Source organism: Sinohyriopsis cumingii, chromosome 12 (genome assembly GCF_028554795.1).
Source record: "Sinohyriopsis cumingii isolate HCF-2022 chromosome 12, ASM2855479v2, whole genome shotgun sequence".
NCBI classification, from domain to species: domain Eukaryota; kingdom Metazoa; phylum Mollusca; class Bivalvia; order Unionida; family Unionidae; genus Sinohyriopsis; species Sinohyriopsis cumingii.
The window spans coordinates 117929626-118167000 of NC_142972.1; the positions used below are offsets into that span (position 1 = coordinate 117929626).

Below are 237375 nucleotides of genomic sequence, written 5' to 3' on the forward strand. Positions count from 1 at the left end.
AAAGAAGACGACGGCATCGTCTCTGACTCCCGTCTAACCCATTTGGTCATTTTCGACGACATGTTAGGAGAAGACGAAGAAGAAATTAAATTGTGGTTCACGCGCAAAGGGCATCACCGTAATGCCAGTGTCGTTTACATCACCCAAAATTTGTTTCAACAAAGTAAAGCCCATCGCACCATCAGTCTCAATGCGCATTACGTGGTCTTGTTTAAAAGCCCTCGAGATAAATCGCAAGTGCAAGTCTTAGCCAAACAGTTAGGAACGCCTTGGCTGACTCAGGCGTACGACGATGCCACTCAAACGCCACACGCCTATTTACTCGTCGATTTGAAACCTACCACTCCCGAGGATTTGCGATTTCGTACCCACTTGTTTCACCACTGGTGCCAAGACGGAGGGCCTGTCCTGTACACGTCTCCGTCCTCGACTTCATTTCACTCCCCATGAAAAAAATCTATAAAAACCTCAGACCCTTTTTCGTCTGTCTCACACTCAGTGCGAACATGACGTCCCTTCAGTCGCATCTTCCCGTCAAATTGATTCGTGCCTTGTATGGCATCAGTCGAGAAAAAGATCCACAAACACGAGCTCGTGTCTTAGAAGCTAGCCTCAAAGAAGTCTTACGATGGTTCACGGTGACGGCACGTCAATTACTCCAAGGAATCATTCAGATTCCTCATCAAACCCAACGCTTTTTCGATCGAAACAAAGTCGCTTTGGTCCAACTGGCCGATCCCCGCATCGACACTCAAACCAAAAAACAAATCATTTTGAAACCTGGAGGGAGCGGTACTCTAGGAGGGGTCATCATTCGCTCACTCTTAAGATGGGATCCTAATGCCCCCAATCCCTAAGACAAAAGTTCAACGAAGCCCCAAGAAGAAAAAGACCAGGTCCCCAAAGAGAAGAACTTCTCCAGTGGCGGGACACTCCTCTTACCAGACACCACCCCGAAAAAAGAAAAAAAGCCCCCAGAAAAAGAAACAGAGAAAAAGTCCTCAGAAAAAGAAAAGTCCACAGAAGAAAACTAGTCGCAAGAGAGGCACTGCGGCCAGGACGCAGCCTTACACTCGCAAACCACGACCTGCCACAGCGTCTCCGACAGCCTCACGTTTGTCCACTTCTCCGTTGATGTCACCAGGAACTGAAGAGTACTTGGAGACGTTGATCACACCAAGAACTTCTCCGTTGATGACCCCCAAAAGAACTTCCCCAGTGGCAGGACCTTCCCATTTAGCGGCAGTGGCTGCTGCTCACAAAGTACCTTCTCCCAAAATCAAAGTCCATGAAAGATCGGGCATGTTACAAAGTTTACTGGATTTGTCCAAGCAAGAACTGGCTCGATTTAGTCCGTTACGTACCCCTGCACGACGTGTCATGCCTGTCCTCAAACTGATACGACGTAAAGACAATCAATGGCGACGCGTTCCAGTATAAAAAAGGCCTGTGACCGAGTAGGATATCAGTGTTTTTTGGTGCTCCTGAAGACTCAAAGATGTCACCCTCCAGAAAACCCCAAGGAAAGAAAAGGAAAGGACTGCCACCACGTTTAGCCAAACATGGGGACATGTTATCTGTCCTGTCCAAAGCTTCTCCACCCCTACGAAAAAAACTCATTCAAACGGCCTCCAAAGAGGTCATCGATACCGTGTGCGAATGTTGTTTGAACGTCTTGAAAGGCACGATCCCTTTGTCCAAACACCAGAAACAATGCTTAGGCAAACATCGTCACGTTCTTCGGAAAATGGTTCAAAAGAAAATTCCCATTCGTCAAAAAAAGAAGACGTTGGTCCAACGTGGAGGTATTTTACCTCTCTTGTTAGGCCCCATACTGAAAGGAGTCTTGGGAACCATGTTGGGAGGACTGGTGGGAGCAAGATAAAAAGGCCCTCGGAAGTCCCAAGATCTCAGAATCGACCCCTGACAACCCCATGGAAGGACGAAAACTAGCTTTAGTGCCTTACAAACGATGGATGGAATACCATCGGTGGCAAGAACAACGCACCCCGCATTTACCTCCCAATCCCAATTTGAGCGAGATGTCCCAGTTACAACACGAATTGCAATCCTTGATGGATCGCCAAGATTTGTCCGAAACAGAAAAATCGCAAAAGTACGGTCAACTCTTGCAAAGACTGCAACTCTTTCACCAGAAAGCTTTAGACGAAACAGCTTTACCCACTCTGAAAGATTTTAAGACCTTGATGAAAAGTCCAGCACCATCATCATCATTACCACCACCACCACTACTGTCATCCCCAACCGTCACCAGAGATGCTACCCCACGAAGACCTGAGGAAGAAGAGACGCGCGAAGTGTTTCAAACACCGTCAGCAGCTCCCATTTCGAGTAAGATTGCAGCATCCTTATTGACCCCGTCCCCCACACCCCAACGAGAAGAAATGAAAGCTTGGGTTAAAAAGATGATGTCCACACCTCCTTCGACAGAAGTGAAAAAGAAAGAAGGGAAACCAGAAGCGAAAAAAGAAAAGAAAACCAAAGCCATTCCATTGCCACCTCCACCACCACCACCACCACCACTACCTTCGACTTCTACTCCCGTAGCCCATCGGACACGTAAATCCGTTTCCAAACCACCCTTTCGACCCACCCAAAGTAGCATCACCGAAGAGTGGGTGACTTATTAACACACCAACACAAAATAAAAAATGGAAAAAGTCTTAGCCAGCATTTACTACGATCCCTCGCATCCTGCAGGTTACGCAGGAGTTCAAAAATTGTATCGTGCTGCCAAAACGCAACTGAAAAGTCTCCGTTTACCTCAAGTGCAACGATGGTTACAAGAACAAGCTACCTACACTTTACACAAACCCATTCGACGCAAGTTTGCCAGAAGTCGCACCCGAGTGGAAGGCATCGATCACACTGGACAACAAATTTTTACAAAAGTCATGTTACTGAAATAAAATTAGTCAATTCTTATCAATTTTTATGTGCTGAACACGAATATGACAGTCAAATTGCAAAATTGGCTCTAGTTTTTTTGTAATCTGCAAGAAATTAATGTTTACATAACGAAATGCATTCCAATAGTAAAAGGTCAACTGTAATAGCCTACCTATAAAAAATCAAGTCATTGACTACATCTTAGATTTCTTCGCCTGTCTCTTGTACAGCTGTTCGGGAGCATCTCTGAGGAGTGTCCAGCAGTAGTCAGCCAGCATTGTAGTGGACCATTTTCCCTGGTATCTTTGTTCCATTGTTGCGATATCTTGATGAAAACGTTCGCCGTGTTCATCACTAACAATACCACAGTTGCTAGGAAAGAAATCCAAATGGGAATGAAGGAAGTGAATCTTTAGAGACATATTGCAGCCAAGTTTCTTATACTTCATCAACATGTCTTCTACTAGTTCCTTATAGTTTTCTGCCCTAACATTTCCGAGGAAGTTTGTAGAAACTAGGCGAAAAGCATTCCATGCTTGTTTCGCGTCACCTTCCAGCAAGTTGTTGAATCGGTCATCTTTGAAAAGCTCTCGAATCTGAGGACCCACAAAAACTCCCTCTTTAATCTTTGCTTCGCTGAGTCGAGGGAATTTTTCATGCAGGTATCGGAATGCTGGCAAAGTCCGGTCAATGGCTTTCACGAAGTTCTTCATCAAACCTAGGGGCCCCGAGTGGCCGAGTGGTCTAAAGCGCTCACCGTTACGGATCACTGCCATCTCACCTCTGTCTGCGTGAGTTCGAGTCTCGGATTCGGCCAATGTGGTTATGTGAGAAAGCTTGCCAGTAGCTTCTCGTGGGTCGGTGGTTCTTTCCGGGGATTTCCCGGGTTCTTCCTCCACCATTTATACTGGCCGCCATGAATAGCCTATCTTGTGCTGAAAAATGGCGTTAAACCATACAACAACAACAACATCATCAAACCTAGTTTGATGTGAAGGGGTGTTAGCAAGATTTTCTGAGCCTCAACCAGAGCTGGGTGTTGGATATTCTTCTCTCCAATGGCTACATTCTGCCTGTGAGTCCATTCCTTCCTCATGTAGTGCATTTCCCTTGCTCGGCTATCCCACTCGCATAAGAAACACATGTATTTTGTATATCCTTGCTGCAGTCCCATTAAAAGGGCAACTACCTTCAAATCACCACAGAGGTGCCAGCTGTACTTGTTATACTCAATGGAATTCAGTAGCTGCCTTAAGTTATCGTATGTCTCTTTCATGTGGACAGCATACGCTACTGGAATAGATGGAAGAATGTTTCCATTGTGCAAAAGCACAGCCTTGAGACTCAGTTTCGAAGAGTCCACAAATAGTCTCCATTCTTGTGGGTCATGAGTGATTTTTAAAGCATTCATGAGGCCCTCAATATCGGAACAGAATATCAGATTACTTTCCTTTCTGAAGAAAGGCTCCAATTGCTGGTGGCGCTTTCGATATGCAGTAATTGTGACATCTTCTTCTAGAAGATTCCATTGTTGGAGTCTTGATCCTAGCAATTCTGCCTTGTTCTTTGATAAGTCCAAATCACGAATCAGGTCATTTAGTTCTTCCTGTGTTATTCTGTGTGGGGTTGATGATGCACCACAGTGAAAATCTGGATCACTGCATGCTGATGGACCAGGAGAAGAACAGGTCGACTCATCTTTGTCTTCGTCAGATGAATCAAGAGAATATTCTGCTGGAGGTTCTGGAATAGGAAGTCCCTCACCATGTGGAACTGGTCTCAATGCAGACGGAATGTTTGGGTAGACTATTCTCGACTTCTTTCGCTTCGTTATTCCGCCGGAAAGAGGAGGAACCAAGCAGAAGTAACAGTCATTTAGGTGGTTGCTTGGCTCTCTCCACACCATTGGGACTGCAAACGGCATTGATGACCTTTTGCAATTCAACCACTGTGAAAGCTGTGTTGTACATGTAGCACAGCATATATGCGGAGCCCAAGGCTTGTCTTGGTCACCAACCTTGCATCCGAAGTAAAGATGATATGCCTTCTTCACTTGAGAATTGATACTTTTCTTCTGGTTGGCAAATGTCACTTCCCCACAAATATAGCAAAAATTGTCCGCGGTATTAACACACTTTCGAGGCATTACTGTTCTTTATTGTACGTAAATGGATAAAATAATAAGTTTTATGTAACAGTAGCTTGAACTGTCTCGCACAACGTCTAAAATATTTTAAATGCTGAACCTATCTGATTGGGCTTTATATAGTACACTGCTTACGTCAGTTTCAGCAGCCGCCTGGCATTAGTATAATAGGCCTACACATGTATAGTACACTGCTGACGTCAACTTACTTCAGCAGCCGCATGGCATTAGTATTGCATTGCATCAGAAAATGATGCAATCAACTGTGGATGATGTGAGCATGATGGTATTATGCAATGTTACATCCTTATTCCGGATGTTGCTGCAGTCCTACTGGAGAAATTTACACAGTGAAACATAGAAAATGAGGTATATGAATATCTTCAAAACGAGAGCCAATACAAATTTTTCACGGTTATATTCGTGTTCGGCACACCAAAATACTACAGATTAGGGCTTTTTCAAGTCAGTAATGATTTCACTGTTGACCAGTGTCATCAATGGCAAGCCGATTTAGCCGATGTCTCTCATTTGGCCAGCTACAATCGTGGCTACAAATATTTGTTTTGTGTCATCGACGTCTTTTCCAAATTTGCCTGGGTCGTGCCCTTGACTTCCAAATCGAGCAGCGAGTTAGTGCGAGCCCTGCAACGGGTGTTGAAACAAAGCGGTCGTCACCCTCTTCGATGGCAAACGGACAAAGGCACCGAATTTCTGAACCAAGCTTTCCAAAAAGAATTAAAGAAACGTGACATTCATTTTTTTACCACCGAGAATCCCGAAACCAAAGCCAGCATCGTGGAACGTTTTCAACGCACTTTGAAAGAACGCATGTGGAAATATTTTACACATCACCACACTCTGAAGTACATCGACATCTTACCGCACCTGGTGCAAGCGTACAACCAATCTTACCATCGAAGCATCGGACGTGCCCCGCAAGACGTGACTCCCGACAACGAAGTGCTGGTGTTTGAGCGCCTGTTCGGTACGTCCCCGACGAGGGCTGTCCCCAAGAAAAGTGGAGAGTTGGCCGTAGGAGATTGGGTGCGCATTGGCAAAACCAAACGCACTTTCGACAAAGGTTACTTACCTAACTGGACGACCGAATTGTTTCGTGTCACTTGACGAGTGCATGGCCGTCATCCTGCCGTCTATAAATTGGAAGACATGAACGGAGAAGTGCTCAAAGGAACGTTTTATTTGCCCGAGTTACAACGTGTCACCAAAAAAGAAGACGACGTGTACGACATCGAAAGCATTCTCGAACGCAGAACCCGTAAAGTGGGCAAACGACGTGTCAAAGAAGTCAAAGTACGTTGGAAAGGATATCCACCCAGTTTCGATTCTTGGATCGACGCTTCGCAAGTCATCGACTATAAAAAGAAGAAGTGACCATCATGCCCTTTCACACAGCAGACGCAGCTACGTCGACCACTCCTTCTTCCCCTAGTTCTTCTGTGCAAGATTTACAAAAACAACCCTTGTGGGTGTGGTGTGGAGAACGTGTGCCTAAAACGCAAATCGTCTTTTTCTGCCAAATCTTCGTGGTGTATTGTGTCATCGGGGCAGCCATCGCCAATTTGAGTTTGCAACAAGGAGACAAACAATTGTGGACCATTTTATTGAGCAGTTGCATCGGTTACCTGCTTCCCAATCCCTCCCTGAAATTCTCCTCGAACGGGAACGTTGTGTCCAGTGCCAGTGTCAGTGCCAGTCACCAGTCCAACCACAATCAGAACCCCATTTTGGGCGGAGACACGCCTCTGACGTCCAGTAATATCCCCTCGGACAGCCACAGAACTCTAGAATTATGAGTCACCAAAACCAATTTTACTTAACCTTACCCAGTGACAGTTCCATGGAGGTGTTTCCCAACAACACGTTGTGCTGTTACACGGCCAAATTACCTCAGACCATCCCCTTAGATCACGAAGCCCATTGGGAAGTGGCTTTAGTAGAAATGATTCACCCGACCCAAGTCCTCAATGTCGTTGCCAATCAAAATAAATTTGTGGTGGAAGTTTATGACGAACCATTGAAAAAGTGGATGAATGACAATAGCAAATATCCCAATAAAAAACAAAACAAAGACAATCCAAATTGGACCGACTATGAGTTGTCCATTCTCCCAGGCTATTATTTTAGTGGTCAACATTTGGTCAACACCATAGCCACCAAGTTTAATGGCGTGTTTGGGGAAGCTTTTAAGACTTTCAAGGCCAAAACTGTCACCATGGAATACCACAAAACAGCTCGTCGCTTCCTGATCAAATTTCCTGAGGGGGACAAAATCATGGGTTTCCATTTTATTAATGATGAATTGTTTGACATGTTGGGTGGTGACGTGAAGCTGAAGAAAAAAACAGAACAAACACTAAAAGAAAAAGTCGTCATTTACGAGAACGATACTTTTGTCAAGTATTTTCGTACCCCGGTAGAACTGAACCAAGGACTGAATTTGATGTTTGTGTATTCCGATGTGGTGGAATACAACGTGGTGGGACACACCTCCGTGCCGTTACTGCGTGTCATTCCTTTCAAAGTAGATTCTGCCACGAACGCTGACGAGGAAGGTGGTAACACTTACCACGTCCACCGCGAATTTGTCCATCCTCACTATTTGCCGGTCAGCAAGTCATATTTGGACACGGTCAACATTACTATAAAAGGAGATCTGGGACAAGATATTCCATTTACCAAAGGAAAAGTCACGGTGAAACTCCATTTTCGAAAACGGTTCTCTCACGACTCTTAAGTCATGTATCCAGTGTACCGAGGGGTTGCACGACAGCGAGGACACGGTTTAGGAGACATGTTAAAATCGGCCTTTCGTTCAGTGGCTCCGGTGTTGAAACCGATGGTGACACGCGGATTGCACGCCTTGAAAGATGCGGCACTGACGCAAGGCAAAGAATTTCTCCAAAATGTCATCATCGACAAACAAAACCCTAAAGAAGCCTTCATGAGGGCTGGCAAAAATGTCTTGCTGCAAACGGGAAAAGACATTTTAGGCCGACGAGACACACCTATAAATGCCCTGCACGCTACCGAGTCAGGCATTCAGCAAGGACAAGGCAGAAAGAGACGACGCAGAAAACACCCTTTCACTAGACTTCAAGCGAGAAAGGCCAAGAAAAGAAGAACCGTTCGAGACTTAGACGTTTTCGATTATTGAGAAAGAGAAAAAAATGATGCACCGAGAGTCTTGCGCTTGTTCCAAGACGGAACTGGATCTGTTTGCCATGCCCCCCACGATGATGACCATGCAAGAATCCCAGTGGGTGGAATTTAATCCCATCTCCACATTGACCGATTCTGCTCCCATCGAATTTGAAATCAAAGGACAGCCCGAAGATTACATCGATCTGAATAGCAGTTACCTGTACTTGAAAGTCAAAGTAACCGAAGCGAACAACGTTGCCATAGACAATGATGATGTAGTAGCTCCCGTCAACAATTTCATGCATTCCTTGTTTAGCGAAGTGGACTTGTACTTGAATAACAAACTGGTCAGCAGCAACATGGATACTTACCCTTATCGAGCGTACCTGGAAAATCTCTTGACGTACGGAAAAGAAGCCAAGAACACTCATCTGGATGCTTGCGTGGTATGGGAACCTGACCAAGCGGATAGGTTCAACAAAACTACAATTGTTGCTGGGGAGGATCCAAATACAACGGGATTTGTAGAACGAAGAAAGAAAATTCATCTAAGTCGTAGTTTAGAACTGATGGATCGCTTGCATTTGGACATGTGGTTACAAGAGAAGTATTTGCTGAACGGGGTGGATGTCCGCCTGAGACTGAATCGCAGTAGTGCTGCTTTCCATTTGATGACTGGTACTGCTGATACCACTTACAAAACCACCATCGAAGAAGCCAAACTTTACGTGCGTCGTGTGGAAGTGTTACCTAAAGTAGGTAACGACATCAGTCAGACATTGAGCAGAACAACCGCCAAGTATCCCATACGACGCGTAGAAGTGAAAACGTTCACCATTGCCTCTGGACTCCGATCCAAGATCGAAGATCATCTGTTCCAAGGACAGTTACCCAAACGTTTGATTGTTGGCATCGTCAAGAATTCAGCTTTCAATGGTGACTTTAAAGAAAATCCTTTTCAGTTTCAACATTACAGAGTGTCCAAGATCGAAGTCAGTCGCGATGGCAAGACCTTGTGTACCCGACCTTTCGAACCTGTCTTTAATACCGCCGATAAGACTAAGTCGAATTACTTGAGATCGTACTTGTCCCTGTACGAAGCCACCGGACAGTTAGGAACTAACACCAGTCACGGCATTACGTACGACGAATATGCAGAAGGCTATGCTTTGTGGGCTTTCGATTTCACTCCTGACCAGGGCAGCGACGAGGGACATTTCCACCCTATAAAATCTGGCCAGATTCGTGTGGAACTTCAGTTTGCGGTTGGTCTACCAGAGACGGTGAACGTCATCCTGTATGCAGAATTCGATAATACCATAGAAATCAACAGTTTGAGAGAAGTCATTCTAGATTACTAGAAGCCATGGAAGACTGTTATCCCTCTTTACAAAGTGGAGAAACTTTGGACATGGAATGTGAGGAGACCGTGAAAGGAGAATCCCAAGACAAAGACGAAGAAGATATCATAATGAAGTCGAGATGGCCAGAACAAGAAGCCCATTTAGTCTCCTGTTTTGCCAAACACTTGGTCGATAAAATAACGGAATTGATCAAGAAAAATTGCTATGGATGTCAAAACGATCATCCCAGTCAAATTCAACACGATAAATGCCTGATGTTAAGTCAAGAAGAAAAATTGGACGAGTATCTGGACGAAGCTTGGAGTCTCATCTCGAACAAAGACGTGTTGCACCAGTGGTATAAAGACTTGCGTGAACATTCTTGTCCACCATTAACCACTCAAGAGATCCATCGTATCGAAGCTCTCCTGAATCAGAGTGAGGAAACAGAACGAATAACCGTTTATTCGTCAGACATTTTCAAGCAAAAAGTCAGGATCGAATTGACGACTTATTATTACCTGTGAAGAAGAAAAAAACCACACAAAACAATGGATACCTGGGAACTTTATTACCTTTTGAACCACAGTTCGTATACGTCTTCTTGGAATCCTGTGCTAAAGATGAACTCCCTCATCGAAAACCTAAAGACCATCAAGCTTACGTGATCAACACGGACGACAGTCATCTCCCAGGAACCCACTGGGTAGCCGTCTACTTTCCTCAAGAAGGATGTGTGGAATATTTCGATTCGTACGGATTTCCCCCTTTGGAAGACGATATCATCGACTTTATGAGAAGAAATGCTCAAACCACCCGATTCAATAACGTGAAATTACAAGGCACATATTCCTTGGTGTGTGGACAGTACTGTGTGTATTTTCTGCATCATCGCAGCCTGGGCTATTCCTTAGAACATTTAGTGACTCATTTTGATCCTCGTTCTTCTGCTAGAAACGATGTGAAAGTAGATCGATGGTTTTGTGACCATTATGCTTATCTTTTGTCTCAAGCTAGGAAACGTAGTGTCCATCAATGGCCTAATGATTTCCAACAGTGGAAATCACAATTTCATTCACAACGTTGTCAACCCTGTTCTAAGTAGATTGTATTTGAAAAGATTGTTTGATGTTATAGTGTTGGATTATTGTTAAAAATGTTAGAGTTGTTGTTTAGTGTTAAGTGATTTTTGAATAAAAAATGTTGCGTTTTGAAAAAAATGCCTTTGTGGTTTGTTTAGCTATAAGAATGTTGGATTGATGCTCTTTTTTCTTACTATCCCTCTCATGACACTCACTGAACGTTGCGGCTCGAAAACCGTGTGGGGGATGTTTTCCTTCACGTCCGCGCTTTGACTTTAAGAACCGGTTTGTTCCCAGTCTAACCATCCATTGTCGACTTATCCTCCTAAGAAGATGTGCTCCAAACTAGCTAAGCTCAACGAAGCCTACGTGAATTTGCATAGGGTCAGACACAGTCTGATACCAAAGCCAGAAGAAATAGAGAATGTGAGAATGCTAAAAATCACTGAAGACCTAATAGAAGAGCTCTTCAGAGAAGAAGTGAACAGGGAAAAAGAAGAATGGACAGAGAAGTACAGACTTCAGAGACAACATCAACAGCAGCAACAGCAGCAACAACAGCAACAACAGCAGCAACCTGAACCTGACAGAGGCTTTGTCGATTGCCGTATCGACACCAAAGAGTTCTTCTTCTCTTTCCGAAGAAGCAGACCTATTGCCAGAAAGTCTATCCTCAGAGGACATCGCATTCTTAGAAACTAAAAAAGAATGCCATAGCAAACAAAAAAACAGCCCTTTTCAGGGCTACCCAATACTCTAGAAAAGAAATAACGATTAATTGGCCAATGTGAGTAGGTAGAGTAGTGTGTATATAAACACTAACTCTTTTATAAAAAATGTGAGAGTATGTGTTTGTGTGTTTGTGTGTTTGTAAGAGCTCACGTAAGTTGGTGTGGATAGTAGATTAAAATGATGTCTTTTTTGGTGTCTGAGGTGTATATTTGGGGTTAGATTGGATTGCTTTGCGTATGTGGATAGTCTATTGAAGTGATTTATGAAAAAATTTTAAAATAGTGATGGGGAGCATAAAAAGTGAGTGAGTGTTTCTTTTAGGTCCGCGCGTTGTTGTTGTTTTTGGTCATGATCTAGGTAAGATCCATTTTATGTTATTAGGGGGATGTTTTCCTTCACGTCCGCGCTTTCACTATAAATTGAAACTCGTTCGGCAGTCCAGCTACCCTTGTTGATTGATCAACACCAAAAATGAACACGAGAGTGGAGAAACTGTTGGAACTTCATGTGCATCTGGAATATGCCAGGCGCATATTAAATGAACTGGCCGCGGAAGCCATTGTCGAGGAGGGAAGGATAAGAGAGGAGGAAAGAAGAAACAAAGAAGAGGAGGAGAGAAGATATAAAGAAGAAGAGGAAAGAAGATACAAAGAGGAGGAGAGAAGATACAAAGAAGAGGAGGAGGAAAAGGAGAGAAGAAATTTCAAAATCCCAGAGAGCGAAAATTGGGATTCTGAAGCGACATATCCTGCCTCTGCTCTCTCCCCCCAAAAGGTAAAAAGTAACTGGGGGATAAGATGCGTATGTGGCGCCAGGCCTGGAAGGTGCCACCATTAACCAGGTGCCCATGAAGTTCCAAACAAAACAGTCCTTTTCAGGGCTACCCAATACTCTAGAAAAGAAATAACGATCAATTTGCCAATGTATGTAGGTAGAGTAGTGTGAATATAAACACTAACTCTTTTTTGTAAAAATGTGAGGGTATGTGTTTGTGTGATTGTGTGTTTGTGTTTGTAAGTGATAAAGTAGGTTGGTGTGGATAGTAGATTATGGGTTTCTTAGAGTATGTGAAGAGTATAGTTGGGGTTATATTATATGAAATGAAAAAGTAGGGGGATGTTTTCCTTCACGTACGCGCGTTGATGGGTCATGATCTAGGTAAGATTAATTTTATGTTTTTAGGGGATGTTTTCCATCACGTCCGCACTTTCACTATAATAACCCACAGTATTCGTCGTTCAAACCATTCTGCAAAGAATAAAAAGAAGATGGCGTGAAACCAAATGGACAAAATACAAACCTTGCAAGACGTTTTAGACAACTTAGGAATAATGGAACAGATGCTATTAAGACTGGTTGAAGACCATTATTCCTATAGTCCCCATCGTGTGAAGATGGAAATTAATAACTTAAGGAAAGCAAAGGACAAGATTAGTGGTGTAATGAAAGAGATCAAGGAGGAGAAGGAGGATGAAGAGGAAAGAATAAGAATACGCAATTGGAACGAAAAAATTGAAAAAGAAGAAGAAAATGAAAAGAGGAAGAAAGAAGAGGAGGAAGAGAAGAAGAAAGAAGAGGAGGAGGAGAAGAAAAAAAAGAAAGAGAAGAAGAGTGTAGGAGATAAAATAAGAACTTGGTGGAGGAAAAGAAGAAATTAGAAGAAGAAAACCCAAAGGCCCTTTTCAGGGCCAGCCATATTTCTCGAAAAGAGATAGTCTTTGAATTGCCTACCCCTTTTTTTAAAAAAATTTTTTAACAAAATCCCATGTTAAATTCCCCTTGTCCGTAGAGTGACCCACGATTTATCGCCATGTTAAATTCCCCTTGTCCGTAAAGTGGCCCACGATTTATTCCCATGTTAATTCCCCTTGTCCGTAGATTTGCCCACGATTTTTCTCCATGTTAAATTTCCATTGTCCGTAGATTTGCCCAAGGGGGTCTGTAATGCTAATTCCCATTGTCCGTAGGGTGCCCCCCTTCACTACTGGCGCGACACTTTCAATAGCCAAAGAAACAGCGCGATAATAATTACAGCTGGTAACCGCGAAAACTTTTGTAAATGGGTTTACCGAAAAGAAAAGAAAATATATAAAATATCCAAAGGCCTCCCTCCCTCTCTCTCTCTCTCTGGACATGTGTATTTGCAATTAAATGTCATATTCAAATAGTTTTAAAATAAAAAAAAATACCATTTTTATAATGTCTTCATATTTAGTACATACGGCTGAAGAAATGAGTTTCATCATCGTGTTTGTTTACAGAGAAGGTACCATATGTATCATCATTTCGGAGAACATGGATTTGGCAACGGCCAATTAAATCTACAATGAATAATCACAGATTCTCAACTGGTTACATGTTTTAAACTGCTCTTTTGTGATGAGTTTAATAGATAATAAAAAAAGAAATAATGATCATTGACAAAGCAAACATTTTCTAATTCTTTCTCTGAATCCTTGTCGCCCGGCACCTTTTTTTTGGTTTGGCTTTACCAATTTTGGGGCTTTCAAAAGTGTAAATGCCGTCTGAGGACGTGACCGCTGTTGTTAATTTAATGTGGGATATCTGCAAACAATGTCATCAATATATCGTCTTTTTCTTCCTCAGATTTGAAATTCCATGATAATTTACTTATTTTACATCGCGAGAATTTTGTGTTGAGGATATTGTTGCCTGTCCCGTTCAGAGATCGGCGAAGGTCGACGAATTCGACCTTGATCAATTCATATATTTTTTCAATGAGTTTGTTCGTTATGCGTATATGAAAAATAAAGGTACAAGAACAAAAAATAACAATTCTAGGAGTAATTAATGTACACAACATAACACAATTATCTTACCAAGATCTTAAAGCACGAATAACAGATTTTTGGGAGAAAAAACACAAAAGTTAAAAACATTAGTTATATGGCAAACTAAAACGCAAAACAAAACTCCGATGAGGATCAAGAGTTCATTGTTCTAAAAGAATTTGGAAGTTCATGAAAAAGCGTTTCTCTTCACCCACGGCATGATTAACTCAAACTTCTTCCATTACGTAAGAAAACAGTAGATTCGTTACTTTAATAGTTCACTGAACCTATACACCGTTAATTTGGTTAGAATATGTGTCTTTAAAAGTTCAGAAATAATGAAAATAGAATAGGTGATAAAACACCCTGAGCAGCAGAGGGGGCGAACAGACCGACTTTGGAAGCGTCCAAAGACCGAAATAAGCCTTCCTAAAAAAAGGATTAATAACCTTAAAAATCAAAATAACTAACTACAGAGGCTCTCTCAAAGAGTTCCTAGAGTCCCTAGGTTAGTTCATGTTATTTCTCCAACTAAAAACTTGCGATGGCGAGTATATTACAAAAAATGAACCAACTTGAGGTCATGCCCCCTCTGCTGCTATAATTAAATCATCATCATATTAATAAATGCCACCGGCTAGTGAATCTCACACTGCTAGATTAGCTCGAGAGAGACTAAAAGCAATCAAAACATTTCTTCCTGTTCAGGATTCTGTTAGACAAAAATTGCAAGAACGTCAAGAAGCCCAAGTTGAATTTGCAGAAGGCACAGAACAGTTATTTAAACAAATCGTCGAACCAACCAAGAAAATTATTACAGCAACGGAGGCGGTTCAAAAAACTCTTGAGACATTACCCGCTGATATTGCTGGCCGTTTTCCACCACCCCAGCAACCTCCTCAACCACAACTGCCAAAAGTTAGAGTCGATATCATAGATAAATTCACGCCCGAAGGTATTTTCGCTATCAAAGACCCAGACCAATTACTTAACATTGCTGCGTTTGGATATCATGAAAGAGATAAATATGTAAAACCCGAATATGTTAAAACGATGAAACCTGCCGATTGGATTAGGAATATATATCGCATCGTTACTGATACTCCGCAAATCAGATCCGAGCGAAATACTAGTGATTTTAACCTCTTTAATAATGCAGTATGCGAGTACATTGAACAATTAAAGCGAGAAAAAATACTAAAAGAGGAAGAAATAAAACAACAACTTGAAAAATCAAAAGCAGATAGAATATTAAAAGAAAAAGGAATAAAGCAGCAACGTAAAGAAAAAGCAGGAAAACAACAATTTTCCTCACCGTCGGAAGCTGAAAAGTCCAAAGACCTACTTAAAAAATCAGAAGAAGAATTAAAATTATTTAAGAAAAAAGCAGAAACAACAAGTAAGGAAGAAGGAGCAACTGGAAGTGGTTTTCCTTTGGTTACTGAAGGAAGTGGTCTTATTACTTGTCCTAACAATGTTATTTCTGACATAGAACGACTAGAAATACTAATTGGAGGAAAACGGGCTGGAAACAATTCTTCAGAAATTGTTAACGAAATATCTGATATTTGTCGAAGATTATTTCAAGGCGGTATTATGGATCGCAGCATTTATCGTTCCCTTATTGATGAAATTGCTGATGATTATCACAGCTACTAAACAATTAATTAATCAGTATAAAATGATTATACACACTGCTCAACGTGGACCGATCATGGTCAGGGTAGTAAACTCACGACTGCCAAATTAAAAAGCAATTTACGGAGATGGACTTGGTGATGTTGTTCAGGGTCTATTTAGAAGGATGGCTCCAAAAGCAATACCGATTGCAAAACAATCAGGGATGAAGGCTATTGAGGCTGTTCGTGATAAAATTCCTGGCGTTATTGGTAATCTTGCCAGTAAAGCGTTCTCGACTGTCAAGGACTGACTAGCTGGATTAGTACGAAGAAAACATCAGCAACCAATGAAACCGGCCAGCACTGAAGTTATGCCAGCAAATGTCAGTAAAATAATAAATCAGGCTGCAAATCAAAAACTAGCGGAATTATCTGAAGAAGCAGAAAGAAATATAACAGCAAATTTAATAGCAGGAAGCGGTCTTAGTCGACGATGATAATTTAGATCACCATTTGGAAAAATGGTAATTATAATAAAATGTTTAAACGTGTATCCGACCCAGCATTTGACATGGATGCACCGGTCCTCAAAGATGAATCGGTACGTGATTATCAATTTTATTCCTATGACGCAAGACAACCAAATCAGTGGGGGAGAATCGAATTACAGGTTCAGGATACAAGTAGATATTTTTTACCCGCTAAGGCGTTTATTGAAGTAGAAGGTAGACTTGTAACGAATGTTGTAGCTAATACGCTATATGGTGCCAATTTGCGTGTTGGTTTTGTCAACAACGGGATTATGGCACTGTTTGATGGCGCCACATACATGATTGATGGAAAAAATATTGAATCAGTTCAGAAGGATGTCGATGTTGCCACAACAATAAGTGGTCTAGCGAGATATTCTGATGATTACACAAGATCAGCTGGTCCAACAATGATGTTTGCTAAGGATATTACTGACCACGCTGATGATGTTCAGTATATTAAGGTACAAACACCACGAGGTACTGCAGCTGATCCACAACCAGTTGATTTTGAACATGAAGATATACTAGCAGGTGCTTTTGATATTATAGGAAGTGTTAATGCGAATTACAACTTAGGATTTACAACACGCCGAGCAGCGTTGTCAGGAAATGATAGAAATTTTTCATGTGCAATTCCAATGTCTCACATCTTTGGATTTTGCAGAAATGTTAGAAAGGTCATCTTTGGAGCTAAACACACAGTTGTGCTCGTAAGAAAAGGTGATGATAATGATGCAATCTGGCGAGGTGCTGGTGTTGCTGATGGTAAAGTAAATATAACGAAACTTTCATTGTGGATGAAAGTAATTATTCCATCTATTGCTGAGGAACAAAAATTACTCTCTTTTAGGGATCAAGGCGGTAAATCATTGCTATCATGGTTAACAGTAACCACAGATGCTACTCAAAGTTCTGTTAATGGTTTATTTACATGGAATATAGCATTACAGCAAGGTGTTTCTGCGCCACGACATATTTTTATTACACCGCAAAATAATGTTCGGACGAATAGTCAAGGACGTTCACATATGATATTTGACAGACATGGAGTTGATGAAGTTTCCTTGCGGATAAATGGACATCAAGAACCAACTGAAGATATATTGTTTAATTTTGGTCAAAATCACGTAGCGCGTGCATATCATCGTTTGATGTCATTTATGGGACGTGATCAAAACGTGGATACTGGTTTGCAAATATCACAGTTAGATTTTACAAATCTATATCCGATTTATTATTTTTCACTGGAACATCTTGATTTATCCAATCATTCTGTCGTTGATATACACTTTCGAGCTCGCGTTACTGACCCTCCTCCTGATATAGCTGGTCCACCCTTTATTCGCGGCACCTACAGAGCAATCGCGGTTATACTCAGTGATAAAGCGATGTTACTTGAAGGTGGTAGTGGTCGAATGAGGGTTATTGATGCACCAGTGGAAAATCTTTAATCATTATTTGGAGCGTGGCAAGTATTTATCATAAAATGCCATATCATCACGTTAGTGTCAGTCTGACTCCTGGTCAGATTAAAAACCTTCAATCAAATTCAGCAAAAAACTGCGGAATGAAAATATCACTAAAGCGAGATCAGATCGCGGGTGGTCAAAATAAATTATCATTATCAGAACGTCAACTTAAACATTTCAACGGCGCAAAACAATCAAAAACAGGCGTCAAACTTAATCTCTGTGCGGGTGCGATTAAGGACTCAGTTAAAACAGGTGGTATTTTTCCACTTCTCGCGGCTATTCCAGCGTTAATAGCTTCTGCCGCTCCAGCCGTAGCAAAAGCAGCCGCGTTAGGTGCTGTTGGAACAGCTGATGGAATGGCTCTAAAGAAAGCAACAGGAAATGGATATAATAAAAAGGGACGCGGCCTAAGATTACCGGGATCTAGTTGGGGAAGAGGTCTGAGGCTTCCAGGATCACTTCGTTAGATGCTCCAGCATCAAACTTTGATTTACTTGATGCTGCTAAACGATTAAAAATATAATAAAAAAAAAACTTCAGAGGTGTTTTTATGCGAGATCAATTACCGAAACAACCGAACAAACTCGAAACAGGTATTATTAATCTTGACTCGAATTCAGGACCTGATACTCATTGGGTATCATACGCGGTTGATCCACGTGGAATCGTTTATTTTGATTCATACGGGTTAGCTCCACCACGTGAGTTTATCAAGTATGTTGCACCACTTCACGCGCAAGTTTGGTATTCAACGCTACCCACACAAATAATGACAGATCCGCAAATATGCGGCCTTGAAGCAATTAATGTACTTAACGCTATATCAAAATCATCCAAACCGCCACATAAAGTCGTGCATGATTATACAAGTAACCGCTTTGTTTTAAATAGATCTTAGATCTTATATAATGGTTCATATTTACGGAAGAAGATTTTCTTCTACCGGCGTTATAAAAAAAAGAAAGATGACATTGATCTGTCGAAGTACGCGACTAAAGATGAACTCGCTGATATTATGAATCTTGCTGGAGTTGACCCAGATGAGGTTGTTATTTTTCAGGACCGATACGGAAAACTAAAAACGAGCAATATCAAATGGAATGATATAATTCGACGAGTACTCGGTGCGGTCACGGATAATATCCCTGTGTTTACTGACGGCGGTAGAATCAGGGATTCAAGTATATCGTTTACAACCATCAGAAATCAAATTACAGCAAGTGTTGCTAATCGCGCGAAAAATACCGGTGACACAATGACAGGTGAACTCAGCATGAACGGGAATAAGATAGTAGTTTTAAGAGATCCAACATCCGACGAAGACGCAGCAACAAAAAAATACGTTGACGTCAACTACAATACCGTAGGTGGTAAATTATCCACGTTGAGGGCCGAGTATGACGTTCACACAAACGCATTCACAAATCTTCGCAGAAACTTTAGAAAAATTAATGAAACCGCAGAGGAATTTTTTGGTAATCCGTTGACCGTTGACGTAAAACTCGTTGATATCAAGACAAACATCGACACGATCAAACAAACAGCAAAACATCGTAGCGGGGATTCCTAAGATCGTTAAAAAAACCAGTTTGATTAAAATTCTCGGCGGGGTTACTCCCGGGCATATTACCAACATAGCATACACAGTATCATCGGGATTCGCAACATGGTCTCAGCAAAATAAAACTATCAAATATACCGCAACAGTCACTGGCGTGTACAGGTTGTCTGTGTTCAGTGCTGCAAAATTTGAAATATTTACAACGTATCCATGGCGTCATTCAACGGATAAGTTTTCCGGGGTTGTATCTTTTATATTAAATAGCGGAAACGAAGAAATATTTATTCTGGAAGCAGCTGATAAGAAATTAACCGCAACATCTTTCTGGTGGTGTTTGGAATTTGTAGCTGAAACACCTCAATTGGTTACTGCATAAAATATAATGAGTACCTCAATCGACGTTCAAAAATTTAGGTACAATCAAGCGCGTGAATGGCAGGCAGCGTTGAAAGATCGAGTCGAACAATATACAGTAAAAGTAAACGACTAGTTATCGTCGACGTGATCGTTTATTCAGTATCCGCTGTTGTTGCTGGAACCGGTGTGATATTATCAACAATGACAATGATGGCACCAGTAGCTGTAACTATTTGTATATCAGCTGCAACAACGATTGCAGGTGTGCTCAATATCATTGCAAAAAAAAATATGTACTTGCACGAATGAAAAATTATCCGATTACATGATAAAATTACACATAGCAACTGTCGCATACTCGAAGTTATCTTCGTTGTTATCAGCGAGTCTCAGTGATGGAATTATATCTGATTTTGAGTTTTCAGAGATGATTAAAATATACAACTACGCTGGTATTAAAGGTACGAGTATTAATAATGACGAAATTACTCCAGCAGATCGTGACAAACACAACCCCGCACAAAACCACGATGATCTCGGTAAGCTCGATTAATCCTGAATTTAGCATCAATTTTCCAACTGCAACACGCGCAAATGAAATTGCACTAGCGCAATTACGAGTATGCCATAGTTGGCCAAATATCAGATCGAGATCATTTAATGGTACACCAGCAAATAATTCACTTCTATTTGCTAATAAAAACAAACCCGATGGAACACCTGACTGGGTTGTTGTTGGAATACTAACTGGCAGTTATGAGATCGAACAAATCAATGATGAATTTGCGTGTAGAATAAAATCAATAACCGGAAAAGAAGCAAAAATATCAATTAATGTTCATGAGCCGATTCCATCTTCTGCAATCGAAATAAACTCGCCTGATTACGTCGTTGATATTTATCAGTCCACGATAAGATCCGTGCTAGGAAGGCCTGATATTGCGCCAGAATATCATGGACCACCAGAACCAAAATTAAATGAATTTCTCACGGACGAAGCCAAGTTTATAACAACTCCAGAATACAGAGAAAAACTTTCCAATGATTATTTTTTTGACTGAATATGGCATATCATTAAGATTTTTTTTAAATAAACTATTTAAGTTCGCAACACCGCTGACTCATCTGGTTGTCCAAGAAGAATATTTTAATTTTCTTTCAGGTATAATTACTCCTGAACTTACACGCGCATTTGATAAATTAAAGAATTTATTTGCAGGTATTACGCAGTATTATTCTGATGACCTAAAACAACAAATTATCGAAACAACTCAGCATGTGAATCAAATTGTGCACGATATCGAACATATTGATCGAGAAATTCGTGATTCGGTAATTAATGAAGAGTATTATAAACTTTATGGAGAAAGAGAATCATCGTATAATGTATTTCTTGATTATTTTAAAATAACAGAGCAACAATTACCGACATTTGTAATACCAGCGCTTGCAACCGAACAAATAAAGAAAAATCTCAACGATATTATCAACAAAAACTTTCCTGAAATACTAGCTGCGTGGAGAAAATTAGCCCCACCAGAAACTGTTCTTAGATATAATAATGATCTACACGGCAGCGGCAGATATGTATCTCCGGGAATCGTTAATATAACATCGACAATCGCGGTTAATCTAGTTTGTGACGTAAACGATGGCAGCTTTCAAATAGATTTTGGAAAATCAAATCAGGCTCAACAAGGATACATTTTATACACGTCCACACCACAAGTTCCCCCTGGGGATTTGATTGTGCAAGTACCAACCAATCCTGTTTATCTGCGGTGTCATAATATTATGTTAACACGAATAAATTTTAAACTCACAGACCACATAGGACGATTAATTGACCTGCGTGGGGAGGAATTGATTGTCAATCTACATGTAAAGTCTTAAAGACTTTTATCGTAGATCTTCGTCTTAAAGACTTTTATCGTAATGATTTTTGATCATAGATCTTTGATCAGAAATTTTTATTTTATTTTTTCTGAAATATTTTTATTTTATTTTATCAGAAATATTCCAACATTTTTAGTGAAATTTGTTATTTTTTTCAGCTATTTTAGTCGATTTGTCAAGGAAAATTTGACAAATTGCAAAATGACCTGCGTGGGGAGGAATTGATTGTCAATCTACATGTAAAGTCTTAAAGACTTTTATCGTAGATCTTCGTCTTAAAAACTTTTATCGTAATGATTTTTGATCATAGATCTTTGATCAGAAATTTTTATTTTATTTTTTCTGAAATATTTTTATTTTATTTTATCAGAAATATTCCAACATTTTTAGTCAAATTTGTTATTTTTTTCAGCTATTTTAGTCGATTTGTCAAGGAAAATTTGTCAAATTGCAGTTTTTCGTCAGGTCAAACCTCAAGCGGTTCTCTAATTGATTTATCTATAAATCGTTAAAAATCAGTAAAATTAGCTCAAAAAATGAGATTTTTCATGTGATTTTTGTTAACTTTTCTGGTAATATTCGAATAAAATGAGAATTTTTAACGATTTATCGATAAATCAATTAGAGAACCCCTTGAGGTTTGACCCGAATGATATTGGAAAATTCATCAATTTTCCTTGACAAATCGACTAAAATGGCCAAAAAAATTAACAAATTTGACTAAAAATGTTGAAATATTTCAAAATAAATGAAATATTTCATAAAATATTTCAAAATAAATAAAATATTTCAGAATAAACAAAATATTTCAGAATGAATAAAATATTTCAGAATAAATATATAATATTTCAGAAAAAATAAAATATTACACGTGCTCGGTCGTTTCACCAACGAAGTTACTTTGGATCTTTTCACGATCTAACATAATTTTTCTTAATTGTCTTATACGAGTACTAATCGTTTTCTTTGCCTTGTATTCGTGGGATAACTCTAATCTAATGTTTTCTACTGCGGCAGAGAGAGGAACGAATTCCTTCACTTGATCATCTTCTACAGTAGCTAGTGACCGGAACATCGCCGCCTGAATCCGTTTATGAACTTGCATTCAGATGATAGTGTGTGTATTCCTTGGTTTTTACGTTCTTGTAAAATTTCAAAATCAGAAATTATTTTTTCAGGATTTAGTTCATCAGATATATTAATTCCATCTTTTTCCAATTTTTTAATAGCAACAGTTACATCATTAATATTTTCGTAGTCAATTATTATACGGTACATATATATATATATATATAGATATATATATATATATATATATATATATATATATATATATATATATATATATATATATATATATATATATATATATATATATATATATATATATATATATATATATATATATATATATATATATATATATATATATATATATATATATATATATATATATATATATATATATATATATATATATATATATATCCCCTATGAACCCCTATTCGAGTGTTCTAGCGAGTTCAGGAAGGGGCACAGCACAACATATTTACAAGGACAGTACAACCCAGAACTCGTAGAATGCCACTGCGTTCTACCAAGTTCAACGGGCACACGAAACACTACCCCCTATGAGAGCCCCTAACCCGTCAAACAACGGTCTAGAGGCCCAAGAGGGTGCGTTTGGTGAAGACAGCACAAACATAAACAATGACATGAAATATATACAGTGAATGACATGAACCTCTATTCGAGTGTTTTAGCAAGTTCAGTAAGTATACAATGAATGAATGACGATATTAATTAAGGACGGCACAAACATATACAATGAATGAATGAAATGAAATATATACCATGAATGAAATCTTAATTAAGGACGGCACAAACATATATGGACCATTTTATACTCTCAACAGAACACTCCCCCCATTAATCAGCCCGTGGGTGATACAAAACATGTAACAATCACCAATGACGTGTGGTTGGAGGGGTTCTGTTGAGCGAAGGGGGCTGGCTGTGCCCCAATTAATTAAAAAAATCGCTAATATGCGTAAACCATCGACAGTTGTCAGTCATGGGATTCGATGCTGGGGCCTAAAGTATCACGGCCAGATACATTATCAACTGAGCTATCGAACCATCTAACAATATATGTTTCAAAAGTTATTATATAGCTACAGATAGGTTTGTGAATAGATTGTAAATATTTCTGTATTAAAACAACGGTTTCTGAATAGATTGTAAATATTTCTGTATTAAAACAGCGGTTTCTGAATATGTAAATGAGAGCATCGTGTTCTGCCTTGATTTCTAGTAACAGATTGTAAATATCTTGCACTAACAGCGTGTTCTGTCTTGATAAAATATATTTACATACTACCACTGCACCATCAAACGTTTTACCACCTACAGATCGGTTTAAATATTTCTGTATTTCTGAACAGATTGAAAATATCTGCATTAAAAACAGCGTGTTTTGCCTCGATTTCTCATAACAGATCTAAAAATAACTCGCTATATTGTACGATGTGAAATAAGTTTATTTTTCTATTTTGTAAGTTAGAAACCATAAATATCTTTCTTTGGTATAATTATTGATATTAATTACGACGTAGATGATTAATTAACTAATTACGACCATAAAAATCGGAATTCTACGAAGAAAGCTATATTACAGAATTATCTCCCTTTCGCATAATCGAAAAATAAGTAGTATAAAAGTGAGGCTTTTTGCCAAAAAGGATAAATAATTAAACAAAATGGTTAATAAATATAATTCGAGGTAATGATGATAGTTTATCTCATTAACAATACTGGAAGGTGATTTTCTGTTTATATTTCCTGGAAAGAGTGGATTTATATATATTTTCCGCGACAAATTGTACTCTAGGCGGATTAATATCAAAATATTTCGAAGCCGCGTTCATTGATTGAAATATAATTTCTTCGCCAGTTTCTATGTTTGTAGATTTTACCGCCCTCCTTACAATTGTTTTACACCTCCCAGTATTACCACGTGCAGAATTCTCGCTCTGTGTAACAGCTCGAAGATTGGATAAATTATTGTCAATTTTCACCCCCTTGATATGATCGATTACAAGACCGTCTTTTGTCAACCCCTTGTGACACTCGTATGTGAAACGATGACAGAGATAAGGTTTCTTCCCAACAGTAAACAATAGATAACCATGATTATTAATATAACCAACTGGTACTTTCTTCTGACAATTTCTGATCATACCATCAATATTTGATTCGTAGTTTGTTATTATAGGATGTGGAATAAATTTATTTTGCTCCATTATACAATAATATTATTTGTTTAAATCATAATTTGTCTGAAAACTTAGTTAGATAATCCTCCACGGATTTTATAGCGTTGCCATTGACTCTGTCAGGGTCGTTATTTTTTTTGTCATAATATCTTTTAAGCTCTCTGTATCGTTTAACACCACAACACGCACACAGCTGTGTTTTCCTCGTACTCCAGCACCACATCGCAGACATGGTATTGGTCCTAAGCTTCCACGGTGAACGTTTTGCATGTGTTGTCCGCAGAATTCCTTTTTACAGGATTTATTACAACGAGTCAATGAACCCACCATGAGCCATTTGCATTGAGACATTGTATACATAATATTTTAATTTAAATATTTGTTTGAAATATAATATGAAGGAATTCGATAGATTATCCCGAATAAAGCCCCTGAGCGGAGATAAATTTAATCTCGACAGAATATCTCCTAACCTACCGATGGAAGATCTGGTTGATCCGAAAAACAAAAGTTTGATTAATAAAATTCACGACGCCAAGAAAGAATTTCGCACAGATGGTGCATCTCATGTCTGGTCAACGTTCAAGATTATACGCAACAAAGATATCATCGACGCTATGATGAACGACAAACGAGCAGCAATTATCATTAACTATCTTGATAATCGCAAATATCTTTTCAGAATAAAATTTGTCGTGCTAACAGAAACAGATGATTGGATTATCCGTGACAAAAATGATCCTGTCCACGGTTATAAAAAAACTGTCGTACTAAGTAAAGATTCCAAACCAGGTCTATTGACAGTTATTGACAAACCGCATTATGAACGAGCATATCCTGTGACCGCGGTTATTTATGGAATCTATGTGATAAATGAAAAACCTAGCGTTGATAAACTGGCGCCGATGAAATTTTCAAAAATAAACTGTGTAGCTGAACGAGTAACAGAACATTTTACAGTTTCGACTCATGGAAATGGTCTAACGGATAAAAGACGTAAAAAAATAAACACGTGGGGAGAAATGGTTAAAGATACCGGTGCGTCTATCAAAGATGTCGCTGAGTTAGGAAAAAGATTAAAATTTCCAATAACCGTAGCGACGATAACAGGATAGATTTTGTATGAATCAAAATATAGATCAAAAGGAGCTTCGATTGAAATTATTGATCATAACACACACTCGTGGACTAACGCAGTAACAATATTTCTACGAGATCGAACTGTTAAATACTATCGCGGAGATATGTTTGATTTTATTAACGAAATAAGTAAAAACGATCCTGTGTCAGTATGGTTATTTCAGAATTCTAACGACGAATCAGATATGGAGGAAAAAAATAAATTTGATCAGTTTGTGAGACCAAATGGCGTTATTTATCGAACAGATCTTCTTCACGAGAAAATGAAAAATCTTGCACTGCAATATACTGATGATACTGACGAACTATTGAGCAACTGTTTTATTGTTGCGTCAGTTGCGGCTCATTTTGCTAGAAAGAAAAATTCGTGGAAGCCAACTAGGTTTGATTTTCTTGATGACATAATACTGAGTTGTGTCGAATATGGACACGGCAGTAGTAAAGTGGGACACCCTAGCCTCAATGGGAATTATCATTACAGGGACCCCTGGGCCACTCTAGCCTCAATGGAAAATTAACATGGAGAAAAATCGTGGGCCACTCTAGCCTCAAGGGGAATTTAACATGGGAAATAGTCTTGGGCTACTCTAGCCTCAAGGGGAATTGAACATGGGATTTTTTTTTCAAAAAAAAAAATTTTAAATTTAAATTGAAATTTAAATTTAAAAAAGGGGTAGGCAATTGAAAGGCTATCTCTTTTCGAGAAATATGGCTGGCCCTGAAAAGGGCCTTTGGGTTTATGTTAATGTATTCATTAACATAAAGGGCACCGCATTGGTCTTCTTCTTGTCCTTAGGCTGCGTATCACTGTTGGTCCGTAAATCAGCACTCTTTTCAGGCATCCTTGTCTTTCAACGTAGATCCTACGTATCCACAGGCTGGTGTTTGTCCTGTGGACAACGGTCCACTTGGATCGGACATACATGAGCATGTCCGTCCTAAACATCATGGAAGACACAAGGGTGGATGACTCAACTGTGGTCCACATCTTGAAGCGACGAGAACAGGTGAATCAATGCACTGAACTGCGCTTATTTATAGGCAGAGGAAAGATTGAAACGGATTGAGTTCATTCACCAATCCGAACACGCGTTACAAAATTCAGTCAGCTCGCATCCAATCCGAAGAGAGCAGTTTGTGACGTCACGTGGTCTATATAGATTCGCTAGCGCTTGTGTGCAGTCAATCTATGCGACAGTGATTCAACATGACGGAAACTCAGAAAACGATCCATTGGGGTGCACCAGCAGGGGAGACTGCCCAAGGGAACCCGGACTTACTTTCAGAAGAGGTACATTGGGATTCTGTGGATTTTCTTACCTCGCAAGAATTTGTTCCGGAACCTTCGTTACCTTCTTCATTACCGCAAGTGGAGAATTTTAGACAGAGACAGAAAGAAGAATTGGAGAAATTTATGCAACGACAAAAGGAAGCGGAACAAGCTTTTCTCCTACAGCAGCAGCAGCAAGAAGAAGAAGAGGTAAGAAAAAAAACAACAGCAAGAAGAAGTAGCAGCAAAGAAACAAGAGGGTGAAAATCAAATGGTCACGGTACTGTTGGACATTTTAGCGGAGTTAAGAAGTCTGAAACAAATGTATCAGACTTCTTTATCACGACCGAAGAGAATACGACCTTCCCGAGCTAAACACGTCAACCCTGTGACTAAGCCTACCGTACCACCCTTAGTGATTTCAACTCAATCATCATCATCATCAACGTTACGCAGTTCAGAAGTAGGCCTTGGCCGTGGCAAAGGCTTAATGCAGTTAAAGTTGATTGGTTAAACTCACCCCTACACCAAAAAAAGGCCCTTTTCAGGGCCACCCACATTTCTCGAAAAGAAATACAATTTCAATTTGCCAATAACTCAAAAAAAAAACAAAAACAAACAGCCCATTTTACCCCTATAGTACGTGTCTGTGTATGAGTGCGTGAGTGTAGCTTCTTATTTTAAAATCATAACTCAAAGACACTTACCTTATATCATTCATTTATTCTCTTCTCCATTGTTACAATCCAATTCACAATTCACAACATAACACTTTAATTAAAAGTTCATTGACTTCTTCTGTCTCCTTGTTTAGTCTCTCTGTTTTTTGAATTTTTTCACCGTCACACGCTTTTCCTCTTCTTCTTCCCCCTCACTTTCTTCCCTTCTTTTCTTCTCCTGTTTCTTTTTCTTCACCTGTCTTCTTTCTTCCTCAGAAGAATCCCTTTCTTCCTCTGAAGAATCCCTCTCTTCTTCTGAAGAATCCTTCTTTTCTTCTGACTCCTCTTGTTTCTTTTTTGGGCAATCTGGAGACCAATGTCCTTTTTCTTTACAATAATAACAGGTATCTTGACTTTTGTCTTTTTTAGCCCCTGTTTTTGTTCTTTTTTGACAGTCTGGACACTCTGAAGACCAATGCCCTTTCTTCTGACAGATATAGCAAGTATCTTGACTTTTATCTCGAAAGGAAGGAGAGTAGTCCGTCGGCTGGTCTGACGAGAATTTTCTAATGACCCCTCGCAAAGCTCTGACGAAACGTTCCATCTGGGTAGTCTCTTCCATCGTTGTGCTCGGCTTGAGAGTGAAATGAATAGTGAAAGGACAAGACACACACCCTTTTTATATACGCTGGTTTGCCATGACTATAAATTAGTCTATGGTGTTTAAACTTGAGCCATTTGACGTTTTGCACTCAAGATGAAACGATCCTATTCATTTGAGAAGAAAGAAGAAGAAAGTAAGAGGCAGAAACGTGATCTATCGCCTCGTACCAGGGCTGAAATCTTGGCACAAATTCATGCCAGTGATTTTGAAGAGGACATGAGTGAACCAGAATCCGAACCCTCTAAACCAAGTTCACCACCCTTAGTCAACCCTGAGAATTACTATTCCATTCGAGAGACGGAAAAGCGCTCCTCTAGAAAATTTAGAACCACGGCTTACACCTACACGGTGAAGTTTAAAGATTTCAAGTCCGACGTACCCTTAGAGAAAGCAGAAGGGTTTATCACCGAGATGTGGGATTCTTTGCTCACCGCACTCAAGCGACAATGTCAAGCCAAAGAAGACGATCGCTTGACACTATCCATAGATCACGACGGTTTGAAATCCCCTGTTTGGATCGAGTTTAGCAGACCCGCAGAACTAACCCCTTCCAAAGTCATGGGCAAGATTCAACTCGTACAACAATCTAATGACCAGTTTGACATTACCGATGGTAAAGCCACACTGAAAATGGCCCACGTCTCTCCTCCTCAAGGGACTGGACGCAAAAAGATGTTATTGGTGGACGACCTTCGCAACACCAAAACAAGTCTCGTCCGAATTAACAACCTTCAAGACCAGATGTGTTTAGCTCGAGCCATCGTGGTGGGACGAACCTATGCCAACAAGAACGACACGGTAGAATGGAAAAGATCCTGGAAAACTATTCGACAATCGGACCGAGCCAAACAACGAAACGAAGCAGAACTCCTGTTGCAACAAGCCGGCCTGTCCAAAGACACACCCTGTGGCATTCCTGAGATGCAGAAATTGCAAAATGTCCTAGCTCCACTCTACACATTGAAAGTGCACCCTCAAGAAATGCGCGGGCCTCTGTTGTTTCGAGGCCAACATTTTAAGGACGGAAAATACATTCATGTTTATTATCACGATGACCATTTCGATACTATTACCACTATCACCGGATTCCTGTGATACAGATATTACTGTGAGAAATGTGATTATGGTTATAACAATCGAGAGCAACACAACCATTGTGGATGGAAATGCCCAGGATGTTTTGCCTCTCCACCCTGTCTGAGCGAAGAACCAGTGCCTTGTATGACTTGTCTGCGCACGTTTGTCAGCCCTACCTGTTACCAACAACATTTGAAAACACAAGGTTCACAGAAGAAATGTGCTTGTCAGCTCCTGAGATTGTGCCCTACCTGTGGACAAGGCATACTTACCAATAATGCCAAGGCACACGTATGTCGAGGAAAGAAAAAATGTCACATTTGTCAGCACATCGTGGACTTGGAACACCAATGCTACGTGCAAAAATACTAACCCCCCACCAGAGAAAGAGGACGGTCACAAGATGAAAGGCAATTTCATCTTTTTCGATTTCGAATGCATGCAAGAGACTGGCATTCACATTCCTAATTTCTGCGTGGCTCATCGAGCGTGCGAGAAGTGCATTCAAGAACCTATCTTCAGTCATTGCCCTCACTGCAGCAAAATTCCTGGAGGGCGTGAAAAAATCTTTCGAGGACCGAACACGCTAGCCGATTTTGCCCAATGGGTCTTAGACCCCATCGACAAGACGTGGAGCCAAGAGGACATCGAACGTTACGGAGATTGTCATCGTCATGCCACAGTGATGGCTCACAATTTCTCCGGATACGATGGACAGTTTCTTCTCAGATACTATACGGAACAAGGCACCGAGCGTCCTAAAGTGACTTTGAACGGAGCCAAAATCATTTTCATGCAAGTGGGACAAGTACAGTTTAAAGATTCGATGAGCTATTTGGCCATGCCTTTGAGCCGAATGCCTAAAACGTTTGGAATGACAGAAATGGCTAAAGGGTACTTTCCACACTTTTTCAATACGGAAGCCAATCAACACGCCGTTCTACCCCATTTACCTGAGGCTCACTATTACGACTCCGACAACATGCGTACCGAACAACGAGAAGCTTTCTACGCTTGGCACCAGGCTCACGCCACGGACCCTTTCGACTTTCAGGAAGAAATGCTAAAGTATTGTCATTGCGACGTGGACATTTTAAGGCGTTGCTGTGGAAAATTTCGAGAACTGTTCATGGAACACGGAGGGGTCGATCCTTTGAAAGAAGCTTGCACCATTGCCAAAGCGTGTTCCTTAGTGAATCGACAACGATTCATGCCTGAAAACACCGTGGCTGTCATTAGCCCTCAAACGACCCACTTTGTCAAGCGTCAATACTCGGTCAAAGCCCTACAATGGTTACATTACTTGTGCGACAAGGAAGATAAATGGATTCAGCATGCCCGCAACGGAGGGGGCGAAAAGACCATCGGAACGTATTCGGTCGATGGCTGGGACTTAGAAAACCCCAAGATCGTGTACGAGTTTAACGGTTGCTTATTTCACGGATGTCCCGTCTGCTACCCTGACCGTGACACTGAAAATCAGTTTCTACAACGGACCATGGAAGACCTGTACCAGGACACTTGTCAGCGACGCTTGAAGTTAGAACAGCAAGGATACCAAGTGGTGGAAATGTGGGAACACGAATACGATCACCGTTTGAAAATCGATCCCGAGTTTAAACGTGTCGTGGAAAGTTACCAGTTCATGGACCCGCTGAACCCGAGGGATAGTTTGTACGGAGGAAGGACCAATGCCACCTGTTTGCTGTACCAAGCCGACGAAGAGAAAGGAGAAGAAATCAAATACTTGGACGTGTGTTCGCTGTATCCCTACGTGTGCAATATTGTCGCTTTCCTGTAGGGCACCCGCAATTGCTGACGGAACACATCGACCTGAAAAACATTCGACAATACGAAGGCTTGTTCAAGTGTAAAGTTTTGCCTCCAACGAACCTATACCATCCCGTCTTACCTCACCATTGTCAAGGCAAACTGATGTTTCCATTGTGCCGTACTTGTGCCGAAACGTGCAACCAAGACCAGCCTTGCCATAACACCCAGGAAGAACCGGCCTTGACGGGAACCTGGGTCAGCGTAGAATTGTTCAAAGCCCTGGACATGGGATACCAACTGTTAGAAGTGTACGAAATTTGCCACTTTCCCAAGACACAACAATACCACAAGGGTGATCCCAGTTAGAAAGGCATTTTCGCCGACTACGTGGATGCCTTTTTGAAACTGAAGCAAGAAGCCAGCGGCTATCCGTCCTGGTGTCACGCTCCCGAAGACCAAATACAATTCAAAGAGAAATACTATGAACAAGAAGGCATCACTTTAGACCACATCGAGAAAAACGAAGGCAGGCGATCGTTTGCCAAAGTGATGTTAAATTGCTTGTGGGGTAAAATGGCACAACGACCGTGTTTACCCAAGACGGAATATTTGACAGAACCTTCCCGCTACTTCCAGATGATTCACGACAAAACCAAATACATGAAACACGTGGACGTCGTTCGAGAGAATTTGATCTTGGTCAATTACGAAGAAGATCTGGACTTTGTACAAGACGACCCTTTTGGAAATGTCATCATTGCGGCTTACGTGACAGCTCATGCTCGCTTAAAATTGTACGAAGCTTTAGAACTGTTAGGGGAACGCGTCCTGTACTTTGACACGGACAGTTGCATTTAAATCCATCACCCGCGTCAACAGCACCTGACATCGAAGGAGACAGTTTAGGAGCCTGGACAGACGAGCATCCCGACGACAAGATTCTAATTTCGTCAGTGGCGGTCCCAAAAATTACGGCTACGAATACCGGAACAAACAAGGAGAAGTGCACACGACGTGCAAAGTGAAAGGACTGACTCTGAATTATCGTACCAGTCGTGTGGTCAACTTTGGGGTATTGAAAGTAGCTTTGCAATCGGGAGAGGATGGAAACTTTAAAGTGACCACCTATCAACCGAACAAGATTGTACGTTTACCCACTCACCACATCGTCAGTCGACCCTTGGAAAAAGTCTATCAAATCGTGTACCAGAAGCGAGTGCGACTTCCCAATCATTTCACCTTACCGTATGGACACGTCGGTATTGGTCTGTATATCAAAAGGAACCCTAGGCAAGACCGATAGTTCATTGGGACTACCAAGACCAAGCGAACAAGATGAATACTTTCAGAGAAACACAAAACAAGTTGTTTAGAAAGGCACAATTCAAGTGTGAGGCTTCTGAAGTGGAATGCGATTGTGAGCCTTGCGATGGGTACGATGCTGTACGTTGTGACCTTAGCGATGCCGTAAAGCATCATGGGAACTTTGTTCTTACGACCCCTATCATGGAAAGGGATGCTGTGCGTGTCAAACCTGAGGGATGCGAAAGTGATGCCGCTCGTCCTCTTGGACATTTTACTGGGTTTCGTTTTAAAGGGGAATGTTCACCTTCACGTCTACCCCCCTACGGATGTCATCCAGCCCTGAGCAAACTCCTGCCCATGTCACTCAACCCTCATCGAAACGAACCTGTGAAAGACGAATATTCGTTTCCTGTGCGTTTGTCGGAATACTGCGACTTTGAAAATTGTCTTCAATCGTTCAAAGGAAAATGGCCTAAGTATCTGGGAGGACCGACCCCCGAAGAATTAGCCAGAGCCGGATTTTTCTACTTGGGCGAAGGAGATAAAGTCATGTGCTTCAGTTGCGGTGTGTCATTTCATTACTGGGAACCGCAAGATTCGGCCTACGTAGAACATGCTCGATGGTCACCGAATTGTCATTACTTACCCTTAGTGGGACCGAGACATTGAAGTAACTTACCATAATCTGTTCATGGATACTTTACAAGAGAACATTGGTGCTTTGCCTGTGGAGTTGATAGAACGCATTTAGCGAGAGCTGGTCAAAATACAAGTGAAACGTAAAGAACAATTGCATCCGTTACGTCACCGGTGTTTGAACCACTGGTACCTGAATGCAATACAAGGACTGATTGAGTTGAAAGTGTTCCATTGGACAGACATTGATCAACGGCCCCCTGGTTTTAAGAAGGAATGGTTTGGTATTGACGATTCTATCTACTACATTGTAAACGTACTGCATCGAATTCCAGAGGAAGAGTTAACGAATTACCAACATCTTGAACACAATGTCAACTTAGTGAAAGAGGAAACTTCTGAACGAATTGTAACGTGTAAATTAGTGACTAAACGATTTAGATTCGACAATGAATTGAAACCATGTCTGTGCAAACAGTACATGTCTTGTGTCAGACAAAAGAGGATTTAGTATGACCTATTCATGGATACTTTGCTAGAGAACATTCGTGCTTTGCCTGTGGAGTTGAGAGAACGCATTTACCGAGAACTGATCAAAATACAAGTGAAACGCAAACGCAAAGTGATTCAACCGTTTTTAAATTATGCTCTGTTCCAAAGTATAAGAAGACTGATTATGAGTGGATGTTACATCAGGCACAAAGGTAAACGAGGCAATTGGCAACCACCCAAGGATTCCAAAAACAGTGTATATACTTATGGATACTTTACAAGAGAACATTTTGGGCTTGCCTGAGGAGTTGAGAGAAAGGATTTACCGAGAGCTGGTGAAAATACAAGTCAAACGTAAAGAACAATTGCATCCGTTACGTCACCAGATCTTTAACCACTGGTACCTGAATGGTATAAGAGGACTGATTCGTCAGAAATTTTTTCAGTGGTCAGACCTTGTTGAACACTTTCAGTTTGTGAATGATGATGAACTAGACGTTCGTAATTTTGGTTACTTCGAGATTCACTTATTGCAACGTATTGAGGAAGACGAGTTAAAGGATTACCAACATTTGTTACATGGAATCTGCTTAGAAAAAGACGAAACCTCTAGACAAACTCTGACGTTTCAGTTACAGTATGTAACATTTAAATTCCCTACTGGAGAACGAACATGTTTAGTTAGAAATTACCTTTATTGCTTCCGAAACAAAGACACTATAAAATCAAGTTGCCATGCCACGGATTATGTCACATATTATTGAACAGATTCCGTGGAAGGAACTCAATGACCATATTCAAACCGTGGATCATTACCATCGATTATTACAAGAAATGTATCCATTCAATTTGGGACGACAAGTGGTGTGTGTCTTAGTGACTTGTTTTCTGGGATTTCGTTTACCAGCCGATTCTTTGTGGACTCTTTACGATCAGTACTTACCACCTCAATGGCCTTAAATGGTCACAAAAAACTCCTTTTGCTCAAAGCCTTGCGTTTTCATCTGGATACTTCTCGACCTCAACAGGAAAAAAAGATTCGTCAACTTTTAGCTACCCAAGACGTGTATGACGATGTGTGAGTAGCTTGTGACTTACATCCCCATTGGACAGATGTCCGTGCCTGGAAAGAATGGGATTTTGAGGCTTGGACCCAAGAAGTGGCCCAGTATGCACGAGAGTTGTTCAAGGAAAAAAGTTACTTTTCAACCCGTGTTAGTGACGGTGCCAGAAGAACCCGTCACCCAGGACGGGACTGTCGTGGACAGGCCTGAAAGACCCTTTCGGGAGGACACTTGTGTGACCTTACCCCCTACTATAGAACTGGTTAGAACATTACCCAAAACATGTTGTTGTACAGACACTTGTGTTTATTCCACGTTAATGGTTATCATGTGCCTTTTATTCTTGTACTTAAACCTTTGGCTTTTATGTATTTTTGTATTTCGTATTCATGTTTGAAACATTCAATAAACGTGTTCTGAAAAAAGTATATAAACTCTTGTCTTGAAGAAGCCAGACTATACGTGCGACGTGTGGAAGTGTTGCCTAAAGTGGGAAACGACATCAGTCAGACGTTGAGCAGAACGACCGCCAAGTATCCGATACGTCGCGTGGAAGTGAAAACCTTCACCATTCCTGCTGGACAGCGATCCATGATCGAAGATCATCTGTTCCAAGGACAGTTACCCAAACGTTTGATTGTTGGTATCGTCAAGAATTCAGCTTTCAATGGAGTCTACAACGAAAATCCTTTCTACTTTAATCATTACAATGTGTCCAAGATTGAAGTCATTCGCGATGGCAAGACCTTGTGTACCCGACCCTTTGAGCCTAACTTTGGTGCCGCGAAGAATTATTTGAGATCGTACTTGTCCCTGTATGAAGCTACCGGACAGTTAGGAACCAACACCAGTCACGGCATTACGTACGACGATTATGCAGGAGGCTACGCTTTGTGGGCTTTCGATTTCACTCCAGACCAAGGCAGCGACGAGGGACATTTCCACCCTATAAAATCTGGCCAGATTCGTGTGGAAATTCAGTTTGCGAGTCCACTGGATGCAGTGAACACAGTGAACGTCATCCTGTATGTAGAATTTGATAATACCATAGAAATCAACAGTTTGAGAGAAGTCATTCTAGATTACTAGAAGTCATGGAAAACTGTTATCCCTCTTTACCTAGTGGAGAAACATTAGACATGGAATGTGAGGAGACCGTGGAAAAAGAAGAAGTGATCATAATGAAGTCGAGATGGCCAGAACAAGAAGCCCATTTAGTCTGCTGTTTTGCCAAACACGTGGTCGAAAAAATGACGGAATTGATCAAGAAAGATTGCTATGGATGTCAAAACGATCATCCCAGTCAAATTCAACACGATAAATGCCTGATGTTAAGTCAAGAAGAAAAATTGGACAAATATCTGGACGAAGCTTGGAGTCTCATCTCGGACGAAGACGTGTTACATCAGTGGTATAAAGACTTGCGTGAACATTCTTGTCCACCATTAACCACTCAAGAGATCCATCGTATCGAAGCTCTCCTAAATCAGAGTGAGGAGACGAAACAAAGAAACGGTTATTTGTCAGACATTTTCAAGCAAAAAGCCAGGATCGAATTGACGACTTATTATTACCTGTGAAGAAGAAAAAAACATGGATACCTGGGAACTTTATTACCTTTTGAACCACAGTTCGTACACGACTTCTTGGAATCCTGTCGTCTGTGCTAAAGATGAACTCCCTCATCGCAAACCTAAAGACCATCTAGCTTACGTGATCAACACGGACGACAGTCATCTCCCAGGAACCCACTGGGTAGCCGTCTACTTTCCTCAAGAAGGATGTGTGGAATATTTCGATTCGTACGGATTACCCCCTTTGGAAGACGATATCATTGACTTTATGAGAAGAAATGCTCAGACCACCCGATTCAATAACGTGAAATTACAAGGCACAGATTCCTTGGTGTGTGGACAGTACTGTGTGTATTTTCTGCATCATCGCAGCCTGGGCTATTCCTTAGAACATTTAGTGACTCATTTTGATCCTCGTTCTTCTTCAAGAAATGATGTGAAAGTAGATCGATGGTTTTGTGACCATTATGCTTATCTTTTGTCTCAAGCTAGGAAACGTAGTGTCCATCAATGGCCTAATGATTTCCAACAGTGGAAATCACAACGTTGTCAGCCCTGTTTAAAGTAGAGTCTGAACTGAGAAAAATGTTTGTCATTTTTTTGAAGAGAAAAATGTTTGATGTTATAATGATGGATTATTGTTAAAAATGTTATAAATGTTGTTGTTTAGTGTTAAGTGATTTTTGAATAAAAAATGTTGTGTTTTGAAAAAAATGCCTTTGTCTTTTGTTTAGCTATAAGAATGTTTGATTGATGCTCTTTAATTTCTTACTATCCCTTTCATGACACTCACTGAACGTTGCGGCTCGAAAACCGTGTGGGGGATGTTTTCCTTCACGTCCGCGCTTTGACTTTAAGAACCGGGGTTGTTTCCAGTCTAACCATCCATTGTCGACTCATCCTCCTACGAAGATGTGCTCCAGACTAGCTAAGCTCAACGAAGCCTACGTGAATTCGCATAGGGTCAGACACAGTCTGATACCGAAGCCAGAAGAAATAGAGAATGTGAGAATGCTAAAAGTCACTGAAGACCTGATAGAAGAGCTCTTCAGAAAAGAAGTGAACAGGGAGAAAGAAGAATGGACAGAGAAGTACAGACTTCAGAGACAGCAGCAACAGCAACAGCAACAACAACATCAGCAGCAGCAACCTGAACCTGACAGAGGCTTTGTCGATTGTCGTATCGACACCAAAGAGTTCTTCTTCTCTTTCCGAAGAAGCAGACCTATTGCCAGAAAGTCTATCCTCAGAGGACATCGCATTCTTAGAAACTAAAAAAAGATTGCCATAGCAAACAAAAAAACAGCCCTTTTCAGGGCTACCCAATACTCTAGAAAAGAAATAACCATCAATTTGCCAATGTGTGTAGGTAGAGTAGTGTTAATATAAACACTAACTCTTTTTTTTAAAAATGTGAGGGTATGTGTTTGTGTATAAGATTGTGTGTTTGTAAGTGCTCACGTACGTTGGTGCGGATAGTAGATTAAGATGATGTTTTTTTGGTGTTTGAGGTGTGGGGGGAGTAGATTTGGGGTTTGATTGGATTGCTTTGCGTATGTGGATAGTCTATTGAAGTGATTAATGAAAAAATTTTTAGAATAGGAATGGGTAGCATAAAAAGTGAGTGAGTGTTTCTTTTAGGTCCGCGCGTTGTTTCTTTGGTCATGATTTAGGTAAGATCAATTTTATGTTTTTAGGGGGATGTTTTCCTTCACGTCCGCGCTTTCACTATAAATTGAAACTCGCTGGGCAGTCTAGCTACCCTTGTTGATTGATCAACACCAGAATGAATAGCAGAATAAGCAAACTTCTTGAACTCCAGATACATCTGGAATATGTCAGGCGCCTGTTAAATGAACTGGCCGCGGAGGCTAGAAGAGGAAAGAATAAAGAAGGAAGAGGAGGAGAGAAGACAGAGGGAAGTGGGGGAAAAGAAAATAGGAGAGAGGATGTCGTACAATATTCCAGAGACAGAGGATTGGGGTGCTGAAGCGAATCATCCTCCCTCTGCGCTCCGAAGAAGAAAGGTGAAAGGAGACTGGGGAAAAGATGCGTGTGTGACGCCAGGCCAGGAAGGTGCCATCATTAGATAGGTGCATCTGGAGTTCAAAAACAAACAGCCCTTTTAAGGGCTACCCAATACTCTAGAAAAGAAATAACCATCAATTTGCCAATGTGTGTAGGTAGAGTAGAGTGAATATAAACACTCACTCTTTTTTTAGTGTGAGGGTATGTGTTTTTGTGTTTGTAAGCACTCAAGTACGTGGGTGTGAATAGCAGATTATGGGTTTCTTGATTGTTTCTTAGCGTATGTGGAGAGTATATTTTGGGTTTTGTAACGGCTGACGTACGATTGTATGGATAGTAGATTATGGATTTAGTTTTAATGATTTGGGTGTGTAAATAGTAGATTTGGGGTTTGTTTATTGATAGTTAACGTATGTGAATAGTAGATCATATGAAATGAGAAAAGTAGGGGGGATGTTTTCCTTCACGTTCGCGCATTGTTTGGCCATGATCTAGGTAAGATCAATTTTATGTTTTTAGGGGGATGTTTTCCATCACGTCCGCGCTTTCACTATAATAACCCACAAAGTTTGATGTTGGAACCATTCTAAGGAATAACTGAGACAAAATGACTCAAGTATCAGTTCTATTTAATCTATTGAGAGACATCTATTTTTGGATAATGGATGTAGAATATGTTCTAGGAAGAATAGAAGAGGAATGGAGGCATGGAGATATGAAAGACTTTGTAACCAGTCAAGTTCAAGGCCTAAAGACAGCAAGAGATATTATAGCAGGGATGATTGAAGAAGAAGTCAGTAAGTCAAGAGGCTTCATTAACCCACCTTACTTCAGAGTGGGAAGTTTGAAGGAAGCACTGGATCATGTCATCCAAGTCCGGTGCTTCCTAGAAAAAATTTTGTACTGGACAGAGTGGAGAACTCTAAAATGGGGGTTGGACAAGGTGAAGAAAGGGGAAGATCTGATGAGAAAAGTAATGGAGGAAGAAGTAGAGAAGATTAAAGAGAAATGGAGGGAAGAAAGAAAAGATGTGGAAAACAAAAAGAAAAAGGAAGAGTTTGAGAGGCTAAATAACAATTGGATAAAGATACAGACGAAGTTTAGAGAGTTGGGCCATCCTGACTGGTTACCAGAGGAGGAGAAGAAGAGGAAGAAGAAAGGAATAATGGAAAAAGTGAGAACTTGGTGGAAGAAGTGGAGGAAATAGAAGAAGAAGAAACCCAAAGGCCCTTTTCAGGGCCACGCATATTTCTCGAAAAGAGAATGACTTTTCAATTGCCTACCCCTTTTTTAAATTTTAATTTAAATTTAAAAAAATTTTTTTAAACAAAAAAAAATCCCATATTCATTTCCCCTTGTCCCTAGACAAGCCCAAACTCTATTCCCCCATGTTAAATTCCCGTTGTACGTAAAGTGACCCACGATTTATTCCCATGTTAAATTCCCCTTGTACGTAGAGTGACCCACGATTTTTCGCCATGTTAAATTTCCATTGTACGTAGAGTGACCCAGGGTGGTTTGTAATGCTAATTCCCATTGTACGTAGGGTGACCCCATTCACTACTCTGAGCAGATATATAGAACAGAATGACAGAAGCCCCTGTACATGGAAAAAAAATGTAATCAATTACATAAACAACTGGGATGATACATTACATTAGGAAGACACACTTCTTTTTGGAATAAATCTTTCGCCGAATTTCAAATCCAAATATATTTATACAAATAGCCGATCTGTTTTAAATGATAGAATTAGTTCATCAGATAATTAAGTGAACAATCGAAGTCATTGCCTTGTATAACTTCATAACCTGCTTATTCCAGTCCACTCCAACTTCTCTGTGGTTGTTATAGGTCCTTTTGCTTTTTCCCTTCTTCAACCTCCCTACTGTCTAGCCTCTTTCGGCCTTCAAACTTTGTGTGGGTAGGTGGATACGTAAGTACGTAGATACTTGGATCAGTAGGTACGTGGATAGTTTCATAAGATTAATGTACTTCTTAATGGCTATTAACATCTCACGAGACAGTTCCATTCTCGTCTCAATTACACAAATGAATGAATAAAATTCATTACATGCCTTAACTAAGTTGTTTTCAGTGAATACATACATTAAAGTCTTTAGCATACATGAAATCATCTAAGATGGGTGAATTCACACGGATTCTCGTAACTGATATCAACTAAAGTAATACATGCAATTCTTGGATTCCTATAACAACCAAGACGACATATTCAAGCAATTCGTCAAACTTATATAAAGAATATCAATGTACGAATTCCGATAGATGAATTCAACACGGTTATACTAATATCAAGGAAACTGATCTGCAAATTTAATCAAATAAATTCATGCAAATCATTACATTGTTATCAACAAATTACATGAGATGGAGGCAAATACCTTGTGCTTTCAAGCTTTGTTCACTTCTACTGCCAGAATTGTGTCCATCGACTTTTCAGACATGCGGTCTCTTGAAAAATGTTTTACAAGAGAATTTCTTCCAAATTCATTCTCATAGTCTCCTATATTTTCACTCTTGCAGGAAAATTGCAGACTGACTAGATTTTTCGAAGAGTGCTATTTTAAAGCTAGGATATTTTATGTGGGAAACATGCCCTTTGTTTACCATAACCAATCAGGAATACATATATCTACCGCCTTTTATGATTAGGCTCCAAAATTGCAGTCAGCCTAGCGTCTAGATTTCCAAACAGCAGATCTGGAAAAACTCAACTCTGACAGTTCATTTCCGATATAAAATCGAGGTTAACCTTCCCTTTTCTAGTGGTCTAACGGTTGAATCAATGAAGGCCTAATTAAGAATCACTTCCTCTCCCGACACAGACATTAAAAATCTTTACAGTACAGCAATTTAGCAAGCACCTGTCCCCATAAATGTAATGTATTGTTCTCTGGCCCCAAGTTAATGTGCTTTTTATAGATCGACAGAAATTTGCACCCTTACAAGATGAAAGATGTGAACAGGAATTTATAAGCCTTTAAACAATCTTTTTACAAAATGTCCCATCTTTATTGTTTAACAAATTTAAACTTAGATTATAACGTTTGAAACTTTAAGTACCACAGTTTATGCAATTTTTATTAATGTACAAAAATAATGTGTACTAAATACTTAATATCATCAATATTAAATTCAGTCATATGATGTCAATGATGATGAAACATTGCAGAAAATGTTTTTGTATGTTATGAAAAATCACATGGATTATGGTACCTGAAATATAATACTAGTGTTTTACACATTATGCATATGATGTGAGGACGGGTTGGTTGAGTGGTCTAAGGCGCTTGCCTTTACAGGCTATCCGTCTTCATGGGTTGAGTCTCGGCTTGGTCAACATGGGTATGTGACAAAGCTTTCCAGTTGGTTCCGGTGAGTCAGTAGTTCTTCCCAGGGATTTCCTGGGTTCTTCCTTCACCAGCCTATAGCAGCAGACAGGGTGAACAGGCTACTTGTTCGAAGGTCCATTTTGAAAAATATATCTGCCTACGAAAATGAAAAAATATCAGGTCAATAACGTCAAACCGAAGCCTCTAACTGACCGAAAGTTTCTCTAATTGGGTTAGTTTAATTTTTACTTTATCTTTGTCGTTCGTGTTCTGTTAAATTTGTACGTGCATTCGTTTACCAGCCGAACATTTAACTGAGGTCGCACCCTCTCTGCTGCTATAAATGTGTGAGTAATTAAATCATTATTATATAAATAATGGAATCTTACACTAGTAGGTTAGCTAAAGAAAGATTAGAAGTAATTAGAAGATATTGTCCTGTTCCTGATGCTCTGAAACAAAAACTGCAGGAATGTCAAGAAGCACAAGTTGAATATGAAGAAGGTACAGAACAATTATTTAAACCTGTTACAAAAGTTACTGAAAGAGTTGGAGAAGCTACTGAAGGTTTTCTTCCGGCATTAAAACAAACGGCTGAGCAAACTGAAAAGATAGCAAGAAGAACTAAATAAACAATAAAAAATTTAAGAGATCTTCCAACTGAAATAGCTGCCGCTCAACCTCCTGCAGAGAACAAGAAATACTTGAAGGTATTGGTGAAATAAAAAAAGATCTTACACCAAAATCTAAAGTAAGAAAAGAAAATATTGCATTGATTAATAAATTTAGAAAAGATTTTATTGAAGAATTTACTAATAAAGAAATTGTTACAGAGGAAGAGTTACCTAGCACTGGGTTTTCTTGGAGTCTGAACATTAAAAGCCTGAGTATGCTGGTGTAAATGTTGATAATTTTTTTAATGGATATTTCGTATACATTACAACAAAAAACAGGCTAGAAATGATGATCCGAAATATAGAGAATATATTGAAAAAGTAAATAATTTTTATGCGGATTTACGTGAACAATAATTTCAACATGAGCCACAAATACCACAAATTTCTCAACCAAAAATTTACAAGCCATACATTTTTAAGACAGAAAAAATTCAAAAACAGCCTCGACCACATTCTTTTGAACTACAGCCTCCTAAACCACATATTTCTCAACCACAATCTCTACAAATAATCAATACTAGAATAAATTTACGACTAAGGATTTAGACAGTATCGTGAAATCGAGATACAAAGAGGCAGTAAATATTGCCGCACATGGATACGATCTAACAGAAAAATATGCAAAACCTGAATACGTTGATTCCTAGAAAGATGATTGGGTTAAAGATGTATATTCCATAGTTACTAATAAACTTACTGAAGATGATGACACGTATTTTAATAAATCAAAAGATGATGTAAAATAAGAAAAAGAAAAAGAAGATCCTCCTGGTTTTGTTCGAAGTGGTTTTTCTAATCAAGGAAGCGACCTCATTACTTGTCCTGACAGCGTTCTTTCCGATGTTGAACGATTATAAATTCTAATCGGAGGAAAATGCTCAGCAAATAATTCTCCAGAAATTATAAATGAAATATCTGATATTTGTCGAAGATTATTTACAGGCAGTGTTATGGATCGTAACATTTATCATTATCTCATTAATGAAATTGTTGATGATTATTACAGGGACTGAAAGCAATTAATTAATCAACTTGTAATTGTAAAAATGATAATACACAATGCTCAACATGGACCTCTAATAACTGGGGTAGTAAATTTGCGATTACCAACGTAGAATGCGATTTACGGAGATGGACTCGAATATGTCGTTATGGGTTTATTCAGAAGGATGGCTCCAAAAGCAATACCAATTACAAAACAGTGATGAAAGCTATCGAAACTATTCGAGATGAAACATTAAGTTCTATTGGTAATCTTGCTGGTAAAGCATTTACATCAATCAAAGAAAGATTAGTTCGATTAGTACGAAGAAAACCACGGCCAGTAAAATTACCCAGTACTGAAATTATGTCTGCAAATATCATTAAAATAATAAACGAAGATGCAAAGCAAAAACTGACAGAATTGGCTGATAATGAAAAATTAGCAAAGTTCAATAATGAAATTATGCCGACAAATACAAGTTTTATTTCAGGTAGTGGTCTTCGTGTTAGACGAAGATAGTCATAATAAAATGTTCAAGCGTATATCCAATTCAGCATTTGATATGAACGCTCCAATTCTCAAAGATGAATCTATACGCGATTATCAATATTATTCGAACGACGCCAAATCAACGTGGACGAATCGAAATACAAGTTCAAGATACAAGCAGATATGTCTCACCTGCTGAAGTATTTATCGAAGTAGGACAAATTGTATTAAAAAACCCCAGATAATATAGAATATGGAGCTGATGATAAAGTTAGTTTTGTCAATAATGCTATTATTGCATTGTTTAACAGCGCTACGTATATGATTGACGGAAGAAATATTGAAACAATTCAAAAAGACGTTGATGTTGTTACAACGATATTAATTTTAGCAAGATATTCAGATGCTTATACAAGTCCAGCTGGACCGTTAAATGATGTTTGTAAAAGATACCAGTGACGCTCCTGAACACATCAGGGAAGTTGCGGGTAATGTAAGAAAAGCTGCAGGAACTGATACTACACCAGCAATTGTATAAATCAACGCAAAATACAATTTAGAATTTGCTACACTTAGATCATTGTTAAAAGGTGGAAGCAGAAGATTTTCATGCGCAATACCATTATCTCATATATTTAGATTTTTTAGAAACGTTAGAAAAGTTATCTTTGGAGCTAACATACAGTTGCACTTGAAAGAAAAGCTACTGATGATGATGCACTTTGGCGAGCAGCTACTGCTGTTGATGCTGAAAAAGTATTGACAACAACACTTTCATTGTGGATGCCAGTAATGACCCGAACAATTGCTGAAGAAGAAAAGTTAATTAGTTTTATGAGTTCAGGCGGTAAATCATTGTTATCCTGGTTGACAATGACCACATATATCGTTCAAAGTAATATTAATGGTATATTCACATGGCATATAGCATCACAACAGGGAGTTTCTGCACAAAGACATTTTTATTGCTTTACAAAATGATGCACGAGTAAATTCACAAGCACATAGTCATATTTGACAAACTTGGAGTTAGTGAAGTTTCCTTACGAATAAATCGACATCAAGAACCATCTGAAGATATATTGTTAAATTTTAGTTCGAATCACGTCGCACGTGCATATCATCGACTAATGATATTTATGGGACGTTAACAAAATATAGATACTAGTTTACAAATATCAAAGTTAGATTTTACAAACCTTTCTTCGCTTTATTACTTTTCATTAGAACACAGATTTATTCAAACAATCTGTCGTCGATATTCAATTTAAAGCTGGTGTAAAATAGAGATGCTGTTGCTATTCCTAATTATAGAGCAATCACAGTTATTCTTTCAGACAAAGCAATGCTACTTGAAGGCACCATCGGACGAATGAGAGTTATTGATGCTCCAGTAGAAAACACGTATTTAAATCGCTCGCGATATTTCTTATGTCATATCATCATGCTAGTGTCAGTCTGACTCCTAGTCAGATAAAAAAGCTTTAATCAAACTCAGCAAAGAACTGCGGAATAAAAATATCACTAAACATATCAGAACCAAGGTGGTCAAAATAAACTATCATTGTCAGAATGTCAACTCAGATATTTCAATGGTGCCAAACAATTAAAAACAGGCGTTGGCCTCAATCTTTCTGCTGGTGCGGTTAAAGACTCAAATAAAATGGTGGTATATTTCCACTTCTTGCAGCTATACTAACGTTAATAGCCGCTGCAGCCCCAGCTATTGAAAAAGCAGTTGCAACTATTAGAAACGAAATTACAAAAAGTGTTGCTTATCGTTTATGATCTACCGGTGATACAATGACAGGTAAACTCAGCATGAATGGAAATAAAATAGTTGTTTTAAGAGATCCAACATCTGATGAAGATGCCGCAACAAACAAAATATGTAGACAATAACTATAATACAGTAGATACTAAATTAACCACGCTGCAAGCTGAGCATGACGTTGACGTAAATATGCTTTTTAATCTTCGTAGAAACTTACAAAATCTCAATAAAATAGCAGATGATTTCTTTGGGAGTCCGTTGACTGTTGACGTAAAACTCGGCGATATTAAAACAGCTATGTCAGACATTGAAATGATTAATAAACGATTAGGTGTTATCAGAGATCCTAAATCATTTTCAGAGCTAATCACGTTAGTGGAGAGTAATATCGATGATAATATGACTAAAATTTCCCACAAGCCGATTATCAACGTGGTATACACAGTGTCATCAGGATCATCAACATGGTCACAGCAGAATAACACTATTAAACTTACCAAGGAAGTCACTGGTGTGTATAGGCTGTCCGTGTTTAGCGGTACAAAATTTAGTATATTTACCACGTCTCCCTGGCGTCATTCAACTGATGGGTTATCTGGAACCATGTCTATTGTGTTAAATAAAGGATACGAAGAAACGTTTATTCTGGAATCATCTGATAAAACAATTGACAGCAGCGTCTTCCTGGTGGAGTCTGGAATTTGTAACTGAAACACCTCAACTGATTAATAAATAATTAATATATAATGAGTATTCGAATCGACGTGCAACGTTTCAGATACAAACAAGCACGTGAATGGCAAACAGAACTAAAACATATCATTAATGGGCATACAGTAAAAGTATTTTAAACAAATATCGCAAACGTGTAGCTGCTGTTGATATAATTGTGTATTCGGCGTCTGCTATTATTGCTGGAGCCGGTGTATTATTATCAGCATTTACACCGTCGCTAATATCGCTATCAGAACCAGCAGTTGTAACAATTTATGTTTCAACTGCAACAACAATTGCTGGCCGTCTTAATATCATCGCAAATAAACATGTCCATGTACAAATACAAAATTGCATGATTATATAATAAAATTGCACACAGCTACGTTAGCATACTCCAAATTATCCTCCTTTTTATCATCAAGCATATGTGATGGAAAAATATCAGATTTTTTGTTCACGTAGATGATTAAAATCTATAAAGAAGCAATGACTGTGATATAATCCACGCCTGTTTTAAATTCTAATAATAATAATAATAATAATAATAATAATAATAATAATAATAATAATAATAATAATAATAATAATAATAATAATAATGTCAATACCGAGCGAATTACTACAACAGATTGACGTTAACACAAGTCGGTCATAAACTACGATGATATCGGTACGCTCAACTAATCCTGATTTTTTTGGCTAAATTTCCAACTGCAATTCCAGCGAATGAAATAGCGCTAGCACAATTACGAGTATATTACAGATGGCCAAATATCAGATCAAAATCATTCGGTGGATTACCATCAAATAATTCGCTTGTATTTGTACATATAAATAAAGATGACGGAACTCCTGAAAAGAATCAAAAATAGCTATTACCGTTCACGAACTAACTTTATCAGCTGCGATAGAAATATATTCTCAAAATTATGTTGTAGATATTTATTAATCATCGATCCGATTTGTTTTAGGTTGTCCTGAAGTTCCTCCAAAATATCAAGGACCACCAGAACCTCTTCGAGATGATTTTATCACAGATGGGAAAAAATGTATAAAAATTACAGAATATTAGAAAACTATATTGAAAAACAGAGATGATGTTACTTATCGAATTTATTTTATTATGATGAATAATGAGATAGATTGTTATACTTCAACTGATGATACTAATTTATTTGTTAACAAAATTTATTTTCCAGTATTATAAAATATTATAATAATGATGTAAAATAGATTAATGAAACAATAGAATATTTAAATCAGGTTATATCCGATGCTGAGTTTATTAATCAGCAAGTCATAAATTTTTTAAATAAGTCGACAATATTTTTCAATCATTATAAAACAACTAAAGAACAATTATCGACCTTTGTAATATCCGAATTTAGAATTGACGAACTAAAAAAATTAGTAAACGATCTTATCAATGAAAACTTTCCTAAATCATTATGTCGTGGGAAAGAATACCCCCACCATCAAATATTCTCACTCATAACAATGACCAGTATGGTCGCGGCAGACATATTTCACCAGGAATTGTAAATATCACGTCAACAATCTCAGTCAGTCCTGTATGTGATGCAATTAATGGCATATATTAATTAGATCTTGAAAAATCCGGTCAGGCTCAACAAGGATATATTTTATATACATTTACACCTCAAGTACCTATTGGATATTTGACTGTACAAGAGCCTATTAATCCTGTTTATATACGTTGTCACAATCCGTTATTATCAAGAATAAATTTCAAACTTAATGGCCAAAGTGGACACTTGCTTCATTTAAAAAATTATGATTTGAATATAAATCTCTACGTACGATCATAACGATTGCATGGTATATTACAATATTTTTATCTAATTATCAAACAATTTCAATAAGATGGGATCAATCATGATAGTCTCATCGAAAACAATTGTATAGTAATAATTTCATAAACAATGATAACTTTGTAACAGAATTTTGTTCTACTGAATTTTCGTTAATTTAATGGTATAAATAATACTAAAATAATGAAAATCAGTTAGATTTGATAATTTTGATGGGGTATATAGTAATACAATAATAAAAATCTCATCGAAAATAGAAAAAATAAAAAAATTACATTATAATAGTAAAGAAGAATAAAAAATAAATCTGAATAAATATTAACTGTCACTTTCACAATCCTTTGCCACGACAGTGACCCTACTTGCCATAAGTTTCATTTTCATCAGTTAGGTTGTCAATACTTTCACTTTCACTTACTTAATCCCGTTTAGAAACGTTGTCCCTTTTACTTTCATAATCACTAGTGATAGTGTTTTCACTTTCACGATCTGACGTAATATTTCTTAATTGTCTCACACGGGTGTTCATAATTTTTTGTTCGTTTTGTATTCGTGAGACAATTCTGATCTAATTTCTTCGATCGTGCGTGAAAGAGAGACGAATTTATAAACTTCTATCTCTTTGACTGCAGCCAAGGATTGGAACATAGCTTGTTGAATGAGCTTGATGAATTAATATATATATATATATATATATATATATATATATATATATATATATATATATATATATATATATATAAGATTACCCACCACGTGCTTGCATTGTGTGGAGGATGTTTTTCTGTTGAAGTTCGAGATTTTGGGTGGGCCCCCACTTTTTAATTAAAAATTGAGAAATGTCGCCATCGTCGACAGTATGTCAGTCAGGAGATTTGATCATCGGACCTCGACTCTGAGAATCCACCACTCAAGCATTGTACCACTGTACACATCTTAGAGATATATGTTTCAGAACTTATTATAATGTTACTTATTCTGAATTTCCTACAAATGAACCACGGCGTGGAATTTTTTTCCATTTTCCAGAACACATCGTATTAAAATAATTATATATTGTATATATAACTGCACTTGACAGAGTCAGATTTTAAATACACTTATTTATGTACAACAGAGATCTAAAAATAACTACTGCATTACAAAGCGGGTTATTGATTTAAGGAAAACTAAATCAAGATGTAAATATCCTTTCACTAATTTGAACTATTACAAAATTATGTTACTTCACTATAGTAATTACCACACAGATGGTTAAATTAATGAATATTTGTATATAATTAGTTACGATGACAAAAATGCGCAAAAACAACTACTTAATTACTCTGCCAGAGAGAACTTAACTTGATAGAGTTATCTCCCTTCAACAATAATGAAAAATTAACTTTTGTTTATATTTCTTAGAGAAAGCAGATGTGTATATTTTATTTGCGACCGAATGTATTGAAGCACGATAAATATCGCAATATATGGCAGCAGCAGAAATTTTTGGAATTATTATTACTTCTCCTATCCCGACATTTACAGATTTGACAACTTTTGCGCTTTTATCATTACAGCCAGTATTTCCAAATTTACCATTTAGACTTTGTGTGATAGCTCGCAAGTTACACAAAACATTATTGCTCTTATCTGAGTCAATGTGATCGATCACAATACCGTCTACGATCACTCCTGATAACACTTGTAAATAAATTTATGACAGAAATATTTTTCTTCCTAACAGTAAATCTTAAATAACCAAAATTATTAACGCCGACTAAAGGTCTTTTAGTCTACAGTACCTTTGGATACCATCACGAAATGCCTCGTAAATATTGATGCTAGGATGTGTCTCAAATTTCTTTTGCTCCATTTATATATAATATTATTTGTCTAAATGATTATTTTGAGAATCTAGTGATATAATCTTTTGCATTTCTTATGACCTTGTCATTATTATCAATATTTTTAAAAAATCATAATATCTTTTCAGCTCTCTATTTTTTTACTATCATATTGCACACTTAACTGCGTGTTTCCTTTAACCTGAACACATTTCGAACACGGTTTAGGTCCTAAACTCCCACTCCGTAGACCTGGAAATTGAAGTCCACACCACAGAATTCGTTTACACAAGGTTTGTCACAAGGAGTTGTAGTGTCTGTCATAAGCCATTTGCATTTATTCCTTGTTTGAATCATTATACATATTTGTCTTAATTATACTATGGATGAGTTATTATCAGCGATTAAGATAAAACCTTCTGAATATAGATTCGATCTTGAACCCACGAAGACGAGCTCTGGTTGATCTGATCGAAATTGGGATTAAAAGTATTCGTAATGCTGAAAAAGAATTTCATATAGATGGCGCAACTCATCTATTGTCAACACTTAAAATCTTATGCAACACTGATGTGTCGATGCTACAATGAACGACCAACGAGCAGCTACGATTATTAATTATCTCGACAATCAGTAAGATATTTTTTTCAGAGTAAAGTTTATTAAGGAAGTAGACAATACTTTATTTATTAGTGACATAATGAAAAAATCGCCGTATTAAATAAAAAATCCAAACCAGGAATGTTGACTGGTATTGATAAACCTATCATGAAAGAGAGTATCCTGTAACCGCGATTATTTATGGAATTTATCCGATAAATGATAAACCCAGTGTTCATGATCGAAAACCGATGAAATTTTCAAAAGTAAATTGTGTAGTCGAACGAGTAACGGAACATTTTACAAACACGATACGTGGAAATAAACTAACGGATCAGCGACGTGAAAAAATAAACAGATTGGCTGAATCAGTCAAGGATAAATGAGGTGCAATAAACAATGTTATATCGCATCATCCGCAGAAACAAGTTTGGTTACCATGGGAGAGAAATATAATCCAAGGATTATTGTTTGGGATGAAACATGCACTGTTCCATTAGAAACGTTAAAAATATTTCTTGATTGGTTATAGACAAAAAATAATGATGTGATAATGTATGGCGATCATGGTCAACCACCACCATTTGTTGGGTTGTCTACACATAAATGGCTGACGAATTTTGTAGATTATTATAATGAAATAACTGATGATCATAGAACACTTGATTCAGAATTAAGAGAGTTTAAGAAATGAATCAGACTACAACCGAATAAAATTCAATGTGAAATAATGCGTGAAATAATTTCAGAAACTCCTATAAACAATTTTGGAATTTATGGAGACCAAATGATTTGATAATGGCAAGTAGAAAGATAGTTCGTGATAAACTTCAACAAAAATTACTTATGTTACATAAAGAAAAAATTTCAAATCTACCCGTAGCATTTTGTTATTGACCAGCAGATAGGCGACGACAAAATATCGACGTTGATATACCAGGAGTGTCAGAAAAACAAAATCTTGTGTTAAATGATATTGTTTTAGTTCCTGTCAATGTTGTTGACTATGGACAAAACTCCATGGATGCTAGGATACGCAATGACGATTCATTCATCACAACGATTAACCATCTCCGATACAAATGTCTGTATTAGGACAGAACGTTTAAGTAAAAGTATTGAGAATAAAATTTTCTCTAAATTGTATTAAAAGTAATTTTTCATTAAATTATATTGAAAGTAATTTTCCACTAAAATATTTTGAGATAAATTTGATATATTTGTATAATATAACTGTATGCTATTTTATAAAGATCACGCATAACGAGCAGGTGCAGAAATCCTTAAAATACATTTCGCTCGTATCTAAATGTCAACAATTGCCAGTCTAAAATACATTTCGTTCGTATCTAAATGTCAGCAATTTAGATTTGGGGGAAGCTGCTAAACAGACAAATTATTATATCAATAATGGATGAGTTACACAGATGGTTCACACGATGGCCCTGGGAAAGATCAAGGGTCTTGTTCTGACTGGACTGAACGAAAACAAAAACTGTATAAATAGACAAGCGGGCCTACGAAGGGTTAGTTCATTCCTCGAGTCAGAACAGATCTTTCTTTTCCTTACAGGTAAGAATCGTCTGTGTTCACAAACTTCTTTAAAGAATGGGCACCTTTTTATGTTTGAGACTTTAACGGTAAAGTTAATATTTTTCCAACATTTTTTTGAGTTCTTTATATTTTATATTTCACTATAGTAGAATGTTTAATTGTATTTGTGATATGTATTATTGTAAAAGAGGAATTCACTACAAACTTCATGTTCAGATTTAATTTGGAAATAAAAGATTCTTTAGGTAATAATGAGTAATGTTTAGTAACCTATTCCAAATAAGTATTCTATTTTAAATTTAGTAAAATACGTTTCTTTAAAATGATTGTTGCATTAATCGCAACTATTGAATTTTATACTCACTGGATATCATGCAGTAACCGAGATTTAACTATCTGTATTACATTCTAAAACGCAGAAATTATGCAATGAAGTTGGTAAGCTCGATGGGAAAGTGTAATTTTATATGTATTTTTTGTATTTTAAATATAAAGGCTTTATAAATGTATCTTTAGAATGTAGCATTATATATATATATATATATATATATATATATATATATATATATATATATATATATATATATATATATAAATAGTTCGTTCCTCGAGTTAGAACAGCTCTGTCTTTTCCTTACAGCGATTCCGTACCTCATTCCCCAAGATGTAGCCGTATCTACACGGTCATTGGTGACACCCTTGTTGAGAGCCTGAGTTCCTTCTTCTCTCTCTTTCTCTCTAACCATGGGCAAAGACATTTCTTAACTTATGAGTAATCACTTCTCATAGCTAGAGATGAGAAGGTTATGATGCAAACCGTATCATAACATTTGAATCATCGATGATCGTATCGAATGGTCAAATTTAGTTTATCTCGCAGCGTCTCCAGTCAGAAGAATATCTCAGCTGCAGAGGAATTTTATACAATTTAAAGAAAATAATAAACAAATTCATGAAACTAATGATGATATAGTAGGAAAAGTTAGTTATAAACAATGTGACAAAAAATAAACGCGACTTTGCTCTCGATGCTGAATTGATGATGACATTGAAACAATGACAGAACAATCATTGTGCGAGCTGTAACACAGCAATGTTGTGGCAGTATTTAAACAATAATTCAAGACAATGTACCGTAGACAGAATTAATAGTAATTTTGGTCATAAACGTGAAGATGTGATGCTGACCTGTCTTGAATGTAATCGATGTCAAGGTGCTAGTTTACAAAAGTGAATGCGGTGGTAATTATGTGTCTTCAGGAACTACTTGTAATTGCTTGTGTACAAATCCAAGTTTAGGAGCAGTTGAATCTAATCTGTAGATTGCAGGTCTTACGACGCTAGAAATGTTATGTGTCGTAATACTCCAAATAGGATCAGTCGCTCTTGTTTTACCACCTTCAAGTTCACCAGGTTCACATAAATACCTTAGTTGCATTACCTAATACTGGTTGTTTTGAAAAGTCGTTTCGTTGTATTGGTATATGCTTTTTGTTTTTTTGGAATTGCATTAATGGGTTTCGTAGAAATTGCACTGGTAATTTAATTATTTAATGCAGCTATCACACTTGGTAATCTTGGAACCCATTCGCGCGATTGGATATCTTTCTGAATTATTTCCTTTCCATATTGATATCCAAAACACCGTTCAGCAAGTGTTCAATTAGATCTTTCAACAGTTGCCTGATCCCGATGAATTGTAGTATGTCCTTGTCTGATTTTGACATCATCAGAGATGATACTACACCAAGATATTCCTTGCCAGGATCAACCTGTAGTAAATGTAGCCATCGCAAGGGTCCTCATTGATAAATTCGTTCAAAAGCAGAAGAAAAAAATTCAGTTGCTGTTTTAGTTGATAAGGGTTCTGCTTCCTTATATCTACTTGCAACGTCAATGACAGTTAACACATATTTGTATGTGCGTGACTGATGTATACCAATTAAAGTGATCAGAGATAACTAATATTTTAGTTGTGTTTAATGGAGTTGATACACATACTCTGCGAAATATTCATCAAACTTGGTGTAGTAGGGATATGAATATGATTAGGTTCAAAAACTTCATTTCAAAAGCACAATCTGCTCCATATGAATTTAGAACAATATAATTAAACAATCCTTGATCACGATATCGTATAGGTCTTGATAAAATCTTTGGATAAAAAGACATCAGCAGAGAGAGGGAGAGTGACCACAAATAAGTGCTACAGTGGGTAAACAAAAAACACAAATTTAAAAAAATCACGAATGGCAAAGATAAAGTAACAAAATAAACTAACCCAATTAGAGAAACTCTCGGTCAGTTAGAGGCGTCAGTTTGATGTTATTGGCCATATATTTTTCATTTTTGGAGGAAGCTTTAATTTTAAAAAATGAACCTTAAAGCAAGTGCTCTTTTCACACTCTCTGTTGCTCCTATCATGCCCTGAAAAATTGTGTTAGACCCGCAAAACTAAACCAAACCAAGCATATGATGTACTTGTACTAAAAGCATCGAAAACTATTGCATAATATGCTGTCAGAATTTATTTATGTGTATCTGCATTAGATAAAATATCTGAGTACATAATACTTAATATTTATTGTAATTCATTGAATTTCAAAGTATGCTAAGTTTGAAATGGATATGTCAAGGACATTGATAAACAGTAAATTATGACCTGGACACTGGTAAGCAGATAATTATGACCTGGACACTGGTAAACAGTAAATTATGACCTGGACACTGGTAAACAGTAAATTATGACCTGGACACTGATAAACAGTAAATTATGACCTGGACACTGATAAACAGTAAATTATGACCTGGACACTGGTAAGCAGATAATTATGACCAGGACACAATTAAACAGATACATATGTCCAGGACACTGGTAAACAGGTAACTATGACCAGGACACTGATAAACAGTAAATTATGACCTGGACACTGGTAAACATATAATTATGACCAAGAGACTGCTAAACAGATAATTATGACTGAACACTGGTAAACAGAATATTATGACCAGGACACTGGTAAACAGTAAATTATGACCTGGACACTGGTAAACAGTAAATTATGACCAGGACACTGGTAAACAGTAAATTATGACCTGGACACTGGTAAACAGTAAATTATGACCAGGACACTGGTAAACAGTAAATTATGACCTGGACACTGGTAAACAGTAAATTATGACCAGGACACTGGTAAACAGTAAATTATGACCAGGACACTGATAAACAGTAGATTATGACCAGGACACTGATAAACAGTAAATTATGACCAGGACACTGGTAAGCAGGTAATTATGACATGGTCATTCATATCCCAGTATCATCACACCTTTAATCTTAAACATCATAATCAATTATGTCCAAATAGGGCTTTATTCCAAATAAGTGAATGTAGTTCATTTACTTTTGTATAAGAGAGAGTGATTCCATCCCTTTTTCATGGAATTTAGCAGGATATACCTTTAAAATGTCCCCATTTGGCTACAAATTGTGCCAAAAAGAAAATTGTTACAAAAATTGTGAACTGATAACTAAACAATTATACCATATTCCTTCAGTTTCACAGATCTATATTTATTGCAGGTAATAGTATCCAAGCGATTCAAATACAACAGTTAATGCAGGTTATTGGAGTAAATTCAGGTCACAGTGACCTAGTTTTGATTTTAAGATGTATTACTCTTTTGATTTTAAGATGTATTACTCTTCTAAGTTACATGACTCTGCATGCAATATTGTCTGAGAAACTAAGCACATTGTAAAGGTTACCATGGGTCACTATTTGCAAGCACGCAGGTCAAAAGTGCACCAAAAAAAGCTCGCAGCAAAATATGCCCGTCAAATGCAAACCATCAAAAGCACGCAGCATAAACTATAAGCCTGTAATCTTATTGTGTCTTTGATTGATAAATGTCTCATTTCAAATGAAATAAACTAATAGTTGGAACCACTAATAGTTGGAATCACTGTTTCCAGTGAGCAGACATCAAAGTGTGTACACTGTAAATATTGAGTAGAAATAAAGTAATAGTTTGAATCATTGTTTGCAGCGAGCAGACATCTAGGTGCGTATTCACGCAGTATTAGCCTAGAAAACTATAAATACCAAATTCATTTTGTAAAAATTTAAAAATCATATATAACCATGGAAAATACTGAGTTGCAGAAGGAGATAGTGCATATCATAACTGATGGATATCGATAAAGAAAAGACAGAGTAAATGCTGGTGGCAGGGCATCATGGAAATGCTGTAAACGTGATTGTAAAGGGAGAATTAAGGTGATCGCAGTGGACACAAGCACTGTGCTTTCTGAGTATAACCATGCTCCAGATCCAGAAAGCAACAAAGCGAAGAAGACCGTACCAGAGATCTGTCAAAGAGCAATGATGACCATCGAAAGACCAAGGCAAATAATTCAGCAAAGTTTCTCAGAATTTCATTGCAGACAGCGAGTATGTTGCCATCATATACTGCTTCACAGAGAGTGATCGAATGATGTAGAAAGAAAAATGATCTTCCATACACCAACATAACTTCGTTAAATGATATTGCCATTCCAGAATCTCTGCAAAAATTGGCAAGTCACTAATTTTCTTCTGTGGAATTTGCTCACATTCTGATGTTCAGAATGACTGAAAATCTTACCCTTCTACAGCAAAGTGATCACTGGTTTATCGATGGTACTTTTAAAGTTGTGCCAACACTATATACTCAGCTATTCACTATCCATGCTTTAGTTAACAACTCGGCCTATCCTCTAGTCTATGTTTTGCTGCCAGAGAAAATAGCATGACTATGAACGAGTCATGCAGAAAATTCTCGAGCTGCAGCCTGGTCTTAATCCTGCTAGCATTAAGGCCGATTTAGAAAAAGACAGTCTAAACGCATATACAATGATTTTCCCAGCAGCACAGTTAGCAGGATGCTTCTACCATCTAGGACAATGTTTGTGGCGCAAAGTATAGGAATATCATTTAGCGGAGGCTTACCATGATGATAAAATGTTCGCATGTATGCCAAAATGCTTTTCGCCCTTGGTTTTGTTCCAGTTGAAGATGTTCCAGGTGCTTTTGATGAGTTGGTGGAAAGTAGCCCTCTGCAACTTACACCAATCAATGATTACTGGGAAGACAACTACGTGGGAAGACGAAGAAGAAACCGTTGAGGAAATCCACGATTTCCTATTAATTTGTGGAACATGCACGACCGTGTAAACAACATTTTACCACTCACTAATACTTTGGTTGAGGCATGGCATCCGTCATTTCAACAGACAGTAGACTGTCATCATTCATCTGTCTACAAGCTGTTTGGCCACTTTCACAAGGAGCAAGATCATGTTGAGATTATGATCGAACGATATTGAGCAGGATTTCGACAGCCTGAGGCAACAAAATCAAAGTATGTCAGACTTAATTGATGCCTGCTAGCTTTGGTTCCAAAATACATTAACATACCATTGATCAAATATCTGCGCGGTATTGCACATAACTTTGCAATATGAAAAATGATAGCCATAAGAAGATGAAAATCATATTAATTTTTATAATTGTTTTGCCTTGTTTGTTTGTCTTGATTAAGCACATAACATTGCATTTTGAACAGTGATATAAATAATGCACTAAAACTCATTAATAATATTTTAAAAAATTTAAATAGTGAATATTTGCTTATTTATTTGACATAATAAGTTTTATAATTTATGTCTTGTGTGCTTTTGTCTTGTGTATTGCGCACTTTTGTTGGTGCACGTTTGTCGTCACGCTTTTGACCTGTGCGCTAACGACGGGATACTGAATAGAATGATGCAAAAGTTTTGGCAAGCAAGAATTATTAACTTCCAATTGGGATATTTAAAAAATTCTGGGGCCACCAATGAAATATGGCCATAATTAATATAGCAGAATCATGCAAGACAGGTCACAGTGACCATATTTTTGACTAAACATGTAGTACTGTACATGATGCATCTGAAAAGCATCTTTTGTGACCCTGAGCAATAGTGTCTGAAAATGACCTAAATGTAATGCTAACCTCAATGTTGATACCAGATTTGCAAACAGACACAAACATCAATCCATAAGCATTGTGACTGGCTGACAAACAGACACAAACATCATCAATCCAGAAGCATGACACCAGACTGGCAAAAAGACACACACATCATCAATCCATAAGCAAAGCACCAGACTGGCAAAAAGACACAAACATCATCAATCCATAAGCGAATCACCAGACTGGCAAACAGATGCAAACATCATCAGTCCATAAGCATGGTGCCAGACTGGCAAACAGACACAAACATCATCAATCCATAAGCATGGTACCAGACTGACAAACACAAACATCATCAATCCATAAACATGGCACAAGACTGAAAAAAAAATACACAAACATCACCATTCCATAAACATGGTACCAGACTTACAAACAGACACAAACATCATCAATCCATAAGCATGTTGCCAGATTAACAAACAGACACAAACATCATCAATCCATAAGCATGGCACCAGACTGACAAACAGACACAAATATCATCAATCCATTAAGCATGGTGCCAGTCTGACAAACAGACACAAACATCATCAACCAAAAAACATGATGCCAGACTGTCAGACACAAATATCATCAATCCATCAGCATCTATTTACTTTGCAATTAGGCCAAAAATGTATGGCAATCAATAAATGGAGTATAAAACAAATTTCAATGAAAATTATCTTTATTTCTATTGTTTTCACATTGATTATTAATTTTGATACAATTTCTGCTTTGAAACTACATTTGTATGAAAAGTCTGAAATAATAATAAAGCAAACTTTCCTGTATAAAAAATATGTGTCAAAAGAATAATTACAATTTGTAAGGATCATCTATGTACAAAAATTTACATAAATTATGGTAAGTAATCTTATTACAGTATCAAATCAGATGCTTGATTTCTTTTCTTGAAAACTTTCCATTTTAAGTTTCTGCAAAAACAAGGCACATTCAGTGATCAACTGCTAATAATTTAAACAGATAATGTTAGCTTGAAAATGTTTTATAATAGTTGTGTTTAAGAAAGCTGTCTTTAAAACTAATATCTTCAAGTATCTATTAAAGGTGATGCAAAATGTTGATTTGGTACTATATATACTTAGAGTCATTTTAGTAAGCATGCCGGATTCATGAATGAATGAGTGCAGTTTCAAATCCAACAGCTGGACCAGCCTGGGTAAGCTATTATGGTGTGTTCTTGGGCAATGCATTTTACTTCATCTGCCTCAGCCTGGATAAGCTACTGTGGTGTGTTCTTGGGCAAGGCACATTACTCCAATTGCCTCAGCCTAGGTAAGCTACTGTGGTGTGTTCTTGGGCAAGGCATTTTACTTCATCTGCCTCAGCCTGGATAAGCTACTATGGTGTGTTCTTGGGCAAGGCACATTACTCCAATTGCCTCAGCCTAGGTAAGCTACTGTGGTGTGTTCTTGGGCAAGGCACTTTACTCCAATTGCCTCAGCCTGGATAAGCTACTGTGGTGTGTTCTTGGGCAAGGCACTTTACTCCAATTGCCTCAGCCTGGGTAAGCTACTGTGGTGTGTTTCTTGGGCAAGGCACTTTACTCCAATTGCCTCAGCCTGGATAAGCTACTGTGGTGTGTTCCTGGGCATGGCACTTTACTCCAATTGCCTCAGCCTGGGTAAGCTACTGTGGTGTGTTCTTGGGCAAGGCACTTTACTCCAATTGCCTCAGCCTGGGTAAGCTATTATGGTGTGTTCTTGGGCAAGGCACTTTACTTCATCTGCCTCAGCCTGGATAAGCTACTGTGGTGTGTTCTTGGGCAAGGCACTTTACTTCATCTGCCTCAGCCTGGATAAGCTACTGTGGTGTGTTCTTGGGCAAGGCACATTACTCCAATTGCCTCAGCCTAGGTAAGCTACTGTGGTGTGTTCTTGGGCAAGGCACTTTACTCCAATTGCCTCAGCCTGGATAAGCTACTGTGGTGTGTTCTTGGGCAAGGCACTTTACTCCAATTGCCTCAGCCTGGGTAAGCTACTGTGGTGTGTTCTTGGGCAAGGCACTTTACTCCAATTGCCTCAGCCTGGATAAGCTACTGTGGTGTGTTCCTGGGCATGGCACTTTACTCCAATTGCCTCAGCCTGGGTAAGTTACTGTGGGTTGTTCTTGGGCAAGGCACTTGACTCCAATTGCCTCAATGCCAAAGAATCTGCTTGTGTTGCTGTGCTGTAATGCACCAAACCAAACCAAACCAAACCAAACCAAACTATATATAACCATTTATAGGTTGAGACCAAGTGCAAACTGCACAGAACCAAATCTGCCATCATATAATGTGGTGGCAGATCTGAGTTTATGCGGTTTATTATGAATAATCAGTAGAAAAACAACATGGACCCTGATCCACTGGTGCATTACGCAGTAATAGATGATGGCTTATGTTGTTTGTAGTTGAAATTGTAAGTGAGAATATGTCATTTCCAGATTTCAAAAATCATTTTATCACTGATCCTCTAAAGGGTCTATTCTAGGATACACAATATCAAGATTCAGCAAACCAAAAATTCTCATTCAAAAATCAACAAAATTCATGAAAATCACACATTACATTTTCAAGTCCTAACTTTATTTCATCAATAAATATTTAGAAAATTATTCCCTTTATGAAATGGAGAAAAGGATTTCCTCATAATATTTAGTGTTTTTAATAGACCCTGCCTCATGTCGTCATTATTATTTCCTTATAAAAAGAAGTCATTATTGTTGGAAATAATTTCCTTTTCTGGCAGGCAAAGATTAACTGTACATTAGTTTTAGGCTGGTAGTATGTAAGATCTAAACGTATTTCATAAAGGTGATTAAATCACTTAACCAGTCAGTTTTATATTATTTTAGAGTCTTCCTGGGATTCCACCAGATACCATTACACACTCTCCTGTGATGTATGAGGCATCATCCGAAGCTAAGAACGACACAAGACCCGCACACTCTTGAGGTTCACCAATCCTGGAAATGAATATAAAATCAAAATGAAAATAAATTATCAGGGTAACGTTAGTGTATCAATATACAGCAACTCTTCAAAAGCCTGAAGCACTTCACACTAAATTGTTTTTGTTAATATTTTCAGTGGTTTAAACTTCTTCAAAGATGCAGACAAATGTATGCATTACAGTGTGATTAAGAAAGTCATTAAGGTGATGCCAAATGTTTATATATATATATAAAGAGAGAGAGAGAGAATACATTGTCTCTTTCAAAAGTTTAAATGAGGCTTTTTATTGTGGGGGACAGAGAAAAAATAGGTGGAGTTACCTTTTCATTGGTATTGATTTGAGAAGCATGTCTTGTACAGCCTCATCTTTCCACAACTGAAAAAAAAGAAATGCTGATATGAAGTTGATATATTGGATTCCATATTCGAAATTCATTACTGGTACATTTCAAAACTTTCTCATGAAACACCAATACTTGATGATAAGTTGATGCTAGTACTTCCACAAACATTTTTATAATTATTACTTGTGATACATTTTTTCATAATGATAAATTTTATACATACATAATTCACACACAATGGGGTCCACAAACATATATAAGCACTATAAGCGAGGGTGCGAGTTACTGGGGGACCTCCAAAAATTGAAAAAAATCTGCTTATACAATGAGAAATCCATGTGTGTGTGTAGGGAACTGGGCTGTTTAATGACTGAATCCTCATTTTACAATCCCATTGATAATTATTGTTAATAATGTGCTTTTTGTAATGAAGTTATTCATTATTCTGTTTAAATAACATTTATTTTCAAAATGTCTAACATGTGAAAGATCGTTCCAACTGGTTTCAACAACCTTCACATGTAAGTGAGAACATCTGTGCATTATGTCACTGCTTTTTGTTTTGTTGATTAGCCTGGTTCTCAGAATGGTATTAAATAGTATACTACAAGTTAGGAGTCACTGCAACCAGGAACTAGACTAACTGTTGATACACTACCAAAAAAGATTCCTTTTTTTTCAAAACTAATGACATTTATTTCGTGAGACAGATACCTACATTGAAACTCAATTTTTGTATTGTTCAATAGTAGAATATTGATGTCATGATTTGAGTGAGAGTAACAGTGAAACGTTTTATCAGCCTTGAGGATCACTAAGTGCCAGTGCAGGAATTCTCTGAAAATCACTTTCCCACAATGGTCTGTATCTGTGAAACCAAGCTCTTTATTTTACAAAGTATTTGTTTTGCTTGGTTGCCTTGCTATCTTTGATCAGTTATGAACGAGTCCGTTAATTTAAGGTAGTTTATGTTACATACACAATAGCATTTATAACAGTGTGTGATTGATCAAATGAAGTGAGTTCACCCGACATACGACTGGGACCGCTAGATTTTAAGTTTGTAGGATTTTTGTGCCTTTCAACTTTTTTAAAATTCCAACTACTTTATTTGATTCAAATGATGTAATTAACATGATAATACAAAGGAGTCCAGCTTTTAATTCAGTGCAACAATACAGCAAATACTTCTGCAAGTTAGGTATAAAAACACGGTCAGCACTTAATTAGGTTCTCAGAGAAACGCTTGCGGACATTGCTGTTATGGTAGTTTTACATTTAAATACACATTGCATTTATGATGATAACATTTAAGTGGAACTAAAAGATAGAATTAAAACACAAATTTCACTTAATAAAATTTATTTAATTGGCATTTAAATATTAATGTACTGCATACACTAGGCGAAAGTGACAGTTTCATTGATGAAAATTTCCTTGAATATCTTTAATTACAGTGTACTAAGAATGTCATTAGGAAAGAAAATGCAACCAATTATATGACTTTTTATAAAAGGCTGACAATTTTAAAATGTTGATTAAAAGTGCCAGGTCCTATCTACCGTTTTCGACCATAAAACGAGCGATATGTCAACGTTTCAGTTACCAATTTTGAACATGATTTCTTTTAAGTTCAAGAAATAGGGATGAATATTTTTTGTATTGTCTGGTTTTAAAAATGGGATCCATGCCTGACCCTGCATTATAAGTGGGTTTGTGAGTTATCAGGGCACGAGATATTGAGAAAGCGGTGTACTTTTGAAAAATTTAGACAAACCCGCCACCCCTTTTTATGATGAAAGAAACTAGAATGTTTGTGAAATTCTTATCTTGTGCTCCCGTTTTTTTTCCCACCACACTTCAAAGTAGAATAACAAATAGACATGGGACAGTCATCATGTTCAATAAATGTATATACGGTTATGCTGCAGGCATCTCAATAGTTTGCAATGTGTGACACCAAGACTAAATGCCCTGGGGTATTGATGGACCTCGGGGATGTCAGCTGTATTCATAAATTTGCTTTTTCATTCACAATTATTGTATTATAGTCACTTGGTGGGGATCTCAATAGTTCATAAGTCCACAACCAGATGCCCCCAGAACATGCCCCAGGGGCCTTATAGTATCCTCCTCACACATCTAACATGGGTTAACACTGAACCCTAATGAACACACACACACACACACACCAATTCTCAGACTTGTTGGTTTAAAATTTGTTAGTTATTTTAAATATATCTAAACCACTCCTAACTCCCAAAACAGGTGCAGACATCTTACCAACCACCCCTAATCATGTTTAAGGGTTTAAAGCTTCTATCTTGAATTGCACATCACTTCAAATGTATGCACTCACGTGTGCATTCATGCATGGATGGGTCGTATTATACAAACCCCCACCTTTTTTCCGAAAAGTGTGGGGATAATGTATATGTAAAACTGACCCTCAAGAGAAAGTGAGAGAAACATCTTAGTAGAGAAATGTCTTAATAATCATTGTATTATTTATCTGAAATTGATACACATTTCAGTTCACACATCACTATGCTCATTTTGATAAAAATTAGGCATTATTTGGGTATTGCTAACAATGCAGACAAAAAATAAATGATTTCCTATAAATTTATAAGCTACAACCCTGCTAGTGCCATGGTACATAATTTATTGCACAATCCATAATGTATTTTATTCAACATGACAGAGCTGACATATAATCACCCCATATTGTGATACAATACAACAAAAAGAATTTAACTGAAATATGTGACCCTTTAGACTGAATTTACATGCATTATTTATAATGTACTTCTATATGTTTTCAATTTTTATAAAAATTAAAGATAGTATTGACACTGAAGGACAATGTGTATGTATTCCATCATTGGAAGGCAAATGTTTAGTAATATATTTCGATGATTAAGTAAATTTATTATAACTTGTTAAAATGGAAATTAGCACAATGTATATACTGTGATATATACTGTATCAGGATTGCACTATCATGATTCGGGGTCCTGAGTGGCTGAGTGGTCTAAAGCGCTCTCCGTTACGGATCACTGCCATCTCACCTCTGTCTGTGAGAGTTCGAGTCTCAGATTCGGCTAATGTGGATATGTGAGAAAGCTTGCCAGTAGCTTCTTGTGGGTCGGTGGTTCTTTCCGGGTTCTTCCTCCACCATTAATACTGGCCGCCATGTATAGCCTATCATGTGCTGAAAAATGGCATTAAACCCTACAACAACAACAACAACAACAACTATCATGATTCATTTTGTAACATAAGTGATGATAAACAGTCCTAATAAAATGACATATTACCAGAACTAAAGCTACCATGCCTTTGCATGGCATTATCTGTGAATGTGATATGTTTATTTTGACAGTCTTACCACTATATCTGAGACATATTTTCTGCTGATTAGATGAAAAAATGTTATTACCAAATAATTTCAAGTTTATAAATGAAAGTGATTTTCTGCAATATGATTGGCTGTAAATGGTCATGTGATACTCATCTGGAAATTTTTACACATCAATAAACTTGGGGAATTCTTTTGGTTTTTGTACTGTTTGCAATATAAATAAACACTGTAGACATGTCATTATGAAATGACTGTTTCATCTTCTAAATTTTTTATTCAGCAAATAAATATAAAGCATACATTTTTTATACTTTTTAAAATGCTCTTTGATTTAAATGCATAGTTTACAATTTAGTGTTTGTGTGCTACATAGTCACGCAAAATGGCTGATTACGGTGATTTTGCAATTTTCTGTGGACCTTTTGTAACAATTAGATGACAGGGAGTTAAAGAAATAATAGCAGCAATTGAAGCAGATGAAGATGGATTTGACGATAATGCGATGGATGTTATAAATGCTGAAAATGAAATAGAACAACAGATATTGATAAATTCCCTCAAACAGCACCCCATGACCTCAGTCACCATAGCCATACACAACAACAACAACAATAATAGCGTGGGAACTGGACCAGTAAATTTTGAGCCCGCTGAGGGATATAAACCATGATTCAAGAAATTATCTGAGGAGGACTTAAATGCTATTGACATAAATCAATATTCAGAGGCTACTAAATGAAACACAAAATGGTGCATTAGAGTATTCAATGGTAATTTTTATTTTAATTTTGTTTGCTTATTTAAAAAACGTGTGCATGTGTTTGTGGTATGGTGAATATGACCACTTATAAAAAAATAAAAACAAATATTTATGAGACCATTTTTCAAAGACTGAATAAAGATTTTAAATGGTAAAACTACCATCTCCACCAATGTGACTTAACACCATTGAAAAATTTACATAATAATCCATAAATGTGATTGTTTTGCTAATTTAAATTATTTTGTATGTGTAGTCATTAATTCCTTCCAGCACTCCAGAACTCAACTATGCAACAAAACAAAACATATGGCCAGTTTTGCGAGCAACTCTACATTTAACAACTGCACAGTTAATTTCACATCAGATAACTGAAAGGGTTTTGTTAAGTATTAACGCTGATGAAAAAGATATAAAATGTTATTCCTGTATAGGACATACTAAATTTAAAAAGGAATGTTTTTTTTATGAAAAGAAATGTGCTGACACCATGGGTAACCATTGCCTAAGATGTAAAGTATGCAGTTGCCAAATAAACATAACTGTTACAGTAGTTAAATTTCATTTGACATAAGATCACTGAACAGGTCTTCACAAGTATTAACGCTGTTGAGAATGATAAAAAATGTTATTCCTGTTTACAATTTATTTAATTGTTACCTTTATGTTAGTAAGGGATAGCATCACCTTGTTCATATTTCCATGTTGTTCATTGATAAAATCCATTATGATTTAAGATTTGATTGGAAATTTAATCTAGCACACATGTTCATTCCATATCAGCTGTTATTATGTAAGGTCATGGTCATCTGACGTAGCAGATGGGACTGACTAAAATTGAACAAAAATGTTGTAAATGAACTAAATGTGTTGAAACCATTGGTAGCCATTGCCTAAGATGTAAAGTATTAAGTTTCTGAATAAATGTAACTGTGACAGTAGTCATTATGTTTGTGTGATTCTGTACAGGTTATGTATTATGGGGCGATGTGAAGCAGTTAAGGAAAGGAAAGTACATGCTACTTAAATTGGAATGCATTGTTGATGGAATAAGTTGATTTGACAAAAGAAAGGATGAAACTGGAATTATAAGGATTAAATAATCATGGTTGGGTATTTATCGATGTGTAAATTTTACCTAATCACTCACAAAGTTAACATATAGTCCTTTGGACTTTATTTACTTTGTGAGTGATTAGGTAAAATTTACACAGCGATAAATACCCAACCATGATCATTTAATCCTATAGTAAATTTGAACATGTTATACACTTTAAATGTACATATTTTCTGCTGATTAGATGAAAAAATGTTATTACCAAGCAAATTTAAACATGTTATACACTGTAAAATGTCTAGGTGTCTAACAATTTGGTAGCACACATCCTTTAGGCAGACAAGTAAGACATAATAGTTGACATTATGTAATGATTCATAAAGTGACACAGACACAGTTGGCTGGTAATTTATTTGAACTTCAAATAAACATAAATTAAGTGACATAAGATCAAGAGCAAGATTTGAAAACTTCATGACAAATACAATCATCTACTCACTGCTTCACTAAATTTTGTCTTGATAACTCCAGGAGCAATAGCATTGACTCGAATATTGCTCTGTGAAAGCTGGGGTACGAGTGCCTTTGTCAACCCAATCAGAGCTGTCTTACTCACGGAATAGGGACCAAGATACTGAAAAAATATTATGCTACATTATTAATGTCAAAGTTTTATATTTTATATACTATAACCTACAATCAGTATTAAAAATTAGCAAAATCACAGATGCCCATGTGATTCTGGTATCATTCACCTGGCTCAAGTCCCAAATAACTGCAACTGGCCAGACATATTTAATTCAACATTTTCTATACATTTAGTAGTTAAAAACAGTCTTGTGAAGTATTGATTATTTTTAAACATGCCTTAATTTTTGCATGTATACAGGCAACCTAAAGCAAGTATTCTTAACTTTACATAATACACAAAGTCAGACTTAGAGATACAAAAATAATGACAGAATATCTCTGCACATGTGTTAACCACAGTTATACATATATTTCTGTGATCTGTATGTTAAATTTGCACATGATCTCTGGTGCATGCTCATCTACATTGGACATTTCTATTTTCATATCTCTAGAAATCTTGATGCAGCAAGTACCCTTGAAGACTGCAGACTTGTTTACTCACCTCTATTGGTGTGTATCCAGCATATGAAGAGATAAAAACCACAGAACCTCCACTGCAAGAAAATATAAATTATCTCCCTTTAGTTGCAATTCTTTTTCTTGTTCTGTTTTTCTAAACACAAAGGGCACATACTGTACACAGGTTCACCTTTCAAAATTGTTTTTTGAACAAATACCATTGATATTATTATTATTACATTATCAAAATTATTTAATGCACACTATTAACAAAGTCATAACATATGTATTCATATTGTTCCCATCCCAAATTTGTCTTCAGTACAAGATTACTGTAAGCTGCTTACTTTAATCCATATTTTGAAATTAAATCATGTCAGGATTAAAAAATTCACTGATCTTTGTATTGTGCACCATAATAAAATTTTAATTTCAATACTTACTGACAGCGTACATAGGACTATAAAACAGAGGAACCACTCTGAAGTAGGCCAGCATGTATAAATTAGGTTTAGAAACGTCCATCTCTGCTTCAACAATATCTGGATTAGCCAGTTAGTGAACTTTCCAACATCAAAAGGTAGCTGGCTTATGTGAGGGGCTTGTGATAAATAGGAAATGGATACAAGCTGCACAGGACTTTTTTGTGTCCAGTATCTATGTTGGCCAATGTCAATAAAGGTGATAAAAGCTATACGATGGCAATGAATATCCATTTCATACCACTGTATCTGTCAGTGAAACCATTCATGGTTTGTGGTAGTCAGCCAAGTTGCAATATAAACTCTTTGATCACCACATGTAATATATGTCTGAGGTTTAGGTCAAGGAACATTTATTCTCAGACTAAATTAATGATAACAGAGACTAATTTATGCAAATACAGAACTTATCATTTAATTAAGGATTTATTAATTTCAAAAGAAAGGTAATTAATGAAACATGGGTATGTATAATAATAAATGCAGGCAGATAATGAGTCAACATTATGATTAAATAAGAGCAAGATCTGGAACTGAAAATTCCATGGTGCAGCTCATTTTCGGTTAAGTAGATATTCAAAACATGTCAATGCTTTCATGAGTTACTTTGTCAAGTGATAAAACACTGTTGCAATAATTTAAGTGTCTAAGATATTATTACAGATTTAAGGTGGCAAAAGTGTCTAGTGCACCATATATTACAATTTTTCTTTGTCTCTTTCAAATGTTGGATATACTGAATGACCCCTGACCCCCAATAAAAAGGGATGTAACTCAGGACTCTTCACAAAGATGAACTTTATTCAGCAAAGGCAGCTTTAATTTGAGGGCAGAGAGATGAAAATACTGAACTATACCAGTCACACTGTCACAAAAAGTGACTTCCATTTATGCCGTGACAACACAACTACTTTTCCCAATATGCAGCAAACAAATTGCTCTCCTTTAAGGATAGATGCCACCTCGCTTTCGCACTGGACATATTGAAGCCTTAGAGTTAGAATAACAGTGTGATTGCATTATGGTTAGTATATGTGAGATATGAAATGTTGACAAATGAACTTACATAATATACCTTCACTGAAATAATGCCTTGCTCATCAAACAAAAGTTTAATTTGCAGACTTAAAGTAGTCATTGAGCAAGGGCAGTTTGTCACATGTTGACATTCTACATATAACATGATTGTCAAAAGACACTGATGGTGCAACATCATAATAATAATGATAATAATAATAATAATGACTTTGCATAGTGCCTAATCTAAGTGCTTTACAACATTAGACAACACCTATAACATTAAAAAATCAGTATTAATGATATTATTACAAGAACAAAAAAACACCATGAAATAAAAAAAAAAACATGCTGAAAATATTGAAGGTAGGGAACATTATTAGGTCTTTAAGTTTGTTCTTGCAGTTGAAATAAGTGAGTTTTAAGAGTACTCTTATGGAAAGTGTTTCAAACAAAGATCACATGGCTATGTTTCAACTACTGTTTGCCTTGGTGTTGTTTGGCTGCATTGGCTACATTTGATGTTGAACACTTGGGTGAAAACATGCTGATCTTCATTTGTACTCATACTAGCAATAGTAACTTTTGGAACCATTCAAGCCACAACTGTTTGCTGTTGGCAGATTTCTGTTCTTTTCTTTTGTTTATTTTGGAACCATTCAAACCACAACTGTTTGCTGTTGGCAGATTTCTGTTCTTTTCTTTTGTTTATTTTGGAACCATTCAAGCCACAACTGTTTGCTGTTGGCAGATTTCTGTTCTTTTCTTTTGTTTATTTTGGAACCATTCAAGCCACAACTGTTTGCTGTTGGCAGATTTCTGTTCTTTTCTTTTGTTTATTTTGGAACCATTCAAGTCACAACTGTTTGCTGTTGGCAGATTTCTGTTCTTTTCTTTTGTTTATTTTGGAACCATTCAAGTCACAACTGTTTGCTGTTGGCAGATTTCTGTTCTTTTCTTTTGTTTATTTTGGAACCATTCAAGCCACAACTGTTTGCTGTTGGCAGATTTCTGTTCTTTTCTATTCTTTATTTTGGGGTTAATTGAATAGTTTAGTCCAAATATGCAAATGTTGAGAGAAGCAATTATCCAGAAATTTCAGTTTTGGTTCCCATGAAAATGTCTTATTAAGAAAAATAATACAAAAATTAACACTTATGAAAATAAACCAATCCCCAGTAAATGCTTTTGTAACATTCCTTTTCCTTCCAACTTTTAATTTAGAATTTTTTTCTTCTTCATTTTATCTATTTCTGATACCAGCTTTTAAATTCTGTTGAAACTATGAACATTAAAATAGCAACTATTTTTGTTGTCACATGTTCACTGATGTTTAAAGAAGATATATACAGACTTAAACCTACCCCTTGGCCTCCATGTTGTCACATGTTCACTGATGTTTAAAGAAGATATATACAGACTTAAACCTACCCCCCTGGCCTCCATGTTGTCACATGGACACTGATGTTTAAAGAAGATATATACAGACTTAAACCTACCCCTTGGCCTCCATGTTGTCACATGATCACTGATATTTAAAGAAGATATATACAGACTTAAACCTAGCCCCCTGGCCTCCATGTTGTCACATGATCACTGATGTTTAAAGAAGATATAACAGACTTAAACCTACCCCTTGGCCTCCATGTTGTCACATGATCACTGATGTTTAAAGAAGATATGTACAGACTTAAACCTAGCCCCCTGGCCTCCATGTTGTCACATGATCACTGATGTTTAAAGAAGATATAACAGACTTAAACCTACCCCTTGGCCTCCATGTTGTCACATGGACACTGATGTTTAAAGAAGATATATACAGACTTAAACCTACCCCTTGGCCTCCATGTTGTCACATGATCACTGATGTTTAAAGAAGATATATACAGACTTAAACCTACCCCTTGGCCTCCATGTTGTCACATGATCACTGATGTTTAAAGAAGACATATACAGACTTAAACCTAGCCCCCTGTCCTCCATGTTGTCACATGATCACTGATGTTTAAAGAAGATATAACAGACTTAAACCTACCCCTTGGCCTCCATGTTGTCACATGGACACTGATGTTTAAGGAAGATATATACAGACTTAAACCTAGCCCCCTGGCCTCCATGTTGTCACATGGACACTGATGTTTAAAGAAGATATATACAGACTTAAACCTACCCCTTGGCCTCCATGTTGTCACATGGACACTGATGTTTGAAGAAGATATATACAGACTTAAACCTACCCCCTCGCCGCCATGTGGGGAACAACTTCCTTGCACAGAAAAAAGGCTGCCTTCACATTGGTTTCAAAAATCTGCCACAAGGTTAAGAAAATAGAACACAATAAAGTAAACTGGAATGCCATTTTCCTTCTACAAAATTAAATAGTTCTAATATGATCTGATTCATTAAAGCAAGCATATACCAAAATTCTTACATTTTAGCATCATTCAAATTTAGTAAGCATGGCCTACTGCTATTTATATCGTAAAACTACGGAATGATCTACTAAAGATATGTTCCCATGTATTAAATTATATTATGAAAAATATTGTCATTAATTAAGTTTCTTCATTTAATTTGAGATAACTTAATGTACTTACAAAGTTTTCTGATGTATTTATATATGACCTTTATGAAAGAAGTTTAAACCCAACATGAAAAGTCAATGTCTTAGAGAAGTGTACAATTTCTTATATGAAAATTCTAAAGCTTAATCCCCTCTGCTGTCTAGTTTGTCTAAATGACGTTAATGATATTATGACACCTAGGTAAAACATAGTCTCAGAATAACATGATTATGGATACATATTCTCTTGTACAGTTAAAATTTTGCTCATAATGTTTCTATTTCTCCTAATTCACAACATTTAACTTCTTAGCTTAATATAGTTCACCATAAATTGATTTCATCTAAAACAGTGCATCCTAATACGGTTTTTAAGTATGACATACACATATTTACAATTGCTTGTAATGTACTCCTGAATAAGACAGCCTGATCTTGATGGCTCATCTATACTGCATTAGAATGAGGGACCCGAGTAACTACCAGACGCATCCAAACATTTTCTTGTTTTGCAATATATCAATCAATGAAAGATGAATGTATTTTCTTCTAAGCTCTTTTCAGAATATCACAAAAGAAAAAACTTTTGTGAGATAAATATTAATTTCTTTTCCACTTTAATAAATTAAATATACCTAAAACAATTTTGTAGGATGACTGTCCATTTATTATTGTTTAACAGATAAGAGAAAACTTGTGAGACAAGGATTCATTTCTTCTGCACTTTGTTATATCATACAAGTAAAGGCTTTTGGGAGACAGCTGTCCATTTCTATTAAAATTTATTTTATCAAGTAAAAATGACAAATGCACATTCCATCTAAACTTTGGTATATTAAACAAAAAAAGACTTTTGTGAAACAAATGCCAATTTCATCTACATGTGGGTGTATTAAAAGAAACAACTTTTCAAGACTGATCAAGATTATTTTGTTGTTGGTGTTTTTAATAGAAATTTTAAGAAATTGTTGGCAATATTATATTAAGGAAATAGAATGTAGGTGCCTTGTCCAAGAATGAAGGAAATAGGAGCTTGGCGCCTTCTCCAAGAATGGAGGAAATAGGAGCTAAGTATCTTCCCCAAGAATGAAGGAAATAGAAGCTAGGTGCCTTTCCCAAGAATGAAGGAAATAGAAGCTAGGTGCCTTTCCCAAGAATGAAGCATAATAGATTTAGTGAAAGTTAAATGCATAATTTCTTACCTTGTCCCAAGCAGATTCAGTTGTCTGATGAGAAAAAGTTGAAATAAAAACTAAATTTAAACAACCTCTTGCAAATTATAGACATGAAAGGTAAATGAAACTTTTCTTAAATTTTGTACAATGCTGTAGTCATTGTAATCACTCATTTATTCTATCATTTTATGCACAGTAGCATATTTTAGTGTAATCATCATATCTATAATGGCATATTTTAATGTAATCATCAAATCTATAATGGCATATTTTAGTGTAAACATCATATCTATAATGACATATTTTAGTGTAAACATCATATCTATAATGGCATATTTTAGTGTAAACATCATATCTATAATGGCATATTTTAATGTAATCATCCTATCTATAATGGCATATTTTAGTGTAAACATCATATCTATAATGGGATATGTTAGTGTAAACATCATATCTATAATGGCATATTTTAGTGTAAACATCATATCTATAATGGAATACAGTACAGTCTGACTGTGAAGCTATCTGCTTCTTTACTCATGAAGTGTAAGTATTAATGTTCTCAGAAAATTGTAAATTAAACAGTTTAAATTAATAATCAATCTTCATCAACAATAACTATATGGTTATCCATGCTTTTTTAAACAAAATAAAGCTACTGCAGTGGTGTGATACCAATGTCAGTCCATCCATTCAATTATCAAATATGTCATTTTGTTCAAAGCCTTTAGAGATACTTCAGGCTGTATTAAGTTGCATTCCGTTCTTCAGAAAAAATAAACATTTTGATTGAAGATGAGAGTATTTTAAGATCATCCTGTAGTCTTCCAATATCCTGTCTAAGTTGCTGTGTACTAACATGTCCATGTTTTGTCTCTTTGTTCATCTATCTCTTTCTGATCAACACACACAGGCCAATTAATGAAATCTTGTGTATATATTTTCGTCTTGAATCTATTGAAGGTATGACAAATAAATAAAACATTTCAAGGTGAAACCTATGTATCATTTAATTTATTTTCAAAATAATTATTGTTAAACATTCGATGGTCCAAGTTAGAATGATCATCCAACTAAATGACACAAAACTATCCATCATTTTGTCAGCATCCACACTGCCATCTATCACAAAATATCAATCCTCATCCATGTCCCCATTCTCTCAACAACAACACTACTTACATCTAATATAGGTCCAAAGGAAGGATTGGCAGCAGCATTGGAGACTAGGATATCAATTCCACCAAATGTTGAAAGAGTCTAGAATGGCAGAGGAAGAAAATTATATTTTCTGCAGTGTTTTTAAAAGTTTAATGAAACTTAAGTAACAGATTTGTAATGCATACTGGCCCCAAGTACACTGAAAATGTATAACCCAGTTACATCAGCCTTAACACAAGTGTTCTGCAGAATCCAGTGTCTCACTCCATTACATCTTGAATCCCATCTTTTTTCTGTTTGTATACCACATAGACAATGGGAAGAAACTCTTACCCATTGTCTCCCCTACAGTTTAAAGCTGAGTACTGCATCAACTTGAGATGTTTGTGTTAGATGGGACAGTTTTATCATAATGTGATCAGGTAAGAATTCTCAAGAAAAATAATTTACTAAAAAAAAATGTGCCTTCTCCATTAAATGCATTCTTAATCACATTATTAGGTAATAGGATGGTGGGAATGGTGAGCATCCTACCTCTACTACGGGCACCGTTTGAGGGAAAATGGTTTGCTTCCCTATATGATTCTCCCAACTAAAGAGCAGCACATCAGACAGTTAGGTAATCTGTAATGACTACATCTGTCAAATAATAAAGTTAAAATAGTCTAACAAATCAGTAAAAGCATTAAATGACTCTTTGATTGACAAATGATGGCAGCCTTTTCTTAGCTACAAGGATTGGCTGTGTTCAACAGGACTTACAGTACCATCCAATCTCAGCAGGAGATAATTTGGGTCCCCTGAAAGGGCATGTACATTACTCACCCTGCATGCCAAAGCTAAGGCAATCAGAAACATGTTTTTTTTTCTGATAGTATCTTCTGTGAGGTTCTTGCTAAACATTCAAATAAATCTTAACTGAGCCATATCAAAACCCATGAGGTTCCATGTAGGAAACAGAATGAGGGATTTTGGCCTATTCAAGTCAAAATTGGCTAGCAGGTTGGACAGATCATCATGACCAATATGCCCTCTGCCATGATGCCTGAAGGTATTGGAAATCATGTCTGAAGGTACTGGAAATCATACTGGAAGGTATTGGAAATCATGGAACAGTAAGTTGCCTTTGATGATAATCACGGCAATTTTTTTTCCCTCAAACAGCCAGAGAAAAAAATTCAGGAAGTTGCGGTTTTGTGGCACTCAAGGGACAATACTGTCAACTTTGCACCAGTCCCTGAACATGTGCCACTTTCCCTTGTACACCTTCAAAGTAGAGTGCCTTTGAGCTCATTGAATTCTATCTATTACTGATGGCTGAAATTCCTTTCTTCACAGAGCTCTCCTGACAAGAACCAGGTGTGAAGGAGGATCTTTTATATAAATGTCCACATGGAACTGCACCAGAGTATCTTCAGGACTTATTCAGGCCTTTTTCAACACCATACCAGTTGAGATCAATATCACATGGAAACCTTCTAATACCAAAACCAAGAACAGCAATTTAAAAAGAGTTTTCAATACTCTGGTACAGTTCTGTGTTATAAGCTTCCACTACATGTAAAATCTGCTGAAAATATTAGAGTATTTAAGAAAAGATATCATGAGCATGTATGTGTTTCTGAAAGATAATGGAATTTAGTATTTTAATACTAAACATGTTAAAATAAACACTAATTATTGTTATATTCATATAATGTGCATTGTTATATTCTCCTTAAGAGGGCCTCAAGGGAGAATAGTCCTTGACTAATGAGTCACCCTCTATAAATAAAGCATTATTATTATTATTATTAGGAGCCAGTCTGCCGGACAGGGATGAAATACCTGTGACCATAAATGCTTGAGTGGTTTTGGCTCTGCTTGGATTTTCATGGGCATGTCAATTGCTAGATGAAGTAGATCATTGACTCAGGACTTGTCCAATCTGTGAGGGGCTATCATAATTGTTTGCAGTTCTGTCCTCTTAATTTCTGCAATATTTTCAGTACTTGGGTCCAGGATAGGAGATACAAAGGTGGGCAGTTAGTGATTCCACCTTGTCACAAAGATGTCTAACATCAGATGCCCTCAAAGCACACAAATCCTTTGAAAAATGGACTGATGAATGGACCATGCAGTATGAAGGATCTGGCCCTAACTGGATAAAGAGTTTGCCATGACATTAAGACTGTCATGAATGTGTCTCATTTTAATGGTTTTATTTAGCTGGAAGTGCCAGAACAGAAACTTCCAAACCAGAATGCATAGGTTGGATGATATGGTCCCCCTCTCCCCCATTTGAGTTAGTTCACCACTACTGAGCTATCCAACATGATATGGATTACTTTCCCATAGAAATGGTCCTTTCAGACATGAGAATCCTTGATCATGATTATAGCCTTCATTTCCAGATGATTGATATGAAGAGATAATTTCTCTGAACCCCAATTCCTATAAACCATGTTGAAGCATGGAAACAAGAAGGCTCCCCAGCCCTACAAACTTGGATTCATACAAACAGTATTTCTGGTTGGTACTTTACAAAGGTTTTCCTGCAATTAGCCAATTCTTGTGGCATCGCTGACACAGGAATGACACTACTTCAGTTATGATCCTGACTTTGTGATCAAGTAGACTAGAAATGGGGTGCCACTGGACCAGTGTCTGAATGCATTTTATACCAGGATGATAGTAAGTTCAATGATAGTTAACTTTCCAAAAAAAAGCTTCAGAATTTCTTTGGTCAGATTTTATCTGACAGATGATCTGAAATTTACTTAATCCTTCCAGGTCTTCCAACACCATGGCATGGCTTGTAGTTGGTGGTGGTGGGCATTTGGAAACTGGCATGTTTTTCTTGCAGACACTTTGAAACCAAACTCCACAGCTGAATCTGAACGTGAAAGGTCATCTCCACTCACTGTGTAGGTCATCCCACACTCAGCATTAAGATCATTCCCACACTAAATGTATAGGTCATCCTCACCAGGGCATATATCCATAATTGTGTAAAAACATCCCCTGCAGCAGAGATGAGGCATTGCCATCATCCCTATATGTATTATGGTTAACTCCAAAGGAATCCTCAATGAAATGATTTGCCAGATGATTTTTTGTTGCTGGTATGGTTGATTGTTGGCTCAAATACTGGCTGGATGTTATGCATGACTATCAGCTCTGTAGTTAGCTGAAAGACTAGTTTCAGAACTGCCTAGTTTGTAGGTGCGGTGAAATGGATAGTAGGTCAGCAGGCACTATCCGCCATTATATGGTACAGCTCATAAAAGTGATTGATATCTGGTCACTGGACAATAGGAACATGTGGATAAGACAATCTTAACGAAAATGAAAAATAATATGTGGCTTAAATTTGTTAATAGTATACAAAAATCACCTGAAAAAATTATGTGAAGGACTGGGTTATGATGTGCCTGTCACTGAATGGTCATATAATTTTTCACCTTTTAACTGTTAACAAAATAATCACAAAAGTTGTCACTGGGTTTTCATTTCATCTCAGGTGACATCAGAGCCTCACTGCATGCTGGGGATGAATAGTGAGTTGGTGACTTTACCGAAATTGCACACTTTGGGATTAGGTGTTCACTGCTCTGTTGTTATTAGTGAAATGATTTCTCTATACGAATACAGATGCTGCATCCACAAGTCTGTTCTCTACACTCTACAGGTAATGCTAGCAATGTATCCATCTGCTATTGGTGTCCGCAATGAATTTAACAGTCAATAAATGACATAGTCTGACAACACAGATGAATAGAATAGTTTGTGAGTTACACTTACATAGATTAATGTGTCAGTTAGTGAGTAATTTAAAAAGTATACATAGATGAGTACAGTGGTTTGTGAGTAACATATCACCACTCTTGCTGATGGCATATAGACAAAACAAGGGTAATTGACAACCTTGCCAAAATCAACAGAAGCAATGCAACTTGTAGATCTACTGTCCTGGATTTAATGCTGTCCAGAATGTGTATACATCTGCATTAGGAATATCAGTCAGCCTTGGTAAACAACTAATTTTAGCAACACACACCATATTGTGTTGATATATATCTATAGACCTGGTTTTGATCTCTAGCTGCTCCAAATATGGCTTAATGCATTGTAAACACTGAATCTGCTATTAAAATTTATTGTTCCACACAATTGTTGAAGTCCCATTCATATCCAGACACATGCAAACATGTGAAAAAGGCATTTCTTCCCTTAGCAACAGACTAAACCACCCACAGTTCACCGAAGATTTACAACTACTACCAACTTAGATCAGTTTTCCTGCCAGCATGATAAACTCATAAGCCTTCTAATGACTCATGTGCTTTTTGTACTATCCATGCTTCTTACTCACTCTGACAAAGCTACATATATACTTAATAAAAAGGCCATGAAAGGTAAAAATTAATTTTTTTTAAAGCAGGGTCCCTGTCCCCTGCGAAATAGGGCAATAACTGTCCTGAATAAGCAACTACATCATTGCTACCTACACAAGTTGATGCATTTGCAACTCTAAGTGTCTGGGAAGAATTCAAGGATGGCAATTCTGCAACTATCTGTTTATCCAATTCTGCTGAAGTAATCATCACAGTCAGCACCATATGTCTAATTTTGGACAACATTGTGATGTTCCAGTCTATCATAACAATCAATGTCATCTTCAAAATAAAGATCAAGACATCACATTGCTCCGTACAAGACTTCACATGTTTTTCCTTGTTTCTGATACGTTTTTGCATCTATGTTGAACAGATATTTTCTGACCATGAAACACACACATTTCATGTTGAGGACAAAGAATACTTGGTACAAGTGAGACACATTTCATGTGTGTCCAGCAGCATACTAACAAGGGGTGGGGGCTGGTGATGGTACAATTGCCCTGGTTTTGGGGTGCCAAGACAGCTGATAAAAATAAAATTGCAGGAAAATCATTAGTGGGGCCATCATCATTGCCCTGGGTGCCATTTACCCTTAGTATGCCACTGTGTGTGTCCTTAAATTTCTTGCAATTATTGCATGTAGTCATTGTTTAAATGAAATAACAAGAATGCCAAAAAAAATAATAAATTAAGTGTCCAAAAATGTTCGCAAATCACAATAACAACAAAAGAACATGCACCAATTATACCATATTGAAGCACATGGTAAAAATAATCAATTGTGAAAACTTAATGTAAATATTGATAAAAATTCAAAAATAATGTTTTCACATGTAGAAAACCTTTACAACACTCTAATATACCAACTTTCTGGATAGATGAGTTGAAATTGTGAAGATATTCAAAGGATTTCAGTAGGTCTTGCAGGTCTGTGTTGATAGTACTAAACAAAAGCTTGAAACTGGCACCTTGTATTGGTGGGCAAGAGCAGGTAATGCGTAAAAGGTTTTTCACTTCACAAGTATTTTTTTTACATTAGTAAGCTCCTATTTTTTATTTCAGTCAGTGACAGAGTTAGAATATAAGATGAAAAAAAAATCCTCTTTATTTGTACATTCAGACACCCAGGAAGTCGTTTTTTAATAAGGAGCTAAGAAATTCCTCAAATATTTTTCAGATATGAAGCAAGTTTCATTTCAGGAAGATCCAATATATCAAGACTTTGTTCCTTGATACCTACTTAATGTGCTTTAAAAAATTCACTGTTGCCAAATGAGTAATAAGAAAAATATTTAAAATCTCAATCTGGTGGATAAGAAATAAGAAATGAAACTGGATCCTGAATCATATAGAGTTTTTGAAAAAGAGTATAAACAAATCCACACAGTATTAAAATAGTCAGCTCCATATGATCAATAAACTGACAGTAACTGTAATCTCAAACCTTAGAAAGCAATTTGTTACCAAATTATAAATTGGAAACACATGATGGTGTATATTAAATTTCATAAAGTGTTTTAACATTAAGTCTTAAAGACAATAGGGCCAGTTTGTGTTAGGTTGTGTAGTGGCAGGGATTTGCAATTTTTTATAAAAGTCCAGGCAACTGGAAAATTAAACTTGCCCTTGGGAAATCTGAGCTGGTTCCAAACATTATATTCTAACATGAGTAAAAGATAAAACAAAATTTAGGCAATCTTTATTTATTGCCGAGAGCAGACTTATCGCATCAAATACACCAACAATAATGAAAGATAGATTGGTTGTAATGATTTATTTATACTTGCAATTAAAAATGTAACAATTATTTAGTTACCTTGAAATTGATAACATGTATCCAAATATTTGACAAGTCAATTTTTGAAACTGAGAACATCACATAAACAAATGATCATAAACACAGCTTTGATGGAAATCTTTCTAGTGGTTACTTGTTAGAGATCAGTGCCTTTTTATTCCCAAGCAAATATCAAAACAATGTCATAAGTTGTAGTATTAACAATTAACACCTTAACAATCAACTTAAAAATTTGCAATATGCATTATAATATTTTTTGACAAACTGATTATTTAGAGTCAGCTAGCTCATAAAGTGCCCAAGGCTAGGTCAGGGCCTGAAAGTCAGCAAATCCCAGAAGCATACAAATATTACCAACAAAATGCATCTCATATGCTAAAATCAAATCAAAATATTTATTTCTGACTAGTCATAAAATACTTAAAATAGAAAATGTTTTGATTATCACATTTGTACAAGAAAATGAGAGACTTACCTTGACACTGACTACAACATGGAAAGGTCATGCAACAGATGAAAAATAAATGGTTGAATTATGTAGAATGCAGTACATATAAACACTAAGTAAAGATACTGATATATCTAATGGGGTGAGATTATGAACAGAACATGATTCCTTTCTCCTCTCTCTATCAGTTATTTGGACTTACCTACAAGCAAGTACCTTGGAAACTTGATCCTGCCTAAGGCCAAATTTGAGCTTATCCTGGGAGTTGGGCAAGTTTATTTGTAAATTCGTGATAGTAATATGGAAAAACAAACCCTTGACATCTTGTAATATAGGATATGTTAAGCACAAAACATTTGGTTGTTGATCAAAAACCACAAATTTGCTATTTTTCATCAAGAACAAACTCCTGGATTTCATTCTTGCTAAAACCACAAAGTTTAAGACCCAACAAAAAAGGATTCTACTTTGGAAACAATAGGACCCCTTCCTCAATCCATCAATAGGGCCCCTTCCTCAATCCAAGAATTTAAGCACCCACAATTTTTTTCTGCAAAACTACACAACTGACACCCAAGAAAATAAATAAATACATGGTATTTTCTCTTATTGTTCTTTATACTGATTAATGTTTATGGGCCAATTTTCTATGCTGATTTGCCTACTGTATTTCATGATTGCAACAAATGCTCTCCATATCCTGGCCAAAATTACTCTCGGCAAAACATTTGTCTTCTACCCTCTGAGAGATTTATTCTATGGGTCCTATTATGGAACCCATCCCATAATAGTATAGGTCAATTTCCTTTCCCATAATCAAAATTCAGTAGCCATTTTTCTTCCATATTTACAAATTCAATTCACTATTTTCTTGAAAGTTGAGCAAATGTTTTGTTATTCATTGTTTAAGCAAGCTAAATGTTAAATATACTTCTAATATTTTATCTGAAAATATTCCAGACCATTTAGAGTAATTATGGAATAAAATTACCTGTTCTCATGGCTCATCGATAAATGTATTTTCAAATAACTGTGAGCTTATCACTTCCCAATTTGTCAAAATGAACCCTTACCATAATTTCTGCCTCTAACATTTTGTAAGAAAATTCATTGTCATTATCTCTTTTCCCTTTAGTTGCTATGATATTATATCAATGACACCGTTTGTGATTTCCAATCTCTTGGCAATCAAGTATACTTAACATATTTCACAATTTCACAGTCTGCATAACTACTAGCATGTCTCTTGCCTTCCAACACTTTGCATGAAAAACATATTCTCTCAAAATGTTTTGCTAATTTGGCTTATACTGATAATTCAGATTCTTAAGATTTTAATTTCATTATTTTAGCAACTAAAATATCCTTATTAATTATTAATAATATTATTAATATGCTTACTGTCTGTATAAGTTTCTGCCTGTCCTCTGCTTTACTGACATGACAGACTGTGCCAGCTACTGCCAATTTTTCTGCTTGCAGTTCTTTCACAGCTTTGTCAACATTGGTCTGTTTTCTACTGCTGACCATCACCTTTGCTCCATCCTGACCCAGACGACGTGCAATTGCTAATCCTATCCTGCAAACAACAAACATAAAATTTCATAAGAAAATTACACATAAACAAATGAAAATCAGTCATTATACTTGTACATTGTACTCTCCATTGTAAAGTGGAGGCATGAAGTTGTGGAAACATTAAAACCATAGGATCTCAGGGGTTTTGCTACAAGGCAAGTGTGGGACTAAGTTGCTAAAAAATGTAACCTTCATTTCTTTTATTTGGAAGGTGAAAATGACTTTGCCCGATGATATTTTAAAATGTACACTAAATGGCAGTAGTTTATGGCTTCTGAGATGCTCCCTTGACCCAGCAGAGTAGTTCCCCAACACAAAATGTTGTTGTGTTGTTGTGGGGTTTAACGCCATTTTTCAGCACACGATAGGCTATACATGGCGGCCAGTATTAATGGTGGAGGAAGAACCCGGAAAACTCCGGAAAGAACCACCGACCCACGAGAAGCTACTGGCAAGCTTTCTCACATGCCCACATTGGCTGAATCTTAGACTCGAACCGCCGCAGACAGAGGTGAGATGGCAGTGATCCGTAACGAAGAGCGCTTTAGACCACTCGGCCACTCGGGGCCCCACAACACAAAATGTAATGTAGCCTTAGTTACTGTTAATATCAATAGTGCCATTAAAAATATCTTACACATTCAAGGCACATGTATAAACAGCTGACTGACCATTCAAACAGTGCTCATTAATTGATAGAATATACAAGTATCATCAAGAGGACACTTCCATATATGGCCCATGTCAGGGCGTAATTATTTTATTTGGAAAGGGGGAGAGGCTAGGATTATTTGAGAACTTCCATCTATCAAATTTTTTTTAGCAAAATGTTATTTATTTATAGAAGAAAAAACCCACATAACATTGATTATATTAGCTGAAAACAATAAATTATCTTGAGGTAGATAAGAAAAAAAAATAATTGTAATTACAGACAGGAATAAATAATTAACTGCCACTGTAACAAGCAATTTAATTATTTTACTTTTCAAAACATCACCAAAAATTTTATGCTCCAAAAGATTCACATTTATTTTTAAAATAACTCTCTAAACATGTACTTGAAAAGATGAGGTTACTCATCCACATCATCATTGAACACTGGTTTGAACAGATGACCACTGGATTTGAATAGATGACCAATGTGGTTTGAACAGATGACCATTGTGGTTTGAATAGATGACCACTGGTTTGAATAGATGACCAATTTGGTTTGAAGAGATGACCACTTTAGTTTAAAGAGATAACCACTGTGATTTGGATAGATGACCACTTTAGTTTGAACAGATGACCACTGTGATTTGAATAGATGAACATAATGAGAAGACACATGCACATGCTTTCATGTATTTGTTATAGAGGTTATTTCCAACTAGTTTGGAAATGTTTTAAACTGTCATTTTCTGTTAAATCTTAAAAACTATAATAATTAAATTACCTGTTTAAGTGGCAGTTGATAAAGTACTTTAACCTATCTGTAAATACAATAATAGAATCTAGGTACATACATACATCTATCATTTAAAAATAAGTACAAGGAATAGTTTCTTCTGTGCTTATTTAAGGCATAAGGTCAAAATATACTGCATACATCTCTCAATCCACTGCATATATCTCTCAATCCAAAACAAACACTTTCAATATGAAAATTATGTATTCATACACTTACAAAATGTGTTTGTGATCAATATAGAAAATTTTCTTCTTAACTATTGTTTAAAAATGTATTTTTTATGGGTGTAGTAAAAACTAATTTAATTTTATAACTCTTGTCTGTCACTATTATTAAGTTTTACCACCTTTCTGCAATTTGTTCTACTTGTACCAGCTCTCTGCCCTTGAGGTTTCTAAGAACATGTGCATCAACCCAGTCTGTGCAAAGGAACTCACTTCAGAAGCTTGTCTTAATTGGACTGCTCCTTGAGATGGTACGGATGGGTCAACCCTAGAGAACTAGAGAAATCTGATCTGACAGTGGATCCTTGCAATGTTTCCAAATTGCGAAGAGGAGAAACTGAAGAGGACATAAATGAAGTCTTCCCAGGGATTCCAGATCTACCATAAAAAAAAGAAGTACAGAGGAGCTCACAATAAAAGTTTGGTCCATAAAATCCTTAAAAGTCAAGGATTTCGTGTATCCACTTGGAGGAACAGAGGCAAGGGAATCCATGAGAGAGAATTAGATTGGATTATCTAGGTTGGAGTCAGTCCTAACTGAGTCAATATGGACCAACAGTGGGTTAGGTAAGCTAAAAGGTAGTGTTCATTGTTATTGTGTAGCAGCTTGTTGTCGAAGTACTGGATTAGTGGAATCTCCAAGTACTTCAAGTGCATGGCTATTACTCCTATTACTGGGGGTGAACACATGACATGCCAGGCTAGACCAAGTGGCATTATTCAAAACTAAAATACTTCCTTTCTGATCGACAACCAAATATACTTTTAAGTGGATGAAAAACTGAGATATGGCAGTATGCATCCTGTAGATCAATGATTACTGCCCAGTAGGCTAGTTAGATAGCATCTGAACTGAAATTGCAGTTTTCAACTTATCAGTTTCTTTTAGTGGAACTTTTTTTTTTGGGGGGGGGAAAGATCTATGATATACCTCAGTTTTATGCCACTTTTGGGAAACAGAAATATTTGGGAGTAGAAACATTCTGAACCCATTATATTGTATCCATCTGAAAAAGTGTGTACATTTCTTCCTTTCACTGATGGAAGAATATGGGTGTACTTGAGAAAGTGCAGGCATAAACCCTATTTACTATAGGAAAGACCCACTGATTTTATGTGTTGTTCAACTAAGGCTCTGAAAAGAGGGTCAGTCAAGCACCTATATATATTGTAGAAGACATGAGGTGTAACTAAGAACAAACTCCCTTCCCCACCCTTGCCTGCTTGGAAAGGGAGAGAAAAAAGTATTCTTCAACATTTTTCTTGCCTCTCCAATTTCTCCATTTCATGGCTGGCTATACATATGGCTGCATACCTATTACCTGGAACTGTGGCTAACACCCCAAAATGCTTGATGTGGCTGTGTGTGAATACTAGCTGGTTTTGACAGACCAACATTTGACACAAGGGACCTACTGGCTGTGTGTGAGTACTAGCTGGTTTTGACAGACCAACATTTGACACTGGAGACCTACTGGCTGTGTGTGAATGCTAGCTGGTTTTGACAGACCAACATTTGACACAAGGGACCTACTGGCTGTGTGTGAATGCTAGCTGGTTTTGACAGACTAACATTTGACACAAGGGACCTACTGGCTGTGTGTGAATGCTAGCTGGTTTTGACAGACCAACATTTGACACAAGGGACCTACTGGCTGTGTGTGAATACTAGCTGGTTTTGACAGACCAACATTTGACACAAGGTACTTACTTGCTGTGTGTGAATACTAGCTGGTTTTGACAGACCAACATTTGACACAAGGGACCTATTGGCTGTGTGTGAATACCAGCTGGTTTTGACAGACCAACATTTGACACAAGGGACCTACTGGCTGTGTGTGAATACTAGCTGGTTTTGACAGACCAACATTTGACACAAGGGACCTACTGGCTGTGTGTGAATGCTAGCTCGTTTTGTCAGACCAACATTTGACACAAGGGACCTACTGGCTGTGTGTGAATGCTAGCTGGTTTTGACAGACCAACATTTGACACAAGGGACCTACTGGCTGTGTGTGAATGCTAGCTGGTTTTGACAGACCAACATTTGACACAAGGTACTTACTTGCTGTGTGTGAATATTAGCTGGTTTTGACAGACCAACATTTGACACAAGGGACCTACTGGCTGTGTGTGAATGCTAGCTGGTTTTGACAGACCAACATTTGACACAAGGGACCTACTGGCTGTGTGTGAATACTAGCTGGTTTTGACAGACCAACATTTGACACAAGGGACCTATGCTGAAAAATCAATAGTGGGAATGAGACCACTGAATAAGATCTCACAATCCACAGGTACCACAGATTTATGCTATGTTCTAACAAAAGCTTCCAAGACTCCAAATGGGTGATTTTTCCATTCATGGAAGTGTTGTGTATGATATACAAGTTGAGTGAGTGTTCCATTGGCCTTTCTTATGTATGCATTTGTCAACTGTTTCAAGCATCTGTAAATAAAACTTGTGAAAACAATAACAAATAACAGATGAAATATAATAACAACAATGTTACTCATTATTATTGATTTGTATTTATTACTGAATTGTATTCAGAAGAAAATGTAAAGTTTATTTTTTTTATTCCATTAATGATTTATAAACACAAAAAGCTCATTCATTTAAATCATAGAAATCATGAAACATTTTTGGGGGCACCTGGAATCTCTACTAAAAGCCAAGTGTTAGGAGATTTCACATTATGACCACACTATATTAGAGCAATAATCACAATAACACCAGAAACCCTCATCCAACAACTGTAAACACCATTATGTAAACTATGAATAATTTTGTTAGGACCCCATATTCCAACCACAATGTCCTTCACCCTTACATATGGGCTCAGCATGCAATTATCATATCAAACAATATTTTTTTTTATATGGACAAGGAATAATTTCACTATAAAGAATTATGAATCTCCTGGTATTTAGCAAAATCATCAGTTGAAGATATTTTTCTCTTCACACTGTTTCTTCCATGTTGACTGAATAGTTGTCCTAAACAGAATGAGGATGCACTAAGTGTACGGGCCAATGACAGAGATCAGACTGGGCTGATGCAAGTGTTGTAAGAAATGTCCAGAACAGGCAGCTGGTGCATCTAGCATGGATGAGATATTTAAATTCTGGCAAGGTAATGCTTAGTAACAGTTACAGGAAAGATAACACTGACATTAAAATGTTGTTAATGTAGATATTTACAATGAGAAATAGAGGACATGGTTGAAACATGAGAACACAAAGCACACACACAGATTGTACTTCTTGATTTACTCCCACTCCTCACAGTCCAGCTCTCACCACACATGAATCTCTATTCAGAAGTTGCTAATTTGCTATAAAAAAATATAGTTTTTTTTATTTCCATGAAACAACAATTCAAGACACATTTTCATGGCATAATTTCAAGTAATTTTTCTTTTACATCTTTTTTAAGTTCAACAGTTCAGTAATGGAAAACTAGAGGATATACTGCAATTTTTTTTCATAAGCTATTCCTTGATAAAACCGAAAACTAGTTTAGCTTTGTTTTATGCCTTGTTTCTTTTTTATGTCTTGCTCCAGTCCATTATTACCCTGGGTGTGAATAATCAGGAGCAACACCTTGCCTACTACTGTTCTTATGCATATTGTTAAAAAAAACAAAAACATAAAAAGTGGCTCATACAGCTTGTTGGTCTACACAGATCCCTCCTGCAGTAAGTGTGACTCTAATGACTGGAAAAGGTTAAAGGTCACATCCCTAAAATTTCCCAAAGTAGATTCTGTAATAATTATGCAACATATCTGATCCATTAACTGATACCTATTCCTACAGAGTGAGAGGTCAACCCTAGTAGTTGAGATCAACAGCTCCTTCACCTCCGCCCAGAACAATTAAGTGTGTGTGTGTGATCTGGATTTTTAACGTAGCTTTAACAATTTTTCAGTCATATTGCTATGATGTCTGCAGAGTGGCAGTTTATAGCAAAGTCTAGCACTGGGGCATCATGCCGCAGACATGGAGCATGATATCCCACCCAGTCACATTATCCTGAAACTAGGCCGACTAGTTCTAACCCTAACCTTTTAATGCTGAGCACCAAGCGAGGCAGCTCTTAGTACCATTTTTATAAGTCTTTGGTATGACTCGGCTGGGAATGAAACCCACGACCTCCTGCATCTGAGGCGGACGCTCTAACCACTAGGCCACCGGAGTGGTTCATAATAATTAAGGATGTCTTGTATAATTGTTACTTAACATTGCATTTTCTTTGTCCCTTTATAAAACTGTGTGTCCTACCCTTCAAAACACTGACCTGTCCCTTTATAAAACTGACTCTGATCAGCGCTATGAAAACACTTGTCTAAATTTTTCATTGCAGACTATCATTTCTATCCATTGGGCCTAAGTAGTTAGAGTGTCTGCCAAGGATGTAAGAGGTCATGGGTTTGAACCCTGGTGAAGTCATGTCGAAGACTTTTTAAAAATGGCATTAACAGCTCCCTCACTTGGCGCTCAGCAGTAAGAGGTTAGTGTTAGGACTGGTCAGCCGGTGTCAGGATAATGTGACTGGGTGGGACATAATGCCACATGTCTGTGGCAAGATGCCGCTGTGTTATACATTACTATAGTCCTACAATGTATTTTTGTTTTGGTGCTAGGACTTGACATCGCTATGAACTGCCACGCTGCAGGGATAGTAACAATAGGACTGAAACACAGGCACTCGATTCATTGGCAGTTAATTGGGAATATGTCATAATTAGTTTCCCCATGAATCAAGTGCCTGTTAACTAATTGTTCAAACCACACAGCTTGGTTACAAAGAAAATCAGGAGTATCCGTCAATGAATCATGGGATGGGGGGTCTAACCTGTAACAATATAATGGATACTCCTAATTTTCTTTGTAACGAACCCCTGTGGTTAAAGCTACGTTAAAATTCCAAACACACACACACACATCCAAAAACACATACACAAAACGCTTCCATTGGGAAGAAGGGAAATTGTAAAAATGTATAAATATAAACCCTTCAGTAGATGCAGTCACAATGGCAACTTTGCCATCTAATTTTCTCAAACTTGAAGACATTAATCTAAAGGAAATTTTTCCGACTCGAGCTATAACAGAAGACTTAAACAGCTTTGTAAACATTCTGTCCCGTGCACGGTTCAAAGGTTATTGGATATAATAGGAAATCCCCGCAAGAGGTCACTTCTGCTCCCTTTAAATAGAAAAATCATCAAAAGTTCCGGTGTACTAGGTTAACCCTGCGGAGCGATAGGAACATTTCTCTGTCGTTTCCGTCTTGAGCTATAAGGCAGAAGATATTCCGACTGATACATTGGGAATAGTTTCGGATACTCGCTGCATATGCCTATTTACCATTTTGATGGATTTTGCAAGACTTGTTGGTATTGGTAAATGTGTCAGTTTTGAGAAAGGTAAACCTCTTTCTTTCGCTCATATTTGAGCTTTATAAGTATATTGAGTAGACAATGTCTTTTGCACCAACTTTTTACGTCCCACACGCACACCTAATTTTGACGCAGTGTCATAAACGATTTACAATAAAGTTATACCGCCGGTAAATTGTAAAATAGCTGGTATTACATACAGTAATTGAGTAACTTAATTATCAGGGTAGACCTATTACCAGTATTACCGGCTATTTTATAATGTAATAGGTCTACCCTGATAATTAAACCCCAAAATATAAATACCAGGGAAGACGTCTTGGATTGTACTACTACAGTCAAAACATACCCAAGTTGAAACATACTCATAAAGTTAAAACGTTACCATACCAAAATTAACCGATTTCTGCGATTTATTACAAAATAAATAATTTTTTGTGGGCAGTTCACCCGCCAAATTAAAAACAGAAAATTGTATTATTACAGGCATAAAGTAAACCATGATAATTTGGACCAGTTAGGTGTCGATCCAAATGGTGCATAGAAACACTGAAATGCACCGAAACACCGGAACGAATTGAAAACACCAAATCGTCTTTTAATTATATTATATATATATACCATAGTAAATCATTGTTTGTGTATGAATAATTCATAACTGTGATAATTTAATATTACTTTTATAATATGGTAACAAGTACTATCATTACTAATAGAATAATTTGATATAAAAAAAATGAAAGCATAATTTATAGTACAAGTTTAATTAATCCATTCTTAACTGATCCTCTTTGTCCCCACATCAAAAGTAAATGATTTAACAAAATTTTAATTAAAAAGAATAATTATTATTTAATGTTTACAGCAATATAAATTAGTTAATTAATTTAAAAACATCATTCAATGCTCAGAAAATCTGATAGATGCCCAGGGCCCCTCTAATTTCAGATCGGGCCCCTCCTGTATTCTATGTGAGGTGCCTGTCGTGCTTGTCAAAAAAATCTAATTAACCTGAGAAGAGTTTGATTGCACTGATGCAATGCAGAAATTTAATTTCAAGATGTCGACCTGCCATAACACAACATGAAATGCTAAAAGCACCATTTTTACTTCCAAAACCCAACACAAACATGTTTTGAAAAATATGATTTTCAGTAATCATCAAAAATAGAACAAAAAATACCTTCCAGTATATATACCCATTACATGTAGCATGTATAATGGTAAACAGTCATGATTGGAGCTGATGTCATTTCTGACAGTTTAAATACAGGCAATTGAAGGTCAAAGCAGTCTTGTATAAACCACCATTTCATGTATTACTTACTTGGCTCACAATACCTAGTGTAATGTGTTTGAGGACTGCCCATGTGCTAATTTGCATAGGTAAACATATGAAATGAAACAACCCAATATAGTTAATCAAACAGATGCTAGATGCATGTAGGTGAACAAAATTATTTTTTTATGATTGCCTGGAAGGAGACAGTTTCAGCCATCTGTATTAAAGTTTACTGGCAAGCTAGTGAACAGCTGCAATGCTTCTTTGAAGTTGGATTTTTCCCCATATACAAAATGGAAATGCATGATTATTTCAGTTGTCAGAATAGTGTTCAAGTATTATTCATTTTTTTAGGTGATTTAGGAAGCAAAACTAAATATCAGAACTCTTGGTTGATGGCGTTTTTACTTTATGAAGCTTGCCATCAAGGAAATGGGGTGAGTCATTGAATTATTTGCATATATGTCAAGCAACATATCGTCATTCATCATTCATGTGTGTACCATGTCTGTCAAAGTAGGATCACCATGTGTATGTAACATTTGACATGATAAATTAAATATTCCTATTCTCTGTGTTGTTATTCGTTAGCTTAACCTTTTTAAAATGCTATTAATTGATCTATGCTCCTCATAATGATTATAGCCATGAAATAAACTGATTGAAGGACAATAATAACCGTGCTTGTGTTTGCACAGTTGATTTGTTTTGATAAAGCGTTACCACCTGAACTGGACATGTGTTTCATTGTAGTCTGGACTTGTGGAATTTGAGTCAGGGCTTGTGTTTTTTTATAGTTACCAGCCTGGGGCTTGTGTCTGAGAACATTTTCTCTGAGCACTATCATGATGATCAAAATCATACAGATGTCTTTACTTACTTAAACTCTGCAAATCTTTGTTCAGTTGGCTATGTCTTTTAGTGAATCAAATTGGAATGTCAGAATGATACCATTAAGTGCTCGGATTGTTGTAAATAGTACCATTGGAAGTGTATTGATATGTCTCAGCAAGAACTTTTATCTTAGTCTTTGAAATCACTGAACTTTGAAGATGATGCGTATGATGCAAATCTCACACTTCACAGAACAAAAAATAATAAGAAAAGAATAAATTTAATAAATCATTTTTACATTTATTTATTATTAATAGCTTAATCATGAAATTAATGTTTATATTGTGATTCAGTATTGATAGTAAAATGATTCACCTTCAAAGCTGTCACCAAAGTGCGCAATTGCCAGCTTCTTATTAATTTGTTCTCCAATTTTTGCCTGTAAAATTTACTGTTGTATCGATGTTGGCAGTAAAGAAACTACATGTTACTCTATTATATAACTAATATTAAATTTTAAAGTTATGAATTATACATATGCAACCAATCATACACTATTGTATATATGACATGATCGGTGTTTTCAATGCGTTCCAGTGTTTTTATGTATTTCTGTGTTTCTATGCACCAATGACCCAATGATCTATGCAACTGATTAGCTTGAATCGTCAGAGATAATTCTTCTGCATCTCTTTTTGTTAAATACTAGTGATTTTAAAGAGTAACTATTTAGCTTCATTAAAATCCACTTGTTCCTTCAAAATTAAACTTTTACATTAATCAGATCAGCATTTAGCGACAATATGAACTGGAAAAATGTGATTACACACCTGTTATAATTCACCTAAATCCAAATTAACATTAGGCAACTTTTGATCATTATCAGTGATAATATGATCTTGTCAGTATTATAACTTTTAGTGGGAATGCTAATTATCATTTAAAAAAGTCACTGGCTGACAGTTGTCTTGTGGCTGTTTGCACGGTAGCCCTATAAAATGACTGTTTAGAATAGTGCATAGTGTTATATAGTTTATGTCATTAATGTTCAGAGGTCATTGTCTGTTATTAAAATGTACAGATTTACAAGAAACGCATACATATTTTATAATTAAATCAGCATTCTCAACATATTTACTTATTTAAATAAATGAAATAGGATTTTTTAGCCCATAAACCATTTTATTTTAACAGTCAATTTTCAGTCTTTATAGAGAATCTTGATACTTGTTTCTACCAATTTAAAAAAACAAATCCTGCTGATGGTAAGAATTATAACCAAAACCTTTTCATGTAAGATTGTCTTCTGTCTTTTACTTCTAGAGAAATAAATTATGAAGGATGCATAACAGTTACGGTGAGTTCCCAAGACAGTGCATTCAAGGATTAAGGTTCCGTATATTCATGATACCACCAATAGTTCTTTTAGCTTTTGAGACAGTCTTTCCTAAAACCAGAATTATGATAAATATAATAAAAGTTTTAGAACTGCTAAGTTAAATCTGTGTAATTTTTTCTATTATCTTGAGTGTTCTATGTGCTGGTGGTAATGCTCTGCAGTATGTTTTTATACTGGTACATTGGTATCATAGGAATAATAGACTCCTGTGAAGTGCATTAAAATGGGTGCCATAATACATGTACCTAACAACAAGGGTTTGTCTGGTTGAAATCATGCCAAGAGGAGAATTAGGGAACATATCATTGTCATTTGTTATCCATACTTTGCTAAAATAACTAATGTTTCTAAAGGAATGAGAGGTATTGAAATAAAAGAAGTATGTTTCTGCTAAGTTGAAACTATGTTCTTAAAAGCATCAAAACTTTGGAGTCCATGATATGCATTGTTCAGATGCAAACCCTACCACTATATATGTTCCTCAGAGAGATGCAAGAGGGCTTTATGATTGCATTTTGCTAGTTACAATTCGAATGATAGTTACTTGCCAAAATGTTTTGGGGGAGAACATTGCAACTGCCAAAATTTTGAATGTAGTGATAAAACTTTGAAAGTCTTTGCTAAGAATAACTAATCTCCTTTTTGATTGCTGCATTGCTTTCATCACCTGAACATGGTGAAAAGAAAAAAATGCTCCTTTACCAAAAAAATAGGTCATTGCAATCATAATTTGGTTTTCATTCATTCTGATATAAGCAACAAAGATGAATGCATATGCAGGATCAGGTTTCAAGACCATGCATACAAAAATCCATGGATAATGAAAATTGCTTGTTTTGTATAACTGAGAAAGACAGTCCATTCATGAAGTACACTTTTGCTTGAAGAAATAAAAATACAGTCTGTAATTACTTGTACCTGATAAATGTAATAAATGCTATTGCATCATCTAAATAATAATAAGAATAATAAGATAGTTATAATAGAAAAAAATATGTGCTTTAGATAATTTTTCAGAAAATGATAATGTAAACATGGTGGCCAGTGTATTTGGTAGAGCCTGGGAAGAACCATGGATCCATGGGTAGATACTGTCAAGCTTTCTTGCATACCAGTGTTAGCCAGGCTGAGACTTAAACCCATCGGGAGAGAGGGGAGATGTCAGTGACCTGTAAAGGCAAGCACCTTAGACTACTTGACTGCCCAGGACCCCAGTAATTATGATAATAGTATTGTTATTATTATTCATGGGTAGGCATGTCACCATAGATTTCACCAAAATTATTTTTTGAATTTGAATATTTTTTCACTGCAAACTAATTAACCATTCTGTGTATTTAGTTGAGTATTGGTTCATTTGCAGTTTCTTTTCACAAAAACAGTTTGACAAATGCATACCTTTTTGCAGAATTTAAGCATTTCTATAAGAAGATTTGGAAATTTAGACACATCAAACAGAATGGTAAACTAAAGATAATTTAAAGGTAAATGAAAAACGATATCTGCACTACATAAGGTACCAACCTTTAATGACCCACCTAACAGAGGTGAGTAAAGACATTTTTATGATTTTGATCATCATGCTGTACAATGAAAGTGCTCAATTTTGTTTTTTAAGACACAAGTTCCAGGCTGGTGACTATAAATAAGGCACATGCCCTGACTCAAATTCCACAAGTTCAGACTACAATTAAACACATCTGTCCAGTGCTGGTGGTAATGCTTTATCAACACAAATCAACTATGCAAACACAAGTGTGTGCTTATTATTGTCTTTCAGTCAGTCCATTTCAAGGCTAAAAATCATTCTGAAAAGCATAGGCCAATTAATAGTTAGTATTTTAAAATGTTAAGCTAACGAATAATAACAGAACTAACAGGAATATTCAATTCAGCATGTCAAAAATGTTACATATACTGGTGGTGTTCCTATTTTGACAGATTTAACCAAAAGGACAGAAAGCTTCCAAGCATAGAGTCATTTAAATATTTGACACATAATATTGATTTACCGTCAGATGTTGATGAAGGTATTTAAGAAAAACTTAAACATATATGCATTTGAGCATTGGAAGAAATTTCAACAGAAAACATTGACTGAACCATATTTTATTAGTCAACTACTCGTGCATTTGGTTGAGGTGTACATTGGTCATGTGAGCAATGTCAGGTTATCTTTGGCCTCTTGTCTGAGAATGCTAAATTGGCAGTCTTGTCCCTTCAGGATAATTATTATTGGATATGGATCTGATGATGATAAGGTTGATATAGTATGCTGGTGGCATGGAATTCATCAATTTTTTTTATTATTGTAACAGGTTCTTTACATAGTTTGTCTGGATTATCCTTTTCTTTCTACTTTTTATTACACCTCTTTTTTTCAGCTCACAAGATTTTCATTAGAGTGCTGCATTGGTCTGCAACAAGACATGGTTTTACTGTAAGTTTATTCTTAGAAATTACACCTGCAACTCTGATTTCTGTCATTTGTTCCTCATTGTTAAAAGTGTCTGTCAGATATAATATGTATCTAAACTGCTGTTGTCCACTTGCTTGCTCAGGGTTGTAGACTATGCCTGATGATATAGGTAACCTTTATATTCTTGGAGGTTTGCATAATGAAGGTCTTGGACTTTGCCTTGCAGGACAGTGAACCAGCAAAATTGTTTTTCCAGTCCCAGATTGGTATAAAATCATTTTTTAATTTGTATTTTAAGAATGCTTTTTCCTTTGTCTCAGTTTTTTAACACCTTTGTTTAGTCATCTAGTTATACTTTGCATGATATAAAAATGATTATGCTGATGTGTCACTGAACTACATGCATACGTACATACACACAACCATACATACATACATACAGACCGCTCTGGTGGCCTTGTGATTAGATTGTCTGTCCCAGATGCAGGAGGTCATGAGTTCAAACCTAAGACATAAAAAATGGTACCTACTGCTACCTCGCTAGGTGCTCAGCATTAAGAGGTTAGTGTTAGGACTGGTTGGTCTTGTGTCAGGATAATGTCACTGGGTGGGACATCATGCTACATGTCTGCGGCTTGATGCCCTAGTGCTAGACATCACTTTAAACTGCCAAACTGCAGACATAGCAATATGACTGAAAAATTGTTAAAACTACTTTAAAAATCCAAATCACACATACACTGAAATAGACATACATGCCAAAAATCACTTTGGTGTGTAACTTTGTTTTCTTTGAGTTTATTATGACCAGTTTTGTCATGGTTCTTTTGAAAACTTTGCATACAAACAAATTCTAATTTACAAATGTGCAAAAGGAAAATGATAGAACTTTTCCTCAGAGATTATATTTGCTCAGACCTCAAATAAATGTATTTCAAGAGTTAGTTTAACCCAATCTCTACAGCTTTATACATGTGACACATTTACACATTTGTTCTTTTATAATTATATAAATTTTAGCAACCTTATTTCTTTCAGGTTTGTGTGGAGGGCAACATAGCAAGTGGAAAAACAACCTTCTTTGAATATTTTAAGAAGTTTTCCCGCTTAGTGGAGGTAATACATATTTGTGGCAGAGAAATTACCATATATACTTGCTCATATGTCAAGTCCAGTGCAATCAGGATCTATTATATTTGTTTTGCTGATTATTCCTAACAAATTGCATAAACCCATATCTTCCAACACATTATGCAACAGCAGATCTTTGAGGGTTTTTTCTGTTGTTTGCAGCTCAACTTGACATGCAGGAACTGGCCAAAAAATAATCCAGTCTCCTTCTGTGACCCATGTATGGATATATATGGGATAACTATATTCTATTTGAGGATGTTAAAGCTAGTTGTCTTGTTATAAGTTAAATTATTCACTTTGTGGTGCATCAGTGGAGGAGCAAGTAGAATACACAGTAACAACACTAATGCAAGCTTACATCCTAAATCATTTTATTAATATTTTTTAACAAGCAGTATTCTGCAACACTATTAACACTATATCAAAACAGTTTAATGATTTTTGCAGTGGCTTCATACTTTTTTATTTGACCTTATCAAAAATGGGTAATGTTCACTGCTAGGAAGATTCATATTCAGGGTAAGTATATACAAAGAAACACAACATTGTTTATTTGTGCCATTAAATGTTACAGATGGGTTTTGTGCAATTACACAGAATTGAATAATATATAAATGGCCTGACATACAGTAAACATTTAAAACAGAAGTATTTAATTGGGAAATTGAATGAATAATTATATTTAGTTCTTCATATAATGCTAGGGGGCCCCGAGTGGCCGAGTGGTCTAAAGCGCTTACCGTTCTGGATCACTGCCATCTCACCTCTGTCTGCGTTGGTTTGAGTCCAAGGCTCGGCTAGCGTGGGTACGTGGGAAAGCCTGCCAGTAGCTTCTCGTGGGTCGGTGGTTCTTCCCTGGGTTTTCCAGGGTTCTTCCTCCACCAGTTATACTGGCTGCCATGTATAGCCTATCTTGTGCTGAAAAATGGCGTTAAACCCTAGATCAACAACAACAAGATCATATAATGCTAGAGACCAGTTTTACAAACAATGAGAACATGTAATCAGATATTTTTTTTTAGTACACATTTCTTTTTCACAAACTAAAATCTTGTTAGTTTTAAGGTGTATGCTTTTGTGACATATTCTTTCAACAGTTAATGTGCATTTTGAAACATCAAAAATCATCATGGGTAGGCTTGACAAGTCACAGACCAAGTGATCCTAAAGTGACCATGTTTAACATCCATTTCTTCTTACATAGCCACTTTTAAAAGCTCTAACCTATGTCATGGAATCAACTAGATCTATTCAGAAATGAATTGCTTTAAATCACCTCTGAAACAACCATCACATGCTCTATTTCTCATTGTAAAATGTTTCATAAACTCGCTCAAGATTACTGATTGTTTCCATGATGCTCTTTGGAATGGATGGGCAAGTGTCAGATTACTTTACTGCCCCCTCAACTCTAAATTAGTTTGCCCAAAATCGCAGGCAATTATTCTCTATCTGCCCATGCCTATTTAAGGAAGGCAATGAAATAGATGCATTATTCGAGAGAGACAGAGAGGAGAACTATAAAAATAATTTGTGGAATATGGGAGAGATCAGGCTTTTTATTTTGGTTGGATCAAGCAGAAATAAAGATACCATCACCAAACTTTGAAATAAACAAATGGTTAAAATTCCAACTTTGCATATTATTTTGATCTTTCGCAAGAGTAACTTCTCCACAAAGAAACATTTTGTTGCAAAGAGAAATACTGATTCACTGTATCCAATGACCCTTTTCTGTTTCTTTACTTTTTATATCATTTCTTTTTTTCTTTTTTTTCTTTTACAAGGGAATTGGCAAGGGAAGGTGTCGAGTTTAGTATTAATTAATTTAGATTCATATAGCCAAATTTTGTGAGTGTACACGTGAATTGCAATGTTCACAATGGAAAGGCTGTGCTTTGTGAGTGTAAGCGTGAATTGCAATGTTCATAATGGAAAGGCTGTGCTTTCATATTTACTGATTAATAGACCAGTCAAGTCCTATTCTTCAAAAAAGATGAAATATATGTTAAGACAAAAGCTTAAATTGGTATATCAATGTATTCTTCTGTTGGTATGATTTCCAGTTAATGAAGATGAGAGTAAGGTTACATAATATTTATATCTGGTCATCTGTTGCATTTTTTAAACAACTGTCTTATCAATGTTTTAAATCTTGCATGTTGATTGTTACATTGATCTCTACCCATGAAATCATTTGTTTATGATTCTTTCTGAATTTTTTACTGTTTAATATAACAGTTTGAAAGAAACATGATCATATTGTCCATTTGTTTTGCCATTTTAATAGGAAACATCAACTTTACATTTCTAAATTAATATAAAAAGCTAGGCTTAGTAAGACTACATTACATTTCTTATAGTCTTTAAGTAAAGCAGTTGTATTATTCCTTATGCTTATAACAATGTCAATTCAACTTTTGCTTTTAAAATTAAAATATCAGCATGTGTCATAAAGTTATCCTGAAGCCTTGATCATGAGTAACAATTTTGGTAAAAACTGTACACTTACATATATATCCCCAGATTTGATAAATAAAGCTGTCATTTAAAGTGCTGTCTATTTTACATAAATTATTATAATTTATTTTAGGTACATGAAGAACCAGTCAAACAGTGGCAAAATATACATGGACATAATGCTCTGGTAAAGACATTTTAGTTGAATCTTGAAAAGAAAAGAAAATTGATGCATCCAATCATGCTCTGAGAGTAATGCAGTGTTCAACTTAAATTTAAATTTGTCTGGGATATGTTATCATGTGTTCCTGAAAGCTGTAGAGAAATGCATCAGTAGTTTCAATGGTTTTGTGATTTAACATTAATCTTCCTCGACAATTTTTGGCACATCTACTTGCAGGTTATTTTTTCGCTGTTTTTAATTAAAAAGACATGTATTTGCATACAGTAATCTATATTAATTACACAGTTGTTTCTGTTGTAATGTACTGTTATTATTATGGCCAGGTATTGAGATATTTATGCCCTATAGCAGTCACCATGTCCATCTGTTTGTCCATTCACACTTCTTGTAAAACCATAGTTCTTTCAAACAGTTCTGTTAAACATAATTGGTTGCTGTTTGGTATGCATATTACTTAACCCTTTACCTCATAGAGCATAGTTACACAGTTCAGCACGCTATAAATAGAACACCTGTTACCTATTCGACTCCACACGCATAGGCCTGCCTGTTAAGCAATGTAGTGTATGTTATGTTTAACAGCAATTTTAACCATTTTACATTTTTGGTACAAATCTATTATGCGTGGAAAAATTTAAGAGTAAAGTCCGATTGTTATAGCTGTGTAATTATTTCTCACTGAAGAAATTTTTATGTGCTTTAAAATCTCGAGAGAACTTGTTCACCATCAAGTCAGTGAGACCACTTGTCCAGCCGTAGCTGCCATTTCTCATACTCGAAATTTACAAGTTTTTTGTTCGCGTCTACATCACTAAGTCATCTGAATTTGATAATTTATAAAAATTAATTGCTGCCTACATCAGTAAAAGAGCCTTTACCTTAGTTATTAAAGCTTTCATAGTTGTGATTCTAATCATGAAAACTTTGTAAGTACTGAATGAAATCCGCGACCTCCATTTTGGAGAGTGGAAATTACAAACCAGTTACTTTAAATAGCAGATATCGACCAGAGCATAAGCAGTGACCACATGATCTGACGTAATTGTCATTTGCAGAAATGAATGTAGTATTTAATAGGGGGTTTTCCCTGAAGGAGGTGCTACAAAAACCAGCTTAAAATGGCTGATGTTTACAGCATAAGTCAAAATGCAGTTTCATGCAAATGGAGTAGAGACGTCAAAAGGCGGTTCCCTGCGAATGGAGTAGAGGCGTCCCAAGGTGCTTGCATGAAGTAAAGGGTTAAGACCTGTAGTTGTGGTTTCATCAGGTCCAATTTTGATGGCATTAATGTCCTTTTTCATCACTGTAACCTCTCCACTACAGTCATTCTTTGGAACAAGCATTGCTTGGGAACTCTTGGTCGTACATTATGCAATTTTGGTGTGTACTTTATCCACCAGTTCTTGCATGTGCATTTTTATTGATTTTTAATATCTTCACATGGACAGTTGTTTGTTACTGGCTTATTTAAAAACTATTCAACATATTCATTTACAATTTGGTATGATTATTGTCCATTCTCCCAACTTTGCATTCCACAACTTTTCAAAGGAATATTGCATTTCATCCTGAGCTATTGTGCACTGTTTTATTGATGAGACACAGAATGAGTTGTAATTGTGGCATTTCATGTTATCATTTTGAAGAGGTCTTGACCTAAATTGTCCATATGCAAACTTAAGTTTCTAGATCAAGTTCTTAATTTGCTGGCCCACAGAGTGGAGTCACTTATTGAAATTAACTCTAGTTATTATAAGTTTTTCTTTTACTGTTATTATTAGGCAAAGATGTATGAGGATCCAAAAAGATGGGCTTTGACGTTCCAGTCATATGTTCAAATGACCATGCTAGATATGCATTTAAGAAAGCAGGTAAATTCATAATGTAATAAAATTTACTCAAGTTTGTTGAACCCATGTTAGTAAGAAGATGCTGCAGTCGCATTTCAGTTGATGTCATTGTAAACAGTTTGTGAAAGTTTTGGTTAAGTTTTGTCATTGGTATATATTTCCTCAACCACCATAATAGATTCCCTTTATGGCATGAATCATTATAAAGCCAGAAAGGTTCACTTTTCAACATGCTTGTTTTCCCTTTGACCTTGTGGTCAAGGTCACATTCATAGAAAATTTGTGTTAAAGTTTTGGTTACCATTCTTTTCATTTATTTGTACTTCCAATACCCCTTGATGGATTTTGTTCATACACAGAATGAATCATTATAAAGTAAAGACAAATCATTTTGCAATGTACTTGCTCACTCATTTTACCTCTTGGGTCAAGGTCACAGAAAATTTGTGTAATGATATGTTCATTTACTTATTTTTAATAAACCCCTTTTTGGATTTTGTGCAGATTTAGGCAGAATCATGACTCTAAGAAGGTTCATTCTGTGATGCATGCATTGCCACGTTTTCTCTGGGTTCAGTGAGTGAAATTTGTGGAAAGATTTTGGTTTAAAAAACATTCTATTTGTATATACTTCTGAAATCCTTGATGAACTTTGTTGACACATTTGGATGAATCATTTTTAATCTGAGTCAAATCAGTGTATGACATTTATACTCAATGATATAACCTTGGGTAAAGATTTCACATGCTTTAATTTGAAGAATATAGTAATAATGTCTGAATCCTGGACTCCCCTAAAGATTTTCTTGAGGATTAATCCAGATACATGTAATCAGAAATAATATGAAACAATAACAATGCTTCATATGCACTCTTTCTAGATGGTGAAAATCCTTAAGGTTATGAATCTATAGTCAGAAATGAGGTTTTTGGAGTATTTTTCTCTTCAGAAAAATGATGGAGAAAGGCATATTCTTATGTTTCTGGTTAAGGCTCAAATAAACATTAACAAAAGAAAGAGTGAAAACAAGCTTTGAAAAATGTAACAAATAATTTATTTTCCTGGGGAAAAAACTATATAAAAAATGAAAAAATAAAAGCTTACAGTTTTGAAGAATCAAATCTGAAAATAATCCAAGAATAATCCACGAATTAAATTTTAGAAGCCCTAATAATGAAATGTTCTAATGAATTCAAGTTCAAATCCCAACAAAGAAACTAAAATGGAAGGCGGTGACATATACTGTAGTCAGTATTTAGCTGTATCAGTTCCTTTTTTATTCCTCAGTCAGTAATATTCAGATGTTTGAATTACATAATAAATTTAAATAAATGTCTTTGTCCAAGAATTCTGTATGAGCACTCAGATATTTCCAGGAAAAGAATTAATCTAAATTGTCACAAGAGACACTTTTGAGTGTAAAGAAAAAGCCCCAGCTGAGAATTATCGCCATAAACAATGATTATACAGTAACTTGAAATACAAAGCAGATTCTCAGATGAGGGTCAACTCTCCAGAATTTTCTCGACGTATTTACATCTAAAAGCATATAGTCCCAATATGATCTTGACAAAAACCAATCATTTTACTCTAAGAATAAGATTTTAAAAAAAGATAAAAAGTTGTTTACTTCTCTCACAGATTTCTAAATAAAGGTCTGGAACTAGGTCAGCTTTATGTGTTTACAACTGAAGAGTCAATGTCAAACTATTTTCTAAAAAAAATATTGAGTTCCTAGTAAACAAAACAACATTATTTTGACATGTGATGATGCTAAAAATAAAAGGATTTTAAAACTTACACACAAATAAATTAAATCAAAAATATTTTAAATCAAATATACGTAACAATATAATTTGTTTAAGGTGCACAAAATTTGACAAACCTTATAACCAAGACATGTTGTTTACGAGTCAGTAAAATTGCCTGTTAAATTACAGAATTTTATGATGTTCTAAGCATAATGACATAATTTTGCTCCAGGTAGGATCTCTGTATCTTACATAACTTGATCTGTTCTGAAGATCTTAAACTCAGGGCTTGAGTTTGGGAAGCTTTCAGTGTAGTGCAACAAGTTGTAACAATTATACATTGTAATGTTGCTTGATCTGGCCTTAATATTAGCTTGACTGAAGATTGTAAATTCTGAGCTTGATTTTGAGATGTTAAGTGATGCACAACAAGGTGTATGAGTCATACATTGTACTGTCACTTTGATGTCAGTTCTAGCTTGCTTGAAGATCATGTACTCCGAGCTTGAGTTTGCGATTGAGTCATCCAAACAAGAGTAATGTTAAAAAAATGATGTCACTTATGACAATGCACAAAATTTCAAGACTTAGAAGCTTTATGATTTCCAGGCTGACTACAGTTTCAAAACATCTGTGAGACAGAATTAGAATGTGGACTCAAATTTATTCCAGAATTTTGAATTGTTAATGGCTTTAATGTGACAAAAGTTAGAATGTCCAAATTTTCAGAATTGTTTAATATTCTTTGTTCAGTATGACAGTCAAAGCTTACATGGCTGTCCAATGTCTTAAAATATGGTTCCTGATTTGGGGGTTTTGAATTTAAGTTCAGTTTGTAAACTAAAACAGTTTTGTAACTACAAGACCTGGCTTCATATTTTCAGAACATTTTGAGCACAAAAAAACTTGTTGCACACGCTGAAGTTGGAGCCCCCCCCCACCACAATCAGATAAGATACTTTTAATTTACTTAATTTGGTTATCTAATACAGGAACACAAGTTCAGAATAGTCTGAAACTCATGTGATTTGAGCTATAATCAAATTAAATTTATTGACCGTCAAAGTGTGTAATAACTATGAGCTTGAAGATTTTGAGAATATTAGACCTGATTTTAAGCTTACTACTTAAACTCAAAAGTCTTGTGCTTGTTACATTGTTACAAAACAAACTGTACATATTTAACAAACATCAGTATATACATGTGTTATAGTTTTGAAATCTGTATTTCACATACCTGCCATATTCCCAGACATTAGTGGCAGAGTTTTGAAGTCAAAAAGTGTGTTTTGAGGTCCCAAAGGGATCAATGCATGTGACCACACAAAAGCAGTGTCATTCAATTGAGAATACACTAAATTTTCATATAAGCCCTTGAAAATATTTGGAAATTCAAACCAGAAAATAAATTTCCTGTCTTGTTAAAATCATTTAATACACATACAAAGATAAAAAATTTGGCAGACTTAGTATTGTCAGATATTATCACCATACAGATAGATACACATGTAAACACTCCCATAATCACAATCACACTGAGATTAAATAAAAACATACACCAAGTTTCTGTCTTTAAGATCCATTGGTTGACAAAATATACACTTAATATGACACATTCTTTCAACTCTCAATAGTTCAGTAGGAAGTTTGAAGGTAATGCAGGTGTCATTAGTGTTCAAACTTCTCTTAGCAAATCCTGGTCAAAATCAAGTTGTTCTGGATGTTGATAACATTAGCATAGTCAAAACTATCAGATATAGTCTAATCACAAGATATGCTTGTCTCAATAGAAAAATGAATATACATCACATAATGGGCTGACCATTTCATGGGGGGCGGGCGTGTAATACTTTCAAGTTTAATGGGGCTTTACAAGAAATACAGCAGTAATAAATGCCTCTGTCCAGTAAAGGTGGTAACATTTTATCAACACAAATCAACTGTGCAAACATGAGAGTGTGCTTATTATTGTCTTTCAATCAGTCTATTGCATGGCTGAAATCATCCTGAAAAGCTTGTGATTAAGATGCAGAATAACAAATAAGAATTGGAATGTTAAGTTCAGCATGTCAGATATGTTACATTACGTGTGGTGCTCCTATTTCGACAGACATCGTACACACAGGACTGACATGTGTTCATATGTTGTTTGAAGTATGTTCAAAGAATTATATGCCTTCCCCCTTTTTGCTAGCATGCTGCAAAGGTAAAACTCATCAACCAGGAGTTCTGAAATTTATTTTTGCTTGGCTTTGCTGATAGCTTATTGCTTCTTGAATCACCTTCACAAGTGAATCATAGTGCTATTCTGACAATTGAAATAATCTTGCTTTGCATTTTATATATGGTGTAAAATCCAGTTTCAAAGAAACATTGCTACTGTTCACAAACTTGTCAATAATCCTTAATACAAATAGCTTAAGTGTGCTCATTCAAGGCAATGATTTGCGATAACTTTTGTTCCCCAACACACATCTAGAATCTGTGATTGACCTATATTGGGTCACTCCACTTCATGATTCTTACCTTGCAAATTAGCACAATGGACTCACCCACTGCAGTCTTCGAAAACATCACACTAGCTATTGTTAGCCAATTAAGTAATATCTGAATTGTGGTTTATACCTGACGTCTTTGCCAGTTAATTGTCGCTATTCAAACTGCCCCAAACATAAGTCCAGTCAGGACAATTTTGCCATCAATACATGTTACATATAATGGCATATTCTGCAATGGTGTCTTTTTTCTCTTTTTTCTGAAGATTACTGAAAATCATTATTGCAGGTATGATTTCAATTCATTTTTGCTACAGAATCTTGAGTTTGGGTATGCACTCAAGTTGTAGAATTTGATGAATACAGGGGCAGCTCTTATAGTTTAAGGAAACTGGAAAACCCCACTGGGGAAAACCTGATTTTGAATAGAGTGCCACTGAGCAGTTACTGGATCCATTGATTTAAAAGCAGACCCCATCAGGTGCGTCACCACTATACTAGCCAGTCCCTATAGGAACACATAATTTTCCATATCCTTCCTTTCCTTTGCTTTAGAGTGTACATGTTGCATATTACACAAATGTTACTGCAGATATTTGAAATTAATCACCACAAAATGATAAATGGAATGTTATCATCTTAATTGGAATGTTTTAATACCTTTATAGTGTTTTCATATTTCTTTGTGATATGTTCTACTATACAAGGATATATTTCCATTTTGGTTTATTTATTTGATATCTGATTGCAAATCACACAAATGTATCCTTGCCTAATCTTTAGAAAGAACTAGTTGGAAAATTGCTAAAGAACATAAATTAACTTTGTGATTTTTTTTTTATTAAGGATAATTCAACATCAATATAATTTCTTCCACGTTTGGAATATTGCACTTAAGTCAATTGGTCACTTCCAAAGGTTCATTGCATACTATCTTTACATTTATCTTCAACAGAAACATCCTATTAAAATGGTTGAGAGGTCAATTTACAGTGCTAAATGCTTCGTTGAAAACCTTAATGCAAAGTGAGTATTTAATAACAAATTTATTGTAATGATTTCGCCTAAATGGTGGGGGATGGGGTGGGATGAAGAGCCTTCATGCTAAATCTGCATTCCCTCATAGAAAATCATAAAATATGACAAAGGCATGAACAAATTCCATTTATCTCTAAATGAAGAGAAACAAAGATATTATGCATAAATGTTCAGCAGAGTTAAGGACAGAAAGGGGATTCCTGGGGTTCAGATAACGTAAACAAGTTTGATTAATTTCCTGTACCTTGTTTTTCACATGTAAACAATTGGATGAAACCATCAATGTTGTTATTTAAGTGTCTACAGCCCAGCTGTGATTTAATTAAGCGTTGATGAAACCAAATGTACACGTATTCTTACTGTCCCAGTTTCACTACCTGCCAATACGAGCCCAACCTTAATCCTGTTTTACCTCAATCAGTGCATTAGACAAATCAGCAGAACATGTTTGTAATTCTTACTGTCACAATATTGGGGCCACGAGTGGCCGAGTAGTGTAAAGTGCTCACAGTTATAGATCACTGCTATCTCACCTCTGTCTGCATCAGTTTGAATCCCAGGCTCGGCTAACATGGGTACGTGAGAAAGCTTGCCAGTAGCTTCTCATGGGTCAATGGTTCTTTCCAGGATTTTCCAGGGTTCTTCCTCCACCAGTTATAATGACCAACATGTATAGCTATCTTGTGCTGAAAAATGTCATTAAACCCTACAACAACAACAACAACTGTCCAAAATATCACTACCAGACAATATGTGCCCAACCTTAATCCTGTTTTACCTCAATCTGTGCATTAGACCATATGTATAACCAGAACAGTCATCAGAACATGTTTATACTCTGAAGACCTTGATGCCAACTTAAAGTGAATTCATTAGTAGTTTTCCTCTATAACACAAAAAGTTTCAAACCAGTTTAAACAAACTGAATTGCACAGATGGGGTGGATTTTAGTGATAATAGATTATATTGAAAAATCATCATTTATGCATAGAGTAGATAATGGAGAATCTTATATCATTAAAAACAAAAGGTCTTTTTTTTTTCAGCAGATCTGTGCATGATTTAGAATACATAGTGCTATCAGAATGGTTTGACTGGATATTGAAATCTCACAACATCAAAGTAGATCTGCTGGGTAAGAATATGGTCAGGTAATCATATTAAATAAATGTGAAATGTGTCTGTAGTTGTGACATAATTCTTACATCATGATATGTGACTAATCACCTTTTCTGTTGGGGCCCTGAGTGGCCGAGTGGTCTAAAGCGCTCTCCATTATGGATCACTGCTATCCCACCTCTGTCTGCGTATGTTCGAGTCTCGGATTCGGCCAACGTGGGTATGTGAGAAAGCTTGCCAGTAGCTTCTCGAGGGTCAGTGGTTCTTTCCGGGGATTTCCCGGGTTCTTCCTCCACCATTAATACTGGCCACCATGTATAGCCTATCGTGTGCTGAAAAATGGCGTTAAACCCTACAACAACAACAACAACAACAACCTTTTCTGTCTGTCTGTTTAAGCCTGTTGTTACCAGCGTGGCTTAAAATTCCTTTGACACTGTTTTGAACAAGTGCTTTTGTTAAAGTTTCCTATCTGCCATAAGGTGACGTGTGATGCTAAAGAATACAATTTTCAATAATCTATGAAAGAATAATAAAAAGACAGCCATGAACAAGAAGAGAAAACCCACAAACTCACTATATGCCAGTAACATGTAGCATGTATAAACGGTTGACAGTCCTGCTTAAAGTCATGTAAAACTATCTTTTTACAGTAATTAAAGGAAAGGAGATCAGGTATAAAGAACCACCATTTGATGCACTACTTATTTGGCTGACAATAGCATTGTGTTTGGCTGGCAGTAGCTAGGGTAATATATTAAGTCCTATGAAAACTGCTGTTGGGAAGCCCATTTTTGACCATATGTCAGCTAGACTTGAATGTGAATGTATCAAGAGGATGATTGCTGAACCATCATGAAAGTACTTTACTGTGACCTAATTTTCAGGCTTGAGTGACACAGATTTCCTTGATACCAGTCTGTTTATTGCTAGCTACTCCAAATGTGTTCCAGTTGGAAAGGTGAATCATTCTTGCAAATGAACACCTTGGTATTATTATTTATTATTATTATTATTATTGTTTTTGCTGTTATTATTATTATTATTATTATTAAAAACTAGAATGTAATGCCTTGATGTCATGATTTAAATTTATTAAGTTTTCCAAAATGGCCTCTCGCTTCATGTTTTGCCTTGAGGGGGATGCGACTTCTGCTTCATTTTGAGAGCACATGTTGGTCAATTTAGACTAGACATATTTCTATGGCTTGCTATGGCAAATCCCCAAGCTTTTTTACTACAAATTACAACTGCATTCCATTCACCTTACCATTCCTGCAGTGTAACCAAGATCTCATAACTCAAAATCAGTTAAATATATTTTTAGTTTTTCTGCTATATTGTCATGCATTGATTTTTGTTGAAACATTTTCAGATGTCATAAACAAGAAGAGCTTATGCAATGGCCTTTGTCCATTGGGTGTCCAGCATCCATCTTCACAAGTTCATTATTGCTTTTCCTCCTGAACTACTGGGTAGATTGCCAGGAAACTTTATTAACAGATTCATCCCAAGGTCAAGTTGATTTGGCCCTATAAGATATTGATGACCTTGGACATCCAATATGGCCAGCATGGCAGCCATCTTACATGCAGTATGGCTGCCATGGAGGATATCTGTAACATACCGTTACTGCTATTCCTCCATTGCAGATGGTCATATCAGTGTATGGTTTTCACTAAACATTTCCTGTCTTATCTATTTGGACCTAAATGAAAATGGTGCCCCTTGTACATCTGATATAGTTGCATTGATGGTTGTTTTGAATATTGATACTTCTCCTGAATATAAGGTCATACCAATATGCAGTCTTCACTGAAATACTTCTTTTGATGTCTGGCTGGTCCTATGTGAAAATAGTACTCATCTGACACCCATTTTGGTGACATGGCATCAGTCTTCAAAATCATGTTATCCCTGCTCATCCTGAATTGGTGGTTATATTGACATGGTATTTTTACTGAAAGACTTCATATGATATCTAGTTGGTCCTAGCAGAAATGGTACCAATCTGACATCCAGTGTGGCTATCAGGGTCATGCTGACATGGAGTTTTCACTTAAAGACTTCAAAGAATGTCTAGCTGGCCCTGTTTGAAATTAACACCCTTTGTACGTACATTGTGGCTATAATATTAGTGTCAGATTTCTCCTTTGCCAATGGGTTATGTGTGTCTGGATATTTGCTTGCCTATGTCAAAGTTAACTTACCATAGGCAATGGACAGATTGAATTTTGAAGGTATCATTACTTGGATAATGAATGTTAGGATAGGTTTGCCTTGGCTATTTGCTTGTCAATGCCAAATTAACTTGCCCCAGATCATAAAAGGATTTAATTTTGAAGGCCTGATTACTGGTATAATCCAAGTTCAGATAGGTTTGTTTAAATATTTGCTTGCGCATGTCACAATAAACTTGACCCAGACAAAGGGTGGATTGAATTTTAAAGGTCTGTTTATTCAGATAATCAAATTTTGGGATAGTTTTGATTTCCCCGTTTTTGGTTATCACTCAGATTAAAATAATGTCTTTCCTTGATCCCTTTTGTTTTTTAGATTGGGCAACTCAAATTTTAACAATAGTAATCTGATATTCTTTGGGCAACTTCATTTCAAACTATAGCAAGTCCGCATATAATTATGTAAATAAAGTAGCACTCCTTTGAATCATGTTTATTTCCAGTCTATCTCCAGACAAGACCTGATGTTGTGTTGCAGAGAATCAAAGATAGAAACAGGGCAGAGGAACAAAGAATAACATTGGTAACTGTTATTCCACTGGTAGGAGATCTGAATAATTTTTTTAAGGCCAGATGCAAGATTTGAGCACAAGATATTATAAATAATATCTTTTACTAATCTAGGCCATGACTCTTTGCTGTGAAATGTTATGCAGTAGAGGTCAAGTTATTTTTGTGTTTTCCATGTATGCATGTGGAGTTGGAGAGATGTAGTGTTTTCCATGCATGGATGTGAGGTTAGAGAGATCATGAAGGGTTTTCCATGCATGGATGTGGAGTTGGAGAGATCGTGAAGTGTTTTCCATACATAGATGTGGGGTTGGAGAGATCATGAAGTGTTTTCCATGTATGGATGTGGGGCTGGAGAGATCATGAAGTGTTTTCCATGCATGGATGTGTGGTTAGAGAGATCATGAAGTAGACTTAGAATACGCTTCTCAATGTTATCACCTTGTAGATTTACAGAGTGGTAGGATATAAATGCAGAGACACTAGCTTCACCTTAGACATCAGATATTCTAGTGGATCCAGGTTGTACAAGCATTGTGTAGATGGCATGGCCAACTGCAGCAAATTGGTAAACATGCTTGGAAAAATATGAGAAATGAAGTATAATCAGATTATTTCCTTTGTGTTATATATTAGCCTGAATTTGAAGATTCTGTGTTGTAATAGAATATATTTTGTTCCAGTGGCTACCTGAAAATTCAGTGTTAAACAATATTCTTTTTTTTTATTACACAAGTTCCATAAGCCATGTGTGAAATTGCCTCTTGTCTGATGCTAGCCAGTTTCATGGCAGACTGAGACCAATATGAGTAGTCATTTCATCCAGTCTGATGACAACCAGTTTCATGGCAGACTGAGACCAATATGAGTAGCCATTCCATCTGGTCTTATGCCAGCCAATTTCGTGGCAGAGACCAATATGAGTAGCCATTCCATCCGGTCTGATGCCAGCCAATTTCATGGCAGACTCAGACCAGTATGAGTCGCCATTCCATTTGGTCTGATGCCAGCCAATTTCATGGCAGACAGACCAATATGATTAGCCATTCCATCTGGTCTTATGCCAGCCAGTTTCATGGCAGACTGAGACCAATATGAGTAGCCATTCCATCTGGTCTGATGCCAGCCAATTTCATGGCAGACCAATATCAGTATCCATTCCATCTGGTCTGCTGGATATTTAGGCATATTAAGTAGATTTAATCATCTCATTTTTTTTTTCTTCATGTTATTTAAAGAAATATTAAAATCCAAGTGAAAAATAATTACAAATTGTTTCTTATGACCACTCAATAATCAGACTTATATGAGAAGATAACTCTTGTTTAAGCTGTGTACACATGTCACTTCAAATAAAGACTCTTCTGTGTCTTTGCTTTGTCTGATGACACATGCTAGTTTTGATTCTTAGTGTCAACATATGGAGGTATTTGGATGTCTGGAAGCCACCAGAGGCTGACAAACCAAACACAGCCAAGGAAAAAAGAACCGTTCGAAAGAAATATGAGACTATCAGACACTGCATACTAAGATCAATACTGTTATAGTTCATTCAGCTCAGCATTGTGAATGATATCCAAGACTGTCATCTGTGCGAATTTTCACGTAAGCCTCTTATAATGTAAAGTTACCAAATTTATTTCATGCATGAATGACTTCAGCACCATTTGCATCAACAGTCAGAGCAACACTACTTATTTGATATGTCCTGAAAAAGAATGGTCTGTATACATGTACTTAACCATGTTGCTGTCACATGCCACAGGTAAACAAACATGGTCTGGTCACTAGACAATTCATATCACAATCATACAATGAATACAAATATAAATTAGTTTGAGGAAAACTAGATGATGTTTTAATCAGATTAATTTATCTCCACTTCCAGATGCAGAGGTAAAAATTCACTGGGCTACAGTCATGGATATCATTCATGATCTCTAACTGAATGAACTGTAACTGTTCAACGGCTTTCTGCATTTGATCCAGTTCCAGTTCCAGCAATCTGCTGAAACTCGTTTCTCTGCATACCTGATTTGATGAGCAGCTGTACATTTGATATCAGGCTTATCTTTGGAGGCTGGGTCTAGTTCTGATGATGTCATTGATGACAACTCGATTAATGGATGAGGTTCCTGATTCTTATTCAGACTGGTCATCAGTCGTTAGATTTTGATGAGTTATATATGGATCTGGATCGGTGTGACAGTGAGCATTATTGACCTGGTCAGTAAATGGTGGCCATGTTATGCTGAATTTAGTAAAATTTTATAAAGTCAACATATGATATAAATGTCTTATTTTGTGTTTTACATCATGTTCCATGTTTCATTATATAAATAGTCTTACTAAGGGCTGATATTCATGTCTACCTGAATTTATTATCAAGTTATTTTGTCTTCTTATGTGACAAGGTATAGGACCATTTGGTTAGGGACAGGATCAGTAGTCTTGTGGGCTTGCAGGATTTTATGGCAAGTTTTACACACTGTCCATAAACTCTTTTATCATCTGAACTCTACACAAGATTCTTCTATGTTAAAATGTGATACAAATTTAGGGAAAAATTGCACTAAAATCTTAACATGTAAAATCTGATGAATACATACATGCTAGACATCGAACAATTTTAAATGCAGAAAAATATTAGTCTGAAGGAAGTATAATTAATTGTATAATGAGTTAATTTTAAGTCTGATGGAAGTATAATTGTATAATGAGTTAATTGTGAGCCTCATGGAAGTTTAATTAATTGTATAATGAGTTAATTGCAAGTCTGATGGAAGTATAATTAGGGCTGTTCCAGTAAAACATATATACCCCCCGGGGACGGCACTTCAAAAAAACTTCTGTAGGAGGTTGTGTTTCAAACTGTTTTAATTCTGACAGTGGAAGGTTGTTAGGAAAATCACTTCTGTTATGGGTTGTGCTAACAAAATGAGAAATCGCTGGTGGGTTTGTCAGAAAGAAAAAAAAAAACCAAATATATATTTAAAATCGCATCTACCCCCCTCCTAGCGGTCTAACGTGAATAAAACATTGGGTCAGAAAATGATGCCAGTACACGCGAGTGCACGTACTTTGTACAAATTCGCGTACTTTTAAAGCAGTGATATGCGTTCGGCAAACTACGTCAACGCCGTGGATATAAAAATATGTTATTTGCGCAGTATGCAATTTTTATTAAACTTTTAACTTTAGCTTAAAAAGTGCATTTCGCGATGTAATTCGCGCTGCCACAGCTGTCTCACAACGCTTGATGCGACATCCAGATATCAGTATACTTCGGTTCAACATGAATGGCTGTTAAACGAAATTTGATTCGTTCACTGGCCCTGGAACAGGCATTTTATGGAGTTTTAGCCTTACTTTCATCATGGAAGTTTTACAAATGCATGTTTCCAATAAGGGCCACACAGGAAACCAAAATGGTTGAATCACAACACGGTTTGTCTTCAGAAGACGTTTTTCAGTCGGCAAATACTGGCTGGTGATAGCTATGATGACAATGAATTTCATGTATATCGGTCTGTTGGACATTGGAAAAATGTCACTGGAAATACCAGTGTGTAATTTTGAGCCCAAAATTGATGTTGAGTGCCAGTCCGATGTATGTGTTGGATGGACAATATGCCGGTTATATTTATTAAATATACCCATGTTTAAACAAGCATACTATGGGAATGTTGGACTTAAAACCCCAATACAGCATTTTGGAAGTGAATCTTTGGCAGGGTTCATGTTAGTGAAAACTGACAGAGGTCTCGGAAACGCTTAAAATCAGTCGTATCTGGACGTCAATTTTTTTTATTTAGGCAGGCGGTAAAATTCAAATACTTGCCAGTCCTGCTTCAGTCACCTGCATAGTGGAAAAATGTGTTGATCAGTTAGCTGTGATGATATTTACAATGACAGAATTTTGTGGTTGAAAGCCGCCCCCCCCCCCCCCACTCGTCACCATTATAAGAGTACATCAAAAGAACATGCTGCAATAGCTAAGCGGCGAGATCAAAGGCTTTGACTGGCAGCTGGGTGGGAAAATCTACTCATATTTACAGTGCTTGAATTTAGAGGCAGAGATACCCAGAGATGTACATGTGGTCATTTATAACGGTACATCAAATAAACAACTTTAGCTTTCATTCTAGTGTTCATTTCCGAGTGTAATGGAATAAGCAGTGAACGTGACCTCGGAATCCTGATATGTTGAGACATAGACTTGAATGAGTATTTTGGGGTTCAACGGCAAACTGATGAAGATTGTGAGATTCAGGAGAGGGCTACAGTTGCTAGAACTGATAATTTGAAAGGGACATTAGCCAAGTGTATGAAAGTGTGTGATGCCTAGCTTAGTGCTTTGAATACGACCTTCCTTGGATCGAAAAAATTCAGACTCACTCTAATGGACAAGCAAGAGCTATGTCAGTGTTATAAATATGTCAGTGTTATAAACAATGAAGAAATTAAACTCTATGGCAACCAGTAGTTACTATAATTGGCATAGTTTTCTGAGAGGGGACTGCAACTTTTCCTGATGGGACTCATATTTTTACCAAAATGGGAGCCATGGACTCTTAGTTTTAAAATCCTAACGAGACCTCTGGTTCAAAACTTTTCTTTCTGGGACAGAGATATCTAAGAGAGAATACCGATGGGGCCATACATGTGAGATGTTGAAAATTGCACAACAATAAAGAACAGTAACTTGTTCAAGCTAGTTATGCATATGCGTTTCAGACAACAGGCAATGAAAGGAGTTCACAGCACAGAATAATATTTGTACATTGAGGAGGAGGAGGATCATATTAAATTCAGAAACAATTAACAGATTAATGCTCATAAGGAACATCAGAGAATCCCCATACAACATAATTAAGTGTGTGTAGATCTCAAGTTGGCGGAACCACTGAGCAACAAAAGAATAAAAAGACAAACTTTTGTATCATATGCATATGTATGACCAAATGATGTACATGCTCTCTATGTGCAAAAATTAAATGACATTAAACATACGAGACTGACTGATCTGTGTAAACTCAAAGCAAGATGGATAAAATTTGACCTGTTTATTTTTGGTTCTTCCATATATATAGATCATGGTGGTATTTTCTGCAGACCTTTTGGCACTTAGTTCCAAGCCATCATTTGGTATTTGTATTGCAAAATGGATAACTAAAAAAGTATATTATCTAGTATAATACATTTTTAAGCAGTATCATTAACTGATGATGAAATTGATGAAAAAATACTTGATGTCATTCTGATATATGGATTTTTTACTACACTACTAATCTGTTCATCCTGATTCTTTTCTTTTTTTACCAAATCCTTTAGTCTTACTGGTACCGGTGCTTTTAATAAAATTCTAACTTCTATTTTCTTGCAATCTAAATATTTATAATGATGTGTTATTGTCAAAAGGTAAAATGTGCTTAGTGTTGTAAAATCTAAAACTATTAATTAGCAAGGGATTAAAGTAAAAAGTGGACAGAAGTTATTGCCATATTACAGTACTGTTAGAAACAACAGAATAGTTGTACAAGATGTATTTTGCACAAAGTTGCAGAACTAGCACTCGGATTGTCACCACATATTCTACTTAAATAATTATTATTTCTGTATATTCCTATCAGTATTTTCCCAGTGGTAGTAATTTTCTGATCTGATGTTCATTACTTGTGCAATTTTTACACATCAAGACTTCTCACCGCATCATTAAAAAACAATGTAATCTGCACCAAATTTAGTTGTTTGAGAAGAAATTAATTTTTTTAACCCAAAAATCACTGAAGCTACAGGTTCTTGCATTAAAGTCTCACATTAAATAACATTTGAAGTAGCCATGATAGTAGTTTAGGAAGCAACTGTACCAATTTCACCTTTGGTATATCCAAATCTTGAATGTGATGGAGGAAAATAGCTCCAAAATAAACACATCAATATTAGAACCTGTTCATTGACTATGAATCAAGTATCCGAGTCCAACGGAATTAATAGAAATTTTTTAATTCTTTTGACAACATCATAATTAGCTGTCAAATATGGAGTAAGCCTATAGTCTTTATGCCATCCCAACCATGACCCCACCACAACCACGTGACCATGCCCAATGACCTCACAGTAATAATCGCTATACAACTATAGATGACATCTCATCGAGAATTTTGATTTCACTAGAGCTGTAACAGAGTGGAACAGTAAGAAAGAGTGACAGATATTTAAGTGTTAGGGAGATTTTTAACAATGGCTATTCCCACCACCACCACTTCCTCATTGGAGATCACACACACACAAAACTTGGAGTACATCCTGAAATCCTGGCAGCATCCCTGCAGGAGATAACTTGACTATTCAATTTTATTGGTCTCTGGTTATCCCATGGTATTTCTGTTATTTGAACATTATCTTACAGTGTGTCCAATTCAGCATGGTCGAAAAAGGCTTACAACCATTGAGTTGTTCAAGGACTCTCATTACTACAGATGTGAAAGAACGAGAACCATACTATAAATCAGTGAAGATAAAATAGAGTATATATGTGTTTGACCATCCCTGATTGGTTGATAATGAAAGTAAGATTTTAGTAAAAACAATCTTTTGAGAGCTTGTCCTACTTGTAACTGAAAAAAGTGAGGGACATTGTTTTATTAACATAATTTCCATCCCTTTACAGACCCCGAGTTTGGACGACTCATTACTGAAATCAGCAGCTGACTCTTTGGTGCAGTATTGAAAGCACACATTTCAAATTTGTATAGATCCAGAAAATGATGCGGCTGATATGGGTTTTTTTCTTCACAAAAGCTGTCATCATAGATGTGTCTATACTGATATAAATTTGATCATGAGCACTAAAAATTTTAAGTTACTAAATTATAATTGCAATGCCAGTAGCTGGTACAGGAAAGTAACATTTCCATTGGTCAGAATGTTACCACGTGATCAAAACGAATTGCGTTCATTTCTGTATGAACTGTAAGGAGAACTACTTTTCCACTTCTATAAATAGAGTCACGTGTACAGCATAAGATAAACACCGCCAGTTAAGGCAGACATGAAGTAAGCATTAAAGAAAAACAACATTCTAACAAACAAACAAAAAATAATTGAAAAAAATTGGCTTCCATTGGTTGAAGGATTGGTATTATGATGACCTTATTGCGATCAAGCTGGACATCCCAAGTGCTATAAATAGCTACGTAACAGAAAAACCACAAACATGTATTACTACGCTCAATTAAGATTTCTGATTTTTAATGATGCAAACAAAATAACATAACAAATAATTAAAATTTCAATTATAAGAGTTTAACGTTGTTTTTTCTGAGTTCATCGTGGTATAAACTGTCAGTTGCCGACTCACACAGCTTACATAACGCCCTTCGGGCGTTATTTGCCGTGTGAGTCGGCAACTGACAGTTTATACCACGATGAACTCAGAAAAAACAACGTTAAACTCTTACTTAATATCGTGGTGTTTGCACAAATTTACAGTGGGAACTGAATTAGTGCAGAGTCCTCAACTCTTGAGTTTTGTGCAGAAATATGGAATCCAAGCAGAATATATCCAGAAATGTAGAGGTTTTTAATCTTGAATTTAGTCTCCCCATTGTGTTTCACACTGATATGCACATTCACAGAACATTTGTGTAGTAGTAGGAAAAGTTAAGTGAGAAATTTAGATACATATCATAAACAAGACACAGTATGTGGGGGGACAAGATCATAAGAACAGGCTGGAATGGAGAAGTATAATAAAAACAATAATGAGTAGAAGTGTGACTCCTTTTTTTATGTGTGCAACATTATTTTCTTGGCTTCAGTAAGAAATTTCATCAAAAGGAAGACAATAAAGGGTGTACAGTTAACTAAACCAATATGAATTTAGCTACTTAAAAGCTGTATCAAATTGATTTTAACCTTCTGGTCTGTTTCTGTCCATTCTGGTGATATGTCCACTGAATCAGTATGGTTGATGAAAATATTTGGCAAATTTAAAAAATTAAAAATCTTTTGGCATATTATGATTATACCCTACTTCTGCCTGAGAGATGTGAATAATTTTATTTCTTGGTTTGTTTATTGTAGTTGTTGCTCAATTCAAATGCATCATTGAAAAACATTGATGCATTCTCATACTTTTTTTCAAATATTTATTACAGATGCATATCATCAGATATTGGTGAATATAGCTTGAATAAGTTATAACAGTTCTAGTTGGAACAATGAACATTGTTAAGAGAAAATTTAAGTGAGCTAAAATGTAAACTTTTCGGCAGTGTGTGATGCAGGATTGCTCAAGACTTTTCCATCTCATATGCTCACCATGAAAAATCCATTTGCACCAACTGATGATGACTTTTAGGTAACTGTCAGAAAGGCATAATTGACGATATTCTATAGTCTACAAAAATTACTTGAGTCAAAAGTTGTAAACTCGTATAGCTGTGGCAAAAATGATTGACTAGTACCTTTGCTGCTGTTGCTACAGTTGATTAGTTGGTTGATTCAGTGTGGTTTGATTTTGGGTTTTTTGGTGATTTTTTTGCATTATATTAGGTGGAGGAAGGACCCCGAAAGACCACCAACCTAAATTGGTTGATCTGTGACACAAACTCACTCTGTGAGATGTTTAAGTGATGTAAAAGCAGGTACCTTAGTACACTTTGGCACATGGAGCCTCTGTTGATTTGACGTTTATCTCCAACAGCTTAAGTCATTTAGACATGAGCTGTCGGGGTTTCAGTAGATCAGTGTGGCCTAACACCATTTTCAGATGAAGAGAATCTATATATGGCAGCCAGTTTTACTACTGAAGAAAATCCAAGTCCTTTTGAGACACCAAACACCACTTATGTAGAACCACTGACCTTCCACAAGTAACTGGCAACATTCTCATTAGCACATTGGAGCCAAGTAATCACATGACAAGTATCTTGTACCACTGCCATGGAAGCCCCTCAGATCTGTATCACAAGACAAGCATCTTATACAACTCTGCCATGAAAACCCCTCAGGCCATAGGTATAAGTCTCATATGAAAGACTAGAAGTGGGAGAGAGAACCTGTGACAACTGGATTGAAAGTGCATAATGTTACTGCTAGGCCATCAGTGATGATGATGCTGTTGACAATGCAGTTAACTGCAATGACATTGATTTTATGAGTGCTCTGGGAAAAATGATTCCTTGACTTTCATCCATTTTTTAAAAATCTATGATATAAAAATGTTTGACTTGATATATTTTGTTATACCTTTATATTAGTCTTGCAACAAGGCGTAAAAATAAAATAAGACATCGATAGCTGAAAAAGATGTTCTTACAAGAAATGATATAGTCTAAAAGTAGACAAATGATGCAACATCACTTCCACAGGCATCATTGTTTTTTTTTTTCTGACAAATCATAAAAGTTTACTAAAACATTTATTGGAAAAAATAATAACAATGAATCATAGAATCTGACCACACATTTAAAGCAATACAAGATTTAACTATTATTCTAATCAAAAGCAGCATGCCTGAGAACAAAGAAAAATAGCAAGACATACTGATCACTTTAGGAAACACAGAGTTTAGTAAGGATACAAATTCATGATTTCTGTATTAGAATGGAAATATCTATTATAAAATCTGTATTCATGGATGTTAAATTGGTAGGTATTAAGGGACTGATCAATGACATCTACAAATAATAAGCCACCATGAAAATCTGTGATTTCACAGTATCAGAGACATACTTAGCTGACAGAAAAACAAAGAAAAGGACAAAAGACTGATTATAATGAATGAATATAAATAAAAATATGCAGTAGATTATATGATGTATATGAATTCAGTAGATTACCTCCAGCCAGCTGTCATTTAAATTGCTTCTGTCCCCAACCCAATATTAAAATCGCTTCTACTGCCTACTAACCCATAGCCAGAAATTATGTTAAAAAGTATACTTCTGTAGGGGGCAGTGATTCTCAATTAAAACACATCTGACGGTGGATCATAATTTTTTAAAACTGCTTCTGTTGTGGGTTAGTTGAATTTGAAAGTGCCTTCCCCCACGTGGGGTACATGTTTTACTGGAACAGCCCTTAATTGTAAATTGAGAGAGAGGGAATATTTTAAGCAGAAGCTAATCACTGTACCAAGGAATTAAAGAACATCCCGAGGTGAATTTTCACTACAGTTTAAATTAATCACAGTTGCAGAAATAAAGGAGAGAAGGAAGGAGTGAATAACAATATTTAGCAACTAAAACCATACTAACATCTGCTGAAAACATGCAAAGCTGTACTCATATTTCCACAAGACATGTTACCTGTTTTCCCAAAACCCAAATAAACAATTATGGATATTGGTTGTAGATATATCTTATGCAGCCATGATTTAAAAAAAACAAACATGTAATCTAATCTTGAGGAAAAACATGGTTCTCTTATTAAGTATGCCTGCCATAGTAGGAGAGTGAAAATCTGATGTAATGACAATACAGATATATTGATATAATCTTGTTTTTCCTAGGAATATGTACAAGCACTCCATGACCTTCATGAAGAATGGCTAATAAAGAAGTCAAAGTTTTACACTCCATGTCAAGTATTGGTAAATGTTTCTTTCAAATTTAAGTATTATTTTTCATCACTCATTGTCTGATTTGTGTTTGACAATTCATTTGCCAGATTTCCAGTACAACTTAAAGTCATTGTTTGGCTAATACATTTTTTAAGTAATTAACTCACTTCCATGCTAAGCTAAGAATGAATATTTTTTAATTGTGAGACTGGTTCTAACTATTTATTTAAATGTGTCATAGTACTAATGTACTAGCAAGTCAAGTGAGACTGGTTCTGTTTGTTTAAACATGTCAGAGTAATAATATACTAGCAACTTAGGTAAGACTGATTCTATTTATTTAAATGTGTCAAAGTACTAATATACTTTGGTGTTGTCTCACTACAGGGAACTGTCATCCTTTGGTGTTGTCTCACTACAGGGAAATATTCTGGTTCTGCTTTTATATCAAGTTTGGAAGTTGACTGATTGATTTCTGGCCTGGTGGAATGTAAAAAAATAAAAACCTTGCTGCAAGTAACTTCTTAAGTCAATTCCTCCTGTATTTGTGGCTTCTTAAGGTTTTGGTGGCGTAGATGACAGTGATAATGTTGCTTATAAAGAAGTGTATCATAATAAAACTACTATAAATTCACTAGTGTCATGTAGTTCCAGTTTTTTTTTAACTACAAGCCACAAATTTGAAAAATCTAGAAAATAATGATCTTTTTGTGGAAACAGTAGGATCACTTACCTAGGCCACCAGTCATAATACTGATGAAAATGCTGTTTTTATTCACATGCATTACCTGATTAAAATATGTTAAGAGTACATCCACTACCTTGCAGATCCAGCCTTCGAAAGATATGAAACATGTTCACCACATTTTCAGATTGTTTCATTTGTTTTTAAGAAGCTTCAGAAATACCATCCACTTTGTGAGTTTTCACTAATTTATCATCCTTTGGTGTTGTCTCACTACAGGGAAATATTCTGACCTGTGAGAACATTATGTTCTTGAATTATTGCAAATTCTTGAACTTTTCTTTCTGAAACATTACCATATTACTTTTGGATAACTTGCCTGCCTACAAGACTTTTGTATGTCACATCCTGCCCCCCAGCAAAGTAAGATTTTCTTTTCTTTAATTTCCCCTTCAAACATATTTGTCAGAACTAAAATCCATTTAAAAGCAGCAGCTTAACAAACATGGCATTGTAGCCCTTTTTGTTTGGTGAAGTAACATGACTGAAAATATGATGTTTTTTGTGTTAAATTTGCATGTTAGGTAAGTATTAGGGATCACAAATTTATGTATTAGGTACTCTTGAAATTGGTTAAAAGGTCTTGGAAAAGTTGGGAAATTACATTTTTTAAAGATTGCAGGAACTCTAAGTAGCATAGAGGCATGCCAACATTTTCTCCATTGTGCTTGTTGCAAATGTGCAGAACTTATTCAGCTCCATTTCTGTAATATTTCCTTTGAAGAAGGGACAAAGACCAGGCCAGGCTCACATGTGATCTTGCAGAGTTTAAGAAAACTAAAAAAAAAACTTATCTTCCCCAGTTCCCCTTTTGATATGTGAAGTTTATAAACATGTATTGTGATAATTCTGTGCTTATTATTTGATAGTCCACACTTGGAACACATTGTTAAACATTTTTGTCCATAATGATGATGAAATGTTTTGTTGAGCTCTTGCATCACTTGGGTTTCTTCTCAACAAAGGACAAATTAAGTCTAATTTCATCCCAGCATTTCATTTACCCAGGCATAGAGTTCTAAACCCTCTTGATGAGAGTTTTTCTTCTGCAAGAATGTTCCTTGAAATTGTCCTGTCCACCCCAAGTCAATTTTTAGTCTAGAAATTTCTTTGCCTCATAATTCAACACCGCTCTAACCAATTTTGTTCACCTGTACATAGGACCCCCCCCCCCACCACCGCCACCAGAACTCTGGGATGGCTGGATTTGCAAGGTAGTAGATGTATTCCTAATGTACTTTGGTCGGGTATATATTATCAAGAAAATTTTACTAAAAAATATGTTTTCTTCTAAAATTGATGTCCATTTTAATTGTTTAACTATTGAATTCTTCATTTCCATATCATGTGAGACACTGCTGTCTGTCAAAGATTGCTGTAGAATAAAGTAAAAACTGTACAGCTGGTCATGTAATGCTGACCTTTGATCTCATTGTCTCATTCCAAAAATCAGTTAAATGAATATGCAAGGTCATAATTAATTAACTAAATTTTCTTTCAGGTGCTAGATGCCAACAGTGACTTATCAAAAATGCATAAAATCTATGAGGAGAGGAAATCTGAAATTCTTTTTGGTCTTGAGGATACATGATGGGTCATTACTATTCAGCACAACTGTGTAGTTCAGTTTTACTCAAGGATTGCATGAAATATTAAAGTCACAATTCCAGTGAATATCATGAGACACACTGCAATCTTTGAGCAATTTGTTTGAGAGGTTTCTGGAATTGTCATCTTCATATCACAACAGGGATTTGTCTTTCTGTGAACTGTTGCCTGCTCATCTGCACTAAATCACAGTAGAGGTTATCTTATATTGTATATATTTGTGTCATTGTTGTCAGCATCAATGATGTTGGAGTTTGGTATAAAGGTATCATAGCGATGCTGCCAGCTGTGTGAGTGCACTAAGCAAACAAACATGACCTTCTGTCAAGCAGTTTAAAATATGAAACCTGAACTCCTGCAAATAAAACTCTCCAAAGCACAAATAATCTAAAGCAAGTCAGGCCATGTTTTTCTCAGTCTGAGATTGTCTTCAGCCTTTTCTATGCATCTTTCACACTGCCCAGTTGCACATGACTAGAAATCCATTCAGGTGTGCTTAAGTGGTCATTTGTAAGTTGTTTGCTTTAAACTTCCCTCTTTCAGTACATTGGACTCGGGTCAGTATAATGAATGTGTTGTTGATAACTTGAGGCTGCAAATTCTTAAGATGCATTTCCAGGAATATCTAAGCAAAAAGCGACAACATAAGGTTATCCATATTGGAGTCCTCAGACTCCATGTGATGAACCTTATAAGAACAAGAATAAATTTGTGTCCAAATTTAAGAGGTCATGGTCTCTCTTGTTTATTTGACTCTCTCTCATTATATATGGCTGCCTTGCATAGGGTCTTGCATCATTGATTGGTTAGAACTTGCAAGATGAATCAATCCACATGAAATGGTATTAACTCGGTAAAGATGGGAGAATACACCCAATATTTGTCTACACTTTTCATGGAAAAGTAGAAGCAGAAAAACAACATAGACTTAATGACACACAGACCAAATTAGTAGTATTCTCTCTTCCTTAACAAGAGAAGTCTTAATGTTTAATTTTTTTGAATCTTGGCAATGATTATCTAAATCTTAATTCCCTCATGTTCCAATAGGAAGCACTCTGTCAAGAACATCGTTTAAACATTATCAGGTGCTTTTGGTAAAAAGATGGTTAAGAAAGAGTCCATTATATTTCCAAATGTGCAAAATGTCATAAATCTCAATGTTTGTTCTTTTCTATGTATACTTTGCATTATGTTTAATAAAATGAGAGATATTGTTAGCCAGTTTTCTGTTGTTCAGTGTTCTATTTCTCTTATTCATGTTTGTGGCAATAATTTCCTTATGCAAAACAATAACATATGATGAACAGAATTTATGTTGGTCATGGGCAGAGATAAAAGGGAAATTACATTTACATAGTTAAGTCATCTGTTGGATGTATTTCAGACACAAGTATGTCCATATCTTGGTGCCAGTACCTTTATTAAGTATTTTTCTCATCCACATGCACTTCAGTAGCAAAAAAAGGGACCACTAACTGGTCCAAAACCTCTATTCAATAAATGGAGTGTATGACAAGGGTCCATTTACTGGTCCATTGAGAATTAAAAATAAAATTAACTTGCTTGTGACTGCAGATTAGATCCATTTGTATGTCCCATACAACATTTTAAAAATTCAAAGATAAAGAGTATATAAATATCTGTAATGCACACGGACTGGTGATACAGAAACACAGTATATGTAGGCTTAGCCCTGGCACACTGCATTAAAGATATTGTACAGCCCTCAATATTTACATGTACGTAACATGTACATATTGAAGGCTGTACAATATCTTTAATGCAAAATGCCTAATTCATTAAAAGTGTACATTAAATTTTTTTTAAAAGAATGTGAATAAAAAAGAGGATACATAATAAATACAAAACCACATAAGTGTTTAGTTCTGAGACAGGGGAAAGAACTTCTTTGATACAGCATTGGAACATAGTTATGGCTTGACGGCCATGACATTCTTACACCATATCAAACTTGTTCTTTCCACCTGCTCTGATCAAAACACATTGATTTACTCTACCACATACTTGCTGATATGAAATTAACAATTTTCCAATTTATAAACATTTATTGTCATTTACAAATAAATTTTAATCCAGTTTTGATCTATATTTGGAACACAATTGAGAGATAAATAACAACCTTCATTAATTTGAGATATGTGTACTGTAAAATTACTTGATTTTTGTGCTTGTCAGCTTTTGTGGATGTGAGAAAAAAATGTTTTTTTTATGGTATTTAAATATCTGAATCTAGCTTAGAGTGTAATTGTATTAGTAATTAGTATTCCATGAATATTAGTGAAGACAGAGTATCCTACCTTTCCAATCAGTTCTCTGCAAAATCCAGTTGTACCCTAAAAAGTCTGCTATCTCTTTTTCTATGCCTGCCAAAAGGCAGAATGTATAATTAACACCCATCCAGCCAGCTGTTTTTTGTTTCTATACAGTAATTTTGGGAGTACGCTATCTACCGTTACCAGACTTGGTGTTGGGCTTGCACATGGGATAAGGAAAAGACCTTAGGTGAAGAAAAATTACAGAATTGGTACTTTGTTAAATGGAATAGAACCACAAAGTTAAAAGTGAGACCTCTCTATACAATATTATATTTACAAAAAGGTATGCTTTTCCATTCTCTATTTACAGTGGTTGACATCAGTGTTACAACTATATGGCCTTTATTTAATAGGAAAGAAGTTAAAATAAGTGAAGTTCAACACATAATTTATTTCACTAGAATATAAAGGTGGTGCTCAACAGTTTCATAATTGGCATGGAGTTAGATTTTCAAAGAAATTAAATTACCTGGTTTTCCTTGCTGGTTTTACAATCTATTTAAAAGAGTCCTTGTATATTTTAAGTATTATTATACGAACCTATAATTTCTTTTATTTTTGTGTATGATTTATGGATGTAATATGGGTTATAGTTTATACTGCTTCAGATGTGCATCTTTCAAAAACATTTTACTCCACTTGGTCCTGTTCATTTTCTTGACTTGAATAGCTTTTTTACATTTTATATATTTGGTAATTTTTTCATTGCAAGTACACAATATAGATTTATACAATACATTAGTCAAATATACACTGATACTACATAATGTTACATAGAAAACTGTCTTATAAATGATACAAAATATACAAAAATAAAGGAATATAGTACTTCTTTACATGTGAGAGGGCATCTGCAGTCACATCTTTTCCTCAGATGTGTCGAATGAAAATATTGTATTTCAGAGTCAACAGTCTCAGATTTGTGTTTTTCATTTTCTTAATAAAAGGGGGTTGTGATCACTAAATACAATAATCAGAAGAGCTGAGCTAATACACAGTTCAAAATGTTTCAAAGCCAATATCAAAGCAAATCTAAAATTCTCAGTTGTGGACTATTTTTTTCAGATCCATTGATTTTATAGCACACTGGATGATCCACACCATTTTTATCTTCTTGAGTTTAATACTCAACCATCCCCTACATCACTTGCATCAAAAACAATTTTAAGCAATTTACTGCAAATGAGTTGAAAGAACTGGTGCCCCATGTAATATGGCTTTCAATCTGTCTAAAGATTCCTTGCGTTTGTCAGACCAATGAAATTTTGAGTTTTACTCAACAAATTCATCAGATATCATATCAGTGATTTCTTCTGCTCTGTTGACATTCAGAATACCTTTGGATCTTATTTGGATTACTCAGAACTGTTGGGATTGATAGAACATTTAGGATTTTTGTTTAATTCACCTTACTGTAGGTTATTTTTAATTCACTCACTTCATATTTTAGGGAAATAAATTAATATTTTAAAATATTCAAAACTTGTTGGTTCTGCTGTTTCTTGTTACATTGTTTAAGACCCTAGAGCCATAACACTGTGACTGGAATTTGACAGAATCCTTTTCAAACTTTGTGACATTTTGCATTTCCGTTTTGGTGACACTGTTGATTTTTTTATATTCAGTACATATACATGTACATCTGGTTTATGCACAAGAATACTAGTTACTTTTGTGTGCAAAATCTTTCTCCAGGAAACAGTGAATTTCTTTTTTCAAATATTCCTGCTTGAGAGGATTAGTCAGTCCAAAATGCATTGTGTTTGCACAGAATTTTAAGGAAGGAAATGAAATCTCACAAATATACTATTCACCACATCAACTATGCAATCCAAGACCCCAAAAAACAATCCAAATCGCCGTACTGAGTCTCCAAACACCAACTATCAGACCAAAAGGGGGAAGGTTTTTAAACAAACTATGTGTAAAATAACATACTACTGAATACATCATCTCTAGTATTCATCTAATTCAAAACCCCATACACACACCAAATACAACTTCTTGTGTCAGCATAGATTTTAAAATGAGATGAAATAACATGCTATCCAAACATACCTCTACCTTCCAACACTCCAGATGCACACACACCAAAGCGCCTTGTTTAGTCTCCACACACTACCTAGCAGACCAAACTGGGAAGAGTTTGGAACAAACTTCATGTAATGCAACAAACATGCTATCCATCACATCACCTATACCATCCACACTATACAAAATGCCTTGTGTTAGCATAGAGCTTTTGTGTTAGCATAGAGTTAAAAAAACATTAAATCTTGCAAACATACAATCATTCACCACCTAACACTCCATAAATGCTATCCAAAAGCTCTGTTGTTAGCAAAGAGTTTTAAAAAAGGAAATGACATCTCGTGCACATACTATCATACCATCTATATCATCCAATAACAACAACAACACACTCGAAAATGTCTTGTGTGGTTTCTACACACCAACCATTAGCATAAACTGGGAAGTTTTTTTCAAACAAACTATGTTTAAAGCAACAAATGTACTAGCAGACCAAACTGGGAAGGGTTTGAAACAAACTACATGTTATCCAACATTTAAAACCCAACATCCTATACACACAATCCAAAATGCCTTGTGCAGTGTCTCCATAACTACTATAAGACTAGAAAGGTATCATGTAAAAAAGATGAAATTGCACAATCATTTCACACCACCAACACTATCTAATTCCCCATACGCTGTGGGCATTCTGGGGCCCAATGTCTTTAATCTTCACAGATACAGCAAGTATCTTGTGTCTCAAGAGGACGAATAGTCCGTCATCTTCCTTGAAGTAAACTTTCGAGTGACTCTCTGGCTACAGCGGTCTGTTGTGCTAAGTCCCTAAACAGAAGGGTAAGCTGTGTTGGCTCTTCTATACCGACTGTTTGAGAGTTGAAAAAATATAAACACACACACACATATTTATTTTAATTGAAAAAATGTAAATGCTATAGTTAATATGGAGTTTGTTCTGATTTCGGTTACAAATTTGCTAACAACTGTCTTACGTAAATTTAAAAGCCGAATATCAACTTTTTATATTCTCTTAGTATGTCTGCAAAAACAGTAATAACTACTAAACTAAATAATGTGTGTGCTACACAGTTTTTCTTATAATACTTCACATGGTCCGAATCAGCTCGTCATCTGGTCCGAATCAGCCCGCAATTTGGGCCAAATAAGCCCGTCATTTGGGCCGAATCGGCTATGGTCCGAATCGGCCAGAATTTGGGTCGAATAAGCTCATTATTTGGGCCGAATCAGCTATGGTCCAAATCAGCCACGGTCCGAATCGGCCAGCATTCCCTATAGTTACCTACCGGAGACCAAAACACCTCAAGGACATCTAGTCAGGGTGATGCTAAAGCCAATCACTAATCAAGACTATCCTAGTCAATCTGGACCCTGTGGAGATAAAAGGTGCAAAACCTGTCAACATATGATAGAGACCAGGATATTTTCTAGCACAGTGACTAGAGAAAAATTAAACATACATGGTCCAATCAAAATGTACCAAACAGAGAATGTCATTTATCTCATCACATGTAAGATCTCTAGCCTTCAGTATGTTGGAGAAACTGAAAAGCTACACAAAAGGATCAACCTTCAATGATCTGATTGGATGACAAAGAAGCTGTACAGAAGCCCCGTCGCAGAACACTTCTCCCCTGGCCACACTTTCAGTGATATAACACTTTTTGCAATTGCTCACAACCCCAACTGTAGTCCCCAAACCAGGAAAGAAAAGGAATCTTACTGGATACGCCGCCTTAGAACATTGAAAACAAGTGGTTTAAACCAAGAAGACTAGAAAAAGACAACCATGTACAAATAAAATTATCTTTTTCAGCTGACACATTTTCTTTTAAATAAGTTTCTAAATTTGCTTAATAGATATGACTACTATAACAATGGAATATCCGGGATATAATCTGCGCTTACATAATGAATTGACCAATTCATTATTTTTCACATTTATGTTGATATGTCTCATATCTTTCTCTTTTATGTAGCGACATGGCTTCATGGCTTAAAGAATCTTCATTATGCTGCAAAATGTGAGTCACTCGGATAAATCCCTTCAATTTCTATCTCAAATCGTTAATCCAGCCTGCGTTTGTGGAAATCGACAGGAATGCAAATACAGACTATATCCTTCAATGAATGGACCGATTGACAAGGTGTCTGAGGTACTGACGAAACTCTTTTCACCCGATGCTAACAAAGAACCCTTTACAATATTATGGAGTAGAATGGGACTGGGCCAAAGGCCCACATGGACAGCTAACCATTTTGTCAGTGTTCAGGCATGGTACCACTGAAGATCTGGTTCAAAATACTGAACACTTCATGCCAAATGATATAAGCATGCCAGTTACCGATCGGAAAAGGAAGGCGACATTCTTAATAAAAGATAACATGGGTCTCAAATTCATGGTCACAAATATCGGCAAATCCAATCTAGATGATCAAAATAACACTGGATCCTTTTTGCACACATCGGGCGTCAAAACTGTTGTCAACCAACCAACAAGAAAATCTGAAATCTCCGGTTACCAGAACTTTGTGATTGAAGAAAATGGAAGCGATACACATATTGTTTTAGATGATGCTATAGATGAAAACATTTTACTTGTCCCAGAAACGTTCGACCATTACCTTCAGGCAAATGGCATTCATCTGATGAAGCTTACCATTTAATCATTAAAAAAGAACACAAAAATACACATGTTCCTGCAGGAGACAAATCCAACTGCGTTGTATTGGTTGAGAACATCATGAACATTGACAGGATAAAGGCAGGAGAAAAAAAAATGTGAATTTTTCTATGACTGAAGGATTTGGGACTTTTCAAAAGGTATTACCGTCAAATCGACTTTTGTCATTGAAAATGGATACCTTAGAAATGTAGAAGTTAAGAATAACAAATACGGCATTAAATGTAGAGTAAAGGGCCAAGTAACTTGGGAATAACTGGATCCGCAACCCGATGATGACCATGTAGTTATTTGGAGCAGATATTAAGCTACACTTAAAAGTGACCCTGATTTTAAGAAAAGAGTGTCTTATTTTGTCAAAAAAGAACGACTCCAGCATCAGCAGCGTCGCTCTTTATGAATATCAAGGCAATCACCAACCACTCGCAGCATCACATGGCAACTGGTGAGGAGAAAAACATTTCGTAAGAACTCATTCGAGGACTTTTGACAAAATAAAGAAGGATGTAGGAACAGATACCGAGAGACATACATTGTGAATTGAAGAAAAATGATTCACTGACTGGCGCTCGTGACACTAGAGTAATAAGCAATGTGAAGTAGAATGAAAAGATGAAGTCCGCAAACAAACGACGTAACCAAGCAAACGTCGCCGACGATATATTAGAAGTCCTTGGAATGATAAATGAATGTCCATTTGTGCAAACAATAACACACAACAAAGAGCGGGTACCATCCATCATTTGCTATACACTAGACCAAATTACTGACCTACAACACTTATTGATGTATCATAATAAACGACCAGTATGTACAGGCAGAACATTTAATCTTGGAAACTTTTATGTAACCACATTGGTATACAAAAATCAAAGAACTGTCCGACTACAAAAGAACATCCGATTTTTATTGGCCCTGTCCTTCTGCACAGAGATGCTCCTTACAGAACTTACAAGAGTTTTCTGGAACATATAGCTACAGAGCTAGATAGAGATACTGAGCCTGTGGAATTGCGAGTGTTGGAAAAAATGGAATTTGAAAGTGATGATGAGAAGTGTATAACAAAGGCAATATAACATGTATTCCCCTCAGCTACACGCTATGTTTGCACTAAACATCTGCAGGATAATGTAAGGCATTATATTCAAAATAAGATTGTGGTGGAAAAGGGTGAACATGATATAACAATGGCCAAAATATTTGGTACCGGTGGCATCACAGATGCAAATGCTACACTCAATTTTGAAAGCCGATCAGAACATCTGGAAAACAATCATCAACGAACAGCATCCGACATTTGCACCATACTTTACCAACAAATTGAAAACGAGACTTCAGAAATACATTTTCGAACCTAGCCACAGAATTACCGTATGCATGAATTGGACTAATAACAACGCAGAGTCCATCAATAACATTCTAAAACTCTCTGTTGGTTGGAAACCACAACAAGCGCAAGATCTAATACATAAGCTTTTCAGCGTGACACATCTCCATTTCACGGATTATAGAAGTGCTCTTCATGACAGAGGGAATTATCAGTTAACAAAAGAAGAATACATTTACCATATACACGGTAGCGTCTGGAGGTGAAATCCGAAAAGCATAAGAAAGATTTTCGCAAAGTTCCTCAAAGACATTAAACGTATGCCGAAATCAAAGGACATCAAATCACAAAGTGGAAAATATACCCTAATTAATAAGGCTAGAGGAACTGCACGAAAACCTGGTCAGTGAAGAAGCCCTGTCAATGAGAAGACCAATAAACGCTAAACACATACTAACAAATGAATAATTGAATTGTTTATGCTCTATGCTAATAATGTCAAAATAAAGGAAAGGATGAATAGTAAAATTGTTTATTTAATTTTATATACAATAAATTTGCCATTTTGTTTAATTTACTTAACGACTTATTTGTGGGATTGTTACTTATTAATAAACGTTGATAAATATTCACGTTACTGTACCGGAACACTCTTCGTCAAAACGGAAGTTATTTCCCTTGGCAATTCCTGACCTCACTACTTTTCCACACGTGCTCGATGCAAGCTTGATGTTAAGAAAACAAAAATCATCTATATTATGATACAGAGGGTCCTATGTCAGAATGGGTCATCGGGGGTAATCTAAGGCATTTTTGTCACTCTGTATGATTTTTTTTCCTTTAGATGAATCACTCGAATCCAGGTGAATCAAGGCCCAGCTAACCATGATGTACAAGATTGCGAACAACCTAGTGGACATACCAGCGGACAAATACCTGACCCTGGCATATAGCCAAACTAGGGCAAACCACAGGAAAAAGTTCCAATTAAAGTCAGCATCGACAATTTGTTTCAAGTTCAGCTTCTTCCCATGTACAATAGGGACTTGGAACAAATTACCATCAATAATTGCAGAAGCTCCTGACTTGGTATCTCACAAGCAGGAGCTTTCCAAAATCACATTCTAATGAACTAGTCAACTACAAGTAAGACCTAGTGATTCTCAGGGCTATGCCGGTTGAGGTTCTAGATCTCATTGCCGCTACGGTAGCCGGATTGGTCTGAGTATGAAGGGACGAAAACGTACACTGACACACTTTTACTTATTTCTGCCTTTCCTATCATTACTCTTCTGACTGTCCTATCACTTCCATCTTTACTTTATCTTTGATCACGTACCACCCGTTGCTTAATAGTCAAGTGTGACTGCGTCAACGTATTTATAGATAGATAGGTGTTCTTGGAGTGTTTAGTGAGACCCACGATAATATTTTAAATAATCGGTGACTATATTTTGAAATGGGAAATTATGTTGAGGGTGCATGCATATGTCCAAATGCATACGCGTTCTGGCGTCTTGTATAACTTAGCAAAGCAAATACATAAATCTATACGTAATTATAGTTTGAATCGATACGCCATGACCAAGTCGAGTCACGTGTAACACAATTACCAAAAGAAATACAATAAAAACCTCATATTTACAGACTGTTAAATACAGACCCTTTCTACTGAGGGAAGAAGAGAAATTTATTGCACTGCCACTGGTCTTTTACTGAAGTGTTCTCCAAATTTCAGTTACTTGCAGTAACCAAAAGTGTTAAGCTCATTAGTCGTATAGTGCTAATCGGAATATATCTATGGTTTCTCTGTGTTCAGACAAATCTCATAAGTTCTGCTGTTGTGCCTTAGAGGTATTATGGGATGGCGGACTATATGCAAGATTTACTTACCTCTAAAATTAAAGATTCAAAACTACGCACCTCTACAACTGAAGATTTGACGGCGAATGTGCGCTGTAGCATTGACAATTGGTATGTTTTGCGAAAAGCATAATTTTTACAAAACATTTTATTTGGCTGCTGCTACAGTCAAGATATATATTATATTGACCACAGCAAGTTATGAAAATTAAAATCTTAAAGGGGCCAAGTGTTTGAAACTATTTTGTTGTTCTTAACATACAAAATTGTCTTCTCCGCAATTGGTCGGAGTTGGGATAATGTCAAAAATTGGTTAGTAAATCGTCCAATAGCAGCGGCACTCATCGGCGATGGTGCCGAAAGACGATGCACCATGATTATTTGGGCTATTGAGGGAATTGCCGGTGGTTTTCTTAAAGGTGAATCCCTTTCTTCGGGCCATGTATTGGCTTGATGTTGGGAATAGCTGTTGTCTTTCATTCAACTTGCTTTCTTCCAGACGGCGTGACTTTTTATTAATAGTATTTGTTTAAAGAAATTATGCAGTATTGCTAATTCTCGAGTTAGACGCGCACGTTCTTCATTTGGTGTGACTGCATGTTCTTAGATAATAATAATAATAATAATATTGTATTTAGTATATTAGGTAGTTATAATAATAGTAATAATGTAGGTGTCATATAATGATTTAATAATTATAATGATAATATATTTATACTACTATAGTTAACACTGAAGTTGTAATAATACAACAATTATTGTCTATTATTGTTAAGACTTGAGTGGGGCATTGACTATTTTTTCATCACTACCCATTTAACTAGATTCATTTAATCTGTGTATTATTATTATTATTGGGCTGTATTCAGTTTCTTTTACCAAAATAATTTGTCCAATGTATAGCCTTTTCACTATAGGGTCAGGATAGCTTTGTACACCATTAGTCCATCATCTGTTCACATTTTCTTTTTACAGCTTCAACTCAGAACCTGTTAGACTAATTTGCTTGTGATTTTACAGGCATCATACTGGCATCAGGACCGTTGAAATTTGTTAAAGTGCTTTACAGTTTATACAAAAGGTGTTATTTACATTCATATATGGCTGATACTATTAGAGAAAAAAATTTAGGTTTAATCTTTTAAAAATCCACTTCACAAAATTGACTAAATGAGACAGAAAGTGCCTCAAGCTTAATGGTCTTACACGTTTACAGAAATGATAAACATCTACCATCAAATATGACAGCTATAATTAAAAGCAACAAAACATTTATACTCCTACATAAAAAAATTAAAAAAATTGCAGAATTTGTTAGAATAGGACAAATCATCCAGGTATAGATACCTTTTAGTCTTTGATAAATGATCTTGATGTGTGATCAAATATTAATGAAGGCATAAAAAGGAATCTATCGAAACCTTAAATGTTTTTTTTTTTAAACATACAATAGACAGCATTAGAAGAAATTTTGTTACAGAAGTCATCCTTCTAAGATTGTTGGCCAACTGGTTATGCATTTGGCTTTTAGGCAGATGTTAGGTGAGTGATCTCAGGCCCACTTGTGCATCTTGCTTTAGATTGCAAATATTTGGTTAACCCCAGGGTCAGATTGTTATTTGATTTGTATCTGAAGATGATGATGTTGATATAGTTTACTGATGGTGTGGAATTCATCATTTTAAATTTATGATGGTAACAGTTTATTTTGGTAGTTTGTGTGCATTATCCTTTTTGTTTTACTTCATATTGCACTCTGTTTTTCAGCTCACCAGATCTTTACCCGAGCACTCCATGTATCTTCAATAAGACATGGTTTTACTGTAAGTTTATTGTTAGAAATTGCAGCTGTAACTTCCATCTTTGTTAGTTTGTTCCTGATCTTTAAAGTTTGCATTAAATATATTCTGCATCTTATCTACTGTCATTATTCTGCTAGCTCAGGGATTTAAATTAGGCCTTATACATCCATACAAGAGGCAACAAATAAATGTCACCTTTTTTTCTGGGAATAGTCCCTTAGTGATGTTCTTGGGCTTTCTATAAGAGTTTTTTTTTATTGTAAAATAATTCATTTTGTGTTTTTAGGATTTTATTTATTTTTGCTTTTATCTATATTTTATGTGTCTTTTGCGGGTAACCTTAACTTACTGGACAATATTTAGCCAGGACGGTGCTGATGTGCCATTAAATCCTATATATCCATTCTTACCTGATATTACCTATTTCATATAGAGAAGAATTAGCTCCAGAAAAAGCCAGTGTTGAAAATTTAAAATATCCTTAAAAACAGTTTAATTTTGCTTCCTTTGAAACTCATGATACAGATAACTTGTTTTTTTATATTTTAAGAATTTGAAAAACAGATTGAGATCAAATCAACATTTGCAGAATGTGTGTGTGTTCTTTTGTGGTTCTTTTGAGAGTATTTGTTTGCAACTTTTTTCCTTTCAGGTTTGTGTGGAGGGTAATATTGCAAGTGGAAAAACAAACTTTCTTGAATATTTTAAGAAGTTTACAAGTTTAGTGGAGGTAATACATATTTTGGGGTGTGGAGATGGGGTTGTATGGAGATTATTCAGTATTAGATTATGTATTCAAGCAGAGCTAAACATAAGTTGGATAGTCGGATGCCATTGGTGGGTACCTCAAGTCTAGATTTGGCCTTTTCTGGAGTCCAAATGAGTTGCCCATTGGGCCTATCCACAAAAACGAGTTATTTAATTTGCCTGAAAGAAACTTTGAGCCCATTGATGACATTCAGCATTTTCAAGACTTGTAAGTTAATAAGCACTTAGCTCCTGAGCCCCTTTTGTAAGTCCCTGCACCTAATTATGGCCGCAACAAATCTTTTTGTAGATCCTTATGTCTCTTGAACATCATCTGCAGTATTGTATTCAACATTGTAAACTACCAAGGGGAACATTACTCATACTGTTGAAATGCAGAGACTGGACATCCACCTGAAAAAGGGAGTTGAATGCATACAGTCAGAGATAGCATGAGCAGAGATAAATGCCACAATTATTCAGAATTCCACACCGGACATGCAGAAATTGTGAAACTATTGGAGGTCTCCATGGAGCCCCTCTATAACTGAATGTGAAAGAGGGTTTGGTCTCATGAACAATATCACAAGTATAAGGAACTGACCATTTAATATTTGGAGATAAATGTGTCAGAATAATTTGTTAAAAATATGCCCTTGTTGTTCAGTTAGATTTTACGTTGGCAAATGATTTGTTTAAAAGCCACATGTCCAAAATACAATTATTTGAGCATTGAGAAGATTAAGAAGATGGTCCAGTACTCTTATATAACCATTTGTATGTTGTATATTTAGGGTATAGCAAACTTCTTTTAGAGGATATTAACTAGTGGTTGTACAGATGTAAATTGAATTATTCTGGAGAATACAAACTACAACAGTACAAATTCTGTTAATGCACTCAAATTTTGTTAATGCACTCAAAGGTTATGATGGTTTTCCCAACTAGTGCTCAAAACATTTGACAGTCCAACACCCTGGGCCCCTCTAATTTCAGAATAATATCACTCGTAGAAGGTGAATGACATGCATTTTTCAGTTGTAAAACTTATCAAGATCAAAGAGAAAAGTATTTGAAAAGAGTATATCAACCCATTGCTTGAAGAAATTTATGGCTTTATGTCGACACCAGATCTTTTTGTTGTTCATAGAGTTGCATTATTTATCTACCATTTACTGCATAGAAAAAAAATACATACAGAAGGTAGTATTAATGCAATATATATATATATATATATATATATATATATATATATATATATATATATATATATATACATGTATGTATGTATGTATGTGTGTGTGTGTGTGTGTGTGTGTCAGTTGATGTATTTTTTCTTTGTGTGTATAAGTGTATTATAGGCCAGTGGGATTTGTTTCCAAATAAAGAATCTTGACCCTGTAATTATAGTTGGAAAACCCTAGTATTTATGCTTTAACTCTGATGAAAGCATTGGTTTCAGGCAAACTGTCTCATGCCAGTTTTCGTTTCTTTCTGATTTGTTGTATCTTGTATCTTGTTTGAATTTTGTTCAGATGTCTCCTGAGTAAACTATTTTCTATCTTTGTCCTTTTGCCCCATCCACCCAACACAGGTGAAATGAAGTAGTACTGTCCATAAATATTCAGAATAACCCAAATAATATTTCAACATGATCACATCTTTACATCATGAGGAGTTGTCTCCCTCACATCACTCTTCCGCTTTACCTGCCTCAGTGTTTGCTTTAAGCACTGGTACTAGTTAGGAACCACTTGAGTTTTTATTTGACTACAGATTTAGGAAACTGAACAAGGTTCTTCAAAGATCTGGGATGTCTAAATGCAGTGAAAGATTGGTTTAAGTTATAGAACTGCTTTATGGACCATTTATCAGAATAGTTTGTTGTATCCATGAAACCATATGTTAATAAATTGCTCAGTCCACAGTAATGAGTTGATATGCATTTTATAAGTTGGTAGTAAATAATCCAGTACAAGAATTCTTCCATTATAATTATGACTATATTCTTTTTTTAAAAATTAATAACATATGTGCAAATAACATGAATGATTCATTCTTTCTGAAAATTAATTTGGAAAAGCTAGACTTGGTAGGAATGCAGCACATTCCTTATAGTATGTGAAAAAAAAGTAATAGTTCTGACAGATAACATCAACATTAGACTGCATTTGCTATGATATGCTTGTGATTTAGCATCCACTGGGACAACCACAGTAATTATTGTTGCTCCCAAAACTGACCACCATTTTTATTCCTGAATGCATGAATTATCTTCATACATCCAAAAAGAATTTGGACTTGTTCTTATTATGATCATTTTATTAGGAAGAAAATGAAGAATTGTACAGTTTGTTTTGAAACACAGGAATTATTGATTTAAAAAAAGAAGATAAAACAACATAATTAGCTCATCTTATGAACGCTGTACATGTAATATCGTATGTGGTGCTGATGAAGGGGTGTGCAGGAGAGAGTGACAGTGAGAGAAAAAAACAAACAGGTATTGTCAACAAAATTAATCACAGCAGTTGTATAAAACCATATTGTAATGTCTATTAAACAAATATTTTCTGAAGTTTTGAGTAAATGTTTTAGATAAAAATTCAGAGTATGTTTGCATTTATGTTACAGAGTTTGATACTTACATCAGTTATTTACTGTGCTGTCCATTTTACATATTTCAGATCCATGAAGAACCAATCAAAAAGTGGCAAAATTTATGTGGACATAATGCTCTGGTAAATATATTTTTGTTAAAAAAGAAAACTGATCATTCATGCTATAATCGGAGGATAATACAGTGTGTAATTAAATTGGTCGGGAATGTATAATCAGGTTTTTCTATTCATAGCTGTAAAGAAATACATTAATGGGATCATTGAACATATCCAATTTATTCTGTTTTTTTACAATGACTCTGTGGTCTTAAACTTATTAACAGAAAAGAGCGAAAACCAACAAGTTTTGTAAAATTCAACAAATTATTTCTTTCCCTAGAATAGAAAGTGAAAATTTAAAAAGAACTTATAGTATTGTGAGTTTAATCCCAGATAGTCATAAAAGTTTTATCACAAGTCTGAATGTATGAAGTTCTAATTGAATTCCAGTGGTATTCTAAATAAATTTAAATATTGAATGTGTTTATGTGCCTGTAGTGTTGAACATGTTAATGTGCCAGTGGCCTGAAATATGATGTGCTAACAGTCTTTTGATTTATCACAATAATTAATCCAAAATGTCCTTGTTTGAATTCATTATAATTCCACATTAATGTTTTAGTCCAAGAATGTTATTGAGCACTTTGTAATTCAAGAGAATAATAATTTGGATAAATAAATCCACCTAGATCAAAAACTGAACACAGTAATAAGACAGATTATGTTTTATTTGTTAACGCAATAATGAGTAATTTTTTTCAGGAAAAACATTGATATAGAAAGATAAGACAGAATAATAGAGCCAGGATTTAGGTCAGCTTTATGTCTAAAACATTCCATGTTATGAAGAGGTATTGGAATTTCCAATTGGAAAACTGATGTCCTATACTCAGATTCAAATAATCATGTGTACCTCCATTAATTATGATCTGAATATTTACTGTATTATCGTATAGCAATATTAGCTGTGTATTATGTAGTTAACAAAACAAGTATCACTAGTCAGGTACACAATTAACTTGATTTTGGACTAAGGTCAGGTACAGAATACTGATATACATAACATCTAATCATTGAAAAATGCCAACAGGCAATACAAATTAAACACATAATACTCCTGTCATAAAGAAAAAGAGATTTATACAATGTACACATGATAAAATTACATAAGATGAAGTCTTCTGCATACTACTTCTGTATATGTGAAAATACATCTGCAGTTAGATTATCTTTCCTTTGATGTGCCTGATGTCAATTTTGTATTCCTACACAACAAACTCCACATTAATAATCTCTGATTTTTTTCATCTTGCCAATGAAATTAAGGGGGATGTGATCACTGAACACAATACTTCAGAGTGTTTCAAAGCCAATATCAAAGCCAACCATTCCTTCTTGCCTGTGGAATAATTTCTGTTTTTTGTTTAATGTTTTAGAAAAATAGCACACAGAATGATTCACACCATTTTTATCATCTTGATTCAGTACTCCACCAACCCCTACATCACTTGCATCAACAGACATTTTAAATGATCGACTGAAATTTGGAGCTCAAAGAACTGGTGCACTCTTAAGAATGGCCTTTAACTTATCAAAAGCCCTCAGACCAATGAAACTTGGTTTTCTTGCTCAATAAATTTGTCAGATGTTCAGCAGTTATGGAAATGTTTTAGCGTGTGTGTGTGTGATTTGGATTTTTAACGTAGCTTTAACAATTTTTCAGTCATATTGTTACGATGTCTGCAGTGTGGCAGTTTTTAGTGATGTCTAGCACTGGGGCATCATGCCGCAGACATGTGGCATGATGTCCCACCCAGTCACATTATCCTGACACCGAGCCAACCAGTCCTAACACTAACCTCTTAATGCTGAGCGACAAGCGAGGCAGCTGTTAGTACCATTTTTGTAAGTCTTTGGTGTGACTCGGCCGGGGATTGAACCCATGACCTCCCGCATCTGAGGCGGATGCTCTAACCACTAGGCCACCGGAGTGGTCGGAAATTTTTTAGCAAACTTTACCATAATATCCAGCCATACCCAAGAATCACATCAGCTGCTTTTTACTGATAGGCACAAGGATTCAGAAATATCCTTAACCTTAATTTCAATTTGTTTAAATTGACTTTGTCCCAAGATATGTCTAGAAATGTAACACTAGCATGGCAAAACTCACTTAAGCCTAAATTAATTGTCAGATATGCATCATTGAGTCTATCAAAGAATTTCCAAATGATTTCCAAGTGATCTTTCCAGATATTGTAAATGATGATGTCCTTGTTGTAAGGATCACATTTATCTAGACCAGATGTATTATCTATACCAGATGTAATCATATTCATTAAACATTGGAAAGTACAAGACAAACCTTTCATCCCAAATGGCATATTTTATCAATCAGAAATAATGTGCCCTTTCTTCTGGCAATAGGTGCATGTTGGAAGAGATAAGGATTTCTGATCAATCATGTTGTAGACATGATTACTAAAAGTTGTGCCAGATTGAGATTTGGAAGTGGTTGTATGAGACAGTGGCTAAATTGACTTGATAACAAAAGAAACATTGTGTGTCAAGGAATAATTGTCAGCTGCCTGCATGGGTTGTGTTTAAAACCATGCCTCTGAATGCAGTAATCTGTATTAAAACATTGGTTATTGCAGCTGTATTCTTCTTATTGTTATTCCTAGGGCCAGGTATTGAGATGCAGATTCCCTATACACATATGCCAACTAATATGGACGTTGTGGAACTAGTATCAGTTTTATAGTGAAAATTCAGCATTTTAAATTATGGTGATGAAATTCCAGAAAATCACAATTTTAAGGGATACAGTTTTGAACAGGAATTGTAGGGGTGAATGTTCTTCAGCATTTCAGCAAGACTTATTGTGTTTCTTTATATTGAATGAGTTTGATTTCAAGTGTTTCATGTCTTCATTTGAAAAAAAATGATACCCACTGATTGCCCATTTTCCATGTCTTAGGCCCTTTGAAGCAATTTGTATAGAGTGGGCCCTTTCATGATGCATTCATTATTATTAGCAGTTATTATTATTATTATTATTATTATTATTATTATTATTATTATTATTTGAAGGAAAAGCTGTATGAGGATCCAAAAAGATGGGCTATGCCATTCCAGACATATGTTCAACTTACTTTGCTGGAGATGCATTTGAAGAAGCAGGTAGAAACAATTAAATTGATCCATTGTTTTTTTCTCAAGCCAATGTTAGTGGAATGTGAGACATTGTAGTCACTATTCTGCTGAATGAGGGCTGCTCCAGTAACATTTAATTGGACCCAGGGAAGGCACTTTTAGTGTAGAGCAGTCACCCGTAGATGCAATTTTGTATTGTTTTCAGATGAACTCTCTGAGACCCTGGAACATATTTTTTAGAAAGCGCCTTCCCTGGGTACTATGTATGTTTGAATGGAATAACCCTGATGCTGTTGTTAACATTATTTCATTAGTATGAATGTCCTAAACCCCTTGATACAGTGTCATTTTATTTGGCATAAATCATTATGAAGCTAAGACAATTCATTCTGTGATATGCTTGCTTTTCCCTTTGGCCTTAGGGTCATGGTCACAGTCATTTTAGACTACTCTTTTCAATTTGCTTTTATTTGATAATTTATTGATCAATTTAGTCATACTTGGAATCATATGAAGCTAAGACAACTCATTCTGCGGCATGCTTGCTGGTTTTTTTGACTTTGCATCAAGGTCGCATTTATATAAAATTTGTATTGAGGTTTTGTATAATGATTTTTCACTTGTTTCTATTTCATAACTCACTGAAGGATTTTGTTAATACTTGGAATGAAGCTAAGACAACTCATTCTGCAACATGCTTGCTCAACACTTTGACCTCAGATCAGTGTCACAATCATGGATTTTTAATTTGCTTATATTTCCTTATTATACTTAATGGATTCTGCCCAGATTGGAGATGAATTATTATAAAGTTTAAACAAGTCATTATTTGTCATTCTTGCTCAACATGTTGACCTTTGGGGTAAATGGTAACTCATCTCACATCAGTTGATCTTTGTTGTAAATGGTAACTCATCTCACATCAGTTGATCTTTGTTGTAATTGGTAACTCATCTCACATCATTTGATCTTTGTTGTCAATGGTAACTCATCTCACATCAGTTGATCTTTGTTGTAAATGGTAAGACATTCACATAAAATATCTTTGGGGGTTTACATCGATGCAACTTTTGTGGTATATGGTAACATGTCTTACATTAATTGACTTTTTTTGGTAAATGGTAACACATCTTACATCAATTGACCATGTGGGGTAAATGATAAAATGTTATATTTGTTGACTTTTGGGGTAAATGGTCTTACATCAATGATTGAATTATGATCTCAACAGTCAGACCCTGGCATTTTTTTTAAATATATATTAAAAATGTCAACATTAGGAATTATTCCTTCAGGCATGAAAGTATATTTTATGGCATATGTAGAATATTTTCTCCAAATTAGTCACACTTTATTGAAAGAGTTAACATCAAAGAAATAAAGTAAATTTTATGGCATATGTAGTCACACTTAATTGAAAGATTTTTGTCTGAATTATAGACTCATCAAGAGGAGATCATTAGGATTAATCCAGATGATCAGCAATGATAAGGAGCAATAACAATGCACCATATACACTGGTTTACAATGGGGAAAATCATACCCATGGGTCAGAATTTGTTGACACAAATGCAATTTTGGATTCATTTTCTTATTTTTCTCTCCAGGAAAGTGTGATGAAACGGAGCAGATCACTGGTATAATGATGTTATCATTGCATTACACCTATATTGTTACAAATATCATTATCATTGTGATTCAGTCTTGATTGCTAGGTTACATTTAATTGTCAGCATAAAATAATCTGGATTATGATGAGACATTAAGTGTCAAGTTATGATCTAGGTTTTCTAGTACTGTCTTCAAGATGTGATCTAGCACTCATGATAAAATTACTGTGGTGGTGATAGTTTTGATATGCTTTCCAATTTTTAGATAATTTAATAGGATCCCCACACTTAACTGAAAAACAAATTAAATTTCTTGTTATATTTTTGACCTTTATAACTCATTCAGCCCTGGAGCCTGAAATGGAGTTAGGAAACACATTTTGGAGGTTAATTCTGAATACATCCAAATACATATGCTTCCAAGAGATTTTCATTTAGCCAGATGCATGGTTGTATTAGAAACTTCATTTTTATTGGCTATTTTGCTTGCACATCTGCAGAAGGGTAAGAAATAGAGTTACCCCTTCTTTTTTTCTTTGCTTATTGGATCTGACATTTTCATGTCCTGGCCACTTTTTACCCCAGACCTCAGAATTTGACCTTCTTTTGCATAGGTTTTGCCTGTCCATGTGCAGTTCAGACTGGTCTGCCTTAGATCTCAGGCCAAAAGGTTGAAAATCAAGACAAAATCCAGTTGACAATCAGTCCATTTTTGGTGTATTAAAATTGGGTATCAGAAATTACATGTTTCCCTCTGTATTTTGTAATGTAAGTTGAAAGTAGAGATTATTTGTATCATTGTAGAGCTACAGCAGTCTACTTCTCTGTAATGCCACACACATTGGTGTATTTTAAATGACCTTGATCCTACAGATCTTGAAGTACCGCTTCGGTGGCCTAGTGGTTAGAGCTTCTCGGAAGCGGGAGGTTGTGGGTTCAATCCCCGGCCGAGTCATGCCAAAGACATACAAAAATGGTACTAACAGCTGCCTCAATTGGTGCTCAGCATTAAGAGGTTAGTGTTAGGACTGGTCGGCTTGGTGTCAGGATAATGTGACTGGGTGGGACATCATGCTACATGTCTGCGGCATGATGCCCCAGTGCTGGACACACTATAAACTGCCACACTGCAGACATAATAGCGATATGACTGAAAAATTGTTAAAGCTACGTTAAAAATCCTAATCACACATACACACACACACACACAGATATCTTGAAAGTAGGGTACAACCTCATCAAGCCTAGCGGTGGCACTGGGTTTAATGAGGTAATAGGTACTTGTCTTAAATAAAGTGAATTACATTTTCATCAGCTTCAATCCATATTTCATTTCTTTCATGCTATACTCTGTCTTGTCTGTTTGACCAGCCAGTCCAACTGCCTGATTGGCCATAATGTTTTACTCATGACCAGTGGTCCATTGCACTGGCTAACCATGACATATATTGACCAGCTATTCCATTGTATCCTGTATCATATAGGGATCCATAAAATAAATCCTGTCCAGCCTGCCACTAAGCTGACCATCCATCAGCCTATCCAGGACACATCACTGCTTCCTTTCCAGCTGTTCATACTGTTTTGACAAGTTTTGTTTTGCTTGCTTGGCTGCCATTTCAGTGGCCTTGCCACTATTCATGGCATATGAAGTAGATAGGTACCTTACCACGCCAAGAGACATAATCTGTATTATATGCAGACATGAAAGCATTGCTTGATTTGGCAACCTCACAGTGAGTGGGGGAATGACAATGATCTACTGCCTTACACCATCTCTATCATAGAGCATACAGAGTTCAGCCTCAGAGTGGCCATTGAAGAGATTTACAAGGTTTACCACCTCATTTCCCTCTACTTGTGTTCTGAGCCGAGCAACACTGAGGACATTAATAAATATTCTCTTATGTCTGGAGAGGATCTCAGCAGCATCTTGTCCAGACCTTCTGTTGCACCTGCACTCTGAATGGTTCAGGAGCTAATACAGAAGTTTTCCTGTGGACTCAGTAGTCAGTGGGGATATTGGCTGGGGTCAGGGCTTACCTTCTGGTTAAACCTTGAAACTTAAGACCTGAATGCTCATGACAATTACTTAGCATGCTAGTTTTCTGTATCTTGAAGAAGTAATCATTGTCTCCAGTGTTTGCTGGAGGCTGTAGTGAAATTGTCACACACTGTCCATATTGATGGCATTTTCTGTGGAGCTTCTTTCCATTCTCAGAGATGCTGCCTTGGAGATGTAGACAGTCACGCATTGTATTGAAACAAAGGTACGGGTGATTTGTGAAATCAATGCAAGTCAATGTGAACTTCACTTTTTGGTCTTCTTTAGTCATAATGGCTGACTCAAAGGTAACTAGATCAAATAGACCCTTGGCTGTTTAATTATTTTTTGTTCAAGAGTCTTTTTTTTTGAAAACTTGTTAAGCAGAAATGTTCCAATTAAATGATACCTCCCCCCACAAGCCGTTTTCACAATGGTGGAAAAATCCCCCAATGCCTCTAAATGTTAGCTTGCATATTTGGAAGTATTCAGAATAGTCTCCTAGTGTGATCAAAACACATTTCTACAGATCAAATCTTTTGTCTAAGATTTGCATTGCCCTAATGGATAAGTGATATTTGCTACATAGTTTCAAGTGCATCAAGTTTGTTTTCAAGGTATTAACAGTCAATAATACTGATTTAATAAATGATTACCTGAGTCAAGTTTAGTAGCCAATGGATGATACAGTTTGCCAACTATGTGTAGGAGATAAAGTGTAAAGAATTTCTGATATGGGTTTAATCGAACATAAATGTATATTTACCTACATGCATTCTGCATCATAAACATACAGAACAACAATAACGGTAGTAGATTGACTCAATTTCCATCGTTAACAAAGTCCGTATTGCCATGCCTATAAGTGTAGACAGCTCAAATTTGTGATTGGTCAGCATGTGTGTGATGCAGGTCATGTGACTTGAGAAGTTTGAGCATTTGTACTTTAATTACAGACTGAAGGAATAAAAATAGTTTCTGTGCAGTGATTTTACTTTTACATCAGATACCTGAACCAAACTTTGTGGTTGGCTTGCACTTGTGATAAGGAAGATGCCTATTGATTTTGGGATCAGAGGTCAAAAGTCACTACAAATGAAACAATAAAATTTGGTTCTTCTGAGGAACATTAGTTCTACATCAATCTTTGTGGATGGGGAAGAAGCATTTTTTGACTTGGGGGTCAAAAGGTCAAATGTCAAGTTTTTTTTTTCTTCTTCCAAAAGATCATTTATCTATATAGGGGACTATGAAACGTGCCATTCATATTTCTCTTGTTCAGTGATAGTATAAAGTGTTCAGCCATGCAAAGTTTGATCTAAGGCTGAACATTACTGTAACTATTTTTATTATGCTTCATGATTCACTTCTATTGATAGTAAAATTATAGTTTATTCCAAATTGTTTACATCATGTTATACTTATTGATAATATATCTGGATGTTGAATTGATTATTATTCTTTAACATAAATACAACATAGGGTTGTTGTATTTTTTCATGTATTTGTCTAACATTTAAATCCTCATTATTTATGGAATTATTTCAGGTAATTCAGCTATCCAGAGATGTAAACTGTACCATGTTAATATAAGTCATATGTCGTTGTATATAGACTTTTGCAAAGATCTACTTTTCTTACAGTTTTCTGAAAGGTTTTGGATTTGGCATTTAGTAATCAATTATCACTTCTCAATTGTAACCCTGATTATAACAGACTTCCAGTCCAGTATTATAGGGTTTTGATGATGAGAAATTAACCTTGTTGTGTTACTCTTATGATGTGATAACTTGACCTTTTGATGATGAGAAATTAACCTTGTTGTGTTACTCTTATGATGTGATAACTTGACCTTTTGATGATGAGAAATTAACCTTGTTGTGTTACTCTTATGATGTGATAACTTGACCATTTGATGATGAGAAATTAACCTTGTTGTGTTACTCTTATGATGTGATAACTTGACCTTTTGATGATGAGAAATTAACCTTGTTGTGTTACTCTTATGATGTGATAACTTGACCATTTGATGCTGAGAAATTAACCTTGTTGTGTTACTCTTATGATGTGATAACTTGACCATTTGATGCTGAGAAATTAACCTTGTTGTGTTACTCTTATGATGTGATAACTTGACCTTTTGATGATGAGAAATTAACCTTGTTGTGTTACTCTTATGATGTGATAACTTGACCATTTGATGCTGAGAAATTAACCTTGTTGTGTTACTTTTATGATGTAATAATAATAAATGATGACTAAACCTTTTGGTGATGTGGAATTAACCTTGTGTTAACTCTTATGTTGTGATAGCTCGACTTTCTGATGATGAGGAATTAACCTTGTCATCATAAATGTTATTTTTATGATGTGATTACTTGACTTGATGAGGTATTAATCTTGTGTTATTTTTATGATGCATTAACTTTACCTTTTGATGGTGTGGAATTAACCTTGTTGTGTTGCACTTATGCTGTGATAACCTTTCCTTTTGATGATCAGAAAATGACATTGTTGTGTTGCTCTCATGATGTGATAATTTGACCTTCATTATATAGAGATGTAATGAAAAACATATAATATGTGGCATTGTGTGCTTTGGTAAAGCTTATAAATGATATGAAAATGCTTCAACATGGTTATTAAAGGTATTCAATAATTCTCGTTGGCAAGAGTTTCTTTCCCAACTAAGACCAGTAAATTTGTGATGTACTCCTTTATACGAGAGAAAGAAGTTTTCATAATCCTAACATGGATCAAATTAATAATATCCCTTTGCCTTCTTATAGCTGTTTTATGGGCTGTGTATAGGTTGTTGTGAGTTTAATTCCATTTATTAGTACTCAATATGCTATACATGGCGGCCAGTATAAATGGTGGAGGAAGAACCCTGGAAAGACCCGATAAGAGCCACTGACCTATGGGAAGCTAATGGCAAGCATTCTTACATAAACATGTTAGCCCAGCCGGAGACTAAATCCCACATGACATGAGAGATGGCATGATCTGTAAAGTTATGTGCTTTAGACCTCTCTGCCACCCTGGGCCCCTTTTCATCAAGGTAGTAATATGGAGCCCCCTACCAGTTGGATTGAACAAAATATATCCTGGTGGCCAAAATAATATACTGTGGACATAATGGCTTGGCATTAAGAAAGAACTGATGTATATTTAACATACATATGTATCTACATGTATTATTACACTGAAATCTGTATTCAGTTAGTTTTTATATTTGAAGCCATCAAATTCTGAGTTGAGTGTGCACTCAGGTTGATGAGTTCTTTGAATACAGGGCCCTGTCTGTAGTGTAAAGAAACAGAAAACCCCGTTGGGTGAAACTCCAGAATTTGAATAGAGCATCATTGAGCATTTTATAGATCAGTGATCTAAAAGCATGTACATTACCATAACACTAGCAACTCCTTATAGGAAAATATTTTTTCTCCACATGCTTGAAAGGGGAGATGTTGCATATTAGATGAATCTCACTGACGATATTTGAATTGATCATTCAGTTAATTATTAAAATACTGATGATAATTGGAATGTAAATGTCATAATTGGAATGTTCCTGTCATAATACCTGTTTCAGTATTATGCTTATACATTGCTCTGTGATAAGTTTTTCCATGAAAGTGTAAATACTCTAATTTAAAAATTGCTAGAGTACATAAATACATGTAAAGTTGGTTATTTTATTGAAAATAAAAATTAATGATTAATCGGCATAATCAACATTTTCCTGTGTTTGCAACTATACACCACTCCCTCGATAACTCATGCCCTGATAACTCGTGAACCCACTTAAAACACAGGGTCAGTCATGGATTGCATTTTTTTAAAACTAGAAAGTACCATACAGTTGACCCCTATTTGTTGAAAATGAAGAAAATCACAATAAAAATTGGTAACTGAAACCTTGATATATTGCTTGGTCTATCGTTGAAAACAGTTGATATGAAACAGTGTTATGAAATTATCAACTTTTAATAAGAAGTCATGTATTTTGTTAAAATTTCTTTCCAAACAACATTCCTGGTACAATGTAAATAACAGTATGCAACAAAATTTTGATCAATGAAAATGTCACTAACACCTTCTTGAGGCAGCAATTTTATAAATAAATATAGAATGAGTTTTGTTTTATATCAAGTGAAATTCGAGTATTAGTTCTATCTCTTAGTTCCATTTAAGGCTGATGATTACAAATACAATGTGCCCTTTTGTGTTCAAATATGAAATATATCAATCGACCCTAACAGCTATGTCTCTGAGCATTTCTGTGAGAACCTAATTAAGTGCCGACCTTGTTTGGATAACTGATTGTGCAAGTATTTGTTGTATTGTTGCAATGAATTAAAAGCTTACCATCTTGTATTACCACGTTAATTATGCCTTTTGTATCAAATTAAAGGGGCAGAAAAAATGAAAAGTTAAAATTCATTTAAATCCAATGTGCATAAGAGCTAGTAGACCTGGTATTGTCAGCTCATTTCAGGTAATCAATCGAATACTTATAATTCTTTTGTGGACGTAATATAATTAAACTACCTTGAATTAGCATACTCATTCACAAATGTGATAAAAGGTAGAAAAACAACAAAGCAAAATGAATATTTGATAAAATAAAATTCTGGTTCGCATGTACATTTTATTAATGAGAAGCTAGTTTCAGAGTTTGTAGTTAACTTGTAATTCTTGAATTGGCACTCTGAGATTTCCTCACGGTTGAGAAGTTTCACAAACAATTATAATGAAATCATAGCATCAATTTTGTACTAATAGAACAGTTTTAAAAAATGAGTTTCATGGTTGAAGGCTGTTTCACGAACTGTATGTTCCAGGTTTTTTGGGGGGCTTATTTTTTAAATAAAAGGAATCTTGTTTTAATTTGAATCAGTAATTGGTCTTGTTTACTGCTTATTGTGATCCTTGTCTTGCATTCCACAATAGCAGAAAGCAAAGCAAGGAACACATGGATCAGTGAACCAGACTACTCAACAAAAAACATAAAGTAGAAATGTAGTAGAGAATGTTTTATGTACACATGAAGGATTGTTGAAACCAGTTGGAATAATATTAACAATGTCACAGCAGTTGGGAATCTTGAAAATAAATGTCTTTTTTTATACATAAAAACAAAAAACTTCAATAGATACAGCACTTTATATACAGTTATTCCCAATGTGATTTTAAAATGGGTATTCAGCCATTAATCAGAACATTTTGCCCTCTCCCCCCTCAGCGGTTTTCTTGATGTCCAGCGAGGATGGCATCATTTCATGTTATCGAGGTCCCCCAATAACTCGTGCCCTAGCTTACAGCGCGTTCTATGTTTTTGGACCCATTTGTGTGCGAGTTATTGAGGGAGAGGTGTACATTACCCTTTAATCACTGATTAGGGCACTTGCTTACCTGCATAGTCTTTAATCACTGATTAGGGCACTTGCTTACCTGTATAGTATAGTCTTTAATCACTGATTAGGGCACTTGCATACCTGTATAGTATAGTCTTTAATCACTAATTAGGGCACTTGCTTACCTGTATAGTATAGTCTTTAATCACTGATTAGGGCACTTGCATACCTGTATAGTATAGTCTTTACATTATGATATTTTCTTCAACAGGAACGTCCAATTAAATTGGCAGAGAGGTCTATCTTCAGTGCTAAATACTGCTTTGTTGAAAATCTTCATAGAAAGTAAGTATTAAATATCAGAAATACCTTAATGATTTTACCTAATTGGAGGGGACGCAAATGGGGTGAGTGAATTTACAAGATGTATACATTAAAAACCCATGAAAAATCTAGATGACCATTTAAATTTTTGTCACTGAAACCAAATTTTATTACAATAGGGAAATATACATGGACTTCATAATGTTTCAAACTGAAGTTCCTTGTTTTCACTAGAAAACAATAAAATTAGAGTTCTCTGTAAATGAGTTCAGATTTTATTAATACAAGGTCAGATCTCTAACTTTATGAAAAATATTTCCATGTGACCAATATTCACATGTAACTTGAAATAATAAAGTATGTAGAGAAATCAGATAATGTGATCTGTTTTAACAAAAATGATAATGACAAGCTTGGAGTCTTGCCTGCAAGAAAACTAAAACGGAACATTGTCTTGTACATCTCATACCCATTATTGTCATCATGGATATCAACAATATCAAATCGGTATATTTTCATAGAAAATTAAAAATTTTAATAAATAATGATGACAGATATTTTCCTTAAATGTACACCAGAGCTTAGAAAATCAAGGGGATCCTAGTGGTGATAATGTAAATAAATTTGGTTGTTTTCCAGTACCTCATTGTACATGTATAAACAGACAAGCAAAATAGTCAGTGTAGAAATGCAGCTGTTCACAGCCCACCCCTAATTTACTCAAGTGTTGACAAAACTAAGTGTACAAGTGGTCTTATTGTCCTAATGTCACTACCAAGATAATTTGTGTTGACCTACAACCTCGCCTAGCCCAAAAAGTAAGTTATTTAATCCCAAGGAAATTTAAATAAAGTGCTATTCCAAGAGCACACCACTGTTACCAACCTGGGCTGGTCCAGTGGTAGGATTCAAAACCAACCCATTTGTTCTAGAGTCAGGCACATTAATCACTGGCTTTCTGCTAGACTAGTCAGCTCTTATGACATGTGACAGCATCCTGGAGCTTACTGGCTTACTAGGTGTACCTCAGATATAGCGACATGTGACAACAGCCAACTTTACATCCTAGAGCTTACTGGGTGTACCTTAGATCTAGTGACATGTGATATGAGACCTATTCTACATCCTTGAGCTTACTGGGTGTACCTCAGATCTAGTGACATGTGACATTGGACCTATTTTACATCCTTGTGCTTACTGGGTGTTACTCAGATATAGTGATATGTGACATCAGACCTATTCTACATCCTTGAGCTTACTGGGTGTACCTCAAAAAGTATATTAGACCATATCATTCTGTATGTATATATGTCTCTTGAAGAGTGATATACTGTTTACTATTTTTTCATGTAGAAGTGGTGAAGTTATAATTGTACTTTGTGGATTCTTTATGTAATTAAGATATGTAATTGATTCCTTAAAGCATAATTATACATAATTTTTCATTTGATTGCTTTCCATGCAGTATTTTTAGTTCATATTTGTACTCAGGAGTGGAGGAGAGCAAATGTTTTTTAAAATTAATGTAAATGAATATCGACAGTTGCTAATAAAGTCTGTATAATATTTGTAAATGAAAAGTATGTAGTAGTAGTAGTAGTTTTGGGGTTTTAACTGAACACCAGCACAATTCTGGTTATATGGTGCGGATAGAAAGTAAAGTTCTAAAAAAGTACATTCAGTATATAAAGAATTATGAAAACAAAATGTAAGAAGATAAAGCCTTTAAAAAATCCACTTTAAAAATTCTGTTGTAAATGACAGAAGTTAAGGGGTAATGGTGTTAAAATTATATGCTAGATATATAAAAAAAGATAAAGGTAAAACATGTAAAGTTCAAAAGATATAGTACCTGAACATGAAGGATTAGCAAACAGTTGCTAATACACCACATCACACAAAAATGGTTACTGTGACCACAGGCTAATGGTCCAGTGGTCATATTATGGTTTCAGTATTAATGAATTTTGTGGCAAGAACAGTCTTACATCTGTGCTTGGACATTGGTCAGCTCTAAACCTATCTACTCAAACTGTGTCAGCATGACTACATCTCTCTGCTGTGTAACAGTGCTTAATGTGATGAACTCTCTGTTTTATGACAAGTCCATTCCTTTTGCTTTAAATTATCATTTATGTTCCTTTCTTGTAATCAGAATTAGATTTTAAAGAGTAATCACCATTTATTTATAAAGTAGATAATAATGGGAAATCTTTTTTGATTAAAACAAATGCTAATCTTTTATTTTTCAGCAAAATAATGGCTGATTTAGATTACACAGTCATATCAGAATGGTTTGACTGGATATTGAAAAATGAGAACATCAAAGTAGATCTGATAGGTAAGAATATGGTCAGGTAACTATATTAAATAAATGAATAACATATCCGTACTTGTGGTAATTCTGTACTAATTCTTTCATTAAGACACCTTTTCAATCAGTCTACCTTATGTACTCGCTTATAAGACGAGTTCAAGTGCAATCTGCACAGACCCAGATTTGCTGTTGCATATGGCACCAGCAGATCTGGTTCTGTGAAGTTTGTTAGGAGTTCTCATCAGAACAACAACATGGACCCTGAGCTGTAGATGCATTATGCTACAGCAGATCAGGATCATTGTTGTTTGCAGTTTGATTTGACTTATAAGTGATTATATATGGTATTTGTACCATTTATAACCATCAAAAACAGTAGGTGATCTTCCTTATATGAGAACAAGTACCTTTTAAAAGGTTTGTCTTTGCAACTCCATTTAGTTGGAATTACAATCCTTTGTATACGCAAATGTCCCACCACACATTTCATAACCCTGTATTCTTCCTTCCAGCACCAATCTCATTAGTACAACCAGCCCCATAGCTTGTGTGGGAAGGCCATGAAACTTGGTAAATATTACTATCACCTGAAGATGCACATAATGACAAGTTGCAGTGTTATCACAATGTTTGTAAGAGTTATTGCCCTTTTAATTTGTTGCTGAATGCCATGTATAAACAAATCTTGTGAACAAAGCGAGTCTTACATTTTTTAATGGACTATCAGAAAACTTGGTCAGTATTATGGTCACCATCTGATTTGTATGTAAATAAATCACTTTTTCCATATAATTTTGTTATTGTCCTGTTTTGCTTTTTAGCTGAATGCACTGTTTGGGTTTCAATAAACAGTTTTATATATTAAGCATGTAGTAGACTTTTCATACTTGAGGTGTAAGCTATCCCACATTATCTCCATCATTTTTAGCAAGACGTCACAACTGTATGTCCACTTTCACTAACCTTTGGAACATAGGTTTTGTGCAGAAAAATGTTGTGCCAGTTCAGATAGACATTAAATTTAAGGTGACAGTTGTTAAGGGTGGCTGGATCTTTTTAAACTTAAAACATGTTGGATCAGAAAAAGGATAATTCAGTAGCAATTTACAAATTTATAAGAAGAAATGAGAGTGACATCCTCTTGTAGGAGAATTTGTGGATTTTATGATAACTCAGTGATTAGTTTGAGTGTGTATTGTATATAAATGTTTTGTGCTTGTCCACATGGATTTTGTCCATTTGTGACAAGAATTTTAACCATCTGCAGATCCAGGTTAGTAAAAAAAATAAATCTACTTTTTTATATGGTTTATTTTAATGATGGCATGTAATATGCAGATATTGCTTTTTCATGCTCAGTTGACATTTATTTGCCACTTATTATTAGTAATAATTATGATTATACCTTTCTAGGGGTTGGCATTTAAGTCATCACCAAAAGATGTGTATGCCAAGAAGTCACTTTGCTGATGCAGTTTTTTTTGTTGAGTTATTGTATGTTTTGGTTTAAGCTTGATGCATTATGTCATACAATGTCTTTAGTAACATCAGTTCTGCAGTTTCTCATGGATTGTTATGAAACTGGATTGTCATCAACAGAAGATGTACATATGTTAAATTACTGTTCCTGCAATTTTGTGTGAGTTATTGCCCTTTCTAGATGTGGTACAGTCAGACTTGGTTATCTCAATTATGTCTGAGGTGTAAAAAAAATTGGACATAACCGGGTCCCATGATATCATAGTTTGGTTGACATATCTACTGCATAACAATGATTGTGCATCTGAAGTACCAAAAGTGAGGAGTTTTGTTTCTAAAAACAAATGGCATTTCTAATGCACAATAAAAATAATAATTCCTTCATGCCAGGTTGCATTTAAAGAAAGATTGGAGGTCTTTTAAATGAGATTAAGTAACAAGTCACACAATTTTTATAACTGTTAAGTTACTGTAACAATGTTGGTGGTTGACAATTGTTTTTATATCCCTGTGAATAGCCTTATCCCTTTGATAGCCTCACGCTGATCAAAATCTAGGCCAATTTAAGTATAAAGTACATGGTACATGTAGGAATATACCTTTTTATAGTATTTTCTTTTGTTAGTGTTGACTTGTGACTAGTAGCAAATTGTAACTGACCAATATCATGTGTGAAAATCGATCACTGTTGTTGATCATAATAGGTTACACTGGTATATACTGGTTTTTACAGATAAAATTTGCTTCTTTACCAGAAGAAAGTCAGGCTGTCTGTATTCATGTACTAACAAACTGTAAATGTGTTTATAGTCTTTAAAGTTAGCTGTCTCAACATCAAATTCTTTATGAAGCCAACTTATTCCATTCATACAATTGTAGTATCTGAGAGTATCTGGATTGTAGTATCCCTTGCCCAATCAAAGCCAATGCTATTATGTTCATTTTACAGGCCACCTAGTTCCACAGCTGATTGGATTAATAGATTTGAGGTGCAAATTCGAAAGCAATAATAAAGGAAGATTTAGAAACTATCATATTAAGTAATTTTAACAGTGACTACATGAAAACTCCACCATTAACATGGATAAATAACTTGAAAATTACAACTTTACTCAATTAGCACCCCAACTAGAGTAATAGATAAAAGTGCTGCTATTATTGATCATGTCTGTATTAATAAACCTGAAAACATGAGTGAAATTAATGTGCCAGTATACGTGCTGAGTGACAACTACCCAGTCTGTATAACTAGAACTGTGTTCTGAAATCATCTAAAAATGGTCAACGCATTGACAGTTTGATGAGGAAATGTTCTTAAATGATTTAGTTTGCAAACCCTTCCAATCAGTCTGCAATATAGTTCTGATGTCAACACTGCCTTAGACAAATGGTATCAGATGTTCCATGCAGCCTTAGACAAGCATGACCCAATTAAAACAAAAAGGTTAAAAACCAAATTACACCCAAGTGGATTATTCCTGAGATCATTGAGGCTAGGCACCTAAGAGATAATTTCTACATGAAAAGCTATAGAAAGTGGAGGAATAAAACTAAGCACCTGATAGTTAAGACAAAAGAGAACTACTATAAACAGGCTATTGATGAAAGTAAGAGTACCAAGACATTGTGGAAGCATCATCTTCAGAACCAGACAAACAACCCAATTGAACTTGATGCTCTTCTGTTATTTATAAGAGCTAAAATTCCTGATGATAATTATTTTTCAATAGCTAATGTTAGTGAAGCTGATGTTTTTGATATGCTATTTAATGTGAATATTAATAAATCCTTTGGATTGGATGGTATTGGTCCATGAATTCTTAAAATTGCTGCACCAGCTGTTAGTACCGTTTTTGTAAGTCTTTGGTATGACTCGGCTGGGTTTGAATCTATGACCTCCTGCATCCAAGGCATACGCTCTAACCACTAGGCAGCTGGAGCGGTTACCTTGCAATAAATAATCATCCGTTTGAAAATGTCAAACATGAAAAGCTTGTAGGTGTGTCTGTAGATAATAATTTATTATGAAATGACCATATTGATAAGCTTACTAAAACACTATCATCCGAAATTGCCCTACTCAGCAGAATCAAGAAATATTTACCTATGGAAACTCACAATCTATACTACAAGTCATATATTCTTCCAACAATGGATTATTGTTTAAATGTATGGGGAAACTGTGCTAAATCTGAACTTGACAGGATTTATAAACTTCAGAAATGAGCTTTTAGATGCATTTATTGATCATTCCCTCAAAAGCATTGTTTACAGAACTCAAATGATTCACAATACATGACAGGATAGATTTTCACAAGGCAGTTCTTTTATATAAATGCCTTGATGGAACTGCACCAGAGTATCTTCAGGACTTAGTCGGACCTTTTTCAACACAATACCAGTTGAGATCAATATCACATGGAAACCCTCTAGCACCAAAACCAAGAACAGATCAATTTAAAAAGAGCTTCAAATACTCTGGTACAGTTCTGTGGAACAAGCTTCCACTACATGTAAAATCTGTTGTAAATATTAGAGTATTTAAGAAGAGATATCATGAGCATGTATGTGTTTCTAATAGATAATGGAATTTAGTATTTTAATACTAAACATATTAAAATAAACAGTAATTATTGCTATCTTCATATAATGTGCATTGTTATACTCTTATTAAGAGGGCCTCAAGGGAGAATAGACCTTGACTAATGAGTCACCCTCTATAAATAATTATTATTATTATTTGGCCCATATCCCTCTTGACTTGGATCAGTTATCATTGGCAAGTACATAGCAATAGACGGAGAGTCAGCATATCACTTTGATGGATTGCAAAGCTTTGATATTTGATTAAAATAATACAAATGAAAGCACTCTTCTTTCTGTTTCATAGATGTTACTCAAATCAGTCACTTTCTGTTTCATTCCTTGGCACTGCAATCGACAACTTCATTAAAAAAAATACTGGGCACTATGGATTTTTAAAAGATACCAGTGGTGCTTTTATTCATTCTTGTTCAGAACAAATTAATATCCACGTATTTGTTTTCGGGAGACCAGTTTGGTTTGGAATTTTGCGGGTTTCTATTTATAGATGATTGTAAGTCACTTGATCTAGTCATGCTGAGGTTGAAGACATACACTCACACCAAGCATGGAAACCCTTTAACTGTTTACTTTATAAGTGCACTCTGAACCAAAGTTGTTATTTGTGTATTTATTATGGTAAGTTTTTGACTGACCTTGATGATATTGGAAAGGGATTGCATTATAGTTGCTGCACAAAGCATCATGAATTTTATCCTATCTTTAACTCTATAAATTTTCAGGTCAGCATCATTAAATTTAGCTAAAAGTGTCTAATTATTTTAAATGTATTATGTAAAACAAATTAGGCATTTTTAGCTACATTTAATGATGTTGAACTGTTAATTTTCTGAGTTACATATAAGATCAAATTCACTATGCTGTGTGGAACAAACTGTATTGTTATGGTGTTGATATATGATGCTGTCCATTATGAATGTAGCTCCTGTAAAGATCAGAAATGCATTCATTCAGTTTCTGTACACTAAAGTATGGTTTACAACATAAATTTATCCACTGCATGCAAGTGATAAACTGTGTATTGATGAGATTGGTTGATTAACATTTGTACCGATAAGATTTGGTCTTGTACCAACTTTTTTCATCCTTGCTGGTACAAGGTACAGGCAGTAGTGGAAACACTGGATCATTTCTTGCAAAATTTCTATGAGATGGACATTCAGAGTTACATTTCTTCTAATTAAGCATGTCCACGTGTTACTTTGAACTGCAACTTAAGTCTGACATAATGGGGTTATCGACAAAACGGTGGTTGAGATAAGTGGGGAAAAATTAGCATAATAAAGAAGGATTTTTTTGTGACCGGACAAAAACTCTCTTGACATGCACAGGTTCTCAAGATAACCAAGGTCAAGATATGTGCTTTGACTGTATATTACAGAATCTTTTGAACACATGTACTGTAAAACTGCAAACTACAAAGATCCTGATCTGCCCTAGTATGATCAGGGTCCACATAGTCATTAAAGGTCATTGAATGTCATTGAGAAATGAACCACAATTAAAGGCCATGAAAGTCATTGATATTTTATGTGGGTCATTTAAAGTCAATGAATTTTTTGGAATTTGCTTGATGGAAAATTTTACCTTCAAGTCGTTTATTTGCTTTGTGACTTTTTAAAGTATGGTTTGATTTTCCATCATATGTTAGCAATTCCACCATTATCGTAATCCACAGGAATTAATTGGATATCATGCATGTCACTTGTTTCATATGACATCATGAACAAAAGCACTCTTTCACTTCTCTAAACTTAATTGGCACAATGGGCCCTGACTAAACCATTGTGTCATGGTTTGAACTTTGCATCAAAGAAGGCAAATTTACAAATATGTGTTTAAAATATGGATTTCCTAGAAAACTTAAAATGGCTGAATCCCAGTATAATTAATCTTTAGATGACAATTTTTGTTGGCAAATACTGGCTTATGATGGTAATGATGGTAGTTCATTTTAAAACTATGAAGTATATCAGATTATAGGAGCTGGGAAAGTGTTAATGGCAATACCAGTGAGTGATTTTTATCCTGAAAATGGTGCTTGATAGGAGTCCAATGTATATGCTGGATGGACAAAAATAGATTCCATGCTGGTCACACACACACACCCCACTTTCAGTGATATTTTGAAATGTAGAAAAGGCAGAATAACAAAAATGGTCATTTCTTTTCACATACAATTTAGCCCTGTTGGATCATGTGTTACAAAACCATATAGTAGCTATGCTTAAGCAGGGGGGTAACTCTAAGCAGCTTTTGGAAATAAACATTAGACCTGGAGATCCAAATAGGTCTTTTTTGTGCACCATACCATGTGTTCACATGATAATGTCTTGCATAGAATTATTAGTTATTATGTAAAGCAAACACACCAAATATTGTGTATCTGGCCGTGATGTAATTTTATTGCACATTTTAAGGTGAGTCTATTAGTCAGCCAAATATGCACTCAACACATATATTTTAGAAAGAGTAACAATTTTACCTTTTTTAAAGATATTTTTGAGATTTTATCTGATGTCTGAACTTGAGTTTTGAATTAAGTAGGTCAGGCATGTAATCATAAGTGGAAGATGCATTGCCATCATAATGGCAGCAGTACATATAGTTAGTGATGTTGTTCTGAGGCTTGAAAATATTTTCACTGCAAATGTATGTCAGCTGTATAACAATTTCTTAACTTTCCAAGCACTAGATGTATAAATAAATAAATTGAAACAATGGAACAATTTTGAGAGTGACACAATCTAGTGCATCATGTGCGCACATCGAGATAAAGCTGAACAGTAAATTAGTTTTCAGTAGTTTCATCTAAATGTTCCCTATCCATAATTTATAGTGTTTTATTTTTCAACAAAAAGAAGCACGTACTTTGTCTTATAGGATTAATGTATGTCATTTCCGGTTGGCGTCCACTATTGGTGGAAAATTATAGCTGTGGGGAAGTAACAGCATTGTATTCTTCTATTTCGAGTAATTATTATTTCTTCTTTACACTTGATAATTTTTCAGTTCTTTTTGTGCAAGTATAACTACTTTTAATCATGTAATGCAAACCTAATGTAAAAAGAAAAATGTTAAAGTATTGCCAGTGACACTTCTTATGTTGTTTGGTTGTAAATACAACTGGTGCCCCTCAAACATTCAATATAGCATCCATGGTGACCTGCTTGTAAATCTTATCACTACTACTTCTGAATCGATGGTCATATCTACAGTGAGTTTTTACTAAAAGACTTATGCTGTCTTACTTTGAACTAAATGAAAAAAGTGCCAATCTGACATCCAGCATAGCTGTCTGATCTTTTTATTGCTGATTCTCCTAGATGAATTGTCATAACTGTTTTTACCAAAAGACTTCTTATCATGCATCGGAGGTCCTAAATGAAAATGGTGCTAATTCGAAATACATTATTTTATCATGGTAGCCAGCTTTGAACATTTTGTTATGGCTTCTTGTCCTAAACAGATGAAATTTTCAGCTCCGTCGATAGTCATTACTCTGATGTTGGGAGCCATGGTGGCGTAATGGTTAGCATGCTGGACTTGAGACCAAAAGGGTGTGGGTTCAAATTCTACTATCTGACTAGCCAGGGTCAGCTACCGTGGCGTGTACTTGGACAAGGCACTTTATTCCAGTTGCCTCCACTTGTGTTGCTGTGCTATAACCAAATGAAACCAAAGCAAACTCTGATTTTAAGGTGAAGGGTTGTGGCCTTAGTTTTTAGCTGTACTGCCTTGTAAACATGATAACACAAGTGTAAATAGATTTGTATCATTTAACCCATTTCATATATATATCTGAAAATTGCAGTGAATATTTTCACTTTACTTTAGTTCTGCTGGTCACAGACCACAAGAGCTTGTGGATGATCTGTCATCTATCTGTTAGGACAAGTTTGTTATTGTTACCCTTCATAAACTTTTTGGAGGATTTCCATAAAACTTTACACACACATTTATCCCATTGTTTAGATGGTTTTAAATGACAATAGTTCTATGTGGACATCCATAATGGCTGCCACAGGGGTCATCTTGATTGACCAATTGACCACTGTGGTGTCCATCATGAGAATCTTGTAATAACTACTAAAATTCTGACATCCGATTGACCACCATGGTGTCCATCATGAGAAATCTTGTTATAACTACTATTAATCTGACATCCAATTGACCATTACGGTGTCCATCATGAGAATCTTGTTATAACTACTAATAATCTGACATCCAATTGACCACCATGGTGTCCATCATAGGAATCTTGTTATAACTACTATTAATCTGACATCCAATTGACCACCACCAGTGTCCATCATGAGAATCTAGTTATAACTACTATTTGTAACTACTATTAATCTGACATCCAATTGACCACCATGGTGTCCATCATGAGAATCTTGTTATAACTACTACTAATCTGACATCCAATTGACCACCATGGTGTCCATCATAGGAATCTTGTTATAACTACTATTAATCTGACATCCAATTGACCACCACCAGTGTCCATCATGAGAATCTAGTTATAACTACTATTTGTAACTACTATTAATCTGACATCCAATTGACCACCACAGTGTCCATCATGAGAATTTTATTATAACTACTAATAATCTGACATCCAGTGGACCACCACGATGTCCATCATGAGAATCTACTACTAATCTGACATCCAGTTGACCACCACAGTGTCCATCATGAGAATCTTGTTATAACTACTAATAATCTGACATCCAGTGGACCACCACGATGTCCATCATGAGAATCTACTACTAATCTGACATCCAATCGACCACCACGATGTCCATCATGAGAATCTACTACTAATCTGACATCCAATTGACCACCATGATGTCCATCATGAGAATCTTGTTATAACTACTGCTGATCTGACATCCAATTGACCACCACAGTGTCCATCATGAATCTTTTTATAACTACTAAAAATCTGACATCCAATTGACCACCATGGTGTCCATCATGAGAATCTTGTTATAACTACTATTAATCTGACATCCAATTGACCACCATGGTGTCCATCATGAGAATCTTGATACAACTACTAATAATCTGACATCCAATTGACCACCACGGTGTCCATCATGATAATCTTGATACAACTACTAAAAATCTGACATCCAATTGACCACCATTGTGTCCATCATGAGAATCTTGTTATAACTACTAATAATCTGACATCCAATTGACCACCACGATGTCCATCATGAGAATCTACTACTAATCTGACATCCAATTGACCACCATGATGTCCATCATGAGAATCTTGTTATAACTACTAATAATCTGACATCCAATTGACCACCACGGTGTCCATCATGATAATCTTGTTATAGCTACTAAAAATCTGACATCCAGTTGACCACGACAGTGTCCATCATGAGAATCTTGTTATAACTACTAATAATCTGACATCCAATTGACCACCACAGCGTCCATCATGAGAATCTTGTTATAACTACTAATAATCTGACATCCAATTGACCACCACGATGTCCATCATGAGAATCTACTACTAATCTGACATCCAGTTGACCACCACAGTGTCCATCATGATAATCTTGTTATAACTACTAAAAATCTGACATCCAGTTGACCACCATTGTGTCCATCATGATAATCTTGTTATAACTACTAAAAATCTGACATCCAGTTGACCACCACAGTGTCCATCATGAGAATCTTGTTATAACTACTATTAATCTGACATCCAATTGACCACCACAGTCTCCATCATGAGAATCTTGTTATAACTACTGTTGATCTGACATCCAGTTGACCACCATGGTGTCCATCATGAGAATCTTGTTATAACTACTAAAAATCTGACATCCAATTGACCACCACAGTGTCCATCATGAGAATCTTGTTATAACTACTATTAATCTGACATTCAATTGACCACCACAGTGTCCATCATGAGAATCTTGTTATAACTACTAAAAATCTGACATCCAGTTGACCACCAGTGTCCATCATGAGAATCTTGTTATAACTACTAAAAATCTGACATCCAGTTGACCACCATGGCATCCATCATGATAATCCTGTTATAACTACTAAAAATCTGACATCCAGTTGACCACCACTGTGTCCATCATGATAATCTTGTTATAACTACTAAAAATCTGACATCCAGTTGACCACCACAGTGTCCATCATGAGAATCTTGTTATAACTACTATTAATCTGACATCCAATTGACCACCACAGTGTCCATCATGAGAATCTTGTTATAACTACTAAAAATCTGACATCCAGTTGACCACCATGGTGTCCATCATGAGAATCTTGTTATAACTACTAAAAATCTGACATCCAATTGACCACCACAGTGTCCATCATGAGAATCTTGTTATAACTACTATTAATCTGACATCCAATTGACCACCACAGTGTCCATCATGAGAATCTTGTTATAACTACTAAAAATCTGACATCCAATTGACCACCACGATGTCCATCATGAGAATCTACTACTAATCTGACATCCAATTGACCACCACGATGTCCATCATGAGAATCTACTACTAATCTGACATCCAATTGACCACCATGATGTCCATCATGAGAATCTTGTTATAACTACTGCTGAACTGACATCCAATTGACCACCACAGTGTCCATCATGAATCTTTTTATAACTACTAAAAATCTGACATCCAATTGACCACCATGGTGTCCATCATGAGAATCTTGTTATAACTACTATTAATCTGACATCCAATTGACCACCATGGTGTCCATCATGAGAATCTTGATACAACTACTAATAATCTGACATCCAATTGACCACCATTGTGTCCATCATGAGAATCTTGTTATAACTACTAATAATCTGACATCCAATTGACCACCATTGTGTCCATCATGAGAATCTTGTTATAACTACTAATAATCTGACATCCAATTGACCACCACGATGTCCATCATGAGAATCTACTACTAATCTGACATCCAATTGACCACCATGATGTCCATCATGAGAATCTTGTTATAACTACTAATAATCTGACATCCAATTGACCACCACGATGTCCATCATGAGAATCTACTACTAATCTGACATCCAGTTGACCACCACAGTGTCCATCATGATAATCTTGTTATAACTACTAATAATCTGACATCCAATTGACCACCATGATGTCCATCATGATAATCTTGTTATAACTACTAATAATCTGACATCCAATTGACCACCACGGTGTCCATCATGATAATCTTGTTATAACTACTAATAATCTGACATCCAATTGACCACCACAGTGTCCATCATGATAATCTTGTTATAACTACTAATAATCTGACATCCAATTGACCACCACAGTGTCCATCATGATAATCTTGTTATAACTACTAATAATCTGACATCCAATTGACCACCACGATGTCCATCATAGGAATCTTGTTATAACTACTAATAATCTGACATCCAATTGACCACCATGATGTCCATCATGATAATCTTGTTATAACTACTAATAATCTGACATCCAATTGACCACCACAGTGTCCATCATGATAATCTTGTTATAACTACTTATAATCTGACATCCAATTGACCACCACGATGTCCATCATGAGAATCTACTACTAATCTGACATCCAATTGACCACCATGATGTCCATCATGAGAATCTTGTTATAACTACTAATAATCTGACATCCAATTGACCACCATGATGTCCATCATGAGAATCTTGTTATAGCTACTAAAAATCTGACATCCAGTTGACCACGACAGTGTCCATCATGAGAATCTTGTTATAACTACTAATAATCTGACATCCAATTGACCACCACGATGTCCATCATGAGAATCTTGTTATAACTACTAATAATCTGACATCCAATTGACCACCACGATGTCCATCATGAGAATCTACTACTAATCTGACATCCAGTTGACCACCACAGTGTCCATCATGATAATCTTGTTATAACTACTAAAAATCTGACATCCAATTGACCACCATGGTGTCCATCATGAGAATCTTGTTATAACTACTAAAAATCTGACATCCAATTGACCACCACAGTGTCCATCATGAGAATCTTGTTATAACTACTATTAATCTGACATCCAATTGACCACCACAGTGTCCATCATGAGAATCTTGTTATAACTACTAAAAATCTGACATCCAGTTGACCACCAGTGTCCATCATGAGAATCTTGTTATAACTACTAAAAATCTGACATCCAATTGACCACCACAGTGTCCATCATGAGAATCTTGTTATAACTACTATTAATCTGACATCCAATTGACCACCACAGTGTCCATCATGAGAATCTTGTTATAACTACTAAAAATCTGACATCCAGTTGACCACCACAGTGTCCATCATGAGAATCTTGTTATAACTACTAAAAATCTGACATCCAATTGACCACCACAGTGTCCATCATGAGAATCTTGTTATAACTACTAAAAATCTGACATCCAATTGACCACCACAGTGTCCATCATGAGAATCTTGTTATAACTACTAAAAATCTGACATCCAGTTGACCACCATGGCATCCATCATGATAATCCTGTTATAACTACTAAAAATCTGACATCCAATTGACCACCATGGTGTCCATCATGAGAATCTTGTTATAACTACTAAAAATCTGACATCCAATTGACCACCAGTGTCCATCATGAGAATCTTGTTATAACTACTAAAAATCTGACATCCAGTTGACCACCATGGCATCCATCATGATAATCCTGTTATAACTACTAAAAATCTGACATCCAATTGACCATCATGGTGTCCATCATGAGAATCTTGTTATAACTACTAAAAATCTGACATCCAGTTGACCACCAGTGTCCATCATGAGAATCTTGTTATAACTACTAAAAATCTGACATCCAATTGACCACCATGGTGTCCATCATGAGAATCTTGTTATAACTACTAAAAATCTGACATCCAATTGACCACCATGGTGTCCATCATGAGAATCTTGTTATAACTACTAAAAATCTGACATCCAATTGACCACCATGGCATCCATCATGATAATCCTGTTATAACTACTAAAAATCTGACATCCAGTTGACCACCAGTGTCCATCATGAGAATCTTGTTATAACTACTTAAAATCTGACATCCAGTTGACCACCATGATGTCCATCATGAGAATCTTGTTATAACTACTAAAAATCTGACATCCAGTTGACCACCATTGTGTCCATCATGAGAATCTTGTTATAACTACTAAAAATCTGACATCCAATTGACCACCACAGTGTCCATCATGAGAATCTTGTTATAACTACTAAAAATCTGACATCCAGTTGACCACCACAGTGTCCATCATGAGAATCTTGTTATAACTACTAAAAATCTGACATCCAATTGACCACCACAGTGTCCATCATGAGAATCTTGTTATAACTACTGTTGATCTGACATCCAGTTGACCACCATGGTGTCCATCATGAGAATCTTGTTATAACTACTAAAAATCTGACATCCAGTTGACCACCATGATGTCCATCATGATAATCTTGTTATAACTACTAAAAATCTGACATCCAATTGACCACCACAGTGTCCATCATGAGAATCTTGTTATAACTACTGTTGATCTGACATCCAGTTGACCACCATGTGGTGTCCATCATGAGAATCTTGTTATAACTGCTAATAATCTGACATCCAATTGACCACCACAGTGTCCATCATGAGAATCTTGTTATAACTACAACTAAATGGAAAATCATCTTGACTTGGGGTTTTCATCAGAAGAGTTCCTATTGTGTCTAGTTGATCCTCAGTGTGGTAGCAATCTTGAAATATTGTTATTTCCACTTGTCCCAAATGGACAGTAATATGAACATTGGGTTTTCACCAGTGGACTTTTTATGATGCCTAGTTGGTCCTAAATCAAAATGGTGCCAGTCCTAAGTCCAATATGGCTGCCATGCTGGCTGGCTTTCAAATCTTGCTGTCACTACTCCCACTTGATAGATGGACTATAAACATAGGGTTTTACCAAAAGACATCTGATGACTTCATTTTGGTCCTGAATGAAAATGGTGCCAATCAGATATCTAATATGTTCATCACAGCACATAATATGATGTCTTGTCATTAAAGAATAGTACAGATGGTTTCAACACTCTGCAATTAAAAAGAAAAAATGATCATCTGTTCTTGAATTCCTTGAAATTCTTTTCTTCCAGTAGAGCATCAGTCTCTTCGGGATCTCTTGTTTAAAAATATTACTTGTAGATTGTTAAAGACCTTGACAAAGAATCTGAGCTGCACATGTGATATGTTAACTTGAACATAAGAAAATATATTTTGTGAAAGACGTATATTAGACTGTCTCAAAAAGTAGTAGAGGTTTTTTCAAGACTCAGCATTTAAACTGAAGAAATGGATTTGTCTTGGCTTCCAGGAAATTTGTTTTGCTAGTAGAGTCTAATCTCTTTGAGGGACTGTTCTTGTAAATCTGATCTTTGACTCCTTCCCAGGGATTCCAGGGGAGAGCACTAAGAACTATACATTCCTCCATCACATATGATTGCCTTAGATACAATTTACATGTGTTTTGTGATTTTTCACTTGGAATCTTACACTGAAGTATGGTGGAAGTTTCACTTCTGCTGTTTTTTTTAAAAAATATCTAAATAATAACACTTTTCAGAAATAATGAATATTTAAAAAGATATTTGAAAGTTATAGTGTTATAAATGGTGTTTTGTTAAACAATGCAAACCCCTCAGGCATGAAAAAAGGCTGGATATATATTTAACTATGCCTTCAACATTTTCTGGAAAGTTTTCTTGTCCATGAGCAAGTGCTTGTCATATTTTTACTTCATGGTTTAAATTGTTACATTCCTTATTTCCTGTTTGTTTAGATGGAGCAGTTAGAATTTGATACAGTATTCTTATGAGCAGTTAGAATTTGATACATTATTCTTATGAGCAGTTAGAATCTGATACAGTATTCTTATGATCAGTTAGAATTTGATACGGTATTCTTATGATAAGTTAGAATTTGATACAGTATACTTATGAGCAGTTAGAGTTTGAGACAGTATTCTTATGATCAGTTAGAGTTTGATACAGTATTCTTATGATCAGTTAGAATTTTATACAGTATTCTTATGAACAGTTAGAATTTGATACAGTATTCTTATGAACAGAATTTGATACAGTATTCTTATGAACAGTTAGAATTTGATACAGTATTCTTATGAACAGTTAATTCAAATAATTTATTTATTAAAGAAATGACATTGATTTTGATTATGTTTATTTCCAGTTTATCTTAGGACAAGACCTGAAGTTGTGTATCAAAGACTCAAAAACAGAAACAGAGCTGAGGAGCAAAGAATAACATTGGTAGTTGATTAGTTTTGATAAATTCATGCATTCCTGATCCAAGTTATTCTTCTGTTAGGAAATCTGAAGACCTATGCAAGATTTGGTCATTTTACTTACTAATCAATCATATATACTCACATATAAATAACTGATTAGTCCTGACAAACTGCATAGACTCAGATCTGCTGGCTCATTATAAAATGGCCTTTCGGGGTCTATGCTGTTTGCTGTTGGATCCAGATTATAAGAGAGGATATTTAATAAGCATTGACTATAAAACATACATTACAACTCATTATTTTTTTGGGTTGTTTCACCACACATTGTTCTGAATCATTCTGAAGCTAAAACAATTCATTCTGCAACATGCTTGGTGAATCTAGTGTAAATGTGCCAAAGGTCGTGTGTTTCATAGCATATTTTGACAGTGGGTTTGATATGCAGACTCAGAGGACATAATGACTTTTTGTGATATAAATGACACCATTTCAAGCTGGAATCTGAAATCAGCTTTCCTCTTAAAATTCAGATTATGTCAGTACTTTAGTACTTTCTACTAATTGGTCCTAACAAACTGCATAGACCCAGATCTGCCAGTACATGATGTAGTGCCCGATCTGGATATCTGCAGTTTGCAAATATATATATTGTTGTCAATGCTGCATTAAGTCAGATTATTAATCTGATAATTGGTATTAATTGTTAGTCATTCTGCTGTCTCCTGACACCATGGTGGAATAGCATAACTTGCGCCTGAAGAGACACAGTAAAATGATACCGGATTTCACACCTCTATTGTGGTGCACTGTTGCACTGCAAGCATGAAGTAAATTAACATTCCTGTTGTAATGAGTGGAGAAATTAAAAATTGCATTGAGCTTTACTGTATCATGAAATGCAATGCTTTATTTGTCCGAATGTTTTGGAAATTATATAAAGAAAATAATCATCTTATGCAGGGATATTTGTGTTGCAGATGTAAAATTATGTATTTACAGAATAATTGAAAGAATTGAGTGAAACAAATTTCATGATTTCATTTCTGTTTCAAATGATATCCTTATGAATTTACTTTGGAACAGTTTCATATTGGAAGAAAACCACACAGCATTATGCTGTTGATATATAAAATGCTTTGATGTAAATCATCTGTTCATACCAGTAACAGTGACAAAATATTAAAATGATTAAAATTATATTTTCATAGACTTTGTGATCTAATAACATGGAATAAATGAGGAAACCGAAGTAATTTTATAACTTAAATATTTAATGAATTTTCATGAATAGATTCTCTAATAGGCCAGTGAAAATCTAACTCCAGCATGATGTCTTAAATGCGCTGTAAGCAAAAATATTTGAATAAAATCTTGTTACACCTGTCCCTCACTAACTCACGCACAATGGGGTCCAAAAACATAGACCGCACTATAAGCAAGGACACGAGTTATCAAGGGATCTCCATAGCTGCCAACCTTCACTGTTTTGGCATTAATTTCATGACTTTCTTAGCAATTCACAGATTCGCGTTGCATGCAATAAAAAATCGTGAATTACCCAATACTCAATTATTTTCAATCTTTAACAAAATAATTGATTTTCGTTAAGTGCTAGTCATGATATCAGTAGTTGCCGAAACGGTCCGGTACTGCCGTTTGTGATATTAGTAGAACTACAGCCGATTGATAAAGTTGGCTTGGTAGCAATCATTTTAGCTTATTTTAATCTGTTTGTATAAGAGTAGTTTTACAAATGCTTTTGAGAGAAACTGGGGCCTAACGGGAATTTTGCTCCGCACATGCACCACGAACACTGATTTGAATTTCTGTTTGGCATTGCATCTTGAAAATGTCTTCACCACCAAGGAAAAAGAAATGTATTGCACAAAAAGTGAAGTTTAGTTTGGAATATACCAAAATTGGCCATGCATTCAGCCATCAGACACTGATATACATCATGCTTTTTGCACACAGTGTACCACATTTTTTTAGCATTGGGCATGGTGGCAGAGACAATGTGAGGAAGCACGTTGGTAGCAAAAAAGCACATGGAGGTTGGGAAAATTAAGAACTTGCTGCAGATTTCAGCTCTGGAATATTTTCAGCCATCGACAGAAGACCTGCAAGCTACCAACGCTGAAGCATTGTTTGTGAGTTTTCTTGTTGAACACAATCTATTTTTTATCAGCTGGAGACCATGCTAAACATTTGTTCCAACAAATATTCCCGGACTTGAAGATCACTTCATGAATTCATGACAAAACTGACTCATTTTTATCCCTATTTTCACTAATTGTGAACCAGGAGGGTTGGCAGGTATGGACCTCCATAACAACATGAAATGATGCCATCCTCGCTGGACATCAAGAAAACCACGGTGGAGGGGGGGGTGCAAAATGGTCTGTTTAATGGCTGAATACTTGTTCTAAAATCAAATTGGGAATAATTGTCAATAAATTGATTTATCTATCGAAGTTATCATTTTCATGTATAAAAAAAACAAAAACAAAAGACATTTATTTTTAAGATGTCCAGCCGCTGAGAGATTGTTAACATTATTTCATTTGGTTTCAACAATCCTTGTTTATTACATCACTGCTTTATGTTGTTGTTGAGTAGTCTGGTTCTCTGATCCATGTGTTCCTTGCTTTGCTCTCTACTATTGTGTGATGCAATGCAAGGATCAAACAATCAAGGAACCAGACTATTTACTGATTCAAATTCAAACAAGATTCCTTTTATTTAAAAAAAAAAGGAACATTTAATTTGTGAAACAGCCTTCAGTGTTTAAACTTTTTTTTAATTGTTCTGTTAGTACAATATTGATGCCATGATTTCAATACAATTAATAGTGAAACTTTATCTGTGAGGAAATCGACTAATGCCAATTCAGGAATTAAGAGTTAACTGCAAACTCTGAAACTAGCTTCTCATTAATAAAATGTATAAGTAAACCAGAATTTTATTTCATCAAGAATTCATTTCGCTTGGTTGTCTTTCTATCTTTGATCACATTTGTGAATGAGTATACTAATTTTAGGCAGTTTGATGATATTACAGTCACAAAACAAATATTAGTGTTCGATTGATCACTTGAAATGAGTTGACCTGACATTCCAGGGTTGCTAGCTCTTAATGCAGGAAGGATTTGTATGAATTTTAACTTTTCATTTATTCCATCCCCTTTATTTGATACAAAAGATGTAATTAACATGGTAAAACAAGAAGGTCGGCTTTTAATTCATTGCAATAGTACAACAGATACTTCTGCAATTAGGTATCCAAACAAGGTTGGCACTTTATTAGGTTTTCACAGAAACACTTGTGGACATAGCTATAACAGTAGATTGATATATTTCATGTTTGAATACAACTGGGCACATTGTATTTACAATCATTACACTTATGTTGAACTAAAAGATAGAACTAATACTCAAATTTCACTTCATAAAAACCCAACTTATTTATTTGGTATTTATTTATTAAATTGCTGCCTCAAGTAGCGTTAGTGACATTTTCATTTATCTTTGATTTCATTGATCATTGAAATTTCATTATACTGTTATTGACTCTTTACCAAGAATGTTGTTTGGAAAGAAAGTTTTACAAACTATATTACTTCTTATTAAAAGTTGATAATTTCATAACATTGACTCTTATTTCCAGGTCATATCAACTGTTTTCGACGATTGAACAAGTGATTTATCAAGGTTTCAGTTACCAATTTTTATCGTGATTTTCTTCATTTTTAACAAGTAGGGGGTCAGTTTTTTGTACTTTCTAGTTTAAAAAAATGGGATCCGTGACTGACCCTGGGTTATAAGTAGGTTCACGCGTTAACAGGGCATGAGTTATCGAGTGAGTGGTGTTTTTGTTTTATAATGGATTTTTACAATATTATTTAATTTTTCCATAGGAACATTTACAAGCCCTGCATGATCGTCATGAAGAATGGTTGATAAAGAAGTCCAAGTTTCCCACTCCTTGCCATGTTTTGGTAAAGGTTTCTTTCAGATTTTGTTTTTTATCACTTATTTCCTAATTTGGAAATGACACTTAGTTTACTCTGATTGCCCTTACACAAAAAATCTTCATTAGGCAAGTAAACTTTCCAGTATTTAGCTCAGTTTTATGTTAAACTTGGAATGAATTTTTTTTTTAAAAATCAGACATAGAATATAGTCCTTGAAAGATGTGGTACTTGTTAAAAAAGTTAAAAATATCCAAATTGTATTAGAAAATTGTTAGTGTATGCTTTGCATCTACCTCTGTATAAAACTTCATGTGTCTAGGTTCTAATTGTTAACATGTCCAACAAGTGAGATTGGTTTTGCATTTGTCTCTTTTTCGAGAGCAGATTGATTAATTGATTGATCGGTGGAAAGTAGAAAAAACGTTACATTTTTCTAGCATTTGCTGCTCTTGGTGGTGGTAATGGTGTTGGTGAATATGATGATAATGTTATTGATAAATAAAGTCTCGTCATAATTAACTGCTTTTAAATAAGCCATTTTTTATGTGGTTCCAGTTTTCTGTGGTTGCTACAAATGAAGAATTAAAAACTTTCAGGACCAAGGAACTCTAGGAAAAATGGGACCCTTTTCCCCTGATTCACAGAATCAGATACTGGTGACAGTGGAATTCTTTCTTCTGATTCATTAACTGTGCACATTACATTTGGAATACATCCACTACCTTTCAAATCCAGCCCTCCCAAGCTAAGAAACACTTCACCTTGTCTTTTCAATTGTTTTAGCAATAAAAGTGCTTTTTATCTGCTTACCAAGATTGAAGTCAGATGACTATTTTGAATGCCCTTCCAAGTTTTCTCACTACAGATAAGCCATCTCTGTCTGTATTTTTAATTTTGTATTTTGTACTTCAGGTATCTAACTTTGTTATACAATTCGCTAGTCAGTGACCTACTTAAAATTCATCCAGTAATCAACATTTTATTACAAGCTCAGTCAAGTAAATGTTGATTTATTCCTAGTAGTAAGATAATATCTTTAACATCATCTGGCATTTATTTTAATCATCACACTAACTTAACTGTAAGCCAGGTGATACATTCAACTAAATTTACCTGTGTTTGTAATTGTTTTGTTCCCTCTAATAAAAGGAAAAAGGAACGTTTTACTAAATTCAAATTACAATCAAGCTATATATTAGATTGATTTACCATAAAGACTGTAAATCTTGGGACACGAAGAAAGAAAAAAATCCGGGTCCTAAGACATATATATATATGTAAAAAAATACATTCTCAGTGTTCCAACACTTTTTAAATTGATATAAACTACTATGACTGCTTTTGTTATTATTTTGCATGTGCATATTTTCTGATTTTTCCAACACAAAATTAAATAAAGGTAAATAAAAACTTCATAATTCACAGGCCAGTTTTAGTTTACACGGAAGAATAGCTTGTACTATAATGTACAGTACTATACAGTGCAAAGCATGCTTAGTGTCACTTTAATCCTTGTTTATTTCCAAACATATTAGATGCAGACTTTGCTTTATTCATTGTTTTAACCAAATCACATTCTTCCAAAAAAACACTTGAGCTAGTTGGTAGTAGCTGTTTATTGACGTTGATCCATGTGCGCGTGAGTTGCTCCTTTTCAATTATCTAAGTGATGCTACAAATTGAGGTAATCTTTATGCAAAGGTACACATGTTCAATGGTGCAAAGCACATAACCAGAATAACTGTTACATGTTCATGAAAGAATGGTAATAATAAAGGCTAAAATTCTGAATATGGTTCAACTAAGATCATCATCAGTCTATTTTACTTCTGTGATTTTGCTGAACAAAATCATAATTTTCCACATAATGGAAAGCTGGATGTTTTGGCATCCCCTTTGTTTGTAATTGGCAGATTTGTCTTCTTGTTTTCCAACTGCAATACAGGTCAGTTAAATCAGTTGACCCACAACTATACCAATACTTTGATTTGTAATTGCCTTTCACCCCATAATAGTTACACGATTATTGTAGTTTTGTAAAACAGGGTGTACGGTCACTTACATCAAAGCTAACTAAAACTCAGTTTTTACAGTACTGTATTTACCATATAAATTGGGGCACGATAAAATAATAATTTTTTTTCCTGTCCCAGAACTTAATGGTGAAACTTTTTTTCACCTAGGTCATATGTCCCATGACTTATGAAACGAAATAAATATGTATTGCATTTGTGCTCTCCCCCATGCACATTGCAATAAAATAATTCAACAAAATGCTTATTTGATAATAAAAAGAAAGAAACTAGCCTTGTATTATTATCATTTATTCCTTATTTTTCTTCAGCATGACCATTACAGAATAAAATATAACCACAAAATCCATATATGTAGTGCAGGCTTCAATACTTTAGCGTGTATCGCTTATGTCCAATAACACACGCCATGTTGTTCATTGACATGAACATTGAGAAACAATTTGTGTTTGGTTGTGCTCAAAGGTTTGAATATGTTATCTGACTGAAAACTGGATCCAACAGAATTGCAAACAAGAGGGAAATAATCAACCGATGTCTTGAAGACATGACATGGTGTTAGGTGCAAATTAATCAAGATTGAATTATATCCAGGTTTTCTGTACGATAGTATCTCGCAAATAAAAAATCATTATTTGAAAACACATTCACTTGTGCAAAGTGACAATTTTTTCGCTTGCACAGGTTACAAAAGTATCATTTCTATTTGCCAGCACACATCAGTGCTCCTTTGTATTAATTATAACTACAGATGCCAAGCACATAGAAGCCCGGGTGGTGAATAAACACATCTGGCAGTGAGCAGTAAACTCCTTCTTTGAACTTACCAGCAGGACATCAAAGACAAAGGTTATATTTATTACAAAGCAAGCAAACCTCAAAAAGAAGCTGACTTTGGTTACATTTTTGTTGTTTGTTTAAGGATATCGACACAAAGGTTATTTTATTTGAAAGCAAGCAGACATCGGAAGCCGATTATGGAATCTTTTAAGTGTGCTGATTTTTTTTGTTTGTTTTTTGTTGAATATACAAGGACTGTCAGGATCTGGAAACAAACTTGGTTTTTTTCCACCGGTATTCGCAGGAATTTTGAAAATAAATTGAAACAATGGAACAGATTTTAAAGTGACACAATATAGTGTTTCATGCATGGACGTCCATGACCCAGCTTCGCCCAGAATATTTGGAGAAAATAAAATCATGTGATGAATGCATGAAGGCCAGAAGAAAAGAAGACGATTTCACAAAGGAGAGGGAAATGATCAACCAATATAATGAAGACAACTGCCATTCACGCATGATGTGGTGTTAGGTGCAAAATAACCAAGATTGAATTATATCCATGTCTGCTGTAAACAAAAATCATTATTTGAAAACACATTCACTTGAGTGTAAGTGACAATTGTTTCGCCAGCAGGGGTTACAAAAGTATCATTACTATTGACCCGCAGACATCAGTGCTCTTTTGTGTTAATTATAACTACAGATCCCATGCACATAGAAGCCTTGGTGGTGAATAAACACAACTGGCAGCAAGCTGTAAACTCTTTCTTTGAACTTACGAACAGGACATCAAAGACAAATGTTATTTTCATTACAAAGTAATCTGACCTTTGAAGCTGACTTTGGATATTCTGAAGCCGTTTTTTTTCAACGGATATCAATACAAAGGTTATTTTATTGCAAAGTAAGCTGACCTTGGAAGCTGACTATGGATTCTTTTAAGTGTGCTGACTTTTTTATTTTTTTGAATATACAAAGACAGTCGAGATATGGAAACAAACTTTGATTCCTTTTCGCTGGTATTCACTGGAATTTTGAAAATAAATTGAAACAATGGAACAAATTTTAAAGTGACACAATATAGTGCTTTGTGCACGAACATCCATGACCTAGTGATGCCTTGAATATTTGGAGAAGATAAAATCATATGATGAATTTGTGTAGGCCAGAGAAGCAGATGATTTCACCGACAAGATGATCATTAAGATGGATGAAATTCTAGTGTACTTTGCTCTCGTTCCTGGATGGACTGACGATAATACAGGGGTCAAAAGTGTAAGAATTAGACTGGTGCAGATTTTAAAAAATCTAACTTTAGTCCTTGCATTTTCCACTTCAGGTGATGTGTTGCCTAACAATTTTTCATGGTAAGAGAAAAGTTAAAAAAATTTTTATGCATCGAAAGAATGGATTGCACATGTGCAGGAGAAGGGTTGTGTTGATGAGATGCTGCTGCAATGGATTAAAGAGTTTTATCTCAAGTACACAGTTTTATATATTTTAAAATAAAATTTCAGTTGGAGTGCATTTTCCAATATGTAATTTTCAAATGATTTAAAAGGTGTCCCACAACTTATGACTTGAAAAAAACGATGTGTTCCAGAACATACAGTGTACAAAAAAGCATTACTTTTGAAATTAATTTTGGCGTCCCAACAAATACAACGTCCCAATGTATACGGTAAATATGGTATTAGCATAGTTTTAGAAGCATTGTTAAAGTTTAGTGCAGGGGGCTCATGATTTGAATCCAATGGATGTACTTTATTCAGTAATTGCTAGCATTGAATAAAACCCTGTTGTTGTTCATTGTTGTCATACTAGGATCACATTTTAATGAGTTAGGTATTTACAATTTCAAGGCAAGTAAAAAACGTAACTACTGGTGCACTAGTATGAAAAGTCTAATAAAATAAACAAACAATAATTGAGTCAAAGGGTAGGGGTAGTGTTACAGCAAACCATGAATGCTCAATTCTTGTCATTGTCTGATCAAGTTATACATAAATCTGAATTAGGTAGAAACAATGAGAAAACAGAGAGAGGCATATGTGTAATTTTTGCTAATGTAAGTTTGCCTAAATAAATTCATTTAAAACTGCATGCATCTTGTGATGTTGTCTTAGACCTGTGGGTCAGTTTATACACGGGTCATGCACTTTTTAGTGTTTATACATATTCATTTGGGGAGTCTGCTTATACGCAAGTATATACGGTACTTATGCATTAAGAGATTCAAGTCAGGGCCAACTATTTGATAAGTGAATGCAACTCCCCATCTCTTATCTAATCTCCAGACCATATTTTGATTAGTTAATTTATTTAAAGGAAAAATCAATCCCTCTATCCAGTGGGAGACCACTCTAGTCAGACTTCAAATTGGCAAGCAGATGATATAAGTGGTGAATTTGTTTCCATTCTAGGGAGGGATGGATTTGAAATGCAGTTGATATACCCCTAACATTATTGGGCAAATATTATTTTAAAAAATCATTTTTTCCCAAATCCCCCAAAAATTGTTACCCAAGAAAATTAAAAAGTTCTCAGTATTTATTCACTTTGCTTATCCATTATAAAAATTGTTTACCTATTGAATTCTGCATTTGCACATAATGTGAGATATTGCCTAGTGTCAGAGACTGCTGTAAAATACAGAAAATATTGCACATTTGTTCGTTCATTTGCATATTCATAATTAGTTACTTTGTTTTTCTTTCAGGTGTTAGATGCCAACAGTAACTTACCTAAAATGCTTAAAATCTATGAGGAGAGGAAATCTGAAATTCTTTTTGGACTTCAGGATGCATGATAAGTTGTCGTTATTTAGGGTGACTGTGTGGATCAGTTTTATGTATGAATCACCTGAAATAAAGTTGTAGTTTGAGTGAATATCCTGAGAAACATTGCCACTAAATGGGTATTGCTTCAAAGTGTTCTTATCTTTGGATTATCAGTAGGCAAGGTGGTATCTTCATACTACACCAGGCATAAAGTATATATAATTGCTTTTAAGTCGAGTCAAACTGCAGTCAGCAGATATCCTCATCTTCCGTAGCATTATGCTATGGAGTATCAGGAGTTTTTATGTTTGCAGTTTTACTCGATTCGATCATTCTGGTTTGTTGGTACAGAAGTTTTAAATCAACTTGTAAATCTTGCTGACAGTTTTTTGTTCTCTCTATCTCTCTGATTAAATATGGCTGCCATGCATAGGGCCTTACATCACTTACTAGTTTCAACTTGTAAGATCTATGAATCCAAAAGAAATGGTATTGTTTAAACTTAATCATAAGGATATGTGAATACTCAGATTTACTTGAAACTAAAAAATGAATAAGGAAGTGGTAACCAGCATAAATATTTATGTCAACAAATTTGTGCTGTTTTATCTTTGTATTTAAAGTAGAATGGAATTTTTTTAATTTAATTGGTTTTTATGATGACTTGTTACAGGAAAATGATTGTGTGCCTTTTTCTTGGTGCTGTTTCAGTTATTGATATTGATATCTAGAAAGTGAGTTGTATGCTACTGCCAACTGTTTTGAGATATGTAGGCTTGAAAATGTGTTCTTTTTAAAACAATATTGTACAGAAAATGTAATAAGTGTTCATTTCTTCATTTTGTTCATCTAGGAGGCATTATGTTGAAAATATGATCTTTACATTGCCAGGTGCTTTTGACAATTTGTTCAAGAAAGTTAAAAAAGGGTCCATTATATTATCAGAATTCCCAGAATTTTCATATTTTTTATATCTCTCTATGTGTTCAATTCTAAGTGTACTTTTCATAATATTTAAATATAAATAAAAATTTTAGATACTCAAAGCCCATTTTTGTTTGTTCTGTCTTCCTTATTTCTATTATTCGTATATATATGGCATTATTTTCACATGTGAGAAAGTAAAATGATGGATATAATTAATGTTGTGGATGGACATAGAGTCGAGGAAATTCCAGACACATTGTTAAATCATTTATCGTCTATGAGGATGTAATACTGAGCCTGTGATTTCCCCTATCTTAGTGCCAGTATCTTCCTTGCCCATGTGTTCTTTAAAAGTGCTTAATTAGTATTCTATATTATTAATTTCCTATATTGCTACCATGTAAAGCTGTGTTAAACAGCATTATGCCATTAAATGTGTCTGCCATAAAAGCCATATTAAACAGCAATGTCATTAAATCTGTCAGCTATAAAAGCTGTGATAAACATAAACTGAGACCACCACCTGCTGTTGTCCTGTCTTTATGGAAAGGTATATCATAGTTAATTACTAACAAAAGTTGTCAGAATGATTCTCCTTGTTATGTATATTTAATTTGTATTGTGTTTAATTTTTTTCATTATTATAGATTGCAAGAGCTTACCTGACCATGACATTTTACAACATATTACATAGCTAATATTTGTCTATCATTTTAGGTTATGTATTTAGATTATTGTTAATTGTAAACATGATTACTTCAGTTTGAATTCTAGATACAGCCTTAATTCTGATCTTAGAAGGTTCCAAATACAGATTTTGTTTAAAGTTTGGAGTAATATTTCATTAAGATGACTTAGTATTTTCAAAAATGGTAATTGCGACATAGGTCAAGTGGGGATGTATATAAAGCTGTTTCATAGTAATTTAATCATTCATATCTTAACATCAGTTTCTATTGGAATCAAATTGAGTTTTGTTTCAGTTGAGAAGATTTAATTTATTTATTTCAGTTATTCATAGCAATTACAAAGTGCTCTTTGACTCTAAGACTAAATTACTATCTTGGAATTACTGTGTATTATTCAAGGATATTTTTTGATTATATCATTGAGGTACATCAAGACTGTTAATACATAAAACTATTGGTATATGAGCACACTCAATATCAGAATTCATTTCAGACACCACTGGAATTCATTTGGAATACTCTATACTTTTAGACTCATGATAGAACTTTTAGACTATTTGGGATTTAACTCAAAATATTTTAAGTTCTTTTTAAATTGTGACTTTGTATTCTAGGGCAATAAATTATTTGTTGAATTTTACAAAACTTGTTGGTTTTCACTCCTTTTTGTTACTTGATTCAAGACCATAGAGACATAACACTTCTTTAACAATGTTTCAGAAATGCCAAAGACATGTACATTATTTTCTGGTGATGTAAGCATAAGTCTTTCTTGATCTGTTATATATTATATGTCCAATATTAATACCTCAAGTTCAAGGCGTTAGTTCCTGATTGGGCACTCAAGGAGATATCATTACTTAAAAGTACATGAATGTTAGTTCTGTATGATTGTTATCATCATTGATATTGTGCTCATAAGTTTGCACACTGCAAGATATTTCCAGATTGCAGCTGTCACGTTTATAAACATCTGGATTATCGTCAGTGGTATGACCATTTTTTTCATTCATTAGTACATGCAGATCATGTTGTACAAGATTGTGAACAACCTAGTGGACATACCAGCAGACAAATACATTACCCTGGCATATAGCCAAATTAGGGCAAACCATAGAAAAAGTTCCAATTAAAGTCAGCATCGGCAAATTGTTTCAAGTTCAGCTTCTTCACATGTACAATAGGGACTTGGATACAAATTACCATTAATAATTTCAGAAGCTCCTGACTTGGTATCTCACAAGCAGGAGCTTTTCAAAATCACTTTCTGATGAACTAGTCAGCAGTAAGTAAGACATTGATTCTGATGGTTATGCCAGTTGAGGTTCTTTACCTCATTGCCGCTACAATAGCCGGCTTGGTCTGAGTATGAAGGGATAAAAACGTACACTGACACTCTGTTACTTATTTCTTCCTTTCCTATCATTACTCTCCTATCACTTCTGTCTTTACTTTATCTTTGACCATGCACATTCCTTTGCTTAATAGTCAAGTGTGACTGCATCAGTGTGTTTATAGATAGATTGGAAAAGTATTCATATTTAATTTTTTGACTTTAGAGAGAAGATCAGAGGGTCCTTCTCTATGGTTTGTAATTATACACATGTTGAATAAGTGGCTCAAGTATAGGTAAATATCATTCCAGTCAAAATGATGTTGAAATACTGCATTTGCAATTTGTTATTATAAATAAGTCTGGACAAATGCATGATATGTTTCTGTGATGGGTATAATTGTTTCTCAGTGAGTCATTTAGATTCATTATCTTGTATGAACCTTGGGAGGTATCACCACCAATAGTAGACATTAGCTGTGGTCAGAATCGTTGCCAAGCTTCTATATTTCATTAGTATAATGGATTTTTGCCTTGTGACTTAAACTTTGATTTGCTATGTTTTGAGATTATTATATATAAAATAATACATTATTATTATTATTATTATTATTATTATTATTATTATTATTATTATTAAACTGCAATTTTGTATTTTTGTTCAATTGTTGTTTTTTTCCTCCAACAAAATTACACGCAATGGCTCGAATAAAATCTAGTTTTAGCCGCCAATTTTTTATGTGCGCGGATGAGCTATTCTTGCAACATTTTAGTTTGGCCCAATTTTTAGCGTCTGTATAACTCAGATGAATGACTGTTGACTTGTAGCGGTAAAATATCAATGGATTCAACATATTCGCAGTGTCCAATTTGCAACAAGGAATTTGTAAAATCTTTGATAACAATTCATGTAAATAGATGCCTGAATGCCGTCGAAGGCGAGAAACCGTCTCGAGATAGCCCAAATTCGCCCGAAAAACGGAAGCGCACATCTGACCAGGCATGGGGAAGTCTGAAACCCTCATCTTCTAATTTAAAGCCAAAACCAAATGACAGTAGTAAGAAAGCTAAGAACGATATTGATATGGTATCAAGTCCCAGCACGACTTCCTTAAAAAACTCGACAAACGAAGGAAGCAAATCTATCGTACAAATAAATGATGACCCGGATACCCCTCTAGTATGTGATTTATCAAGTGGGCCTTCAGTACTTAATTTAAATTTCAAACAAAATAAGAATCATACTGATAGGCCAGATATACAAAGCAGTAGTAGAGACATACATAGTATACCAAAACGCGTGGGAATACCAGTGATGAATTCCGCTAATATTGGAAAAATTCAGGGCAAACCTCTAGCAGAACAAGTCAGACCAAAGACTTTGGCCGAGTATGTTGGGCAGGAAAATGCAGTGGGAGAGAACAGCATGCTACGAACTTTACTTCAAAGTTTTGATATCCCTTCCATGATCCTTTGGGGACCTCCAGGATGTGGAAAGGTCAGCATTGGAAAGAGAAATAATGATGTATTTTTCTGGTGCAATATATACAACCACTTTTTGAAATTCATCTTTGTGCTATTTCAAGAATTAGGTAAACAATATTCAAGAAGGCATTTTACTGTGGCTCTTTGACATTTGATTCACAACTAGGCTTTCAAGCTTGCCATTTAAAGCAGTATGATGTCCTTCAAAATGAAGATGATAGTGGATATTTTCATTAAATACTTGTGCAGCATTTACCAGCTTAAACCTTTCATTCCATATTCACTTTCACAAGTTTTGTATTATGTTGGTATCTTTATAGCTCACTGTAGGATTTTTAAAATGGAAATATATGGTGACAGTTCTCAAAATTGAGTCCAAGACCAAAATTGAATGTTATTGTTGCAAGAACTCTCACTACAGAGAAATCTGCATCTTAAAACAAAAACTGAAATAATGTATTGTGCACTTTATAATTCTTGAATAGGGTTGATCAGCAAATAAAAGCTGCTTTCCCTTGAGACATTCAATTAAATATTTATTTAAAAAGGGGGTTCTCTTAACAACATTAAATAATTGCTGTTATAATCATGTAGTAGTTACAAAGGGGGTTGGATGAATTATATCACAAGATTATGGGCCATGTTTATAGCAAGGTTCATTTTATGTTGTGCCCTTGTCATGGATCCTTATTTTTCATCTTGGGCGTACGAAAGTTTACTTGATGGTGCTGATAGGGTGCAAAAAAAAGACCCAGGAAAATCAAGATTTAAATGTGATTACTGTTGATATATGACTAAATTGAGTGCATCTTCTGCCTGTTAAATAAAGTGTGCTCAGTGCTGAAGAAAACCATTTTCATTTGGTAACAGAAATGTCATTTTGAATTTTATTGTCTTGTGCACCAGTTGAGATCACGTGGTTGATTATCCTTTTTTAAAGGAAGACAAGATGAAATCTTTGGCACTACTGCATTGTTTGATTCAAATTAGACAATTTAAATCATGGTTTAAATCACTCAAAAAAATATCCATATTTTTACATACATAAAATACACAGATTTTGTGACTTAAATCGCTTGTAAGGAGCATTAGAATATGTTACATTCAAAATGTGAGTCAAAATAAGCATGTTGGATCTATCCAACTTGTCACTTGTGTGTTTCAGGATTATTTCTTTTATTGGCTTAAAATGGCAAAACACAGCATGAGTGGTTTATTTCAGTTTAAATTATCATTTGGTAGTTGTGGGCTTGGAATGAAAAGTAATGCTGAAGAGTATCTTGAACAAATGAAGCCAATTGCAGTGGATCTTAATGAGGTACAGAGTAACAACTGCATGATCAGGCTGTTGACATATATCACAAACTTGATCTAGCAGCTTTACCACAACTCAGGAGTGATCAACAAATTCAACACTGATGCCAAGGAGACCATCACTCCTATGCACTTCCTTGCCACTATTCTTGATCCTGGGTACTTGGGTAGGATCTTCGCTGATGAACAAATAGACTGCAGTAAGCAGCATCTGACTTGCATATCAACAATGGTAAACCTGAGAGCCCAAGCCACACCTTCAAGCCTTACATATTCAAGCCTGCACTTTGCAAGGATGTGTCTCCATTTTGAAATATCAATAATAAAAAAAACAATGGACAGTCATATGCAACAACCAGTTGTTGTGGAATGTTGCTACTAGTTTTGAACATGTATTTTCTACATTTGGATTTGTTATTTCAAGGTCAGGAACAGGCTTGGTACTGAGAAAGCTGGAGTATTTTTGTTTACAAATTTAAACACATCACACCTGTCCTTAATCAGAAATAAGCATTGAAAATGTAGTATTAGATGTAGCCATTTCAAATGTTTAACTTAATATTATATTATAAACTATATATTATGCAAATAAATTGAAAACCTAAATATTTTTTTGTTTGATAAATTTTATTAAAATAAAGAAAAACATTTAAATTTTAAAAATCTGATTAATTCCAAGCAAATCTGATTTTATTGTTGTTGTTTTTTTAATTTAAAAAATCATTGGGACACATTGTTAATTTTGTCATTATGCCCAGGTATTATATTGAGTTGCATTGTTAATTTTGTCATTATGCCCAGGTAGCAGCTAAAATAAATAAATTCATTTGTATGAGGGCCTCAAGGTAGATTAGTTCTTACCTAACTGAGTTACCCTTTTTAAATAAGGTCATTATTATTATTATTATTATTATTATTGTATTACATTGAGTTGCATTGTTAATTTTGTCATTAATAATAATAATAATGAGGACTTTGTATTGCGCCTAATCTTTACAAGCTCTAAGCGTTTTACAACATTACACAACACCTGTAAGATAAAAAACATATAATGATATGATTACAAAAACAAGCACCATGAAATTAGATAACATTACAAAACATGCTGAGAATATTTAAGGTAGGAAACATTATTAGGTCTTTAAGTTTGTTCTTGCAGTCGAAATAAGTGAGTTTTGAGAGCACTCTTGAATGTGATCACTGTGTCATTGTATCTAAGTTCAGTGGGCAATTCATTCCACGTTGCTGGGCCCTGGTATGCAAAAGAACACTGTCCATATGACTTTGTTTTCATAGTGGGAATAATGAGTATACAATTGTCAGAAGAGGAGTGTAAGTATCTTGCTGGTGTGTACACATGGGTGAGGTCGGATAGGTATGTTGAACTAGAGTCCAACAGTGAAATGTAGCACAGAGAACAAATTTTGTGTTTGATTCTGGATCGAATAGATAGCCAGTGTAGGGTGCAGAGCAGCGGGGAGGTGTGCTCTGATTGTGGTACTCTATGTATGATCCGAGCAGCTGTGTTTTGAACTTTTTGAAGTTTCTGGACCAGATATTGAGATGAACCAGATGGAATTGAGTTACAATAGTCTAGTCTTGAAAGTACTAATGAGCACACAAGTGTTTTAGTGGCATCAACTGAAAGATATTTGCAAACGGAGCTGATGCGTCTCAGCTCAAGATATGCAGCCTTGCATATGTTCATGACATGTTGGTGCAGTGTGAGAGTACTGTCCAGAGTAACACCTAGGTTTTGTACTGATTGTGTGAATTTAATGTTGGTGCTGCTGATATTTATTGTTTGAGGTAAAGGATGTAGATTTATATAGCAGTATAAAAAGAATACAATGACTATCCTAACTGTCAAACATATTCAACAAAGACATGTCATAATAAAACAATTGCAAGATAAATGAGGTGTGAAATGTTTACATATAAATAGCCATTAGCAGAGGAAGGTTGAGTTTTTAATTGTTTTGATTAAATAGCATCAATTTGTTTATTGGCAACCATGGATTTCTTTATAAAGTTAGGTAAACATTGTAGCCTTCCATGCTTTCATCCTAGATAATGTTATTTTCAACATTTGCAACACAGTAAAAAAATGGCTTGAGAGACCAATGTTTTAGGATACCACCCAGAATTTATGACTAGATATTTTATGAATGGATAAATTTTGTTACATTCAGTGATCTAGTTTGATAGACTATGCTGATATTTTGTTTGCAGAATGAGCAATTTCTCAATACAGTTATGACATGTTTATTGAGATGGTTTTATTTGTTTGTTTCTTGTTATTAATTTGGTGATCTACCTTCAAACCATTTATTCAGTCACTCAGTATTTTATGAATATTTTTATTTCAGACTACTTTGGCAAGAATCGTAGCCCATAACTGTAATAACCAACAGAACTGGAAATTTGTTCAGCTGTCTGCCACATCATCAGGTGTTAATGATGTGAAGGAAGTAATCAGAGCAGCCAAGACTGACCAGAAGATGTTCAAGAGGAGAACCATCTTGTTCATTGATGAAATTCATAGATTCAACAAGTCACAGCAGGTTATTTTACTTATTGGTTCACCTTTTCCCTTAGGAAGAAAATGTTGTTGTATCACAGAGTATAATTTTGACTTGATGAGATTTTCAGGAAGTTAGCAAGGAACCTTGTTTACAAAATATAATTTATAGCAGATTGGATTAAATTATATAAAATACACATATGGTGATCAATAATGTAAAAAAGTGTCATGCTTCGGATATGTTGAACATAACAGCACACTAAATCCTACTTAAATAGAATCCATTGTAAGAAGAGATTCTGCTTCAGGGACTTTCTGTTCTTGGACCTGTATTTTCAGGCTAAAAATTAAATCTACATTTTTATTTCTTATGCCCACCATGACCATTTTTCCCTTGTTCATCCAGCTTTAGATTACCTGGTTAAGTTTTGCATTTAGCTCATTTCAGACACTGTGGTGGGTCATCCATTTTCCTGAACATATTTCTAGTGGTTGTGTCATAATTCCCGATTTCCAGGGCGCTTCATTTTTTAACCATCTTTTTGTTTTATAAACACTTATGATTTTAATGCCTACAAATACTTTATTTAAATTTTCCCCTAAATAGTACACGTAGAAAGCCTGTGTCCTATTATTTACGGATCTGTCAGGGAAAAAAGTTTCATGTGAAATTTTCAGATGATTTGCCTTTTCTCTGTGTAATGTGTCCTTGCAGTGTGCCTATTTTCCTCCATGATGCTCCACTTTTAATTATTTTGGGTTAAGCATGGTCGATATGTGGAATAGCAAATGGCTAGACTAAATTTGATTAAAATTGAATCTCCACTGTTATACTTGAAAATCTGACAGTGACCTCTTAGGGGTCATGTTCTGCCAACCTATGTTATTACCAAAATTGCTAATTTTATCAGCCATTCAGATGAAGTTTTATATCTTCATGTTTGGAGACTGAGCAGTGTGGATGAAGAGCATGAACGTGTACTAAACGATTTGATTTACTTTCAGATTTTTTTATGGCTGCATTTCCATTGGCTAATTCAAAGGTCACCAGAACATGACCTCTAAGCGGTCTTCATCAGATCTTCATGTAGGACAGTGGAGATCTGATTTTAGTCAGATTGTGGCTAGACTTAGGTAAACAGGCACGAAGCCAGTGTCACTAATTAGAAGTAATCCATCTCTGTGTGATGACCAAAGAGAAATTAATGTTCAGTTGAAAATATCAGCACCTGTGATTGTTTGGCAAGTAAATGATGCCCTTTGTTGTTGTAATGGTGTTTAAATTAGTGGCAGTGCATATCTAAAATTTGCATATCTCTTTTTTTTCAAGATGTGCAGTTTTTTTATCATTTGAATTACCCCATACTGTATTACATTAATCTAAATAGGGTTGTATGTAACTGTTATAAAATAGTTTTCTCTGCCTTTCAGGGAGAAAATGTCTTGTCCTGCTGAGAAGCCATAAACTTATCTTTTTAACTGAAATGTTTGATATGTTCAGTCCATGATAGGTTATTTTCTACCAAAAAAACTAAGTAGTCTATCATGACAGACCATTTGCAAATTTTTATCCTTCATGTCATAGTTCATCACTATCAAGATTTGTTCTTCAGAGATCTCGGAAACACTTAATTATGTGTATTTGGATGCCAGTTTTTTTATCTGGGATGCATAAAATCACTGAGACGGGAGTCCTCCATATGCATGTAATAGGTGTGTGGCAAAATTCAAAGACTCTGTTGATCAGTTAGCTGTGCTGATATTTACAAAGATGGAATTCATTTACCTAAATGACCCCTTGATGTACATACATGTTACCATTTTATAAGAGTACATAATAAAGAACATGATGCAATAGCTGGGCGGCACATTCAAAGGCTTTGGTTGGCGGCTGGGTGGGAAAATGTACTGATATTTACAGTGATTGAATTCAGAGGCAGAAAGACCCAGAGATGTACGTGTGGTCATTTATAAAAGTACATCAAATAAACAACTTTAGCTTTCGTTATTGTGTTCATTTCCGAATGTAGCAGAATAAGCAGTGCATGTGACCTCAGAATCAAGACATGTTGAGATTTAGACAAAATGCCATTCATACGTGGCTGACAAGTCGCCTAAAAATGTAAATGTTGCCTTCTTCTGTTAGGAAACTGAAAACGACTTTGCCCTGTGATTATTTAAGAGGTACATTGACTGACCATACCATATTTTATTAAATGCCCGCGCCTTAGCCCGGTTAGTTCTAGTGTTGTAGCGAAATGTATTCATCAAGGCATCAGTAGCTAGGCCTAGTTTTTATATCAATTACGTTGGTAAACAAACTATTGCTCATTCACAGGCATTATGTTTTGATAGCTGATTGACCATTAACCCTTTTCCGAGTAAGGTAGCAACTATCAATTTCCTGCCTGCTATCCTTTGATGATAAAACATAAAAACTTGTGTTTTAAGATCAGAATCGGTGATCTGGATATATATTAACTGCCTCTTATACACTATTTCGTCATAAAATTAGTTTGAAACTGTAAGTGAACCAGTAGGCCTAACGGGAAATAATGGTGGACTTCGCTAAGTCTGGGATGTACCAGTTTATTAGATTGTCTGTTTTCTTAAATCATCGGGCAAATATATTCAGAAAAAATATACAAATCATTGAAACCAAAGCCTAGGTATTATTTTATTAAAGATTTAACTTTAAAATGCAAATTATATAGGTCAGAAACGTCAGGAACAATGCTGTGTTGTGGAATTTGTGAGATGCGCTTTAAGGTCTAAGCTGTTTTCTGACTTGACATGTATTTGCGAAAATATGGGAAAAAACAGCAAATCAGATACTATTTATTTGCCTAAAATTACTACAAGTACGTATACAAATAAATAAATCATAAATTTGCGATCCTGTCAGTGGACTGTTGTAATGAAGCTATATTATATTGAGTGGTTACATTACGAAAACCTCTCCATCTAAAAGTAGATGCACTCACGTCTGTGCTGATTCTGTAGGAAAGAAGGGACTGCAGCTTTTGATGGTGGGACTCCTATTTTTACCAAAATGGGAGTCATGGACCCCTCGTTTTAAAATCCTAGCGAGACCTCTGTTCTTTTTTTGTGTCTTCTGATTCCTCTTGTATCACAATTACTTAGATTTGCATTGTTGTTACCTATAAAATTGTCTTCATTTACTGCAATTGAAATGTACAGTCATGCATATTAAAACTGTTTTAAAAAGTCATAATTTATTAATAAAATATACTTTATGCTCCATTTACTTACAATTTATAATCACAGTGTTACGGTGCCATTTGTAAATGTGATTTACATCTCACAAAAATGGTTTAGCATTATTATTACCAATAAAAAATAAATTACTTAACAGGGTCCATAAGGGACATTGAAAACCTTAAAAAATGAATTGTTCCCTCAAGGTCTTGAAAATGCTTTGAAAATTCAAATATTATCTGGGTACCTTGAAAAGCCTGGATTTTCTTGAAACCAAAATGAATTAATAAATAGTTTTAGTTTTACAGAATTAAATAAAAAGAAAGGGGGAAAAAACTACAAAATATATCTCTAAGTTTGTGCCAGAACAGAAATATTTCCACAACTGACCACTGTGCAGTCATACATTTTGAACTTTCCACTGTACGAACCCCGGATGTAGCAGTGGTTTAAATTGGAATCATTCGTATCAATGCAGCTGTCACCACTCCAGTGGCCTAGTGGTTAGAGTGTCTGCCTCAGATGCAGGAGGTCGTGGGTTTGACCCCCGGCCGAGTCATACCAAAGACTTACAAAAATGGTACTAATAATTTGAGGAAAAGTGAAAAGGACAAAATCGATGAACTTGGAGCTCTCCAAAAACAACTTGATGACAATATTACAATAATTGAAAAATTCACTCTAAAATATTTTGGACTTTGTAACAAGTGTAGTGTAGATAGAGTAAAATGAATTTTGTTCAGTGACTACATTATTCTAATGGCCAGATGTAGGATTTTAATATTAATGGGAATGATATCAATGATCATACTATTGTCTTCATGTTGTTTTTGTCTTTTTTTTAAAAATAAATTTGCAAGAAATGTTCCTTGTCTGGAGTATTAGTAAGTATTCACTTGTGTTTACATACAGTTTCATTTCTGTATACTTTAAAAGTAATGTAATAATGCACCTTGAAAAACATGACTTTGAGCCTTGAAAAAACCTTGCAAATTTTGAAAGAAATATGCTACTAACCATGTACTTAACACAATTCAATAATGTGCTTCCATGCCTGAATATACAGATTTATTTAAAAGTGATTCGGAACTGAGGTACAGGGAATAATGTGATCGAGGTTTAGCACATACTGGCAGCAAACCTCGATAAATTTTCATGACTTTGTGGACATAAATATGACATAAGATTTATTTAAAATCCAAATTGTTTTGATTCAAGTAATTTTCATTTTTTTTTTATATCCAAAATAAGAACAATAGTGAGTATCAAAATGCAGTGTTTATTTTTAGTAATGAGGAAAAATCAAGCAGTCATATTCTGATTGTTTAGAGTCAGAATCTCTGCCCATATGGATCCCACAAACTAACCATGGCTAGGTTAGGACTTACAAGTCAGTGAACCACAAACTAACCATGGCTAGGTTAGGACTTACAAGTCAGTGAACCACGTACAAATATTAAAATTAAAATGTAACTGATAAGGAGCCATCCATTTAGTACGTACACGTGGAGGGGGGTAACCCAAATGCATACACTTGCATATGGGTGGGTCTACTGATAATGTACATACACATAGGAAAGGGGGAGGGTGAAACCTTGATAATAATTTGTCTAATACGTAACCTGTTTGACTGGGGTTCAGTCGGCGTTTAAATTTTAGCCGACACTAGACAAACTTTTAAAAGTTATGCAGCTTATTTCTTTGATGCAGCCAGACATTCATTGTCAGTGGACTATCTCTTTTATCAAACATGTTAATATTATTAATCCTTGATCGTTTCTGCATGGATTAAATATAGGCCATTCTATAGAATTGGTGGGGGGTGCATCAAATATACGTATGCAGGTGGTGGGGGTGTAAAATAGTATGCATGTGTACAGGGAGGGGGGAGGGGTCAAGCTTTGCCAGATTTTTGCATAGGCACCAATAAATGGATGGCCCTAAGTCAAAATATAAATGTTTATTCCGTATTTGTCAAAACTTGCTTTAAATAGTAAATATTCACATTAGGCTTATTCCATTTAAATATACATGGTACCCAGGGAAGGCAGACTTTTAAAAATACAGGCAAGGGTATTATGATTCCTCTTAAGAGTTCAAATGAAAATGATACAAGATTCCAAACTGCATCTATGGGTGACTGCTCTAAATTGAAAGTACTCTACCCGGGTCCCATGTATGTTTTACTGGAACAGCACTTATCATGTGAGACTGTCTTTGAAATTGACTACTAGTTGGAAATGAAATTCTCAGACAGTACTTCATTTTGAAAATTTGGGGACTGTTGTCGCCAGAATTTTGCAATGAAGTACTGTAAGACAATTTCTCTCTCCCTCCCTGTCCTAGTACATCAGTGTATTTATATCAGAAGTCAGCAACTCTGACAGTGCTGCTAATATAAATTTCAACAACTGTCTATAACTTTTGGATGGAGATGAGGCTTGTGTGCAGGGGTGGAGGTAGATTAAGTACTTTAAACTTTCATCCCTCTATAAAATTCATGGCAGAAATCTCCAACTCAAACCACATCTTCCTGGACACAACAACCAGACTGGTAGAAAACAAACTCTATACAGACATCTACTCCAAATAAACCGACAAACACCAGTATCTCCTCCTAAGCAGCTGTCATCCAAAACACTGCATTAGGAACATCCCATATAGACAGGCACTGAGAATGCACAGAATTTGCTCCGATGATGAAACATTCCTAAAAAGGTCTGAAGAGCTATCTAAACATTTAATTTACCTTGGCTACAACAAAGGTCTGATTATGGAGGCAACATAAATGACTAAACAAACAAACCGCAATGACCAACTAAAATATGGAAAGAAGGAAAAGGCTGATATGATACCATTTATCCTGACCTACCATCCAGACAACCCCAAAGTAGGTAAAATCATGGGGAAACACTTTCCCATCATGGAATTGTCGGACACACTAAGTTAATCCTTCTCAACAAACTTGTAGTTGCCTACCAGAGACTAAATAACCTCATGGACATCCTAGTCAGGGCGAAGCTGATGCCAATCACAAATCAAGACCACCCTAGTCAATCTAGCCCCTGTGGTGATAAGAGGTGCAAAACCTGTCAACATATGTTAGAGACCAGGACATTTTCTAGCACAGTGACTAGAGAAAAATTAAACTTACATGGTCCAAACAAAATGTGCAAAACAGAGAATTTCATTTATCTCATCACATGTAACCTTCAGCATGTTGGAGAAACTGAAAAGCTGCACAAAAAGATCAACCTTTATAGATCTGATTGGATGACAAAGAAGCTGTACAGAAGCCCAGTCGCAGAACACTTCTCTCCATGCCACACTTTCAGTGATATAACACTTATTGCAACTGCTCACAACCCCAGCTGGAGTCCCCAAACCAGGAAAGAAAAGGAATTTTAGTGGATACACTGCCTTAGAACATTGAAACCAAGCAGTTTAAACTTGATGCAGAAGACTAGAAAAAGACAACCATGCACAAATAAAATTATCTTTTTCAGCCAACACATTTTCTTTTGAATAATTCTCTAAATTTGCTTAATAGCCTATGAATACTATAACAATGAAATATCTGGGATATAATCTGCGCTTACATAAATTTACATAAAATAACATGTCATTATGGCTCATCAATTTCTAGGTCAATACAAATATTTTCCAGTATCAGCAACAAGTTGAAATAAACTAGTTGACACATAATTAAGTTAAAAGGTTGAATTCTTGTAGAAACAGCCATGTAGAGTTTTGCAAACATAACCATTTTTCTGTTTTATTTGTTTATCTCGTCTGTGTTTTGTATTTGCCTTTGAAAAAGACTCATGAAAGAGTCGAAAGTGCTCAGGCTAGCTAGATACTAGTTTTGCACTGTTCGTTTTCAGTTTATTGCATATATATATATATATATATATATAGGTAATATGATCAGTAGGGTCAGACCATTAACAAAGAGCTTAGCTGTGTTATGTTTGTTGAAAGTACAGCCAGGATGAATTTGTAATATTTTTGGCTTGAACATGAAAAATTCAAATCAGAAACTAAATAAGATTGCTAACTCATTGATGTAGATGAGATGACTGCATGACCCTGCCATCATGCCCTCAAATCTCATCAGCTCCAGTGTCTTCTCCTAGTTTTGGGGTGTTGTAACTTTTATGGTATCCAGACATATGGTAAATGTAGTAACCTTTATTAAAACATAACCAGACAATCTTTTACAAGTAAAAGTAGAATATTGATATCTTATTGAAAAATGTAACATTTAAGAAAAATTCAAGTTCTTTGTGTTCTAATGAGAATTCGACCGTGGAGTATAAGACCTTCAAAATAATCAGCATGATGCCGCTGCTTAGTAATTCTCATCGTGGAGACTCTATTAAAAGTGGTTTCTTGTTTTAATAGGACACTCTGTTGCCCCATGTAGAGGATGGAACAGTGGTGTTGATAGGAGCAACAACAGAAAATCCCTCATTTCAAGTAAACTCTGCACTCCTCAGTCGCTGTCGAGTTATTGTCCTAGAAAAGCTCGAGGCAGAGCAGATAGAGAAAATCCTGTTGAAAGCACTTCCAGAACTTGATGCAGAAGTATTTGACGTCAACATTACACCTGCATTGGAGTCTGAGAGGTATGACAGAATGTGTTCATTTTCCTGGTCTGTCTTTAATTTTCTGCAACTATCATTGCTGTGCTAAAGATAAATTAGTGTTTTACAGTTCAAATTAACAGTAACTGTTCTGGGTATGGTCATTCGTTTTCCCAGTATGCCTAGTCCTGGATCCAAAATGTGGATGGCATCCGATATCTTGCTAACCACTTTTAGCCTATCTTTTCATAATGTACAGTGCAAAAGGCACCAGATTTGATGTTTGAAACTACCATGATATCCAGTGCAGACCATGAAAAACAACGCAAACTGTTCCCAGCTCAGTTATGACCCATGCACAATACCTGCTATGGTGATTTTCCTTTCTTGTTTATATGGTACCCATCTCAGACTGTAGACAAAGCACAAAGCCCAGATTTGGAGATTGCCATATCTTTGGTTGGTTCGAATTGCAGCCTTGTTTACTGTCACTGACAACCTGCATTCCCCATTTAATCTTCACTACCATTGCAGGATACTTCTTTGTCATCCTACCCCTGTGACAATGAAAACTAATTCAGAAGTCGCATTGTTTGATCTGGCAGTATCCAGGGAAGTCTCAGCTTTCTGTGCATCCATGTAGAAAACACTTTAGTTACTTACTGAGAGTATTGATCTCCTTGTCATCCTGTTTTGTCCTGTTCCATCTTTAGAATTTCCTGATCTGTTAGTGTTTTAATGAAGAAAGACCAGTTTTCTTTCAGACAGTTACCACATTCTGTTTGAGTTGCTGATATCTTGCAGTTTTGAAGGGCAGCTTAAAGATCCTAACAATAATACGCCTTCTTATAAAAAATTGTGTCAAATGTCAGTCCAGCCTTCAACAAAACTTGTGCACCATTTTTCAACCCAGAAGTACCATAAGGGAACAGAGATGTTGCAGCTCTGGGACAGTCAAAGACATTTTCCATACTCATGGACCAGAGAAATTTCCGAGACACATAACATCTGGTTTGCAATGTCATAACTCTTATTTCTATGCTTGATCTGGTTTCCATGACAGCAAGTTAAGCATAGCCTGGATCTAACCTCTGCTGATGGACATTCACCCTCTGTCCTTATTTGAATATACACCAGCTGTGATTGACTCCATTTGTAGCTCATTGTGACAAGGTACTGTGTCAAGCCTCCACACTTCGTCTTCCTGGTCCCAGATCTGAAGCAATGAACAATAGGGATGAGATTGGAATGGAAGCCTGTGAATTGATTAACAGATGCTTCGTGATTGTTAATGAACATTTCTGTCCACAGTAGTTTCATATTCTTTATTTCCTTTTCCTTTTCTCTCCCAAATTTCCCAGCACATATAAATTGTACTGTTCCCTTTGATTTCATTAGCTATGGATGCCACTATGACAGAATTGGCATGGTAATCAAGAATATATATATATATATATATATATATATATATATATATATATATATATATATATATATATATACATATATATATATGTATATATGCCCTGAATTCATAAATTTTAAATTGAATAAAATGTATCTATATGTGAATATTACAAAGCCTGCAATGACAATAGAAGTTATGTTGCTTGTTGAGTGGTGTTAAAACAAAATGATTAGTGTACTGTTGAAAATTGGATACATCATGTACAGATTGCAAAACAAGCTTGATGAGATTTATGATTTTTGATGCATAGTGTGATCTGCACATAACTAACATATTTTGTAAGTGAAATTAGAAAGTTAATAAGATCATCAAAGTTTTTATTTCCAATAAAAACATTTTTTCATGTATTTTAAAATTTGGGTCATAAGTTTGGATCCATTTCTCAGATAAATGTTCATTGACTGAACAGCCATAGAATAGGCTCAGTTTGTTCTGTTACCTTGCCTACAGACGGTGCATTTATCGTTATCATTTAAATTAATCTTCAGCTTTGTCAAACAATTAAGTTCAACCATATCCTCCAAATTCAAAGAGAAATTGACTCCCAGTAATCTAAAATTGACAACTGACCAGCTAATATCAATTTCAGGACATATTTTCATTAGAATTTTTTTATTTCCAATCCAAATAGTTTTTTATTTAAAAACATTATAGTGCAGACCTGATGCCAAGGCCAAGTCTATTAAAATCTGCATGGTTGTCTTCAAGGACAAAGGGGAACTGTCTAATAATAAAACAAGCATCATCAGCGTGCTGCCCTTATTTGAACTGCTTTTCAATCTAGAAAATGCCTGTAATATTTGTGTTGTATTTTAGTTCTATTGCAAGAAGTTCAATTCCTTTTATAAATAAGTTGAGTGCTAAAAATGCGGATAAATGTCTATTATTTATGAAGCACAATCTTGTTTTATTACAGAATACTTTAAGTTAAAGATTTCAGGGCATTCTCTAAGTCCCATTCAACTGAGTAAGAGAAGACTCGATTAATTTTTTCCTCAAGATACTGCAAGTGGGAGAAATCTTGGATAAATGACCTCTTGAGTCTAGTGAAGGAAATTCCCAGGAAAATCCTCCCCAAAGTTAAAAGATTTCAGGGTATTCTCTAAAAAAGCCCTATTCAACCAAGTGGAAAGCCTTTTCGGAGTCTATCAGTAAGAGGAGACCAGATTCATTTTTTTCCTCAAGACACTGCAGGTGGGATAAATCTTTGATAAATGACCTCGTAAGTCTAGTAGAGGAGATAACTGGGAAAATCCTGTCATTGCATGCTGAAGGAACAACACCTGTAGGTTTTCCATTCCAACCCAGAAATGCTAGACCTGCAGATCTGGCAAATTACTGTCCCTCTGAAAGAAATATTTCTGTGAACAATTTATCAACGGAATTGCTTGTCCAAGAAGGCTCACTACTTTGAAAGCCTACAAGGCAAAATGGAGAGTTATACTTCTGTGGTGTTTGCAGAGAAACAATTCCATTAAAAGCCATAGTACCACAAACATAAAACTTCCTATCTCTTTTTTTTTAGATGCTGGACAAGTTACATTCAAAGAGCACCTGTTCCATGATTTCCAATTTGTTTTGCAACATGAAAGAAAATGTAGTGGACTTGAGAAATTAAATTAGTTCAGACAACATGTGCATGCATGGAAATCACAGAATAATTTGCAATCTTACAAAGGAATACATATACTAAACAGATTCATATGTACTAGTAAATAACTAAATAATGACCGTTATCTGCTCATTTTAACAAGGATTTAATCCAAGACCATATGAATTTCTTTTGCATATTGACTATTGTGCCTGTAAACCTTATTTAAACATAACATTCAAGTAGAACTATTCACTGAGTTACATTATTTAAGTCATGGGATGGAGGTAAGATTCAGCATTCTCCAGAAAGTGGCATCACAGGCTATCTTGCTAGATAATTTAGCAGCTGTGTAACAAGACAGGTTATTCATGTTTCCACAAGGTTTGCTGGTGCAAACGTGTTCATTGAATTTGGTCTGCTGTGATTTGTCTGTAATCAGGTAATATATAAGTATTAGGAACCTGTTTTCAAAGTAAAATATTTCTTGAATAATATTTACCTTATAAATGTTGCTCCAACAAAAACATAATAGAAGCACACAGATGGCTTAATTGGTATAATAAAAAATCCAAACTGCTTGAAAACTGAGATGAGTGTCACAAAGGTATGTAAACAAATTACAAATTATTAATTATGGTGCAACAAAACAGTCTCTTATAAGGAAACTGAAACAAGCCTATTACAAAGAAGCAATAAACCAAAACTCAAAAGGAAAAATTGCAATAAAATCTGTTCTGACACAAAACATAGCTGTACATTGAAACATCCATTTCTGCAATTTTGCTCATGATATGAGAGTAAATGACCCAACACCAGACTACACAAATCATAATACATGTACTGGTACTTACAACCATGGCTTTCCACATTTATGTGACATAACATCCCTAGGAGCTCATGCACTTCTGTTGTAATAGTAGATAATGGGAAGACCACTTCTGTCTCAATAAGAAAACATTTTAGTACTTTTATTGCTTCAACAAACCAAGAGACGGCGTCATTGTCTCTTTTAACATGGAAGGGCTAGATTTTTGAGGTAGTGGAACGACTTGTGATATATTTTGATTTTTGGTGGGAAGTTTTTTTATGCAATTTTCCCATTGTACTTTCGGAAGTAAATTTTAAAATGTAACATTGGTACTATATAGCCAGGGTTGTGCTCATGTTCCATTAAATCTACATGTACATACATATGATCATGCTCATGTTCCATTAAACCAACATGTATATACCTATGATCATGCTCATGTTCAATTAAACCTACATGTGATCATGCTCATGTTCAATTAAACCTATATGTACATACATATGATCATGCTCATGTTCCATTAAACTTACATGTACATACATATGATGATGCTCATGTTCAATTAAACCTACATGTACATACATGTGATCATGCCCATGTTCCATTAAACCTACATGTACATACATGTGATCATGCCCATGTTCCATTAAACCTACATGTACATACATGTGATCATGCTCATGTTCCATTAAACCTACAAGTACATACATATGATCATGCTCATGTTCCACTACACCCTGCACCTACATGTACATACATATGATCTGGTGAATTCAGTCAAAGAAACATTTTAATTGAAGCACACAAAAATCACTCTATGTTTTAAAATTGTTTGTCTTTTTTTGCTTTAACTCTTAATATTTCTGTTCTCATTTTGATAAAAAGTGAATGTATCTAATTTTCCTGAAAGGTAATTTCCAGAAATGTCTAATGAGCAACGCATTCTTGTGCCAGAAATTTCCCTCTTGTTGTATAAATGGTGTGGTGAATATTGCCCCTCTTGTCGTATAAATGGTGTGGTGAATATTGCCACTCTTGTTGTTTAAATGGTGTGGTGAATATTGCCCCTCTTGTCGTATAAATGGTGTGGTGAATATTGCCACTCTTGTTGTTTAAATGGTGTGGTGAATATTGCCCCTCTTGTCGTATAAATGGTGTAGTGAATATTGCCACTCTTGTCGTATAAATGGTGTGGTGAATATTGCCACTCTTGTCGTATAAATGGTGTGGTGAATATTGCCACTCTTGTCGTATAAATGGTGTGGTGAATATTGCCACTCTTGTCGTATAAATGGTGTGGTGAACATTGCCACTCTTGCAAACCTGAATCCATTACTCATATTGTCAACTTGCACAAAAACCTTGCTATGTCTGATGTGTCTTTGTGAATTTATTTCAGACCAAATGTGTGGATAGAGACACAGGCACTTAAGACGTTGTCCCATTTGTGTGACGGGGATGCCAGGATTGCCTTGAATGGCTTGCAAATGGCAGTACAGTCACAAATCGCAAGGAGCCGATCAGATGAAAAAAGAGAATTAACTGCTGAATCAGTTGTTGTGAAAACAGAACATATAAAAGAAGGGTTACAGAAATCACATATTTTATATGACAAAACAGGTACATTTTCTATTTAGTTTATCACTGGTTTTTCCTTTGCAAATGAATCTTCATAGTGTGTTAGTTTGAATTGCATGAATTATGACTGTTATTAGTATACAAGAGTAAAAAAAAAAAAAACACTTTAAAATTCTGATATTTGCTTTCATTTTTCCCAGTGGACTTGTGTAGATGCAGAAGAAGAGTTTACTTGGCAAGTTGAGATGTCTCAAATGTATGAATACAGAGTATTTAGAATAGAGTATACAAAAACCTCAAATATTTTAACTCAAAGTGAGAATTGGACAATAATCACTGTGTAACTAATAGCTGAATACATATCAAATTATAATTCTTAGGAATACACATGTAAAGCTGTAACATTTCTTATGTTACATGTTTATGCTCGAATAAACAGTAACACAGGAAAGAGTGAAAGCAACAAGTTTTGAAAAATAATCGTATTCTAAAATGCAAAAAGGGGGTAACATGATCCTGTTCCAGAACCTCGTCAAAATTATTTACTTGTTAAAGATCATGTACACGCAGTGTAGCCCTGACGAAAACCAATCAGTTTACTCTAAGAAATAAAAATAAAAAAATTATTTGCATCTTAAATTCATAGTCCCAACATGACCTCGACAACAACCAATCATTTTAAAATAAAAATAGAACTTATTTATGTGGTTACTACTAATTTTGAATCAAGGTCAGGATATAGGTTAACACCTGGTGTTTGCAAAACGAACAGTCATGGTCAAACTATTTTCTAAAAGAAGGTATCATCTCTAGTGAATAAATTTACATTACAACGGCATGTAATGAAAAATATATTTTTTTTAAAAACTGACAAACAAACAATTAAATTGAAATAAATATATATTAGATCAGATATAATTAAATCAAACATACGTAACACTTCCCCCATAAAGAAAAAGAAAGATTTATACATAAAGCTTTCTTTTTACCACAGACTAATTATACATGAGGTTAAAAAGAACTCATAAATTATGCACAGTGTACATGAAATAATACATTGTTATACACAGGAAAGTGCATCTGCTATTAAATTATCTTTCCCCTTGATGTGTCTGATGTCAAGATTATATTCCTGTAACAACAAACTCAACCTTAATAGTCTTTGATTTTTATTTTTCATCTTGCCAATGAAGGTAAGGGGGTTGTGTTCACTAAAAACAATAATCGAAGAAGGAGCTGACCTAAGGTAAACTTCAAAATGTTGTAATGCCAGTATCAAAGCTAAACATTCCTTCTCGATTGTTGAATAATTTCTTTGGTGCTTATTTAATTTCTTAGAAAAATAGCACACAGGATGATCAGTACCGTTTTCATCTTCTTGAATCAAAACTGCTTCAACCCCAACATCACTTGCATAAACAGACAGTGTAAAAGATTGGCTGAAATTTGGAGCTGTAAGAACTGGTGCATTTTTAAGTATAGCTTTCAACTTGTCAAAAGCCTCCTGACATTTTTGAGTCCAAAGGAACTTGTTTTTCTTACTCAATAAATTTGTCAGGGGTTCAGCAATTATAGAAAAATTGGAACAAAATTTTCAATAGTATCCGACCATACCCAAAAAATCGAAACAGTTGCTTTTTATTTACAGACATGGAAATTCAGAGATAGCCTTGACCTTAGCATCTATTGTCCATGTCCCACGATGTGTCCTAGAAAAGTTAAACTAGCATGGCAGAACTCACTTTTAGATAAATTAATTGTCAAACATGCATCAGTGAGTATGTTCAAGAATTTCTGAATTGTTGCTAAATGTTCTTTCCAGGTGTCATTGTAGATGATGACATCATCGATGTAAGCATCACAGTTGTCTAGACCAGAGGTAATCATTGGTAAAGTCCATCTGGAGGCACGAATGCCGAAATTTCCTTTGCTCTCTGTTAGTGGAATTTGCCAAAATCCTTTCAGAAGGTCAAATTTGGTGACATACTTGGCATTTCTCATCTTATCAATACAGTCATCGATTCTTGGTAATGGGAATGAATCAGTTTTTGTCACACTATTCACTTTCCTATAATCAGTACACATATGGAAAGTTTTATCTGGTTTTGGAACAAGTATACATGGTGAACTCCAGTCACTTTTGCTGGGCTCTATAAAATCATTCTCCAGCAAATATTGAATTTCTTTTCTCAAGTATTCCTGTTTGAGAGAATTCATCCTGTACAGGTGTTGTTTGACAGGTTTGGAATTTACAATTTCAACGTCATGGAAAATTTTGTCTGTATTTGTAGGAACATCTGGAAATAAGTGCTTATATTCAAATAATAACTGTTTAAGTTCATTTCTTTCTTGCTTTTGCAAAATTGAAAGTTTCTGGTCCAGATCATTCATAATTTCTGAATTCCGAAGATTTGTCACTTCAGTATCAGTAGAATCCAATGATATTCCTTCACCTAAATCTTCAGGGGCCTCATGTGGTCGAGTGGTCTAAAGCGCTCACCTTTCCGGATCACTGCCATCTCACCTCTATCTGCGTGGGTTCGAGTCCAAGGCTTGGCCAGCATGGATACGTGGGAAAGCCTGCCAGTAGCTTCTCGTGGGTCGGTGGTTCTTCCCTGGGTTTTCCAGGGTTCTTCCTCCACCAGTTATAATGGCTGCCATGTATAGCCTATCTTGTGCTGAAAAATAATGGTAAACCCTAGAACAACAACAACAATCACCTAAATCTTCACTGAGTGGGACAGGTACAACTAAATTAATTGAATGTTTAACCTGGCTATCTCTTTCAATATACTGGTACTCCTATAACTTATTTAGATCACAGGAGCACTAATATTATAATTTAACTCATCCAGGGCCGTAATATCTAATCTGAAGAAAAATTTGAAGAATGAGCAAGAGAGACATAACTCCATTACTACCAGATTCAACAATTCTCTCCACTGATGTTCTGTCAAACCGTAATTTCACTTTTGAATTGCTGAATGCCAAATTCAAGCAAAATAGGTTGGAATGTTCCAGACCTAACATTTGACCCTTGACCAGATTGGATAGATTTGGGAAGGCCAAATTGAGTAAAAACCTTTATCAAAGTTATAATATTTCTCAAAGGAATTGCCTCTGGAAACCATGTTGACGCACACACATAATGATCAACAGGTATTGGTTAACTGACTTGGTCTTAGGTAAGGGACCAACACAATCTACCATAATTCTACTAAATGGTTTGTCAAAGGCAGGAATAGGTTGTAGATTAGCCTTGGGAATTTTCTGAGTGGGTTTTCCTACCATTTGACAGGTATGACAAGATAACCATATTTACTAACATCACTTTTGATTTTTGACCAATAGAGGTGAGTTAAGATCTTGTGATAAGTTTTATTGATCCCTAAATGACCAGCCAAAGGAGTTTCATGGGCCAGACTAAGTATTTCCTGTCTGTAAGGTTTCAGAACTATAACTTGATATTTTACTGACCTTTCGAGCAGCATTGGCCAAGGTTTCAATCTGATGCTCGTCAAGATAAGACTTAATGTCACTATGTATACAGTTTTTAAAATCTTCAGGTAATATAATTTGTTTGAGACTTTCATTATCTCGTTCAACTTTCTTGGCTAAACACCATCTATCAAACAACTGCTCTTTTTCTCAAGCAAATTCGACACAAGTTTGTCCAGCTTCTTTTCTAGAGTTTCTGAATTTTTGCCAATATGCTTCAGGGACTAACTCATTACCCTTTAGGATGCATTCTTTAACCACATGATAGTCACCACTTTTGGTAAACTGACAGTGAATTGTAAATATCACTAGCCTTACAAGTGAGTACACATTGTAATAACTCCAATGCTCCCTTGGCCATTTCAAATTTTCAGCAACTTTTTCAAAATGAGTTAAGTATTTGTCTACTTCTTTTTCTTTGAAAGGGGGCACTAATCTAATATTCTTTGCAAGATCAAAACTCAAATTTGGATTTGAAGTATGAATGTGCTTTTCACTTGCTAGTTCCATTTCTTTCATTCTACTTTGATATTTCCTCTCTTGCTTCTCTTTCTTGAACTGTAAATGCATTTGTTCTTTTTGTAACTGCATTTGTCTTTCTTTCTCTCTTTCTTCCTTATCTAACTGCATTTGCATCTGTTTTTCTTTCTCTCTTTCCTGTCTCTCTCCTCTTTCTCATATTGTAACAGCATTTGTTTTTCTTGTAACTGCAATTGTCTGTCTTTCTTTTTCTTGTGCTTGTAGATGCATTTATTTTTCTTTCTTCCATCTAAAGCTCCAGCTTTCTCAAATCCAATTCCATCTTGTATTTTAATCCTAATTTCTTTACTTTTATGTCAGAGTCTGATAAAGATTTACTGATCGAAACCAAAGCACTTTTATCCCAAACATTCTTTTCTACCAAGTACTGAACCAAAATATTTCTTATATCCTGTTTTGTTAAGGAAGCTTTTACCTCAGAAAGATCATATTTTCTGGCAGGTTGAATTAGTTTATCTTTTTTGAAAAGATCCAATTGTTCCTACATAGGATTTGAAAGAAAGATTTCCACTTTTGATGACATTTAAGAAAAAGCTTGTCGATTTCACTAAAAAGTTCAAAGACCAGGGAAATTCAAATTTAAAAAAACAAAGTTTTCTGAAATATTCTAGCCAAAATTCACAATTATCCTTAGGACAAGCTACCCAATTCTTATGTGAAAACAACAAGCTTTGAAAAGTATAATAATTTATTTCCCTGGAAAATTCTGTATAAATGAAAAAATATGAACTTACGGGATTATAAAATCAAATCCAAACATAATCCAAGAATAATCCATGAATAAAATTTTACAAGTCCTAATAACAAAATGTTCTAATGATTTCAAGTTCGAGTCCCGACGAAGAGTCCAAGATTGAAGACGATGACATATGTTGTAATCTGTAGTGTTGAAGTCAATAGTTCCTTGTAGAAACAAGAAATATCACTCCGGTTTTGGAAATCTGAACAGATTTTTATAAGAACTGTGTTTGTTCAAGAATTTCACTTGAGCACACATATTTTCCAGGAAAAAAAAAATTAATCCTTTAGAATCCAAGTAATTTGAAATAGCTCCAAACAGCACAACATACAACTTCCAGTGTAAGAGCCCAACTAGCTGAGAATATCTCTCCAAAACAAAGGTTATATATCGTATTCTAAAACACAAAAAGGGGGTCACGTGATCATGTTCCAGAACCTCATGTGAATATATTTACATTACAACAGCATGTAATGAAAAATAATTTTTTAAAAAAACTGACAATTAAATTGAAATAAATATATATTAGATTAGATGTAATTAAATCAAATATATATAACACATTAAACAAAATTTCAAACTGTGAACATTAATTGAAATGAAAGTTTTAAAATCTTTTCTGTTTTTGCTTTCTGCACATGGGGCTGATGGCTGGAGGCTACTGGTAATCCAATGATAATGTATATGTGGTACCATGTGTAACTTGAAATTGTTTCATTTGCTGTATATCTTTAACTTCTTATTATGACAGGATTCAGTTTGTAGGACATGTTTTTGTTGAATGTCTCATGCAATAGGGTAAAATATCCTTGGACTAATTATTTTGTACTGCTACGTGCATATACATGATGAAAATTGATAATTGAGCTGGACATTCTGCCAGGACATAGCAGGATTTTATGTGATCTACATTGACTTTAAAAAAAAAACTGCAATGGCTTACAAACCTAAAATAATTTTTATTTTTTCAAACCAATTCCTGTGGCCAATAAAAATCAGATGGTAGTGCTAAGAGTGTTGAAAATAAATGTAAAAACATTTCAAGTCTGTTTTTGCATGATCAAGTATGTCTACCTTTCCAGGATTCTGAAAAAAATGCTTAAATAACTGAAAACCCATAATTACAAACTTCGACAACAAGAGTATTCAGTTATATTTTTTTCAATGTAATTTTTTTTCTGGAAGATAATTTATAACTAATATTAGGTTCTCCTTTGCGAATATTTTCTCTGCTTAGGGGTGAACTAAAAAAAGTATACCATTATATTAGTCATATCTATATTACCTTGCAGAAACTTACCCTCAAAAACTTGCAAATAATTTGTACAGGAATGTCCATGTCTTCTGTCATCTGCTATTAATTCTACTTCTAAGTGAAATTAATATTTCAAAATAACTGAACTTTTTGAAGGTTTGTAGTAATTAGTTTTAATTTTGGTGAAGTATTTTTACAGAAAATGATATGAGTAGAATTTAGATATGTCGTAACTTGGTGTGAAAAATACTAAAATTACCAAAAAGGGTTGTTAAGTTTTCATTATAATGGGGCAAAATTGATACCAGTGAGTGACCAAAGGGTCCTAATGTTTTCATTATAATGGGGCAAAATTGATACCTGTGAGTGACCAAAAGGTCCTTACATGTTCATAACAGTATAAAATTCCCAAACCAAATAAGGAATTATTTTTAAAAAGTTTCCAATACTCTGGAACTTTGCTCTGGAATAGTATTTCAGTTGAGATTAGAAATGCTCACTCCATTTCCTTCTTCCATATCCAATATATCCAGTGGCTTTAGAGATGCAACTAAAATAAATAAATTCCTATGTATTAGGGCCTCAAGGTAGATTAGTTCTTAGCTAATTGTGTTACCATCTTTTAAGTGTAATCATCATAAATGCATTGTGTCCTCTTGTAATCAAACCTAAAATGTGTCCATCTACTGTAACAGCTATGCCTGTGAGCATTTCTCTGAGAACCTAATTAAGTGCCAACTGTGTTTTGATATCTGACTAATGGAAGTATTTGTTGTAGTGTTGAAATGAATTAAAAGCTAGCCTCTGTTGTATTATTATGTTAACTACATATTTTGGATCAAATAAAGAAGGTGGAATTTTAAAAAAAAAAGTTAAAAATCGTGTAAATTCTACATGCTTAAGATCTAGTGGCCCCGTCGAATATCAGGTGATCTCCCTTTAATTGATCAATTGAACACTGTTTTTAATGTTATTGTAAATGTAATGTAATTAAACCACCTCAAACTAACCTACTCAATCATAGCTGTGATCAATGATAGCAAGGCAGCCAAGTGAAATGAATACTTTGTAAAATAAATATCTTTGTTTCACAAATACAGACCATTTTGGGAAAAATGAGTTTCAGAGAGTTCCTGGGTTGGCACTTAGAGATATCCTTCAGGATGATAAGAAGTTCCACTATTATTTGCAGTGAAATCATGGCATCAGTTTTTTCCTAATTGAACAATAATAAAATCGAGTTTTGATGCAGACAAATGTTTTATGAAATAGATGTCGCTTGTTTTTAAAAGAAAGGAATCTTGTTTTGGTGGTATATCAGTAATTAGTCTGGTCCCTACTTTGAGGACTCCGTGTTTCACACAATACTATCCAATCCACTCCTTGAACCAGACTAATCAACAAAACAAAAAGAAGTGACATAATACACGAATCTTTTCGCATGCACGAGGTGGTTGTTAAAACTAGTTGGAATAACGTTATGGAACTTTCAGATGTTGGACATTTTGAAAATAAATGTAATTTATACAAAATAGCTAACAACTTCATCAGAAAAAGTGCTCTGTTGACAATTCTCAGTGTGATTATAAAAGGAAGATTCATTAAACAGTCCAGTTCCCACCACACCCCCAATCCGCAGTTTTCTGGATGTTTTGTGGAATTTTGGGGAGGTCCCTCAGTAACTCGTGCCATTGCGTATTGTGCGGTCTATGTTTTTGGACCCTGTTGTGCACAAGTTATTGAGGGAGAGGTGTATTATAGTTTCTAGTGGATTGTTTTGAAACTTGGAACATGATACGGTCATCATGAGACGATATGTCCAGTCATTATATTTACACTGGCAATTTATGAAAATTATATAATGAATAATGAAATATTGCTTGACAATATAAATAATGGGCTATTGCACAACCTGACTGTTGACCTTTAATTTATCATTTTGTAACAGTTAAAATGGAATCTGCATCTGCCATTATCATGTGTGGATTGGATGAAGCATAGATGGCAGTGTCTCCTTAAAAAAGCCATGAAAAGTAGTTTTGGTTTGCTGTCTGATAGAACACAGTCCTAAAATTGAGTTTTGCCCAACTTTACAGGGGAGGAACATTACAACATCATATCAGCATTACACAAATCAATGCGAGGATCAGATGCTAGTGCTGCCCTCTACTGGTTGGCTAGGATGCTAGAAGGGGGAGAGACTCCACTTTATATTGCCAGGCGGCTGGTGCGATTTGCCAGTGAAGATGTTGGTTAGAAATTCTCTACTAACATTTAATATCATAAAGGTTTTTATATCTTCCTATGAACTTTTGCATGGTATTATTGTTTACTGTTGTCTGTCCATGTGTTTTAGCATCTAGCCATCAGTTTTTGTTTCCAGGTCATAATGTAATTTGGTACATGTTCCCTTAGCCCCAAAAAAGAACCTTATTGATTTTTGGGTTATTAACTCACAAGGTCATGATGTGCTATTTTATCTATATTGTGTGCTTAATTTATGTCTGTGATTGATGTTTGTCTAATTGATTCCTGCATGATTTTGTCATGATTCCATGAAGTGTGACATATGTCATTTGAGATATATATAACCAAATTATTCATTCCTGTTCTGATATCAGTTTACCGGTAATGAAAAGAACTTATAGTTACCATCATTTATAATTTGAGAGGAAATATTTAAATTATTCATTGAAATTACAAAGTGCTCATTGTTATTTTGACTTAAACACTTTGGGATTGTTGAGAACTGAAGACGTACTAAATTGTGTCATTGTGGTACATCAACGCATTAAGACCCTTGGTGCATCAGCACATTCAAGACTATTAGTACATAGCACATTCAAGACAAATGGAATTCATTTGGAATGAATCTTTTTTGTCTTTGGTTTCTCAAAGGTTAAGATCAGATCTATCTAGTCCATGCTTTCACTTTCCAGATGATAGCTGAATTTATAGCATATAAATTTCAGTGCAACTTTTCAAGTGTTTTTTTTCCTTAACCCAAGGTAGAAGTTTGTAGATATTTGGACAATGGCCCATTGATCAAGGACATTTTTGCAACAAAAGAAAAATAGATTTCACCCATATGTTATGCTTCCAGATGATAAATTCTGTGGAACGGATTTTGATACAACTCTGAAGATGTATTGTCATGCTAATACCTAAGAAAGAGCCCTATAGATTTGAGTAGCTTGAATTACATGGTCATTGCTTACTTATGCAGTTCATTTCTGGACAGTAACTGAATTTCTGTATAACCAAACTTGGTAAATATGTTTCTTGAAATAAGAACCCAGTGTATTTTAGAATTTGTAGCTTGAAGGTTATGGTTACTTTTAAGGTTGCAACATTTACAGTTTTTAAAAAAATATATGCACAGTATACAAGAACTGAAATGATGCCGTAATATTGAAATGATTACATTTGACAGCTATTTATATGTAAACCATTCATAGTGTAAATACTACACTTCTCTCAATTTGTGATTGTGATTCTTTTATTTTTATGTACTTTTATTTATTATTATCAGGATGGGATTCAGTTTATAATGCCTGTCATTGAATATGCATAACAATTTAGGTAAAACACTCTTAGATCTATCATGGTAGTGTTTTGTACTGCTGCTAATGTATTCATGATGAAAAACTCGAATAATATGCAACTAGCTGGACATGACGATATTATAGGATCTACAATGAATCAAAGAAACTGCAGTGGCTTACAGACTTGAAAAGTTGTTCCTTTAAAATAATTTGTTACTCGTCAAAGGTTCTTTTAATGAACACACTTTTTAAGGAAAATTAATTGCACCTGATGTGTAATGTTGTATGCATGGTACTACAAGTTCTTGTAAACTTTGGCTTTTTTCTTGTTATACTTTATTAGGCAGTAAACTATAGCCCTTTATTGACACCCTTGATGTTTAGTTGTTTTCATTGGTTCCATTGTCGTGTTTCAACCAAACTTGGTAAACTTGTCAGGCAAGTGTGGGTTATTGAGGTACAGGTGTATTTGTTTATATAACCATAAACAGTGTAGCATAAGTGGTATTTAAATATATAGACCATCAGATACTGGAATAAGAAGTCTATAAAATTGACAGATCCAGACCACATGGTACTAGTAAAGTAGTATGTAAAATTGACAGATCCAGACCATATGGTACTAGTATAAGTAGTATATAAAATTGACAGATCCAGACCATATGGTACTAGTATAAGTAGTATATAAAATTGACATATCCAGACCATATGGTGCTAGAATAAGTAGAGTATAAAATGACAGTTCAAGACCATAGTATGCTAGCATAAGTAGTGTATAATTTGACAGTTTTAAGCCATAGAGTGCTAGCATAAGTATTAAATAAAAGACCATAAGAGTGCTAGCACAAGCACTGTATAATTTGACAGCTCTAGACCATAGAGTACTAGCATAACAGGCCGTATATAAATTGACAGTTCTAGACTACTGGTTACCAGCATAGCTAGTATAAGACTGCTGGTTACTAGCATAGTTAGTATAAGACTACTGGTTACTAGCATAGTTTGTATAAGATTACTGGTTACTAGCATAATTAGTATAAGACTACTGGTTACTAGCATAGCTGGTATAAGATTACTGGTTACTAGCATAGCTAGTATAAGATTACTAGTTACTAGCATAGTTAGTATAAGATTACTAGTTACTAGCATAACATAGTATAAGATTACTGTTTACTAGCATAGCTAGTATAAGACTGCTGGTTACTAGCATAGTTAGTATAAGACTACTGGTTACTAGCATAGCTAGTATAAAATTACTGGTTACTAGCATAGTTAGTATAAGATTACTGGTTACTAGCATAGCTAGTATAAGACTACTGGTTACTAGCATAGCTAGTATAAGACTACTGGTAACTAGCATGGCTAGTATAAGACTACTGGTTACTAGCATAGCTAGTATAAGATTACTAGTTACTAGCATAGCATAGCTAGTATAAGATTACTGGTTACTATTATAGCTAGTATAAGACTACTGATTACTAGCATAGTTAGTATAAGACTACTGGTTACTAGCATAGCTACTATAAAATTACTGATTACTAGCATAGTTAGTATAGGATTACTGGTTACTAGCATAGCTAGTACAAGACTACTGATTACTAGCATAGTTAGTATAAGACTGCTGGTTACTAGCATAGCTAGTATAAGAGTCATCCAGATAATGCACATTCCTCCATTCCTGCATATGTCAAGACTCCTACAGACGTACTGTGTGGTCAAGCACTCTCAAGTTTTATACCAATACTAATTTTATTAGTAACCTTTGGAGTAGTACATGTACTGTCATTTTATATACTGCTTATGCTCAATTTTATTTCATGGTAACAAAAAATGATGAATGTAGAGAATTAAAATAAGTATGCAAATTGCTTGAAACTATGAGTTTTTACATAAGCAGGGGACATGGAATATCAGCTATTTGTATCAGTGAATTATAATCAGACATTGCCACTAATTCATCTTTGGAAAGGAACATTACTAAAGAGTTGAAACCAAGGAGGCCACTGGTTAAAGTCACAGGGAGCAATTGTTTAAAATCATATGGGTTCTCAAATAGTTGTGGCTGTTCTATCTACAGTGCTCAAATAGTTGTGGCTGTTCTATCTACAGTGCTTAGATAGTTGTGGCTGTTCTATCTACAGTGCTCAAATAGTTGTGGCTGTTCTATCTACAGTGCTCAGATAGTTGTGGCTATTCTATCTACAGTTGCCATAGATGAATTGTCCTCATATCTACTAAAGTTGTTTACCATGGAATACAAAGTGCTCTACTATTGTTGAGGTCAAAATGTCCAATGTAATGGTCTTGGTTTGCTAAAGCCTGGAAGGGGAAACTTATATTTTCATACTCAGAAGACTATGTACACACCTTTTCTGTTAACCATATTTGTTGCACACTTTTGCTTGCAGTCAGGAAACTTAATATTAGAATGCAATTAATAGTACTTCACCATACCAAAGAGAAAGGTTACTGTGACCTATATACACCACTTTGTTTGCCTTCATCACCATTCATTATACACTGGAAAAAAGCAAACCTATTGTATCTGTGTAAATAATTGCAGATGAGCTTTGCTGTTTTCTGACTCCTCCATTTTCTTCTTTCTGTGTAGGTGTAGCTGATCCTCTAGCATTGAATCAGGCTGTTGCAGCTTACCAGGCCTGCCATTTCTTAGGGATGCCAGAGTGTGATGTAAGAATATTTTTTGATCATTACGTTTAACATACCTATGTTATGAATGAAAGAGTTGACTTTATATAAACAACATCATCAGCATCAGATTGCTGAGGCTGATCTTAAAACTAGAAATTCATTGAATTCAGAAATGGATAATTGTATAACATTAAAAAATTTCCAGTATTTTCTTCACTTTTAGAGCCAGTGACCAGATATCTTTCTTGCCTCGGAAAGTTGAACAATTTGTCCAGTTTTCATCATGGAAAAGAAAAAGGAAAAGTGATTTCAACAACCTATACCTGTGCATAAGTTCTTTGTGATACTTATTTTAAAACATATTATTATTTTGAAGAAGTTTGAAGTCAGGGGTATTCAGAAAATAGAATGTGGTGATGGAGTTAAATAAAAGGTACTTCAATGAGAAAATTGGAAAAGTTTGTCACAGAATTATGTAAATTATGTATATGGCTCAGAGTTTTCATTGAGCATTGGGAACCCACTAATCTCATTTTTGTCTACTTAAAATTGAAATTTAGTCATATTTTGAATGAATGCGCGTTAAAAAAACTTCTGCAGTTGTTCTGGAATGGATGGATTTTGTTTTTTTTGTTGATACAACTCAATTATGCTTTTCTGCTTATGATGGACTGGATTTATTGAGTCAATTCAGTGCAGTAAGGAGAATGTGATTTCAGTGTAAATGTAGTTATAATTACAGTACAGTTTCTATGCCGATTGTTCAAACAAATTCAATATCTAGGGGAATTCAAATTTCAAAAGACAAAGTTTTCTGAAATATTTGAGCCAAAATTCATTAATCCCGGATGAGCCTTTAATTCTTATGTTACATGTTTAAGCTCGAATAAACAGCAACAAAAGAAAGAGTGTAATCAACAAGCTTTGAAAAGTTTAACAAATAATTTATTTCACTGGAAATATACTGTAAAAAAAAGAAAAGAACTTACGGTTTTAAGAATCAAATCCAAAAATAACCCAAGTTTAATCCATGAATTAAATTTTAGAAATCCTCATAATGAAATGAATTCAAGTTCGAGTCCCGCCAAAAAATCCAAAATGGAAGCAATGGCTTATACTGTAGACAGTATAGAGCTGATGCGTACAATCCTTTGTGAACCACAGCAAATAATATTTCCAGAAAAAAGAAATAATCCTTTAGAATCCAAACAATCTGAGAAAAAAAAACTTATAAAGTAATTTCCAAATTGGTCACACACACTTACCAGTGTAAAGAAAAATACTCAAATGAGAAATATCTCTATAAACAAAGGTTAGACATAAATACATCTTGAAAATTCAGGATGTATAAATGTTAGTATTTTTATTACCATTCTTATTACCAGCTAAAGAAGACATGTTTGTACCCTGTTACTTGCTCACTGTTGGAAGGAACCCTGCTGTGACCTGTATCATACATTGTTTGTCTTCTTTTGCTAGCCTAACATTGTATCAAAATACTTAAATGAGGAAAATTGTAAAGCAGCTGTTGTGTGACCATCCATTTAGCCAGCGGAAATAATACTTTTTTGTCGTATTGGCTCTGAGGCTCTTAGTTTCCTAAAACCTTGAGTTGCATTTTTTTTCTTGAATTTAGTGTTTTGACTAACTAGTAAAATTTTAAATCTCTGATAGATATGCGATAGCCCTTGACCTCAATAGGCTTTTCTATGCAATCTTTATAGACCCTAGAGAGCACTGGTAATAGTCTGCACCATTCTGTTTACGAAAAGTCCTCCTGAATAGCTGTTTAAATTATCAGAATGGTATTTTAAATTACTGCCTATCTTGCATTTGTTCTTGACATTGTGAATATCTCGTTCATTTGTTTGTTTGTTTGAAAGTTTCATTTGTCACCCAGTGAACTTGTCCACGTCGTTAACTTTATCATCTCCACTTTCAAATAGATGAAACGGGTTGTTTAATAGGGGTGAAACGATTCATTGATGCATCAATACTTTTGTTGGAACGATACACATATCGATACAAGAGAAGGAGAATTGATAAAAAATGATACTTACCATATATAAGTTATTTTAGTCTTCAGTATTTCTGAACAATTATTATTAGCTCGCCTTCTTATTATTTAAATATAGAATTCATCTGAAACAGCACTTATTTTTATTAGTAAAAACAAGAAAGACTATTGAGAATACTTGCTAGCCATCTGCTAATTCAAACACAGTGACATGGTTTGTGACCTGCCCCCACCCCATTTCCATGTTAATTATCTTAACCCAGCAGCGTGTTCAGCATAAAAGGTACATTTCAAACGTGTTCCACGTTCATAATGAATGTAATGAAGTACTTTACTCATGATTTAATGACCAATTTTACGCGAAGTTTCTACATTGAATTTGATCTTGTCTACTTTTATGGATTTGAAAGCTACACTACCGGTGTGTTACATGGTGAAGTATGTTACATTCAAATCTTATTGGTGGTTACTGCTGGTCGAGGTTAAATAACAACTACCAATCAGCAATCAGCAATTATTCCCTGCCTGACAGACAGGAAGTACTAGCAAAGCAACAGAAACTACCAATCAGCAATCAGTGTGGCTTATTCCCTGCATGACAGACAGGAAGTACTAGCAAAGCAACAGAAACTTCACTCATTGATATGTAAAGTACTTAGAGATGCTGTCAGGGTGTGTGTTTGGGTGAATCATACAGAATATGTTTGAATTCGCACACTTGGAGAATGATGATGTGCGATAACTCCCACAGATTATAGTACAAGTAACATGGGTCAGGTAGGCATTCAACATCAACTATTTCAGTAATGGGTGTCCATTTTTAGAATGTGATTTTACATACCTTTAAGTGGCAAGTATTTACTTCATTTGGATTTGTATACATAAAGATTTCTTTGGAAGGTCATTATTTAGATGCCCCCGAGAGGTGCCTATGGAAAATCAATGTTAAAGTACGTCAACATTTTTTAGATAAAATGGCATGATCCAGTACAATCCAGATTGAATGTTGCATGCTTTGATGTCACAATAAAAGCTATGCATATTGATAAACAAATTCGTACGACCCTTAATTGTGATGATTCCACTCTATGAGCTTGTATTTTGACCCATGGCCACCATTGTAGTGATAGATAATTTTTTTCTGGAAGTTTCTTGGTGACAGTTAAGGTGCAGAGTATTCGATAATCAGGACTGAATAGACTTTGGTTAAAGAAAATTAGTGTTAAAATTTAAAAGAATTTACATCTAATGTAAAATTAGTAAATGCACATACATGACCCATGTGACTTGTACTGTAGTTGAAAGTCCCGCATATGAAAATATGCTCGACGAAATATGCCATTTTTGTTTAACCATTCTTGTCGCGACTATCTGTTTTTCGAGTTGGCAACTGTTTACACATCTGGGGTCTTCAAGCATGACAAAAATGATTAAAATAAATTTGATTGATACATTTTGCCCTGGAATAATTGTTATTGCATAGTTTGAACCGTCCATGAACAACTCTTCCCTTCTTTTGGTGACAAGGGGTGAAGTCCCCTTTAAGATACAATCCTGGCAGCATCTCTCCTTAAATTGTACATTGGGAATGAATTTGGAATTTCTCTTTTTATGCAGATATATTTAATGAGAATCGTCTAGGGAACAGCTTTAAAAAAACTGAAGTTGATCACCTTGTGTAAAATAAAAAAATAAAATATAGAATAGGACTGAGTGTTGTCAGTAGTTTTCCTTCTTCACTAATAAATACAAGTACCTGAGGCCACAGCAGTCTTTTGCATCTGCAGGATGTACAGTGTGATAGATTTTGTTGGCACTCATCCTCATTCCCATGCCCGGATTTGTTCTAGATGAGATTTTCTTTGCATGAGGAAATTGCTATATTTCTTCTGTTTTGAAGATAGCATTGTATAAGTTTGACATGAAATTGGCAATAAGATGTTTTAAAAGCATTCTTGCAGTGGAAAACAAATGGCCTGGTGGTTAAAATGAGTGTCTGCTACAAGAACATACATTATTTGTTTACAATCAGAGTAGTTCCTAATACACCATACTACTTTTAGACATGTGTCATGCATATGAAGCAGTGCAATGTGGACAAATACTGAATGATTCTGACAATGTAAAGTTAATGGAGAAAAAATGAGCATATAAAAGATCATAGTGTGAATCAGAGTATGAGACAGCATGTATATCATATATCAGTATGAGACAGAATGTACATAGTACATCAAGTATGAATCAGAGTATGAGACAGCATGTATATAGTGCATTATAGTATGAATCAGTATGAGACAGCATGTATATCATACATCATAGAATAAATCAGAGTGAGACAGAATGTATATAGTACATCAGATATGAGACAGAATGTATATAGTGCATTATAGTATGAATCAGAATATGAGACAGCATGTACATAGTATATCATAGCATGAATCAGAGTATGAGACAGCATGTATATAGTACATAAAGTATCAGAGTATGAGACAGCATGTATATCATACATCATAGTATAAATCAGAGTATGAGACAGCCTGCATATGATTCATCATTGTATGAATCAGAGTATGAGACAGCATGTATTAAGTGCATTATAGTATGAATCAGTATGAGACAGCATTATGTAGTACATCAGAGTATGAGACAGCATTATGTAGTACATCATAGTATGAATCAGAGTATGAGACAACATGTATATCATACATCATAATATGAATCAGAGTATGAGACAGCATGTATATCATACATCATTGTATGAATCAGAGTATGAGACAGCATGTGTATAGTATATCATAGTATGAATCAGAGTATGAGACAGCATGTATATAGCAGACCTGCCAACCCTGATGAGTCCGTCTCAGTAAGGCAGTTGATTTTTTTCTGTAAGTTTGATCATTTTTCAGTAAGGTGTAACAAAATATCATAAACTGTTATTGTAAAGCTAGAAACATAATTATAAGTTCGGTATTCGGAATTTGCAGTGATGATAAACATTATGTTCAACTGAAAAGTTTGTAAAATACACGTAGACTTTATTTATCACTAGTACGTTGCACAAATTTTAGTTCCAAACCCTATGGATCTCAGTGGTTTGTTGATATCTCTCAACTTGATGTAATTCTTGGAAATTCTTTTTTCCATTTCACATGATGACAGCAATCATGTTTCCCACCATGAGTCATACTCAAATTGGCAGGTGATGTCCAATAAACATAATTGTGTCCCTTCCAGCTTATATTCACAAGAATCAAAATATTCCTTTTTATTTTTCTGTGTTGATTATTAACACTTTTCAAGACGCTTATTTCCCCTTTTGTCTTAACCTTTACCTCATGCAAGCCCCTTTGGACATCTCTACTCCATTTGCATGGAAGCGCCTTTTGACGTCTGCTGTAAACATCAGCCATTTTAAGCTGGTTTTCATAGCGCCATCTTTGGGGAAAACCTCCTATTAAATACTACAGTCATTCTGCGAATGACAATTATGTTAGATCATGTGGTCACTGTTTATGCTCTGGTCGATATCTACTATTTAAAGTAACTGGGTTGTAATCTCCACTCTTCAAAATGGAGGTTGCAGATTTCATTCAGTACTTAATGAAGTTTTTACGATTAGAATCACAACTATGAAAGGTTCAATAACTTAGGTAAAGGCTCTGATATTGATGTAGGCAGCAATTAGTTTTTATAAATTGTTAAATTCAGATGACTTAGTGATGTAGACGTGGACAAAAAACTTGTAAATTTCAAGTATGAGAAATGGCAGCTATGGTTAGTCATGCAGTCTCTCTGACTTGACAATGAACAAATTCTCTCAAGATTTTAAAGCACATAAAAAATTCTTCCGTGAAAAATAATTACACAGCTATAACAATCGGACTTTACTCTTAAATTTTTCCACACATAATAAATGTGTACTAAAAATGTAAAATGGTTAAAATTGCTGTTCAACATAGCATCCACTACATTGCTTAACAGTTAATAGGCAGGCCTATGCGAATGGAGTCGAATAGGTAACAGGTGTTCTATTTATAGCATACTGCACTGGGTAATTATGCTCTGTGAGGTAAAGGGTTAACTATGCATTGCTTGCTGGACGTCATTTTAATTTTTTTTTTCCATGATCAACAGTTTGATCATGCAGACACTTCGCATGAATAAATATGTGCAGTTTAAAGCATCTGACGTGCTGCTGTAAAGTTAGTCTGGTTCTCTGACCAGTTTCACTACTTCTAATATAAAACCTGGATCCAAATCAAACACGGATGAACAAATTTTCCAGATTTTTTGGCAATGATCATTTTTTTGCAGGTTTTGCCTGTATGCCTTAAGTCCGTAATTTAAGGGTACATTTTGTAAGACTTATGGCAAAATCGTAAGAGTTGGCAGGTCTGATATAGTACATCATAGTATGAATCAGATTATGAGATAGCATGTATGTAGTACATGAAGTATGAATCACAGTAGGAAACTGCATGTATATTATATATCTTAGTATGAATCACAGTAGGAGATAGAATGTATATAGTACATCATAGTGTGAATCAGAGTATGAGACAGCATGTATGTAGTACATCAGATTATGAATCAGAGTATGAGACAGCATGTATATAGTACATCATAGTATGAATCAGAGTATGAGACAGCATCTATGTAGGACATCATAGTATGAATCAGTATGAGACAACATGTGTATCATACATCATAGTATGAATCACAGTAGGAGATAAAATGTATATAGTACACCATAGTATATTTTGCAAAGCCCATCTGTAAGTATTCTTATTCTGTTAATTTACAAAAATGTGAAAGAACTAAAAAAGTTAATTTTAATTTTAATTTTTTTAATTTTTGCAGGTAATACTAGCTCAGTGTGTTGTGTACCTTGCAAGAGCCCCAAAGTCTATAGAAGTCTATCAGGCTTACAAAAGGGCATCTGCCTGTGTAAGGAACCATAAAGGACCCCTTCCAGGTGTTCCCCTTCATCTGAGAAATGCTCCCACCAAACTCATGAAAGATATAGGTAGCCAATGCTCTGTCTTATTACAGTTATCTTTTTTGTCTCACCTACATAAGCATGGTTATACATGATTAGCATTATGCTGTGTAGCATGGTTATACATAGATATCACAGTGCTGTGTAAGCATGTTAGACATAGCTATCATTATGCTTTGTAAGCATGGTTATACATAGTTATCACTATGCTGTGTAAGCATGGTTAGATGTAGTTATCAATATGCTATGCAAATATTGTTAGACTTAGTTATCACTAAACACAAAATAATCGCTGCTGGAGGTGGTATAAACATCAAATACATTATGTTGAGGTTTCTTTTAATACTTAGAATTGTGAGCATTCATTAATTGCTTATGTTACAAGTAGTGTATATATTGATGGTTTAAGAAATTGTTGGTACTGCATGCCTACATGATCTGTACAAGTTGTTGGTACCACATGCCTACATGATCTGTACAAGTTGTTGGTACCACATGCCTACATGATCTGTACAAGTTGTTGGTACCACAAGTCTACATGATCTGTACAAGTTGTTGGTACCACATGCCAACATGATCTGTACAAGTTGTTGGTACCACATGCCAACATGATCTGTACAAGTTGTTGGTACCACATGCCAACATGATCTGTACAAGTTGTTGGTACCACATGCCTACATGATCTGTACAAGCTGTTGGTACCACATACCTACATGATCTGTGCAAGTTGTTGGTACCACATGCCTACATGATCTGTACAAGTTTTATTTCAGATTTGTGTCAGATAGTTTGTCTTGTTATTATTCTCCTCCTTGTGTTAACAATGCACTGTTAAGATGGATTGTCAATATGGACAAAGAATTTCAGTTAATTTTATATCAGGTTTGCTGCTTCCTTTCATGGGGCCTCTGAATTTCCCCATTCCAACCAATGGTTGTATATACAAGTTTAAACAGCCAACATTGTCGCCAAAAGAAAAAATCGCCAGATGGTATATTTTGCCGCCAATAAGGAAAATAAAATAGCAGTTTGCAACATTGGCGAGCCCTATGCGATCCTAGAATAAACATTTTACACTTTATTTTCCTACTTTTAAGAAGAAATTTTTTTTTTTTGTTCATGTACGAAAAGAATATGTATAAAATTTAAGGAGCCACTCCACGATCGTCTTGTATTCATGTGTGATCTCTTCCCCAAAATCATAATAAACCTTTTACGTTTTTTTTCTCGTACTTTTCAGAAAGAATTTTTTTCTTGTGCGAGAAAAATACATGTATATAAAATTTAAGGAGCCATGCTGCGACCATGTTATATCCAAATTCGTGTTATAATGGAGCATGCTTTAATGGGGTCACACTGTTTTTATATAAAATTTGTACAATCTGAACATTTTAGTCTTGATTTGGAGTTTTGTGCTTAGGAGATTGATAATTATTACCCATGGTTGTGGCTGAGAAAGCATGCAACTTGTATTGTTCTCCCCCCTTTAATTAGGGATGTGTTCCTGTGTGTCCGTCTATCCACAGAGCACATGCAAGAAATGGCAATCTATTCAAGAAGTAATTATCCTAGTAAAACGCTTGCCACACCATCATGATATTAACAAATTTGTAACAATTTATATTCTTTTATTCATGTAACAACAGTAAAGTATTACAAATATTTAAATACTTAAATGGATACAGTTAAATTACATCTAAATCACATGTAAACTACTTGTTGTCATCTTTGGTATTTTTGCATTAAAATAAGTATTATAATCATCCAGTATCAGTGGTGGTTGTAGATTGGACAACTCAGCACATAACTTTCACATCTTACTTAGTTGTCCAGACATTGTGATTGGTATAATACCCTATAAAATTCTGAAGTTTTTTACTCATTCAGTTGCCATTTCAACATAAATTCTAAGGTTGGCTATTCACTGAGTCTCCTCCACTTTCCTGTGTGTAAATCATTTGTGTTTAAAAGATGGTATTATCAACTGGAGTCCTCTTGGTGTTGTCATATCAGCAATTATATTTTGTCTGCCATAATGGCATCTTCATGTTCACAGAGGTCTAGAATTCCACATGATTGTGTAATTTGCTTGTCACTGATGCTTCTAGCCCAAAGATAGATACAAAAGTTATTATTCCAGATGGACTTATTCTGAGCAATGCTTTGTATGTCATGTGAGATTTGTAGTCTGAGTACATTAATGATTTGTTGATCAAAGACTGAGAATTATCTGTATAAAGTTCAGTGCAGTCAGTGATTACATGGGTTTGGGGATATGTTCTAAATTTATTAGGCATTGTTCTTTCAACCACTGACTTGGTTGGCCAGGTTAATTGAACTAACTTTACATGTAGGTAATCTATCCATTTATTTATAATAACTGATATGGGTTTTTCACTAAAAGAATTTTGTATCGATTTCATCCTCAATGAAAATGGCACTGAGCTGATATCTGATATGGCTACCATGGCAGCTATTTCGAAAATCTTGCTGTTGCTGCTCTTGAATGGAATGTCATATCGACATTGGGTTTTCAACAGATGACCTTGGTTCTGTTTGGACATACAGTATGGCTGCCACAGTAGTCATCTTTAAAATCTTGTTGTCGATGCTCCTCCTGGATGGTTAGTCATATCAGCACAGGAATTTCATGGCAACCATCTTCATTATTTTGTTATGTGTAGTCTTCCTAAATGGAAAGTCTTATCTACATGAGGTTTTCACCAGAAGACTCATTATGGTACTGATCCAATTTCAGTTATGACTGCCACAATGAACACTTTGAAAATATTGTTGCTAATGCACCTGAATGGATGGTCACATCAACATAAGGTTTTAACCAGATGTTTTCTAATCGTGTCTGGCTTGTCCTAAATGAAAATGGTGTTGATCTTACATCCAATAAGACTGACACAGTAGTAGATTTAAAATATTATTGCTTAAGAATATCAGAGATGGTTTTAGCACTCAGCAGTTAAAAATCAGAAATGGTCTTAATGATGAATTCCTGGAAATAGTCTTTTTGTCTCAGAGATACTGCTAGGGCATGCAAGTGTGCAGATTATGCAAAATTATATGAAAAATGTGCATACCAGGTGGTTGGGTTGTCTGCAAGTGATCCCTTTCCTCACTTTTGTGCATGTGCAAACTTGGTCCATTTCCGGAAGTGAGACTGTACTCATTGGTTGGGGCGAAAGATTCAAGTCATGCAGATGTCCAAAGTGACTGAATAAAGTGAAGGTTGAATAGGAGATTTTGCCAAATGGGGGACAAAAATCAGGTTAGATACTGGGTTAGATGAAACAACAAAGAACAGACCAAAATGTGATGCAGAGTTTCTGAAATCAGGACTAATGCTTCATATGGTTACAGCAAAACTCCAGGATGGGAGGCATGTTGTGTAATATTTACAGCAATTATGGGGAAAATATCCCTTTGATGTCAGAAATTGATATTTGGATTTTATGAAATCAACTCAGACAACATGCTGAATCCCCAGAACATTTTTTGGAACAGATACATGCATGAGACAGTACCTATAAACTGGGGAAAATTGTACAAAAGAACCATAACAAACAGCTAAGATATCTGTGCATTTGCCCCTTAAGATAGCAGACTGTGATAGGGGGTTATCAGCATGTAAAAATAGTTATACATTTTTAGGAACAGACTAAGCTCTGAAAGAGTCAACAGTTAATGCTTATACAACTAGAAGGGAAATCTTGTGAAGATTTTGATCTCAACAAAGACTAAACAGAATGGAGTGGGAACAAAGATGGATTATCAGGTGTTGGGTAAAAATTTAAAAATGGCAAAATGGCAAAAATTCCCCCTCACCATTGTTTTTGCTCTTCCCTTGTTTTGTTGACAAGGGTGGAGATCCCTAGCTTAGATAAAATCCAGGCTGTATCCATGCACTCCCTTCAAAGGGCTCTTGTTACCTTTATTTTGATACATATGTGCCAGTCAATGATTAAAGGTATGAATTGCTCTAATATTGTTTTGTGAAAATGAAAAATAAAATCCATCTTGATCTTTTTTGATTGCAAAGGTTGCTTTGCTTGGACTATCAGTTTTCCCATATCATCTAATCTCATATGGCAAAGCTTGGGATCTTCCAGAAATAATTATATTCTTATTGTTTCCTGTAATATTTATTGGTTGAGAGGTTAAATATAAGCTCAGCTTGCAACCAAATTGCAGTAGTATCCTTGATAAAATATGAAACAAATTCAAGTTATGTATAGAGGTAATGTATACTACTGTTTTAACTAAAAGAAAAATGTGCAGTTTCATTGACAATTGTAAGCACATGATTCCTGTCACATGATATGTATCATCATGTATCAATTATAAACTCTTCAAAGTTTCTCTAAGAGGTCGATATGGAACAACAAATAACTGATTTCTTTATCCCAGTATATGCTCAAATCATGAAAACAAAATTGCAACAATTTTGATCAATCTAGTGAACAAGTTGGTGAAATCCACAAAAACTGAGACAGAAGTCAAACAGTCTTCATTGGTTGAATAAAGCAGAAAAACATGATTGCACCCTCAGTAAATTGCTTGAAAGCTGAAACTTTGCAAAGACTGATGACTATAATGGTGGAATGCATATAACTTCATCTTCAGCTTCTCCTGTGCTATTAGAGTATGGTTGTAGGCACCATAGAGGGGAATCTTAAAGTTAAGATGGTTAGGTTTTTTGGTTTTTCATGCAGATAACAGGTAAAATAATCTTCATAAATTATATCTCATTTTATTATGTGATTGGTCCATTGATCACACCACTGACCCATGTTTTCAAGTGAAAGGTGCTAACTGGCCCCTTTTTTTAAAAATATGACTGAAATGCTGCACCACCTATCAATATAAATGGACAGGTTGAAAAAAAACCTACATAGAACAGTGTTGCTTACTCACACTTATTTTGTCTATGTTTAATTACAGATCCCCTAATTTCAGAATGACCCATTAATGCTGACTTGTGGTCCACAGGATATAGAAGTTTTTATGAGCCGACTGTGTTTTTGTAAAAATTTAAAAGCCAGCAATACTTTTTGTCTATTATGATTTTCTGCTGGCTTTATTTTCTTAAGATTCCGATATTTAAAATCTGAACATTGTCCTTTTTCACCTCGTATTCCAGATATTTTTGCCATGTTTTAAAAATTTGAGTCAAAACACTGGCAGGTGATTTTTTTGTTCACTTAAATTGCCCTAAATAAGACTTTTGTAATTGAGCACTTTGTACATTTGGCTTTGTGCTGAAATAACCATCATAGTAAAATAAATTAGCAATGTACAGAGAGATGAAAATGTAGCTTCTTACTTTTTGCGGGAAAAAATTCTCATATGTTTTTATTTTCAAATACTAGTTGAATGGCTGTTTATGGCACTAATATAGTCTTCATTTCCTCACATTTAAAAATACCCTGGACAATGTCCTTTATTAAAACTTTTGTAATTTCTTATTAATTAGAATTCTTAATCTACACTGTTTTCTCTACCTACTAATTATTCAATTTTTGCATCAGGCTATGGAAAAGACTACAAATACAATCCAAGCTTCTCAGAACCCGTAGAACAAGATTACTTCCCAGAGTGTTTGCTTGGCACAGATTTCTTCAAGTGAAGGACAGTACCAGCTTCTCAGAACCCATAAAACAAGATTACTTCCCAGTGTGTTTGTTTGGCTCTGATTTCATCAAGTGAAGGACAGTCCCAGCTTCTCAGAACCCATAAAACAAGATTACTTCCCAGTGTGTTTACTTGGCACCAATATCATCAAGTGAAGGACAGTCCCAGCTTCTCAGAACCCATAAAACAAGATTACTTCCCAGTGTGTTTACTTGGCACAGATTTCTTCAAGTGAAGGGCAGTCCCAGCTTCTCAGAACTCATAAAACAAGATTACTTCCCAGTGTATTTGCTTGGCTCTGACTTCATCAAGTGAAGGATAGTCCCAGCTTCTCAGAACCCATAAAACAAGATTACTTCCCAGTGTGTTTGCTTGGCTCAGAGTTCTTCAGGTGAAAGATTGTCTACCAAATATTTTGGTCTGCTGAACTACTGTCTACTTAAATTGAGTGTATGGAGTACATCAGAGCCACTTTGGTTGTCAATATTAATTGATTCCTAAAAAATTTTAAGACAGATTATATTGTACATTTCGTTTCCATTTGTATCATAAGACTGGATAAATTACATTGATGTGTCGTATATTATCCATTTCGTTTCCATTTGTGTCATAAGACCGGATAAATCACATTGATGTGTAATATTTTGTCCATTACATTTCCATTTGTGTCATAAGGCTGGATAAATTACATTGATGTGTAATATTTTGTCCATTACATTTCCATTTGTGTCATAAGACTGGATAAATTACATTGATGTGTCTTGTCTTAATAGGGATTAAAATATTTCCATTTAATTAGAGTTAAATTCATCATGTTGAGCTAATAATAGGGATATAATACCCAAGAAACAAGTCTCAGCAGTTTATTAGTATGTCAGAATATTAGCTCCTGTTGCCATCATATTTCGCTTATTTTCTTCATCAGTGTCTGATCACATTGTAGTTGTTTTATGATATTGTGTGCTTTCATAATAGCCTGCCTTGAAATTGATGTGTGCCTTCATTTGGGTCACTCATCCACATGAAGTTCATGGCAGAAATTCATTGTGATAAAAGTTAAATTTACAGACGCTTCTTCATGTTAAAGATTGACAATTTCTGCAAACAATTGTTCTTTGAAAGATTGACCTAGAAGATGGTTATATCATTTTTCTTTTTGAGGAAGTAAAATTATGGGATAGAGACATATTTTTGTGCTGACCATCCATCACACATGATTTATAAGTGTGATCTTGAAAACTATTGAATAAAACAGACCTATTTTGTTATACAGATGCCTTGAGAGGGTCCTGTGACCTGGCTTGGTTTTAGTGACCTTGACCTTGTTCTCAAGATGACAGGGTGCCATTTTGTGAATAGAAAATGAAATTGGCTTGTGATGTCCAGTATCATATATCTAAGGGACTTAATTTGATATATGGATGGTCTAAGGTGTACTGGATTGCAGGATTCCCATGCTCTTAGATGTACTGGATTGCAGGGTTCCCATCCTCTAAGGTGTAATAGATTGCAGGGTTCCCCATGTTCAAAGGTGTACCAGATTGCAGGGTTACTATGCTTTAAGGTGTACCTGATTGCAGGGTTACCATGCTCTAAGGTGTACCTGATTGCAGGGTTACCATGCTCTAAGGTGTACCTGATTGCAGGGTTACCATGCTCTAAGGTGTACCTGATTGCAGGGTTACCATGCTCTAAGGTGTACCTGATTGCAGGGTTACCATGTTCTAATGTCACTGATTACAGGGTTTCAATGCTCTAAGGTATAAAAGACTTATATAAAAATGGTACTAACAGCTGCCTTGCTTGGTGCTCAGCATTAAGAGGTTAGTGTTAGGACTGGTCGGCTTGGTGTCAAGATAATGTGACTGGGTGTGACAACATGCTGCATGTCTGCGGCATGATGCCCCAGTGCTAGACATCACTATAAACTGCCACACTGCAGACATTGTAGCGATATGACTGAATTTTTTTAAAGCTACATTACAAATCCAAATCACACACACACACATGCTCTAAGGTGTATATGATTGCAGGGTTACCATGTTCTAAGGAGTACCAGATTGCAGGGTTACCATGCTCTAAGATGTACATAATTGCAGGGTTACCATGCTCTTAGGTGTATATGATTGCATGGTTCACATGTTCTAATTTGTCTGTGATTACAGGGTTTCAGTGCTCTAAGGTGTACATGACTGCAGGGTTTCAAAGCTCTAATGTGTATATTATTGCAGTGTTTAAATGCTCTAAAATGTATATGATTGCAGGGTTTCAGTGCTCTAAGGTGTAGCTGATTACAGGGTTCCAGTGCTGTAAGGTGTATATGATTGCAGGGTTCACATGCTGTAAGGTGTATCTGATTGCAGGGTTTCAATGCTGTAAGATGTAGCTGATTGCATGGTTCCCATGCTCCAAGGTGTAGTTGATTACAGGGTTTCAATGCTGTAAGGTGTAGCTGATTACAGGGTTCCAGTGCTGTATGGTGTATCTGATTGCAGGGTTCCCATGCTCTAAGGTGTAGCTGATTACAGGGTTTCAATGCTGTAAGGTGTAGCTGATTACAGGGTTCCAGTGCTGTAAGGTGTAGTTGACTACAGGGTTTCATTGCTGTAAGGTGTAGCTGATTACAGGGTTCCAGTGCTGTAAGGTGTATCTGATTGCATGGTTCCCATGCTCTAAGGTGTAGCTGATTACAGGGTTTCAGTGCTATAAGGTGTAGCTGATTGCAGGGTTCACATGCTGTAAGGTATAGCTGATTGCAGGGTTCCCATGCTCTATGGTGTAGCTGATTACAGGGTTTCAATGCTGTACGGTGTATCTGATTGCAGGGTTCCCATGCTCTAAGGTGTAGCTGATTACAGGGTTTCAATGCTGTAAGGTGTAGCTGATTACAGGGTTCCAGTGCTGTAAGGTGTAGTTGACTACAGGGTTTCATTGCTGTAAGGTGTAGCTGATTACAGGGTTCCAGTGCTGTAAGGTGTATCTGATTGCATGGTTCCCATGCTCTAAGGTGTAGCTGATTACAGGGTTTCAGTGCTATAAGGTGTAGCTGATTGCAGGGTTCACATGCTGTAAGGTATAGCTGATTGCAGGGTTCCCATGCTCTATGGTGTAGCTGATTACAGGGTTTCAATGCTGTACGGTGTATCTGATTGCAGGGTTCCCATGCTCTAAGGTGTAGCTGATTACAGGGTTTCAATGCTGTAAGGTGTAGCTGATTACAGGGTTCCAGTGCTGTAAGGTGTATATGATTGCAGGGTTCACATGCTGTAAGGTGTATCTGATTGCAGGGTTTCAATGCTGTAAGATGTATCTGATTGCAGAGTTCCCATGCTCTAAGGTGTAGCTGATTACAAGGTTTCAATGCTGTAAGGTGTAGCTGATTACAGGGTTTCAGTGCTGTAAGGTGTGGCTGATTACAGGGTTTCAATGCTCTAAGGTGTAGCTGATTACAGGGTTCACATGCTGTAAGGTGTATCTGATTACAGGGTTTCAGTGCTCACGGTGTAGCTGATTACAGGGTTTCAGTGCTGTAAGGTGTAGCTGATTGCATGGTTACCATGCTTAGTAAGAAAATGTAAGGAATGAGAAATTTAGTGACTTGAATGAACCATATAATTTTGCAAAAATTCGTCAAAGTTGGGGAAAAGGTGAAAATTTTCAGGAGGCATATTTAGATAAACCAGTGGCAGAAAAAAGTATGTATTAAAACTTGTGATTTGATTGACAGTAAATTTAGTGACTTTTGAGTTAAATTACAGGAATTTTCTTCAGTCAGTTGTTTTACTAAGATAATGCATGCAACTCTTGATTGGAAGCATGTCCACTCAGCTAAATCTTTGACACATTGATACATAATTCCATCTGGATTTTATTTTGGGGTTATATTGGAATTTTGTTAACCCTCATTGAAATTCATTTGCAGGTTCTAAAAAGGCTATTAGGGAGAATTGCATGTATTTGACTCAATAGAATTGAACATAATTTCAATGTTAGTATGAAAGCCTGCATCATAAAGTTGAGGTCTGTTGTTGGACATGACACATGTCTAAAATGTTGGTTTCATTTTCTTAAGTTGTGCTTACACTCTTAGCAGCTAAATTCCAAATTGAAACAGCACAATAATGAAAATCACATTGAACTGTCAACATTGTGAATACATACAATGGTCATGAAGTCACGTGATCCTGCAACAACTGGATATAGTCTGGTCGAAATTTGCATTATTATATAAGTGGCTACTTTTAAAACCTTTGTGATTTAATTACTAAATAAACTAATGCTGGAAGTACAGATTGCCAGTTTTCACTGCAGCACTGATCTCAACAATGACATACCTAGTTTGACATGATTCACGACTGGTTTTGCCAGTGTTAAAATTGCCCGCAAGGGTGCAGTTTCAATTTGGGATATAGTTATGAAGTAAGTAATCATAACTTTGAAAACTAAATGACCTTTTGAGATTTTCAGGCCATTTTTTCAATGTTTGTATTTTTATATATTTTTATACATATTTTAATACATTTTGGACATGAATACCAAACATTACTTGAGATAGACTTGTGAAGTTTGGTAATCATACTATATTAGATAGGCTTTATAGATTTTTTAGAGCATTACAGTGATTCCATTTTGTTTAGCATATTTTTGAACATTTTTGGACTTGGATTTTTGATTTAAAAAAACATGTTAGCACACCATTTAAGGAAGAGAAGTTAAATTTGATATGCATCTTGTAGATAACTTGATTTTCATGTCATTAGAACCATGATGTTTTTGGTGGACAGTGCTTTTTTGTGTATTAATTCCTTATGTCAAATACCATTATCACATAATGTCATTACTTATCATGGGGAGGGGGAGACATGATTTTACTTTCAAACACTAATCATTTCTAGTTATTGATATAGCTGTTCTGATTTATGACTGACTGATCATTCTAATTTGTTTTAGATTAAAAGAATTTAAACAAAACCTCCTTCAGTTCATTCCATTTTATTTAATGAACTTGTGTGTGTGTGTGTGTGTCTCTCTCTTTTTCTGTGGGAGCTTGATTTGATCCCCGACCTAGTCATACCTAAGACTTATAAAAATGGTACTAACAGCTGCTTCACTTGGCACTCAACATTAAGAGGTTAGTGTTAGGACTGGTCGGCCTGGTGTCAGGATAATGGGTGGGACATCATGCTACATGTCTGTGGTACAATGTCCCAGTGCTAGACATCACTATAAACTGCCACGCTGTAGACATCGTAGTGATATGACTGAAACATTGTTAAAGCAAGGTTAATAATCCAAATCACACACACACACACACACACAAATCACACACACACACAAATCACACACACACAAATCACACACACACACACACACAAATCACACACACACACACACAAATCACACACACACAAATCACACACACACACAAATCACACACACACACACTCTCTCTCTCCCCTCTATCCACACCCACAAGAGACCAAAATCAGTTTGTGTGCAAGATTTCTGCATTTTCATTGGACCAAATCTGACCTAGTTTAATATGCAGACACCAGTCATTTTAATTCCACAATTATTTAACAGAATTTGATAATTTCCACTGCATCATGGTTTGATACATATATGGTTATCGCCATACCACTGTTTGGCACATTATAGATGGTGCTTGATACACTATCGTACTGTACATGTGTAGTTCTTGGTACACAATGGTTTGGAACATAATATGATTGGTAATGGACTCAAACTACCCTAGTTTAACAGGGAGAGCTTTACGACTCCAGGTGGAAAGGTTAGTGGCAACAGTGGTTAGCTGTTTATAATTTTTTCTAATTTTGCGGAATACAATTTTAAAAAAAAATAATGTTAAACCTCAGATGTTATTATGTTTCCTTTAACTCACTGGTTGCATCAGTGATGTGACTTTGTGCCAACATTTCTTGATGTTCATATATATTCTATATCAACAACTGTATTTAAATGAAACTATTTCAAGTTCTATATGTTATATAAATGCTATAATGGTGTCAGAGTTGCTCCAACAAGCCAGACAACATCAGCCAGGTTAGCGTTAAATAACACATCTACCTGTGGCCAGCAGAAGATTAGTTGCATTCTGTTAACATGTAAAAGTTACAGGTAGGTTGAGTTGGTGATGATTCAGTTAATTGACAAACGAGTAATTGCTAATGACAAGAAGATTGCTGAAAATGTAAATTCTGTTGAGAATTGGATTATGAACAGGTTATTTTAACTGCTCCTTGGATTTGTAATTTTTGCTTTGGTTGAACACAAGGCCCATATTTATGTTTTATATGTATTTTTACAAAGTAATATACATGCAGTTGGAGATGGATTAAGGCTGTTATAACATTTAGATGTTGATTTCATCATGAATTGATTTGGTTGTAAATTTCAATTAAAATGATTATTAATTTTTAGTTTATGCACAACTTGATGATCTTGATTTATTTTAGGTACATGTTGCTAGTTTTGTAATGGGCTTTGTCATGATAATGACCATTAAGGGGGGGAATTGGTGGCGTGGTAAGCTGTGATGTTGAATTATAAGACTTAGTCATTGCTTAACACTTGCATATGGGTGTTGTACATGTACCTTGAAATTGAGACCCAGACAGGGAATTGTGCAAGAAGCCATTATTAGCCCCCTTACTGCATATATGGGGCTTGTTGGATCACATGTGGTGTGCAGGATCAGAACTCTTCCTATTGGTTGGCATTTGCAGCTGAATTCAAAGAGCCAACCAGATTAGATAATCTGAATGTAACATCACATGATTATGTAGAGTACCAAATGATCAGTCATGGCGTTTTGAAGGTACAGATAATGGATTTGGAGTCTCAGCTTACAACTATTCTCATGGATTTGTGCTGGATTAGCATCTGGTCGTGGTTCTTATCGTTTAAACAAACTTTCTGCTCATCATCCAGTTTTTGTTGTAACTTTTTCTGTTAGTACTCCACATGTAGACAATGTTAACTACATGGTTCATAGGAATAAGGAGAGGTCTCTTTAACAATAGTCAACCCTCTTGCTTGCTGAGGCATGCCATCAATGGCCAACTATGACATGACATTACTGGAGAATTGGTCTCTGGCTATGCTTAGGCATTAGTTTTTCAGTCCAGATATTTTGTCTAATTTGTTTATTCTCGGAATGTACAAGCAACATTGATAGTTAACTAGTTCACAAAACAGACAATTTCACCCAAGTACAACCAGAAGTGCCTTCAGCAGAGCCTAACGTTGTGACAGTGATGCGGTTGTCTAGGACAGTGGTGGCATTGAAAAATATAGTGGCTACTTTAGCAGACAGTGTTTGCTCCTTCATTGACCCTAGCAATATTGATACATGGGAAGCACTGACCAATATGACATTGAAATTACATCTGGTTCTCACAAAGCTGATTGCAAGTTTTTACGTTCAAGAGGCTGAGTGGGCAAATGTTCCAGACCTCAGTCAAACCCATTGACAAACCCTGCCAACAACCAGTTAACAAATTGCTTATCAGGGTGAGACACAAACTCTTAACTCTAACCGGGGTATGTTCACTGGCCTCTGATCTGGGTTATCACTGGTCTGGCAGTGCTTGTTCTGCTATTGGTATAGAGGACCATTTAATTAAAACTTTAGGACAATGGTCATTGTTATGCTACATCAGATTTCACCCTGACTTCTTCCTCCTCAGGTACAGTTGTGTACATACATTAAATGTCATGTGCTTTGGACACCATTCCTTCCAAATGGATTATCACATTCAGCTTGGCATTGTCTTGATGACTCTCATTTGATATATTTTAATATCAAATTCATTTTGGTATTTTCCCCAATCGGATACTCATATGCTATACTAATAACAGAAAGGTCATGCCTGTTTAATACATTTTTTTTTTTTTACAGTTTCAAATAGGATTACAAAGAATAAAACATGCTGGGATCAGCCTAGCTCTGTTCCACTAAACTAGGATCAACCCAGAATACACTCTTATGCAGGGATTAGCCTCGTACATTCATATTCAGATTCTAGCCCATGCGTAGCCCACACAGGGAGAGCCAAATTGTTTTAGAATATTGGTAATAATGAATACTGACTTCTTTAGGAGACAGAGTGAGAGAGAGAATAAATGCATATATTCATGTATCCTTTATTTTCTTACAATGCATGTATTAAATCGTTCCTCATACAATTCTATATTAACATCAAAAGATAACAGATGAACATTGCATTCTGGCCTGATAAGCAGCTGCATAGTAACAGCCTTAGACATCTGGAATCGCTCCAACTGGCTCGTAATTTTTAATCAGGATCTCTGGTGTCAATAGAAAAATCTAAGATTTAACACTGTACTCCCACTGATTTTTGTGTGACAGTGTGACAATTTCAGGGATTTTTCAATGACAGAACCAGTTTTGAAATCAAGTTTTCAAGGCAAACATTGAAATTCAAGGGTGTTTCAAGTTTTATGATCCGTGTATTTCATAGGCACTATACACTAATGTAATACAATGTGGCTGATGTGAATTGTTTTGAAAAGTAGGGTGGGTGGGATTATCATTCATGAAAGCTTTTTTCAAGAACACAAGGCCAAAACATTTAAGTTTGGTATGGGCTTATGCACATGAATTAATCATATTTAGCAGCTTTATATGGGGCCATCCATTTAGTACGTACACAAAAATCTGGCAAAGCTTGACCTCTCCACCCCTCTACACTTTTTACAGCCACCCCTCTATAGAACTGTTTATATTTAATCCATGCAGAACAATCAAGGATTAGTAACAATAAATGCAAAATTGTTCTTGATTTATGTCCATCTTTACTTCACAAAGCACATGTATCCAATTAAATATTATATAACACATTAAACAAAACTATGCAGTCCAATGAAATTTGCAAACATTTGAGCAATATCAAAGCATAAAATTCAAAATAAAATATTAATTACAGTGTGCACCTTTTTTATAAGTACACATATTTTTAAATGTTAGTAGCCATATATCCAAACTAATGTATGGATCATAATGGCACTGTATTTCCTACTGTTGGACACAGTTTCGTACAAATAGATATATGAGAAGGTAGTCTGGTTCAAATAATAGTCATTTAGTGAATAAAGAGTCATCATCACATTTTGTATTCTGTTGATCTCTACTGGGCAGTATTCCTTCTTCTACTGAGCAACTGAACTGAACATGTGAGCACATTGTCATTACAAATTTTGTTTCATACACATAACAATTGCTGAATAAGTAATCAGCAGACTGGTTCCACTGTCTGAAGCCCATTTTAATCTTGTTTATCCTTATTGATACTCTGTAATATGTGGAGATAATACAGATTGATACCTTATCTGATAGTACATCTACCCTGTCCTCCTGTGTAAAGCGTGCAATGACCTGAGCTGAATAACACTCGTGAAAGCGTGAATTGTGTTCTTCCTTGAAGAATTCGTTGACAGATAAATCCAGGGGTTCCAAGCATGCAGCTGTCGCAATTGTAAAAATTTCCTTTGAATGAGACGGTTCACTATGATATAATTTGAAGACCTCAAAGAGCACTTCAGACTTCTGTTTAACACTGACCAGGGGCAGTGTGTCAGGTATAGAGTTCACATGGTGGCTGAACCTGGTCAACAAACAGAGGACTCATAAGATGGGGCAGGGCTGCTACAATAATTTGCTTCTTATTTCCTGCTCTTTGACCACTGATGTCAAGGGATAGTTGATAGTGAAACTCAGCTTTGACTAATGTTTATACATTGAAAAGATTAGTTATCTTTTGATATCTGTTATTAACACTGAAAACAACTAACAGCAGCCTTAATTCTAGCAATGGAATTAAGACTGTTTGCTGGTACATGCATGCAAAATGATGTTGGTCTCTTCATTCGGTCAGGCCAATGAATATAAGCAAAATGTTAGTAATGAATAACTTACCCAATCAACCCAACTACTACAATAAGGATTATGCCTTTTTGGATGGAATTGAATGCAGTCTAGCCTTTTATAGAGAAATATACATCACTGTTCAATGTTTTAAAGAAAAAGAAAAATGATGTACGTTTTAAAACCAAACCATGAATGTGAATCTGAAGTGCTTGATAGTACTAATCTGAAAGCAATTACAGTGTCTGAGTTAAATAGTTCTATAAATAACAAAGGTTTTCACTGCATTTTTGTATTCTCCTTTGTTGTACTAAATGCATTTCATACTAATAATTGCTGAATAGACAATTAGCAGATCAGTCCTTTTTCAAAGCTGATTTTAGTCGTATCTGTTTGAACTGGACACCATCATGGTAAAGGTAGATGTCTTCAGGTCCAGTGAGAGTCTGTCCAAATTGAAGTCATCTGGCTGGGACATATAAAGCCAGGAGCTGCAACTTATGTGCAGTTTGCCAGTTCTTTCAGTGAGATAACCTGTCCACTTATTATGCTTTGAAAACATAAAAGAGTGCTACCATCTGATCATACAAAAGGGTAGGGAGTCCTGTAGAGTTTACATGATATCAGATTTCATTCGTCAAACAGAGGACTCCTTAGGATTAGGATGCTTACAGTAGTAAAGATTTTACTTGAAGCTTGCCCACTCCTGAACTTCATTGTTTCAGTGACATTATGATACCTGAGAGAGCATTTACAAAATAGAAAAGAATGTAAAGCTTGGTTTGCAAAAAGCTTGGTTTGTTGTCATTGACTTTGCTTTAGTGCCTAATACATAATGTCTCTAGTACTGTGTTTTGTTTTCAGTTTTAAATATAGCATTTAGCTTGTTTTTGATATCCAGAGTTTACCAAAAGTTTTCAATGTAGGGGTCCACTGATATGGAACAACATTCCTGGTGACATAAGGAAGGCTCATACTATTTTTTTCTTTTCAAAATTAATGTCTCAAATGGATTGAATCTTAAGTAATATAAAATACTGCCTGCTTTTCTGTACTTTTGCATTGTTTTCACATCTGCATTTATTTCAATACAGGATATTTTATATTATGTGTTCACAGATGACTGCATAAGTTACAGACCTGACACTATGATTTTCAGAATCACTTAATTCTTTAGTGTCAAGCCAAATTTATCACATAATGTTGTATATACTGTATATATTGTACGTAGCAGCTAGAAGGCCTCAAGGTAGATTAGTTTTATAACTGAGTTACCTTTTCTAAATAAAGTCTTTATTATTATTATCTGCAACTTAAGTAAAGACTTGTTTTCAATATTGCAGCTTCTTATATATTCCTAAGGGTGCCAGTGTGAAGTATTAAAACATTTGTAACATTCGAAATGGGTGTTTATGTTTTTAAATAGATACCTATATTGAAGTCATTATTTTTACTCTTAACATGAAAAATACAATTTGTCCCGTTTACACTAACTGCACACCACTGATCTACTACTGTGTGCCTAAATCTTGATCTACCATTGACTGCAAACCGCCGCAAGGATGTCACAATTCTGTCATACTCATAGTTGCCATTGGTGATGTGCCTCCACAGTAGGTATCTATTGTGTAAGAACTAGTTTTCTTCAGGTCTTTTAAAGGGAGAATCACTGTTAGAAATAAATTATCTAACATTTATAAGCATGGTGAGAAACGGGTATCATTTTCCCAGTGGTGATCATGGCATCACCAATAATAAAGATTGTTCAAGTTTTTGCATGTCAGTTATGGGGGCTATCATGGTGGATGTATGATATACTTAGTTTTTGTTGTTGTTGTTGTTGTTGTTGTTGTGGGGTTTAACACCATTTTTCAGCACACGATTGGCTATTCATGGCGGCCAGTATTAATGGTGGAGGAAGAACCCGGGAAAACCCCGGAAAGAACCACCGACCCACGAGAAGCTACTGGCAGGCTTTCCCACATACCCAGGCTAGCCAAGCCTTGGACTCGAACCCACGCAGACAGGTGAGATGGCAGTGATCCATAATGGAGAGCGCTTTAGACCACTCGGCCACTCATGGCCCCACTAAGTTTTTGTGTAACACATTTCATAGTAATGGTGTCAACACAATGGCATCTCTACACAAACCTACATCAACACAATCTTTCCTTGTCATCAGTTTGTGGCCTATGCTCTTGAATAAAACCCATATCTCTACTGTATCTAATAATAGGCTTTGTCAATATTTCTGAGGTTTTTTTTGTTGTTGTTTACAGGATTCATATTTGTTTCTTTTAATTTATGATTCTTCAAATGTATCAAAAAATCAATGAAAAAATGTTTTGCTAAGTGACATTTTACTATATGATATGATCCACCTTATCAATAGGCATGTTCCTGGTCTCATAATGCAAGCCATCTGCAAACATGAACTGAAAAA

At 35.5% G+C, this 237375-nt stretch overlaps 5 protein-coding genes across 13 annotated transcripts; 3 read left to right on the forward strand and 2 right to left on the reverse strand.

Annotated features, from left to right (window-relative positions):
- Nucleotides 1-2908: 2908 nt before the first annotated feature.
- On the reverse strand, nucleotides 2909-4186 carry LOC149787323 (uncharacterized). The gene is made up of 2 exons (XM_089978371.1): nucleotides 3892-4186; nucleotides 2909-3628 (listed from the first exon to the last, which is right to left on the reverse strand). Exons 1-2 carry the CDS (start codon nucleotides 4184-4186, stop codon nucleotides 3105-3107), a joined length of 819 nt encoding a protein of 272 aa, XP_089834497.1. The 3' UTR covers nucleotides 2909-3104.
- A 54895-nt stretch (nucleotides 4187-59081) lies between these two features.
- On the reverse strand, nucleotides 59082-89512 carry LOC149787324 (dehydrogenase/reductase SDR family member 4-like). The gene is made up of 9 exons (XM_089977859.1): nucleotides 89290-89512; nucleotides 82418-82595; nucleotides 74410-74487; nucleotides 73255-73278; nucleotides 71727-71797; nucleotides 68034-68085; nucleotides 67398-67532; nucleotides 61694-61749; nucleotides 59082-61384 (listed from the first exon to the last, which is right to left on the reverse strand). Exons 1-9 carry the CDS (start codon nucleotides 89412-89414, stop codon nucleotides 61270-61272), a joined length of 834 nt encoding a protein of 277 aa, XP_089833985.1. The 5' UTR covers nucleotides 89415-89512; the 3' UTR covers nucleotides 59082-61269.
- Nucleotides 89513-89553: 41 nt separating this feature from the next.
- On the forward strand, nucleotides 89554-124543 carry LOC149787325 (thymidine kinase 2, mitochondrial-like). 3 transcript variants are annotated; one of them, XM_089977863.1, is made up of 11 exons: nucleotides 89562-89704; nucleotides 93117-93150; nucleotides 95577-95632; nucleotides 96650-96727; nucleotides 99339-99392; nucleotides 101171-101260; nucleotides 106442-106512; nucleotides 107571-107659; nucleotides 110327-110406; nucleotides 120913-120993; nucleotides 123210-124543. In XM_089977863.1, exons 2-11 carry the CDS (start codon nucleotides 93135-93137, stop codon nucleotides 123297-123299), a joined length of 705 nt encoding a protein of 234 aa, XP_089833989.1. In that variant the 5' UTR covers nucleotides 89562-89704; nucleotides 93117-93134; the 3' UTR covers nucleotides 123300-124543. The 3 variants fall into 3 exon arrangements, with proteins under 3 accessions (XP_089833987.1, XP_089833988.1, XP_089833989.1); XM_089977861.1 differs by lacking the exon at nucleotides 93117-93150 and having other exon boundaries at nucleotides 89554-89704; XM_089977862.1 differs by lacking the exon at nucleotides 93117-93150 and having other exon boundaries at nucleotides 89554-89704; nucleotides 107574-107659.
- A 9069-nt stretch (nucleotides 124544-133612) lies between these two features.
- Nucleotides 133613-179658, forward strand: LOC149787326 (thymidine kinase 2, mitochondrial-like). Of its 3 annotated transcripts, none has more exons than XM_089977865.1 (10): nucleotides 133613-133689; nucleotides 135346-135401; nucleotides 136033-136110; nucleotides 138815-138868; nucleotides 141881-141970; nucleotides 151229-151302; nucleotides 153534-153622; nucleotides 168983-169062; nucleotides 172960-173040; nucleotides 178552-179658. In XM_089977865.1, the coding sequence occupies exons 1-10, from the start codon at nucleotides 133665-133667 to the stop codon at nucleotides 178639-178641; spliced, it is 717 nt and encodes a 238-aa protein (XP_089833991.1). In that variant the 5' UTR covers nucleotides 133613-133664; the 3' UTR covers nucleotides 178642-179658. The 3 variants fall into 3 exon arrangements, with proteins under 3 accessions (XP_089833991.1, XP_089833992.1, XP_089833990.1); XM_089977866.1 differs by lacking the exons at nucleotides 133613-133689; nucleotides 178552-179658 and adding exons at nucleotides 133836-133997; nucleotides 173572-174348; XM_089977864.1 differs by lacking the exon at nucleotides 133613-133689 and adding an exon at nucleotides 133844-133997.
- A 2716-nt stretch (nucleotides 179659-182374) lies between these two features.
- On the forward strand, nucleotides 182375-229996 carry LOC149787327 (ATPase WRNIP1-like). 5 transcript variants are annotated; one of them, XR_016425150.1, is made up of 9 exons: nucleotides 182375-183059; nucleotides 186730-186924; nucleotides 194508-194731; nucleotides 199959-200179; nucleotides 208266-208421; nucleotides 212326-212405; nucleotides 219244-219409; nucleotides 224923-228428; nucleotides 228495-229996. XR_016425150.1 is itself a non-coding variant. In XM_089977867.1 (8 exons), exons 1-8 carry the CDS (start codon nucleotides 182403-182405, stop codon nucleotides 225018-225020), a joined length of 1797 nt encoding a protein of 598 aa, XP_089833993.1. In that variant the 5' UTR covers nucleotides 182375-182402; the 3' UTR covers nucleotides 225021-229996. The 5 variants fall into 5 exon arrangements, 2 of the variants coding, with proteins under 2 accessions (XP_089833993.1, XP_089833994.1); XR_016425151.1 differs by having other exon boundaries at nucleotides 224923-228230; nucleotides 228560-229996; XM_089977867.1 differs by having other exon boundaries at nucleotides 224923-229996.
- The last annotated feature ends 7379 nt before the right edge of the window (nucleotides 229997-237375 follow it).

Coding starts and splice junctions, on each gene's coding strand:
- LOC149787323 (XM_089978371.1), bottom strand. CDS start 4,186: ATGAAAGAGACATACGATAACTTAAGGCAGCTACTGAATTCCATTGAG. Junction 3,629..3,891: donor ACCCCTTCACATCAAACTAG/GTTTGATGATGT, acceptor CGGGGCCCCTAG/GTTTGATGAAGAACTTCGTG.
- LOC149787324 (XM_089977859.1), bottom strand. CDS start 89,414: ATGTTTACAAAGCTGTTTAAGTCTTCTGTTATAGCTCGAGTCGGAAAA. Junction 82,596..89,289: donor GTGACTGCATCTACTGAAGG/GTTTATATTTAT, acceptor TGTTGTTTGCAG/GATAGGATTAGCAATTGCAC. Junction 61,750..67,397: donor AGACAAAATTTAGTGAAGCA/GTGAGTAGATGA, acceptor CTTTTTTTTCAG/TTGTGGAAAGATGAGGCTGT.
- LOC149787325 (XM_089977861.1), top strand. CDS start 89,653: ATGGATTTTGCAAGACTTGTTGGTATTGGTAAATGTGTCAGTTTTGAG. Junction 101,261..106,441: donor ATATGCATTTAAGAAAGCAG/GTAAATTCATAA, acceptor TATCTTCAACAG/AAACATCCTATTAAAATGGT. Junction 120,994..123,209: donor ACACTCCATGTCAAGTATTG/GTAAATGTTTCT, acceptor ATTTTCTTTCAG/GTGCTAGATGCCAACAGTGA.
- LOC149787326 (XM_089977864.1), top strand. CDS start 133,952: ATGATTATTTGGGCTATTGAGGGAATTGCCGGTGGTTTTCTTAAAG. Junction 136,111..138,814: donor AGTTTACAAGTTTAGTGGAG/GTAATACATATT, acceptor TACATATTTCAG/ATCCATGAAGAACCAATCAA. Junction 141,971..151,228: donor AGATGCATTTGAAGAAGCAG/GTAGAAACAATT, acceptor TTTCTTCAACAG/GAACGTCCAATTAAATTGGC.
- LOC149787327 (XM_089977867.1), top strand. CDS start 182,403: ATGGATTCAACATATTCGCAGTGTCCAATTTGCAACAAGGAATTTGTA. Junction 194,732..199,958: donor CCTGCATTGGAGTCTGAGAG/GTATGACAGAAT, acceptor AATTTATTTCAG/ACCAAATGTGTGGATAGAGA. Junction 219,410..224,922: donor CAAACTCATGAAAGATATAG/GTAGCCAATGCT, acceptor TTTTTGCATCAG/GCTATGGAAAAGACTACAAA.